This window comes from Macaca thibetana, chromosome 3, assembly GCF_024542745.1.
Source record: "Macaca thibetana thibetana isolate TM-01 chromosome 3, ASM2454274v1, whole genome shotgun sequence".
Lineage (NCBI taxonomy): Eukaryota > Metazoa > Chordata > Mammalia > Primates > Cercopithecidae > Macaca > Macaca thibetana.
Genome location: NC_065580.1, coordinates 36,948,819 through 37,237,176, shown reverse-complemented (window position 1 = coordinate 37,237,176; position 288,358 = coordinate 36,948,819). Strand labels below are relative to the sequence as shown.

Here is a 288,358-nt window from a genome sequence, read left to right as displayed (position 1 = left end):
CAAAAGCAAAACTCTTCTTTGGAAACCTATGCCCTTCTTAAGCTAAAACAGTAAGTAGATAGATGAAATCCATCTTAGAGCTCACCTCATCTTTAAAATATAACAAAAATCATCCACATATAAGGTAGAAAAAAATAATGTCATTCATGTTCTGGCTGAGGCCTTGCGAAAGTTGGAAAGTGCCTCCTTAAACTTCTTGGGAATAACAATCTAGCTGTAGCGCTAATTTTCTTAGGACAAAAAGCAAACAAGTGTTGACTATCTTAAGAAAGAAAGTGAAACACAGGGCTACAATTATAAAATATGTAGGCTCAGGAGGCACCAAAGACAAAATAGCATTTGAGGTTGGTACATCAGGAAAGTGGAGAATCTCTATTCTATTTATGAACCTGAGGTGTTCAATGACCTATATGCCCCACTGACAAAGATTTGTTACTGAGAGGAGGTGGATGTTGTAAGAACTGGTAGAGAGTATGATGAGTCCTTTCTCTCTGTTTCTCTCTTGTTTTTTTTTTTTTTTTTTTTTTTTTTTTTTGATCTCCTTGATGTATTCCATTTGAGCTTGATTAGAAAGAAGTGTACCCATGCCCAAATTAGCTATGACTCTTTTACTAACAGAGTAAATAGTCAAGTTATCAGGGATTTCCAGGAAGAAACCTTCAGAAGAACCCTTAATCTGGCAGTTTCATTTGCACAGTAAATTCATCCCTATCAAGTCAGTAGGGGTTTTGTCATGAAAGAGGAAAGCATATTCCTCGGTTAAAGGTCCAAGAGGGACAGCTATGAGCTGGGACATGGGAAGAATCTGAAGGTTATTAAAGATATCTACCCATCAGGCAGTTGGTTGATTCTGACAGAAGGGCTGTATACCAGCAGTAGGGTTTAGGGTTGATACTTTAGTACCCTGTATACACTTTCTATTGCTACTATAACAAAGCACCGCAAACTTAAAGGCTTAAAACAGCACCCATTTATTATCTCACAGTTTTGTTAGAAGTCCAGGTAAAGTGCAACCCAGCTGCTTATGTGGTCTCAATTTCATAAGGTTAAAATCAACCAGTTGGCAGGGCTACATTCTTTTCCGGAAGCTCTGGGAGTAAATCTGCTTCCAAGCTCATGTGGGTTGTATTAAGAATTCAGTTCTACATGGTTGTAGGAGTGTGGCTCCAATTTTCTTGCTGGCTGTGAGCTTTAGGTCTTTCTCAAGCTTCCAGAAGCCACCAGTACTTCTTGGCTTGTGACCCCGTTCCTCTATCATCAAAGCCAGTAAGGAAGGCTGAGTCTTCAACCTTCAAATTTCTCTGAACTTCTTTTCTGTGTTATCTCTCTTCTGCTTCCAGCCAGATAAAGTTCTGTTTATCAAGTTTATGGGATTATGTCAAACTCACTCAGATAATCCAGGATAATCCCTACATCTCAAGGTCTTTACCCTATAATCTGTGAAGTCCCTCTTTTCCATGTAAGATAACGTATTTGCAAGTTCCAGGAATCAAGGTGTGGACATCTTTGGGGGAATATTATTCCACTTACTGTATGCCCGTATCAATAAAAAAGTTTAAGGCTCTCCTTTAATATGTAAAGAAATTTTTTTCTTGTAAGAGTGAGTGTATAGCTACTCAGGAGGCTGAAGTGGAAGGATCACTTGAGCCCAGGAGTTGGAGGCTGCAGTGAGCTATGATTGCACCACTGCACTCCAGCCTGGGATACAGAGTGAGACATTGTCTCTAACAAAAAAAAACTAAATAAATAAAATTTAATTTAAAAATAATTTTTCAAAAAGAATGAAGGTACCTATCTGTTTTACTTTACCTATCTTTTTAAATATCTTTGTCATTAAACTCCCTCCTGCAGGGTTTAATGACTGAAATAGAAACAGCTAGTCCTTCATTTGTAATGCCATCAATTTATTTTGATCCTTATTCTGTTTCTTTTCAAAGAGTTTTTTTTCCAAAATATTCAGATACTGGATATATGACAGTGGGATGATTTTTGATTCCAGTTTTTGCTTATATATCAAATCCCTTATTTCAGTCTTAAGGCCATTTATAAAAAGTAAAGAGAGACCTCAAATTACACCTGTTTGAGTAACTATTCTTGAATGCTAAGAGTACTTAAGAGTTCATCTCTTAAAGTTTCTGAACTCATCCTTCCCTTGCTTGCAGAACTGGGTTAGAGTCTGTTCATTTTCACTGGCAAGGTTTTAGAGATAACCTCCAAAGGCTTTGTCTAACATCTGTAAATCCCTGTAAATCCCCTTGATTTCCTATAAAATTTGAGGTGTTTTGAGATACCCTTAGGATTTTCCCTTTCTGCCTCTTCCATCCAATCGTTTGCATCTAATGCTCTCATTATCATACAATCTAATCGATATAAATTTAGGACCCCTGAATTACACATTCCTACAACAATTCTAAATTTCTCTGCAATTTTTTAAAATCCTATATGGATTTTGGAAAGTCTTTGACTATGACTGTCATTTCAAAGGGAGACTACATTTTAAAATCAGCCTCAAGGGATTTTCCTATTCTGAGAGCAGTTTAATTTTAAGAAGTAACAGAATTTGGGCGAGAAGGTTTCTGACTGACTGGAAGGGAAAGAGAACAGATTGGAGGGAGAAATAGAGGAAGAGAGTAATTGAGAAACATAAGATGGAAGAAGAGATGTGGTTGGATCAAGACTTTGAGTTGTGACTTGTGATTTAGAGGGAAATACGTCAGAGATAATTTAAAGTTGTTTACAGTTCTCTTTTGCCTTGGCCAATTTATCACTTATGGAAGCAATTTGGGAATCTGAATTTCTTCTGGATGAATTTTTATACCAATCAAAAATGTACACAATCGGATATTTGGGATTTCTTCCTTTTTTGTTCTAAGATGCCTCTTAAATGAACAATTTTGATCATATCAAAATTTCACTTTTCCTCTCTGTTGGCCATTTGTCTGTCTTCTTTGAAGAAACGTATATTCCAGTCCTTTGCTCATTTTTTAATATGGTTATTTACTTCTTTGCTATTGAGTTATAGGAGTTTTAGAGGTCCCTTTTATAATTTGAATATTAGCCCCTTATCAGATATAGAGTTTGCAAATATTTTCTCCTATTCTGTACATTACCTTTTCACTGTTTTGATTGTTTCCTTGCTGTGCATGTTTTTAGTTTGATGTAATCACACTTTATTTTTGCTTTTGGTGTCTTGTCTAAGAAATCATTGTCATGAATACCGTCATGATTTTTCCCTATGTTTTCTTCTAGGAGTTGTATAGTTTCAGTTTTCCTTGACATCTTTAATCCATTTTGAGTTTTGTTTTGTTTATGATAAGGGTTCAGTTTCACTCTTTTGCGTGTGTATGTCTAATCTTCTCAATACCATTTGTTAAAGAGACTATTCTTTCTCCATTGTGTATTCTTGGCACTCTTGTTGAATATCAGTTGACCATATATGCGTGGATTTATTTCTGTGCTCTATTCTGTCCCATTGGTCTATATGTCTATTTATAATACTGTGTTATATACACTTAAAAATGTAAGAGGGTAGACTTCATGTTAAGGGCTCTTACAAAAATAAAAATATCAAATTCACATCATTGTTGTAGAATTTAAAATGCAATATAATTACATTGCTTAGCATTTAATATCTTCAATAAAAATTATCTTTGATTTCTTTAAAAAAATCCATAAAGTGACTTCTGTAATTCTAAATTATCTTTGGTGAAATCAGTGCCATTTATGAATGACATTACCTAAATTTGAGCGATAATATAGATAAATGCAAGAAGCAGGAGTCTGGCCAAGCGGGGAGTAAAGAGAGGTTTAGACAGAAGTGAACCCATAGGAGTGTGGTAATAGATGGTTGTAAATATTGCTTGTATACCTTGTGGCTTGGGGCCCCAGCCTGAGGGCCAGAACATCTCCAATTACAAATGTGACTGATATAAATTTTACAGAAGGTGGAAAGATTTAAAAGAGATGTCTTCTGGAACCAGACAAAACAAGACTAAGGAAATTTCCCATGAGGTTTTACTAAGTGACCTATCACCTAAAGCAAATTTCATCCAAAGGAAGCCAACATGAATATAAACCCTTTAAATTTCTCAGTCTGCAATGCTGCTTCAGGAACAGACGTATGAGAGCTACACCTGTCCTCTTCCCCATGCACTTGACATTTATAGACACACACCAAAAATGATAAATAAGAGGCAAATTTTGTATTACTAGTCATAGGGCAGATTTCCAGCAAGAATAGGAAGTTTTAGAATATGGTTACATAATGAAAGTGTTACTTTAAAAGACTTATCATTGTTGGCCAGGCGCAGTGGCTCATGCCTGTAATCCCAGCACTTTGGGAGGCCGAGGTGGGCAGATCATGAGGTCAGGATATCGAGACCATCCTGGCTAACATGGTGAAACCCCATCTCTACTGAAAATTCAAAAAAAAAATAGCCGGGTGTGGTGGCAGACACCTGCAGTCCCAGATACTCAGGAGGCTGAGTCAGGAGAATGGCATGAACCCAGGAGACGAAGCTGGCAGTCAGCTGAGATCGTGCCACTGCACTGCACTGCAGCCTAGGTGACAGAGCGAGACTCCATCTCAAAAAAAAGAAAAAAAAAAAAAAAAGACTTTTTATTCTTAGAAAACGAAATAAAGTAAAAAATTCTGAGAGCCAAAGGAAAAGAAAAAAAAAAATACAAGGCCCCAATACAAGATGAAATCTCAAGAGGCCTCAGAGGAGTGAAGTATTTTAAGACTGAGGGTCTTGGGCTACAGTAATGTGAGGTCTTGATAAGCTCTCGGTGGGCCTCCAAGATTGTCAAACACTAGTTCACCATAAATATCACCAAAAGAACCTGATGATGAGGTAAATCTTGGTTTATTCCTCACAAGGTTAAAAAGAAAAAAAGAAGAACACTACCTGTCATTGTCTATTAGTCTTTTAGTGTTCCAGCAAAGTTGGAAGGCTTATGAGATCATGAGACTGGTTAAAGATGGTCTTCGATGTAAAGTATTTGATTGAAATTGTGTATGTCTCATGATTTGAAGATTAGAACTGGTGAAGACAGCAAGATATTTTCTTTTTTAAAAAATTTTATTTTATTTTACTTTAAATTCTGGGATACATGTGCAGAATGGGCAGGTTTGTTACATAGGTATACATGTGCCACAGTGGTTTGCTGCACCTATCAACCCATCATCTAGGTTTTAAGACCCACGTGCATTAGGTAGTTGTCCTGATGTTCTCCCTCCCCTTGCTCCCAACCCCCGACAGGGCCTGGTGTGTGATGTTCCCCTCCCTGTGTCAATGTGTTCTCATTGTTCAACGCCACTTGTGAGTAAGAACATGCAGTGTTTGGTTTTCTGTTCCTGTGTTAGTTTGCGACCATAAAAAAGAAGGAGTTCATGTGCTTTGCAGGGACATGGATGAATCAAGATATTTTCTAGAAGAGGGTTTCAAAAAGACTTGAAGAATTAAGCCTAATATTCATTAAAAGAAAAAAAAAATTGCCAGGAAAGTCCCGGAGCAAATGATAAAGTTACTTACAATCACTATCTTCCTGGGCAAGAGTTTTCTGAAATAATAAAGTTATATTAATAAAACTGGTGAAATAATAAAATTATGTTAGTTAAGACAATGAATAATAAAGCTACATTAAACATAGATGGGAAGTAATATGAAAGTGGAAGCTTTTAGTTCTCACTTAGACCTGCTTCTGCAGATGAAGTTGTTTTCTAGATTCCTTACAAGCTTTCAATAGTATGTTCCCCATCATCCTGAAGCAGCTGGACTGATAGAATGGTGGAATGGTGTCCAAACCCTTCAGGAATGAAGGTTTGAGTCACTCCATGAGGGAAAAAAAACATGACCTACTGAGCTGTTTGCTGAGGGCAAATGGAATACAGAATGGGCAGTAGAAAATGGTAGTCATCAATACCAACTGCAACCACATGACCAGTTGCAGAAGTGAGAGCTGTAATTGTCATGAGTATTTCCTCCTCCTTTTTTTTTTTTGAGACAGAGTCTCGCTCTGTCGCCCGGGCTGGAGTGCAGTGGCCGGATCTCAGCTCGCTGCAAGCTCTGCCTCCCGGGTTTACACCATTCTCCTGCCTCAGCCTCCCAAGTAGCTGGGACTACAGACACCCACCACCTTGCTCCGCTAGTTTTTTGTATTTTTTAGAAGAGATGGGGTTTCACTGTGTTAGCCAGGATGGTCTCGATCTCCTGACCTTGTGATCCGCCCCTCTCGGCCTCCCAAAGTGCTAGGATTACAGGCTTGAGCCACCGCGCCCAGCCTTCCTCCTCCTTTTGTTAAAAGCTTGTTTATGCATATAGGCACTTGTACTAAGAAAATATCTTCATTATTTCCTTTTTCCTTTATCATGTGACATAAGATTTATTGACTTCATATTATGTAATAGCATTTTGTTTGGGGATTGGTGCATTTCTGGTTGTACAAAGGATAGTTATGCATATTATGTTAGGCATAATTATGACCTTATTATTGTCTTTATCTGAAGATTATGTATGATCTCAGGAGATGTGTGTGGGTTCAAGCTGACAAGGGGTAGACTTGTGATGGTTAATACTGAGTGTCAACTTGATTGGATTCAAGAATGTGAAGTATTGTTCCTGGGTGTGTCTGTGAGAGTGTTGCCAAAGGAGATTAACATTTGAGTCAGAGGGCTTGGAAAGGCAGACCCACCTTAATCTGAGTGGGCACCATCTAATCAGCTGCCAGAATGGCCAGAATATAAAGCAGGCAGAAAAACAAGAAAAGGCTAGACTGGCTTATCCTCCCAGCCCGCATCTTTCTCCCATGCTGGATGTTTCCTGCCCTGGAACATTGGACTCCAAGTTCTTCAGCTTTGGGACTTGGACTGACTTCCTTGCTCTTCAGCTCCAGACAGTCTATTGTGGGACCTTGTGATCATGTGAGTTAATACTACTTAATAAACTCCCATATATATATGTGTGTGTGTATATATATATCCCATTAGTTCTGCCCCACTAAGGAACCATGACATGACTAACATAGAGTGTGAAGGCATTTGTTTATCAGTAACTAGTAGATGTTCACAGCAACCCACAAAGGTGTTCATCTCTTGTCTAAAACTCTACAATCATCTCTGAACTTGGCTCCCTCCTTCCACTCTTGTTCTTCTCCAGGATGCTCTTTATACAGCAGCACGAGTGAGATTCTGGAAATGCAAATCAAAACATTTCAATGACTTCCCATCTCTGTTAATTGAAAAAGCAAATCCTTACTCAGGCCTACAAGGCCAGCTGGCACCATCCTGAGAACCAGGCTTGGACTATATGCTTTAGAGGGCCCTGTATTAGCTTCTGTCCAGCTGTACTAGCAGTCTCCTACCCTCACCCAGTTCACCATCAGATGGGAAGTCCACAGGTCTAGGGAATATATACAGCTAGAGTCGAAGTCCACTTATAGAATATGGCTTTGTTCTCCAAGGTCTCAGAATTCTCTATCCAGCTGCTTTGAGGGCTGCAGTCTCTTCTTGCATTTGATTCCTCTCTCTAGGGGCGGGCCTCACTTCAGATGTACACACCCCAGAGCCAAGTAGGAATGAGAATGGAGCTAGGATGTGGTGGTCTGGCATGTCCATACAAACATATAATCACTAAAATTATAGGGTGGAGCTGGAGGTAGAAAGAGAAAGGGAAAGACCAAAGACCAAGGACCAACTGAGAAGCAAGAAGCTTAGATTATAATTGTTTTTTTAAAAATTTGTATTATAACTTTTGTGAGTATTAGAACCATTTTATCATAGCTTCCCTCTCACTGCCTTGTTCCATAATTGTTCCACAATTCCCTCTTTCATAAGAAAAACACCCTTAAACCAAGCCCCAGCTTGCTTCAAGAGTGCAGAAAGATCCTTTATGTGCTGTAGTATATCAGGTACTGAGGTATGTGCCTTTGGGATTTATTTCCTAACTCCAGATAAGTTTAGACTTGTACCAAGGATTCCAAAGTAGAAATCACCCTGGTTTTTGTGCAACAATCGGCACACTGATTGTATCTCATCTGAACGGTGGCTCACCAGTCACTGAAAAACAGAAAGAGTTGCTCAGGAATTCCAGACAAATAATTACAGGGACCCATCCTTGCCCATCATGAATTTCTATCCCAAAGCACAATCATAGAAATGCAAGATGTTTGCAACAGCAAAGTATCAGACTTATGCCTGTGAAGAAGACAGACACTCCTGGGCTAGGCAAGTTTCAGGATAAATCTAATGAAGTAATCTTTCAAAATATCAGCAATTTCTGCCACACTCACTCAGTTCTAAATGTACAGCAGTCCCTTTTATAAAAAGAATAAATCATCTATATGACTAGAAATTAGTCCCTTCTCTCCTCTAGTCAGTAAGTTCCAAGACAGCAGGGACTAGTTCTGTCTTATTTATACTGTACCTGGCACATAGTAGGCACTCAGCAAATATTTCTCTTTTGAAGTAATAAAAAAGAGGAACAGAAGTATTTGCTAGCAGATCTTATGTAACAACAAAGAATACATCACACTTAACATGTGGAAAAAATATATTATCTGGCATCTCTAGTTGGTAGCCATGAATCAAGAAAGAGCAGCATGGTAACTGCTGGGTTTCCATGTACTTAAGCAGCCCAGGTTTCTCATTTAAATTCCACCATCGCTCTTCCTCTATGCTGCAAAGCCTCTGAAATGAGAATCATAAAACCTAGGTATCCATAAACCAACAGAGATCTCCTAAGGCTCTACCTGTAAAAAGATAGTCAACATTTGGGGGCAGGGCCAGCAGGAAAGGTGCAGTGCTCTCTCATTTTACATTGTGATTGATTTCTGACTAGCTAGTCTCAGATAGCATCTAACTATAAGTATTTTATATATCCATATCGAAACAAATATGTCTGAAGTTTCTCTAGCAGACATCATCACAGTCCATGATAGCCTGAGCTTTTGAAGTCTTCAGTTGCCAGTCCCCCATTGGCTTTGGTCAGCATTTCCCTAAAGTGTGATCTTTGGGGCTCTAGTCCAAGCAGGTGCTCCTGTGGCAGTAGGGGGATTAGAAGGAATCTCTTTTAGAAAATGACTATGAACATTAGCATATTTTGGATTCTGAGAGTTCCTGCAGCTAAAATAAGTTTCATTTTGTTAAGACTAGCATTTCCTACTCAAACATGGAAATTTTCTTTTAAATCAAAGTATGAATGAACCTATCTTGGAATACTCTTAAAGAAACACTAGCACAGATTGTGCTACACTAATCCATGTCTCCAAACTTCATTCTGTTACACTTCATGACAAATAGGTCATGTTTTTGGTGTTTTTCAAAGTGCTTGCCTCAGGAGTTTGGAACTATTTTGTTTATTCTTAATGTTTTTGATATATCCCCTAAGTCTTAAACCATCTCCCTATGGGCCAAATGGGTATCTTATAGTGCCCTAACTATATCATTAAACAAATGCCGAATACCTGGACTCAGACTGTGAGATTATAGTTTAATGTAATCCCAAACACAGTAAAACACCATCAAACGAAGGACAAGAATTCCTGGGAATTTCCAGGGAAACCCAGGGAAATGCAAATGAGCTTTGCTTCCTCCTCAAGATAAATAACACGAATATCCTATCAAAATGTGTTTATAGATAAAGGAAAATATAGAGAAAGCCTTGGGCTGTTTTTGTGAATACAACCAATGAACTGCCTTTATTAATTGCCTACCAGTGAGGCTCTATATTTCAGTCTCCTCGGGAAAATCACTATATAAACCAGTTTATGATTTTCTTTCTCAGATCTTCATTGCAGCTGGTGATTGCTGAAAATGATGATCTCAGAGTCGGCTGTTCCTGCCAGAGAGCCTGCACACAGAGAGATGCCTTTGTGAAGCCAGCCATAGAAACCTGCATAAAATTGGCCTTCTTTCCTTAATAGAAACACATGAACAAAGATGAGTTTGTTGCTGACTCAGAGCTGAAAGCTTTGTTTTGTAAAGCTCTCTCAATGTATTGCACTCTGCCAAAGGAGAAGGGCTCCTTCTTTAAAAAAAAAAAAAAAAAAAAAATAGAGGAAGAACAGTAAGCGGAAATCAGACAAGAAATCAAAGCGCACACCCTTCGGGTAGATATTTGTGACTAAAGTGGCCCGAAACATTTTTTTTTTTTTTTTTTTTTGGTGAATACTGGTCACATTTCACAAGCTGAATAAAATGAAAGGAAAAGGAACTCTAATTAATGGGGTGCCTTTTGATTTGCAGAGCAAAACTGCCACAGCAGATGTACCAGCAAAGAGGATTAGATTGTCCCTTCTATGAGGCACTGAAATTTTCTTTTTTCCCCTGTAGTAACCCCATTGAAGAGAGGCTGTCTTCAGTGTCTAAGATTCAGCACTGCAAAGAGACTGTTGTACTTAGGCACAATGGGCCACTCTCACAAGACCAGACAGAATATGTGAGGAGAGAACTAATATCCCATTAAATCTGGGCAAGACAGTTTTAATTTTACTATTTTTAAAAGGCTAAATTAAAAGGGAAATTTGTGATACATTCAAAGTTGATAAAATATGCATTAAAGTGAACCTTAAAACATTCATAGATAACATTCATCATTTTGAAAACTGTAATTGAATCAAGAAGAAATGTCATGCTAATTTCCCTTTGTTTTAATTTAATCAGTCCAGGGTGTTTTTTGGGGGGTGTGTGTGTGTGTGTATGTGTGTGTGTATGTTTGTTTGTTTTTGATTGTTGTTGAGATTCTCATCTAAAAAGATAGCCGCACTTCCTTTCAAAAGGAATAATTACCAGAATGTTAACTTTAATTGCCATCAGAGAACTCAAAATGATCAGTTAATCATCCAGATTGTAAATGTTTTGCTTAAGTGAGTCTTGAATGAGGAGAGAAATAATGTATTGCTATTGTTGTTATCGTTAATATGATTGTGGGAGGAAAAACTGAATTGAAAAAGTGCATTTGTTGTTAATGTTTAGTTTCAGGTCATTTTGTATTTCTGCACTTCTGGGAAAAAAGCAAAAAGGGCAGAATGCTACTCAGCTGGGGTCTGATTCTACTGAAAATAGCTGTGGTTCTCTGTATAACTTAGGTTGTGGAAAACCATGAATGCTGGCACCACCACAGGCTCACTTATTCAAGGGAAGAGTGAGGTCAACAGACTGCGGAAGTGAAAGAAATAATCCTCTCTCTCTCCTCATCCTTCCCACTACAGCTCCTTAGTGATGAGTTGCAAATCTGCCCCAGGCTAGGGTAAAGCATTTATGCAAATGATTTTCCTCTGCACTCAACTAACTCTGGGGTCAGTCTATCTCTTTTGCTGCTGTGATGTTTTGTCTTCTGACAACAAATAAAGCTACAGTTCTCTCTCTCTCTCTTTCTCTCTCTCTCTCTCTCACACAATACGCCTGGATTCCCCCCATCTTTATAATAGTGAAACTGCATTTGTTAGCAATTATCACTGTGTAAGACAAAGTAATGCTAATATGAAAACTGTCTTTCATGTTGTGATGGTCTAAGTGATTTTTCAAGTAACATCTACTTTGACGGATACACATACAGGCTGATTGAATGTCAAACTAAGGATTGGCCTACATGCATCCCCAACTCTCCTTAGCTTTTAAGAAATAGGCTGGGCTTTTCATTCTGATAGACGGAGAAAGTTCTCAGGATCCAATTGTTGCATTCTGGGTAAGTGTGTGGTACTGTGTTGGCTTTCTCTTTTCCTCAACTAACCCAGCACTGTCATCTGAATAGAGCACTGCCGCTCTAGGCCCAGTCTAATCATGGCCATTAAACACATTTATGTATAGAACATATATCCATGGGCCTAGTAAACATAATAGACCAGATAAAGCCACTCTAGGGGATCTTTGAGAAACATTGTCAACACTAACTAATTTTAAGATGAAATTTAGACTCCTGGACACTGGCCCAGACACTGACCAATGTGCATTTTTACATACCAGCTTAATAAAATTCTAATGGCCTGTAAAGTATCATTGCTCCCTTTATTTCTACAGAGTGTCACAGAAACAAGGTAGATGAAGAAAGGATTCTGATGTCAAGAAATATATGGATGGCCGGGCGGTATCTCACGCCTGTAATCCCAGCACTTTGGGAAGCCAAGGCAGGCAGATAACAAGGTCAAGAGATCAAGACCATCCTGACCAACATGGTGAAACCCCGTCTCTACTAAAAATACAAAAATTTGCTGGGCATGGTGGTGCGCGCCTGTAGTCCCAGCTACACGGGAGGCTGTGGCAGGGTAATCACTTGAACCTGGGAGGCAGAGGTTGCAGTGAGCCAAGATCACGCTACTGCACTCCAGCCTAGCGACAGAGTGAGACTCCAAAAAAAAAAAAAAGAGAGAAAAAGAAAAGAAAAAAGAAATATGTGGAAGAAAGTTAGATAAACTGAATGATATTCCTGTTACCTTCATCATCAATAGAGCTATAAGACAGCTACAAATCTTTCTTTACTTAACCACTTGATGTACACAATAGTACATAATATTCTCCAATTAACTACACCAAATTCTCTCCATTTCCTTGCTAAACCATCCCAATTCCTCTGATGTTTACTCTAAGTTCCTATTTTCCGGCCCTCTTTATGTCTTTGTGCCTGAACACTAGACCCCCTCCAAATTTACCTCCAAATCTTGCCATCATTTCTAGGAGCATGTTTCATAAATGCAACTGTTTATCTTCCAGGATACCAAAACCTCTTATCATACCTTTCTTTCTTCAGCTGAACAAATTAGTTCTTACTGTAAAACTACTGACTCCGCTGTAGAAGACACTGTTGGGAGAAATAGAGTCCAGAAAATAAAGATCCCATGTCCAGGAAGCTTACAATCCACTTGCAGATACACATATATACCCAAGACAGAATGAAGTAACATTCAAGAAATATGTTATTGCAGGTCATAGAAAGACCTCTATCTCATTGTCAATAACATAGTATTGTTACCAGACTAAGGGACAATGAGATAGAGGTCAGTGATTACTGTTTGTGGAGAGGTGACATTTGAGCTCATATTGAAAAAGGAGTAAGACTTTAGTCAGGTAAGGAGTGATTCCTAAGGGAAAGCATGGTGATGAAAATCAGCCTTCTAACATTACAAGGTGCTGTGCAACAGCTTTTTTGCAATCACAATTTTTCAGCAAGATGACTGGTGGAAGCTTATACTTATGTTTGCCTTGCCCCAGGAAAATGGGCCTTGCATCTTCTCAGTCCACCAGCAGTGAGGTTGGGGAAGTCTGCCTCAATTCCACAGGCTAGAAATGTGTCTATATTGATGTTTTTCTTGACCTCTCTTTTTTCCAATGTATGGAAGTAGGTATGGTAAATGAACCTGTTCAGAAATTTGGACATAGTGACATAAAGATAAACTGAATATTCAGAAAGCTTAGATGATCCAGCACGAATAGGTTAGAGTTGTTGAAAAATTGAACATAGTGATGAAAATCATACCTATCTGTTCAGTTTCTCTCAGGCACCTATCCTTTGGCCATATTTCCCAAGGGTGTTGGGAAAGTGTGCCTGAAGCATATCTTCCATGAATCATCCCTTTCTGATTTCCATATATTGTTTCCTGTGCCTCAAAAGCCCTTCTACCTTCCCCAACACCTCAACAGTCACTCTTTTCCTTTAAGCTATTGAACTCCCTTATGATCCAACTGAAAATGACATGCTGTCTGTGTTGTCTGTTCCAAGCTACTGGATTTATAAGTGTCTTTGCAAATTAGTTATCCAAGGTTCTTTAAGCTCTCATTCTACTTTAACAATACCATCCTTATTGGGAAGCATGCACCGTATCTTATAGGTATGGTTTATGGAAGAAATGGAACTAAGCACTCCAATCAGTAGATCCATGCACAAGGAACTATGCAGAACAAAAACAATTGGCCAACAAATGTGTATTTGTTTGGGTTAAGTTAAAGAGATATATATATATATTTATTTATTTATTTATATATACACATACACACACACACATACATCACTCATATGATATTCTACTTATATGAACTTTTTGATAGCCACTCTTCTATCAGTCCTAACTTAATGGACAGATGAGTTTCTGTTGTATCTCCATTATGGTATTTTTTTTTTTTTATCATGAGCAGTCATTATTTATGTGTGTGACTCCCTGTGTGAGGGAGAGACTATGCCTTACTCGTGTTTTGTGCCTTCAATGCCCAGTAGATTACCTGAAACATTTTGTTCTATAGTGTTTTTTAAATAAAAGGTCATATATTACCTCAGTTGGTTTTCATAACAATTGATGAAGTAGATAATATTGACATTATGCTCATTTCATAGATGAGAAAACCAAGACTCGCAGAGGTTGAGTGATTTGTCTGGGGCAAGAGCTTTAGATGAAAAGAACATATCTTCCCAACTCATCTAGAGAGCTTATAGCAGCAGTAAGTGATGAAGCAAGTTTGATTTGGTGATTTTCCAGAGGAAGTTGGATCTTATCTCTCATAGGAAATGAGATCTCATTCAGTGGCCTATATAGAATTATTTTTTCCTTTTCTAATTACCCGGGGTAATTAGAACAGACAGAATAAACCACTCCTGCCTCCAAAAGCTTACCTGGTATTTTTTTTGTGTTCTTTTCTCCATATCCAATATTGATCTGACATTAATCATGTATATTCTCTTGTGAATGGCATTAGAATAAGAAATGATAGGGAAAAAAACCACCTCGGACTTCTTTTCAGAAGCTCCCGGGACTGCAGAGGCATATGGGGCAGCAATGTCTGGTTCTTATTGCAGTTGCATAGAATTTAAGAAGCACTATCATAAAGAGCTTTTCCAGCTTGACTTTGAAACCTAATAATCCGTTATTCTGTTTTTTTTTCTAACTGTAATGAGAACTACTATTTATTCAGCATCTTCTAAGTTCCCAGTACTCTACAGGCAATGCCTTATTTAATTCTCATAGTAAACTGCCACTTTTTATTCACCTGTCAGATACCTATGCTCCCCTGATTGAAGAGAGATATGATGAATTATTGATTATGTAACTAACCCCTGCTAATGTGTTGTCTAGCTAATTTGTAACCCTTGTGTTTAGAGAAAAAAATCTTTATTTATTTAGAAGATATGTATCTCTAGAAGGTATCTACGGCAAGAATTTGAGATCACATAAATATGAATAGAATTTATATTGAGACTAGCTTTTTGAAGCCCTCAAATTAAATAAAATAGCTAACCCATCTGTCTCTACATAAAATCAATGCTGCTGAAAATATGCTCCAAGGAGTGCTTCAGTAACCTTGGTAATGACATGCAAGCTCCCTGCCCATAGACTCTCCTTGACTCATCAGGAAGTGCCATTTGGACAATTTTAGTTTAGGAAAGCAGCCAGTCTCCAGCCCAACTCCTGCACACCCTTTTCCTTGTCAGTAGAGGTAAAACTGGATTTAGAAAACATTTGCCTCTAAATATTATGTATCTGGATATAACAGCTCTTTGTAAATGGTGGTAGAAACCTCAACGACTAGGAGCAGCTGTGGAGAGTGACACAGAAATTCAAGTAATCTCCCTTTCAAGTCTTTTCTAACACCATTTATAGTGAGAGCAGAGAGAACTATTTAAATAAATATTATGACATTTGCCACAAAGATATAGTGGAGAAATAGTCACGACATATATTTGAGGAAGAAACACAGTTTATAGAAGATTTAAAAACCACCAGATCCTGAAATTGTATATCTTTGGTAGAATCAGTACTTTTTGGGAACTGGTGGCATTTTGAACAGAAGTGATGCCTTTTGAACAACATCCATAGGACTACAGTGAAAACTCTTTAGAGGAAGCAGGGTAAAATGTATAACTGGAAGAATGGTGGTCACATGGTAAGCAGGAGGTATTGATGGGTGATGACAGCTCTCAAAGCTAGAGCAACTTGCCTCTCTCCTTGCATTAGGACATGGCTAGGGCCTGGATCCCTGTGACATGTCTGTGTCATTCTAATCCCTGACTCCCTGGTTTTGCTAATGCTTTCTCTAAGAGCTGATCCCTGTGAACATTAGTCCTGTTCACCTGTCTTAGGAGCTCCTGAATGATGGGAAGAGGGAAACATTTTTTCTCTTTGTGGGTGTAAGTGAGGCAGCCAGGACCTTAGTGCACCTGTTGTATCTGCCTAAGGTGGGTTCCAATTAGGCTCCTTCTAATGGAACCAAGCAAAAGCTAGTTAATGATGCTGGTATTTTCTTCTTTAGTGGCTCAGCAATTATTCATTTCATGCTAAGCCCTTGAATGAGTATCTTCCCAGTTAGAGTTACCAAGTACTGTTCTGATGTCATGGGATTTCTGTCCAGGGATACCTTTTCCATGGTTTAACCTCTTAAAAGGCGTTATATACTCTATCACTGTTTTACTAGCAACTAAGGTAAGAGTCTTTTCTTTTGCAGAGGAAATTGTTATTAAAAAATAAATAGACTATTTTCCTGAAATTGTGATCTTTAGATAAGCATCCAGGTGTTGACTGGGGGAAGTGATCTGTGGAGGACATTACCAAGCTGATTCCAGACACAGTCAAGTAGAAAATATCAGAGGAAGAACTTACAATTACTTCTGTAGGTCTTCAGGATTCATTCATTGGGTCTGAAATACATTGGTTTGTTCTCTACAGTTTTCAGCTTACCAGTGCTAGGTGCAAAATTTCATCACCCTTTCATATATGTACATCACGGCAAGGTATAAACTTTGACACTTGATATGATCCTTTCCCCATATAGAAGGCATTTTCCTCCTGCTCCTAATTCAATAATATTTAACATATCTATAATTCATTTTAGTGTTATAAATTATTATTAGCATGACGTCTTCTTTTTTCCCCTGGCTTTATTAAGGTATAATGGACAAATAAAAATTATATATATTTGTAGTGTGGACCATGATGTTGTGATATATGTATACATTGTAAAGTGATTATCACAATCAAGATAATTAACATGTTCATCACTTTATATAGTTATACTTTTTGTAGTGAGAATATTTAAGATCTACTCTCAGCAATTTTCAAGTATACAACAAATTTCAAATAACAACAAATAGTTTTTAACTATAGTCACCCTACTATAATAGATTTCCAGAACTTATTCATCTCATCTAATTGAAACTTTGTACCCTTTGACCAATATCTTCTCCTCCTTCCCCCCAACCCCATCTCCCTGCCCAGACAACCACCATTTTACTCTTTGCGTCTATGAGTTAGGCTTTTTCGATTCCACATATAAGTGATATCATGTACTATTTGTCTCTCTTTGCCTGGATTATTTTACTTATCATAATGTTGTCAAAAATGATAAAAATTCCTTCTTTTTTAAGGCTCAAGAATATTCCTTTGTACATGTATACATTTTATTTATCCATTTATCGTAGATGAACACAGATTGATTCCATATCTTGGCTACTATGAATAATTCTGCAATGAATATGGGAATACAGACATCTATTTGATATACTTAATTCATTTCTTTGGATATGCTATGGTCTAAATGTGTTCTCCAAAATTTTTAAGTTGAAACTTCATCATAATGTGATAGTGTTAAGTGGTGGGGCCTTTCAATGGTAAGTCATGAGGGTGGAGCCCTCATGAATGGATTACAGCCCTTCTAAAAGAGAGGCAAGAGAGCTGCCTCACTCTCTTTTCGCTCTTCTGTTTCCTCAACATGAGAACACAATGTTTTACCATGTAAGGACTCAGCAAGAAGGCCTTCACCAGGCACTAAATGTTGGCACCTTGATCTTGGACTTCCCAGCCCCCAAAACTGTGAGAAATGAAATGCTATTGTTTGTAATTTACCCATGCTATGGCATTTTGTTATAGCTACATAAATGGACTAAGACAGGATACTGTCTCTGTTGAGAAAAGCCTATTCCTTTACCCATTTTTCAATCAGGTTATTTGTTTTCTTTCTGCTGAGTTGAGTTCCTCATATATTTTGGGTGTTTTTTTTTTTTTTTTACTTCTATGAAAAATATCATTGCAATTTTGACAGTGATTGTCTTAAATTTGTAGATCACTTTTTTTTTTTTTTTTTTTTTTTTGAGACGGAGTCTCGCTCTGTCGCCCAGGCTGGAGTGCAGTGGCCGGGTCTCAGCTCACTGCAAGCTCCGCCTCCCGGGTTCACGCCATTCTCCTGCCTCAGCCTCCGGAGTAGCTGGGACTACAGGCGCCCGCCACCTCGCCCGGCTAGTTTGTTTTTTTGTATTTTTAGTAGAGACGGGGTTTCACCATGTTAGCCAGGATGGTCTCGATCTCCTGACCTTGTGATCCGCCCGTCTCGGCCTCCCAAAGTGCTGGGATTACAGGCTTGAGCCACCGCGCCCGGCTGTAGATCACTTTTAACAATATTAATTCTTCTACTCCATGTACACAGCGTATCTTTCCATTTATTTGCCTCTTCTTCAATTTATTTCATGAATGCTTTACAGTTTTCAGTGAATATAGCTTTTACTGACTTGGTTAAATTTATTTGTAAGTACAGGTTAGGCATCCAAAATTGAATAGCTGAAATCTGCAAGGCTCCAAAATTCCAAACTTTTTGAGCACCAGTGTAATAATCAAGGGAAATGCTCACTGGAGTATTTTGGATTTCAGATTTTCAGATTTCGAATGCTCAGCTGCTAAGTATAATGCAAATATTCCAAAATCCAAAACACTTCTGGTCCTAAGTATTACAGACAAAGAATATTCAACCTGTATTTTATTTTCATTTACTCCTAAGTTTTCTATTCTTTATAGCTACTGTAAATAGGATTGTTTTCTTGATTTCTTTTTCACATATTTCAAGTGTATAGAAAAGATACTGACTTTTGTATGTTGATTTTTAAATTTTGTTTATTTATTTTATTTATTTATTTTTTTGAGATGGAGTTTCTCTCTGTTGCAGAGGCTAGAGTGCAGTGGTGTGATCTCAGCTCACTACAATCTCCGCCTCCTGGGTTCAAGCGATTCTCCTGCCTCAGACTCCTGAGTAGCTGGGACTACAGGCACACGCCATCACACCCAGCTAATTTTTGTATTTTTAGTAGAGATGGGGTTTCACCATGTGGGCCAGGATGGTCTCGATCTCCTGACCTCATGATCCACCCGCCTCAACCTCCCAAAGTGCTGGGATTACAGATGTGAGCCACCACACCAGGCCTGCATGTTGATAAAGTGTCTTCCCAATTTACTGACTTTGTTTATTAGTTCTAACATTTTTTTGTTGGAGTCTTTAGGGTATTTTTATATATGAGATCATGTCATCTGCAAATGGAAAATTTTATTTCTTCTTTTCTGATTTGATTGCATTTTTTTCCTCTTTATTATCTAGTTACTCTGGTTAGGACTTCCAGGGCTATAATGGAAGTGGCAAAAGTGGGAGAGTGGGCATTCCTGTCCTGATCCTCATCTTAGAAGAAAAGCTTTTTAATTTTTCACTGTTGAGTATGATGTTAGCTGTGGGCTTGTCATAAATGGCCTTTATTATGTTGAGGTATGTTTCTTCTATACATAATTCATTGAGAGTTTTTATTACTAAAAATGTTGAATTTTATAAAATATTATTTCTGCATCTATTGAGATGATCATACAGTTTTGTCCCCTAGGCTTTTGCCACTTGTTTTCATTCTTTCTTACTCTCTCTCCTCTGACTAGGTAGTTTCACATGACTTGTCTTTGGGCTCATTGATTCTTACTTCTGCTTGATTAAGTCCACTGTTGAAACTTTCTATGGAATTTTTCAATTTAGTCATTGTGTTCTTTAGCTCCAAAATTTATTTTTGATTGATATGGTTTCTATTTATTTGTTGAACTTCTCACTTTGTTTATGTATTTCTTTTAAATTTTTGTTTAGTTGTCTGTCTGTGTTTCTTATAGCTCACTGAATTTCTTTAAGAATATTATTTTGAATTATCTATCAGGCAGTTCACAGATCTCCATTTCTGTAAGCTCTGTTGCTTGTGTTTTATTTTGTTCCACTAGTGGTGTCCTATTTACTTGATTCTTTTTTATCCTTGTGGTCTTGTGTTGGTGTTTGTGCATTTGAAGAAACAAGCAACTCTTTCCATGTTTATAAAGTGGATTTGGTAGGAAAAGCCCTTCACTAGTCAGTCCATATTGATTCTGGGTGGACCATCTGGAGGGGTCAATGGGCAAGCTTGCTGCTAGAGTCCTTGTGTGGACTGGCCTTCAGTGAGTAGATAGATGTGAAGCCTCAGATCATAGGGATGTGCTATTGTCCTGGATATGCAGGGGTAGTCCCGTAACCTGGGTCCACTGGGATGAGCCTGGACCTCAGGTTAAGAAGACCAGCCTGGTCCCAGAATTAGACTGGAGCCTGAGTCTGAAGGCACTAATCTAAAGCCTGTGGCCACAGGTGCTGGTCTGGTGCCATGTTTCTTTTGGGTGGGCCTGGAGCCACGGTCTCCAGGGTCTTCCCACATAATTCTACTTTTCTCATGCACGAATTATCTCTCTTTGTGCTGTGTTGCCAAGGCTTGGGGTACAGGTGATGTGGGTGATGTGAAAGTGATCTTCCTACTTTATTTCATGCCTCTTTTTTTATTTCTATGCTACACTTTGGTGCTGTAATCTCTCACTTGGATTCCTTAGCTCTTTTAAAGGTATTTTCATGCATGGAGAGTTGTTCAAATTGTTGTTTCTGCAAGGGGAATAGTACTAGAAAGTCCTATTTTGCCATTATGCTCTCATTTTAGTGTTGTCTCAAATGCTGTAAAAAATACTTTACTTTGATTCAAAAAATAACAATAGCTAACATGTATTCATCATTATATGCTGAGTGTTCTACATGAACTATTTTATTTAATCCTCATAACAACCTCATTAGGTATGATTATCATTACTCATATTTTATAGAAAAAGAAACTGAAGCTTAATGAAGTTACGTTAATCACCTGATTTGCATAGCTGGGAAGTGGTACCATCAGTTTTTGAACCAAGGCAATATAACACCAGACTCAAGCATCTAACTGTGTTGCCACACTGTCTCCCTTTAGATAGTTCCCTAATTCTGAATCTCTATAACCTTAATACAGATACGGTATGTGATGGCAGGCACTTTAACTTCTCAGTGTTCTAATAGTCTCCCCATTGCCAGCAAGTACTCTTGAGGTAGGTGAGCCCAGCTCAGACTCATTTACTAGTCACATTTGTTTAATTATTCATCAATTTTTCTCATTCTTACTTGATATTTCTCTAAGGTCTAAGCCTTCATATAATTTCTAGGGAAGAAACACTTCACTATTCTATTTTCTGACAAGGTCATTGTTCAAAGTCTTAAGATGTACATCTGTGGTTAACTTAAGGGTCAGAGGTAGTTCCTATAGAATTTTCTACATTAGTGCTATTCAAAATATGGCCTGCAGACCAGTTCCTACCTGTGAACTTTGTGTTACTTGTATGTGATGAGATAAAGAGCTTGCATCAAAATAAAAATCAAGAGGCCAAAAATGTATTTTAAAGTAAAAGATTTTACAAGATCTTTGTATATAAAACATATACTGATAGAATTTTCCTAATTAAAGTAGAAGCAGAGGAACTGAAGCCCTATCTTCAATGATTACCTCCAGAAAACACTCGAGGTTCCTTCTCAGAGCCCTAGGATTCCTTGAAACACAGCTTGAGAGTCACTGTTACAGGCACCAATTTCTGGAGTATCATTTACACACTATAGTTTTCTAGAGTCATTTTTATCCTCATTTTGATTTGTAGCTAGGAATGTGCCACAAAACTGTTCAGGTTTCTCAATGCTTTCAACATAAGAACCCAATTACCAAAGGTGACCATGGACAGTGATAAATGTTTATCAATGTTTAAAATGTAGAAATACATATGACAAACTCCCCCAAGTCTCCCCAGTAAGCATTACCATTTCTAAATTTTGCAGTGTGCTCCAGCCAGAGTTCAAGTGCTTTTTCTCTTATATAATGACAACCTCCCTCTGAGAACAAAACAGCTTCTAGTAGTGCATCAGGTCAAACAGTACCACTTATCCTAGAATATGTTCCTGAGCTCTGACCCAAAAGTGTATTCTAAGCTTGTAGCCTAACCACCCAAGCAATTTCCCATTGATTTCTCTTCTTTCTCTTGAGACAAGTGATTTTTCATGGAAGTTGTAACATTGAGGTTAGGTGATATTTTTCTGTTCACTTCTCCCAAGATATTTATCTCTCCCTGAGTCTCAAAAGCAATGGAAGATGTACTTGTCACCATTTGAACTGTGTTTCCTCCTAAAAATCTTTTCCAATACATAATAACCTCTACATCCATCTGCAGAAACATTTTATATCTGCCAGTCATCATCACAATCTATTGCTATCACTGATATTCAAAAGTTTTTCCTCTCAAAACACACAACACTCATATTTAAATTTGACTTCCTCTGATATCATGCTACTTACAGTCCAAATACAGCTGTTGTATTTGGACTAAGTATTTGATGTTTGATTTTACTTTGGGTTTTGCAGAATGTATCAAAGGAGTTTGTTTATCTGCATGTGAGTTAGGTGTGTAGAAGCAACATAAATTTAACTTTACTTCACACTTTTGTCTAGAGTTTTAACTAAGAAGTTGTACTGAGATCTGAATTTTCAAAAATTAAGGTATTCTAAATGGGAGCAGAGCAAGATGGCAGAATAGAAGGCTCCACCAATTCTCCCTTCCTAATCCCCCAGGAAAGACACCAATTTACAACCATCTACACACATAAAAGCACCTGCATAAGAACCAAAAATCAAGTAAGCACTCATAGTACCTGGTTTTAACTTCATGTCACAGAAAGAGGCACTGAAGTGGTATGAAAAACAGTCTTGAATTATCAATGCTACCTGTGTTAGTCTGTTTTCATGCTGCTGATAAAGACATACCTGAAACTGGGCAATTTACAAAAGAAAGAGGTTTAATGGAATTACAGTTCCACATGGCTGGGGAAGCCTCACAATCATGCCAGAAGGTGAAAGGCACACCTCACATGGTGGCAGACAAAAGAAGAAGATAGCTTGTGCAGGGAAACTCCCATTTTTAAAATCATCAGCTCTTGTGATACTTATTCACTATCATGACAACAGCACAGGAAAAACTTGCTGCCATGATTCAATTATCTCCCACTGGGTCCCTCCCACTGGAATTCAAGATGAGATTTGGGTAGGACACAGCCAAACCATATCACTACCTCTCCCTCATCCCCTGGCAGCAGTGGCGTGGTGCAGAGTGTTCCTGTGCTCTGGGAGAGGGAGGGCACAGCAACTGTGAGGCATTGAACAGAGTGCCACCTTGTTATAGCAGAAAGAAAAAACAGACTAAATTCAGCTGACACCAGCCCATGGAGGAGTATTTGAACCAGCCCTAGCCAGAGGGGAATCACTTATCCCAGAGGATGGAACTTGAGTTCCTGCAAGCCTCACCACTGAGGTCTGCAGTGCTCAGTGTCTCTAAGCAAACTTGAGAAAGAGTCTAGGATATAAGAACTGCAACTCTTGGATGATTACTAGTGTTGAACTGGACCCAGAGACAGTGGACTGGGAGGGCACATGACCTGCTGAGGCATCAGCTGAGGTGTCCATGGGAATGTTAGCATCACTTCTTCCCTAATCTCAGGCTGCACAGCTTACGGCTCCAAAAGAGATCCCTTCCTTCTATTGAGGAAAGGAGAGCAAAGAGCAGGGAGGACTTTGTCTGGCATATCGTATACTAGCTCAGCCACAGCAGGATTGGGTACCAGTCACAGTTGTGAGGCCCCTGTTCAAGGCCCTAGCTTTCAGATGACATTTCTAGACACACATTGGTTCAGAAGGGAACCTGTTACTGTGAAGGAAAGGACCTAGTTCTGGCATCATTCATCACCTGCTAACTGAAGAGTCCTTGGCCCCTGGACAACCAGTAGCAATACCCAGGCGGTATGTTGAGAGCCCTAGGTGAGACTCTGAGACATGATGACTTCAGGTGGGAATCAACAAATTCTTAGCTGTGGTGGCTATGGGATGAGACTCCTTCTACTTGAGAAAAGCAGAGGGAAAAGTAAAGGGGACTGTGACTTGCACCTTAGGTACAAGCTCAGCCACAGCGGGGTAGAACATCTGGATTCCAGGACGTGGCTGTTGGATGGCATTTCTAGTCCTGCCTGGGCCAGAGGGGAGCTCAGTTCCCTAAGGGTAACCACAAGCTGACTGAAAAGCCCTAAGGCCTTAAGAGAACATCAGCAATAGTTTGGCAGTATTCCTTGTGATCCTGTGGTGGTGTGGGCATGAGATGGGTCTCCTCTGCCTTTGAAAAGGGGAGGCAGGAGTGGAAAGGACTACATCTTGTGGTTTGAGTGCTAGGTAAGCCACAGTATATTAGAATACCAGGTAGACTTCTAAGGTTTTTAATTGTAGTCTCTGGCTCCTGGATGGTACCTATAGACTCACCCAGGGACTAGGGGAACTCACTACCCTGGAGAAAATGAGAGAGGCCTGGCTAGCTTTGCTACCTCCTGATTGTAGAACCCCAGGGCCCAGAGAATGGTTAGAGCATGCCTTGGGCAAGACCCAGTGCAGTGCTGGCACCAGGTCTGATCCAGCACAATCTCAGTGGCGGTGGCCACAGGAATGCATATGTCAGTCCATACAGGCCTGGGTGGCTCAGAACACAGAGAGAGGTTCTGTTTGGAAGACAGTAAGGGAAGAGAACAAGAGTTCCTGCCTTGTAATCCAGATAATTCTTCTGGAACTTGTCCAAGACCACCAAGGTGGTACCTCTATGAGCATGCAAGAACCACAGCATTACTGGGCGTGGGTGCCCCCTAAAGCAGATACAACTTAGAGCCCAACACCAAAGTCCTTTTGAATATTTGGAAAGCCTTCCCAAGAAAGATGGGTATAAACAAGCCCAGACTGCAAAGACTATACTAAATAGCTAACCCTTCAATATCCAAGCTTAAACAAACATCTGTAAGCATTAGGATGATCCAGGAAAACATGACCACACCAAATGAACTAAATAAGCCACCAGGGACCAATCCTGGAGAAACAGAGATATGTGACTTTTCAAAGAATTGAAAATAGCTATTTTGAGGAAACTCAAGGGAAATCATGATAACACAGAGAAGAAATTCAAAATTCTATCAGATATATTTAATGAAGAGATTAAAATAATTAAAAAGAATTAAGCAGAGATTCTGGAGATGAGAAATACAATTGGCATACTGAAAAATGCACCAGAGCCTTTTAATAGCAGAATAGATTAAGCGGAAGAAATAATTAGTTATCCTTAACACAGGCTATTTGAAAATACATAGTCAGAAGAGACAGAGAAAAAGATTTTTTAAAAATGAAACATGACTACAGGATCTAGAAAATAGCCTCAAAAGAGCAAACCTAAGAGTTATTGGCCTTAAAGAGAAAGTAGAAAAAGAAATAGGGATAGAAAGTTTATTCAAAGGGATAAATAGATTCCCAAATCTGAACAAAGATATCAATATCCAAGTACATGAGGGTTATAGAACATCAAGCAGGTTTAATCCAAAGAAGACTACCTTGAGGCATTTAATAATCACCTCTAAAGATCAAAGATAAACAAAGAATCCTAAAAACAGCAAGAGAGAAGAAACAAATAACATACAATGAAGCATCAGTACATCTGGCAGGAGACTTTTCAATGGAAACCTTACAGGCCAGGAGACAGTAGCATGATAGATTTAAAGGGCTGAAGGAAAAAACTTTTACCCTAGAATAGTATATCTGGCAAAAATATCCTTCAAACGTGAAGGAGAAGTAAAAACTCCAAGACAAACAAAAGCTGTGGGATTTCACCAACACCAGACCTGGCCTGTGTTCTAAACATTTGCTCGAAAGTTCTTGTCATTAATAATAGTATGAATGTGGTATGACCATTACAAAGTTTTATGTGTAGCAGTATTAATTCTTATGTGCTAATAATTATGAACAAGCAGCAAGCAAAAACAAGTGATAAATATGTTGAAACTAAATGAAGGAAATGTTCAGAGAAAGTGATTTGTCCAGATTCACACAATAGTTGTTAAATATATGGGGAATCATTTTAAATCCTCTGAAGCCTGGGTTCAAACACGTGATTTCATAATTTGTAACAAAAGAATATTGAACCTTTTTAAAGGTATGGTGGTGTGGTTTGGCTCTGTGTTCCCACCCAAATCTTAGTTGAATTTTAATCCCCTGTGTTGGGGGAGGGACCTGGTGGAAGGTGATTGGATCATGGGGGCAGATTTTACCCTTGCTGTTCTCATCATGATGGTGAATGAGTTCTCATGAGATCTGCTTGTTTGAAAGTGTGTGCCACTCCCCCCTTATTGCCCTACCCGCCTCTCTTTCCTGCTCCACCATGGTAAGACGTGCCTGCTTCCCCTTTTCCTTCTCCAACCAGGTGGAGAGTTGGACTCCCTAAGTTGAGAGAAGTTGATATTTATGAGCGCTTCTAGAGCTCTCAGGAAAGAGTGCCATAAAGGAGACAACTCATAACAGAATCTCACAGTGTTTGGAAATCTGTAAGGCATCCCCTGCAAGTATTCACCCATGTACTAATCAGCGTATGCACTGAGGAAACTATATGAGACTTGGGGAAAAACCATGATTGTAAGTTTCCTGAGGCCTCCCAGTCATGATTCCTTTTAAGCCTGCAGAACTGTGAGTCAATTAAACTTCTTTTCTTCATAAATTACCCAGTCTCAGGTAGTTCTTCATAGCAGGATGAGAATGGACTATTATATATGGCAAGTTTAATAGATTGGTTACAATCCTTTGAACTGACTTTTATTCCATTTAGATCTAGATTCCACCTCCTATAGCAGGAACATAATTAATTTCCTTAAGCCATTGAACATCAATTTTCTCATCTGAAAAACATAAATAATATTACCTGCCCACCCTAGCTCATAGGTTCATGTGAAATAATGTGTGTAATAGCCCTATGTAAATTATAATATATTCTATAAATATATTATTAAAATATAAATCAAAAAAGCATTTAAGGAAAATGTGACTAAAATTCATAAATCTCCAACATCTGAATGGGTTAGACCACTGTTAACACTTTACAATTCAGCGATTGCAAAACTTATGTATGAAATTGCATACTACACTGTTAGGTTTCCAACTGATTAGGTGTCACCATCTGTGATTTTAAATAAAAGCACAAATGTTGATTATAAACTTTTCTGGATAAAGACTAATTTATAGAAAGTTAAAATGTTAAAAGGATCAATTTCTTTTTTCATACAAATTAAATATATTCTTATAAATTTCCACAAGGGACAATATGCATTTTTTATGCTTTAGATCACTTATTTCCTTAAATAATGAAACATCATTAATAGAAAGTTATAATCGCTGTTTAGTGATGAAATGTTCATCTTTGGACATATTTGAGAAGTAGCACAGTAAATAGTTCGATAACTATTCACTTTAAAATTTAATGAAGGATTGTCTTTTTGCACAAAATGGCTATGGATTGTCACGTCAAGTCAAATTTGGTTGTTTTAAATGTGGTTATTGTTACCAATTGTTCTGTATCTCTCCTTGACTTATCTATGTTGTTGTTACAAACTTTATTTTTAAAGGAAGAGAAACATTATTTTGTCTTCAAAAGCTAAAACACAGGCAAAAACTAATGCCCACCAGGATTTTATAGTCTATTGCTATGTAGCCATTGTTGCTTAGCAATACAGTGACCCTTCTCATAGAGAACTGGAAAAATATTATATGTGTGTATATATGTGTGTGTGTGTATACATTTTAAAAATGAATACCATTTGATGAACTACCTTCTTGTTTCCAAACACAAAATATCTCTTGTGTTGTCAGTTTTGCCAAACAATGGATTGCAAGACACTGACATCAGGCAACAACGTACAGCAATTCCTGAGAGATGGGAAACAGATGAAATAAGCCCTTTGACTGACTTGAATTTCCAGGCTAGAGTAGTGAGAGAGAAACCAGGTGGAGAGTTGGACTCCCTGAGTTGAGAGAAGGAGTTGAGATTTATGAGGGCTTCTACAGCTCTCATGAAAGAGTGCCATAAAGGGGACAACTCCTCACAGAATATCACAGTATTTGGAAATCTGTAAGGCATCCCCTACAAGTATTCACCCGTGTACTAATCAGTGTATGCACTGAGGAAACTACATGAGACTTAGAGAAAAAACACCACTAATGATTAAAGGTAACAATGTCTGATGTTTACACAAGGCCAACAGTGCCTGTTTCTACCAACCAAACAGAAAAAGCTCAAGAATCGGGGGACATTGGTACTGTACACAAAAATTTTTTCACCTCAGTAATGGGGAATGATTAGCCCAAGAATGAGTATTGCTTTGGTCCCTAACAGATCTTAAAAGTAACATGACCAAAAATCAGTTTCTTGAGAAACATTACATCAAAGTACAAAGTTTAAGAATATTTATAAAAATACAAATATGGGCCAGGCACGGTGGCTCATTCCTGTAAGCTCCACACTTTGGGAGGCCGTGGTGGAAGAATTGCTTGATGCCAAGAATTTGAGATCAACCTGGGCAACACAGTGAGATCCCAACTCTACAAATAACAATAATAATAAAAATTAAGGAGGGGAGGGCGAAGATAGCTGACTAGAAGTGGCAAGTGTGTGCTCCTTTCATGGAGAGAAGATAAAGTGGTGACTAAATACTACATCTTCAACTGATACATCCGGGTGAACACACTGGGATTCATCAAGGAAAGAACTCAATCCATGGAGAATGAAGAGGCACAAGATAGGAAAATCACCCATCTGGGAGTGGGATGGAGCCAGGGAAGGCTCCCCAACCATGGGGAAATGGTGAATAAGTGAGAGACCCCAGGGATCCACACTGTCTCCATGGACCTTTAAACCCTGTGTTAAAGAGATCCCCTTGTGAGCCCACCCCACCATGGCCAATAGACTGACATGCAGAGCTACATACAACCTAGGCAGAGTCACTGCTCAAGCACATGTGGAGTCCTAGGGGCCTTGGATCCCTGAACATCTGGCATTAGTGGCTGCTGATCAAGCAAAGGGATAGATTAGGCTCCCTCACACACCCCCAAGGAGGAGCTGAATCCAAGAAGTTCAGCAGTGACAGTCTGTAGGCCTAGCTTCCACTACTCCCCACAGGATAAAACCAATGGGTTGTCTAGAAAACCTAATAGTACCTGCCCAAAAGATCCTCAAGCTGATAATCAACTTTAGCCTATTTTCAAAGTACAAAGTTAATATACAAAAATCAGTAGCATTCCCACACACCAGCAACATCTAAGCTGAGAGCCAAATCGGAAACACGATTCCATTCACAATTGCCACAAAAATAAAATACCTAGGAAGACAGCTAACCAGGGTGGTGAAAAGTCTTTACAGTGTGAATTACACAACATTGCTTAGTAAAATCAGAGATGGCCAGGCATGGCGACTCATGTGTGTAATCCCAACACTTTGGGAGGCCAAGGCAGGAGGCTCTCTTGAGCCCAGGAGTTGGAGACGAGGGCAACATGGTAAGAAACCTCCTCTCTACAGAGAATTAGCCAGGCATGGTGGAGCACACCTGTAATCCCAACTACTCGAGAGACTGAGGTGGAAGGATCACTTGAGCTCAGGAGGTCAAGACTGCAGTGAACTGAGATGATGCCACTGCACTCCACCTGGGGCGATAGAATGAGACCCTGTCTCAAAAATAAATAAATTAATTAATTAAATTAAAACTAAGATGACACAAACAAATGGAAAATCATTCCATGTTCATGGATAAAAAGAATATCATTAAAATGGCATAATGTGCAAAGCAATTTACAATTTCAGTGCTATTCCTATCACACTACCAAGAACATTCTTCACAGAACTAGAAAAAAACTATGTTAAGATTCCTATGGAACAAAAAAAGTACTTAATAGCCAAGGCAATCCTAAGCAAAAAGAACAAAGCTGGAAACTTCATGTTACTTGACCTCGAACTATACTGAAGGTCTATGGTACACAAAACAGCACGTTTCTGGTACAAAAACAGACACATAGACCTATGGAATAGAAGAGTAGAGAACCAGAAATAAGGCCACACACCTACAACCATCTGATGTTTGACAAAGCTGACAAAAACAAGCAGTGGGGAAGGACTCCATATTCAAAAAATGGTGCTGGGATAACTGGCTAGTCATATGTAGAAGATTCAAACTTGACCCCTTCCTTTAACCATATAGAAAAATAAACTCAAAATGAAATAAAGACTTAAATATGAAACCTAAAACTTTAAAAATCCTGGATATAACCTAGGCAATATAATTTTGGACATAGGAACTGGCAAAGATTTCATGATGAAGATGCCAAAACAATTGTAACAAAAACAAAATTGGCTAATGGGATCTAATTCAACTAAAGGGCTTCTGCACAGCAAAAGAAACTGTCAACAGAGCAAACAGACAACCTATAGAATAAGAGAAACTATTTGCAAACTAGGTATCTAACAAAAGTCTAATATCCAGAGTCTATGAGGAACTTAAACAAATTTACAAGCAAAAACAAATGACCCTATTAAGAAGTGGGCAAAGGGCATGAACAGAAACTTTTCAAAAGAAGACATACATGCAGCAACAAGTATGTGAAAAATGTTGAACATCACTAATTGCTGGAGAAATGCAAATCAAAACCACAATGAGATACCATCCCACACCAGTCAGAATGGCTGTTATTGAAAAGTAAAAAATTAACAGATGGTGAAGAGATTACAGGGAAAATGGATGCTAATACACTGCTGGTGGGAGTGTAAATTAGGTCTGCCATTGTAGAAAGCAGTGTGGGGATTCCTCAAAGAACTCAAAACAGAATTACCATTCAACCCAGGAATCCCATTATTGGGTATATACCCAAAAGAATATACATGATTCTACCATAAAGAGTAATTCATGCATATGTTCATTGCAGCACTATCCACAATAGCAAAGACATGGAATCAACCTAAATGTCCATCAGTGGTAGACTGGATGAAGACTATGTGGTACATATATACCATGGAATACTATGCAGTCATAAAAAAGAATGAATTCATGTTCTTTGTAGCAACACAGATGGAGCTGGAGGCCATTATTTATTTATTTATTTTGTTTGTTTGTTTGTTTGTTTTTGAGACGCTCTGTTGCCCAGGCTGGAGTGCTGTGGCATGATCTTGGCTCACTGCAAGCTCCACCTCCCGGGTTCAGGCCATTGTCCCTCCTCAGCCTCCCAAGTAGGTGGGACTACAGGCTCCCGCCACCATGCCCAGCTAATATATATATATATATATATATATATATATTTTTTTTTTTTTTTAATAGAGATGGGGCTTCATCTTGTTAGCCAGGATGGTCTCAATCTCTTGACCTCGTGATCCACCCGCCTCAGCCTCCCAAAGTGCTGGGATTACAGGTGTGAGCCACTGCACCCGGCCCGCTGGAGGCCATTATTCTAAGCAAACTAACACAGAAACAGAAAACTCAATACCACATGTTCTGACTTAAAAGTGAGAGCTAAACAACAAGAACATATGGACACAAAGTGGGGAACAGTAGACACAGGGGCTCATTCAGAAAAGAAGGTGGAGGAAATAGAGGATCAGAAAAAAATACCTATCAGATACTAATGCTTAGTACGTGGGTAACGAAATAATCTGTGCACCAAACCCCTGTGACATGAATTTGCCTATATAACAAAACTGAACGTGTAGCCCTGAATCTTAAATAAAAATTAAAAGAAAAAAGAAAAGGAAAATTAGGTGTGGTGGTATGTACCTGTCCTAGATACTTGGGACGTTCAGGCAAGAGGATTGTCTAAGCACTGGAGTTTGAGGCTGCATTGAGCTTTGATCACATCACTGCACTCAAGCCTGGCAACAGAGCAAGACCCTGTCTTAAATAAATACATAAATAAATAACAAAAGAAATATAAACACTCAACAAAGGAAAGTTCACAGTGCCTACCATCCAGTCACATATTGCCAGCATTCAAAGAGGTGGGAAACTATGACTCAAAAAAAGGAAAGCCTGGGCGCGGTGGCTCACGCCTGTAATCCCAGCATTTTGGGAAACTGAAGCAGGTAGATCACCTGAGGTCAGGAGTTCAAGCCCAGCCTGACCAATATGGTGAAGCCCCATGTCTACTAAAAATACAAAAATTATCCTGCCATGGTGGTGTGTGCCTGTCATCCCAGCTGCTCAGGAGGCTGAGACAGGAGAATTGCTTGAACTGGGAGGCGGAGTTTGTGCAGTGAGCAGAGATTGTGCCACTGTACGCCAACCTGGGTGACAGAGAGAGACTCCATCTCAAAAAAAGAAAAAAAAAAAAAAGAAAAGTTATCTAGAGACATAGAAGATATTTTTAAAAATGTAAAAAAAAAAAAAAAAAAAAAAAAAAAAAAAGACCGTAATTAAACTTCTAGAGATAAAAATACAACTAGATGGAATAAATGACAAAAGGAAAGATTAGTATACTTGAAGACATGGTGACAGAAACTCTCAACAGAAACTCTTTTCTCTTTTTACAAAGAAAAGAGTAACAAAAAGTAAACAAAGCATCAGTGAGCTGTAGGGCAATTTTAAACAGCCAAATATACATGGAATTGGAGTTGTACAAAATTGGAGAGTAGAAAGAGAATGGAACAGAAAATGATTTTTTCCAAATCTGATAAAAAATTATAATTCTACAGATTGAATAAGTCAATGAACCTGAAGTATGATACACATGTGAAGAAAACTACATCAAGGCCCATTGTAATTAAATAGTTCAAAACTAGTGAGAAACAAAAATACATAAAGGAAGCCAGAGAAAAATGATACATTATAAGTGGACCAAAGATGTGGATAACAGCAGTTCTCATTAAAAAACAATGCAAATGAAATGGTAGTGAGGCAATATTTTTATTATGCTGAAATAAAAAAACGTAACCTAAAATATCTTTTCTAAAGCAAGGGCAAGACATAAAGGTTTTTTTTCAGAAATAGAAAGGATGACAGAATTTATCACAACCACCCCAGCACTATAAGACATACTAAACAAAGGCCTTCAAGCAGAGTAAAATGACATCAGGGGAAACCTGACCTACACAAAGGAATGAAGGGCACCAGAAACCACACATACATGGGTAAATAAATGAAATATGTTATTATTATGTAAAGCTCTTTAAAAGATAACTGACCATTTAATCAAAAGTAGAAACCATCTATTATGGCATTCATAACATATTTAAAAATAAAATACGTGTCAATATTAGCTCAAAGGCTGGGCCAGGTAAAATGGGAATATAGTACTACAAGGTTCTACTATACATGAAATGGTATGATATAACATACAGGTATGTGTAATGAGTTAAAGGTATATACTATAAACTTTAGTGTAACCACTAAATTAACCAAAAACTGTAGCTAATAAGCCAACAAATGAAATAAATCACAAAACGTACTCAATCCCAAAGAGGCAGAAAAAGTTGAAAAAGAGAATAAAGAGCTCGTGAGATAAATAAAGAATAAGAATCAAAATAATAGATTTAAATCAAGCCATATTAATAATCACAAAATACATAAATGGCCTAAAAATTCAAATAAAGGCAGAGATTTTAAGATTGTAAAAAAAAAAGGGAAACACAAATATATGCCATCTTTAAAAAAAAAGGCACTTCAAATATAAAGACACAAAAAGGTTACAAGTATGAAGATGTTAAAATGTATAGCATGCTAATGCTAATCAAAAGAAAGTAGGAATAGCTATATTAATATCGGACAAAGTAGATTTCAGGACAAAAAATACTACCAGAGATAAAGAGGTCATTTCATGAGAATAAATGATATGATAGTGATAAAAGCATCCATTCATAAAGAAGATACAATAACCCTAGACATTTCTACACATAAGAAGAGAGCTTCAAAGGACATGAAACAAAAACTGTACAACTGAAAAGAGTAATAGATGAAGACACAGGAGCAGTTGGAGATTTTAATACTCTTTTCTCAATAATTGATAGAACATGTGGAGAAAAGATCAGCAAGGGTATGGAAAATTTGAACATTATCAACCAACTTGGCATAATTGATATTTATAGAGTATTATACTGAACAACATTCTCATTGCATCCATACATTGTATTTACCAAGATAGACCATATTCTAGGCCATAATAGATGTCTCAATACATTCAAAAGAATTCAAGTCATACGTGTATGTTCTCTGACCACAATAACAGTAAATTAGAAATCAGTAACAGAAAGATCTTTGGAAAATCTCCAAATATTTGGAAATTAAATAACACACTTCTAAGAATTAAATAACAGACTTCTAAAGGGTCAAAAAAGAAGAAATTAGAGATTTGGAGCTAATTAAAATGAAAACACAACATATAAAAGTTTATGGGCTGCCTACAAAGAAGTAATGAGAATGAAATTTATAGTGTAAATGTCTATGTTATAAATGAAAAAAAGGTGTCAAATTGACGACTTCAGCTTCTAATTCAAAAAATTAGAAATAAAGAGCAAGGTAAACAGAGTAGAGGGAAGAAAATAACAAATATCACTGTGGAAATCGATAAAATTGGAAACAGAAAACAATAGAGAAAATCAGTAAAAACAAAAGTTTCCGCACAACGAAGGAAACAACAAAATGAAGAGATAAAAGCTGGTTCTTTGAGAAGGTCATTAAAGTTGATAAACTCCTAGCCAGACTTAACAGGAACAAAAAACAGATAACATAAATTACCAGCATTAGAAGTGATATCACTACAGATTCTAATGATATTAAAAGGATAATAAGGGACTACTATGGACACTTTTATGCTAATAAATTCAACAACTTAGATAAAATGGACAAATGACGTGAAAGACAAACCAATAAAATTGACTGAAAAGTGAGCTCATATATCCTATGTCTATTAAAGAAATTTAATTTGAAGTTCAAATCTTTCTACAAAGAAAACTCCAGGCCAAGGTGGCATCACTGGTGAATTTTCCCAAACATTGAATGAAGAATTACTATTCTATACAAACTCTTTCAGAAAACTGAAAAGCAGTAAACACTTTCCAACTCTTCTCTGATGCCAGTTTTACCCTGATACCAAAACTAAACAAAAACATAATAGATACAGATAAGTATCCTGCATGAGCATAGATGCAAAATTCTCATCAAAGTACTAGCAAATCAAATACAACAGAATATAAGAAGGATAATACCTCATGAGCAAGATGGGTTTATCCCAAGAATGCAAGGCTGATTTAACATTCAAAACTCTGTCAGTGTAATGTCCCATATCAACAACAAAAAGGAAAAAATATATAATCATCTCAATAGACTCAGAAAAAAATAATCCAGTATCCATTTCTGATTTTAAAAACACAACTCTTATCATGGAATAGAAGGGAACTTCTATAACACGTTATATATTGCAGTTGTTTCCAGGGTAACTCACACATCTAATTCTTGGATAAATTATTGTATCTGTGCAATTATAAAGAAATGGAGGCAGCATTGTTGAAAATCTATAACCTGGCATGTCAATTCCATAATTATCAAGTTTCATCTGTATGAGAGGTACCATACTAGGTTCTAGGAGTCCAATGTCAAATGTGGCATCCTTTGAAGAACTTGAAGCCTAAACAGAGGCAAATGGATATGTCACATGCAGGCAATAAACATTCACTGATGCAATGATTTAAAATATACAAGAAATAATTATGCCAAGGGAAATGAGCCAGACCAAAAAAAGAGTACATATTATGTAATTCTGATATGTATAATTCTAGAAAAATTAATCTGTGATGGCAGAAAATAGGCCAGCAATTGCTTGAGGATGAGATCAAGGGAACAGGGAGCATAGTCTGGAGGGATTTGTAAGGGGCACAGGGAAACTTCTAGGGGTGATGAATATGTTCCTCTTATTGATTGTGGTGATGTTTCAAATAGTATGTACATATATCAGAACTTATTAAAATGTGTGTTTTAAGTATATATGGTTTATTTTATATAAATTAAACCTCAATAAAGCTGCTAAAATATATTTTATACTACAATGTGGACATTTAGGAAGGAATGGATATTATTTTTCCTACAGAGGATGCCATACTCCAGAGAGGCCTCCTGAACAGATATTGCTGAACCCAGCCACAGCTCTCTGTATCAGAAGCTTCTTACAGGAAACAAGAGGACACATTCAAATTCTATAATTTGAGAACAGATTAATAAAATGACCATTTACGAAAATGCAAGAAAGATTTGGAATAAGACAAGGGATAGTACAGCACCTCATGGCTCGTAGCACTCACTACCATTAGACTAGAAGTGGAGGGGAGAAGTGTCTCCTAGAACCTGGGGAGAAGGTGCCCTGCTAAGGGAGACATTTGAAAAAGAGCTGAGACATCATAGCACACATTTAACCTACATGGACATTTTAGGGAAGGAGCAGAGGAACAAAAACCCTAACTGTATTATCCTCCCTCCTTCCCAACCTCTACAGGTGCTCCCCATTGGCCAACCCCACCAAAAGCCAAAAAATAAGGAGGCATTCAGCCAAACAGCCTCTTCAGTATTGGAATAGCATGGAAAATGGATCTGGAAAGACAAATAGGTGATCTACAGCATAATCTCCATTATAGTGTACTTTATCTTTATCCGGTTGATGTGGTTTGGATCTGTGTCCCCACCCAAATCTCATGTTGAATTGTAATATCCAGTGTTGGAGGTGGGGCCTCGTGGGAGGTGTTTGGATCATGAAGGCAGATTCCTTATGAGTGATTTGGGCCATCCCTTTGGTGATGAGGGAGCTCTTGCTCTGAGTGGACAGGAGATCTGGTCATTCAAAAGTGTGTGGCATGCTCCCTGCCTCCACCTGTTCTTGCTCGTGCTTTTGCCATGTGGCTTGCCTGCTCCCTGTTCACCTTTTGCGATGATTGTAAGCTTCCAGAAGCCTCCCTGGAAGCCGAGTAGATCCCAGCACCATGCTTCCTGTAAAATCTGAAGAACTGTGAACCAATTAAACTTCTTTTCTTTATAAATTACTTTATACATGGTAAAGGTATTTCTTTACAGTAGTGCAAGAATGGCCTAATACACAGGTTCGGGATCAAAAGACAAAAAGTAGACAGAACTAACACAGTCACATTTTTCCTCTGGAAAACAATAATTATTTCAGACTTTTACTTAACAATATAAGGCTTCATCTTCCTTCTGATTGGACAGTCTCAGTTCCTGCATTTGGTAAGATGTACTGATAAGCATGAATTTGACAAGCAGTGCCCTATGCCAGTAGTGGACAAACTATGGCTTATGGGCCAAATCTGTCCCATTGACTGTTTTTATACAGTCTGCAAGGTAAGAATGATTTTTACGCATTTAAATGATTGAAAAAATATCAAAAAAAAAATCCGTGACATGAAAATTACATGAAATTCAAATTTCAGGGTCCATAAATAAAGTTTTACTGGAACTAGGCATCCCCATCAATTTACATGTTGTCTGTAGTTGCTTTTGCACTGCAAGTGGCAGAGTTGAGAAGTTGCCCACAAAACCTAAAATATTTATTCTCTGACTTTTTACAGAAGAAGTTTCCTGACTCCCACCCTAGCTAAAGAAGCTGCAGATGTGGGGACAGATTCATCTGGAGCCATGCCCTGGCTCCATCACTCCTTTCCTGTGTCATCCTGACATGTTACACCATTTCCACAAGTTTCAGTTTTTTCAAGACAAAAAGGGGATAGTAATGCCTACTGTGTAGAGTCACCACTGAGCTTTATATAACAGAACAAAAGTAAAATACCTGGCACAGGGACTAACACACACAGAAAATTATTTCTGTCACTAAATGAATAATAGGTGAAAATACCAGGGAACATCAAACAATGCAAGTTTTCCTGCCTTACTGATTATATAACTTTTCCACTTTACCATTTACTAAACATACGTCTATCTTCTCATCATTCCAACTGGTGTCAGAGGAGATTTACTTCTCATCTAAAGCTTATCCCTTGCCTGTAGGCACCAGATCCCATCCCTTTCAAATCTGCTTAAATAATAGTTTCTAATCTTTAGTGTGCTTACAAAGCGTCTGGCTGTTACAATACAGATATGTGAGCCTGCAGAAAAATCTGCATTTCAAAATTACTTTAAGGAGAAAATTCTCTCTTTCTCTCTCTCTCTCTCGCTCTCTCTACACACACACACGCGCGCGCGCGCGAGCACACACACACATACACACCCCTCTCTTCCTTTCTAACATTTTTGTAATCTCTTTCTTCATAGGCTTCTCTCCTATCAGTATCATTTATCTTTAAAAAAATAATATGGAGTTTCTGTTGTCATAATATTTTTTCTAGCTACCACCAATCTGTTTTATTCTACCATCAAACTCCTCACATGTGCAAATTATGCTACATCTGAAGCTATTTAGGAAACATTTTATGATTTCTATATCTGTAATTTCCTGTGCCACCTCTCACTTTCTATTTCTTCATTCTCTATTTCTTTTGTTAATTACTTGTCATCATCTCTTCATCAAACATAGAACCTCCTTTGCTCAGGTTACTGCCTCACAACCTCTTACTCCCAGTGAACTCATCAGGCCCTTGTCAGCACTATCTTTAGGGGACTTCAAAATGGGAGGCTAACGTGCTTTTACCACAAGGCCATGGAGTTGTATTCAGGGTTTCCTGACATAGTTCCCAGGTCTAGGGTTTGAGGGAGCTCAAAAGGTAAAACCCATTTTTCCCTTCCTGAATTAACAGAGACAAGAGCGAGACAGAAATAATGCAAATAGAAAAATAAGATAAAAAATGTTTACTACTGATAAGACTGATTTGTGGAGAATGTAGCTTATGTCAGCACCTACGTAGGTTTGCAATACTGAGACACTGAGTTCTGCAGATTTACCCACCCAGTAACAGGCATTGCTGGCTAAGATCAGAAATTGGAAACAGCTCTTCCTGACAACTGTGAGTCCATTCACAGAAAGAAGGACTCTCTGCCTAATTTTAATTATCAGAAGAGAAAGTTGACAATGTGGACGTGGAAACATGTTAGGTAAAAGATACAATGGGATACAGAACTTGGTAACAGTGAGCTATGAGATTAGAGAATTCTACTTGAGTTTGGGAAAAGATATTTCAAATGTTTAGAGAAGAAACATGCTATAGAAACATGTTATAAAGGGATGTACTTTCTGATAATAGGGATACTCTAGAATGGCCTAGGGGGAAAAATCCTAAATTATCATTTTAAAATGCTCTGATTTTTGGCTGGGTGTGGTGGCTCACGTCTGTATCCCAGGACTTTGGGAGGCTGAGGCAGGCAGATCACCTGAGGTCAGGAGTTCGAGACCAGCCTGGCCAACATGGCAAAACCCCATCTCTACTAAAAATACAAAAATGAGTCATTTTTGTATTGTGTAGCATTGTGGCAGGCACCTGTAACACCAGTTACTCAGGAGGCTAAGACAGAAGAATCACTTGAACCCGGGAGGCAGAGGTTGCAGTGAGCCTAGATAATACCACTGCACTAAAAAAAAAAAAAAAAAAAACAAAAAAAAAACAAAAAACCTCTAATTTTTAAGGGGACAACTAAAGAAATCTTCGGAAAGGGACTAGAAAAAACACCAAATGTGGGGCACATGACCAAGACTAAGCTGAAAGATCAATGTGAACTTGTATAAATAGTGTCAGGAAGACCAAAGTCCTCTCTGAGGATATATGAGCAAGATGAGGTTCAGAAATGCCAGACAACAAAAGTAACTTTATAGATGTGGTCAAAATGAAAAGAAAGAGAAATGATCTCAGAGAAGATGATGTAATGTTCAAAGATTACAAAGAAAAGGCAACTGACACAACATTGCTCTTAAGCAAGTCATTTTATCTTTCCATGACACACTTTCCTGCCTCCTCAACAAATGAAAATGTATTGGACACCAAGTTGCCAGTTTATTTTTGTTTTGATATTCATGAAAGTGAATGATCTTCAACCTAGGAAGGAAGGTATATATAATGAAGAGCTTTAATTATAATTACAGCATGATGAGAAACAAAAAGTAGATTGAATTACTAAATGGAACAGCTACTATAAGTACACTAAATAATAAGGTACGCCACGCTGACTTCATTTCCACTGATGAGTTGATAGGGAAATGTCACTAACCATAAAGTTTCTTGATTTCAGTAAAATGTGTGATTAATCCTCCAATGATATAATTTTGGATAAGAAAACACTTGGAGAATAGAAAGGAACATGTAATTGGTATTAAATTTAATAATAGTATATCTTTTTATCATTCTAGCTGTGTAGTCTCGCAAACATGACTAAACTTCTCTGGGTATGTTTCCTAATTGGATAAAAACAAAAGTAAACCATCAGACTATTTAATTCTGAGCTGATTTGCTACTCTAAAATTTAAAGATTGTAATGTTTCAAATAATTTGATATCAATATATAAGGAGATCAGTAAATTACAACAAGATCTTGTCTTGGTTTTGCGCAGTTCAAGGTATTTATAAGTGATTTGGATAAAGATATTGAAGGCCTAATTATGGAACTTACAGATAACACAAATATGGATTGGGTGACAAAAATGGCATGCTGAAGAATCAGGATCTGAAAAGAAGCCTCAAGAGATTAAAGCTTATAGGTTACTTTAGTACTCAAATGAAAATTGAGAATACCTAGTTTGCCAACAGTTTATCTATGTGAGAAAGCAATGCTGATCTCAAATTTAGCATGAACCAAGTGTTAATATGAGTGCAGAGAGAGAGAGACTGAGAGAGAAATAATTGCACCATATTGTCAATATACATCAAGAACTTTAAAAGCTTCATAACTTTTTTTTTTTTTTTTTTTTTTTTTTTTTTTGAGACAGAGTCTAACTCTGTCGCCCAGGCTGGAGTGCAGTGGCGCCATCTCGGCTCACTGCAAGCTCCGCCTCCCAGGTTCATGCCATTCTCCTGCCTCAGCCTCCTGAGTAGCTGGGACCCCAGGCGCCCGCCACCTCGCCCGGCGAATTTTTTGTATTTTTAGTAAAGATGGGTTTTCACAGTGTTAGCCAGAATGGTCTCGATCTCCTGACCTCGTGATCCGCCCACCTCAGCCTCCCAAAATGCTGGGATTATAGGCGTGAGCCACTGTACCCGGCCCAAAAGCTTCATAACTTTTTTTTTTTTTTTTTTTTTTGAGACGGAGTCTCGCTCTGTAGCCCAGGCTGGAGTGCAGTGGCCGGATCTCAGCTCACTGCAAGCTCCGCCTCCTGGGTTCACGCCATTCTCCGGCCTCGGCCTCCCGAGTAGCTGGGACTACAGGCACCCGCCACCTCGCCCGGCTAGTTTTTTTTTTTGTATTTCTTAGTAGAGACGGGGTTTCACCGTGTTATCCAGGATGGTCTCGATCTCCTGACCTCGTGATCCACCCGTCTCGGCCTCCCAAAATGCTGGGATTATAGGCGTGAGCCACTGTACCCGGCCCAAAAGCTTCATAACTTTTAACCACAAATTTTCACTTCTGATAGTTCAGAATTGAACTATCAGAGAGAGAAAAAAAAGTAAGATATTGTCTAAGGAGGCAATGATGAATAAATATGTCCCTAAGTATCAGCTACAAAAATTTATTGCTGAACTATTTATAATCATTTAAAATTTAAAAATCATAAACATGCAAGAAAAAGAAGAACATGTATTTATATAAATTGTGACAACCCATACAACAGATTCCTATAAAACCAAAAAAGTATATATAGCCATGTGGATGATCATTATATATGATTGAAAAAAAATCCACAGGTTTACAATACAGTATATTTAGTACGAACTCATTTTTCAAAAAACATATATGTGTATTTAATAGATTGGCTCAGAAATCCATGTGTGTGTATGTGGAATACTTTTCCAGGCATACACTGGCAATACCCCACTAATTTGTGTTTTCACCAGTATACCACAGGACAATGGCAGGTTGTAGCAGTCATCTGTTGGGTTTGAGCAATCCAGCATTCATTTCCTGTTCTTTTAGTAAAAGTGATCCAATTTTTACTGGGGTCAACTCTATCCCAATCTGGAGTTGCCATGTGATCCCAGCCTGAATCAATTAGTACCTTTCATTCCCCTGCCATAGTATGTTGTTCAGAAATTGTCACTGGACTAATTTGAGTCAAATATTAACTTTCTAGCTGAATTTGGGTGAAAGATCCTCTTTTTCCTGAGATTTGAAACTAAAAGGAAGCTGTTTCGACCTATACAGCAGCCGTATTTCTACTGATATGATAGAATCTGTCCAAAAGTGGACCCAACAGAGAAGTAGGGCACAAATGTGCAGAAATAATCCAGATACTAAACCTGTCCTTTAAGCCTGTGTATACAGTTCTACTTAGAATCAGTTGATCCCACTTCCCCAAATTTTCAAGTTTTTTTTTTTTTTTTTCAACTTTACTATGGTTTGAATGTGTTCCTCAAAGTTCATATTTTGGACCCTTAATCCTCAGTGCTACAATGTTGAGAGGTGAATCTTTAAGGGGTGATTAGGACATGAGGGCCCTGACTTCATAAGTGGATTAATGCTATTGTAGAGGTGGTAGATTAGTTATCTTGAAAGTTGGTTCCTGATAAAAGAATGAATTTGGCCCCCTTCCCTTCTTTCTCTCTTGTGTGTGCTCTCTTGCCCTCCCACCTTCAGCCATGGATGACACAGAAAGCAGGGCCTTGTCAGATGTGGAATCCTCAACCTTAGACTTTCTAGACTCCAGAGCTATAAGAAATGAATCTCTGTTCTTATAAATTACTCAGTCTCAGGTATTCTATTTTGGCAGCACAGAACAGAATAAGACAGCTTTATTGAGGTATGATTGAGGGAAAAATTGTATATATTTAAGGTATACAGAAAGATGTTCAACATCACTAATCAGAAAATGCAAATCAAAATCACAGTGAGATATTATTTCACACCAGTTAGGATGGCCATATGAAAAAGTAAGAAGAGAACAATTGTTGGCAAGGATATGGGGGAAATGAACCCATATACACTGTTGGTGGGAATGTAAATTGGTGCTACCATTATAGAAAATAGCCATTATAGAAAATAACCATCCTAGATAAGTTTTAAGGATATTCCTTTAAAAATTAAAAATAGAACTACCATTTGATTCAGCCATCACATTTTTAGGTATATATCCAAAGGAAATAAAATCAGTTGAAGAGATCACAATAGCCATGACGTGGAAGTAATTTGTGTTCATAATGGATGAATGGTTAAAGAAAATGTAAAATGTGGTGTGTGTATAGGGGGGTGTGTGTGTGTGTGTGTGTGTGTGTATGTGTGTGTGTGTGTTTTCAGCCCTAAAAGTTAATTCTGCCATTTGTGACAATATGAATGAACATAGAAGATATTATGCTAAAAGAAATAAGCTAGACACAGAAAGGCAAATATTGCGTGATCTTACTTACATGTGGTATCTTAAAAAGTCAGACTTACAGAAAAAGAGGGTAGGGAGTTGGAGGTGGGGGAAATAAGGGGATTTTGGTCAGAGGGTACAAACTTTCAGTTACAAGATGAATAAGTTCTGGGAATCTAGTGTACAGCGTGGTAACTATCACTAATAATAGTTAATGATAATATATTATATATTTAAAATTTACTGAGAGAGTAAGTCTTAAGTGTTCTCAACACACACACACACACACACACACACACACACAAAGGTAACAAAAATTTTCAGCTTTTTAAGCCAATAAATTTCTGTTTGGCTTTGCTGGTGTAAATGGTACTTTCATGTTCTTATGACGTTAAGTGTTCTAATAATATGGTGCAGTGAACTGAGAATAAGTCCAGAGTTTACTATTGAGCTCTGTATCAAGAACACCGATGTGTCCTGTGGCCAGCTCCTTCCACCAGATAATTCAGAGTTATCTGGGACTCCAATAAGGTAGATATTCTCATTTGGGGAGTGGGACAGAAATCTCAAGGTGGTCTCCGGAGCCAATGACTCTACTAGCTGTCTTGAGAGTAGGGGAGAGTACAATGGGAAGACCCTGAGGCAAGAAAGTGATCAGAGGAAACTTAAGGTCAGAGTCTCCTGGAAGAATGATTTTGTTTTTAAATTGGCATTAATTAGAAATGATAAATACAGTCAAATATCAGTCACTGAAGTTCCCTGTGCAATGGCAATTAATACAGCTAGTTTTCCCCTAAGATCTTTCTCATGGCTTAAGCATCATTGGATGATTCTGACAGCCATGCAGATAACATGCTATAGAGAGAAAATCCACTGAAAGCTCAGGAAAGAAGTGGCATTGGAGTCAACCCTGATGAAGACAGGGCAACTGCCAAGGGGCCTAAGGAAAGGGTTGCAGGCAGGCTCCCTAATGCAGGGAAACGATGCGAGTGTAGGAGCAACAAACACCTGGTGAGCTCCAAGCAGCAGGCTGGTGTAGACAGTGGCAGCAGCCTACATCTGAGAGAAGGGTCAAGATCTAAGACCTGGGGCAAAGGTAACAGGAAAAGAAGCTGATAGACTGAGAGAGGGCAAAGGTAGGTGCCACCCAGAAATGTTGGTATCCTAGAAAAGAGATGAGAACCTCAGTCCTGCGGTCACACAGCTGCTAGACAGAGAAACTAATAAATATCTGAGTTAAATGTTAAAGTGATTACTTTGTATCTAAAAACTAGAATTTGGGGGTATGGAATTCTTCTTTCTCCTCCTCCTCTGCCTTATTCTCTCTTCCTCCTTTTCTCCCTCTTCTTCTCTCCTCCTCCTCTTAACCCTCCTCCTCCTTCGTCATTGTTGTCATCAACTCCTCCTCCTTCTTCCTCCTCCTCCTCCTTCTTCTTCTTCTTCTCCTCCTCCTCCTCTTCCTCCTCCTCCTTCTTCTCCTCCTCCTTCTCCTCCTTCTTCTTCTTCCTCCTCCTCCTCTTCTTCTTCATCTCTTCCTCCTCCTCCTTCTCTTTCTCCTTCTTCTCCTCCTCCTCCTTCTCCTTCTCCTTCATCTTTTATTGCTTATCTGTATTTCCTAATTTTTCTATATGAGAAAAACTTTCATCGAATGGCCAAAAAGGGGTATTTGCTTAGACTGATAGAAATATAATATCCTGACCTAAGGAATTCTACCACTGGATATAACAGCCACTCTTCAGCTTTCAGTGATCTACTTACCTCGGCACACAATTCTGACATCAGCTGTAAGAAAAACATTGATAAATTAGAAGGAGAATGGGAGTAGGAAAAACATTTGAAATCACCTTTTTTAAAGCAGTAGTTGAGAGAACTGAAATGTCTAGCCTGGAGAAGAGATCTCTGAGGGGTATGAAGTATAGCTATACCAAGTACAAAGTAGGTGCTTATTTCATGGTTTTGAATAATCTGTAGTTAAGTAAATTACATCTCCCTTATTAGATTACAAACTTTTTTATGAGAGGAAATTGTGAACTGTATTTCCTTCTGTCCCTTCAGAACCTGTTACCAAGCTTTGTGTATAGTGAAGGTTCATAAGATATTTAGCAGTTGATTATATTTCATTCATAGCCCTTCACAGTTCTCTATAAATAGCTAGAGGAAGAGCCCAGGAGCTAGGAATTAAGTAAAGAACATTTTTTATCTATATGCTTTTCTAGATCACCCTTTCCCCCTAGACTGCCCTGGCACTGAAGAACTTTTTGCCTTCTTATTTCCAATGACATCAGCCTCCAATTCACTAGATCTGCCTACTGCTCCTCACATGGGTGTCCCATCATCATGGATTGCTCTCCCATGGAGGTTTTAAACTGAAATTCCAATTGCATTTTAAATTAAATTTTCTAAGCCAATGCCTTGTCAATGCCTCTACCACGCTTAAGACTAAATTCATCATCTTGTCATCCAAATTTATTTTTTCCATATTTCTGGTTACCATGCCATCACTGGCCTGCTAAATGGTGTTTAAAACCTCCAAGTTATCTCTCTTCCAAATCCAAATGCTCTGTTGACAAAAGCATCTTCTTTTTGACATTGCATCCTCTCTTCTATTTAAACTATTGTCTCCATTCACACCCTCTTCACCATACTTCATACTCTTATTATCTACTTTCTAGATGATAATAATAGTATTTAATTTAACTCCTCAGTTTCCTCTTCACACTCCAACATGTCTTTCACATTGATTCCAGATTAGTGTTCTCAATGCTCCATTCCGATTATGGTACTTTACTCACTAAAAATCATTCCTGACTCCCTTTAAGACTAAATAAAATGTAAATCTTCTGGTTTATTGCACAAGGCTTTTAACAAATTGATCCTAAACTGTTTTTACCAGCATGATTTCCAACAACGTTTATAAATCAGCCCTCCCTTCAAACAATTTGTTCTACTCAAATGCTTTTTTGAGTCTGTCCTTTTCAGCTACTCAACGTTTCCATTGTTCTTCTACCTTCAAACACTAAATTAAACACCACCGTGCCTTGCAGTCTGCTCTGATCTCCCCTCTCCTGAGTCAAAAAGTAAATTTCTCCTTCTCCAAACTTGCACATCACTTGCTCTCATGTTACAGTTACCACTCCTTTATATTTTTATGGGAATGTATAAGTTTGGTTGATTTTTTCATAACACAACATACCTAATGTAATGACACCTTACTTTATACATCCTTGTATTAGCCATATAGTCATTGATTTAAAATATTTATTGAGCACAGGTGATGGGGATACAGTAGTGAACAAGATGGGCTTCTCCTTACTTTCTCACACTTACGGTATTGATAAAATAGCATGGAACACTATTGACAAGCAAATAACTAACACATAGTTTATTAATTGAAATTAGGATGAATACTAACAATATATAAAGTACGCAGTACTGTATGGAGACATAGAGGGCAGATATATAAGATAATATTGTTTTATTACCCAAAATACCCTTTCAAAATAGAAGTGTATTCACTCTGGCTTAACAGTACTTGCTTATTTAATAGAAACTATTTTCCTTTATTTATAGCGTGGTCTGGCTGTTATGAGTAAAGACAATGATATCTGAGGTACAGAATAGGAAACTAAATTTCCAGTCCTCAGCAACCAAAGCTGACTGGTTTTGCTGCCAAACTAAGGAAGAAGTATTGTTTTGTTTTTTTCTTCCCTGTTGTTTTACTCTAGAGCAGCTATTTTTTGCTTTTACCAGTTGCACGGAGCCATCAATCGAGGCCAGTAATCTCCAACAAAATAAAAGGAACAAAACCATTAAGAGGCAAGTGATTCATCACTAAGCCTGATGCCAGCTGTAAGGGAAAAAGCCCTTTCTGACTTGAAACTAGCAGGCACAATAGCACCTTATTCCCAGAGGAGCTCTGAGTTGAAATTTCTGAATGGACTTACCACCAGTCTCAGCTGGCAACTTACTACGTATGCACAGGCATGTAAAGTCTTCAAATATACTTTTTCTCCCTAGAATGGACACTGTTCCTAGTCTTTCCATGTTTATTTAAAAACAAGGTTAGACTCTCATTTTTCTTTGCTCCCACTGAATTAATGCTTCCTACTGCCAGAGTATAAAATTACCTCCTACTCTTAAACAAGAGCTTTCTTTTTCTCACACACAAGGTACTATATATATTTTGGCACCTTTGATTGTCAGCAGAGGAACACTGAAAATAACAAATTGCAGGCAGTTAATGATCATGTAAATGGAAGGAAGACAGCCACCACCACAGCCACTTGCATAATGTGGCATGTGGATGAAAGAAGAACCCCTAGGACAGAAGGCAACGGTCCAGGTGGAGACTGCCCCCCTGGAAATGAAATTGCCTAACAGAATTACCCAGACAAACGTTACTAAGGAGAACTAGTTATCCTATGGCCTTGAATTGAAAGGAAAATTCAGTGAACTCATAAAAGCCATTGTTGCTGTGTCCTATAATTAAATGTTGTTTACATATCCTTAAGGACTACGAAAGATGGATAGGGCATATGGGAAATTTTCCATAGTGAGCCATAAATGTTGTCCCTGAAACAAGGGGTTTAGTTTATAAAGGGGTGCGGGGGGGATGGAAATATAAAATATGCCTTGCTGTGTATTTTTCCCTTTTTCCTGGGAAAAATAAATAATTTTTGTGGCAAGTATATTGGAGACATTGTTTATGAACAGTTCCTCTTCACATAAAGGTTACCTCTGTAAAGCTGCCAAGGTCGGCGCCCTGGCAGGTTATCTGCCAAGTAAGTGCCAGTTGTGGAATCTACACCGTGGCAGGCATGGAGGCAGCCTTCGCTCTCCCACCCTCCTTCTGAATCATCGTTCTTTGCTTCTTTGTACCAGAGTTGTCACTTTTCCCACTCTGTGCCCTTCCTTCTCATTGGTGGGATCTCTTTTCTTACATATGAGCTGAATGTTCCGTTGTTTGCCAGGAAGACAGACTTGCTGAATGCTGATTTCATGGAAGTCACACAAGAGAGGCAAACAGTACTTTTCCAAGTAATCTGCATAAAAAGTAACCTTACAAGGCATAAAGTGCTCAACTTGGCCCGTGATGCATTTATGAATTTTTAAAAGGGATGATTGTTACATATATGTGTGTGCATTTGTGTGTGTCTGTATATAGTTGATACATATATGTATGTACAATACAATGTACTATATACACACAAAAGCATATATACATGGATTTTTCCCTTAATATATACACATTTACATATATATGTATATGTTTTTGTTTCCATTTTTTGTTGGGCATTTTAAATGGTTCTCTTTTCTTATCCAATGACTTTTTTCTCTTTTTAAAAGCACCACAAGAAAAGTACAACTGCAAACTAGCTGTTCAATTTCTTTAATCTCTTCTCTAGTGTATTCAGACCACCTAATATCCACTCTCTAGGGTCTGATATGATGGAAAAATGTATTTGAATTCTTGTATTTTGACATATAAAGCAAAAAGGGATTATTCAGAAGAAGCCTGTGTTTGTTCAAAGATATTTTCCTAGTATACAAGCTATCCTCGTAGTCATTTCAATTTTGCATTACTTTCTGCAGTAAAATTTTTAGCATATGTCATATTTAACTACAACCCTTGTGGCATTCATTGAAATAACTTTTATGTTGATGCTTTATAGGAATTAAAGAGAGGTTAAGTAATTACTTGTAGTAAGCTGTGCCTTTTTTTACTCTAAACAGCTCCCTCAAGTGAACTGTCACTCACCTGTACATCTATCATTAAGGTGTATGTGCCATGATAAACCCATAGGGCAAGCACCACTTAATGGTAATGACTTGTTTTTTTAGGCAGTAAGAAAGATTTCACAGTTATATTTTGAATAATACAATGCTCGTAAGTACAATTCTTCAAAGTCCTAGAAAGCACAGAGATTGTTCATAATGAAAAGCATCCCTTTTTATGCCTTAATATCAATTAATCTTCTATTTTGTGCAAACACACAAACTTGTCTAATTTTTCACTAATGTTGCACATCTTACTGAATAAATAAAATAAAGCCACCAAAATTTGTTTTATTTAATAGATTGTATGCTTGCATACTTTTGACACTTACGAAAAAACAAAATCACAGAGGCAGCTACCATCACAAAAGAGAGAAGCATATTTGTTGAAAAATTCAGTAACCAGCTGATAATAAGTTGTGAAATGTGATCAGGACAACCACTGAGAAATGAAATATCTATATTTGTAATGTGGTTACACTATAGACTGTTTTATATGTGATTATCCATTTTTTTCCTACTGCTTTCATTAATGAAACCAGTAGCAGTAATCAAAATTAAATCTGATAGGAAGTCAGATAACTCAGAATTTGTAATGGGAAATAAAGATTCCGTTTGAATTCATCTGTTCAGCTCAGCTCAGATCTACAAACAACTTAGAGCTGTTTGGCACTCTGTTCTCAATTTTGGCAGAGATTTGAAAGATTGAATGGAGATGAATTCTTAATGGCTTCCTAACATTTAGGTGGGGGCTTTTTCCAGAAAGAGATTGAGACACAATAATTGCAAGAACAGAATGAGGGAATTTGGTACTTTGGGGCTTCTCCCTGTCAGGATGGAGACATAGGAAGTCAGCTCTTGGCAGACATGAATCTGAATTAGACTTAGATGAAAGCAAAAGCATTGCCAATAGAAATTCTTCTTTCTTTCTTGGATTTCAGTTTTTATTGTAGATACAGAAGAGTACATGTGCGTATTTGTTACATGAGAATATTGCATGATGCTGAGGTTTGGAGTACGGATCCTGTCACCCTGGTAGTGAACACAGTACCCGATAGGTCGTTTTATAATCCACCTCCCTCCTCTACCTGCTAGTAGTTCACAGTGCCTGTTGTTTCCTTATTTATGTCCATGTGTGCTCAATGCCTAGTGCCCATTTACAAGTGAGAACAATGGTAATTGGTCTTCTGTGCCTGCATTAATTTATTTAGGATTATGACCTCCAGCTCCATGCATGTTGCCACAAAAGACATGATTTTTTTTTATGGCTGCATAGTAGTCCATGGTATATTTGTACCACATTTCTTTATCCAATCAACAGTTGATGGGCACCTGGGTTGATTCCTTGTCTTTGCTGTTGTGAATAGTGCTGTGATTAACATATAAGTGCATATGTCTTTTTGGTAGAGTAATTTATTTTCTTTTGGGTATATACCCAGTAATGGGATTGATGGATTAAATGATAGCTGTGTTTTAAGTTCTTTGAAAAATTGCCAGAATACTTTCCACAATGGCTGAGCTAATTTCCATTGTAACCAGCAGCATATAAGCATTCCCTTATCTTTGCAGCCTTGCCAGCATCTGTTGTTTTTTGACTTTTTAGTAATAGCTATTCTGATTATTATGAGTTGGTATCTCATCATAGTTTTGATTTGCATTTCTCTGATGATTAGTGATTCTGAGCTTTTTTTCATGTTTGTTCACCACTTGAATCTCTTATTTTGAGAAGTGTCTGTTCATATCCTTTACCCATTTTTTTAAATGAGATTATTTGGTTTTTGCTGATTGATTTGTTTAAGTTCCCTATAGATTCTTGATACCAGGTCTTTGTTGGGTGAATGGTTTGTGAGTATCTTCTCCCATTCTGTAGGCTGGCTGTTTGCTCTGTTGATAGTTTCTTTTGCTGTGCATAAGACCTTTAGTTTAATTAGGTTCCACTTGTCTATTTTTGGTTTTGTTGCCATTGCTTTTGGAGACTTAGACAAAAATTCCTTGCCAAGGCTGATGTCAAAAAGAGTATTTTCTAGGGTTTCTTCTAGAATTTTTACAGTTTGAGGTCTTACACTTAAATCTTTAATCTATTTTGAGTTAATTTATATATATGTATATATATGTGTATATATTTTGAATAATACAATGCTCATAAGTACAATTCTTCAAAATCCTAGAAAGCACAGAGATTGTGCTTTCATATATATGGAAAGGTAGGGGTCCAGCTTCTTTTTTCTGTGTATGGCTAGGCAGTTATTCTAGCACAATTTATTGAATAGAGAGTCTTTTCCTCATTGCTTGTTTTTGACAACCTTGTCAAAGATCAGATGGTTGTAGGTATGCAGCTTTATTTCTGAGTTTTCTATTATGTTCCATTGGTCTATGTGTCTGCTTTTGTACCAGTACCAAGCTGTTTTGATTACTGTGGCTTTATAGTATAGTTTGAAGTTGGGTGGTGTGATGCCTCTGGCTTTGTTCTTTTTGCTTAAGATTGCTTTACGTATTCAGGCTCTTTTTTGGTTCCATATTAATTTTAAAATAGTTTTTTTTCTAATTCTGTGAGAACAACATTCGTAGCTTGCTAGAAATAGCATTGAATCTGTACATGATACCGTTTTAATGATACTGATTTTTCCTATCCATGAGCACGGAATGTTTTCTCATGTTTGTGCCACCTCTGATTTCTTTCAGCAGTTGTTTTGTGGCTCTCCTTGTAGAGATCTTTCATCCCCTTAGTTAGCTGTATTCCTAGGTATTTCATTTTTGTTGTGGGTATTGTAAGTGGGATTGTGTTCTTGATTTCATTGTCAGCCTGGACGTTATTGATGTATAGAAATGCTACTGATTTTTGCACGTTAATTTTGTATCTTGAAACTTTACTAAAATAGTTTATAAATGTTAAGAGCCATTTCTTTTGAACGAAGGGCATTTTTGGGGGGAGCATCTCCTGAGACTGCTTTACATATTTAATGATATGTTTTCCTGAATCTTCTTAGGCTAAGATATAATTTTTTCTTTCTGATCAATTTCAAGTGGAAATCACATTGACATTTTATGGTATTTAGTCCTATGCTGTAAATCTTCAGGTGGTAACATTTTTTAATTTTAAAGAGGTAAAATATCATGTGCTAGATGAAACATCCCCTGCCCAGTTTGTATATTTTGGAAAGTTATTTTAAAATAAGAATCAGTACCATTCATAAATTCTATGATGAGAATATCTTTCCTTGTGTAACCACATTTTTCCTTAAATCAGTTTAGTTCTATTCGCCTCTAAGTCTCTATGCCAGTGCATTCTCTGGTTGCTTCTTCTAAATCCAGCTGCAGCTCTCTTTATCTGTGCTGTCCAATATGGAAATCACTAGCAACAGGAGGCTATTGAGCACCTCAAATGTGACTAGTCTGAGTTGACTTGTGATATGCATATAAAACACACTAAATTTGAAAATGCAATATAGAAAAATAATGAAAACAACTCAATAAGATTTTTAAATTGATTACACATTGAAATGATAATATTTTAAATAAGTTGTGTTAAACTAAATATACTTTTAGAATAAACTTTGCCTGTCTATTTTTTAAAATGTAGCTACTAGAAAATTTGAAATTATACACGGATAGCTCATGTAATGTATCTATTAGACAGTGCTACCCTGTATAGCTAGGAGTCAATGTAGTTGCAAATACAGGTTGTATGTTTTATGCAGTCCACAGAGGTTCTTTCACCTGGGAGAAAGAATGAGGATCATATTAGGCAGACTTGCTTGACCTCCAAAATATGGCGCTAATGTCAATAGTAGATGCCCAGAGATGGTGAGTAATTAGCTCTTGTTCACGCAGTCTGTGACAAAAGAAGGTATATCTGACTCCAAAGTAGTTGCTTTTAATCATGTAACTACACTGCCTTTCAGTGCATGAATTATGTACAGCAAAGCCAGATGGCACATGGATTCTAAATTTGCAAAACATTTCATCTGCCTAGTAAAAAGTGTGAACAAGAAGAGAAGGACATGATTAGTCACCCTTTAATATAAAAACGTTGAACTGCACTAGAGGTGCCCTTTTTCTCAAACATAGAACAAGAACCTTGACAAAAATATGTAGCTCAAATAAACATTGAATTTTAACAGAATAATAAGTCTATGAACCCAAAGAATATAGTGCAGTTTAAAAGCATGAAACTACAGATAAGTTACTGATTTAAAAATTTGTCTTTTCTTTCTATTATCAAAAACTTTGAAAAGTATTTCCATCTGTACACTTCTAAAATATTTATGTTTATCCACAAATACTATTGTGTAAATTTCATACAGTTTTGTCTTCAAATGTGCCTTTTATGTCTGCCTTTTTTGTCTTTGAGAATTTCAACTAAAGTTGACATAGACTACATTGTTTTTTTTCTTTCAGCCATGGAGTCCATCTGTTGTCGTGTATAAAGTCAGGGGCAATTAACAGAAAGCACTAGGATGAAACTTTATTGGAAGTAGGAGGGACTGTTTTGATTATTCCCTGAATATTTTGCTCTTTTGAACAAATATACGTGGCTTAATATAAATTAGCAGCTGGTCAGTGTATGACACAATAAAATCATAACATATTCCACCCACAAATGAACAGATTGCATTTTAGGTAGTGAAAAAGGCACTCAGACTTACTAATTAACTTTTTAATGTCAGAAAAAAAATTAGCATCTTTTGTAAAGACTGCACTAAATGTGCTTTTAAAGTAAATAAAATTAAAATTGATTTATATATTCTAATACAGATACTTATTTTTCTATATTGAAGAGAAATTTCCTTCTGGAGTCTAAATTGTTTTCAATGGTTTTGTGTATGTTGTCTTCATTCTCCATCTGTTCAATCCTCTGCCACTAAATTATACTGCCTTTAATATATAGGCAATTTTATACATATATATTATATATATTAATTCTTATACTCTATAAGAATCAATACATGAGCAACCATAAAAATGCTTCCTAGGAATGTATGACTGAGTGCATACATGAATAAATGATTGAAACATGACATAAACGATAAGGAGTCCATTTTTGCATTTGCTTGGAGATTATTCCATGTCAAGTCACAAAAGCTATACAGTATTACATTATGTGAATCAAAGCTACTATTTATAGAATCCATTCTTTATTGTTAGGTATTATGGTGGTTTCTAAACTTTGGCATTACAAACCATTCTGCAATGTGTAATTTGTGAATATAACTTCTCATTTATAAAAGCAAACGTACATAATAAATATCCACATGCGGAATAACTTGCCAAAGTGTAGACGTGTTTCTAAGTGTGTGAACTATCGATTTTTTCTCCCATCATCAAGGTATAAGAGTGGCTATTTTCCAGTTGCCTAACACACTGAATGTGTTTTCTAACTTCATCTTTGCCAATCAGCTAGATTAAACAATGATACCTCCGTGTCGTCTTACTTTGTATTTCTTTTGTACTGAGTAAAGTCGATAACCTTTTTATGTTTAAAAGTCATTTGTATTTCCTATTCTGTTATCTGGCTGGTCATATGTTCATTCTGTCAAGTCTCTGGTCGTATTGATGAAGGTAGCATTTTGTTGTGGCATGGAAAAGAAGTGGGTAGAGACCTTTTATCTGTGATGCGAATTGCAAATATTGTTTTTCATTTTGTCATTTGTCTTTTTACTTTGCCAATGGTCTTTTTTACGTGGAAAAAATTCTATGCTTTCCTTTTGTACCTTGTTTTGTGTTGTATTTAGAAAGACTATCCTCAGTCTGAAATTATGTTTACAATTTTTTTTTTTTTTTTTTTTTTTTTTTGAGACGGAGTCTGGCTCTGTGGCCCAGGCTGGAGTGCAGTGGCCGGATCTCAGCTCACTGCAAGCTCCGCCTCCTGGGTTCACGCCATTCTCCTGCCTCAGCCCCCCAAGTAGCTGGGACTACAGGCGCCCGCCATCTCGCCCGGCTAGTTTTTTGTATTTTTTTAGTAGAGACGGGGTTTCACCGAGTTAGCCAGGATGGTCTCGATCTCCTGACCTCGTGATCCGCCCGTCTCGGCCTCCCAAAGTGCTGGGATTACAGGCTTGAGCCACCGCGCCCGGCCTATGTTTACAATTTTCTCCTAAGGTTTTTAGAGTATGCTAATGGTTTTATTTTTTTTTAATATTTAGTTATCTTGAAATTTACCCTGATGTAAGGTATGGATTCAAGCCTTCTTGTTCTGTTTTTGTTTGTTGTTTTTCAGATGAGTATCCAGTTGTCACAAAACCATTTGAACAATAGTTCATCTTTTTAATCTACCATTTAAGATGACATATTTATCACACAAGTTCCCATTTGGGTTCTTCATTGTATGGTTCCTAGTTCAACCTTGCCTCTAATTCTTGGAAAAAATTAAGATCAAAGGAATGTCATGAAAATGGTTTGTATAGTGTATTTCAGTTGCTGCAGACAAAGGATTTAGAACAGGAATGTCATTCACCATTTTCGGAGGTTGGCAGATGAGGGGTCCACTCTGTTTCTACCCCTGTTTTGACTCTAATGCTTTGCCAGTGCCCTCACCACTTTCAGGATTTAAGGGGTTTGATGCTGCTTAATTTTCCAAAAATCCCTGGTATCTGTAATTTTCATTTTTTATTTTCTTTGTTGCTTTTGAATGGTTTATAGGCAAATAAAAAGAGAAATACCTGAACTTACCTGGCCATCTTTAAAAGTATATTTAACTTTCTATGTCTTTATGTGTATCTTCCATAGACAACATATAACCCAACAGTTTCTCTTAACCGTGTGTGGAGATGAAGGGGAGGTTAGTCGACTTATATTTATTGAGAATACTGATACTGATACATTTAACCTTAATTTGTTTCCTGTCTTCTTGCCTTCTAGTGCCATTTTTTATTGCGTTTTTTCCTTCTCTACAGACTTGGATGTTATGTACTCTGTTTTTATTATTAATGGATATTCTTTAAAAATACCATGCATATTTAGTTTAATAAGACTGAAGTTAATCAGTGCCTATCTTCTTTTTAACACACACTTAATACATATGATTTGACTTCTATAGCACTGTTCCTATGTAATGTAACATTTGTTTCCAGTAACATGTTATATATATATAATATATATAAAAATATAAACATGTTATATATATATATTATATATATTACATATAAAAATTGTCTACCAATCCCGCAAGTTAGAAATTATCATGGTTTATCACTTGATGCTAACCAACATGTTCCTTATTTCTTAACTTTTAGTTTCTATTTGGATCTTAAATTTTCTTTAGTTTGTGATCAATTTATTTTGTCTTCTATCTGTAATATTTCATCATAAGAACGTATACTTACAATAAACTGCTTTTGTTTGTTGGAATTGCTCAGTCTTGAGAGTGAATTTGCTGAGTAAACAATTCCTGATTGTAGTTATTTTCTCTAAGTTCTATTAAGATAACACGTTAACATATTCTGGCTTTTATTTTTGCTTTTGAAACACCTTCAGTGAATCCAGCGGACAGTACATTATAGGTAATGTGTCTTTCCTCTCTGGTTGTTTCTATGACCTTCTCTTTATCTTTGGAGTTTTGCTGTTTGCTAAACATGCCTAGACTTGGATTTATTTTTATTTATCCTTATAGGATTTGGGATGCTTTCTGAATCTGACAATCTTAATTCTTGGGATTCTCAGCCACTCTTAAAATATTATTTCTTCCCATGTTTGCATTTCTATTCTTCCGAAACTCTGAGTAGATATGTGCAACTTTTTCTCATTATAGCCTCCGTGTGTTCTAATACGTCTTCTATTTTCCTTCTGTTTGTGACTCTTTGCTAAATCTAAATAAATTTATTTAAATCTATCCTTCAGTTTCAGGGATATTTTCTGAATATCCTGGTTTGTTCTTCAGATTTGTTTTGTTATTTTAAATCTTATTACTTGTTTATGTTGTGGCTTCATATTTCAAACTTTCCATTCATAAATTATTTTTTAATCCATTTCTGATCATGAGACTATCTGAGTCATTGGGGTCTAAATTTGCTAGGTTTCTTCTACCGACTCTTGTTCATAGTAGATTATGTCCTCTTGTGTTTTGAAATGATAAATTGTTAGACCAGTTTTCCTCCTGGCCTGCATCTAAGAAAATTGAGTTGGACTATAGATGAGGATGTATTATTTCAATAAAAAGTCTTGTCAGCCTATGTTTCTCATAAGCTATCTTTCATACATTTCTATCCCTTAACTCTCCATGTTAGTCACTCAGTAATTTCCTTACATCTATTTCCCAGTTTACTAATTCTTTTTTCAGCTATTTAATCTGCTCTCCAACTACTCACTGAGGTTTTTTATATTATATATTATGTTTATAGAAAATATTTATATTATATTATCTTTTTGAGAAAGGGTCTTACTCTATTGCCCTGGCTAAATTGTGGTGGCATGATCATAGCTCACTACAACCTTGAACTCATGACTCACAGGATCCTTCTACTTTAGCCTCCTGAGTAACTAGGACCACAGGCATGTGCCACCATGTCAAGCTAGTTTCTTGTATTTTAAAAAATTTTTTGTACAGATGGAGTCTCAGTATGTCATCCACACTGGTCTTAAACTCCTGCCTTCAAGCGATCCTCCCGCCTCAGCCTTCCAAAGTGCTGAGATTACAAGCACAAATCACTGGACCTGGACTTCTTTATTTTAAATTAAATAACTTATTTTTCATTTATAGAAATTCATTGATTATGTTTCAAGTACTCCTATTTTCACAGTCTACATTTTTTCACACTGCCCATTTTCTTTCTATTGTTTTAAAAATTCCTTTATTGCATTTTAAGCAAAATATTAGTACATATTTATTTTATATATAAATGCACACACTGGAATTCTTGAAATGTTGCTGTCTCTTTCGATGAGGCAAATTTTACTCTGCAGTTATTTAAGAAATCATGGGATATAATAAACAATAATTGAAGAATTACTTCTAATATTACTATATTGCTTCTACCATTTAAAGTTTTGACAGGAGTTATAGCAGACAACTGAATGACTTGATAATAATACCTCATTCTTTCATCAGCTAGATAATATCCAAAATCTTTCACCTATATTTTTTGGGCAGTTTCTAATTGTAGGACAGTGTGGTATTTAACCTTTCATTGATCAGGGTGGATGTTGTGAGGTATATTGCAATCATGCTTTAATACGGCTTTACCATTGTTCCAGTGTCTCCGATATTACTTTTTATGTCAGTATACACTGCAGCAGATTCTAATTGCATTCCCTAATTATCTTTATAGATATTAGGAATGAGGTATTTAGCTTCATGCATGGCACTACAAAGTAATGCAAATATAAAGAAATTATCTTCCGCAACTGATTAATAGTTATTCCTCCTTTTACCTGAAGTTTTAAAAGTTATGTCTACCTGCTCTGAGATACTTGGAACATTTTTGTATAGTGAAATCTGGACAGTTTCTTCAATAGGCCTGTTTTATTTTCTAGATGCTGGAGGCTTTTGAGTTATTTTTTTATTGCCTGTTATAGCTTCTCTTTTACTACTGAGGCTTGTTGAATGGACTCCATTAAATTTTTATTGGTGTCCTTGATAATTTAATATTGGACTGTATTACAGCTACCTCTTTTTTGATGACAGCTATTTTAAATTAGTGCCACCATCTTCATCTCTAATTCTCATGAATTCTGTCAGCAAATGATAATCTACTTTATAGTCCTCAATATTATTTTTGGTAAATAAGAACATTTCTACTCTGTAAGAGCATGTGATATTGGAGCCCCTGGTTCTATTAATTCTAAACTTCCACTATAGATCTATGCTATAAACGTGCATTGTCCAATAATGTAATCATTAGTCACATGTAGTTATTTAAATTCAAGTTTAACCAGAATAAATTAAATTAAAAATTTAGTTTCTCAGGTATGCTAGCCACATTTTAAGGGCTCCAGAGCCATGTGTAGCTGATGACTACCATATGGGACGATGCAGGTATAGAGTGTTTTCATCACCGCAGAGAGTTTTATTGAGTAGACAAGACCCATTCAACTCAAGGACCTCAACTGTAACTCTCACAGTGGAAGCAAAATATTTGTGAATAATACTTCAAAGAGCTTAATCTGTCAGATCATCATGCCCAGGTTCTCTTCTGTTTATACATATGACCTAGTCAATTTTATTAGTTGTGTAAGTAGGAAACTCACAGTGCAATATAAAATTTATATCTTGTTCCATTTATTGCTATTGTAATAAAATCAGACTTCACAGTGAATTCTAGTGAATCAGGTGTGATCATACAAAGTACTAGCAGTTGTCTTTTTTAAAGCAGTGCTGATCCAATGAGGAGTTTGAAATATATCAGCCTTACAATACATTCCTAAATGAAATCATATCTTAATTATTATACCTTTGTAGTCATTCAAAACAATACTTTTTAAAGTGGTATTGAAAGATTCTATTAATGTGGAATAATCTCCAGAAATTTTTTGTTTAGTACTGCTACATTATCCAATATCATCTTGTTAATAACTTTATCTCTAGAAATATTTATATGTTAAAAATTAAAACTGAATAATCTTTCCAAAGCCAATGTGTGACTGCATTTCACAATCTTTTATAAAGAAGAAAGTGATGCCTAATTTGTCTGCTTGGTAACACCAATTTCTTTTACTCATTGCTGTATGACCTGAACTATTTGTTCAGTAAACCTCACTCCCACATTAATTCTGTGGCAGAAATCCTGATGTAATACTGTTTTTTGTTTTTGTTTTTGTTTTTTTTTTTTTTTTTTGCAGACATTGTAATATCATAGTCTGACTTTTAGGATGTTTCAGCATCCACCAAGTTTAAAATATGAGATGACATGTTTTGCACGTATATTGTGTTGGTACATTTTCCTTTAGTCATTCCTAATTGTATTGCCCCAACAATGCCCATTCCAAGAAGTATCTACTATAAAGGGGTTACAGAAGCTCCATTGTTTGCTAGGACATCAGGTTCATTAACACCATCTACTGCAAACAAAAATGACAAAGGAACTGTGTATCTTAGAACTAGTCAGCTGGAAAGAGATGTTTTGACTGAACCATCTATTATTCACTTGTAGCCATTTCTTTTTTTTTTTGAGACGGAGTCTCACTCTGTCACCCAGGCTGGAGTGGCGTGATCTCGGCTCACCGAAAGCTCCACCTCCCGGGTTCACGCCATTCTCCTGCCTCAGCCTCCCGAGTAACTGGGACTACAGGTGCCCGCTACCACGCCCCGCTAATTTTTGTATTTTTAGTAGAGACCGGGTTTCACCGTGTTAGCCAGGATGGTCTCGATCTCCTGACCTTGTGATCCGCCTGCCTTGGCCTCCCAAAGTGTTGGGATTACAGGCGTGAGCCACAGCGCCCGGCCAAGTATGATTCTTAAGTCTTTTGAATTATTCTAGTATTTCTGGTTCTTGTGGCAAAAAATCCTCTATTTTTGATAATTCTCTTTTATAGTTGTTTTTTTCTATTGTGTGTATTTTTTAATTGGGGGTATAACTTGAGTGCACGGGTATGTGTGTGCATGCATATGTGTAAGAGAAAAAGTGTATATCCTATGGAACTTGAATTGTGAAAATGTCCAAACACCCGGGTATTAATAAATCCTGTACCAGTTTTTTCATTAATTTTATTTATTTCTAATATTCTACTGGGGCTACTCTTGCTGTTCCTTCAGTTGCTCAGTAAAAAACATCACTATCTCCACATTCGATTTTATTCATGTTCAACCTTGTACTACCCAGGAATTGAGTTTGAATTATAATCTTCAATCAAAAAAATGTGCTATTCTGAAAAGGGAAAAACAAAAGGAAAGAGAGGGGGAGAAGAAGGAGGAGGAAGAGAAAAAGAAGGAAAGAGGGATGGGGAGCAAAGGGAGGAAGGAAGGGAAGGAGGGAGAGAGGGAGGGAGGGAGAGAGGGAGGGAGGGAGAGAGGGAGGGAGGGAGAGAGGGAGGAAAGAAGAACTTGATCATTTTATTCCATGGAACAAATATGGCCTTACATTGAGATTTACTCTTGCTGTGAACACTGTATCATTAAACTAGTTTCCTCTCCTTTAGAAAGAAAAAAAATCTACTTAATAATGGTCATTGGTTTATCTATACATAATAATGAAGACTAAACCTACTAGTTACTAGGCTCCTCTTGGATACTACATAGAGGTAGTACACTCCGTTTTTCTAGATTGTGAGGTTGAGAGAATAGGTCAGTTCTCCCTTCCTGGCTAGCTTTGATCCCAGGCCCTCTATCTCACGCCCCGTGCTTCTCGATTCCCCCAAGTTCCATTTGTATCAGCACTTGTTTATTGCTTTGCTTTGACTTCTTTTTTTCTAGCACTTAGAATTTACCTGTCTTCTTAAGTTCGACTCTGGATTGTTTTAGTTTTAAAAATTTTATGAAAAATGTTTTTTAAGAGTATTCATCACTTATTTTACAACAATTTTTTGTGAAAACCATTCGGCATCAATTATGAATCTATTGACAGAACATTAAGTTTTCAGAATTCACAATGTTGATATTAGGGGGAAAGGTAAAATCAGGAAACAAAAAATAAAAACAAGCCTTGCAATGCATCACTATTATTTACAAGTTGATTACATCTTCTGATTGTCTTCAATAGAGCATCTTTCTTCAATGGATACTAACAACAAGCACCATATTAATTTTTTTTGGAATTTAAGCCTCAAAACTTTTACTAGATCTGACTTAGACTGACTGCAAATATTTTGCAAAAACCCTCCCCACTTAGGCTGACATTTTGTTTTATTTTTGGTGCTTCTCTAGTTTTTTCACCTTTTTTCATTATTTCTCATATTTTTTCTTTATCACATTGCCGTTTTCAAATATGAACATTGTCAGCCTTTATGAATATAATTTAGTTTTAAACACACCTAATAGATTCTTAATATTGTGTCTTTGCTAGCTTTGTATTTTAACATTGACCAACTGCCTTATATCAGAAATCCAGAAAGTTGGGGGATGATGAGAAAAATATGGTAGCAGGCGGTTGTTAAGCCTGTTCCCTCAACACGTACACATGCCCATATGCACACACACATGTGCATTTATTCACAAATAGCAGAACATAGAAAAGGCCTGCCCAGCTCAACTCTAGGTTTTCCATCTGTTTCATTCAAAGTCAATGGGAGGAAAAAGCAATTAAAAAATTAAAACAAATTTACCGTCATGGTAAATATCCACCTCTTATTTGTCTCCTGAGGCTATTTCCCCATGGTAAAATCAGTCACACCACTGAAGAATAAATAGAACCCATGAGATTTCTTTAACTCAGTGTTATAAAATAACAAGTAGAGAGGTGTAGTAATCACTTTAATATGCCTTCTGCCTCAGAAAGAGAGGAACCCTCATGCTGACCCAGAAGCCAATGTTTTTAATAATTTGAGAAACATTTATTGAGAGACTAAGCATTTATACTCACTAACTTTCTAATTGAAGCCTTTATCTTTAGTAATTGTTAATATACTTTTCAACTTCTTTCCTTGTTATTTCTGCCTTATTTCACTGTGTTTTTTTTTTTTAGGGTGGGGTGGGTTGTTTCTGGATTTTAAAAAAATCTCACATAAGTTCTATTTTCCCAGACTGCATTATTTTTATTGACTCCTCCTCGAGCCTTTTCAGCTTTATCTCACTCATAACACCTGGTCTCATAGTTGGAAAACTACACTTGCTAAGGTTATGAGCAGTGTTAAGGATTCCTATTTGTTTCCCAATATTCAGACACTCCCTCAACAGCAGGGAGATGCAGGAGGCTGGTGGGATAGGCTTGTAAATAGTCACAAGTCCACAGTTCAGAATGGCAAAGGAGAAAGAGGGGGATAGATGGAGGTGAGGAGTGCTGTGGGAACATAGCAGGAGTACCAATTTAGTTGTATCTCCTTAGGTTAAATCGTGAATTGGCACATCTCTCATTTTAAATAAGAGCTTTAAACTTATACCATCTTAATCTTTACCTAAAACTCAAAGGTTTTGCTATGCCTCTCGCCCAGGAGAGGCTTGTAAGTAGTGGATGATGGAATTGTGAATTCCACAATTCACAATGATGATGCACTTCATTAATCATCCATTATTTTTTCAAGTCTTCAGCTTCATTTTCTCTGGTGACTCTTTCTACTTGATCTTCAAAAATGCTTAATTGTTCCTGTACTAAAAAACAAACCAACAAAAACTTTTATTAAATATATCTCCCTCTTTTTCTACTAGTCTCACTCTTTTCTTGCTTTCTTTACAAGACTACAGTAACCAAAACAACATGGTACTGGTACAAAACCAGACACACAGACCAAGGGAACAGAATAGAGAGCCCAAAAATAAGGACACACACCTACAACTATCTGCTCTTCAACAAAGCTGACAAAAACAAGCAATGGGGAAGGATTCCCTATTCAATAAATGGTGCTGGGATAACTGGCTAGCCATATGCAGAAGATTCAAACTGGACCCCTTCCTTACATCATATATGAAAATCAACTGAAGATGGATTAAAAACTTAAATGTAAAACCCAAAATTATAAAAACCCTGGAAAACAACCTAGGCAATATCATTCTGGACATAGGAACAGGCAATAATTTCATGATGAAGATGCCGAAAGCAAGTTCAACACAGGCAAAGATTAACAAATGAGATCTAATTAAACAAGAACTTCTGCACAGCAAAGGAAACTATCATCAGAGTAAACTGGCAACCTAAGAAAATGAGAAAATATTTGCAAACTATGCATCTGACAAAGGTCTAATATCCAGCATCTATAAGAAACTTAAATTTACAAGAAAAAAAAAAAACCCTGTTAAAAAGTGGGCAAAGGACATGAAGATAAACTTTTTCAAATTAAGACATACATGTGGTCAACAAGCATATGAAATAAAACTCAACATCACTGATCAATAGAAAAATACAAATCAAAGCCACAATGAGATACTATATTAGTACCTTCTCATGCTGCTATGAAGAAATACCCAAGACTGGGTAATTTATAAAGAAAAGAAGTTTAATTGACTCACAGTTTTGCATGGCTGTGGAGGCCTCAGGAAAGTTACAATCATGGTGGAAGACACCTCTTCACAGGGTGGCAGGAGAGAGAATGAGTGCCAGCAGAGGGGAAATGCCAGATGCTTATAAAATCATCAGATCTCATGAGAACTCACTCACTATCATGAGAACAGCATGGGGGAAACCACCCCCATGATTCAATTACCTCCCACTGGGTCCCCCCTACAACACCTGGGATTATGGGTATTACAAATCAAGATGAGATTTGGGTGGGGACAAAGCAAACCATATCAGATACCATCTTGCACCAGTCAGAGTGGCTCTTATTAAAAAGTCAAAAAATAACAGGTGATGGCAAAGTTGCAGAGAAAAAGGAATGCTTATGCACTCCTGGTGGGAGTATAAATTAGTTCAACCACTTTGAAAAGCAGTGTGGTAATTCCTCAAAGAGCTGAAAACAGAATTACCATTCAACCCAGCAATTCCATTACGGGGTACATTCCCAAAGGAATATAAATTGTTATATTACAAATATGCATGTATACACATGCTCATTGCAGCACTATTCACAACAGCAAAGACATGGAATCAACCTAAATACCCATTGGTGATAGACTAGATAAAGAAAATGTGGTACATATGCACAATGGAACACTATGCAGCCATAAAAAAGAATGAGATTGTATCCTTTGCAGGAAAATGAATGGAGCTGGAGGCTATAATTCTTAGCAAACTAATTCAGGAACAGAAAACCAAATACCACATGTTCTAACTTATAAGTGGACACTAAATGATGAGAACACATGGACACCTACAGGGGAACAACAGACACTACAGCCTACCAGAGGGTGGAAGATGGGAGGAGGGAGAGAAGCAAGAAAAATAGCTAATGAGTATAGGCTTAATACCTGAGTAATGAAATAATCTGTACAATAAACCACTCTGACACGAGTTTACCTATATAACAAACCTGCAAATGTATCCCTGAACTGAAAATAAAACCTTAAAAATGGATACAATTCAAAGCAATTTTATCATTATGAAGTTCTTGACAATGGTTAACATTCATTCCTGCCTCTGCTTACTTAACTCTGCAGCACTCACCAGCATACTGAAATCTGACTTCCACTCTCAAATGCTCTACTTACACTTCTTTGTCAAAAGTCAACAATGACATCCTAAACTAATGCCCAGTGACCTCTCCTTAACCCTTCCTCTATTGACTTCAGCTGAGATTTGGGAATGTTGAAGCTATTTTTCCCTTGACTTCTTGCCTACAACTCTCAGTCCACCTACACGCTCGGTCTTTGGAGCTTGGATTAAGACTCTTTATATCATTTGCATGATGTTCTATTGAGTTCCTAGTCTTTTTTCTATTGATTTGAATGTAATCCCTATGTATTTTTAAAATAGCATACAGTCTTACATGAGTTGCAAATATTTCTTTTTCATCTGCCAAAAGAATGGAAAAATCTCGTATTTGTAAGAGAGAAATTCCGAAAGATAGAAGGAGCTTGAATCTCTGGATGAATATGTAAAAGACTTACTGATTGAAAGTGCCCATAATGGACTATAATGTGACCAAATATTAATGTTTATTAACATAGGCCATTGAAATTATGGACTGATGTGCTACAGAAGCTTTCATCACCTTAATCTATCAAGAGGTACTAAGATCGCCTAGGTATAGTAGACAAAGAAGAGAGCCTCCTGTCAATAGCTATGCGAGTGAACTTGGAAGCAGATCCTCTGGCCCCACTCAAGTCTGCAGAAACTGGAGCCCTCCTGGCCAACAGCTTGACTGCAGTCTCATGAATGACTCTGAGCCAGAATCACTAAGCAATGTCACTCCTGGATATCTAATCCTCAGAAATGATGTGAAATAATAACATTAGTTTCTTTAAGCTGATAAGGTGTTAGGGTAATTTGTTATGCAGCAACAGATAACTAATACAGATGGCAAGCAGTTTTTATTGGACATCTTGGAACTTGTTCCCTTTGCTATATCCCCCCCATTTCTGCATAGAATCAGAATTAATGTCTTTTCTCCTTATTCTATATTATAATATAAAATTATATTCTATATTTTAATAATTTTAATAAATTTAAGAATCTGTCATTCTCACTTTAGTAATAAAAAAACACAAGTATAAATTTTGCATCCAGAAGTATAACATGCCACTAAATTATGGCATAATGACTTTTTCCCCTCATTTATGAGATATTGTCTAGGCTGATACAGAAGCCATAAAGAACGTTTAAATGTAGTCGTTGCCCAATTCACATTGAATTATTGCTATATTTGGCATGTTTTTCAGCTTTTCTCATAAGCAAAGCAAGTCAGTATAAGTCATAATTGACAAAAGTCAGAAAATGTACTTTTAGCATAGGGTGGCTTCACTATTGCTTACTTTTGTTCCTCCCATTTCTAATTCTACGTAATTAAAGTCTCAATAGTAACAAATCCAAAGATAAATTGTGAACTTAATGGTAGAGATAATTAGTACTGGATGTAATACAATTTCTGATTAAATCAAGTATTTATTCATGGCATTCAATAAAAAGCAAAGCATCACATGATAAAACCGATTATACTGAATGATATTTAGAAGTTCATTATGTTTGTCAGAAAAGACAGTTAAATGAATTGAAGGAATACTGTCTGTTATTTCTTAAATGGGAATGTAATTTTTCAACAGATATTTTATTTTATTTATTTATATTTTTTTTTTTTTTTTTTTTTTTTTTTTTTTTTTTTTTGAGACGGAGTCTCGCTCTGTCACCCGGGCTGGAGTGCAGTGGCCGGATCTCAGCTCACTGCAAGCTCCGCCTCCCGGGTTCACGCCATTCTCCTGCCTCAGCCTCCCGAGTAGCTGGGACTACAGGCGCCCGCCACCTCGCCCGGCTAGCTTTTTTTGTATTTTTTAGTAGAGACGGGGTTTCACCGTGTTAGCCAGGATGGTCTCGATCTCCTGACCTTGTGATCCGCCCGTCTCAGCCTCCCAAAGTGCTGGGATTACAGGCTTGAGCCACCGCGCCCGGCTTCAACAGATATTTTAGACAAAAAATTTTTTTTTTTTTTTTTTGAGACGGAGTCTTGCTCTGTCACCCAGGCTGGAGTGCAGTGGCTGGATCTCAGCTCACTGCAAGCTCCACCTCCAGGGTTCACGCCATTCTCCTGCCTCAGCCTCCCGAGTAGCTGGGACTACAGGCACCCGCCACCTCGCCCGGCTAGGTTTTTTTTGTATTTTTTTAGTAGAGAGGGGGTTTCACCGTGTTAGCCAGGATGGTCTCGATCTCCTGACCTCGTGATCCGCCCGTCTCGGCCTCCCAAAGTGCTGGGATTACAGGCTTGAGCCACGGCGCCCGGCCTTAGACAAAATTTTAAATTAAAATTTTTACAGAGCATTAAGTTAAGACAGTTCATGGCATTGAGAATTTCCCACGTGAATTTTAATAAAATAATAGCTACTTTATAAAAATAAAATCCTACCATATGGAGTTTCCCACCATTATCTGTGTAAAATTTAGTGACATACAACAACCAAAATTTTGGATAATATCATGGTTATTCCCTCTACATATACAACGTATATATTTCCCTTGTATGTCGCTTAAGGATTATATATTAAAAATATAGACCTGTCTTTATTTATAAAACTGAGTGAATTCTATAGGATTATTGCATATTCTATACTAAATTTCTCAAATTTATGAAAAATGCAATAATCATATGCATTTTATTTAACATGCTCTAACTTATCTATATAATTATCAGAAAAGTTTGTACTTATTTTATATAATATTTCCACATATTATAGCAACATATTTTGATCTAGCTTGTATTTTTAACATATGTAACTAAATGACATTCAATTCTTTTTTTTTTTTTTGAGACGGAGTCTCGCTCTGTCGCCCAGGCTGCAGTGCAGTGGCCGCATCTCAGCTCACTGCAAGCTCCGCCTCCCGGGTTCACGCCATTCTCCTGCCTCAGCCTCCCGAGTAGCTGGGACTACAGGCGCCCGCCAACTCACCCGGCTAGTTTTTTGTATTTTTTAGTGGAGACGGGGTTTCACCGTGTTAGCCAGGATGGTCTCGATCTCCTGACCTTGTGATCCACCCGTCTCGGCCTCCCAAAGTGCTGGGATTACAGGCTTGAGCCACCGCGCCCGGCATGACATTCAATTCTTTCGTTAGATTTGACTCATAAAAGAGATAACTTGGAGGCACAATTAGTGCTGTGAAATTTGCTCTAAAATCATTTCAGTGCACATTTACACTTGTTTTAGTTCTCCTACGATGCAGGCCTGGCTCATTGTACTTTGCAATTCATTTATCCTGAATGACAGCTTGAAAAAATCAACACATCAGATAGGATAATAGAGGGCCCATAATAATCAAAAATTCAATTCCCTAATATAGAGTACATTTTATATTACTGGGCATATTCAAAACCACTTTGAAAATTTTTAAACAAAAGCATTATGAGAATTATAGCTGCAGCTATAATCTCAGTTGCTTATATATATATGCATGTTTATAACAACGACTCTAACATTCCTACACTATATTTTATATATAGCTCTCTCTATATATATGTATATATGTAGTGAGAGAGAGAGAGAGCAAAAAAGCAATGTATACATGCATGTACAATATGAGTTTCACTTAATGTCCAACTGGCTAATATTAACCAGCATTCATTAAATTAGAACCTTGAGGGAAGAGAGATATTTCTCATGCTTCTTGGTACTACTCATCTCCTCCCATCTGTAAGGTCTCTAGTATAATGTACAAAGCAGGTGATTAATAAATATTTTTATCTGAGCTGATAATGGCTGTGCAAACATTTGTCAATCCAATAGCTTTTTATCTGGTGCTAAGCTTTGTTTCGTGTTAGCTGGGTTAGAGTTATACTGTGACTATACTAATTCATGTCCCAATAGTAAATATTGTTTAGTATATTTGTTTGGCTAAAAAATACTCATAACAGTAGACATGATAACTCAACCATTAAATTAAGAACACAACTGTAAATGCAGAATATTTTTAACGAATTTTGGCTTCATGGAAATAAAATACCACTAAGGTAGATTATGGCATTTGGCTATTTGTTCAAGAGTGCTCTCAAACTGCAGATATCCTCGACTGAGATACTATGTCCTAGGCTCACACTGAAGGGAGCAGCCAGCTCACCACACCAAGTGGTCTGTCATTAAGCTATGCTCCCCAGAGGTGCGTCTTTCCTTTTTTTTGGTGCTCCCAATCATAAACACATTCTGTTGATTTTAATTATTGTATTAACAATGGTTAAGGAAAATTGACAACATTTAATGATTTAAAACAACAGGAAATTTAAAAGTTTTATAATTATAAAGGGAAACAACACACACTCGGCCTTTTGGAGGGTAGAGGGTTGGAGAAGGGAGAGGACCAGGAAAAATAACTAAGAGGTACTAGGCTTAATACCTGGGCGATGAAATAATCTGTACCACAAACCCCCATGACACAAGTTTACCTATTTAACAAACTTGCACTAGTACCCCTGAACTTAAAAGTTAAAAAATGAAGAAAGATGATACATTCTAGTAACTGTGTCTTCCCTTCTCGGGGTGGGGTCACTGCATAAGCCAGGTTGAAGTTCCATTCTCCACTTTTACTCCATCCAGAGGGAGGCTTTCCTGAACTTCCACCATCCTTCCTGTCCATACTCTTGCTTGGTATTATTCCATGAAGAAGCGTCTTCTTCGTCTGTAGGTTTTTGAAGGAAATCAGGACAAAAGCAATTGCTCTGTAGTCTCAGAGCACAATGTACATTACTCCCAGTTTGTATGTACATCTACTTATCTCTTCTCCATATAGAAAGAGCCTTCTTTAGACTCTTTATTTTTAAATCCTATGAAAATAAGCATGCTCTTTAGCTCATAATCTTGTTTCTATTAATTTATCCTCAGGAGAAAGAAAAGCTTTAAAAAGATAGCTTTATGCATGTAGACCTCCACTGCAACATTATTTATAATAGTAAAAATTGGAAGCAGCCAACTAAAATTTCACAGTAAGGAAATGTTTAGTAAAATTATGATTTAGTCACTCAATGGAATATCATGCAAACATTACATTATGGTTGTGAAGACTGGATTATAAAGCATAAATGTCTGTATTTTTATGTGAATTTAAAAGGAAAAGTAAATTAGAAAAACAATTAAAGATCATTAAAAAGAAAAAAGTGGTAGTATATAAAATCGTACTTGCACCATGATGGTAACTCTGTAAAAACATGTATATACTTGAAAATGGATGGTAAGAGAATTTTTAAAACAATGTACTAGTGTTTCTTCTTTGTTGGTGTTTTGGTTGATTTTGTTGTTTTTTATAAAAGGTGGCAGGTTTATGGGACTTTTTATTTATTTTTTTTTTGTGACAGAGTTTCACTGTTCCAGCCAGGTTGGAGTGCAGTGGCGTGATCTCGGCTCACTGCAACCTCCGCATTCTGGGTTCAAGCGATTCTCCTGCCTCAGCCTCCCGAGTACCTGGGATTACAGGCATGCACCACCACGCACAGTTAATTTTTGTATTTTTAGTAGACACGGGGCTTCACCATGTTGGCCAGCCTGGTCTATGGGACTTTTAAAAATAAAATGTTTTTATAATGAAAGAGGGAGAAAAGGAAGGAAAAGTGTGTCCTTTCCTCAGTTTTCTCTGGGATAAAATGGAAATTAGCCTTAACTGGTTGCAGTGAACATTAAATCAGACACTGCACTAACTAGAACAATTAAGCTACTCTGAGAAGTGTGTGCTGGATGGTCTGTTAGGCTTCTTCACTCTCTGTGTGACTTCTTTACACATCAACCTTATATTAAAAATGAACACTAGTAAAAATGACTATCCACATACCATACACTTCAAGGAACTTCAAACTGAAAGAAGGCGTTGAAGTCTCATAAATTTTTAGCATGACAAGAAGTAAATTTTAAAAAAACAGGCTATAAGTAGATGTCAAAATCCATAAAAGCCTGCATATTTCATGCAATACAAAGTGTTTAAACACAGGCACACACATATGTTGCAGCATGAATATACTGACTAAAGACAGAAGGAAATGCCCCCAAATTGCAACAATGTTTATTGCTAAGTTGTATTATCTATCATCTGTAGATAATTTTTTTCTTTATTTTTTTATTTTCTAATTTTTCTATGCATGTGTTGCTCTATTAACAGCAACAAAATTGTTCTGAATGCTAATCTTAATAACATATTTTTAATTTTTAAAATTTTATCTATTTATTTATTTTTGAGACAGAGTCTTGCTCTGTGGCCCATGCTGGAGTGCAGTGGCATGATCTCAGCTCACTGCAACGTCTGCCTCCTGGTTTCAAGTGATTCTCATGTCTTAGCCTCCCAAGTAGCTGGGACAGGTGTGCACCACCACCATGCCTGGTTGTTTTTGTTTTTTGTTTTTGGTTTTTTGGGTTTTTTTAGAGATAGGATTTCGCCATGTTGGCCAGGCTGATGTCGAACTCCTGGTGTCAAGTGATTTTCCTACCTTGGCCTCACAAAGTACTGGAATTTCAGGTGTAAGCCATGATGCCTGGCCCTGACTAACATATTTTTTTATGTTATGGAATATAATACTGAATCAATGATGTTTGGCTACAAAGAGAAGAAACTGTTAGCTTATTCAGTCTAGCTTATTCAGTCTTCTTTTGGGGAAAAGGAGAAACCACTTTTGCCGTATATCCCATTTGAACATAGTTGCTATTCTTTCTTCAGCAATGATATTTCTTGGCAAGTTAGATTGTATAGACTTTACAATATTCCCGATAGTTATGTACCCCTCCCCACCCAAAAAAATGTTTATGTTGTTCTGGAATCTACATGGTGTCTTGTAATTGCTCATTATTCATAGAACATTTTTATTATTTGGATGAGAAAAGGAGCTATCATTTACTGAGCATGTGCTTTGTCAGGCACTGTGTTAGATCATCCTCTAATGCACCATTCAGCCTTAGAAAGCATTAAGCAATCATACCACTTAGATTTTCATGGCACTTTAAAATTTACAAAGGACATTCACAAACATTATCTTATTTAACACTCATAAGAATCCTGTAAAATAAACAATACTATCCTAATTTACCAAAGAGGCAACTGAGGTTTAGATAAATTGCTCAAGCTCATGCATCAGGCAAATAGAGCCAGAGTCCAGATGACTCTCTGTGTCTCATGACCCACATAGTGCTTTAGCTATAACATCATGGGGACAGCACTTAAACATTTTTTCATTATTTGGTATCACTCTGCTAGAGCTCTTTCTTCCTTTTTGCTCTGAACAAGAATGGCTCAATTCCAGGCAAAGCCTCCCATTATGTTGCTTTCCTGATGGGCCATCTACAAAATGTAGTTTGCATCTTAAACAGAGATGGAAGCTTTACTTTGCTATGTAAGCTCTCTGATTAATATAAATTATCAATTTTATGGTAGTACAGCACAATTTTAGTGTTCTTTTTTGCTGTGAGGTTATTGGCTTACAGAAATTATAGCTCTAACCTTTTAAATGTTGATAAAAAGTGGTATTATAAAACATTGATAGCAAACATATGCAAGATATATAGGAGAACAAAGGTCTATTTTACCAACATCTCACTTTCAGTAAGCTTGTAAGACCAAAAGCAGTGGTGAAAAAGAGCCCTAGGCAAACTAGTCATTATAGCAAAGGGGTTGTCTTTGGTATGATCTTGTCATTGAGAAAATCTGACAGTACCATCCTGTCAGAAAAAGAGGCAAAGGAAGTAAAAAATAGGAGATCCTGGTATGCAAAAATTAGTAGAGCAACAAGTCTATTTTCCATCATATAGAAAAATAAATTATAATGATGAATAAATTCAGAATGATGTAAAAGAAAAAAAAACAATAAAAAGGAATAAAAATGATTGTTGCTAGAAATAGGTGGAGTTCCAAGGCAAGTTCCTTAAACAGAATCAGAGAGCATTAAAAAGGAAAGTGAGTTTACAGAATTGTAAATTCACTGATCATGTATCACTGATCATGATATCATTTAACCTTGATTCCTGAGAATTTATGATGTGCGTGTGTTAAGGAGTTAGAACTAGCATGAAAATTTTTAGACCATTAAATATTTTAAAAAGTAAAATAAAAATTGAAATATTTTAAAGTACAATGTGTGGTCTATCCAATTGATGGTCTTAAATAAGTATTTCTCCTATAAATCTTAATACTTCCATTCTTTGTCACACAGAACCGTATGTTATGAAATATGCCTAATAGTTTATTCATTTGAAAACATATACATTCTTAGAGACTGCATAAACTTGTGGGAGCACAAAAAAACAAATCTGTTTGTACTCTTATGCTTAAGTACAAAAACATAGATAATCAAAAGGTACAGGTGAAAAAAGTACAGCCAACTATCATCAACTGATCACTCAGAACAATGCTATAATTTAATAAATTATTAAATAAATAATAGACATTTCAGTTCAGTATGTAACAGGACATTGAATGGACCTTCTTCTTTTATTCCAGAATTTTATCTAAGGTTCAATGCCAAAAATTATATAGATTTTGGCATAGAATGCCAAAAATTAGTTGCTTCAAAACAAAACTAGGGTGAGACCTTTAACATTTTCTGAGAGGCTGTAAAACAGCTCTGGGACCACCAACTGGGGAGAGGCACACAGTGCTTGGTTCTCTAAGGAGTGCAGTGTTTGTGTTGAGAGGGTTTTCTTTTTTGGTCATGCCTTTCTTTTCCAAAGTCAAGGGATTAGTGTGGGAAGGATAATTTTAAGTGAATCATTGCTAAAGACGTATGGTGCTATCCCAATTAAAGATATTAAATATGGACCAGGCACAGTGCTCATGCCTGTAATTCCAACACTTTGGAAGGCCAAGACAGGAGAATTGCTTGAGGTCAGGAGTGCAGGAGCAGTCTCAGCAGCATAGTAAGACCCCTGTCTACAAAAAACAATTTTTTTAAATTAACTGGGTGTAGTGGAATGAGCCTGTAGTCCCAGCTACTTGAGATGCTGAGGCAGGAGGATTGCTTGAGCCCAGGAGTTCAAGGCTTCAGAAAGCTATCATCATATTATTACACTCTAGACAGCCTGGACAACAGTGCAAGACCCTGTTTCTAAAAAAATAAAAATAAAAATAAATGAACAAATAGGGTAGATTTAATACATAAATTGATCTCTACTCCTTACAGAGGCCTACTTAAACAACAGTTAATACTTAATATGCATTTTTTGAAAATGATATCACAAGAACAAAGAAAATGAGAAAAACCATTGCAAAAATAGAAAATGAAGAAAAATGAAGAAAAATCATAACTTGAAAATCAGGATAGCCGGGCGCGGTGGCTCAAGCCTGTAATTCCAGCACTTTGGGAGGCCGAGACGGGTGGATCACGAGGTCAGGAGATCGAGACCATCCTGGCTAACATGGTGAAACCCCGTCTCTACTAAAAAATACAAAAAACTAGCCGGGCGAGGTGGCGGGCGCCTGTAGTCCCAGCTATTCCGGAGGCTGAGGCAGGAGAATGGCGTGAACCCGGGAGGCGGAGCTTGCAGTGAGCTGAGATCCGGCCACTGTACTCCAGCCTGGGCGACAGAGCGAGACTCCGTCTCAAAAAAAAAAAAAAAAAAAGAAAATCAGGATAATGTTGAGATCTACCAATCCCAAGAAACTTGAATCCTAAATTACTGTGATAAAAGCCAATAAGCAACACAGTTTACACTGCAGATTACTGAAAATTCTTCAGTAATAGGTATGACCAGGTGCTTTTGGAAGTAAGGGAAAACATGATCTTAAAACTAGAAGATTGTCTCTAAAACTAATAATTCAATTTTAAAATGGCCTAAAAACTTGAATAGACATTTCTACAAAGAAAATATACAAATGGCCAAAGGTATATTTTTTAAATGCTCAACATCAGTAATCATCAAAGAAATGAGGCCAGGAGTGGTGGCTAATACCTATAACCGCAGCACTTTGGGAGACAGAGGTGGGTGGATCACCTGAGGTCAGCAGTTCGAGACCAGCCTGGCCAATGTGACAAAACTCCATCTGTACGAAAAATACAAAAATTAGCCAGGTGTGGTAGTATGCGCCTGTAATCCCAGTTACTAGGGAGGGTGAGGCAGGAGAATCACTTGAACCTAGAAGGCAGAGGTTGTGGTGAGGCTAGATTGTGCCACTGCACTCCAGCCTGGGTGAAAAAGGAAGACTCTGTTTCAAAAAAAAAAAAAAAAATCATAAAATAAAAAAATGAAAACCATAATGAGATATATCATTTCACATCTCATTATGGTTTCAAATCTGTCAGAATGGCCATTATGAAAAAGAAACAAATGTTGGAGAGAATGTGAAGAAATAAGGATTCTTGCACACTGTTAGTGAGAATGCAAAATAGTGCAGGCACTATGGGAAACAGTAGAGAAGATCCTCAAAATTTTTGAAATAGACTTACCATGTCATCTAGAAGTCTCACTTCTGGATATTTATTTCAAAGAATTAAAATAAGATTATTAAAGAGATATTAGCACTCCCACGTGCAGATATGGGGGAGAGAGAATACCATGAATCTGAATGGCTTTGGAAGCATCAACAGCCTGACAACCAGAAAAAAATAGAGCAGTGACTTCAAGATTCTGATCAAAAATGATTTTAAACTTAGAATTCAACACTCAGACAAAATTAATTCAAGATAAGAGTAAAGATGTTTCTAAATAGACAAAGTTCTCAAAATTCACCTTAGGAGCATACTTTGTCAGTAGTGAACCCTGGGAATAGGTAATCTGGCACTAGGAGGAAGTGGCAAGAATCTCCAGGAAGAAGGTCAGTGGATGTCCCAGGAGGAAAAGTTTCAGGGACCTGGAAGCAACTAGTGCAGATTGAAGCAGATCAGAATTTTATAGAAGCGTTTTCTCCAGAAGTAGCAAAAATCAGAACATCTATTGAGTCTGAATGTATTGAGAAAGCATTTGTGTTATTCGGCAAAAATGTGGGGTGGAATTATAACACAGAGATAGGAAATCAGGAAAATAACCAGGAAAGGTAACACTTATTCCAGGAATGATGAAGAAAGAAAACAATCATAGATGAATGGTATTTTCATGGTCATAAAAATACAAATTCTTAACATTGTTCAAATGAAAATTGTAATGGAACTTTGGGAAGGAGGGAGGAAAGTTTGTGTATGGTGGACAAGGATGTAGCTAAAGTACATTTAAGTTTTTCATTTGGGGAAGTCATCATATTTATGAAGATTAAGAAGTAGCCATATGAGCGTGCCACAAAGAGGTTTAGAATCGACCACCAAAAGAGAGCGCTAAATAAATTAAAGTTGGTTGCCTCTTGAAAGCAGGTAATGGTGAAGGGCATTGATGGAAAGAGGTTGCTGTGTTTTTTGTAAAGAACTTTGGGCCGGGCGCAGTGGCTCAAGCCTGTAATCCCAGCACTTTGGGAGGCCGAGACGGGCGGATCACGAGGTCAGGAGATCGAGACCATCCTGGCTAACACGGTGAAACCCTGTGTCTACTAAAAATAATACAAAAAACTAGCCGGGTGAGGTTTTGTACTATTGAGTTAGTAAGTTGTGTTTTTTAGTAACTAAGCTGTGTTTTTTTGTAAAAAAAAAAAAAACTTTGTAGAACATTTGTACTAACTAAGCATTCACACATTAGTGAAAAGCAAACTCAAAAATAAAAAAGATGGTCACTGCCTACATGAAGGAGAAAGTGGCATTTTGTTCCCTGCTCAGATATCTGCCCAGGCTGCAGAATTGCTAGTCTGTATGTTTACCTGAGGTAGGGAAAGTAAACACAAGGCTAAAAGAACATTAGGCAGCCAACTGGAGCAGACAGCAGCATAGGGCATGGCAAGGATACAAGGGATATCTAGTATGTTCATTTTCTGTAGCTGTCATAGCAAGTTGCCATGACAACACAGATTTATTTTACATTTCTGTAGGTTGGAAGTTTGACATGGGCTAAACTGGGCTAAAGTCAAGGTGTCAATAGAACTGCCTTCTGTTTTGGTCTCTCTAGGAAATAACCCATTTCTTTGCCCTTTCCAGCTTCTAAGGGCCACCCACATTCCTCGGCTGATGATCTTCTTCATCTTCAAAGCCAGCAACAGCTGGCTGAGTTTTTTTCACATCACATTAATTTAACTTATGCTTCTGCTTCCCTATACCACTGTTAAGGACCTTCGTGATTACTCAAACTCTCATGGATAATCTAGGATAATCTACCTAACTTTGGGTCAGCTGATTAGCAACCTTAATTCTGTCTGTAACCTTAACTCTTGCCATATAACATAACTTATTGACAGCTTCCAGGAATTAGGATGTGGACATGTTTGGCGGGGTGGAGGGGAACCATTATTCTGCTTAACACTTTTAGGGATGGAATGGACCACTGAAAAGGTAACTAGGCTTCAGTCATCTTGCTAGTACTTCATCCAGTAAGGATTCCCACTGGTAAGCTACAGGGTAGCCAGCCACAAGAGTCTCTGGGATGGATCAATGGTTGTAGGTTTTAAAGGGGAAAGGCAGAGACGATTCTGGATCAGGTACATCAGAAAATGTTGCAGTACAGAAGCTGCAAAGAATCCACATATTCACCCAACCCGCAAGAGTTAGACTTCGAATACCTCCAAAAGACACAGACAACTAATCAGTGACAGAGAAGTGGCATGAATCAATAAGAAGAGGACTGTGTCATTATAAAGATAAGTGAGGAGATACTGGCCATTTTTCTCTGAGCACTCCATTCCAAGTCCAGAGGAGTCAGAGCTCTTGGAGAATTTAGAAAATCCTGTAAAAATATTCCACTACTAGGGCACTTGAATCTATCCATCCCTTGGAGGCAGGTAGGGAGGGAAAGAAGAAGTTTGACTTTATATGATATTGAAGTTGCAGACTATTGGAGTAAGTTTACTTAAAACAAAAGTGCCCAGAAACCTTACTGACTCTGATCAAGATGCAATAAGGGATGAGAAAAGGAATTTGCAACTTGGTAACTATTGACAACAGGTCATGGAAACAATTAACTCTCTTATATTTTTATCTCTATGAGTCTATATTCTTTAATAACCTGTTACAAGTATGTGAAAATCTGGAAAGACTATTTGTAATCTAACCAAGATCATATTAGTGCTGGGAGGTAACCAATAAGAACACCATGTTGCTTAACTGAGCTGAAGCACCATGTTCTTTCCTCGGGCTTTTGTCAGCAGTAGTTCTTATTTCCAGCAATAGTCCTCCTTAAAACTGTAATCTGACTGTAGAATGAAGAAAATGTGGCTCAAGTTAAAAGTGGTAAAAGCATTTTTAAAGATTTTCTAAGTAGTAATAGAATGACTGGTGCTGTTATAAATACAAGCTGACAACAGGTCATGCCTTCATGATCTTAAAGTATATAAATGACATCAACTTTTTCCTTTCAAAAGTGAAAAAAAGAAAGAAAGAATCAGAGAAGTGATTTGCTCCCTTAATGCATACTATTTGTTTTGCTGTCACTTTCAGTCCCTTTGCCCTTATTTATCCATTCTCTTCAACCTCCTACAGAAGCCTGGGATAGAGCAACATCTCAAAGATTAACAAAGGAAGTGGGTTAACATTCTGTGAGCTGTTTCAGTTTTGACACTGGAGGTTGTTCATGTTTTTTTCTCTGAAAGACTTTAGAATTTTTTTATGTTCAAAACCTAAGATAGCAAAGCAATTATCAAACCATTATGCAATCACAAAGTGTACTCTATTGATTTGGGGTTTCTTCACATCATTTTATTTTGTACTCTCATATTCTCTCTCTTTTCTCTCACTCTCTCCTCTCCTTGCCTCCCTCTTCTCTCTCTCTCTTTTCTATGTAGGTGACATCTCTATTCCTATCCATATTTCTTTCTCCTCTCCTTCTAGGCACATTGGAAAGCAGATGGGTTGGAAGGGAAGTGACACATGCCACATCTGTGTGGAGATATTTAAGTTGACAGTACAAGAACAACCAGAACTAACTTTCTCTGAAATGATGACAACACAAGTAAAGAAAATGCCAAAAGCTGAAAGCACCTTGGGTTACTGAATAAACACATCCAAGACAGGTAGCTTGGAGAGTTACTTGAATACATAACAAGCTTCAAGTGAGCAAGACACTCCTTGTTACTGCAATATTACGTAGCCAGTCTTGACTGACGTACTCACTTTGCATGACCTATTTCCCCATTTTATTTTATTTTTATTTTTATTTATTTATTTATTTATTTTGAGATGCAGTCTCGCTCTGTCACCCAGGCTGGAGTGCAGTATGGTGATCTCGGCTCACTGCAAGCTCCACCTCCTGGGTTCACGCCATTCTCCTGCCTCAGCCTCCTGAGTAGCTGGGACTACAGGCACCCACCACCATGCCCAGCTAATTTTTTTTGTATTTTTAGTAGAGATGGGGTTTCACCGTGTTAGCCAGGATGGTCTCGATCTCCTGACCTCGTGATCCACCTGCCTCGGCCTCCCAAAGTGCTGGGATTACAGGCGTGAGCCACCGTGCCTGGCCCCCATTTTATTTTTTATTTTAATTTACCCTCATTTTTAGGTACTCCTTCATGTTGTTAAACATGCTTGATCTTCACATTTTAATTTTTCAACTGCATATTATATATAAAGATATATATATATCTTTATACATATAAACATATAAAGATATATATATATCTTTATACATTTAAACATAAAGATATATATATCTTCATACATATAAACATATAAAGATATATATCTTTATACATATATGAATATATGTATATATAAGTATATATGTACATCTATCTATCTAAAGACATAAAGACATAAATGCTAAGAAGAACCAGTATCACTGGAATATGAAGCTAGCAGGAAACTTGCCAATTCAGTTTGAACTGCAGGTGTTCACTCGGTGATATGGTAAGAACTCGGTACTGCTGCTTAAGAAAGGCGCCTTCCTATGGCTGACTAAGTTCAAGGTGTATTTATGGAAAGAGGATACACACTGGAATCAGAGAGTCTTGAGTTTTAATTCCAATTCCACCACCACGTTTTCTTTGGCTCTGAGTAATGCTAAACTCTGAGCCCTGGGGAACAGCAATGAAATGGGGAAATGATGTATCTCATTGGCAGAATTTGGGAGGGATTAAAGATAACAGATGCTAATGTATTTGGCATAGGGTTGGTAGTCAATAAAGGATAAATATCATTATTATTATTATTATGTTTTTCTGATAAGATTTTGGAAGTTAATCCGATGCTGAAAGCTTCAGGGAAGAAAAAAAGGGTCCCAGTATTGCTCCTTTGTTCTCCAGTCTTGAGGACCTGAATAAGGTAACCCAAGCTTTGCAAACTGTAAAGGATCAGAGACCCATGTGAAACACTCGGGTAGCTTGCCCACTTTACTTATCTCTTTCACGTTCTTAGAATTTTATTTTTAAAAGCTTTAGCTTGGCACTGTCTATGTAGTTTTAAAATATTTTTAGCATACTGTGCATTTTTTAAAAGCAACTCTTCTTTTCATCTTCTGCCACCCCTGTACCTTGTGGCCTTGTAGATCCCTTATTATTGATGTATTTATTGTATTTCCCTTATTATTGGTATCTACTTATTCTTAAAATATTTCTCCTTTTATCTTCATTCTTACTAGCTGTTAGAACGTCCTCTTATTACCTCTATAAATATGAACCTCTTTATATAATGTATTTATCTGAGTGTTTGCATTAATATGTTCTTTTTATTTTTATTTACTGTAGTGCTAGCATTTTTGTTACTTTAATGGGAAGGTCTTAAAAGTCTTTTTCTTATTATGTTTTAGTACATTTGGTGTTAATCAGCCCACCTTTAATCTTTTGTGCCTTAATTCTTTCCCTTGTTATGTATCGGGTCCTGGCTCTACCTTGGGTAATTCTGATTCCATAGTGCAAGAGACTCTATTAATTCATTTTCATGCTGCTGATAAAGACATAGCCAAGATTGGGTAATTTATTTTTAAAAAAAAAAGAGGTTTAATGGACTCACAGTTCCATGTAGCTGGGAGGCCTCACAATCATGGTGGAAGGTAAAAGGCACATATTACGTGACAGCAGACAAGAGAGAATTGAGAACCAAGTGAAAAGGGTTTCTGCTTTTAAAACCATCAGATCTCCTGAGACTTAGTCACTGTCACGAGAACAGCATGGGGAAAACCACCAGGTTTAAATTATCTCCCACCACGTCCTTCCCACAATGCATGGAAATTATGGGAGCTAAAATTCAAGATGAGATTTGGGTGGGGACACAGAGACTATTTTGAAACATTTGTTCAGCGGCTACAACAGGTAGAATTTATCTTTGGGTTCTGATTGGTCTTTAGTTAAGTAAAACAATTTTAGGGGACTCTTGGTTTATAAAGTTAAGGTCGATGCCCTAGTCTGGAAAGGAGAGTATGAGACAATTAATTCTAAATTTAAGTACGATGAAAAAATTTTCTAAATTGTAAACTCCTCCATTATGTACACAATGTCTAGCACAAATAAGTGCTGAAAAAATACCTGGAGAATGAATGAATTGCAAGAATGGAAAGTGTTAGGCTGCAATCTAAAGAGGTGGCCAGCAAGTTAAATACCCTCCCTATAAAACTACATAGAACGTTCAGTGATATCATGTGATATCATGCTTTACATGTTCCTTTCTGCAATGTAATTCCCTCACAGTCTCCTCACATCTTCAGTGAAGTTTATAATCACTACAGTCTAGCTGTGCAATGACTTTCTGCAGTCATGCAGCATGGAATCTCAGAGTATTCTTATTTAAAATTTAAAGGAATGAGTGGTCCCATCAGTGAATCTCTTAATGTCACTTGAGTTTTATGTCTATGCTTGTGTTCACTCTCAGTCCCTAGTAACTTCAGGCGTGACACAAGGATTAGGAGAGAGCCTGCACTGTCTCACCATCCCTGAGAAAGGCAATGTCTTTTTCTGCTCAAATCTGCTATATTGACATCCCAAGTCATTTCAGGGATTATGTTCCAAAATAACTGTACTGGGCAACTGAAGAGAAATAAAAGCCAGAAATCCTTCTCAAGCTCATAAAAATCTTATTTGGACAGACAGCACATTTCAATTCCTAGAATAGTGTTTATTTATCATATCACACACGTTACTGATATTTGACATTGGGCAAGTTTTGTAAAATGTACTACATATCAGGAAAGCAAAGTAGGCACACATTTTCTGGTCTGAGTTTGGCAGCAAATTAGTTGGTGTGGAACCTCCTAAGTGTTCTCAAGGAGAAGCAGTGTAGGTTAATGATTAGGTATGAGCTCACATCCAAGGTCTGTCACTTACGATGTGTGACTTTAGACAAATCATTCTGCCTCTGCTTTCCTGTGAGATTGGAAAGATGGTAATAAGTCCCACATCATAGGTTTGTTGTACAGATTAAGCAGTTATATATGATGTTTTTAGAACAAAACTTGGCACCAAGTAGGTGCCAAGAAATTGTGGCTATAGTCACTATTATGACAGAAGGAGATAAAGTAGAGGATTGATAATTATTTTTCTGGAACCATAAGTTTGTACTAGTTTCTCAATTGCACATTTTCTATTTGAGTTATATTCTTTCTTATGAGAGTAATGAGAGAATTTTTTAGGGCTGTAGGCCTCCTCAACTTCTGTTCTTATTTTAAGGAGTAAGAGAAGCTGTCTAGAAATAATGTAGGAACAGCAGATGCTTAGAGAAGATGACCAATGGCAAATGTCAGAGTTTTGAAACAGCCTAGAAATAGAGATATTTCTTAACTCTCAAATTTAAAATAACTAAAGGCCGACTATTGCGAACAGTTCAGGGAAAGTTCACAGTCTTCAGGTCGGGCTGGCTCTTTGCTCGACCAAAATCAGGGGAGGAGGATTTAATTGTGAAGAAAAAAATAGAGGGTAAGATTAAAATAAGCCAGGAAATTCTCTGGAGGTGTTCTAGGCCTGCTAGCCCACACTATCAGTTGAAGAACTGCAAACTCAAAAACCACTAAGTTCTAAGTCAAGGCAAGTAGGTTATGAACAGTCTAAGACTGTTACAGGAAACCAGCCAGTAAGTCAAGTGAAAGAAGATGCCTTAAACTGAGGTCTAATCTAGTGTCCAGAAACTGACAGAAACTTCAGAGACATGTGCCAGAACCTTGTTATAAGCAGGCAAGAGAAGGAGCAGGTATACCTATACTGGCTTGGCAGCTGCCCTTCTTCGACAAATTCGTTCATATATTTGAATATTTTTAAAACACTGAATATATGTCAGGTCTGTTGATTATGCAAGAAAAAATGTATAAAAACAGACTGGAAATTAAGAGTAAACTGTAGGATTTAGTGACTGATTAGATGGGAATATTGAGGAAGAAGAAGCTAGGAGAATTCTTGGTTTTGTGGAAAGCACCAGTTTTAGAGGAATGGTGACTTTTTGTTTTGAGTGTCCCGCATGTGCAAGGACATTAGAATGTGATTTTTTATATTTTAAATGCCACTATTAATAGAATTAGAAAGGCAGACCTAGCTGTAGCAGCTTAAAGAGAAATTACGAGGTGGAGATAATGATTAAAGTCTATCCTTACCAGAAAATTATGAAGAAAGAGACATCTGGGACTCTAGCTGTAATGAGACAAGAGAGGTGTTTTTTTTTGTTTATTTGTTTGTGCTTTTTTTTTTTGGAAAAAGGTAATGATAGCTTGGCGAAAAAAATAAATAGGGAGTGGGAGAGATTGAAAGAACTGATGGGCCAGGGTGCAATGGCTCACACCTGTAATCCCAGCACTTTGGGAGGCCGAAGTTGGCGGATCACGAGGTTGGGAGTTTGAGACCAGCCTGGCCAACATGGTGAAACCCCGTCTGTACTAAAAATACAAAAATTTGTTGGGCATGGTGGCGTGCACCTGTAATGCCAGCTACTCGGGAGGCTGAGGCAGGAGAACCGCTTAAACCCAGAAGGGTTGCAGTGAGCGAAGGTTGCAGTGAGCCGAGATTGTGCCATTGCATTCCAGCCTGAGCGACAGGGTGAGATTCCATCTCAAAAAAGTATGGAAGGAAGGAAGGAAAGAAGGAAGGAAGGAAGGAAGGAAAGAAGGAAGGAAGGAAGGAAGGAAGGAAGGAAGGAAGGAAGGAAGGAAGGAAGGAAGGAAGGAAGGAAGGAAAAAGGAGAGGAAGGAAGGAAGGAAAAGAAGGAAGGAACTGATGACTATTGGGAAGAAAAAGGAGTTCAGAGCTTGAGAAGAAAAATTTAAAGAAAAAAAAGAATCTGGAATTGAATGAACTATTGCCTCCACAAATCAGGGGAGTTCAGATCAAGCTTGGAAGAATTAGAATTTAGCAAGAGAAAAAAATCACAACATCTGGAATTAGAAGGAATGTTTTTTTTTTTTTTTTTTTTTTTTTTTTCTCTTTTTTTTTAGAGATGGAAAGTCTCGCTCTGTTCCAGGTGCCTAAAGTTAACTCCCGGGTCTACGGATGACAGGGATAGAGCCCGAAAAATACTTTGGCTAAGTTTTTTGTAAAGGTGAATGGTTTTTCACCGTATATGGTCTCAAAAATATAATGGATCATCTGGGATTACAGGCTTGAGCCACCGCGCGCCGGCCAGGTGATATGTGAATTATTGTGAATTATTTTTGCTTGGAGATAGGCAAAAAAACAAAAACAAAAAAACAAAACAGCAAAATGACCATTTATCAGAAATGTTTGTAAATCTGAAATAGAGCAACTCATTCCAGTGACCCCATCCAGTGCTGATTCTTTAATTTGTAGATCTTGTTTTATACATTTGCTTTCTAATCTAAAATATCCTGGACATTTTTCAAAGCCCTAGTGAGCAGGCAGATATTGATGTTTAAATTAAGCTTGTAGAAAGACTTTAAGTCTCATGTTTGTCTCTGATATAATAGGCAAAAGGGTGTTTTTTAAAATCTTTAAATGGCAAATAAATGAAATTAGCGATAAACCTGTATTTGGTCACATGGCTCTTTGTAATTTCATACAAATTTGAAGACACATTCCCTTGCAAGTTATTTCAATAATGAAGTTAAGATCATGGGTGTTTGGAGAGAAGAAAAATATGATTCTTCCATCATGATCTAGAATAAAGGTAGTGGTGGGGTAAAGAGAAGGGAGCAAGTTGTGCCCGTGTTGAAATATCATCACTGCTCAGGACCAGCATAATGTAGAAGAGGAATCACCTCTCCTATTCTAAAATATACAATTCTATCAGTACAACAAATACTCATCTTAACACAAAAAATGATGAATAATATAGCACACTGCTGACTTACATAATCTCCTCAAATAAAAGCTCCCACTATAGAATCAGATTAATTCTCGTTGGTTAATACTTTTGAATCTTTGGAAACAATCACTAATGCTGGTCCCTATGTACTGGTGTATACTCCATATTAGATACTCATTTTATAAAAATTACTCTGGTATTGAGCATGGACTTTATAAAACATAAGAAGACTAATGGCAGTACATTCAGTAGGAAGGCGAGTGCAAAGCTTTACCCAAGAGGGACAGAGCCAGAAACAAGATGAATGGGAGCTGGAAGAAAGGGAGTTGTACCTGAGAATAACATCTTCAAGATTAACAGCAACTTTTCTAAGGAAGCAACATGACTCTAGTAAGGCTTATCCTTAAATAACCCAAGATGATTCCTAATAATAATTAATTCCTCTTCTAAGTGATTATAAATTGAGTTTTCAATAAACATTCTAGAATCAACAAAAGCTTCTCTGATAAGATCAAGAAGTCACCGAAGAACAACAGCCTGAGGAGTGGTTGGTGAAGAAGGTTAAATGAATCCAATTACTTTGCCAAGAAGGTCTTTTAAGTTTATAGCTATAGATACAGACGGATGGATAGATAGATAGATAGATAGATAGATAGATAGATAGATAGATAGATAGATAGATAGAGAGATAGATAGAGAGATAGATATAGGTATAGACATATAGAATGAAGAAAGAACAGAGTAGAGAGAATAATAAAGGTAAAATATTAATTGGAGAGTATGGATAAAGGGTATACAAAATTTCTTTGTACTATTTCTACAACTTTTCAGTAAGTCTGAAATTATTTCAAAATGAAAAGTTAAAAAAATCAAAACCAAAATACAAAACCTGATTTTAAAATGGGCAAAAAGCCTGAACAGACACCTCACTTAAGAAGACATACAGATGGCAAATAAGCATATGTAAAGATGCTTAAGATCATAATTTGTTAGCAAATTGCAAATCAAAACAATGATGAGATACTACTACTATATGCCTATTGAAAGAATCAAAATCCAGAACACTGACAACACCAACTGCTAATGAAGATGAGGAGCGACAGAAAGCTTCGTTCCTTGCTGGTGGGAATGCAAAATGGTGCAGCCACTTAAGACAAAATTGGCAGTTTCTTATAATACTAAACATACTCTTATCATATGATACAGCAATCAAGCTCCTTGCTATTTCCCTAATGAGCTGAAAATTTATGCTTACACAAAAACCTGAATACAGATGTTTATAACAGTTTTATTCGTAGTAGTCAAAATTAGAAGCAACCAACATGTCCTTCAGAAGGGGAACAGACAAATAAACTGTACTACATCCAGACAATGGAATATTATTCAACATTAAAAAGAAATGCACCATCAAGCCATAAAAAGACACGGAGGAAACGTAAATGCTTATTAAGAAAGAAGCCGATTTTGGCCGGGCGCGATGGCTCACGCCTGTAATCCCAGCACTTTGTAAGGCCGAGGCGGGCGGATCACAAAGTCAGGAGATCGAGACCATCCTGGCTAACACGGTGAAACCCCGTCTCTACTAAAAATTACAAAAAAATTAGCTGTGCGTGGTGGTGGACGCCTGTAGTCTCAGCTACTCCAGAGGCTGAGGCAGGAGAATGGCGTGAACCCGGGAGGCGGAGCTTGCAGTGAGCCAAGACTGAGCCACTGCATTCCAGCCTGGGTGATAGAGCGAGACTCCGTCTCAACAAAACAAACAAACAAAAAAAAGCCGATTTTAAAGGGCTGTAAATTGTGTGATTCTGCCTATATAACATTCTGGAAAAGGCAAAACTATGAAGATGGTAAGAAGATCAGTGGTTGTCAGGTAGGAGGGCGGGATGAATCGGCAAAACACAGAGGATTTTTAGGACACTAAATTATTCTGTGTAATATAATAGTGGATACATGTCATTACTTTTGTTAAAACTCATAGACTGCACAAAACCAAGGTTGAATCCTAATGTGAACTATACATTTGGGGTAACAATGATGTGTCCATATAGCTTCATCGATGGCAGCAGATGTACTACTTTGATGTGGAATATTGATGATGAGGGGAGGCCATGCATGTTATGCTTTCTTGGGGCAGGAGGTAACAGCAACTGTCTGTACTTTCCACTCAATTTTGCTGTGAACCAAAAACTGCTCTAAAAAATAAGTCTATTGGAAAGTCTATTGAAATTTTAAGAAATACAAAAATGAGCTTGTAATTATCAAAACTGTATTTTACTTCAAACGTTTGGTTAAATATAGAGCCTCAAAAAGACCTTAATATCCTTAATTTTAAGAAATACAAAAATGAGCTTATCCATACAACAAATGAAAATTTTCAACTCAAGATAGCGTTTTAACAAATCATGTGTTTGGGAGGGCTTCTACAGGCTGAATATTTGTCCTTCCTCCAAAATTCGTATGTCGAAACCTAATGCCCATTGCAGTGGTATTTGGAGGTGGGCCCTTTGGGAGATAATTAGGTCATGAGGGTGGGGCCCTCATGAGTAGGATTAATGTCTCATAAAAGGGGCTCCAGAGAACTGCTTTGCACCTTGAACATGTGAGATCCTTGCAAGAAGACGGCCATCTATGATCCAGGAATTGGGCTTTCATCAGATACTAAATCTAACAATTCCTTATCTTGGACTTCTCAGCCTCCAGAACAGTGAGAAATAGATTCCTAATTATAAGCCACTCAGACTAGTATTTTGTTTTAGCTGCCTGAATGAACTTAGAATAGACCCAAGATCTTTGCCCTGATGACATGTTTTCTTTTTAAGGGAGAAAAAAACTGAAATCTAAGTATTATTTATCCAGAAGTAATTTTCAGAGTTTATGGTTATCTTTTATAGCTACTATTTCATTGAAAATATACAAAATACAGAATAATATTATTCTACTGATACAATGAGAAAGAATTATCTCGAATCTTATACTGTACCAAATACTCCTGAAATGGAAAAAAATGATTCCTACCTTTTGGTGTTTTTTAATATAATGTTCTCACTGAATTATTGAATATAACAGGTTTAACTTACTTTACGGTCAATCCTGACAAGATAGTAAAAGGCTAAGAATGTAACATGCTGTGGTTTTCCTCTCAAACATAATTATGCCTCCTTCAGATGGACTCAGGATGCCACATCACTCTTCGCTCTGGAGCTATCAGTGAGGACCCTCCTATTTGTTTCATGCCTGATGCTGGAAAAATGCAATAACAAGCCATTTGGGCCACTAGGAACAAAGATGCAAAGCTCAGGCAGGTAGGAATGAACTGCTTTTTCAGCAGAAAGTTCTAGAAGGACAAATCCAAATAAAAGATTCGTCTGTGCTGCAGGAAGTAAAATTAGTCTTTAATGTTTTCAGAAATTTCGCATTACAAGAATACTAAATAGATGTCATTGTGTCAATCAGATGAGAACAAAATTTGTAAGGTATAAAACACAAGATAAATCTAGCCTCATAGTCTAAAATACATTGTTCCATGTAAAATGAGATCTACTGCTGACAAACACCTTATAATTACCAAAACTATATTTTACTTCAAAAGAAATAACTATGACTTTCTCGGTCTATAAACATTTGATTCAATTCAGTGACTTCTGTTCATATTTAACTTCTGTTCAAATATATTTTTCAATGACAATGGATAAAAATGAGCAAAAATGTATGTGAGCCTAACATAAACTATTTATTGTTATAAGAAAAACAGATGTTTCACTTCCCATTTAATTTCATAGTTTATTCAGTGACTATATAATATTCTGTAGTCACCCAGGCTGGAAGTAGTTATAACACTTCCATGTTATAACACAGTGAAGCACTTCCATCAAATTTAAAAGTCAAACAGATTCTGCAGAGTAAACATCTCCTTTTCCCCATTTCCATCTACCTATATTTATATTAGGGACCCTTTGGAAATAATTCATGGAGTAAGGAAACTTATGGAAAACTATGGACATTTTATAATCACAAGTGACCAACCCTGATACTAGAAAATTCTCAGACAAAACAAAATGGATTGCCAGATTTTGCAAACAAAAATACAGAGCGCCTAGTTAAATTTGGGTTGCAGATAAACATTAATTTTTTAAAATATAAGAATGTCTCAAATATTGCATGAGAGTGCATAAACATTACTTATTGTATATCTGAAATTCAAATTTAACTGGGCATCTTCTCTTTTATCAGGCAATGCTATGCAGAGACATTTTAGTAGTGATGAATTTCTCTCCTATTACAAAGTGAGTCCCTTTATGGTAGAGACGAAATAATTCATTATGTATCAGTGTGTGATACATAATGAACACACACAACAGAATTGTATTAAATGAAAAACTGAATGTAAAGGACAAATTTTAAAGGCCTCAAATTTGTTCTCTCTTAGAAAACTCTTGAGTTTTGAAATTTTTGTCAGATCTTCCACTATGCAACCATTATCTACCTCCAGAAATATTCCTTTTCCTTGTAGGTTCAACTAGTATAATCTCTTCTCATCTCTTTGTTTGAACTGTTCATATTAAATAGTGTATTACATTTATTGAGAGTGATAAGACTCCCAGATTTGGCTTATACATGAATATGGATTTAAAAAATGCTCTAGGATGGTATGTAGGTGAGGATAAAATGGATCTAGTTCACCAAGCTAATGTTTTAGATATAGGTTCTGTTTGTCTCTGTCTCTGCCTCTTTCTGTTCTGTCTCTCTTTTTCTACATACATTCTCTCTGAATACATGTATACATAAATTTATATATATGTATACTCTGAATGAAGGTGTGTGGTCTTGCAAGTTTATAACTTCAACTCACAATGGCTAATGTATATTAATCAAGTACCACCTCTCAGAAATGACTATGACCTCAGTAACACTGTAAACTGTGAGATACAGTACATTTTTTATGTTCCTGCTCTGCTGATGCCTTCTCTTCTCCCACGCCTTGGCTGTTACAGTGACCTATATTCCAAGGACCTCAACCTCCTACTCCATCATCCCTCCCCGGGAACATCAGAACCATATTCACTGGTCCTCCAGTCAGTTTCCCACAGCTGTCATTCAGTCTCACAGAATTGGCCTCTATCCTGAATCCCACACAAACCTCAATAGCAACATGACTACTCCCTCAAGGTGGCTTTTGTGCCTTCCCAGGGAATGACAGTAATATTAACTATGAGAACCAAATGAGCAGAAACCACATATTCCCCTTCCCTTTTTACTAGGGAAACTTATTTCAACAGTGCTGTTGTTTGGTGATCTAATTCAAAAGATTGACAAGTGATGTGATTTTTTGGTCCAGTAAGAGAAAAGTCAGGGTTATGGTGGTTGTTGTTGGATTATTCTTGCAGGATAGTGGGGTATCCTTGATAACTGGAACCTACTGGAACACCATAATTCCCCTGAGCAAACCAAGCTTCCCCTAAATAGTGGAAGTTCTTAGGAGTTTCTTTTCTGGTCCCTCCTGTGTTGTATTTCACATACAAGCTGCTCTGCTGGGAAATCAATGTTTGTCACAGTCTGACCCCACTCAATCTGCTCAAATGTAATTCACACTGTTTTTTTTTTTTTTTTTGACAGCATATGACATCTGCTTCTTTCCTTCCTGTCCTCACTGCCTTTGACATGATTTTTTTCCTGCTAGTCCTTCTTGTTTAACTATACATCTCTAGGAAACCTTTCCTGCTTACTCCTAATATTAAATAAACACTTTCTCTGAACTCTCTGTGCACAGTGAGTTTATACACCTGCACACTTCCTGTAATGCTAGCAAAAAAAAAAAAAAAAAAAAAATGGCCCCCAAATTTTCTTCCTATATGAAAACGCTTATGAGCAGCCATCAATCCCCATCATAATTCTTCTAAAAGTTGTAGCATTTCTATTTCTGTTCATGGGAAGAATAAAATCAAGGATCAGCTTCTTAATGTTGATACGTGTTTCTGAATAAACACTAAATGGTTTCAAAAATCTGTTATTGCATGACTATAATCTATTCCTGAATCAACAGCAAACTGCCATTAGCTCTGCACATTTAGCCAAGTGTTCACAGGCTGGGATATTAGCAAGAACTCGTAGTAACACTTGAAATACATTCAGAACCCAATTTTACGTGCAGTAAGTTTTCTTTAAAAATTTTAAATCTAGAATACTATTTTTGAGACAGGAACAGGACACAAAAGTACACACTGTACAGATACCTACATCAAACTGTTACTAAGAATACGTGGGATAATTCCACAATTTGGCTTTCCGTGCTTTAGATGGGACTCCTAAAAGGCTCTAAAGTGGGTCTTATATAGGAAAAACATGTACTAATAGTTAAAGGATATCACATAAATGAAAATCTCATGAATTTTCAGTGTAGAGACTACCACCAATTACCTTCTCCTTGTTTCCTTTAGGCTTCAAATTAATTCAACGAACATTCAGGGAACACCTATTGATTTTTTTTTTTAAGGCCATTGTGCTAGGATCTGGGGTTATAGTAATAAAGGCAAACTCCCTGCCATCAAGGCGCTCACAGTCTAGTTCTGAACACCACTGAAGAAACGAGCACACGAGAGTGACATTTCCAGCTCTAAGGCAGCAGAAGGTATGTATTATATATATTTTTTGCGTACCCTTCAATCAAGTAATAAAAAATCTTCCCGTGTGTGAGGAGGCACTTGTGTGGTTCGGTTTGGCAGGACCACCGCCCGTGTTGAAAGTTCCCCAAACAGCTGTGCCCAGCAGGGCAGTTTCGTTGGGGTTTAGGGAAAGGATAGGGTCAGACTGGTCACAATCAGGGCTGCAGATTTTTTGGAGTCAACTCTCCCAAAGGCAATGGGGTCTACTACTTTATTAGGAAAATGGAAAGAAAAAAAGGGAGGGAAACAACGTACCCAGGCACCTCCACCACATTCTGACTGGACCCACTTAAGCATCTGCAGAGAACAATAAAATGAAAAACACTTCTAGAGGTGAAACTCAAAGGTCAACCTCTGGCTGTGCGGGACAATGGGGGTTCGGCCTTCCCTTCCCTTCCCTTCCAAAGTGATGAAGGAGTTCCAATGTTCTACGAACACTGGAAACCCCAGCGGATCCCTCTAACTCCAGGGCAGCGAAACCACTGGCAGCGGACAGGGGGAAGATTGTCCGGGTGTGAATTGCTACCCTGGGATCCCTGGCCAGAGCTGCAGCCGCGTCCCCCCGCCCTCCGCGCGACCCCGGGTCCGCGGCACGCTCCCAGCAGCGCGATCCTGCGCCCCCGCCCCCGCCAGGAGCCGCGGCGCGCACAGCCCGGCTGGAGCGCGCACCCGGCACTCAGGCTTCGCTGCGCTCGGAGCGCTCAGACCGCGGCCGCAGCAGCCGGCGAAGGAGGCTAAGTCCCGCACGCCGGCTGACATGCGCCTAGGCTAGCGGCCCCGGGCCCCACCACCGCGCGGCTTCTCCAGATTATTCCTCTCGCCGTCTCTCGCTGTCTCTCGCTGTCTCTCTCTCACACACATACCACATTCAAAACACACACACACACGCAACACACACACGCACGCACGATCTCACTTCGATCTATATACTGGAGGATTTAAAAAAAAAAAAAAAAGAAAACATTTCCTTCGCGCCCCCTCCCTCTCTACTCTGAGAAGCAGAAGAGCCGCACGGCGAGGGGCCGCAGACCGTCTGGAAATGCGAATCCTAAAGCGCTTCCTCGCTTGCATTCAGCTCCTCTGTGTTTGCCGCCTGGGTGAGTGAGAAGAGCTCGGTGGGGTTTCAGCTCTGGGATCGGTGGGATGCAGGTTGGGGTATTTCAGCGTGTCCGCGACTTGCCGCCGCCGCCATCTAGCCAGGGGGAAAAAGGGACCGCCACTGGGCTCCCACGGAGCGGGCGGCCGCGCGGTGCAGGCAGCTGCGTGGGATTTGCGCGCCCCCTCCCCGCCCCTCGCCCTCGCCCCTTCCATCCGCCCGCCGGCATTCGTGCCCCGGACCCCAGGAGACAGAGCTGGGGCTACTCAGATCCTTGCCGCCACCGTTCTTCTCTCCTCTTTTGCAAAGTGTAGAAATAGCCTTTTAGATATACATACGAAGATAAATAAATGACCAGAAATACAACTGTGGTGCGGGGCTGCGTACTGTACTGTCTTTTTTGCTGTTCATTTTTATGCTACAGGTACGATGGGCTTAAATGAAAAGTACACGTGTCTGATGTGAATTGCAGACACACACACACATCTGAAAGGTAGTAACAGGAACAAGCACCAACCTGAGTTTTCAGGGTTTTTTATTACTTTCAATTTAGTCATATTCAAGTCTGGGCAATTACTTAAAAAAAAAAAAAGAAAAAGTTCAATCAAAATCTCTAGGTTTTGCCAGTGCTGACAAAGTCAGAGGAGAGCTGCAGGTTGATACACTTATTCATAGATTTCATTTTTCATCCACACCATCCAGGTTACATTTAAAACCGAAATTGCATTCTCAAATAGTCAGTTTAAGCATTTCCTTTACCTGCGATGCAGACTCAAGTTTTCCAGTGATTTTCGAGAAGTGCAAGATTGGACTTTTGCATTTTATTAAATAAATGCTTTTTTTCCTTCATGATTTTCCATCGCGATGGAATATAATTGGTTTACGCATTAACCTGAAAGTTACAAAGTGTTGTGCTTCGCTTTGCACGTACACATATTTAATTCTTTTCAGAGGCTCCCAATTTTTAAATTTTAGATGGTTCGTAATAGAGTAGATATTAAGTGTACATTTTCATCCAATAGATGGTGCTGCTCTTGGCACAGTAACCTTTACAGACAGAAATCATTTTTAAGTTCTAATAAATGAGAATTACATTGCAAATATGGTGATAATGCCCATAGACCCCCCCACACGGACAGAATTTAAATTTCAAAGGCTTTATGAAAGTGCTCAGTGGTGGTGTGATGCACAGTTGACACATAAAACATGCAGAGGAATCTCTGGTCCCCGATGATTCTAAAACCTTATAGTGAGTTCTGGAGAGGGGAAGACATTTTTAAAAAGTACTGTGGTCATCAAACACACACGTGTTGAATTCACATTTCTGTTATAGATCTATTTTAACAATGAAGCCAGGTCCTCTTAGTACTTAAATTATTTAAGTAAATATCACAGTAGCAAGGAAATAAACCAGAGAGTATTGCTTTGTATGTCTTCAAAACCACATGCCCAGAGCATGTTGTGGATCCTTTTGGAAAAATAAAATAAAATTCACACATTATACTAGTCATCTTTTTAAAATGGTCCAGTAGTTTTTAGTATATTTGTGAAGTTGTGCAGCCATCACCACTATCTAATTCCAGAATGTTTTCATAACCCCAAAAAGAAACCCCATGTTCATTAGCAGCCATTCCCCATTCTCCATGACCCCAGCTCTTAGCAACTACTAATCTACTTTCTGTCTCTTTTTTTTTTTTTTTTTTTTTTTTTTGAGACGGAGTCTCGCTCTGTCGCCCAGGCTGGAGTGTAGTGGCCGGATCTCAGCTCACTGCAAGCTCCGCCTCCCGGGTTCGGGCCATTCTCCTGTCTCAGCCTCCTGAGTAGCTGGGACTACAGGCGCCCGCCACCTCGCCCGGCTAGTTTTTTGTATTTTTTAGTAGAGACGGGGTTTCACCGTGTTAGCCAGGATGGTCTCGATCTCCTGACCTAGTGATCCACCCGTCTCGGCCTCCCAAAGTGCTGGGATTACAGGCTTGAGCCACCGCGCCCGGCCTACTTTCTGTCTCTATAAATTTGCCTATCATGGACATTTTGTATAAATAGAATTATGCAACTTGTGGCCTTTTCTGTCTATCTTTGTTCACTTGGCATAATGTTTTCAGTTTCATCGATGTTATAGCATGTATCAGTACTTCATTCCTTTTTGTGGCTAATATTCCATTATGTCAATATACTAAATAAACCCCATTTGCAAAGGTTTTTCTCTGTAAAGCATTATTTGTAGCCTGTTTTTGGTTGTATAGTTTTCAGTTTCTTGGATATTTTCTTTACGTCTTTGGTGATGTAAAATTTAAGTGTAAAGAATTTAACTTTTAAAGACTATCACAAGCTTATGTAATGCTACTGAATGTAAGCTTGCATTGGAACTCAAAATGACTTTTGTTGAGACTGGAAGGTGATTACTTTTGTATTCCTCACCATTTTAACAAAGTTGGCCTTTTATGTAGTTGCCAACAGGCTGACCTGGAGACATTGGCAACGTCAAGTAACATAAATATCTTGATCTTGGAGCAGCATGTTTTGAAAAAGTGAGGCAGATTATCTTCAAATGAAAAAGTTAGGCTCCATTTCAATAATTTTTCACTCAGCATCTACTTCAGTGTTTGTGGATGCGTTTACCCCTCATCTTCAGTGTTCTTGGAGCCAATGAGGTATTACACATGTAATAAATGCTCAGTAAGGGTCTGTCAACTGACTGAGGCTTGCTGTACAGGAGGACAGCTCAATACAATTTGAACATTAGGCTGCCATTCTTAACATTTATCCAGGAACAAGTTATAGAGTTCACTAAGATATTGATTATTAGCAATTAAGAAGGTCTTAGTGATCAGATCATATCATTTTGTATCTAAAATGTCCTGATGTTTTGAACTGGGCCTAATAGACCAACTGCTTCTTTCAAATAACTTTCTAGACAAAAAACTTATCAGAATATATGAATCAAAACAAATTTTTGTTGACCCACTGAACAGGTATATCTTATCGGAAAAACCACAGTGGCTTTCCTGTAAGGAGGCTTAACTATGAGTCATAGAGGAGAGGTAGATATTTTAAGAGCTTTTAAGAAATAATTTCTTCCAATTAATGAGAGAATTCAGGATCTTTGAATTCAGTGAATTATAGTGCTGCAAGGTACACTAAGTTCAAATGTTTAAATATTACTATTAAATATGTAATGAATCAGATTCTGAACTTTTTAGTCATGTCTTACTGCTTTAAGAGCCATATTAACAACAAATTATACCCAACTCCGCCACCGCAAGAATTAACTTCTTAATTTATGCTGGTTTTAGAGTCCGTGAAATTCGGTATGTTGTGACTCTCAGTTTGGTGTATTTATCCTCTGAAAACAAATTGTAAACACATATAAAAAATATTCATGCCTTTTGCCCAAATAATAACTAGTCTCTATTCAGAAAATTAATTCCTTTTGATTGCAGAGTTGGAATTTTCTTCATTTCATTTCTCTCCTTTTTACATATACTGTGGTTGCTTCCAGTCGGGGGTGTTTGCCAGGAGAAATCATTTCATTGATGAATTCATTTCTACTCTCATGTCTGCACTAGAGAATTAAGATCTTGCTTAAAATTTTATGTTGTGGGAATTTTGCTTCTGGCAAAAATTCAGGTTTTTCTGGAAGCATGAGCTGCGTTTTCTCATTACCTTTAACTCCGAAAAGATTTGAGTACTGTCTAATATGAGAGACTTTGCTTGACCACCCATTTGCTGACCGTTAGACTGTTGCATGGAAATGGAACCCCCTCAGTCAGGACCAGAAGATCTCAAAGGAAGGCATAATTAAGAAAACGAGCCTGTGTTTCATTTTCAGTTACCATCTCCTCAAGTGTCTACTAGGTGCAGTTTCAGCACTGTGCATTTTATGTACATTTTCTCATTTCATTCTCCTCAATACCCTTTGATATTGGTGTTTTCATCTTACACCTTTTACAAATGAGGGAACCCAGCACAGAGAACTCAGGTAACTTGCCTAACATCACACATCCTGATTCAGCCTGTGTATTCCTTCCCACTCCAGAGCCTGAGGCGTTTCCTCTTTTCATTCCCAGGATCAGTTTGCTGTTTGGCATTCACTAGCTTGCTTACATGTGATGTGATGGTACATTTTACAGTGCCATTTGCTTTCCTGAGGATCCCTTTCGTGATTTTGCCCATGTACTCTTGTAGTACTTTTTTGTCCTTTTTTGAAAATTACGGCATAATTTACATTTTTACCATCTTGAAAGTTTTCACACATGCATATGGTCATGTAGCATTCACTGTGCTCCAGATACAGAATCATTCCAGCCATGCTACTTTAACTACTCATTCTCTAGATGTTCACTAATTGCCTGACATCTGCAAGGCACCATGCTAGGCACTAATAATTCAGCCATGCATCAACATACAGAGAGACTTAAAAACTCATGATGCTCACAGCTCAGCTAATCTGATTCAATCCCACAATGAAAACTTTCTTTAAATCTTGTTTTAAATATACTTTTTCTATTCACAACTAGTTGAAAATAAGTCTTTTCCAAATATCTCTTAATGTGTTGAATATGGTAACTCTCAGATATTTTAAAATGCTTCCTGCTCCATTGAGAATTCCAATGGTAAAAGTCAGAGCCAGTTTAAACAAGAGAGAGATATATGTGTGTATACATACATATATATAAATGTATATATATGCATATACATAAAAGTGTATATATATGTTTATGTGTTTGTGTGTGTGTGTGTGTATATATATATTTAACTGTGTTTCAACTTTTACTGTCTTATTGAGATTCATTCCTAGAAGGAACTTCAGGTTACAAAAGGAAACCAATTTTTCTCTGTGTTTGCAATTTGTCAGAGACATGTATAGCATAATGTATAGAAATTAAAAGAAAGAAAAAGTATCATATAGCACAATCTTAAAACACTTACGTTTTAGAAATGTCCTGTTTAATACCATAGCCACTAGGCAGATGTAGCTATGTAATTTAAAATTTATTAGAATAAAACAATTCAGTTCCCTAATCACACTATCCACATTTCAAGTGCTCAGTAGTCTGTGTGGCTCGTGGCCACCACATGGGACACTGCAGACATGGAACATCTCCATCTGGACAGTGTTGTTTTGGAGCAACAACAAAAAAACGCTGGTAAAATAATGATTGATAGAACTCATGAGGAGTCATCAACTCAACTAGAAAAATTTCTAAAGTCATTAAAATTGTTTGAAGTGTTCATGCATGTGAGTTATTTATGGTTTGTATTGTGTTAGCCTGCAAACATCCAGAAACATGATGGGGCCTTTGGTAGAGCAGCAATAGGTGAAAAGAGTTCAGTGGCCATTTTGTGGCCTTTATGGACTGAGGTTGAACAGAAGAGATTAACTGCTGGTTCGGGAGTGAGTGCTCTGCTCCCATAGCACATTTTCTAAAATTTGTTCTGGTATCCACTGTATTGTTTTTCAATTTATCTGTCTCCTCAACTCGACTACGTTATTTGGGGGTAAAGAATCCATTCTTACATTCGTCGTTCATTCATTGTTAAATTCATTCATTGAAGAATTCAATGAAAACTTCAACAACATTGCATTCTTGAACTTAGCACTTACAGTAGGTGCCAATAAATCTTTAATGTATAAGGTTATAGAAAGATTGTACCATGAAGCTTCTTAGAAAAAAAAATAGTTGTTTGTTGTTGAGACTGGCCAATTTTCACTGGTCTTTCCCTCTTTTGATTATGATCTCAGTCTGGGAGTAAGGCCAGTATTCACCTTGACCTGTCCATCTTTAATGTCACTTTTGGTATGCAAACTTCACTTTCATTGATTCTCCCAGAAATACACATAAGCATATAAGCATCCTCTATGAGGCTGGAGCTGTCATGAATGTGATTAGTGCCTGTAGAAGCATCACATAGATCCAAACACTATCTGTACATGGAAAATAAAGCTCCTGTGATTGATACTGAATGTGTACTTACAGAAGCAGTCTTGAGTGAGCTTTTAATTCTAGATGAGTTGGCACCAATGAGTTTTGGATACATCCCAGGCGACCAGAACATCAAGTCAGCTAGTGTGCCACTTTATATGTGTCTAAGTGCATACTCCTGTGCTGCTCTGGTGTTGGGGAGGAGAGGGCAATGGGGGATGCTCGGTGGTCAGTAATGAGAAGTAAAGTATCTTGAGCCCATCAACACTGTATTTTCAGTCAGCCAAAAGCTATCATATTGGTTTAAGTCTCCTCTAGTCAAGAAGACCATAAGAGATAGTGGCACAAAACAGTTTTGAAAACCAGGCAAATGATGGGCAGTGCAGTTTCATCATGGGGCTGTATGTGCTTTTGGAGTTTGTCAATAGTTTTATCATTAATCCTAGAGGTGATGTGCTGCACAAGTTTAACTCTGCACATAGCAAATACTTGAACTGAGTTGAATTCAAATGGAATGGGGCATGGGATCAGTTAAAAATCTTCATAGGAGTCAAAAGCAGAAAAAAAGGAGATGATCTTTTGTTAGGATATTTGCTTTATTTTCTTCTAACCTCCCTTCCTCCCTTCCTTTTTTTCTTTCCTTCCTTCCTTCTATTTTTCCTCCCTTCCTCTTTCCTCTTGTCTTCCCTCCCTTCCTGCTTTTATCCTTCATTCATTTATCCCTCCTTTTCTTTTTCTTTTTTTGTTGCTATTTCCTCTTCAGCTTCACTTTCTTTTGGCATGAGTTTAAGATAATTAAATAAACTTAAGTTTGCTCAGCACTTGATGAAAAGTTTGATAGGGAAGAGATTAATGCTATTTGAAACCATTAGTTAAAAATATTTTTACCTTGTTAATATCATTTGGGGGTCTTTGCAGTTAACATCATTTTTAAAGTATGAGTTGACAGATGTTTCTGCCTAAATATTCCAGTGTGGTAAAATGGGCTGGTTGTCTTTTTTTCCCCCCTTCTGATATTTGCCCACAGATATTAAAGTAAACTCAGTTATTCTGGGTACTGGTTAATGTGAACTTTTTGGTCTTATTCAATAAGTACAAGTCAATTTATGTGTACACTAACGGGGGATAGTTTTTTTTACAAGTTTCCTTGGAAATATAGTACTTGGGTATTTGGAAATAATTTATTCATTAGTAAGAAAGAAGGATTTTCTGTTAGAATATTCATAATTATGATGAGAATATAGATATCTTCCTGCTGTTGGAGAAACATTGTACCCTCTTTTTCTGCCTTCCTCTTTAGCACTTACTGGATAAATTTTCTACTTTTTCACTGTCACTGTCTGAACTGCTTATTTCTTGAATCCTAAAGCTCTAATGTATTTACCTAAGGATGGGTCTCACTATGAGCTCTTTTCTCTGAACTGATTAACTCAGTACCTTGAGTAGGAATAAAATAAAATATTGATTTTTAAAATTACTCCTTTAAGCAGAGATCATGGTAATAACCAGAGTCTTGATTACATGCTTAAAACATGCTGGCCAGATATAAGGAAGTTTCTAGATTTTCTAATGGTTTTTATTCATTTTGTTATCAGATTAAAAATTATTTCTATTATTAAATTTTTACCCACTTGCATTCTGACACATTTTCTTGAATAGGATATGTCAAGGTGGTGTTGTCTCAGCTGCCACACAGAGTTGTGTAAAATCATGATCTGCCCAAAGGAGCATAAGGATATCCTTGAGGAGCATGCGGGATATTATTGTCATGCGTGTTTTAGTGCACAAAAACGCTGACAACCATTTATCTAGGTTGATAATTCTCAATCCTGGCTGCGTTTTTTGAACTTACTTACTGTTATGGACTGAATGTTTGTGTCCCCTCCAAAATTCATGTTGAAGCCCTAACCTACCAATGTGATCATATTTGGGGATAGGACCTTTGCAGGGTAATTAGGTCATGAGGGTGAAGCTGTCATGGATGGGTTTAGTGCCTGCATAAGAAGAGAAAGAGACCAGAGTCCTCTCTCTATCCACCATGTAAAGACACAGCAAGAAGGCAGCCATCTGCAATCCAGAAAGAGAGCCCTCGCCACAAGTCAAATCTGCTGGCCTTTTAGTCTTAAACTTCCCAGCCTCCAGATCTGTGAGAAATAAATGTCTGTTATGTTAACCACCCAGTAAATGGTATTTTGTTATAGCAGCCCAAGCTGACTACGCACCTGGGAGACTTTTAAATCATACTGATGCCTAGGCATCAAATCAAGTACTTCAAAATGTATGGGTGCTGAGCCCAGACATGGACATTTTCTTAAAACTCTCCAGGTGATTATAGAGCACAGCCTGGGACTAAAACCACAAATCTAGGCCAACTTCATGACACTACTAATTTTAGTTCATTTTTCTTAAGGTGGAGATACTGGCAGGTTTTATGCTGTCCTAAAACAAAGCTAGTGCCACAAGACAAAGGTCCTGGAAATTTTCCCGTCTCTCTCTCTTCTTAAGGCAGTTTCAATTTCAGAGTAACCCTAGAAGGAGGAGTATGCTCTGTGGTGGTTGACCTCATGGTCTTTGAAAGCCAGGGAAACTTCAAGAGGCCAGGCAGTCTTGGAGTGGGTCCAAAGATTCAAGTCTATCAGCAGGTAGGAGGATAAATGAACCAACTTCTGAGATGGGGACTCCAAGTGACCTTTATCCAGACACAGGCACATAATATTCATTTCATCAATGATACATATTCTCGTTCTCCATCATTTATTTTCTTTCTCCATACATAATTTGTTAGAACTTGGCTTTTTGTTTACTGTTATGAAATAGATATTAACATTTAGCTATTGCTTTTTCATTTTAGCAATTTGTGTTTTTTGTGAAATTATTAATCAGGTCTAGGGTATTTCTTTTTATTCTATTTAAAAAGCACCAACAACTCCATTTAAAAATTAACGATGAACTTTTCTAGGTGTTTTAAATAACCGCTTTAATATACTTATTAATGACACAAGTACAATTAATTTAATAAATCATTATTGAGCATCTTCCTTGGGATAAGTATTCCTCCAGAGAGACTATTCTTCTCATGGCCAGCTGAACTTTTACAAGATAGAAAGATGTATACATAAGTAAGTCTCATACATGATGGAGTTTCTGGCATATGAGAGTGTGAGTTGTGTGGAGATATATTTAGTCTTAAATTCACCTCTTGGAAAGTTTCTAGTAGGAGACTGGGTTGGATATAGACCATTCAGGATAAATGCATAGAGCTTCAGGGGTCACCGTGGGAGCAGAGGGCATCAGAGGCATTAAGGTTGGCATGCAGAGAAACATGGACTGAAAGTGAGAATGTAGTAATTGGAGGGAGGGAACAGTAGGGAGAGGAGTGTAACAGTAAAAGGTCTCAAATGGTAGGTAGGATTTACAATGGCCAATTGAAGAGTTCTGAGTTTGAAATCTATTCATTATACAATGGGAAATTAAAGGGTTTTGAGCAGTGAAATGAATGGAATAGATCTCTTTATTTTTGGGAGATAACTCAGGTATCAGAGCATAGGGTGGATTGAAGCTGAGGGAGACAGGAAATCAGGAAGCTTGGTTAAAAGCCTCTTACGGCCAGGCGGGGTGGCTCATGCCTGTAATCCCAGCACTTTGGGAGGCCGAGGCGGTGGGTCACGAGGTCTTGAGATCGAGATCATCCTGGCTAACACGGTGAAACCCCGTCTCTACTAAAAATACAAAAAATTAGCCGGGCGTGGTGGCGGGTGCCTGTAGTCCCAGCTACTTGGGAGGCTGAGGCAGGAGAATGGCGTGAACCCGGGAGGCGGAGCTTGCAGTGACCCAAGACTGCACCACTGCACTCCAGCCTGGGTGACAGAGCGAGACTCTGTCACAAAAAAAAAAAAAAAAGCCTCTTACACGGCGGCAGTCACAGTGGAAATTTATGGGTCATTTGCGGTATGATAATAACATTCTCTTTATAGAATTCTTTAATGTTTAACAAGCACTTTCAGATACATTATCTCACTTGATATGAATGTAATTGGTATAATTGGTAGGACATTGTGCCACTCTCTGGAGTGAGTCACTGGTGATCCTTAAGGGAGTGTCTTCTCTGGGAAGGTGAAGATGTAGCATGGAACACATAGAATCAGAGAAATATCCAGGAAGGAAACAAGAAGGCAGCAAATACATATAATTCTACAAAAGTTGATGACTTGGAGGGAAGAAAGAAGAGAGGGAAATAGAGGATGGTTGCCTGAAATCTGCTTGTCTATTGAATGGTGAAACTCTAAATTTGTTAAGACAAGACAGGAATTGACTCTAGACATTTTCTCTGAACGGATTAACTCAGTGCCTTGAGTAGCAATAAGAGGAAATAGTGCTGCTTAAAATGATTATTTTTTTTTAGAGATTAAAGTCACAACTTAACTAAAACAAGGAAACATTTTTTAAAGGATGGATTTGAGCATATTTATAATTTTAGGTTAATCTTATCAAGTGCCAATATCAAAACTACCTACTTCATTCACCTTTCAAACCCTTGTATTTGTCCTTTTTACAGTGAACACATGTACTATTGTGACATTTCAGCCAGCACTCTGCCAGTACACAGGCTTTCTTAACCACAAGTTCAGATTACTTGAAGGCTGTCATATTTATGTCCATAAACTAGCATCTTTGTAAATTGCTTACAGCTTGTATTTTATATAAAAATAGTATAATGGAAAATAACGCATTGAATAGACTTCTCAGAATTTGTTTAAAAATTGACTTTAGCAATTTTTTGTTGTTGTTTTTGAGACGGAGTTTCACTCTTGTTGCCCAGGCTGGAGTGCAATGGCGCAATCTCGGCTCACTGCAACCTCCGCCTCCTGGGTTCAAGTGATTCTCCTGCCTCAGCCTCCCAAGTATTTGGGATTACAGGTATGCACCACCATGCCCAGCTAATTTTGTATTTTTAATAGAGATGGAGTTTCTCCATATTGATCAGGATGGCCTCTAACTCCCAACCTCAGGTGATCTGCCCTCCTTGGCCTCCCAAAGTGCTGGATTACAGGCATGAGCCACTGCGCCTGGCCAGTTTTTTCTTCAATTCATGAAAAATACAATAGAATTGTTTACTCTACGTCTCTTGAGATACATTAAGATACATGAATTGGTAAATTAATCAGTCATTAAGTTTAGGAAAGAGAGAAGGCGGCAGTTTTCAAGACTGAAATATAAGCATATTTTTTCCTTATGTAATGAAAAAACATAGACATGTGTGTACAAGTTGAATGCCAAACTTTTGTCTATTTTAAAAGTATGACTGAATCGATTTTCAATAGAAATGTTTGCTTGCTGTAAAGTTTCCTTTGGTGGCTTTCAGGTGGGGAAATGACATGTAATGGTTTATATATATAAATACATTTATATAAGTATGTTATATGGAAATATAGATGTATATGTGCATATATGCATCTATATGCACACCTAAATAAGGACATAAAAATGCATATACATAAATGTATGTATGTACACAAATGCATGTGTATATTTCATGTATATGCATTTTTTTCCTGCTGCTAAAAACTGCTTTATTTTGAATGTTAAAAGATTATATTCTTTGGAAACATTATTATGTTTAATTGTAGCATATATCCGGGATATTTTGAGCCTGACATTTTCCTGCCTCCAACATAAAGAAAGGACAGAAAGAATGCTGCTTCTTCCTGTGACCTAAATACACTGTCGGCCCTCTCCAAAGGATTTGGGTCCAGTTAGAGCAGTGAAACTCAGTTCAGCACATGTTTGTTGCATGTTTTCTGTGTGCTCCACACTGTCCTTGGTCTTTCTAAATGAATTGTTTTTGTCTTTGCAGAGTTATTCTGGTTACAGATATGAATCGTACCCTGGTGGGAGCATACTAGAAAAGAGAATAATAATGTAAACGCTAGACTATTTGGATGAGATTTTAAGTCAGTGAAAGTCAGAAAAAGGAAAGACAAAATAAAGACATGAATTCATTTTTTAAAAAGTCTCTGAGCATATGAGCAGCACTTCTTCCTTTTGAACATGGATGGACCATTTGCAGTTGCATTCAGTATTACGAGCCTCCTTTGTGCCCCTCCCCTTCATTTTTGCTGCATTCAAGAAACGTAAAAATAACTCTGTATTACTCATTTTAGATTATTTACTTAAGGAGAAGCTTGAATATGAATGTTTGTTGGTTTTTGTCTCTACTCTAAAATGCATTTAGGGTTCCTCAGCATTCCACTTTATCGCGTTCGAAATAATGGGGTAAGTAGGAAAAGATATAAGCAAAATGTGAATGTTAAAACACTCGTCTTGTATGTTCTGTTCAACACCTACCACTAGAAAAATGTCACATAATTTCCACGGTTAAGTCTATCCCAACTTGAGCCTTAATTTTTGATGGTGGCAGCTGCTATTTTGCAACAAAGGTAGACTCTTGGTGCCAAAATTGCCAAGAATGATTTAGGATACATATGATTCTTGGTCACTCTGGAGAATTTTGAACGAAAATGCAATGCTGTCTGAAAAATGGATCCCTGTGAAAGAAGCACAAAGAGTGAAATCACATTTAATTAGCCAAGAGTGGCTAGTGTATGTTGCCATTAAATCCATTAAATTACAGCACATCTGGGCACCATCCATCCCACAAGAAAGTAACCAATGATGCTTCTGTCTTATCTGTGAGTCCAACTTATTTTCTCCTAACTTCTCATTACTTTTAACTATTCAGTATTCTTGGCATAAGAAATCAAGAAAACACAAGATGCTTCCATGTTTCTCAATAAATTATTCAAAATGTTATACCAACCCCTCCCCACCCCCCAAATGGCAAAATGCCCATAAGAAAGTATTTCACTTCCCTATTTGGAAGGAGCTTCTCAAGACATCCTCTTTTACTTCACATTTTAAAATTAGAATTCTATAGCATCTGTCAATTTGGAGGGGGAAAAACACTTACAATTTTTACAAATATGACAAGAGACTAAGTTGTATTAGACTTGATGGCATTCAGGCAAGCAAAGATCAACTATTCAGCCCAATAGTCTCTCTACTAATGATAATGGCATATAAACCCTTTTATGGTAACACAGGTTGGGTCTTCTACTGGCAGAGAAAGTGTATCTTTATGCAGTGAGTTCTCACTCTTAAATACATGGGGAGTGCTGGGTTTTAAAATGTGAGGCTTTGAGATTGTAGTACGCAGTTTGCTGGAGATGCGTTTGGGTGATTGAGCTACTGGGGAAAACGCACTGAAAATAGGTCATCAAGAAAAGATTGATATAGACTTTTTTGTGTGGAAGTAATTATGCTTGATTATTGCAGTCTGTTACAATCCAATATGCCAGACTATGCAGTTTCAGTGAGAAAATACTAATATGTGCACATATAATCCTACTTAGGATTTGTAGACTGAAGTTTAAGTTCCTACTGATTAATCCTCACTGGGTCTTTATCTGGTATTCGGTAATAAAGAATGAAAAGTTTTTTGCAAATTGTATATGTTCTTGTTCATTCACTTAAAAGTCCCAAACACGTATGTTAGTTCATCAAAAACACAGCTGAAACATTCCACTCTATTAAATGTAACACTCGCGCGCATGCGTGCACACACACACAGAGCCATAAAAATAGTGACAAACCCATCTACTATCAAAGTAGGAAATCTTCACCAGCCTACTTTCTTGCCTAGATGTATACTTTTCAATAAACACTTTATAGTTATTACTTACTTGACATAAATTATTGCTTAAGTCCAATGTTAAGAGACTTTTTGCAAGTTTATAGCAATGACTATTGAAATGATTTAAGGAACTGGATTCTTAGGACTTTCCTTTTACATAATGTGTTTCTGTAATTCTCAGAAAGCAATTCTACAATTGACTTTAATAACAACACAATACAGGTGTGCCAGGGTCCCCATCCATGGAAAACTTTGAGAAAATAATGAACAAAATTTTGTGTTTTTTCTACTCATCAGGGGAAAGGACCTATAGGTTCTTTTGAGTTTTGATGTCATGTGATACTCTTACCAGGGCATGCAAAGTGCTTCAAAACCTGAACTCAGGCTACCTGTCCAGCTTTAGTTGAATCTCCACATGTGTGCTCCTTCCCTTTGGCTCAGTCTTTCCTCTTCTTGTGGTGGATTTTGGCCCCATGCATTCCTGTTGTCTTTTACTTTGTCTGTGGAACTTTCTCTAACACATCATTGTCCCATTCCACAAGAAGGGAAACATCATCTCGTCCATGATGGCACAGCACTCACATCGCGTGTCTGTTGTTTCTATGACTGTATCTTCAAGGAGTCTGGTCTCCTCATGGGATATAGCCACTGGGCTCTAAAGACTTATTGCTCATATAGTAGGTGCTCAGTAAATATTTGTGGCATAAGTGAGTGGGTGAAATTACTCCAACTGCAATAACTTGAAAAATAGAAAATACAATAATTTCTGCCCAGTCAAATGTTAAATGCTGCTACCACCTCAACTAATTCTGTACCCCCATTTGGCAGAGTAAGCAACTCAAGGTCACATTTGCAGCATTTGGAATTAGAATTCAGTTCACCCTCAAATTCACTCAATCCGTCTTATTTTTTTTTTTTAAAAAAAGGTAAAGAGAAAGTAGGTCAATCAAATCACATTCTCGTTTTAACAGGTCCAAGAGTCTATATAGATTTTGAACTGAATTGGCACACAATCATGGACAACTTCCTAAGGGCTTTTACTCATGGCATTCAGAGTTTTGAGAAAGAAAATTAAGTGATTGGAATAGAGTACAATAGTGAATGCAGAAGAAGGGAAGAAAGATGACTGTGGCCAGAAACACGAGAGAAAGAGAACTATAAGTTTCTTTATTCTAAGTAGTGGTGGGAGAATCTACTTTTTGGCCTGCACAGCGGATGCACCATTTCTACGGGTAAGTTTCCCCTATGTTTCCTGTCAAGCCGGGGTTTTAAAGAAACAAAAAGATACCGGATCCCTCTCGCTAACACCTCTTCATCCCTCCAACACCCCAGCTAGTGCCAGCCAAGAGCATTTCTCTCAGTTCCTTTTATCCCTTTCTACCAAGAACAAGATCTGAGATATGTGAGATCCTGTTTGATTCAAGCTTGGAGAAAGCACTGTATATTTTACAGCCACTGGTTACCTGTTGCTGTCAATAGCTGTATTGTCAGCATTTTGTCATGGATCGAATGCTTTAAAATTTTTGAGCAGCATAAAAGATTTGTAGAGGAAAAGGTATTTTCCTGAGAAACAAGAGACAGTATTTTTTGATGCTTCAAAGTCTTAAAAAATGTAGGAATATTAGAGTTATGCCTTGCCCTGCTTGGTGGGTTTTGAATGACCTTCTGAGACCATATATTTTGTGTCAAGAATCAGTTTCTCTTCTTTGGGCTGCTGACATTGTTTAGAGTATAGGTGAAGAGTTCCCAATAAGACATGTAAAACAGTAAGGGGCTGTGAAAAAAACGGATTGCTAAAAAAAAAAAAAAAGTCTATCAAGATGGGGCAAATGTTTAGGGGAATACTATCAAAGGTAGTGTTGTGTTCAATAAAAGATGACTGAAATAGTTACGAGACTAATAGACAAATGGAAATGATTTACACAAACTTCTGTAACTGCCCAGTTCTGTGAAAAACAATAGGAAAATCCAATTCAGAAAACACTCATCCCTATCAGAATTAGAGTTAGGATAATGGATCCGCCAAAATATGTAATCGCTTACATTGAAAGAATAGCCATTACTTTTAACTTAGGGTGAATTTGACTACTATTGAATAATAGGCGATTTAAGAAATTATTTTGAAATGTTTGTTTCAGTATGCCAGGACAAATTGTAATCGTTATAATTTAAGAAATACGCAATTAAGAGAAAACAGCACATCTGAGGGAAGTAATTACAGTGCTCAGATGTTAATTAAGAGACACAAAAAAACAGACTACTTATTGAAATAGTGATGTTTGATAGAATATTAGCCACGTTATGAAAAGTTTAAAAGCTATTATTGTATTACATAATAGCTAAAAGTGACAGTATTTGATCTAATGAAGAACTGGCAAATAGCTATAAGCAATGATTAAGGCTCCTGTGGAACTTAATTTGGATAAATCAGGTTTTAAAACACAATTATATAGGGAATAAATTAAATTATTGAAGTTTCAAAATTATGAGCACAGAAAGGAATTAGATAGGTTTAAAATTAATTTTTAAGAATGAATACTTTCATCCTACTTTCAAAAGTCTTTATTTTTTACAAAAAGTTTTTAAAATGAGGCCTGAGTCAAACATTTCAGTATGAGAAGTCTTGCACAAAATGTAGCCATTGTAGTTATGGTCCTTTGGAAGCAGTATTAGTCATAAAACTATGTTTAGTCTATGTATTAGGATAAATTTACATTGGCTTCTGAAGTTTTTGATAAGGAATTATCTTCTGTGCAAAAGCAGAAAGGGCTGTAAAATACAAGAGAATGTAGACAAAGGTACCGTTAATTACTTTAGAAGGACTTCCTGCCATCCTGAAGCAAGGTTTTGTGTGAATGTTTACAGCTGACTGTCACATCTTCAGTTATAAAATTCAATTTTTGTGCGTTATATCCATTCATAATTGAAGCATTGGTGTTTTATTTCCAATTACTAGCTTAGCATATGATAATCAGCAAATGTGGTTAAAATAATGGGTGTTTCTTAACATGCTGTTATTCCTACCATTAGAGAAAAATAAAACAAAAACCAAAAACTCCTCTCTTGACTTCTGCCGCCTTTCTCCCCTTCCATTACCTGCTAAACTTTTGGGAAGAGTTTTCTGTAGTCACTATCTATTTTCTCTCCTGTCCTTTGCTCCTGAACTCACTTTAAACAGGGTTCTGCTTTTTTGGGGTTCTGCCAAAAACAAACAAACAAACAAAAACCCTTATCAGTCTCACCAGTGTCTCTGACGTTGGTATGTCCAATAGTCAATGTTCTTGGTCCTCACTTTATGGACCTACCAAGAGCTTTTGATTGTTATCATTGTGTCATTCCGGAGATGCTTTGTTCACCTGACTTCCAGGATGCCATACTTGTCTTTCCTGCCATCTCACTAGCCACATACATTGTACTCCACTGGCTTCCTCAATCTCTTTTTCTAGTTCCTTCTCATCCCCCCAACTTCTAAACATTATAGTCCTTAGAGTTCTTCCTTGGGCTACTTCTGTTTTATGTCTGCAATATTTGCATGTCTATCTCATCCCTGTATTCTCTACATTGATAACTCCCAAATTTGTCTTTCTAGACCAGAAGTTGTATCTGAACTCCAGGGTCATATATTCAACTATCCATTTAGATATGTAACACACTTCTCAAACTTGACATGTTCAAACTTGATCTCCTGATCTTCATCCCATCCCAACTCCTACTTCCTCTGTCTTCTTTATCCCAATAAATAACAACTGCAATCAGTTGTTTAGGACAAAAACCTTGGAGCCACTTGTAATTCTTCCATCTCTCTTACAGCCTACACATAATCTTCCATTGCAAATGTCAGTATTGCTCCTGGGTTACCTTTTCTCATGATCTCCATTCACTGCTACCACCTATCCAAGTCTGCATCATGCCTTGGGTTATTTCATTGGCTTCCTTAGCTGGTCTCCCTACTTGGCGACACAAATCAGCCAGGGTGATTTTGTTCAAATGTAAGTCAGATCATGTCACTCTCCAATTTCTTGTTTAACTCAGAATAAAATCCAAAATCTCTACTCATGAAGTGTCCATCAAGCCCCAAATGCTCTGGCCTCCTATTATTTCTCTTTTTATTTTTTAGACAAATTATTTTATTATTATTTAGAGACAGGTCTCCCTCTGTCAACAAAGCTGGAGTGCAGTGGTATGATCAGAGCTCACTGTAGCCCTGACCTTCTAAGGTGGAGCAATCCTCCTACCTCAGCCTTCCGAGTAACTGAGACTACAGTTGTGTGCTACCACGCCTGGCTTTTTTTTTTTTTTTTTTAAATTTATCGTAGAGATGGAATTTATCTATGTTGCCTGGGCTAGTTTTGATTTCCTGGACTCAAGTGAGCCTCCTGCCTCAGCCTCCCAAAGTTCTGGGATTACAAACTTGAGCCATCATGCCACCATGCTTAGCTCTCCTGTTACTTCTTCAGTGACCTCCCACACCACTCTCCCCTCACGCCCCTCTTTTGGCCTCACTGTCCTCCTAGCCTTTCTAGATCACCAAGGCACATACTTTTCAAGGCCTTTGCTGTTGCTATTCTCTCAATTTGGAATGCCTTTCTTTTATAGTTATTTATGATCCACTTCCTCACCTCCTTTGGTTTTTGTTCAATGATACTTTTCCATTGAGGACTTTCCTGGACACACTACAGTGATATTGTAACTACCTCTCTTCTCAGATGTCCTCTGTCTTCCCCTCTTTATTTTTCTCCTTAGTTCTTATCACTCATGCATTTTCCTAAATTATTTTATTCTCTACCTCTTCCCATTGGAATGTAAGCCCTGTGAAGGTTTTTGTGTTCGTCCACCATGTAGCCCCAGCCCCTAGCATGATGCCTGGTATATGATAGGTGCTTAGTAAATATTTGTTGAATAAAACAACCTCTTTTTTTTTTTTGAGTTTGATTTTGCTTGAATCCTATTTTGGCTGGTATCACTGCTTCTTTTTTTAGTTTGTATTGCCATAGATAACTTGCATTGTAATTTTATTTTTGACATTTTATGTAACTTTTTATTAATGTTAAATGAACCTTGAAAACATCATATAATCACATAATCATATTTTTTGACCTTGTCTGAAATCTTAGTATACTTTTTCAGCATTCTTCCTTCATCTTGTTTGATTTTTCGTATCTATCCATACTAATTGTGTTACATACTCTCCGGTTTTTGCTTTTTGCATTGTCTAGTCTTTGCATTTATCATTTCTAGGTCACATTTTTAATTATTCTAGACATTAACTAGTAAAATGCCTTAAGATTTTTCTTTCTGTCATTGTCAAAAGTGAAACTGTTTTTTGAGTCGTGCACTACAGCAGAGAAGAAATGCATTACCACCTACCACCAGCCGCCTTCTTCCAGCTCCCTCTAACTTCTCCGTCACTGTCACTTAGTATTGTGAATACAAATTTGTGGGTTTTTTTTTTTTTTTTTGAGACAGAGTTTTGCTCTTGTTTTCCAGGCTGGAGTGCAATGGCACAATCTTGGCTCACTGCAACCTCTGCCTCCCGGGTTCAAGCGATTCTCCTGCTTCAGCCTCCCGAGTAGCTGGGATTGCAGGCATGCACCACTACACCCGGCTAATTTTGTATTTTTTAGTAGAGACGGGGTTTCACCGTATTGGTCAGGCTGGTCTCGAACTCCTGACCTCAGGCAATCTACCCACCTCGGCCTCCCAGAGTGCTGGGATTACAGGCGTGAGCCACTGCACCCAGCCAAATTTGTTATTTTAAACACAGAATGTGCTTAAGTGTTTTTGATTTTTACATTTTCTTTGGATATTCATACAGCAGCTAGCCTAACAAAAATTATTTGTATTATTTTTTATGTCTTAGAGCTTATAGTTTGTTGCTTTATACCATAATTTTAGCATTTGGGGTTGGGCTGTTCCTTGAAGTAATTGTTTAAAGTGTTGTGAGATAACTTGTTTTCTGTGTAAGACATGTATGTTATGTCTTTTTCTTCTTCACATGTGCAAGACAACCTGGATGCAAATAAAATTATTTGGTTACAACCTTTTTTCTTACAAAACATATGGTCTCTGCTTTTCTATGTTATGGCATTTAGTGTTACTGAGAAAAGAATGGAAAGTTCCACCTCAAGGCCACTTCTTTTATGCCAGAACTGGTATATTTAATGGCTGCAGGAGGAGGTGGGGTGGTGGGATAGGAAATCTTCAAAACTTAGTACCTGCCTGGTAAAAGGAAGAGACAGAATTCTGATTAGTTGACGTATTAGACCATAAGAGTGTTTTAATTTTCTCTCCATCATCAAAATAATTAAATATATTAAAAATTATATATTTGAATCTTTAATATTTAACAAGATTACTCACAAGTATTCAATTTGACTTTTCACTTTCACCATTTAAAGGGCAAAGTCATTCTGCCTGATATATCTTAGAGTTCTTCAAGCATCATATATATACACATATATATTTAATGTTTATATAAATGTCTTGCAGTGACTCTTAAGAAAATGATCAATTCTCCATAATAAGGCAATTGGGATTTACCTGAAAATAAAGATAACATATCAGAACTTAGAAATATGCTAGCTTTTCAACCATATATGTCTTTTTCTGCATGGTAGTGGGTATCTTTGTTTTTTTGAAAAATATCTTCATGATTAGAAAATTATACACAATCATTGCAAATATTCAGAAATAACATAAAATATATAAAAATAAAATTTACACACAATTCCATCATAGATACAAATTTTTTTTTTTTTTTTGAGACGGAGTCTTGCTCTGTCACCCAGGCTGGAGTGCAGTGGCGCGCTCTCGGCTCACTGCAAGCTCCGCCTCCCAGGTTCACGCAATTCTCCTGCCTCAGCCTCCCCAGCAGCTGGGACTATAGGCGCCCGCCACCACACCCGGCTAATTTTTTTGTATTTTTAGTAGAGACACGGGGTTTCACCGTGTTAGCCAGGATGGTCTCGATTTCCTGACCTCGTGATCCATCTGCCTCGGCCTCCCAAAGTGCTGGGATTACAGGCGTGAGCCACCATGCCCGGCCCAGAGATACAAATTTTTAACATTTTATTTAACTTCTTTCCTCGCATTTTTCTACATGAACATACATACACACAGAGAGGAAATAAGGACGGAGGGGGAGAGAGAGGAAGAGAAAGGTGCACATTTTTAACAATGATTGCCCTATACAAATGGCTTCGTGATCTGCCTTTTGAATCTAAAATATACTGAAACATTGTCATGTCATTGAACATCATTTTTAGTTGCTGTATCAGTTAGAATATAGTTTGATTGCATGCCCAAAAACCCCCAAATGACTGTGTGGTTCAAACAAGAATAGGTTTGTTTCTCTTCTTTTCCTTGTCAGTCCAGACTGGTAGGCCTCTCTTTTACAATGTAGTCAAGATGGTTTGCACCGTGGTGTTGACATCCAACGGTTCTTTTATCTTGTTCCACTGTCTTAGAAGTATTACTCTTTTCCGTATTTCCTGGTTAGTTCACAATCCTATCAGTATTCTGTCAAGTGAAATGGAGAAATGGGGAAATGGCAAAGCCTGTGTATTCCCTTTACAGATACAATGCAGAAATTGCACTCTTCACTTTGCCAGAACTTAGCCACAAGTCCATAAAGAAGACTGGAAAATTTAGCATTTATTTTGGATGGCCAGGTGCTCAGCTAAACAATTTGTGACTGGCCGGGCACGGTGGCTCAAGCCTGTAATCCTAGCACTTTGGGAGGCCGAGGCGGGCGGATCACGAGGTCAGGAGATCGAGACCATCCTGGCTAACACGGTGAAACCCCGTCTCTACTAAAAATACAAAAAACTAGCCGGGCGTGGTGGTGGGCGCCTGTAGTCCCAGCTACTTGGGAGGCTGAGGCAGGAGAATGGCATAAACCTGGGAGGCAGAGCTTTCAGTGAGCCGAGATTGCGCCACTGCACTCCAGCCTGGGTGACAGAGCGAGACTCCGTCTCAAAAAAACAAAAAACAAAAAACAACAACAACAAAAAACAATTTGTGACTGTAGGAAAAGGGGGAAATGGTTATTGGGGAGCAATTAGCAGTCACTGTCAAACTAGTATTTCAATAAATTATGTTTCGACAGGTTTTTTTTTCTGTTATTCACAATACATTCATGAATATTCTTATATTGGTTTCCCTGTAACAACAACTTCTTAATGATAGCCAAGATTTCCTAAGTGTTTATAGGGTTCCAGATAGTATTTTAATTATCTTGTATATAGTTTTTCAACTAAATATAATGATATTATTAGGTAGCTACACTTCTTTATCCTCATTCAGGGATATGACTGAGGAATCTAGACTTAGAATAGGTTAAATGAGAAAGTGTTGAACAACCCGATCGTGTGCACAGGGCTAGTAAATGGTTGACATGAGACTCAGATCTATGTCTGAATTCCAACTTCTTAACTCCTACTATCTAATTATTTTTTAGAAAAAATTTTTAGAAGGAAAAGTTCTGCCATAAAGTTAGGCATATTTCTAAGACTGTTGATTCAGATTGTCAAACTACACTCTGAAAAGCAGGTGCCAGTTGATGCTTCTGTCAGCGGTATGTGGAAGGACCCCTTTGCCAAAACCCTTCCCAGCATTAAATGCTTAACATACCAAAAGAACAGAAACACCACTCTAATACACCACCAACTAATACATTAGTTGACATTTATTTGATCGATAGTATGGCTAAACGTTTACATTGGTATTTTATGGTTTCCATTTCTTTTGTGAATTGATTTTTTTTACAAATCTTTTATTTAAGTTGCCTTTTTTTATGATTTGAGATGGGATCTGGCTCTGTCACTCAGGCTGGAGTGCAGTGGCATAATCTTGGCTCACTACAACCTCCACCTTCTGGGCTCAAGCGATCCTCCCACCTCAGCCTCCCGTTTAGCTGGAACTACGGGAACACACCTCCATTCCCGGCTCATTTTTGTATTTTTTGTAGAGACAGGATTTTTCCATGTTGCCCAGGCTCATCTCAAACTCCTGAGATCAAACAGTCTGCCCACTTGGGCCTTCCAAAATGTTGGCATTACAGGTATGGTCCACCACGCCCAGTCCTAAATTGCCTTTAATTCCATTCAATAATTGCTCTTTTGCTTATAGATTATTAGAACTCTTTGTCTTAAGGATATGTGGTTTAGATTCCCCCTGACCATTTCCTTGGATGTTGATAGACTTTATCGGATTTGGGGGAAGGTGTATTATGTTCATCGTCTTTGTCATATATAAACTTTTAGATAATTTTGGGATTTATAACTATGGAAGTGGATAGACTTTAAAAGTGAAAGACACCCTAAATGTCATCATAGTTAGTTCTTGCTTGAGAGTATCACCTTAATTTTTAAAATGGTAATCCCTCTCTTAGAATAGAAGACAGAAGGAAAATGTGTCCTCTGAAGACTTTTATTTGCATAAATTGTTTATATGTTTTGTTTAACAATCTTTAGCTATTTTGATATCCAAATGCTTTAAAGGGGTATTATTCCTTTCTCTTCTAAAACAGAGGATGTACCCCTGGTTTTTGGAGCCTATAAAAACAGGCATTGGGCTAAAAGTCTGGCTGTGATCCTAATGAGAAAAACAGCTATGACCTGTCTTTCCTGTCTGTTCTCTACTAGTCCTGTTTCCCCTACCCTCTTTAAGTCTTGTGAGTGTAGGATAATTGTACTTATTCCTCTTTTTTGGGAGATAGATTATTGAATTGTAGGCTTTTAAGAAATATGGGGGCCGGATGCAGTGGCTCATGCCTGTAATCCCAGCACTTTGGGAGGCCGAGGCAGATGGATCACGAGGTCAGGAGATCGAGACCATCCTGGCTAACACGGCGAAACCCTATCTCTACTAAAAATACAAAAAATTAGCCAGACGTGGTGGCAGGTGCCTGTAGTCCCAGCTGCTGGGGAGGCTGAGGCAGGAGAATGGCGTGAACCCAGGAGGCGGAGCTTGCAGTGAGCCGAGATCGCGCCACTGCACTCCAGCCTGGGCTACAGAGCCAGACTCCATCTTGGAAAAAAAAAAAAGAAATATGGGGACTTCCAGGAAGTTGATAGCTTTGGGTAGAATTGATCTCCTAAGTTAATTAGAAGTTTTGTAGACCATTTGCAACAAAAATAGCAATGCCCTTTTTCTTAGGTTTTTATTGAGAGAGATGTAAAACAATATTTTAAAGGAACTGTGAACTACAAGAGAGAGTAAAGATTTTGTTTATTCCAAGTTGTAAAGGCTTAGTTTATAAATTATTTTATTGTAGCATTGCTACAATTTTATGAATCTTCTGGTGTTACACACTAGAAATAAATATCTCTTTCATAAAGGATCATTTGAGAGTCTTCATGATGACTCAGATTGGCCTTATGAGGGAAGAATATAAAAGGCATTGGCAGCCTACAGTCTGTACACTAAACAGGTTAAGAAAGTAATTGTCAGTGAAATGCAGAAGACCAGATCCTTCAGATACCGGGCAGATCTCAAAGAAATAGAAGTTTGGCTTAGCATTTTTCCCCTTCCTTGATGTATTCTTCTCCTGTGCTCCCCAGATACATATTATTTCGTTGCACTTGGAAGGCTGGAATCCCCCTTTCTGACCTTGTCTGGGTCCTCCTTCTTGCCAAGTGTTACCAGGCTCCCTAGTCGGTCATTCTGCCTATTTTCCCAATCAAATCTCCATTTCTTTGAGTATTCATTTATAGATGTATTCACTGATTATCTAATCAATGTAATTTATGCTGGACTTTGAATTTCCAACCTTAATAAGGACATACGTACATTTTTAAAAAGGAACACATTAACATCAATGATTCTGTAATTGATATACAGTAGATGTTTTAAAATTTTATTGTGATAAAAATACATAACTTGAAATCTACCGTCTTAAATTTTTAAGTGTACAGTATAGAATTGTTAATTATATGTGCATTGTACAGGATCTAAGTAGAATGTCTTAATCTTGTATGACTAAAACTCTGTATCCATTGAACAACTTCTCATTTTTCCCTCTCCACCAGCCTTGGAAACTACCATTATACTTTCTGTGTCTAAGAGTTTGCCTACTTTAGATACTACAGTTTTTACAATAGCTGAGAGATGGAAACAACCTAAATGTCCATTAGTGGATGAATGGACACAGAGAATGTGGTATATGCATACAATGAAATATTAATCACCCTTGGAAAAAGAAAGAAAACCTGTCATATGGTACAACATAGATGAACCTTAAGAACATTATGCTAAGTAAAATAAGCCAGTCACAGAAAAATAAATACTGTATTATTCCCCTCATATAGATTAGATATTTTTGAGGACTTGGGGTGAGAAATTTCTGGGGTGAGATATTTTTCATTGCTCCATACTTATGGCTTTAATCTACTTTTCCCTCAATTGGCAATTTGCCTTAATCTCTAAATTGCCAGTGAGTTTATTTGATAATCAACATTTCTTTTACAAAGAGAGAGACTAGCTTGGTTTGTATTGTCCTTATTAATAGTAACCATTTCTCAAGACAGTCATAGTACCAGACACTTTGTATTTGTGTTCTCATATTATAAAATGCAATGATATACACTACTGTTGTTTTTCTTGTTATTGTTGGTCTTTTAGCTTCCTTAAAGTCATAAGTGGAAGGTCGCAGAACTTGGATTTGAACCCAGGTCTGTTGATTTCAAAGCCTCTGCTTTTAACCCCATACCCTTCAGTGATAATGGGCTTTACTCATAATAGTGATGGAGTTACGGTTTGAAATAGGTTTGACATAGATTTAGCATGCACATTCCTAAGAACTAGTCTCTATGAAAAAAAATATGTAACATGACTTCTTCAAAGCCAGAATCTCAAGTTTTTTACATTGATACTGCGGGTTCAAGGCTTTCTGCTGCCATGTGCTTTCAGAGTATGGACATTTGTTCTTGTTTTTCTACCTTGTTTTTTGCATTCCTCTATCCCCACAGCCCATCAAAGCATGGTGTTGGTTGGTCTACACACTCTGTCACTGCCCATCTTAATATACATATTTCACCAAAATCCCTCCTTCTACTAGCTAGAAGATTTTCTTCACTTTCTCCACTAAGAGGGAAACTTGACCCGTGGTCTTCCTGCCAATCTCACAGCATTACTCTACTCAGAGCTATGCATAGCAGATTTCTCTGCCTCTTTTCCAAGGCTGTGTGTAGTGAATATGTTTACGGCTCCACGGGCAGAGTAAGTGATCAAGAAACACTAAGTGATTGTGGTGGCAAGAAATGCAGAGGACATCATGGTATATATAAGGCAAAATTATCCATTGATGACTTCATTACTTATTTGGCCATTCAACTAGAATTTTTAAGCACTGATTCTTTTCCTTAAAACCTTATGATATCATAATGGATCTATTAATCTAGTTTAAATTAAAAGAAAGAAAAGAGAACTTTGCCCTAGGGAAGGAGGAAAACAACATCCTACTAAATGTAGAATGAACCACTTTGGTGGTACATTTAAATACTACAGTAGCAGAAAATGATACCTGATAATGTATATAGAGTGGTATCAGCCCTCTCGGTGCTAAAACAAAACAGTAAACCATGTAAGTACTTAGAGACACTCAGGAATATGTGCAACTCTCATAAGTTTCATCCTACTCACTGAATTCACTTCAGAGAAGATTTCTTTTAATCATAGAATAATGTGATGGACTTTTTTCATGTTCTATGCGTGATTCTATGCTGTGGAACAGCCTTCAATGAAGAAATTCAGAAGAAGCAGGACGTGTTGTTTTCACAATCCAAAAACGGTGCTGTTGCATACACTCCAGAAAGTGACTCAGCTGTTAAAGGAATTTCTTAGAAATCTTTTATCTGCTGTTTTGAATAGCTATAATATAAATATAATGGATATTGTCTCCATTGTATTCAAATTATATTTTCTAGAGAGTGAGAAGATGGAGTTTGATGTCAGCCTTCATTTTTTTTAATATACTATTTTTCTTCCCTGCCAGAATAATGCCAAATTCGTGTATGTTGTCTACACTTCCTTCAGGCAGATGAGGGAATTATCTTGAATATGTTTCTTTTGAGGAAATTGAGAAATCTACTCAGGGAGTACTGCTGAATGCTTTGCTTGCTAACCTATACATCAGAACAAGGTGGTATATCTGCTGCTCTAAAAATAAGTACATTTTGCTACAAAGAGAAGTATTTTATATACTTACTTAAAATCTACCAAAAAGTTTGAAGTTACTGAAAGCTCAGATTTCATTTGAACAGAATATTAATGTAGGGACATTATTTAGTTTCTTTCAGGCTAACTCTCTCCTGAGAAAGCTTGAGTCCTGGAGCTCTTTGGAATTACAACTAAGCACAGAGAAGATGGGGGCTTGGGACAGGTGGATACCCATGCCCTAGACCTGGGGAAAGGACCACATCTGACTGGAAGACCCTATAGCTCTGTGCAAGTCAGACTGGGGCTATGGAGCAGCCTTCAATTGGAGGTTGACAAATCCCTTGAGAGTAGTACGTGGTGTTCATGGATTGAGAGTTCCTTTTATGGACTTTGGAGACCAAGCTTGGGGCCTTGGACAAGAGAGAATTTTTAAAGTACGGGGAAACTCTAGAAATAGTGTTTGTTCTTAGGAACTAGTTCTCTAATAGCGGTGACCACTGTTTCCAGTGGGTAAACGTAGGGGCCTGCAAAGCCGTTGGAACAGACAGAGATCAGTTTTCTGAAGAAAATTCTGGCCCAGTCAATAGATACTCTCATGGCTGAAGCCTGAGCAGATGTGAGAGGGTCAATTACTGAGACAGAACGGGGCACGAGAATAGGTATTGAAACCTGAGATACAGGTTGAGAGCCTGTATTTGGATTTCAGAGTGCAGAGGTCAAGTGTGGGAGCTGGAAGAAGGAAGAAACATGACCAGGGAGAAAGTAAGCAGCTGTAAATCAATGTGCCTATTTCCCAATTCTACTCCGAGAAGTCCTCAGCACCAAAGACTAACTTACCACATGACATGTAAATCATGTGCAATTGGCAAAGAGCTCTTTAGAGTCTCTGTATCTGTTTGTAGGGGGAACCCACTAACAAACAGCTTTGGTATAGTGGTTTACCTGTAGGATATAGATAAGGGTAAATCATGCTGCCCAATTTATTCAGACATCTCTTCCTGCCTGGCTCTAAATCTTTGCATTGGGAGGATGACATAGGACCGTAAGGATGTACCTGAAGCCAGAATATGTTTATGTATTCTTTCAATAGGCACTGTAAAAGGCACTGTGATCAGTTTGGGGTGCAAAATAAAACAATGAAATCTCTACCTTCAAAGTCTAATATTAAGTATGATGACCACTGTTTCTTGTACACGAACGATGTGCCAATCACTGCTGTTTTCCGCTTTTCAAGTAATTCAACATAACAACCCTGTAAGACTTATTATATCCATTTTACAAATGAAATAAGGCATAGCAAGGTCATACAACTTGTTCAATATCATGTAGCTGCTCAGTAGGTGAGCTTGAATTAGTGGGTCTGAACTCAAAGAAAAAGAATTTTAGTAGTATGTGTCCCTATCTATGTACCCCATTTTCTGTTTCTGATATTTACCACTATGAATACCCTTAGATTCTGAGTGATTCTTTCTTGAGAATGAAAGTAGTAACAGAGAGCAATGTTATAAAAAGCCCCTTCCATAATTCAAGCAAAAACATTATGCATGCCAGTAATCTTATTTTCGTCTTCACAACCTACTCAAAGTGAGAAAACAGAGCTAAAAATAGGGATGAGGCAATGTTATGTAAAGTTCAGGAAAAATGTAATAAATACCAGATTTAGGTAAATATTATTGCAGAAAAGATGTATTTTGTTAAAATGGCCTTAAAATCTTTTCTGTATGCTTGTTTCAGGATATAAAATATAGATCACTTTTTAAAGAAGTGATTCAATGAGTATTACACAATTACAGAGTTACCAAAAATGTCTTCACTGTTAGTATATTCTAAAATTTGATGAAATATTACACAAGTCAAATCAGAATTTATTTATAATTCATCTTTTGATACTTTATTACAGATCAGTGTTTTTAGAATATAACAATTACTTGGCCTTTGATGCTATTTGCTGAAATAATTTTTCTAGGAGTTATTTCATAAATGCATATCAAGAGTGTAGAAGATTATTTTATTATCCTGAATGAAGTTTTATTTTGTTTTTAAATGACACATAACAATTGTACATATTTATGGGCTACAATATGATGTTTCAATACATATATACATTGTGTAATGATCGTATCAGGGTACTTAGCATACCTACCACCTCAAACACTTGTCATTCCTTTGTGGCAAAAACATTAAAAATTCCCTCTTCCAGCTAGTTTGAAGCATACAATACATTATTGTTGGCTATAGTCACCCTACTGTGCAGTAGAACACCAGCATTTATTTGTCCTATCTGACTGTAACTTTGTACCTGTTGGCCAATCTCTCTCCATTCCCGACTGTCCCCGCTATGCTCACCAGCCTCTGGTAGTCACTCTTCTACTCTCTACTCCTATGAGATCAATGTTTTTAGGTTCCAACATGTAAGTGAGATCATGCGATATTTGTCTTTTTGTGCCTGGCTTATTTCACTTAACATAATATCCTCTAAATTTATCCATGTTGTCACAATCACAGTGTGTCATTCTTTTATGGCTAATGTTCCATTATGTATATATACCACGTTTTGAAATTCATTTATCCAAATGGTGGACACTTAGATTGATTCCATATCTAGGCTACTGTGAATAGTGCTGCAATAATAGGAGTGCAGATATATCTTTGACATATTGATTACATTTCCTTTGGATATATACCCAGCACTCCGATGGTTGACACGTATGGTAATTCTAATTTTAATTTTTTGAGGAATATCATGCTTTCTTCCAAAATGGCTATACTAGTTTACATTCCCATCAACAGGGAATAAAAGTTCTCCTTTCTTTATACTCTCACCAGCATTTGTTATTTTTTGTCTTTTTGATAATAGCCATCCTAACTGAGATGAGGTGAAATCTCATTGTGGTTTTGATTTGTATTTCTCTGATAATTAGACATGTTAGCATTTTTTTTACATATCTATTTGCTATTTGTATGTCTTCTTTTGAAAAATATCTATTCAGATCTTTTGCCTATTTTTTAATCAAATGATTATTATTACTATTATTTTTACTGCTGAGTTGTTTGAGTTCTTGAACTTTCTTTTACCTAGTATAATCCTGTGTCAAGAAGAAAGTGTATTAATTTCTTTGTTTAGTTTATTGATCAGTGTTTATTGATAACGTCTGCCTTCATGCCCACAATGAAAGAAAACCTTATAATACTGCTTTCTGTATTCCTTCAAGATTCCATAGCCATGCAGTGCAATGTTGAAAAACCAGCAGATTTACTTTTTGATATAGGAGGAAGAAAAAAAAAAAAAAGAGGTAAAAGGTGTCTACCACGAATTTCCTATTTTGAAAGTTCTCTGTATTTGTTTAATAAAGAACATTTGTGTGTCATGCACTGGGCTGACTGCTGGGAATATAGAGGAGAACAAGACTGTCCAGTCCCTTGCTTGCATAGACTACTGCTGTTGCACTTAGTACTAGAGCAATACCAATTATGATAGCGTCACTTAATTAAGGTTGGGCAACTGTGTTATTATAGTTAGGTATCATGTAACATTGTGAGTTTTAAAATGAATTTATCTCATTTGATAAAAATGCATATTTTTGCTGGCAGGTATGAATTTGCTGGAAATTCTCTAGTTAGACTGTATCAACTGCAATATCATTTATTATTCACTTAAAAAGCTGTTGTCATGTTCATTATTTGTACAATGAAAGAGTGGGAGAGATACATTTTATTACAGGCTTCTGCTGTTGTTAAAGCACTAGATTTTTCCACTTTGAATTGTTCAAAATTATTAGTTTATCAAACAAACTGAAAGAAAAGCCAGGGTTCTGTTGCTCACTTTTGAATGAAATTGTAAGCATTAAGGCACATCAAATCAACGGAATATAAATATGAAGACTTTTATTTTTTACCCAGCCATTGTATCCAACTAGGCTAGGTTGAATTCTACTTTTCTATCCTGCAATGGCATTCTTCGTGCTTTTGGCTCACTTTGGTTTTTAAAAGTCCATTTCTTTTTAAAAGATTAATCTCCAGCTCAATTCAAACTACATCTTTTACCCATCCCTTAGCTCGAGTCATAAAGCAAGAAGAAGACAGCAAGCCTCCTTTTGTTGCTTATTCTTTGGTTGTGAAATGAAGAAAGATATGGCACATAGGATACATTCTCTAAATATCAACTGAAAGCATGAATGAACAAAATAGCAGAATAAATTAAACTCAGTGATTTGCTAAAAGTTAATGTGAAATGCATGCAGGATTCTGTTCCAGTCTTTAAATCACACACACAGAGAGACACACATCCACACACACACACACACACACACACTTAGACACACACACAATAGTAGGTGTTTAGACTATAATAAAATTTGAATAAAAAGTTCAAATTACAGTGTAAGACTGCCTTTGAATATAAATTACTTTTTTCTGTATTAGTCTCTGAAATGAGTAAGTACTGAAACCTTCACTGATAGATCTCCAAATAATTTCCCATTCTGGTTGGGCATGTTTTTAGCAAAAGTGCATGCACTTCCAGTTCCTCCATGTAGAGGAAAAGAGAATGGAGCGACAGGGGAGATTGAGCCATTTCGCAAGTACCTCACTCAGGAGGCTGGCCGCCAATCGAGGGCACCCCAGAAGGAAGATAGTGAAGGGCACATCACTGGTGAGGAGGACTAAGATGGATAGCAGATGGCAGCCTGGAACCAGGCCTCCCATATCAGGGAGCTGTTCAGTGGGGGCGCTCACAGCCTCACTCAAAGAAAGCAGATGGAGGTCCCCAAAGAAACTCACCTTTTGGAACTGAATCTTCCTGTGCTGGTTTTATTTCTTAAAAGATCATAATTACTATAACAATTATTTTGAGTTTTTAATTTTTGATCTTTTTTGTTTTAACACAGTAACTAATCTCAACATTTTTTGAATATTCGTGAAGCAGGAAATGTACTTTAATTCCTTATTTATAAAAATGTCATGGGCCTTATAATCAGAAGAGACTCAGATGGTTTTATTTAGTAAGATTTAAAAGGATAGATTCCAGGGTTTCTAGAATTTAAATAGTAACTTCTGTTGTTACTTCTGTAGTTTCTGGAATTTTATTGTTTGGTTCCAAAAAATAAGGAGAACTTGACTTAGCATAGAAAACATAACCTTTCGTGTCAGTGCTAATAAATACAAGCACAATTTTGTTCAGCTACCTAGAAAAACAATGATATTAGGTAATCTACAATCTTTTAGCTTTTACATGAACCTAAGAATTAAAGCTGGGTCTTTAATTTGACTTTGGTAGATTTAAAGTAATTACATTTTTGCTGTCTATGAAAGTTGTTTAGTTAAAGATACTTTAAATGAACCATAATTATGTAGACTTATGTCTGCTTTTAAAACACTTGTGCTCTTTTACTGATTTGAGCCTTTGAATATGCTTTTATATTTATTTTGCCAAAGAAACTATAGATAATTTGATTCCAAAGCAGGATGTTGAGGACGACTTTTTCTCTTGCCTTGGAATCACTGCTATTGGTCCTTGGGAGAACACAATGATGTCTAAGAATTCTATGTTCTATAGCAAACTACCAACCAGCACCTTTTCCAGGTCTTACTAAAGACTTGGAAGAGACAGCACCTTTTCCAGGTCTTACTAAAAGAACAGATCCCCCTACTGTCAACTTTTACCGCAGCATCCTTCACACCTCTGCCTAGCTCTTATGAGAAGAGTCGTGGTCAAAGGAGACAAGGAGAGTCATAAAGGACAGCTGCTTCATACAGTGCTTTGGTAAAGGGTCTTGTCCCCAGTTTCCCACTTCAGCTTCAACAAGGTCTGCAGATATGAAATTGGAGCATGAGCATGAGAATCATTCAGAAAGATCTAAAATATCTGCAACAAGTGGAAATTGACATCTATAGGGAGATTCAAATCTAAGATTTTGCTGAAAGTTAATCTGAAGTACGTGTAACACTTAACAGTGATTTCTGTACCCGGCTGATTTCTGGTTTCTATTCTTTACACACACACACATAAGTGGTGGGCATCTGTGCTTTAAAGGTGAAAAGAAAAAGAAGGCTCTGTGATATAAATTCAAATTTAGACCTACTGTAAAAATACAGTATCTTTTTTGTATGGTTGGGCTGTAAGTAAATCTGGAAGCATTTTTTTTTTTTGATAGATCACCTAGTCATTTTACCACTGGCTCTTTCTTTTACAGCTTTGCTCAATCACCCTATTGGTACCGCTTTCCTGGGTTTTTAGCATGATTTACAAGAGGTACTGATGATAGTCAGTACAAGTAGGTTTATTTCTGTTTCAACTGCCTCCACCACACAAAGGGTGAAGAAACCTTCACTGCATGAGATTGCTTCTCAAATAAAAGTTGTGGTTTTTTGTGTATGTGGTAATACTTTAACCTACCCTGTAATGTTTCAGTGGTACTTTTTTTCTAGGAAACTGGAGAACTTAATTTTATACTGGAATCTCTGGTCTTAGAACTTAGCCTAGTGGTAACGGTTTTAAAAGGTCTCTACCTCCATTTAAAGGAAGCAATTATTCCAAAAGCACAGGGTCTCTGGTTGACTAAAGACTGTATCGAGGATGAAAGATTATGTCTAGAATATTTCCTGCCTTATGAACTTTTGTGTTCAAAATATAAAATTTAGATTTACTTTTATGTTTGGTAGTAGTTGTTAAAATAGAACTCTATTAATTGTTTTTTTACTAATGTACAAAGGCTAAATGAAAGAAATTTTTCATCAAATGTTATACATTTTGTTTGATTGTATCAGTTTGAGATACGGTTCAGTATTTTAGAACCAATGTCATAAGGTAGTCTTCCATAGTTTCAATTAAGCTTCATAAGAAATATAATTAAGTGGAAGCTTGGCATTGTTTGGTAGGTGCCTGACTGGCACCAAGTTTTCAAAAAATAAGATTTGTTTGAAGGGGCTTGGGGTTTTCCCTTAATTTCAAGGTTGTATCTTGGATGGGGCTTGGGAAAGGACAGTGGGCTCTGATTACACATCAAAGATGTTAAAGACATTCACTGGCTTGACACCATGTGGATAGTGGCTTGCTTGTTCTTCATTTCCTAGTATCAATTAAAATAATAAATTGTCAGGTTTTGTAACAGTATTTTTTAAATGAAGTTTATGATCCATAATTTTATAAAATAAACTTGAGTTGTATTCAGTATACATATGAAATAGTTAGTTATTACATTTTAAAGATGACAATGATGTAATGGTATACTTCCATATTACATTTGCAGATAGATTTTTCACACAACAAGATTCCTCAGTTTTAATTCTACAATGTGATATTGGAATTAAAAACAAGTCTCTTATATGTGAATATTTTATCTGTATTTGTTATTATCAAAATAAACACTATTCATAAGGTTCAGTTTCATCAATAATAATGTGACTAATACATGATAAAAAGAATAAGTTAAATTATGTTTTTTGCTTATAAATATCACATTAATTGAATAACTTAAATAATATTATGTTGCTTTTATTAAATGCCTAGTGACAAGTCTAGAAAATAACTTTAAACTGATTGGCACATTTGTTAAAATCTATGTTAGTTTTCCTGAAGAACTACACACCCTAATAAATAAATGACTTATGTTCAAAATGAATTAAATGTGGCAAATAATTCCAAGACATTTGTTTTACCTAATTATATGTGGCTGAACAACTAGGAACAAATGTTTTACAAATGAAAACCATAAGACACATTTTATTAGTACATATGTATATACTAATGCTTTTTACCATTTATTATTTGCTGGTGGCCCAGGACCATATATTAAAGAGTGATTTCAAGATCCATCTAAATTTTCACCTGGTTTCATTTAATCATAGGATTAAGAGAATATTTTAAATGATTAGAAAATATCCTCAATTTTTTCAAGGTTTAGAGTATTTATATGTTAAAATCTGTGGAAAGGTCTAAAGTCAGGGCGTTTTGAAATTATGTAAATTAGTATATTTAGGATCGCATTTATTTTATATCTACGTTAGCTTTTCAATGTATAAGTTTCACTAATAAATAAACTTCACAAATAAAATTAATAAAAGCTAATTAAATATCAAACACCTTTTTCAAATGTGTAATTTAATGAGATTCTGAATTACCCAGATCATTTCTAAAAGTTACTATTTTTTCAAATGAAAATAAAACTGAGCCATCATTTGAAGGCTATATGCTCTTGGCTTAAACTGATACACTTGCAAATATATATATCCAACTGCAAAATGATAAACAAATTTAGATATTCAGACTTTGAGTAGAGAATGGAAGAAGTTATTTGGCTGATGTGAAAATTGAACCAATGATTTTAATCTTGAACATACTAAGCTCTAACCAAATGTGTCAAATGTTGCCAAATATAGAGGAAGAGGATACCATGTTTTATCTTAAAAGGGTTAATCATTTGTCTGTAGAATAATTTCTCTTCGAGGTTCTAGTGAAATGTATTAGCGATGGTTAGTTAACTATAACCTGACCACGTAGTTACCTTATATAGTCAGGTTATACAACAGGTCACCTGCTGTCAACTTCATATCTTTCTAGTTCCACCCCTCCTGTAGGAGCTACGTGCATTGTACTTAGGAGATTTTATAAAATGTGTAGATCAATCCGTTTGGGAAAGAATATCAACTATACATCATCCGTATTTCTTAATTTTATCCTATTTTTTCTCTTTTAAGAATACTAATGTATCCAACTTTTATATTCCTTTTTGTATGTGTTGTATTTTAGTTTCTGCATAAGATTTATTTTTTACCTAGCCTTTCTAATGGGGCTTCAGATGTTAATACTCCAGTCTTAAAGGTCCTCTCCTCTAGAATGGTATATTTTACCTCTGTAATGACTTTCTCTTTATTTCCATTACCCTTTAAATATAAGTAACCATACTTCAAGTAAGCAGCTTTTAAAAATTAAAAACTTGAATAAATTGCTATTTCATAATGGATTATTGAATAATTTTAAATCTAAACATGTTTTCAATAAGCACATTTCAGGCTAGAATAACGTTACTAATGACACTTTATTAATAGTGCTACTCATCTTTCTGGGATAAATGTGAGATACTCTTGGATAAGGATTGGGAAAGTCCAAATATAGTTTTGTATATGGAAATATATATAAAATATATAGTGTGGAATTTTTTATTGAATATTCATTGGCGCCTGAATATCTCATGGCAATTTATTTAGGATTTGCAGAATATTTAGCAGACATGTTAGACTTTAGTATTGTCACATTTTGGTTTATTTCTGATTATTCGATGTATTAAATATATGTGCTAATGTAATTTTGGAATCAATTTGCTTGCTCTCTTCTACCTTCAAATTAAACTTAAAATCAGAGTATAATGGCACAACACAATACAAGCCTTAAAAAACTGGAGGACAAAGTTATTTTTAGCCTAGAATTGTGAAGATAGAACAAGACAATTTAAAAACTTTTATCTTGTTGTTTTTTCAGAAGCTGCTGGAGTATATGCTCCAGTGCTCACCAAAATAAGGGAATAAACCAATAAAGAGGATTCATGGGATTCAGGAAACCAGAGTTGCAGCCGGTGAAACAGCAATCAGAATGACCGGAGTACACAAGCTAGGCAGCAGGCTGTGCTGCCCTCAGTCCAATTGGAACAAGAGGATTTCAGGGAGGAAAGTGGAAATTCTATATTACTTATTCATTTCAGGGAGTAAAGTGGAAATTCTATATTACTTATTCATTGACTGCATCAGACAATATATTGACCCATATATGTTTTGAAAATCTACAAGTGTTTTACAGATTTGGAGAAAATTAGCAATTGGTCCTGGGAAAATAATCAAATTTAAAAGGCCTTAATTAACTGCAAGAAAAAGTTGAATAGAAAGTATAATCATAATACACTACTTTGCTCAACAGTCGTGAATATTTACATAATGATAATGTTAAATACCTCTAAAATATGATATTTATACTCTAGGTATGGAGAGAATGGAACTATTTAAGTTAGAGCATAAATACTTATCCATGAAAGTAAAAAGGTAATATATAGTATCTAAAATTTGTAAGTCAAGAAATTATAATAAGAGTATGTTATCTGAAAATATGGCGTGAAATTACAGAAGAGTTGAAAATTGTGACCTGTGGGACACTGGGCTAGGGAGGTGGAGTGAAATGAAGCAGAGTCCAGCTGCTTTCCGTTATGAGTCTTGCAGTAGTCCTTGAAGTTTTAAACTACATGCATGCATAATAAAAAAGTAAATATTTTTTAAAAGGGCAAAAAATACTGTGATAACTCTTGGCAGTTTGCAACGTAGAAAAGAACGGAAGAGGCTGTCTTCATCTTTTGAAACTCATTTCCTGGTAATCTCCCCTGCCTGCTCTCAGCTTCGGCCATTCTGGCCTCTTTACCATTCTTCCAAAACATGGGGCTTGGTCTTGTCTTAGGAACTTTGCACCTGTGCCAGCACTGCTCTTCCCTCAGGTGTCTGCAGATGTCTTCGCTGATCTCTTTCAAGGCTTTGCTTGAATGTCACTTCTCAGCAAGGGTCCCCTTGACCACACAGTCTAAAATTGCACCTGCTCGTGCATCTGCCTTATTCTACTCTAATGCTTTTCTCCATAGGGTTTATCACCTTCTTAAGTACTGCATGATTAAGTCATTTATTATGGTTTTTGTTAACTTTCTATCTCCCCCTACTACAATGTGAACACAAGGACAATATGTTTGTGGTTTGGATGGCTGCGGGGGTCCACCAGCGCATCTCAAGTGCCTATGTATATGAAACATATATATGGAACACTTTTTATTTTAATGAGCTATTCAGTATTTCGGTAAGCTATTAAATGGTGCTTGGCATGCAGTATGTAATCAGTATATATTAGTTGAAGGTATCAATTAACTAAATGAAGAAAGAAAAGACTAAAGAAAGGAAGGGAAGAAAAAAGCGAAGGTAGGACAAAACAAGGGACACCAGTTAGGAGGCAGATGCGTGATTTCATAAGATGGTGGTGGTTTGAGTTTGGGTAGAGGCAAGATAAATGGAGAGAAGTGAATGAATTTGAAATAGGCTTGAACATAAAGTTGGCATTATAATGAAAAATATGATGATTTCGAAAATCAGTATTTCATCCGTTTTATAAGCAGGAAATACCTAAAAATAAGGAACGTCAAGATTCTAGTATATGTTATTAGAAGTGAATGGCATTCATAGTCATGGAAAATAAAGTTAATGAATTATGAAATGCTATTTAAACCCACAGAAGTTCTAGACATCGAATGAAAAGAAGAATGATACAATAACTTAGCTAATGACAACAATAAAAGCTTTTGTAGAGTTTTCCTACAAGTTTTACAGTTTAGCTTGCCTGTAAGTTACTATTATGAGGATTTTTGTGCTTTGAAATATAAAAGCTCATACCTAAGAGTAATGAAAGGTTTAATATTGTACTTACTTAATAATGTTTTCTTCTATTAGAAATATAGTATTCTAGGCCGGGCACGGTGGCTCAAGCCTGTAATCCCAGCACTTTGGGAGGCTGAGACGGGCGGATCACGAGGTTAGGAGATCGAGACCATCCTGGCTAACACAGTGAAACCCCGTCTCTACTAAAAAATACAAAAAACTCGCCGGGCGAGGTGGTGGACGCCTGTAGTCCCAGCTACTCGGGAGGCTGAGGCAGGAGAACGGCATAAACCTGGGAGGCGGAGCTTGCAGTGAGCTGAGATCTGGCCTCTGCACTCCAGCCTGGGCGACAGAGCATGACTCCGTCTAAAAAAAAAAAAAAAATATATTATATATATATATATATATATATATATATATAGTATTCTATTCTTATTTATAATTTTATGGAAACCAATTTCACTAACATTTATAAAGTATGATTTGAAAATAAATTATATTTCTTAATATATGCACAGTTATGACCTCCATAGATTTAAGATTTGGCATAATTTAAAAATACATGTTTTCATTTTGAGTGTATATTTGAAAATACTGATGACAGAGTAACCTGATTGCACTGTAACTGGCCATTTTTGTGTAATAAAGTACTTTTTCCTTGTCTCCGTAGTCATAACTAGTTACCTGTATGTTGTGGTTTTCTTCCATATAAATGTTTCTAGATTGCATACATTTAAAATAACTTTTCATGCCTAATTCTGATGCACATCTTTAGCAAACATGAACAGCAACCTTCCCACTGTCTCTGATTTTTAACTTCTTTCTTTTCTTATCCTTTCCTTATCTTATCTTCTTTCCTTTTCTTATCCTTTCAGAGCCCCTTCCTTTTCTGAAACTTAGATGAGAGATAGGAAGGTATGGTTGTAAAAGCATTACATCTGTCATATCATCTATCACATATCATGTAAGAAAATGAATTATATATTGGAAACCTTTTAATTTTATACACATATATATGAAATATGTTTCACTTTAATAAACTATTCAATATCTCAATAAGCTATTCAATATTACAGGCACCTAGATAGCTAAAAGGTCAGTCATTACATTTATTTCAGTGTAAGAACTTAATGGGGAAAAATTTAAGTTCTGTTAATGAGTTTCTAATAAAAGTAGACCAATTTTGAAAACAGAAATGTCTGTTTCCATATTATATTTGAAATAAAAAATTATGATGAAACATTTTCCAGTGTATGAAAACTAAGATTCTTTTATCCATAAGGGGCTAATGTGTAGTTGAAGGTGTCCATAATTGAACAGCAGGAAGTACTAGATAAACTCAAGAAAGCCCAGTAAATCCTAGAAGGAATTAGAAATAAATTTCATATATTTATTGTTAACTACAACCATTTTATATGAAAATTATAACAAGGCAAAGTTTTCATTTCGTTATCAGTATAGTGTCCCTATCCACTGTTGTTTGATAGCAGTCAAGTATGGGAAACACGATATAAGAGATGGTTATGAAGTTGATAACGTGTTTAGCGTGCTTTGCACTCATTCTGTGTCCAGTAATCTCTTTTTATTCATTGTGTTAAATATTCATGAGCACTTATTCTGTGCCTGATACTAAGATACAGAGGATCTAAGGGTGTACTAGTTTCTGCTCTTAAAGTAATCCGGAGACAGAAGAGAGACATACAGGTGTATGTTCATTGAAAGAGGACAACTCCCACTTGAAAAATGTATGGAAATACAGATGCTTAGTGCATTTGGTAAAGGAGGGGGTAAGACTAAGGGAAGGAGAATTTTGAGGGCAGTGCTGAAGTATGTTACAGGGGCTTAAAAGAGCAATTCAGCGAAGAGAGAGAGATTGAAGTCCACAAAATCCTGGAGAAGGTAGGAGGATGGGGAAAGAGTGGTGGCATCTGTCTCTATGAGATGCAATGAGAAAGATGGTGATGAAAATAGTAGTTAAAAGGTGAAGAGGAGGGAACTTGCAAAATTTCCCGTTTTCTGTTTTCTTGGTGAGAACAGAATGTTCAGTCTGCTCCTGATCATAAAAGGAAGGATTTAGCAGTCACTGATCTGAAAAAGATTGGGGAACAGAGACGGGTCAATGAATTATGGGTGGCAGGGAACATTCCTCTGAGATTATAAATCCTAAATTTGTCGTTTATTCATGCAATGAATATTTACAGAGCATGTTTGCCTAGGTTAGGTGTTGAATATGCAGCACAGAGCAAGATAGACACATTTTGAATTCTCAAGCATTTCATGCCTTCATGACACAGTAAACAAATATTTTAAAAAATTACTCGATTATAATTGTGAGAAAGACCATAAAAGTCAAAGAAATGGTATTAAGATACCACGTGATGCATGAGAAGGATTGGGATTGGGTGAGGAGGCAGAGAAAGGAGAAAGTAGAGATACCCAGTTGGAGAAATGACTGAGCAAAGGCCCTGACACCAGGTGTTTGAGGATGGCAAGGCTTCCCAGTCAGTGTGCTGTGGTGCCACTCATGAATTACATGTGTACCACATATTCACCTGCTCAGCTCATATATGTTATCCCAAGGCACAAAAAGCATTATCACTTTCTAATTGAGACATGGTATGAAATAGTTTGAGAAGCTTTGCATTAGGGGAACTGACTTCAGAAAGTTTTCATCTGTAGCACCAGCAAGGTGCATGGAATAAATAAGATATCTGGACGTTGTATTAATTTGGTCCTTCTTGTGTGTTTACAGTCATTGAATTAATTGGTTTAATTCAGCAAATAGGTAGTTGATAAAATGAAGCTGCATTTAACCTGTGCTAGTTTTATTAATATTACAAATTGACACAGAGATGGTCCACAAAATGGAAGTTTATCTTGGGATTTCTTATGAAAAGATTAGAAAAATTATCTTACCTTAGCAGGTATGGGGGAAAGTTTTCTCTCATTTCTTTTCCATTGAGTATTGTCAGTAAAATAGAATAAGATTGAGTTAAATTTCAAATTATTTAACATTCAACCAAAAGAATTCTTAACGTATTCACACATACGTATTAAATAAAGAATTCAGAAAATCATTAATAAAGTTCAGGCAAAAACCATCTAACTGAATTCCCAGGAAAAAACTGCAACTGTTGCCTAGAATTATCCAGCTACATAGTCTGTATTCATTTTTTATTTGCATACTTTATCCTTTTTACCTCTATGTATAGCACCTATTTAAAAGAAACAGAAATCTGGCCTGGTGTGGTGGCTCACGCCTCTGATCCCAGCACTTTTGGAGGCTGAGGCGAGTGGATCCCTTGAACCCAGGAGTTCAAGAGCAGCCTGGGCAACATGGTGAAACCCTGTCTCTACATGAATATGTAAAAGAAAGAAACAGAAACCAGACATTTCTTTTTTTAGCTGTGGGTTGCTACACCTCTGTGAAATCATAGGTGTTTACCACTGTCTTAAATCACTGGTTTGTGATTACTTGATATTTTCTGGATTTTTAAAACATTACTTCTTTTTTTAATTCGTGTAGAAGTAATGTTTTAGCATACTATCAATTGCTGGTAGAAATTTGTATTACAAAGGTGCATACGGTTTAAGGTCCCAAGTAAGCTTTATGTATAGAAAAGATTCCTCTGCTCTTTCTGTCTTCAAACGTAAACTTCTGGAGACTTGGAGAGAATGAAAGGCGTCCGAGTGTGTGTCCATGGCAATCCGCTAGCTGTGTAGAGGAAGTTACAGTGGCGTTAAGCCATGAAAAGGATCAATTGTTTTTGTGAAAAATCCTTGGGACGTGCTTTGAATTTAAAGGATCAAATTCATTAAAATCATAAATCATCTGTTAATCTTATTTTGCTGAAATATCCTTGGTGGTCCATGGTATTTTAAAGACCAAAATTGTAAAAAATATAATTAAAATAACAACATAATGGGATTGTTGAAGACCATGAAATAATATCCTCAATGCCTTTTCTTCTTGAGGGTTTTTACTGGATACTTGCTCTACCTAAGCCTCTCGTAACTACAGAGCTGAACATGGTGTGAGATGTGTAACTTTCATTCATTTATTCACTCATGTGCCAGGCACCATGCTGATATTACATGTGAAAAGTTTCCAAGGGTTTCTTGTTACGTCTACAATTACTGCTAAGTTTCCCGTAAGTAATTTGGTGAACTGGAAACGAGGGCAAAATTACATGAAGGGTTTAGAAAACTGCATCAATTATTTTTGGATGTGTCAGGGAGATGGGGGTAGTCTTTCTCCCTGATAATCAAGACCCACTAGAGCACCACCAGATACTGCACACATGCTTCTGAATGACAGCAGCTTTGTGTGAGATGAGAAAGCTGTGTCAGGCTGATGGTATTATCATGATTCCTTAGAATGGATCATCATCCCAAATCACCAGACACTCCCTGATCAGGAGGGAGCAGCGTATTCCCCAGCCACTGTATTACCTGGGAGGTTCAGGTAGGAAGTGAGTGCATAGCCTCAAGGGGTCTGATGGAGGTCCTCTTGGGAAATGCAGAACTTCTTTGCCTACTAATGCCCCTTGCTCTGAGACCAGAGAGGCTTCTGGGAATTCTATCCTCACAAGAAGCATTCATTTCATTTAAATAGTATGTGAAGCAAGACATTTAAGTTAGTTAGAGGTGCATATCATTTAAAATGGTAGGAGTTGACAGTTTCTGTAAACCATTTCTGAGGTTAAAAAACAAGGTAGTTTAAAATAATTTGTATTTCAGCAGTCACTGTTTTCTTAATTTGCCAATGAACTTGAATGACGTATTAAAGAACTTTAGGCATTGGCTCCAGTTTGTGATCCGCTTGAGCACAAAATTATGTAATCTTATTTCCAAGGTTAAATCAGTGTATCCTTGGCTAGATCTGTAATAGCTTATCAGATACACATCTTCTGTCAAAATAATATTTGCCATTAGTGAAATTAATGACAGAAGTATAAACTTCAGAAAGGTATGATCACTTAGATGCTAAAAAATCTATTAAGGAAAACATAGGTTACATTTCTATATCTTTGTCTTTGTGTTATATGATATGTAAATTCCAGGGTGTAAATCCTTTCATAAAAACACTTTTTTCTTTTTCCTAGACTTAGAGAGAAACATTGACTTGCCCACAGAGCTAGCTCCTTTGATGTGCAGTGATGCTACCTGTGGTCTGTTTTTAAGATGCTCTTTTTTGGCTGGGCAAGGTGGCTCATACCTGTAATCCCAGCACTTTGGGAGGCCGAGGCAGGCGGGTCACAAAGTCAAGAGATCGAGACCATCCTGGCTAACATGGTGAAACCCCGTCTCTACTAAAAATACAAAAATTAACTGGGCGTCGCAGCACACGCCTGTGGTCCCAGCTACTCAGAAGGCTGAGGCAGGAGAATCAGTTGAACCTGGGAGGCGGAGGTTGCAGTCAGCAGACATCGCATCACTGTACTACAGCCTGGCGGCAGAACGAGACTCCATCTCAAAAAAAAAAAACCTGCTCTTTTTTATTTAACCGTTACCATTATCACATTAGACAGTGCAGGAGTATGTTAATTATCTCTAGGTGTCCCAGTGGCCTAGTAAGTCCAGGGCAAAATGCCAGCAGAGTCCTGGCCAAAAACACTGCATTAACTTGTTCAGTCTCTTGACATCCTCACAAACAGAACAATAAACCTGGAGAGAAAGCATATTTGTTCCAAATGAGTTAACTATTCCAAAATAAATAATATCTAACCCTTGGCCAACACTTTGTAATTGTGTATAAAAGTAACTAATGGGATGTATTTTCCAAGACTATTAATTATATACTGAACAGGAATGCGTTTTAAATGTTGTTCCTCTGAGTGCAATAAACCTGTGTAATCTAGGCAACCCAATGAGCATCTTTGAGTATCTGCCACTGCAGAGGGCATTCAAATTTTCAGGCAAAATTTGGGAAATGGTGTTGCAGCAGTGGGCCAGTAAGACCCATTGCTGTCGTTGGTCAGGATAGGTCACCAATTACAAGACTTGAAGATAAGCATATTGTGATTGGTGGTTGAAGTGAATCCTCGCTTCTTAAGGCCGACTTTGGGGTTTCACAGAATGGGCATTGTGGAGACACCAAGTTCCATGGAGAATGCAAGTATTAAAGTGAGAAAGAAAAGAGAGTACAACTGAGATGTTTGGCAAAGGGTAGAGGCATGGGATGGGGACTAAAAGTGTCCCGCAGAGGAATGTGAAGCCAATAAAATGATTCTGCTAGCCAGCTAGACCGTACTTAAGCTGTACTAATTGAGACAATAGGATTTGCACAGTTTCCGCTCACTTCAAATAAACTTTACAATACAAGGAAATAAAATGATAAATAGTAATTATCACTTCATAGTCTACTGGCAATGAAACATTTTTACGTACCAATAAAGCAGTAGATGTAATCTTTTTGTACAGTTATGAGCAAAATCAGTGATGAATATAGCTAGGTGCTCATTAACAATTAAAAGCCTACTCATTAGAGATGTCATCAAACTGTTTAATTTTTTTTAATTGCTAGTAGAGAAAGTAGTTCTAAAATGAAGAACTCTTCAAAATGTAAACAATATAAGTTCTTAAATAAATAGTGATCTTACGCTGCCTTTAGTCTTTTCTGGAACAAGGAAAGTATTCTGAAAAATTTTACTTTAAAAAATGTATTCAATTTACAATACAGGTGGGGCGCAGTGGATCATTGGTGCAATCCCAGCACTTGGGAGACTGGGGCGGTTGGATCAATTGAGGTCACTTGACGTCAGCCTGGCCAACATGGTGAAACCCCGTCTCTATTAAAAATACAAAAATTAGACAGGCTTGGTGGTGGGTGCCTGTAATCCCAGGTGCTTGGGAGGCTGAGGCAGGAGAATTGCTTGAACCAGGGTGGCGAAGGTTGCAGTGAACGTAGATGGATCACGCCACTGCATTCCAGCCTAGGCGACAGAGCGAGACTTTGCCTCAAAACAAAACAAAACAAAAACTGCAACGCAAAGACATAATTAGATTACATAAGGGTAGTTCCTCAAGTTTGATTTAAATTAAATATTTTGTTTTTCAGTGTTCATAATGTTCTCTAGGGAAACAGTTTATCTTTGAATATCAGGATTTGTATTTTCCATGTGCAGTGAGTGTCCATACTTATCCTTAAAACTAAAGAGCACTTCAGACTAAGAATCAGATAGCATCAGAAAACAAGTGAATAATTTATGACAACAGAAACATGCTATGCACATTAGATAAATGTCACATTGTTGTAAAAAAAAAGTTGCTTCACTATTGAAAGAAAAATTTCAAATGCCTGAAAAATGAAAGTCAGGAAATGGTAAGTGTTGTTACAAGCACATTTTTTACAAAGAGCTCAAAATGGTTTTACACATGCCCTATCTCTTGTTACAGTATCATTGTAAGTAAACAGGAGATATATACCCCTTTTTTTAAGTTTTGGAAATACAAGCAAAGGGATGTGACTTGACCAAGGTCATCACTTAAAGAGATATATACCCCTATTTTTAAATTGTGGAAATACAAGCAAAGAGATGTGACTTGTCCAAGGTCATCACTTAAAGGCAGAATCTAAGATTTCGATCTTAAGAATAAAGTGAAAAGAGGCATAAAAAATATATGTGTTTATGGTTAAAGTTAGACAGATCTCCCTTCCTCATCCTGATTTCTTTTTGCAATATTGCCCAAGCTTAAGTAGTTTTAATGAGCAATAGCAAGTGGCTTATAAAAGATACTGGCAAATTGAAAATGCCTTACATAATTACAGATCCATTGAAAAATTATCAGTTTATTATACTAAATATGCTTCCTGGGAATAAAGTTTTCTTATTTCTAGACCAGTTTTTTAAAAAAGGAATTCATGCCAAAAATGAATTTTCAGTCAATACACTGGGAAAGGAGTCAAGAAACTCTGCCTTGTCCAGACATAACCACACAGTGAATCAGTCAGCCTCCTGGCAGTAACTTTAACATGACCGACACCTATTTCAGAACAGGGTGTTAACACATAAAACTGCCAGATTGTCCTGCTTAATGGATAGACGCTGACATTTGGGTTTAATTTTATCTAAGCAAAATGTGCTGTTTTAGAAATATGATAAAAATTAAAATAAGACTACTTCAAGGTTTACCCACAAAATGAAGACCCAGTGCATCTGATCATCATGGCCAATAAGATGATCTGTGAGTTTGTTGCACTTCCTGTTTTGCTGTGGTTCTTGTTTTTCATTATCTTGGTAGCTGAAGTACTTAACTTGCCTACTATGTGTCAACTTGGCTATTATTTCATAAGCTTAACTTTAAAATGCTGTTAATGCTGCATCTATCATGCAGTCTCTTGGAAGAAGATTTTAAAATGGATTTCAAATTTTTCTTTACAGTCTTAAAGATGTAAAATACTTAAAACATATTTACATATTTATCTTTAGTTGTAGAATCAGAGACATTCTTTCAGAGTGCATAGACACTTTAAATTTTTTAAATATTTAACTAACAAAAACTCATCAAATACTTGGAAAACGTAAGAACATATGAAAAAATAAAAATCAGTCCCAATGGCACCACATAAAGAAATTTACATTTCTGTATATATGTACTATTTATAAAATTGTATCCTAACTGTTGATAATGTTTTATATCATGTATATTTCAAAAAAAAATCAATAAATATTTTTGAAAATATAATGGCTTCACCTCATTTCATATTAGGAACCTTATATAATTTATTTAAACTTCCCCCACGTTTTGTATGTTAACGTATTTTATAATTATTCACCATTATTTTCAATGTTGTAAACATCTTGGTACATCATGTTAATCTCTGTTAATCTTTTAAAATATGTTCTTTGGAATAGAATTATTGTGTCCAATGATATGAAGAGTTTTAAGGATCTTGATAACCCTTGTCAACTCATTTCCCAGAAAGTTTATAGTAGTTCATTCTTCTACCTGTACATCAGGAAACATCTCAAGATTTCTGGATCATCACTGAATATTTAAAAAGTAATAATAAACCTTTGGCAACTGGCTAGCTGGAAAACTGCTATCTTCATGTTATTTTAGTTTCTGTTTCTTTGATACCAGTAAAGTCTCACAGTTCTTTATAAATTTATTAATTGTATTTGCATTTTCAAAACTTTTGTGCTTATATTTTGCCCTTATTGATTTGTAATAATTTTGTGTGTGGAATATATTGTAATATTTGTGTAATGTATTTTAACATTTATCAATAGCTTAATTTTACAATTTGTATTTCATTAAACATTTCTCTATACAAGTTTTAAGTGCTATATAATCATAGTTATAAATGTTTCTTCATAATATCCTTTTTTTCAGGCATAGAAAGGCATCCCCCATCTTATGATTAATTTAACGTTCACTTTGTAAATAGTTTTTCTGCATCTTTTTTAAAACATTCTTTATTCCACTTGGAATTTATTTTTATGTATGTGTCAAGTACGATTTAATTTTTTTCACAAATAGTGTTCCCAACCTTTGAACCTTCATAATTTTCCTTATCTAATTGTGATGTTTCCTTTCTCATATATTAAATTTGCATCTATAGTAGGTTCTGTGTTAGTGCTGTTTGCTTTTTTCTATTGATCTGCCTGTCAATTCATTTTTTTTTTTAGTAATTGATAACCAAGCCTTTATTAGTTCACACTTTTTCTAACTGTTCTAGTCAATTATCACTCTCCATTTACTATTCTATATAAATTTTCAAAAAATGTCTCCAGTTAGAAACATCCTAGTGAGATTTGACCTATTCATTAATATGGAAAAAAAAAATCACAACTTCCCCAAATTCAATGTTTCCTTTGAAGAGTGTAGTAGTTCTCTTCATTTATTTGCATTTTCTTTTATATTAAAAATAGTTCATATCTTTGTTCCTTTATGAACTCTCTTGGTGTTTTGTGCTTTTCATGGTAAATGTGAATGGAATCCCATTGTATCCTCTAATTGGCTATTTGAGTGTGCCAGTTGTCCAGAACTTCCTGAGCGACCCCAGTCAGAAGGGGGCATGGCAGATGTTCTTGCTCTGCGTCAGATTTCAGTGAAAGTACATGAGCATAAGATTTCAAAACAGCAATCTTATTTACATTGCTAAATAATACTATTATGGTAAGATAATTTAATAGCATATATTAACATAATACATAAATATAATAACACATTATTTTTGTCATTCGATGAATTGTGTTTTCTACTCCCTTTTATACACTTTTTCTTCACAGATTGGATTCTCTTCTCACTTATAATATTAATTTTAGCTCGTTCCTTTAATTGTTATTTGTACACAGGTTGATATTTCTGTCTCTGTTCCCATTATCGCTGAGCAGTCAACATTGGGTTTTTCTCTTATGGTGAAACAAATTCACTGTTAGTTATAGACATAAAACTAGGTAACTATAATGATTGTAGTACAATAACAATGAGTTTGTGCTTAGTGTTTTGTTGATATTTTAGAAGAAGTTTGACAGGAAAAAATGTGGTACTTCATCTACAGATTTTATTTTATACCTGAAGCTCAAGCAAAACTAGTTCAATAGAAACTATCCTCATGCATATCATTTAAGCTCAAGAAATAAATCTTCTGACATTGTCAACTTTTAATTTTAGTATCCAAAAAGTAGAGAATGATTTAAGTGAACTGTTATGATGCTGTAAAATAATATTTGTTAAATTGAGAATATGTCAATGATTCATTATCATGTAAAGAAACAGGTTACCAAATAGTGTCATTGAATTTAAGTAAAGTCCAAATTTATTATATATAAATATGCAACATCTAGAGAAACATATGTGCATGTGCAAAACTGTTAATAGCAGTTATTTACAGTACATAGAATTGCAAGTGATTTTTGAAGTATTTTTGCTACCTGTATATTTTCTAATTTGTTTGAAATAGGCATGCTTTATTATGTCATAAAGATCAAAATTATTAATATGTTTTAACAAAAAATACCTCAACTTTAGACATATAGATAAATTACATTAGCTTAAATGCATCTAAGTATAGGAAAATACACTACTTATCAAGATTAGCCTGTGACTATTTTGAGCTTTCATTGAAAAGCTTGAATAGTAGACAAATTACCAACAGAGAGATTCTGTCTCTGAAAGCATGTCTAAGAGACAATAAAATCTAATTGCTCACCTTCGAGCCTTTCCTTGGTCCTGTGAGACATATGCATTTAACTGGATGTCTCACTACCAAAGTAAGCATATGTAAGAAATGACTGCCTTTGTTCTTTTCCATTATCCTTATGTTCAAACTTTCCATCTCCTTAAATGATTTACCATTTTGATTATATAGTGCCTCAGGCATCTACTTTTCATCTCTTTAAACTTACTCTTAAATAAAGAGGTTACCTGGACTATTATAACTCATATTTTTCCAGAATTACCTCTTTTTAATGATATAAATTAAAATATCCTCTTATTTTGCATAAAGATGCTATTTAAGTTTTGAGACATTCAAAAGTACTTTTATTTTGAAGCCTTTGAAGAGAGGAGGAAACCAAAACTCTGCTTTCTAACACTGGAAGGTAGCTGAAATTGGAAAACAAATGGCTTGATATATATACTATAAAAAAACGGTATTTTTTAGGTCTTTTGGTTACATCTGAAGTGGTTAACAGTAAGTGCAATGTTTGAACTATTACTATAGCCTAAACAAATCATACTATTTGAATTACCGTAATTAGTTAAATTAGGTTTCATAAATGTCGTTGCATATATAGTGAATAAAATTTACATTCCAGATGGGTAAAGATAGGCTATATGATCATTTAACTTGACAGCAAGCCAATCCTTAACATTGAATGACAGGAAGATCCACAGAGAAAATTTGCCATGTATAATATTGTAGACTCTGTACTCGCGGGCAAATTTAATTTTACCTGGAAAGTTTGTCTTAGCAAATCATGGTTTTGGGTTAGATCATAAACTCAGCTTTCTTATCAAATGGAGAAAGACAACAATAGTAGAACATCTGAAGATACAAAGTATTTAATAAGCAGGTGATGTGTCCATAGGTGTTCTTTAATCAAAAGTTGATTCTGGCTGGGCGCAGTGGCTCATGCCTGTAATCCCAACATTTTGGGATGCCAAGGCGGGCAGATCACTTGAGGTCAGGCGATCGAGACCAGTCTGGCCAACATGGTGAAACCCTGTCTCTAATCAAAATACAAAAATTAGCTGGGCGTGGTGGTGCATGCCTGTAATCCCAGCTACTCGGGAGGCAGAGGCAGAAAAATTGCTTGAACCCAGGGCGTAGGTGTTGGGGGAGGTGCGGAGGTTGCAGTAAGCCAAGATCATGCCACTGCACTCCAGCCTGGCGATAGAGCGGGACTCCGCCTCAAAAAAACAGTTGATTCTCTTCTTAAAGGAATTCCTGTTTTTTATTTTATTTTCAGGGAAAATACTTATTTTGTTTCCAGTGACAGATGATTGTGACTGCTGTCACTATCAACCATTGTTTATCAATGCCACTTCAGTCTTAAGCATGTCTTACTGTCACATTCTTTAGTGGATGATAACCACTCTGATGACAGTATACTATCTCCAGAGGGTTTTAAGTCCTTCTTCAAGCCTTCACAAACCACCTATGTTTCTTCGCAAGCACACATCCAATCCCTTTCATTTCAGTTAAAATATGTATTGGATTATTTCATACTCTTCTTTGAAAATTTTCTTCAAAATATGTGCAACATATGAAGTACATTCAATGCCATTCAGTCAACTCAGTAGACTACCTCCTCGCTTTTAAAAGAAATCTAGGTAAGAAGAGAGAGTAGGATGAAAGTTAAAAGCGTGAAGATGGATAGTGAGCTGTCACCAAAAATAAGTTCCTAGTGATCTATGAAGATCCTACATGAGCGCTCCCTGGCCTTTCAAATCTTGAGTTCTGTGATTTCTCACTTCTTGGTCCTCATGCCTTTTCCTCTACCTGGAATATTCGGTCCCTTTCCCCAGATCTCTTCCTTGTCAGACTTCTTCAAGGTCTTTAATGGTTCATCTCTAATTCTATGATTTCTTTGCCACATTTCTAGACTTCTGCTACCTTTTTATGTCCTCGGAAATTCTTTAGTAACTTCTTTAAAGGATGTGAAATATGCAAGAACTATCATCTACCTTGGACAAATTCACTTTAAGAGATACGAAATCCTAGACTTCAAATTTAGATCTGTGGTTATTTTCTATCTGAAAATTCTTTTTCTTAGGAGGACTGTATTTCTCTCTATTATAGTAATATTTTGACCACTTTATTTATGGCAATAACATGTGTATATGTGTTTGTGTGTGTATTTTGTCAGAGCACTGCTGCTAGAATTTTTAGTAGAATGCAGGTGATAAATTGAAGATTTATCTTGCCGCTTCAGTCTTCTGTTTCATGTTAATCAACATGAAACAGAGACCTTCTTTAGGGTAAGGCCACAATCAGCAGCATTTTTAGAATTCAAAACATTTTTAATGACTTTTTTTTTAGTAGGAAATGAGCACCCTGATTTTAACTTGGTGGGGGAGTTTAAAAAATTTGAGAAAAGATGTTTTCCTTGATAGGGAGTTATCAAGGAAAACAAAACTTTGATTTCCTTTACATAAGTAAACAGAAATGAAATATGTATTTGTAATACATATACTAAATAAATATATGTATTTTTATATATCCTTGTATATATACATGTTTGCATATATGTGAGTGCTCAAGGTAAGTTCAAGGTGGAATGAGTTAAAAGGAGAATATTTAGGTTATCTGACATAATATAAACCAAATTTCTCTGAATTTCGTTAGGAGGTTAGAAAGCTGCTTCATGAAGAATATTTTTAGGACAAATTTTAAGATAACCTTAAAAAAGATTTGCTAATATGTATTTTCTTGTTGTATATCATGTGAACAGTCACTTCCTGAAATTTCTTAGTTTTATCACTACAAAACAGTCACACCATAACAGCCTTGTCAAATATTTTAAATGGAAAGAAACAAAATATACAAACTAAAGAAACTGAAATCCACAGAAACAGAAAAAAAATTCTTTATTTCATTATTTTAATGGATCTTAAAATGCATAAGCACTTTGATAGATTCTTTTTTATATAGGATTTCCTGGTTTTCAAAGTATATAATGCAACAAAAAAGTGAACCCAGCTTCTTTTTTTCTTGTTCATTGGAGCTATCACATCTCATCTATCAGACCTCTAAGTAGAATTTTTAAAGTGGGGTACTCTCTCACGCCCAAGCACTATGTAATTAGCATATGAATGTGTAACGGATTGTTTGAAGTAACAATTAAGGGAACAATACATAAAGGAACTGAAGAGAGCTACCAACACCTGGGAATCTTGTATTGAAAAAGCTTTCTTAATGTAAGTAATTAAAAACCAAGGATAAATGTTCATTGTGTAGGGATAAAACTCTACAAGGAAAGCTAAAATTCTGCTGATGTTTTGCTGTTATCCTTTAGAATGAATCATTAAAACAAGAGCTTACTGTTTTATTTATTTCAGTAGAATGCTTGTTAAATACAGGTTTTGCATGGTATCTGATCTCCTGAAGTCACCACAATGCATAACAAAATGTCTTACATTTCTAAAATATTTATACTTAAAATATATTAGAAATGTCAAGGAATCTTTTTCCTATGGCCAGTGCAAAGTTTCAGAGAAAATTTCAGTTGATTGCCAGCTTAAATCACGTATACAGTCAATTCTTTATAATTTATTTGTCCAAGTAATTCCTGCTAATGAACCTGTAGCCCGCTGTATTGTTTTGCACTGTTTTGTGTCTCTTGAAGGCAAGCATGCTATAGAGGCTCCTGCTGAGGCAGAGCACCTTAGGAGAGTAACCAGTAGCTCAGGATTTGTAGGAATCCTTGATATTGAGGGAGGATAAATGAAGTGGAAGTCAGGGACCCCGCATTATGGTTTCCATTTTTTATCACTTGCTGCCTGTACAAACCACTTACATTTTTTGGCGTAAATCTTCTTATCTCTAAAATAGGAATTACTTTTTTCTACACTGTTAAAAGTCTCAGTCAGTAACCTTTTATGGCCCTTTCTAATATCCAGTTGTATATATTCATTTGTAATAAAGAAACTCTTAACCCCAGGATTTAACTTAAATCAGTTTAGTCTTAAATAACTAGCATTTTATGGAACAACCCTATTTGAAAAATAAATTGTGAGCCTAAGATTTCATTTGTAAGTAGAAAGTGAAACAAAATTATGTATGAATATTCATAACAGCATTATTCATAATAGCCCAAAATTAGAAACAACACGAGTATGCATTACGTGATGAATGGATGAATAAAATATGGTATATTCAATTGTCAAAACAAAAATTGCACCAAAGTTAAACAGGAAGGAAATACTTTATTCAAGGCTATTGCAGGAGGGGAGAGAAGCTAGATCTGAGTTTGAACTCAACACACATGAAGCAGGCTGGGTTAGGTTTTTAAGTGCTGGAGTGAACTTGTGGAAAAGAACTGCAGGACATTCAGGGCCATAAGCTATCTGTGTTTGCTGATTGGCTTTATCTAAACTACCTCTTGTCATAAAGATAGGAGTCTATCTAAATAAATTTATCTAAGTAAATTCGTATCTTTATGACAGGAAGTCGTTTTTACAACTTGGAGCAAGGTGCCCCACTGAAGTTAGGCTCTTACCCTCCCACCTAAACTGGAAGATAAAAGTGCTGTCTCTCTTGTTGATTACTTTTCAAAGAGGTGGTTCCCGGGTCCTTGAGAGGTACATTTCTGGATTATAAAGTTACCAGGTGGCTATTAAAAAGATTTATGTCTCACAGGAGTAGAGCAAGAATTACAAACCAGACACAGTGGCTCATGCCTGTAATCCCAGCACTTTGGGAGGCCGTCTTTTTTTTTTTTTTCTTCTTTTCTTTTCTTTTCTTCTTCCTCTCTTTCTCTCCTTTCTTTTCTCTCTTTCTCTTTTTCTTTTCTCTTTCTCTTTTTGAGGTGGGCGGATCACGAGGTCTGGAGTTGGAAACCAGCCTGACCAACATGCTGAAACCCCGTCTCTACTAAAAATTCAAAAAAAGTAGGCAGGCATGGTGGCGCGCGCCTGTAATTCCAGTTACTCAGGAGGCCGAGGCAGAAGAATTGCTTGAACCCGAGAGGTGGAGGTTGCCGTGAGCTGAGATCATGCCATTGCACTCCAGCCTGGGTGACAGAGCAAGATTCCATCAAAAAAAAAAAAAAAAAAAAAAAGAAATATAATTACAATTTTCCTAAAGTGAATTCTATAATAAAGGGAAATCAAGGGCCTGTGGCCAAGAACAATTCTTTCTAAAGTTTAGTCAAACCAAGGGGAAGTTTAAGGCTGTCCTGGTCACCCTATGATAGAATATTATTGGACAGTGAAGGAGGATGAAGTATTCATACATGCTGTGCCATGTATAAACCTCAGAAACATTATGTGACGTGAAAGAAGGTGATAGCAAAAGGCCATGTATTGTGTCATTCTGTTTATATGGAAATGTCTAGAATAGTCAGATCTATATAAACAAAAATATTAGTGTTTTCCTAGGGCTGGGGGATGGGCGTGGGTGTGGGGTGGCAGCTAAGGGTATGGAATTTCTTTTTAGACTGATGAAAATGTTCTAAAATTGTTTGCAGGAATGGTTACAAAATTTTGCAAATACTCTAAAAGCCATTGACTTGTATACTTTAATGGATGAATTGTGTGATACATATATTTTAATAAAACTATTGTAAAAATAGATTTATGTTGAAGTGTGTTATATAGCCAATAGAATATTTACTTAATATATAGATTTTTAAAAATTTAAACACGACCAACACCTTTATTTTTCCAAAGTAGATTTTGGCTTTGGATAACCTATGAATTTTAAGTGTGCATTTCTGATAGCTGGCCTGCCTTTTAGTTTTTAAAAAATAGTAATTTATTACCATGTTGTAATAATCAGAGAGTATATAACATGGAAGAAAGAAAAATAAATTCTGAAATGTCCTTGAGATATTTGCATCCAATAGAGAAAACAAATGTATACAGATAATAAGAAGTAATTTCATACTGTATAAACAGTGTCAATGTATGAATGAATAATATTCTACAAGTACATTTGTAAACTAGCTCTTTGTAGCTTTCTCTACATAAACAGTTCTGTGATCACCAATCAGGTTCCAAACCTATCCTGCAAAGATTTATTTTACCCACTACGTAGCTGAAATGAAGTATTAATGTTAGTATAGTCAGGGATTAAGGGACAATCATACAAGGAGGAGAATGAATCTGAACACTCCCATTTGTTGGATGCAGGCGTGGCTCCCAGCAAAATTTTGAATTATGCAGAGTGAGACTGGTTTTCACCCATCTTCTTTTGTCTATCCCTTGCCCCATGTTCTAGATCTGGAGACTCTCTCTCTGGGTCATGGGGCATTCACTACCTTTATGGCCCTAGGTTTCCCATTGCATTACCTAACTCAAGCATCTCTGTTCCCCCAAGGGACAGATTCACTCACGCTATCTGACATAACATTTCTCCCAAACAACATATGCACATTTAAATTCTACTTTCTGACAGCAGCTAATTTTGTTTTGCATTAGGATGGAAGCAAACTTTGAAAGCATGATCAATTCTGGGTACCCTAGAAGCATTTTTCAGATAAAACTTGGATTGTAAATGTAAAGGTATCTTTAATCAATAGGATTTCAGGCATTAGACTTAGGGAATGGTAACAAAAATTTGGAGGCATGACAAGCTGTCCTTTCTGACTCCAGTCCCTCTTTGGGGCTGAACCCCTCTAAGCTGCTCTTTCATTACCTAAATATGTACCTTGTTTCTGCCTGAATGTCAGCATCCTTTAAATACACCCTCTAAAATTTCACTAGCTACCAGAACAAGAGCATTGGAATGTATAATGTAATGGTGGTGGTTGAGGTTGAGAGAACACATTGAGAAGATGACATGGAAAGAAGTAATCAAGAACTATTTATGGTATGAATAATTTGGGCATCTTTTATTTTTGGACATATATTTTTCTACATACTGATTCCTTGGTTTTTCTTTTTTGTAGATTGGGCTAATGGATACTACAGACAACAGAGAAAACTTGTTGAAGAGATTGGCTGGTCCTATACAGGTAAACATATTACTTATATAATGAGATTTAGCAGAAACTTTTATTGTTTTGTATCTGTTTTTGTATATAAAAGGAAGCTTTGTAGCACAATACATCATGTCAACTTAGCTAAATGGATAGTTAGATTAATTAATAGATATATAAAATACAAAATGTTATCTTATAGGCTTTCCATAAACAAATTTGGTAGTGTAGGACTTATTGACATTCACCCAAACTGTATTTGAAGCTCAGGCCCAAGCTGTCTATATACCTTCAAGAAATAGCATAACCTGGGGCTCTGTTTTTTTCAGCAGTGAAATGGGGGGCTGTTCTGAGCATTAAATTAGATAAATAAAGTGTGAAGCACTTGTCAGAGAGCCTACTTCTAAACAGAAACCTCTCAATAAATGTTAGCTGCTGGAGTTGTTATGATCATGCTAACGATTATTTTTGTTCCTTTAACAAATATTGATAGGATTCTTGCTCTCAGAAGGAGCATTCTTCTGAATTACTATTGTTTATTTATTGGCGTTAGAGTATAAAATGATTTTGTCACATTACTAGACTTTGCTTAGAACATTATGAACATCTGAAGTTGGCTTGAAATAGTTAACAACCAAAAATCATTATCAGAAACTCTGGGAGAGAAAGTTCTAGCCCTGAGTGGAAGAATATGAGTGGAATTTAGGTGAGCCATGGCATGCCTAGTAACCATCTGGGATGGACTTGAGTATTAGAGTTGGGTACTCATTAGCAATAAGCTTGGGTTGATAAGATAAAATCACATTACAAGGGCTTTACCATGAGCCTGGTCAATTTTACTTAATAGATGAAGCAGAAGCATGTTGAATTTTGTAGATAAGGATGTATTTTCTTTCTTCTTTTTAATTGCTACCTTAAAAGTAGTAAATGTTCATTGTAGAAAATTTAGAAAATAGGTTCAAGTACAAAGAAGAACATAAAAATCATTATTTTATTCTCCTCAGGAATAGCCACTTAAAAAGCTGCTATAGTCCTTTTAGGACAATTTTTATTATCCAGAGTTTATATATTTTACTTATAGAGTTACGTATCCAGTTTACTCTTAAAATTATATTTATTTCCTCATTTTAATTATTCTTGCTTATCATGATAGTTAATCTGCTTACTAATCCATTGAATAATTTTTTTATTATGTAACCACTTCCTTATTTTTGCATATTTAAGCTTCTATAAGCAGTGACAGATAGATGAATTGACAGATATGTTTTTATTTTTATTACTTCTGTGCTATAGAATTATTGATATGTAATTACCGAGTAGAAAAAAAAAAAACTTTCAGGCCGGATATGGTGGCTCAAGCCTGTAATCCCAGCACTTTGGGAGGCTGAGGTGGGTGGATCAGGAGGTCAGGAGTTCAAGATCAGCCTGGCCAACATGGTGAAAACCCATCTCTACTAAAAATACAAAAAAAATTAGCTGAGCATGTTGGCACACACTTGTAATCCCAGGTACTTAGGAGGCTGAAACAGGAGAATTGCTTGAACCCGGGAGGTGGAGGTTGCAGTGAGCCGAGATCACACCATTGCACTCCAGCCTGGGTGGCAGAGAAAGATTCCGTCTCAAAAAAATAAAAAATAATAAATAAATAAATAAATAAATAAATAAATGTGTGATGCACACTGCCTAAATGCTTCCTAGACAGGTTACACGCGTCTGTCATACAAATGACTACTCCACTGTATACTACCCAAGATTGATGATTGTCATATCGAAAATCTTTGCGAATTCAACAGATTTTTAAAAATCAGGTCTTGTTACTTTAATTTGCTTTTTTTAAATTACCACTGAAGTCATGATTTTAATTTTTTATTAGCCATTTGCACTATACCTCTTCAGTGCAATAAGTTAAATTAGAACCTGGAAAACAATCAAGATATCTGTCAGAGCAGGAAGAGTGAACAAATTAAGGCACATCTCGACTGTGGAGTACTCTGCAGATGGGTATGAGGTAAACCTCTGTAATATTGTACAGAAAGACCTGCTATTAATTTACTCATTTATAATAAGCACCCATACATCTATAAAATACTACTTTTGATATTTTTAAATCCTAAAAAATACATAAAAGCAAAAATTGTTCATAATTCAACTCCATTTTGAATTATTTAAATGTAATTATTTTCTTTTTTATTTTGCTATATAAACAAATTATACCCAATTTAATAGGCATCAGCAAACTCTATTTACTTGAGGAATTTCTTTTTTCAGTAAACATGAATTTTAATCAAAAGGGTTGTTGGACCAAAGAGCCTACCTATTTATAATATTAATAGATATGGTCAAATTAATTTCAGAAAATTGTGTTAAAATTATCTATTTCCCCACGTTTTCACTAACACTAACTCTAAAAAATCTAGTCAATTTGATTAACCAAAAATACAATAATTTGTATTTCCCTGATTACCTAAAAATTTTTCTGTTATGTTTTTGTATGTACTACCAATTGGGTATATGTTTATTAACTAATGTAGTATTGTCTTTTAAGAAAACTTTATAATTTTATATACTTTATAACTTTACATCTGACAGTTGTAACTCATTTTGTCTTTCTTTTCCTACGAAAGAGAAATCCTAGTATCTTATAAAAATCATGGCTGTTTTTTAATGCCCCTAATAATTATGAGAAACATGTTAGGAGGGACTAAGAATGCTAAGAGGGCATCCCTGACCATGGAAGATGACATTACAAGGGGAAATTCCTAGTTTTCCTGGAAAATATCTGCCAGTGTCACCATCTGGGCAATAATTAACGCAGGACATCTTTTTAAATGATTAATTTAGGTATTGCTAGTTGTGGTTTGGGAATGCTGCTTCCAGGATAAGCTTTTCCCCAAGAAGTTCTTCATGAGTATTAAAGTTCTACATGTTTGGGCCTTTTACGTTTATATTTTTATTTTTAATTCCTAAGAATATGACAAGCCGTCTTTTAAAAATTCACTACTCTATTGTTTTTAAGATCATGTTTGCTCCATTAAGAGTAATATATAACTGTTCTAAAAACGTGATACCTAGAGATATTATCACAGAATATAAGTCAGCCTGGTTTAGTGTTCTTAACAGCTAACTTTCTAGTTTCAGAAGCAAAACTAGAGGCAGGTTATTTTCCTCTAACCAATCAATTTTCAAACAGAGAACTCAGATATTTACCAAGTATGTATGAGTAAAATGAAAAACAAACTTTAATGCACCCTCCACTCTCCCTAAACCCAGAGTTAGAAAACGGAGGACCTACTGCCTAGGGAGAAAGAAAATTATAGTTCTCAGCTCCAAGCAAGGGTGGATGTATGTTGACTAATGGAGAGATGGTGGTGTGTGTTTCCCAGCAGCCCAGGGGCCCTATGCATCTTGGGTGTGCCTCATCAGGTTAGGAGAAGACAACAGTTTAACCAGGGTTTCAGCAGATATGATAGCAACAACACATACCATTGTGCAATATCTTATTATCTTAGGAGACAGCCACAGAGCTGCTCCTTTTAATGGGCTGAGTATAGGCACGGCATCTATAGAGTGGCTAGGCTTTGACAGATGGGTCTTTGCAGAAACAATGCATAGTTCTTTGCTTTAAAATCAAGTTGAATCATCTTGCTCATAACCTAAGGCCTATTGGCTTTAGCTTCTTTCAGGAAAGTCTAGTGATCAAAGGGATAGACTCATTAAAATGTGGTATTTGTTGTAGGCAGTGGGGTGGCAGATCTCAAAAAGGGATGTTCCAGAGTCAGAGTGAGGATGGAAGCTTACCAAAGTTTTAAAGAGTGAATTGCTTTATTTACATTAGTGCTTCCCATTGGTTTGGAAAATTATTCCTAGAATATTTGAGGATCCTAGGAAAAAAATAAAGATGAGGACATTTTACAGCTCTTTTTTGAGCTCAAACTGAGAGGACATAATTATTTTGTCTGAATTACTAGACTATCTAAGAGAAAACAAATAAATGAAATTCTTTATCCAAATGAATGTATTTCACCCAAGCAAATTACATCAAAAACAAACCTTTAACGTGGATTATTCACTATAAAGTGAATTATCACTTTTTATTTTTAATACAAGTATTTAAAGTTTGGTAGTATTTTTTAAATTTCTATGCCATTATTCCATTTAGAAAATGAACGACTATGCTAACTGCTTAAAATAACTATGAAAATAATAAAATTTTAGTCTTATTCTTAAATGTAACTAATTTTGTGAGTGGCTTGAGGAAATTGGACTTGACCACATTCACTTCTAGTTTCATCTTAACAGTTTATCTTGTTGAGCTGTATATTTGTGTTCCTTCCCATATTGTCTCATCATTTAAATTCGTCAAATTAGTGGCAATCACAGAAGAAATGACTTACCCTTGAGTGTTTGAACATACAGGATTCTATTAATAAAAATTACTAAGTACAGGCCGGGCGCAGTGGCTCAAGCCTGTAATCCCAGCACTTTGGGAGGCCGAGATGGGTGGATCATGAGGTCAGGAGATCGAGACCATCCTGGCTAACCTGGTGAAACCCCATCTCTACTAAAAAATACAAAAAAACTAGCTGGGCGAGGTGGCGGGCATCTGTAGTCTCAGCTGCTAGGGAGGCTGAGGCAGGAGAATGACGTAAACCCAGGAGGCGGAGCTTGCAGCGAGCTGAGATCCGGCCACTGCACTCCAGCCTGGGCGACAGAGTGAGACTGTCTCAAAAAAAAAAAAAAAAAAAAATTACTAAGTACATTATAAGGCTTGTCTGTAAAAGAACTAATAAACCATTTAGAAATATTACATTACACATCAAACATTATTTAAATGGAATCACTTGAGCTAAGGTAATTTATGAAAAAATTACATAATTAATGATATATGAAGTAACAATGTAAATCCCTGCTGGCTACCAGATGGGTGGAGAAAGGGAGGAGAGGTAATACTCTTTTACTTGTGTTTTATGCATAGGCTAAGAACAACTTTCTATTCAGGATGTATGCTATAATTATGCTAAGAAATGACAGGGTTGGTAAATACAGTTGACAGTCCCATTTTTAAAAGTTAATATGGGAGGTTGAGCAAGGCTTGCTTGTCACTTTATGATGAAAGAGTGAATTGTAAATCTGGGAATGTCAGCATTAAGAATCTGACTCTTTCTGTAACAACTTCATTTCATTTAAGGGTTTCAGAAAATAAATGTCACTCTTCCTAGTAACCTTAAATTTTATTTTTATTTATTTATTTATTTTTTATGTATTTATTTTTTAATTATACTTTAAGTTCTAGGGTACATGTGCATAACGTGCAGGTTTGTTACATATGTATACTTGTGCCATGTTGGTGTGCTGCACCCATCAACTCGTCAGCACCCATCAACTCGTCATTTACATCAGGTATAACTCCCAATGCAATCCCTCCCCCCATAACCTTAAATTTTCGATGACAATTCCTAAACATAGACAGTTCAGTGAAAAAAAAAAAAAAAAAAAAAAAAAAAAAAAAAAAAAACAGAAGATAAAACGAAGTCATTTAATTTTTTTTTTTTTTGAGACGGAGTCTCGCTCTGCCGCCCAGGCTGGAGTGCAGTGGCCGGATCTCAGCTCACTGCAAGCTCCGCCTCCCGGGTTCACGCCATTCTCCTGCCTCAGCCTCCCGAGTAGCTGGGACTACAGGCGCCTGCCACCGCGCCCGGCTAGTTTTTTGTATTTTTTAGTAGAGACGGGGTTTCACCGTGTTAGCCAGGGTGGTCTCGATCTCCTGGCCTCGTGATCCGCCTGTCTCGGCCTCCCAAAGTGCTGGGATTACAGGCTATTTAATTTTTTTTAATCTCATGAACACATAGCCCAAGATTATCCTAGGAGATGTTACAATCTTTCTTCTCTTTGAGTTGTTAGGTCTTTGACTGCAACCTCAAGCAATGATAGGGTCATCAGAAATGGGAGTACTTTAACTGCTTCATTCTTGGAAGTAGTACCGCAGAAATATAATCTTTATTTTCTGGACTTTAAAAATATTATAATGTTTCTTTTTCACCAATCTTTAAAGCAACTTGAAATTGAAAATTTTATGTTGATACATTCTCAGGTGTTCTTCAACCTAAACACCTTTAAATTTTTAGTTAAAGAATGCATTCAATTCAAATAAAGTGTGGCTGTTCTGGCCACACGCAAGTCTGTTAGACCTCGCTGGATACCCTAGAATGAGGGAGTCTTTAAATACCAAATTGATTCTATTTCTGAAAATAGAATATCTCGTCTAGATAGTCTTTCCATTTTGATAACTGTATAGACTAGAAAATGCTACTTATAGAAAACAAAAAGGCCATAATTTAAGGTTGTGTATAGTATAGTTTGGTGTTTGGCTTTTATTTTTGGTTTAGTGTTTTATTTCTTTTGACCTAGGAGAAAGTAAGCCAAATTTAACTCAGAAAGAAAATTTGAATCCATGTAGAATAAGGACGGATTTTTGGCCTTTCTTTAACTTCTGTAATCTGGAATATCCTTTTAACATATTATATTTTCCTGTTTGAGTCACCTCTTCTTATATAAACAGACTGTTCCTTTCTAATTTCCAATTGAGCAGTAGAAAAGAGAGTTCCAGAACTCTAACTATAGAATTATCTCATTTCTGGGCCGGGCGCGGTGGCTCAAGCCTGTAATCCCAGCACTTTGGGAGGCCGAGGCGGGGGGATCACAAGGTCAGGAGATCGAGACCATCCTGGCTAACACGGTGAAACCCCGTCTCTACTGAAAATGCAAAAAACTAGCCGGGCGAGGTGGCGGGCGCCTGTAGTCCCAGCTACTCAGGAGGCTGAGGCAGGAGAATGGCGTAAACCCAGGAGGCGGAGCTTGCAGTGAGCCGAGATCTCGCCACTGCACTCCAGCCTGGGTGACAGAGCAAGACTCCGTCTCAAAAGAAAAATAAAGAAATAAATAAAAATAAGAAAAAGAATTATCTCATTTCTGTTAAAAAATATGTATTTATATGGACATAGATGAAAGGCTAGAATGATGTACTCTACCCTGTTGACCATGGTTACCCCTGGAGAGTGAGTCTGTAGATATGGATGAAACATAGGAGGCAGGAGCCTCACTTCTTACTGTACCGTTTATATTGGGGGCAAAAATAATTTTTGACAAATATGTTGACACAAAATATTTTCAACTTAACGTGAATTAGTTTTAGCAAGAAGGGCAAAGATAGTTGGACAAGAACCACAGCTTTGTGTATTCACCTGTCAAAATGTAGGGCCTCTGCTTGGCTGAATCTCAGTGAGAGGATATCACAGACCCTAAATAAGAGCATGGACAGTGCTCAGTGCAGGTTTTCTGATCATCATTAACCTACAAACTGACTAGGCTGCTTGAGAGCTCTGCATTTCAATTTTCCTGTTTGTAAAATACTTCTTAATAATGCCCGACTTAATCGTGTGCAGATCAAATAGATGCTTCACATTGTTGCAGAAAAGCTCTTTGAGCAGGTACATTATGAATCCAAGTAATTATTATTGAACAGTGTCTTAACTTGAGCCCAAACAGATTGAACAAGCCTAGGCCTACCTGATAATCTCACAAGAGGATTTAGAAGGGGTTGATTTGCTTGAATGAATATTATGTACAGATATTTCCTATCATCTGTAGATTTTTTTTTTGAAGTTTAGCTAAGATTTATATTCTGGTCAAACTTTTTCTATGCTAGATAATGATGACTAAAGCAAGCCTTGTTGTGGAGGCTGAATAGGGTTCAGTTAAGTGATCTAAAACTCAGAACCTACTGGTATTGACTCTATTCATGAAAATTGCTATGAGTAGATTTTAGGTGTTCTCACCACATGCACACAAAACAGATAAGGATGTGAGGTAATGTGAGGTAATGTATATGTGAATTAGCTCAATTTAGTCATTCCACAGTGTATCCATATTTCACAACCACATGTGTATATAATAAATATATACAATTTGTGTTTGTTGATTAAAAGATAAATAAATAAATATGCTTAACAATTTTATTTGGTTGCGACTCTCATTTAGTATAAAATTTAAAAACCTAAGATGTGGCTGCAGAATGGCATCACAATTAAATAATCATTGTTTATTTTCTCTGCTAGTAAAACTAAATGCTAATGTGTCTCCCCGATAAAAAAAAAAAAAGTTAAAATTGCATAGATTCTTTATTGAGTCCAGCTTCACAAGTACCATTGCTGGTAGCATCTAGTAGATGCTTCAATGGGATAGGCAAGTCCTTTAGCAGCTCAGAATGAGGAAACTTGGCCCCTTCTCCTTCTGTCTGAGCTGAAACTGTCTGGGCTTTGTGTAGGATGCATTGTGCTTCTTCCCTTGCTGGGCGTCCTTTACTTCAATCTCTGTGTGTTTTTTGTTTGTTTGTTTGTTTGTTGGAGAAGGAGTGTCTCACTCAGTTGCCCAGGCTGGAGTGAGTGCAGTGGTGCAATCTCAGCTTGCTGCAACCTCCACCTCCCAGGTTCAAGCGGTTCTTCTGCCTCAGCCTCCTGAGTAGCTGGGACTACAGATGCCTGCCATCATGCCCTGGCTAATTTTTTGTATTTTTAGTAGAGATGGGGTTCCACTGTGTTAGCCAGGATGGTCACGATCTCCTGACCTCATGATCCGCCTGCCTCAGTCTCCCAAAGTGCTGGGATTACAGACGTGAGCCACCACGACGAGCCCACGCTCTGTGTTCTTTACTTAGGAGGGCTGTAATTCGTGAAATAGATACATTTCATAAAAGAAAAAGAGAAGAGAAAATTACATGGCTGTTTGAAAGAAATCTAAGTCTAGGCTGCAGTTTGTATTGTCACACAAAATTCACTTAAATGTGTTACACTTTTAGGCAAAATGCCATTATAATCATTTTATGTTGACCTTTGTTGCCCTCCAATTTTATGCATCAGTAAGGGCCTAGTGGAAGGCTTATTTAGTTTCAACTTCCTTTGTTTTCGGTATGGTAATTCTGACTCTTTAAACCAATAATTTTCAAGGAGAAAAAGATAAAAAATCTGTAAATGACTCATTTCTATTATTCAGACAAATTTTTATTAAGTGTTGCATATTCTAATGACTGAGGCACAGAATTACAAAAATTATTTTGAAATACAGTCAGACATGTTTGGGACTTAGGGATTTTATTTCCTTTATCCCTTAGGAGGAATGTATATATGGCTGTTTATCCTGTTATCTATGAATACCATGTGACAACTAAAGAATAAAAATATCAAACTTCTAAAGAATTAAAGTTAGTTTTATTCCGAAGTCTGACTGAGGACTATAGACTGAGGCCTAGAGCCGGGAGTACTGCTGCCGCACACTGTTGCAGCCACAGCTTTTACACAAGTTGTGGAGGTTCAGTATGTGCAAAATCACATCAGATTCACTCAAAAGTTATGTTAAAGTAGAAACACATCGAGGTTTGGGTGTAAGAGTACATCTAATTACAGATTACTAAAGTATATTGGTTATAGATTATAGAAGCATAATCACTAACCCCATCAGATGTTATCTTATGTGTAAGAAAAGGCAAGGATTGGGGTCATTTATCTTCTAGGGAATACAGTGACTCAGGCAAGAGACGTGGGAGCTTTGTGCTGTATCCTCTTTTGTCTTCAAAGCCATCCCTCCAGAGAGCCGCACATTGTCACAGAGTCAGAAGCTTGTGAAATTATAGTGGCAAACAGAAACAAGCAAACATGCCTTCCTACATTTACCACTTTGTCTCATACCTTTTTTTGCTTAAGCCACATAGTGCTTTGTTCAGGTGAGATAACCCCTTGACTGGACCAGAGCTTAGCCTTCTCCTGGCTGGATGCAGAGGATCTTAAAGATCCTCTGTGGCCCTTAACACACCAGCATCCAAACTGTTATAGACTATTCAGGGAGCTTCTAACTATCTGAATATTCTGGTACACTTACAACAGCTGCACATATTCATTCTTCAATTGCACAAGCCTAAGGTTTCTTTGGAAGAGAGGGAAACTTTAACCCTATTGAGAGGTAGGGTCCAGACCTGTAGGCCATGTTTGATAACCTCAGGACAGTGGGCCTGATGGAAGCCAGAATCAAGGGAGAGACAAGGAGGAGCCCTGAGAGACAGGAGACAGTTGGGGGACTGAGGAAGAAATATGGCAGCAGAGACTGAGTGCAGTGGAGCCTGGCACCAGGAGGAGCAGGTTCCCAGTTCATTGTGATGCACCTGGCGGCTCCCCTGGGGCCTTCCCCTCCCAGAGTGTTCCTCTTTCTTGAATGCTACACGCTTTGTCCTGGAAGCAACAGAGCCCCTGCAACTCCATAGTGGAGCTCCTTCTGAAACAGGCAGAAATGAGAAGAGGAAGATGCTGGGGGTTCAACAGCCGAGGTGCATGTGGTGCAGGCATTCAGTCCAATTAAACAGGCGCCCAGAGCCAGGGTGGAGACTGATGGTCTGGAGGAAGGAGCAGCAACCTTGAACACAATCAGATTCTAGTCCATGCAAGCTAAACTTCATTCCTTTAGGGGATGCTATTCAGCTCCCTAATTTAGTAGAATAACTTCTGATGACAAATAAAAAGGAACCTATATACGAACAGGCTGAGGAGACAGTGTGATAAAATGGTAGATGCCTTCTGATCGGATTTCCTTAATGCCGAGATCTGTAAAGTGTAGAAATCTGAGCCATTATCTTCATAAGTATTGTAAGTGCCAATCTGATATTTTTTTCCCACAAGGAAAACACTTTTTTATTTCTCATTATAAAAGTATGTTCATTTAAGAAAATCATGTATGTATCATATATATTTATATTTAATACATTTATATATTTATTTATCTATATATTAATATATTAATATCTATCTATCTATGTAATTTCACCTTCCAGAGATAACTACTCTTATGTCTTCTGTTGGGGAAATATAATTAAAAGCAAAATCTTCTCCCACCTCAGAAATCCTCTCCATAAATGTAACAACAACAATAACAAAAAGCAGTTTTATTATCAAACAAGCATTAAACCAGAATGTGATACACATCACAGGCAATCACTGAAAGATTGCCAAGATAGGAAGAAATCTCATCCCCTCATATAACCAAACAGGTACAACCCATTACACGTTTTCAAGATAAACAATAACTTGTCTTCAAGTAGAAGGACTTGACAGCAACTTTGTCCCACATGGTTCAGCTAAACTTTAACTGGTAATTGGAGTGACTGTTTGTGTTACCCTGTTGGCTTCATCCAGAGGGAAAACAAACCGTACATTTTTGAGACAAGAGGTAGCTTTACAAATTGGAGCCAGATGCTCATGAAAGTTAAGCTCCTGCCTTCCCATAGAAATTGGGAGAGTAGGGCACTGTCTTCCTTGATGTTTGCGTTTCGTAAGGATGGCCCCTGGGTCCTTGAGAAAAACATCCTGGATCATAAAGCTGACAAAGGGCCTATCTAGCTTTCAAAAGGATTGATATACATTGCAAAACAAGAAGGTACTTACAATGATCTCTTTTCTAAAGTAAATGCTCTTTAAAAAAGGGTGGGGTGGGGGTGGAGAGAAAGTGTCTTCCTGGTTTTCAATGGGGAGAATTAAGCCTCTTAATTTTTATTTGTCCGTACACTTCCTAATTATGCATCCTGAATTCTGAAAGCCTCTTACTAGATGTACTGCTTTGTAACCTGCTTTTATCTCAATAGTAGTTTGTGAATACCTTTCTAAGTAAATGTATTGTAACTAAATCAGTGTGCGGGCAACAGAAAAATAAGCTTCTACCAGGTCTAAACTTTGACTATCCCTATGCCTGAAGCAGAGACTCACACATAGTAGGAGCCCAATATATATTTGATAGTTTTTACTTTATTTCCAGTCTCATGGGGAAACAGAAATAATTTCCCCTGAGAGGAATTGTGACTAGTAATAACATAATTTCAGGGGATCATCCCAAATCCTTCTTGCAACAAATAGGTTATACAAAAAATAAATACTGTGGAGTGAGTTCAGAGCTAGACTTAGCATATAAGAAGTAGCTAAAAATCTTAACGAATTGGAAAACAGGGAAGGCTGCATTTTGTAGCGCTTTGCCACCTGGAAATTGAAACAAAGGCAGAGCCACCTAGAATCAGCGCCAAAGCAAATCCAAAACTTGGCATATGCCGAAATATATTACCTCTAAACTCTGTAGTTTCCATTCTTTCATACTTCACGAGCATATCTAGGAAGTAAGATCTACTTGCAGCACTTTAAACAAATAAATAAATAAATGACATATAGTTTTTCTTTTCCGAGACTCTAAAAGTTTGTTCTTGAAGATCAGTTGTGTTTATGCATATAATGTACTCATATATCATTCAGATTTTTATGTTCAGTCAACTTGTGTTAGAATATGAAGGAGTAAATTTCTCATCACCTCCCTGTCTTAATTATAAACTTAACTATAAACTTACTGACAAAGGAAAATTTAAAGTGTGGATATTGTCATGCGTGTCCGTGTGAAGAGACCACCGAACAGGCTTTGTGTGAGCAACATGGCTGTTTATTTCACCTGGGTGCAGGTGGGCTGAGTCCGAAAAGAGAGTCAGTGAAGGGAGAAGGGTGGGGCCGTTTTATAGGATTTGGGTAGGTAAAAGAAAATTAGTCAAAGGGGGGTTGTTCTCTGGTGGGCAGAAGTGGGGGTCACAAGGTGCTCAGTGGGGGAGCTTTTTGAGCCAGGATGAGCCAGGAAAAGGAATTTCACAAGATAATATCATCACTTAAGGCAAGGACCGGCCATTTTCACTTCTTTTGTGGTGGAATGTCATCATTTAAGGCGAGGCAGGGCATTTGCACTTCTTTTGTGATTCTTCAGTTACTTCAGGCCATCTGGGCATATACGTGCAAGTCACAGGGGATGCGATGGCTTGGCTTGGGCTCAGAGACCTGACAGATATTATTAGTTTAATCGATACTCATTGGATTGTATAGCATAAGCCAGATACTGTACTAGGCATCAGAGATGCAGTGATTAGTGTAAGTAATCACGAGTATGCAAACAATAATGATCAAGTGTGGTTTTTTTTTTAAAGCATGGTAAATACTTCATGGTAGATTGTGTTACCGTAAGGCATGGAACCCTAATTGGCCTAAGAGTTTCAGGGAAGACTTACCAGAGAAAGGGACTTTAGATTCAGATAAAGCATAAATAGGAATTAAGTCAACATGGGTGAAAAATTGTGCCAGGCAAAGGGAGCAGCTATCCTAAGATCTGTAGGTGAAGGAGAAATCGCTGTGCTCCTACCTCGATGGCATTCCTCCTGCTTTTGGACAGAAAATTAGGAATGTGATGAGGCAAGCTTCTTGGGGCCCACTGAATTAATTCTGGTACCCTTACCCTATTGAAAATTCTGGATAACAAGATTTATGCCATAGTTTGATTGGCAACGGCTTACATTTTAACTGTTGACTTTTTTGCATTTAAGAAATGTTAGGCATGATTTTACATCAGCACACTAGTTAGGAAACGAAAGGAAGAGGAACTAATAAAAGAGTCCAAAAGAGAGGGGTATGAGAAAAGGAGCTTTACATACTCCGAGAGGGGTACAGCTTCAAGTAGATAGGATTAATCAGCATTGTCACACATAGTTCCGAGGAGCTCATAGTGAAATAAAGACTATGGACTTGGACGTATTTTAATGAAGCAGGTTGTAGTGGGGATTCTTTTGTTAGTTTGTCTGATAGAAATACAAGCTCCAGAGACAGTCCTACTCCTTCCTTCTAATCTGGGCTCCATCTTACATGTCATCTTTTTTGTTCCAAAGTTTTTCACCTGTAAAAAGAAGTAATGTTAGTACCAAGCTCAATAGGTACTGCAATGATTACATGTGTAAGTATACACAAAGCAGTTAGAATCATGTTTGGTACATATAAAGTGCTCAATAAAATTATTATTTAAAGTCATAAATCTTCTGTCATATTCAGGACTTCTGTCAGGGTTATGTCCATCATGCAATTATCTTTCGATAGTACAGATATAATTATATGATTCTCCCCATCACCTGCCAAATGAAAAAAAAAAAAGGTCTCTTTAGTTTGGCATATAGTGGCTTTAATGAGCTGGCCCACCTATCCTGTTTCATTCCTCATCATTGCCTTCCCCCTGCCTGCTGCTATACCAGCCTTTTCAAAAGCAGGTCTCTCTGATTCTATTTATCATCTTGCCTGAATAACAGACTATGCACCTTCTTCAAGTGAAGCCTTCTTTCTTGACTCATTTTTCGCAGGTCACAGCACATCCCTTGCTTTCATACACTGTCCCTGTCCCTCTCTCTTTGTTGCAGTGCAGCAACATAGCAGGTTCCATGTCTCACTCATCTTCCCTTATTCAGAATGTAGTGCCTCGTGTGTGCTCAGGAAGTGAGTATGGCATGAATGAACAAAGCTACATGGATTGAGTTTTTGTTTTACAAATGAAGAAATAAAGAGATGTAGTCATTTGCCCAGAGTCACAAAGTAAGTAGAAGACTGGAAACTTGGACCTGGGTTTTGACTCCTAGGGCCCTGGCTTGAGAATTTCTGTGGCCACACCTGATTTTTTATTGTTGTTGTTGTTTAAGTGATGTGGGAAATAATATAAGATATAAAGCTGTTAGGCTTTGAATTCTTGTGTAAATATAAAAACTTCTGGTTCCAAAGCCTTGTGTATGGTTCAGTCTTTTTGCTTTATGGATAACTTCTTAGGAAATTTATAAGAGCCATCATTCTGGAAAGTGGAATTGCGAGTGCCCTTTACTTTCATCTGTTTGCTTGTCCAGCATCTTCTAGTTTTTCTAGACTAAACATATATTTGTTTTATAATCAAGTGTGGGGAAAGGGAGCTTAAATGTCTAAATTAATTTTTATTCCAGGATGATTAAGAGATTGTTTTTGCATCATGGAATGTTTTCTGCTTTTTGATATTTCCTCATTTTATAATGGTCCATTTATGTATCTGAGGCCTATTTCTATTTCACTGTACCAAGTGAACTTCTTTACCAAGCAATAAAGTCAGAAATGGTATATTAATCATTTATATCCTTAAGGAGTGATAATAAGTAGTAATTAGTGTGAAAATATATTCTCTTAGGAAAATGGTCATATTATACATTTGCATTTTATCTGGACTTGATCTAGCCAGGATTCCACTGACGGCACTTAAAGGATCACACAACTTGATTTTCTTCTCTGCTGTGACACAATAGCCTCACTTTGCATTCGTTTCACAATCTAGGATCATTATCCAAGCTCAGTGAGAATCAATTTCTCATAGATGATTGCCTGAATCACTGCCAGCTCAGCCACATTTTTTACATCATTTACCAGGAAGTATAGTTTTTAAAACGTTGGAACAATTATGCAGGTAACCCATAACCCGAATATGCCCTCAAAATATGCTTCAGAGTGGTCATCCACCCCTGAAACTCAGTCTTTTGCAAATTGATTGACAATGTTACTGACCTGTAAATCAAAGGATTCCCCATTTGAATTCACCATTTTCTAAGTGAGTCTCTATTGACATGAAAGAGTTCATTCTCTTTTGAAAGAACAGTTCATCTTTAGAGAGCAGCCTCAATTGTTTGCTTTTTAGCAGAATAATTATGTCTTTAATTTCTATGGAGATAATGAAGAAAGCCAGTTTAGGATATGTTTATGAGGTTTCAGAGTACATTTGGGGAGAAAATTCTATAACTTTTAAATATGATTCTTTAGCCTCAAAATGTACATGTTTAGGTAAATTACAGTAACTGTTTTGCTTTCATGTATGGTGATTGCTTATTCATGCTTAAGCACAAGAGAGAAAGCTTGATTTAAAACCTAAGTCTCATTGATGAGTTTTTATGCCACCATCATTTTTAAAAGTAAATTTAGTAGAAAGCTAAGTTTGGCATATAATGCAAATTCCTCTAATTTATCTGGCCTTCATTTAATAATTTTTGAGTTATCATTGCAAGATGTTTGTATAGATTAGGTACCACTGAGATCTAAGGAACTATATTTATTTGATCCTAATTAATATTTGGCCTTAAACAGATAGTCACACCACTTTCCAATTTCCTAATTTTAAGCAATTAAACAGCTAGCAGCTGTTGGCCAGATAAATATTAACTTTGCCAAGTAGATATATGAAAGTTTTTAAACCATATTTGGACTACATTAGAATAGATTACAAAATGTATTGACATCATATACTTTAGAATATTGTATGTTACAGGCTCTTACTGAACAATTATCTGTTATCTGTTTGGTATTGTTGAAACTCATGCTAAAGTATCATGGATAGTTGTATACTATCTATGCATGCCAGCTCATAGTATGTGAAGACACATCAAATAAAAACTCCTGTGACTATCGTGCTTTGTATTTAAATAACATTAAAGATAATTAAATATTGTGTTAGTGAGGAATTTTATTTCCTTATTTGGAATATTCCTAAACTTTTACAGCATGTTCTTTTTTTGACAATGAAATTGGCAAATGAGCAGTCACAATGATAAAGAATGAAACCATAAATAGTGTAGAATTTAAACCAGTGGTTCCTAAATTTTAGAGACCATCAGAATTACCTGGAGGGCTTACTGAAAAAAGATTGCTGGGCCTAATTTTCAGAGTTTCTGATTCAGTAAATCTGAGACGGAAGCCACAAATTTAATGTCTAACAAATTCTCAGGTGCTCCTGATACTGCAGAGCTGAGGAGCCAAACATTGCAGGGTCTAGAATCTAGATCAATCTCAGCTTATGTTATCTTAATTTGGGGAATGAATGAATGATGGAGTGAAAAAGAGAAAGCACATGTAAGAATGTATTGATTTTTGTAAAAGTGCTTCAGCTCTCTGGATGAGGTATACTGACATGTAAAAAGTAGCCATATTGCCTCAAGGTAACATGTAATAACATTTAAAATGCTATTGTCAAAACCTGCTATCTGCATCAATAGAGATGAGTTAAGTTTTTGGACAATTTTTAATGCAGCTTGCATTGCCTTTCCCATCTGGATGGGGCCACTCTACCTATATAGGGAAATTCCTGGCCTAGGTGGATCCAGTGACTCCTTCATTAGTGAATCTGGCTGCAAGTTATCTTTACCTTACTCTACTCTTGACACATTTATCCCTAGCAATTTCTGAGGAAATTTCCTTTTTTACAATCTTTTTATTTACCTGACTCCAAAAGATCCTGGGTCCTGAAATATTAAGATTGTGTTTTTCATTCTTATATATATATATATTTAAGTCTTTAAAGCCCGGTAGTAGAGTCCTCTAAAATTGTGTAGTTAATAGTTAAAATAATAATAATTTCCTTCTAATATTTTTGGCTGTTGGTAATGTAATTTATGGGTACACTCAAACTTTTTTAAAATAGGATATAAATATTTCTAGATTTGTATTCAGTAAAGGTTGTTATTCATTCTTTGCTTCAGTAGCTGTTTGGAGTTAAACAACTCATGTAATTGTCACTTTTCAAGTCAATAATGTCAACCCCACAGGACAAATTATTTTAGTGCCATACATACAGATTACTGTTTTTTTTTGGGGGGGGGGTACAGTCCTGTCTTGCTCTGTCGCCCAGGCTGGAGGGCAGTGGCATGATGTCGGCTCACTGCAACTTCTGCCTCCCGTGTTCAAGCGATTCTCCTGCCTTAGCCTCCCAAAATAGCTGGGACTACAGGCATGCACCACCATGTCCAGCTAGTTTTTGTATTAGTAGAGACGGGGTTTCACCATGTTGGCTAGGCTGGTTTCTCATTCCTGACCTCAGGTAATCCACCTGGCTCGACCTCTTTTAGTGCTGGAATTACAAGCGTGAGCCACCACGCCCGGCCCAGGTTACATTTTTTTGTCATTGGGCTCCATTTTTCTTGAAATTTAGTCTGTAACCCTGGGGGGTATGTTTGAAAGTTTTAATAGTTGTCCAAAAAATGTTATCTATCAGTTCTAGCAGAGGATTTACTCTAGCAGAGGATTTATTTGAAAATCTCATAATGAATGGTAGAGCCTGCATTTGTTGTGTAATAATTTCATTCACTTATTCATATACTCGACACATCTTAATTAAGCACTTCTATCTGCCAGCAGAAAATAAAAAAGACTAAGTGCCCCAGATGGAGCTTGAATTCTAAAATAACACAGAACAAGTATCTATAGGTAAAGGAAATGACTCACGGTGACACGTTAAACTCTACTGCGTAAGATGCAATCCCGTTTATGAATACTGAGTACAATCATTTTAGACTGTTATCCTCTGGAGATATTCCAGAACTATAGGGATTAAAAGGATTGATACATGTAGATCAACAACTACTAAATTTTGAAGATCAAGCCATTGTCTTATTTTGAGTAGATAATATTTTTTGGTACGTTTTCAAAGTTAAAAGTTTTGCAAATTCATTTTTTTTTTCATTTCCTCAGACTCAATATTTCCCCTTGGCTTAGGAAGATTTACAGTATACCTCCAGGTTACATGAGTAGCTCCAATCAAGCCGTGCCTAATAATGAGCTAGTTTATGTGGGGAGCTCCTGAAAAATGACTGAGCCCATCCTAGTTCTCACTAATATTTGCAACCAGTCATACCTACTTCTTTAAATTCTGTGCCTCTTCTCATACACACCCTAGAGACAGCGTGCCAAGCATAACATCTTAATCTATACCCAATGCAAGAAGGAATTCTCTCTTTTTAAAGCCATGGAATAGTCTTCATAGTTTAAAGACAGCCACTTCTCCACCTCCCTAGGAAGAATGTTAGACTTAGTGATGTGGCAATTGTCTCAAAAGTTGTAAAAAAGCAGCTTGTCATTTTGGTCATATTATTATCACTAAGCATAGGAAGTTACCTTCAGAGTAGAATTCAGTAGGCACCATTCCCTAAGTGTAAATCTCCTTCACTCAATAAAAGTTCCGCACCACACCCACACTGTATATAGTATTGGAAGTTGGTCAGGAGTCTTGGTTGCTAGTAAGAAAACCCTGAGAAGTACTCATGCTCTGATCTGAGTGGGAAATAGTTGTTCAGTGCTCTTGAAATTGAAACAAGAATTTTCATTCAACCAGAGAAGCAGGAAAAGATCTAGTGATTGCCTACAAAAACCTAAGGAACTGTTCAACTATATACAGCCACTGTGTGGCCACATGGAGGATCTCAACATATCCCTAGATATTCCTGTATGTGGTAATAACCACAAACATGGGAACAGCTTTTCAATCCTAAGACCTCCACCCCAGTGAATATAATAAGAGATAATATAAGTCAGAGAGGGAATTCAAATTGTCCCTCTAGGAGCCTGGGGAATGTAAAAAACTGGTTTACTCCCTATACTAATCCTAAAAGCAGTTGTCATCACTCTTAATTCATTTCTTGGAAAAGAGACCGCTGACAACAAAGTAGAGGTAAGGACCTATAGAATGCCAATAAATAGTGGTAATAATGTTTTGTATCCTGTTGAACAAAATAGGAAACCTTGAGTTCAAATTAATATGAATTGAGAATTGAAAAAGTTAAATTTAATGAAGAATGAGATATTGATATAACTTCAAAATGCCTCCCCTCAAAATACTTTCTAATTACAAGACAAAGAGAATAATATTACAGGGGAAAGCCTGACAGACACTTTAATCAAGTGATCAAAGTAAACGTCAGCAAAAATTATTTTTATAGAGATCCTGTACCACTGACTAAGATACAATGAGAAGAAAAGAGCATATTTTTTGTGATGTTTCTAACAAAAATGCATAACCTGAAGAAATATCAGACAAACTCAAATTGAGGAACATTCTATAAAATAACTGTAGTCCTCAAAAGGATTGAGATCATGAAAGTCAAGAAGAGATGGAGGAACTGTGTCAGATTAAAAGAGATAGGGCAAGTAAAGGCAACACGTGTTACTGGATGGAAACTTATTCCATAAAGGTTATTATATTGGCAATATCTGAATGAAACATAAGGACTCGATGGTACTAATGTTATCAATGTTAATTTCCTTATTTTGAAGAGTATATTGTGATTATATAGGAAAATATTCTTGTCCTTAAGAAACTCAGGCTGTATAAATCATGCTGCTTTAAAGACACATGCACACGTATGTTTATTGCGGCACTATTCACAATAGCAAAGGCTTGGAATCAACCCAAATGTCCATCAGTGACAGACTGGATTAAGAAAATGTGGCACATATACACCATGGAATACTATGCAGCCATAAAAAAGGATGAGCTCGTGTCCTTTGTAGGGACACGGATGCAGCTGGAAACCATCATTCTCAGCAAACTATTGCAAGAACAGAAAACCAAACACCACATGTTCTCACTCAGGTGGGAATTGAACAATAAGATCACTTGGACACAGGAAGGGGAACATCACACACCAGGGCCTATTGTGGGGAGGGGGGAGGGGGGAGGGATAGCATTAGGAGATATACCTAATGTAGATGAGGAGTTAATGGGTGCAGCACACCAACATGGCACATGTATACATATGTAACAAACCTGCACGTTGTGCACATGTACCCAAGAACTTAAAGTATAATAAAAAAAAAAAAAATGAAGCTCAGGCTGAGGTACTCAATGTCAATGGGATGTTGGCTCTATTTTCTCCAGTGGTTCAAGAAAAAAAAAGTCTTTGTACTGGAACATTTTCTGCAATTTTAAAATTATATGTAAAAAAAGATATGCAACAATTACTTAACAGGACCTGCGTTTTAAAAGAGAAGTACAAGTTGGAGAAGGTTAAAATGAAGCCTTTTAATATTTTACTCCATAGTCCTATGTGTTGCTCTGCTATGTTGACAATGCATGAACATTTTAATTGCTTAATAAAAAAGAAAGGGAAAGATAATATCATAGAGCTCACAAATATGAGCCTACCAAAGCAGAAATTAGATTATACTAGTTTCAACTATTGAATTACCCTGTGGTTTAAATTGAAAAACAAAGGTAATTCAGTTAGTAATTCTATATCCAGTTTAATGATTTTTCCATAAAAATTATTTGACTTATGAAACAATACAAAAGTCTAAGAAATATATCATTTAATATGGGCTTCCCTTTATTCACGTCTGCCAGGGGTTCTCACTAAAATAAATGGAAGCATGATGTTGCACTGAGAATTTGCTGTGTAGCTCTTTACCAGTTTGTTAGCATCTATTTGAAGAATTTTTTTTTTATGAGGCCAAATCCAGGCTAAATTAAATAGATCTGGCATGGTAACATTATCATTTTGGGTTCTAAATAAGTGATTCCTTTTAATGTGCATGCTGAAATTTTCTCATATGACAAACTGGGACACATGAAATGGAATTTCACGCACTATTGAACTGAATTCTCGGTAGCTGCTGAGAAATGTTTGGGGAGTTTTAGTGGATTTATCCATTTTAGTGACCATATTTCCCCTCACATTTGTGAAATGCATTTTGCTGTTATTTTAGTTATTCTGAAAATGTGAATTCATTTATCTGCTTGTTCAGAGAACAGGCATGAGAGCTAAGAGAAATGATGATAAGCACAATAACAAAAACATACAGGTGATACTCACTAATTTATTCATTCAGTACTAACTACAGGGACTAATACTCAATGAATAAATTGGTGAGTATCACCTATCTGTTAACAGAACAGGTAAGTATCTGCTCTAATTAAGCTTACATTCTATTAGGAAGAAAAAGACCAAAAAAGAAAAAAAAGGCAAATAAATAAATAATTGCAGAGTATGATAGCTATTGTCAAAAGAATAAACCTGGCCAAACATGGTGGCTCATGCCTGTTATCCTAGCACTCTGGGAGGCTAAGGCAGGGGGATCTCTTGAGCCCAGGAGTTCAAGACTAGCCTGGGCAATGCAGTGAGACCCCATGTCTATTTTAGAAATATAAATAAATAAAAATAAACATGTTGATATGATAGGTAATAGCTTAGCAAAGGTGGGGAGGACCTTTCCAAATGGGAGACATTTCATCTGAGATATGAAGAAAGAAAAGTAGCCATCTGGTGACAAGTAGAGGATGAATGTTTCAGGCAAGGGCAAGGAAAGTGCAAAGGCACTGAGATAAGAAAAGAGTGGCTGCTTATGGAAGAGAAAGCAGAGTGTAGTAAAATGAAGAGTCTAGCAGCCATTATTTTGTTATTTAAACCTCACAGTGATGCTGTGAGGTTGATCCTCATACAATCCATTTTTTTTTAGGTAGTATTACTGAGGAATAGAGAAGCGAAGAGACTTACTCAAGGTTATTAGTTGATAAATGGTGGAGACAGTGTTTTCACCCAGAAAGTGTGATTTCAGAACCCATGCATTCTAAATATTATATAGTGTTACTTCCTGTGAGCCCTAAAAATGTGAGACAGGACTAATTTAAAAAGTTCATCTTGCCAGGGTTGAGGATGTGAGCCCATGACACAGCCTCAGGAGGTCCTGATGTGCCCAAGGTGGTCAGAGCACAATTTGGTTTTATACATTCTAGGGAGACATGGGACATCAATCAACACACACAAGATGAACATTGGTTCTGTCTGGAAAGGCAGGACAACTCGAAGCAAAGGCGGGAAGACTGGAAGCGAGGAGGGGGCTTCTAGGTCATAAGTAGATAAGAGACAAATGGCTGCATTATTTTGAGTTTCTGATTAGCTTCCCCAAAGGAGACAATCAGATATGCATTTATCTCAGTGAGCAGAGGGGTGACTTTGATTAGAATGGGAGGTTGGTTGGCCCTAAGCAGTTCCTAGCTTGACATTTCACTTTAGTTTAGTGATTTGGGAACCCCAAGTTTTTTTTTCCTTTCACACTTCCCAAAGAAAGTACCACGCACATATGAATTACTGTTGTTATAATGATAAAGTTGAAGGCATATTTTATAGCCTAGAAAACTCATCTATATTATCATATTTTGCTCCATTCAAAATGTTGTGCCCAACTCTAGGTGCTAAGCTTTAAAAAGGTTATGGACAAATTGGAGAGTATTTGGTAGAAGGCCCCTTGATTGGTAGAGTCTTGATATATGAGGAGCATTTTGACTGTATCATGAAAAAGATAAGGCCCAGGAAACTACAATGCCAGGATTAATATATTTATGGGGCCTTCATATGGAAAAATAACTAAATATTTTGGATGGCCCCCAGTAGGTACAATTTGGAGAGAAATATAAAAGCTACAGAAACCTACTTTGATAGAGGAAATAATTTTTTTCACATTGAAAAATCCAAAATTGGAATAAAGTATTCTGGGAGAGAGAGAGACTCCAATATCAAAGATATTTAAATTTCAGTAGAAAAACCTGTTATTGAGAATGTCCTATAGAGAATTCAAGCAATAATGAGTAATTGAACTGTATTAGCCCATTTTCATGCTGCTGATAAAGACATACCTGAGACTAAGCAATTTACAAAAGAAAGAGGTTTAATTGGACTTACAGTTCCACATGGCTGGGGAAGCCTCACAATTATGGCAGAAGGCAAGGAGGAGCAAGTCACATCTTACATGGATGGTGGCAGGTAAAAAATGAGAGAGCTTGTGCAGGAGAATGCCTGCTTTTAAAACCATCAGGTCTCATGAGACTTATTCACTATCACGAGAACAGCATGGGAAAGACTTGCCCCCTGATTAAATTACCTCCTACCAGGTCTCTTTCACAACACATGGGAATTCAAGATGAGATTTGGATGGGGACACAGACAAATCATATCATGAACTAATGTGGTTTTCCCCAATCCTGAAATTCTGTGATGGACAAGTTATCATCAGAAGACAGGATAATCAGAATTCAACATACTTGATTTGACAGAGCATGGAATAGAAACCTGATGCCAGATAGAGATAAAGAAGCAAAGTAAAATCCAAGATAGTAGGCTTGCAGTGAAATACAGAAACTGCTCTGTCTTCTCTAGTTATCAAGGGGACTGGTGATCTGGCTCAGACTAGAAAGCAGGAGTAGCCCTGCCCTGCCTTAGTAAGTATGTATGCAAATTTCTACACTCAATATTATGTCCTCTTCAAAACCTATTCTGAGACCCCAGGGAAGTGATCATGTGTGCATATCCTTATTAGATTACCTATAATTCTTGTGGCATTGATTTGTTTATCTGTATGTCTTCTTGTAGCCCTTAGTCTCACTGAAAGAAAATTCATATTTGTATTTTCAGACTTAGGAGTGTTACTAGAAAATATGTAGTAACTAATACAACAAGTAGCAAAATATTGAATGTCCAGGGAATAAGAGAAGGTCAAACAAAATCAAATTTAGAAACAGAGCATATTTGTGGCCATAATTTATTTTCTGCTTACCCATCAAAGTTATAGATATGTATGCTTTGAATATGGTATCAGAAGACTAAGTCATAAAATATAATTTTGATTTAGAAGATTATAAGATCCAAATAAGTCAATAGAAGACATGAGAAATTATGATGAAATTAGATTTTAGATATGGAAGATTTCTTCCATTTTATGTTCTAGAGTTCTACCAGGTGAAATCACAATGAGTTAATTGAGAATAAATGTTTTATTCCAAATCAGTTTGTCAGTTTTTATAGAGATATCATCTAGAATCAACTTATTTGAAATTTTCAAAATTTTTATTCAATTTCTTAAACAAAGGATACTGCTGTCTTTTTGGAGCTGACAGAGATACAGCCTCATTGCTACTAGCGTTACCTTTATTTACCACAGAAGAAAAAATACTTTGTAATAATTTTTGATATTACTAGTATAAGTTTTAGAAGTTTTATTTTGAGTAGTGAAAAAGAGTGATTTATTTGAAGAAATGTCCTAATATGACTCTGATGTGAACACTTTTCAGAAGTGTGGTGTTTATTATTTGGTAGTGGCAAATGTGAAAACATAGGCATTGCATTAACTAAACTATAGTGAACAGAAATTTGCTGACCTGTAAGTGCATTGTTGACTTTTACCTTGTCCTAACTTTGACCCTTCCTCAGTATTAATTAGTTAAAAATGTCTCAAACAGGTGTCAGCTGGCTTCTCAAACTTTCAAAGATGTGAGTTATGCTCAAACACCAGCCTGCCTCTTCCTCTCCTCAAATTCCACTGCCCATGGAAGTCCTAAGTCCTCCTTAGAATTTCTGTGACTTCTCAGGGGTTTTCACTTCTCAGTGCCTGCTTCACTTCCTCTGCCCCAGCTTCCTGACAAACCTTCTCTGTCCAGTTATGCGAACGCAAGGAACCTGCTCATCCAAAAAGAGAAACTACTTAAATATAGTGTTACTGAATAAACTGTTAGAGAATCTTCCCCTGGGCTGAAAAAGTAGACACAAGTTTAGATGCGTTTAAATCCATGCGAGTGTTTTTTGTTTTTGTTTTTTGCCTGAGATGGAATCTCGCTCTGTCGCCCAGGCTGGAGTGCTGTGGCGCGATCTCGGCTCACTGCAAGCTCCGCCTCCCGGGTTCACGCCATTCTCCTGCCTCAGCCTCCCGAGTAGCTGAGACTACAGGCGCCCGCCACCTCGCCTGGCTAATTCTTTGTATTTTTAGTAGAGATGGGGTTTCACCGTGTTAGCCAGGATGGTCTGGATCCTGACCTCGTGATTCGCCCGCCTCGGCCTCCCAAAGTGCTGGGATTACAGGCGTGAGCCACCGCGCCGGGCCGTGAGTGTTTTTTTTTTTTTTTTTTTTTTTAGCATAATAAAGACTTGAACGTGGCTGGCACTTGTAATTCCAGTGCTTTGAGAGGCCAAGATAGGAAGATTGCTTGAGGCCAGAAGTAGAAAACAATCCTGGGAAACAAAGAGAGACTCTATATCTACAAAAGAATTTTAAAAATTAGTTAGGCCTGGTGGCACATGCCTGTAGTCCCAGCTACTTGGGAGGCTGAGGCAGTAGAATCACTTGAGCCCAGGAGTTTAAGGCTTTAGTGAGCTATAGTCATGCCACTACATTCCAGCCTGGGTGACAGAATAAGCACTGTCTCTTAAAAAAAAAAAAAAAAAGAAAGAAAGAAAAAAAAAGAAAAGCTTTGAAGAATCAATTTATTAAAAAATCAAATACAGTTGGCTTTCATAATGAGTTTAATAATTTACTTTGAGATTGATAATCCCTTGGCAATCACTCCTAACATTTTAGTTTAAAGCTTTTCTCTCTTTCAGCCTTTTTATGTATACATTTAAAGAGTAGAGGCACATGCTAACATAATGAACTATCGCAATGAGTCTATTTGCAATGTAAGCTGATTATCAGCTTGTTTTAGCTGATACATAAATTGTCATGCACCAGAATTATTTATATTAAAACACATAATTTAAACATCATCATTAAGAAATGGGATAGAAAAAAGGAAAAGGGTCAGTATTCAGGCTTCTGCTCAGCTTATAAGAGTCTCTTGATTGAGACTAATTTAAAAAATAAGTGGAAATTCAGGAAAGAGGTCAGAGGCAGCAGTAGACAAGCTGTTTAATGTCACATTTGAAAAAATTACCTCTAATTTTTGAAGTCACTTTTAAGATTTTAAAAAATCAAGCCATAATTTGCTATCTTTAAATAGGAGTTTGGTTTAATTATCACTTAAGCACTTTTTTACTATCTCATTTTAGGTCTTTAATTTTGGTAATAGTTTTTCAGCTGTTTATTTTATATTTCACAGGTTGTATTGCTCTCATTAGACTGTTACAAATTGCTTGTGAACAAATTAATTTTAGGTGTCATAATTTTCCCCAAATGATATCTATATGAGTGTCTATCAAACTTTCAGTTGGTTTGAAAAGAGAATGATGCAATAGCTAGACTGGGAAAAGGTAGATGAATGGAAAAGGCATACAGATCTTTATAAAAAACAATGCAGATGATCTCTGGTGTCACATAATGTTATTATTATTCAGCTATGTACATGCTTGAAAAGACCCATAGCCATTAAATTATTCTTGATGTCAGCCTTTACTGTCACTTTGCAATACAAAGAAAGCAAGGTGAAGACTAACTTTTCTCTTGTACAGAATCATCAGGCTAAATTTTTGGCATCATTTCAGTCCCTGGAGACCTCTGAGAGATTCTGGGATGCCAGTGGTGCCTCTCTGGGCCACACTGACAACAAATAATTGACCTAAGGAATAATTCACTTCAGACATTTTTTACTTCTCATTGGTAGTCAGGGCCATTGAGGAGAGCTCAGTGTAGATCAAAGAAAATGGTGTAGATCAAAGAAAACGGTGATTCTTCCCCTTCTTCCCAGCCACCCACCACCTGAACCTAATGCATCATTGTACAGTGGCCATAAAGGATGACAAGGGACTCGGCAACCAGTTCCTGGAGGAATTGATGCTGTGGCTTTTGGCTGGTGGCACCATCATCCTCAGTCATCAGTCAGAGTCATCAAAGTGATCATTCACCAATTCACTACCTCCTCTGTCTCCATCTCACAGCTAATCAACTAACCAGTTCTGATTTTTTTCACAAATATTAACTCTCAACTTTCAAATCTTTCTCAAATCTCTTTCTTCTGATCTCTGCCCTAGTTTAGATCCTTAATAATCTTCACCTTACCTATTGCTAAAACCTTCTAACTGACCTATCTGCGGTCAGTTTTGTGTTCCTTAACTCTGTAACCACAGTTACCTCCATAAAATTTAAATATGACCATGACACTTGCATCTTAAACACCTTCAATAGCTTACTAGAAAAATTTTAAAGCCCTTGTTCTGGCATGCAAAGCCCCCAAATTTTTTCATTTGTTCTTACAGCCCCTCCACTCACTGCCTTGCATTCCATGTCTGAGCACATAGAACCTCTTACTGTTCTCCCCGAACATCCATGCATTCTCTCTTCTGTACTGATGCTATTTTCTGTCTTCCTACATGCCTTCAGCCATGAATTTCTTCCTTACTTTCAGTTGGATACCTGTTTATTGAGACTTATTTCAAGTACCTTTTTATCTGGAAAGCCTTACTTGTCTCATATCCCATCTGGGTTAGGTACCTCTCTTTCGTGTCCCTGGAATACCCTATGCATATTTCTGCTATTATATTCATTAGGTTATATTATAATTGACAGTTTTTATATCTTTGGTCCTCACTAGAACATGAGTTCTTTGATGATGGCACTTTTATTGATCTTTGAATCTTATGTACCAGGTGTATATTCTGTCGCACACTAGGCACATCATAAATATTTGATGAATTAGTAAACAAATGAACAAATAAAAGCTGCAATCAGTAGTGTTAAGTTTTGATGGGATCTGTGGACAATATAAAATATAGAAATCCTAGCCGTGGCAGCAGATTTATTGCTATCATAATGGGTCCACAGCTTCTTTCTTGTTCCTTGAATGTGACCAGTAACAATGCATCTAGGAGATCTGATATAAGAGTATTCTATGATAAGTATATACAGAAAGGAGGAACCAATGACTCAAAATAGGAATCAAGCCAGAAGCTTCTGCCATATGGGCAGCGTGGGCTTCAACCAAAACAATGAAACAGTGCTGTGGTTCAGCAAAGGTCCTACCATGAATAGAAGGATACCAGGTTGCCGCTGTGTCTCAGATTTCAACTCTGTGTCGTTGGCACTTTTACCAAAGGCAGGAAACAGAGCCATAGTCATGCCCCATATCTATAATAAGTATGTGGATAATAAGCATTGAGTACAGACCTGATGATAGTGTCACTGACAGAGACTTGTGTTGTTTTCCATTGCACTGCTACTTCTGTGCTATGAGAACTTAGCTCATCAGTTATTGAAGAAGGGGAAAAGTTGATGACCACAAAAGGGCTTACAGTGACCCTAAGGCAACTTTCAGAGCTATTTTGCAAGAAGAAATTTTTATTTCCCAAACCAAGGGGCAATTTCCATCAGGGCTTTTTTTTTTTTTTTTTTTTTTTTTTGTTCTGTATTTGCCATCTCATTGATAATAACAAGACTGCAGCAACAAAGGAAAGAAATCTCTATTTCTCTCATCACTCCATAAATAGTTTGCCTGCCTTTCATTGAGGACAGTTAGTTAACACTGAGGGCAGCTAGTTAACAGCAAGGACTACAGAAAAGTCCTATAATTAATCAACCTGCATTGCCTTCAGTCTGAATCTTGAGTATTAAAATTCAGTAGGTGCAATTAGAATCAGGCAAATGTAAAGGTCATAACATTAGTCACAGTGTCACCTTGTCTCTGAGCCTTTTCTTTCTTCTGGAAGTGGTGTCTTCTCAGTGGGGGTTAGAACAACAAGAACTCTGTTGTTCCGGGAGTTTGTGAAATTTTATCTGCGATTTTTCCAATTTTAATTAAATATTTGATACCAGGCTACAGCAACAGAAACACTGCAGTATTGGGTTTCAGCACTATCACTCTTATCATCTTATAATTTAAAGTGAAAGATAGGAGGACTTCGTGGTTCTGATGGTTTGATAGCTTTTTTAAAAATTACCTTTCTTTCCCCATACCAGATTAGAGATGGGGGTGGTGAGGAGAGAGCTTCAACATTGTCTAGCCAGAACCTCCAGTTCTCTAGCTTTTTATACTTCCTACTCACATTCATCCTATTGATTTCCACTTAGGACTGCAACTACCTGTCCTCTCTGCTTGTCCATCAGGAATATTGACTTTCCCCAACATTTCTTAAACATCGAAAAGTTAAACCAAAAATACACACTTTTTTTTTTTAATTTTTATTTTTTCCAAGCCAAACTGTATCCAGCTTTATTGAAGACACTTTCCATAAACAGTCATGGAATTTCAGTCAGGACATGGGCAGACAGTTATTAATAGTATACAACAACTTTCAAAAATCCTTCTCTACTGGACTACCAAAAATCAGAAAGCCACTATAAAACTCAGTGAACTCTTCATCTGATGCACTGAGCAAGGAAAGTTTCGAGTGAGGGTTGACATTTCACATTTAGCATGCGTTTAACAGCTTTTCACAACCAACCCTGACTTTCAGAAATGAAATGAAAATGGAAGAATTTATTTGAAGAGTCACAGTCTAGAAACATAACCACTGCTCTTTTGAGGCACGCTATCTCAGTGGCACCACTGGAAAGTCCAGATTGCCTGACGCACTAGTAACCAGTTAATGGGGGTCAGGTCCCAACAGATGTCTGGGTTTAAGGGAGTTAAGTCTGTGCTGAAAGGTGGAAAGGGAGAAGAGGACATAAGAACTAATTTGTTTTCCATACCACAGGGCTTTTGCACCAAGGTGGCTGTGTGTGTGAAAGTCAGGAAATCTTTCCTCCTGGGAACCAAGAGGAAGTCTCTCAAAACTAGAAGGGAAAGGTGTTTTCTGCACATCAATCCAGATTCGGAGGCATTCATTAGTGACATAGGCTCCTTCCCCTAAAAACAATAATGAAACGTTCTGTGTCCTAACAACACAGCTTAAAAAAAAAAAGTAAAACAAAATTCCGCATTTTATAAAACTTGATAAAAATATTTCAAACTGTACAGTCTCCAGTACACAGTTATCAAAACTGCACACACTTCGCTTGGCATTTCCAGCACCTTCAGCTTTCTGTGTCTGGTCTCCATTTCTGCAGGGTTATTCCCCTCCTTGCCAGCATCTGAGCTTTTCCCTTTTGCCCTCTGGGTACCTTCTCTCCCTTCTTTGCAGGGCCTTTTTAGGCCTGGGCTCTGGCTTTGGGGGAGCAGGTGTAGCAGACAATCTCGCAGATCTTCTCTGTGGTTCATCCTTCACTGCAGAGACTGAGCTCATGTAGTTCAGCTACCAAACTTCTCCTCCCGTGTGATGGGATGTAGCTATAAAACAGAAATACAGGGCATGAACGTCAGATTTCTCACTCCTCTATTCTAAATATAGCTAAATCCATTTGAATCCATATTCCATGCCTCTCTTGTGCTTCTTTCCTCCCTTAGGCTAATAATACTCTATTCATGCTTTGTATTTTCTCTTTTGGGATATTTGATCATCAACTTTCCATAACTTCAAAGTCTTTTAATAATTCTTTCCTCTCAATATATACACATACTTATGTTTCCCTCTGTCTTAAAAAAAAATCCATTTCTCATCCTTGCATCTGTCTCTGTGTGCCACCTTATCATTCTTCTTTCGTTCACAGCAAACTTTTTTTAAAAAGTACTTTAATTCTACTGGTTCCCTCTAATTCACTCTGTAGTCTGAATTGCAAGTCCATCATGTCACTGAAATTGATTTATTCTGTGAATGTAGGATTTGGAGTTGGGAAATAACCAAATTAAAACTCACTCTTCACTCATGACGCTTGGGCGGTCTCTCTGTTGTGTATGACACCCACTTTGGGATACTCATTGTTGAAACCATGTTTCTATGACTTTCATGATACTGTTTTCTCCTAGGTTTGCAATTCCTTTTCAGGCCACTCATTCTTAAGTCCATTTGGTGCCCCTGCTCCCCTTTATGCTGCCTAAATGTTAATGCTCTCCACTGTCTTATCATTGAACCTCTTCTTGCTTGTCAACTTTGATTGAAGTATTTCACCCATATCTGTGGTTATAAATATATGCTATCTGTATGCTAATATTCCCCAGACCAGTGCCTCCCAGATCCATATTTTTTGTTGTTTAATGAACTTCCATTGAAATTTCCAAGTCTGTAGGTTCAAAACAAAATTCAAAGTCTTTCTATTCATATTCTCTACCAACATGACTGGTACCATGATACACTCAGGTATGTCCCTGTCGGGGTTTTAGACGTCATCCTTTGCCCTTCTCCCTTCCTCACTCCCAAATAAGAATCCTGTCAAACATTCCTAACCTTCAAAATGACATCTTTTGTTGTTGTTGTTGTTTTTGACACAGTCTCACTCTGTTAGCCCAGGCTGGAGTGCAGTGGCACAATCTCAGCTCACTGCAACCTCCACCTCCCAGGTTCAAGCAATTCTCCTGTTTCAGCCTCCCAAGTAGTTGGGATTACAGGCACACACCACCAGGCCCGACTAATTTTTGTATCTTTAGTAGATACAGGGTTTCGCTATGTTGACCAGGCTGGTCTTGAACTCCAGACCTCAGGTGATCCACTGGTCTCAGCCTCCCAAAGTGCTGGGATTACAGGTGTGAGCCATCTTGCCCAGCTGACATCTTATTTATTGTCCTCAATTCTATTGTATTTATTTGTACTTCCATAATTTCTTGCTTTAACTAAAATTTTCTTTATTTCTCTGTAAGATTTGTTTCATTTTCTGATTAAAGCAATAAGTTAGTTATGAACCATTATGAATATTATATTTATTCTGTTTATGGATTTAATTTATGCCCACCACAGATTATAAGGTCTTGATTACTTATCCTCAGTGTAATGGTATTTTACTACATCAGTGTCCTTTGATCTTTTTTTCGTCTTGTGCTTTTTATTTTTTTCCCCTGTGGTCTCCAAAAAAACATTTCAGTTTATTGCACTATAGAGCACTAGTTTTTGTTGTTATGTTTTGTTGGGTTTTTGTTTGTTTTAGATGTTTTTTTCAACTTTCAAAGGTCCTAAAATTTTAAACAGGAACTTTGCAAAAAGTTTCTGGTCTATTTCTCTGCCTATTTGTGTTGGACTTTAGTTAATGATTTTCTTAAATAACATAATGCTAAAAGGAATTTGTGCTAGAATTTTCCTAAATAAATTGATAACTACCTTCTCTGACATGTAACCCCCTGCCAATTGCATATATCAGCCAGACTTGCAAAGATTTTTTGCTGTCCTGATGTGATTGTGCCATTAGTACATAAAACAAAGGAAAATGTAGTTTGATGAAACAGATTATCATTCTGAAATTGTTTGCATTTGATCTGCCTTTCTTTCAGCTTTAATAGCAGCTATAACCAACATTCGGCAACTGCTTTGCTGTTTCTAGCTGCAGAAACCTCTGGCCAAAAACACAAAGAGGCACGCTAGTTTGTGCATGGAAACACATCCTCATTCTTATTTTCAACATGAGAAGTTGTCACAGACATCCCTCTTCCTTTGCTTTGAGTCGGTTTATGTGATGACATTTATCATTAAGATATATAACCTCTTAGTGATTGTTATTGACTTTTGGTTTTAGTTTCTTATCTTTGAGGAAGCCTCTTTTTTCAAGCAGCTAACTCTTGCATCTAAAAAGTGTCTTCTTAAGTATATCGTCTTTCCATTTTGCTGGAATTCTAAATTTTATGCTACTTATCATTGAAAAAATACTGAATTACTTCATTTTTGTATTTTATTAAACTAAAATTTGAATCCAAGTCACTCACCACTGATAGCTTTATACTATTTAAATGACTTTTTAATTTTGGTGTTTGGTATGTTTGTTAGCATGTAGAAAGCAAGCCCAAGGTAATTTATAAAGCTGTGACTTACAGTGTATGGAGCACTAAGTAGAGTTTATTCAGGACAACTGGTGCTAGACGCTATGAAGATTACTGTAGTCTTCACTTCAATATTACACTTATTTTGCCTTTTCATAATATTTTTATATGTGACTATGTAGAGACACAAACTTTTTTTTGAGATGGTGTCTTGCTCTGTCACCCAGGCTGGGGTACAGTGGTACGATCTTGGCTCACTGCAACCTCCGCCTCCAGGTTCCAGTGATTCTCCTGCCTCAGCCTCCTGATTAGCTGTGATTATGGGCGTGCACCAACACACCTGGCTAATTTTTTTGTAATTTTAATACAGATGGGGTTTCACTATGTTGACCAGGCTGGTCTCGAACTCCTGATCTCAGGTGATCTGCCCATCTTGGCCTCCCAAAGTGCTGGGATTACAGGTGTAAGCCAGCCACGTCCGGCTGAGACACAAACATTTTCTTACTTCAAAACCTGACGACACAAGAAATTCATTAAGAATAAAAGTAATATATATTTTTTCTTAACAATATCTTGATCTTTAAAGAATCAGTTCTATGTATACTGTTATTAAAATCTTATTAAATAATAGCAATTTATAGGAACCTTTAAAAGAAATCAATATTGAGATTTTTATTACATATCTATTAATTTTTGGTGGATCTCTGCTGAATACTTTATAAAAAATTATAATTATTTTTCCATTAATCTGATATTTGAAGGTAAGACTCAACAAGAACAATGCAAAAATGAGAGAAAATAAGAGGGAAAAATTATTTTTTTTTCTTTGACTTTTATTTCATCTGCATAATTTACTCAGTTTTTCCTTCAAATATTCAAAAACCTGCATTGGTATTTTTTTTTCTGACACATTTCCCCTGTTAGACTTTAGTTTTTCTTTGTTCATATTCTTGTGTTAATGGATAGTGGAGTAATGTTTCCTCACACAGAATGTTTTTTAAGGTGTGTTTCTATCTAGAACACTAGTTGGTCAAATATCTATAGCACATGAACATTGAAGGGTGCTAACTACAGTTATCTCACTGAAGCATCTTTTTTTTCATTTAGCAAATGTTGATTTCATTAAGTGCCAGGCTCTAAGAAAGGTACTGAAACATTTTCTTCCATTAAAGAAACATAAATAAGAGACAGACATATTGTAGTTTAAATAAGTACATTGATGCTGTAAAAATCAAATTAAGACAAATAGGAGATGTCTATGAAAATAGTCATTACGTAGACTCTCCCTTCCGGCCTATCCTGCATTCCTACCTGCTTAATTTCTGTGATGAGACGTCTATGAGCTCCTTCCTCTCCCAAAGCCTCCCTGCCTCTCACTGGTCTCCTCAGGCACAGTGATCATAGTCTGCCTTTCCATCTCCCTCTGTAGAATACCCCTGCATTCACTCTGCTCATTTGACTAAGCTGGCCTGCTCACTGCTCTCAGCATTGCCTGAACTTTTCTGCCACCATGAGTTTGCTCAGGGTTGTCAGCAAGATATGTTCTTGGTTTCTCGTCTGGCCTGTCATAATTCTGTCCATCCTTCAAGGCCTGCATTAGTGTGCTTTTGTTATCCATGTTTATTTTCCTTCATTGCATCTACTCCTTTTAAGCATTTGTCTATTTATTTAACAGACCCCCACCCTTCTGGAATGTAATAATAAACACACAGGCAAGGTAACAAACTTGAACTCATGAGTATCCCCTGCGGAGCCTAGAATTGCTTTCCATTCTGCTTGGAATAGAGGATGCATATGTATGCAAATATTGAATACATTCATTTGATGCACAAAGACTATTTCACAAGCATTTAATTTCTTTGTAGCATATGCCAGACTCAGAGTTTGGCAATGGTGTATAGATGAAATCGGCAAGTTAACAGACAAAATAGAGTATGTTAAGTGCTTCAATGGAGGTAAGCATGGGAAATTTATAGGAGTGTTCCTAATTCAGGTAAGTCAATGAGTGGGTGAAAGCATGGATAAATACCTAAATGAATAACTTAGGTTAATTCTTTGGAGCTCCTATTTAGTATTCTGCTGTCCTCCTTATGGGTTAATCAGCCTGATAATCTGCTGCAACTACAGTCAGGGTCCTAATTTTTTCCTTCACAATAGTTCCTAGTATAACACTCAGGTGGATACAATATAGTGAATTCTGTATACCTGCTTTCTCAGATGCATCATCCTGGCCTTTAACCACTATATGAACTGATGTCTCCAGATGCCACATTAAACATATTAATTTGGGAATTCAAAAAAATAATATTTAAGGCCAGGCGCAGTGGTTCTCACCTGTAATCTCAGCATTTGGGAGGCTGAGGTGGGAGTATCACAAGGTCAGGAGTTCAAGACCAGCCTGGCCAACATGGTAAAACCCCGTTTCTACTAAAAATACAGAAAGTTAGCTGGGTGTGGTGGCACGTGCCTGTAATCCCAGCTACTCGGGAGGCTGAGACAGGAGAATCACTTGAACCCAGGAGGCAGAGGTTGCAGTGAGCAGAGATTGCACCACTGCACTCTAGCCTGGGCAACAGAGAGAGGCTCTGTCTCAAAATAATAATAATGATGATAATAATAATAATAATGTTTTAGAATAAGATTAGTCTAATGTTTCATTATTAAAGACAGATAAAATGTATCTAATGGTTCTTTTGTCTTTGTTTTATTCCTGTGCACAACTTTTTTTGAGACGGAGTCTCGCTGTATTGCCCAGGCTGGAGTGCAATGGCACGATCTTGGCTCACTGCATCCTCCACCTCTCAGGTTCAAGCAATGCTTGTGACTCAGCTTCCCGAGTAGTTGGGACTCAGGCACGCACCGCCATACCCAGTTAATTTGTGTGTTTTTTAGTAGAGATGGGGTTTCACCATATTGGCCAGGCTGGTCTCGAACTCCTGACCTTGTGATCCGCCCAACTTGTCCTCCCAAAGAGCTGGGATTACAGGTGTGAGTCACCGCGCCCGGCCCCTGTGCACAATTTTAACACTTCATTAGTTGATTTCCTTTGGTTTTCTACTCATGGTGATTTGAAACAGTCTCCCTTTTAGAGTGCTTTGCATGAAGAATTTCTAGTTCTTATTTTTTTCAACTTCTGTTTATTTATCTGTTTGTCGATTTTTCCACTAAAAAACATTTTTAAAATTTGGCCTTTTTTATTTTGCTTTTTAATCATGAAAATTAAGAAAGGATCTTGAGCCCACAGTGTACAAAGTACTATTGTAGACAGCTGAAGTGATACCTCAGTTCTTTCTTCTTGGTTTAAAATAGTTTAAACAAGAGCTGCACAGTAAAGGAGGTGTAGCATAGAGTAATTTATTACAATGGATAAAGATATTTTGAAAGTTAGGTGCAGAATAGACAGTATACCCTGAGAGAGAAAGAATTCAGGACAGGCTGTTCGTAAGGGTGAGACAGCAAAAACTGGCACTAGGGAGACACCCTTTTGCAGAGTTTTAGGTGGGGACACAGCCAAACCATATCATACACCCATGCCAGTCTTTTTTCCCTCAGTGCTGGGCTGTTGAAATAATGAATAAAGCATAAGACTCCCTTTTTGGGAGTTTTAAAAGATGATTCATAAAGAGGTGGGAAGAGGTGTTACTAGTAAGCATGTTCTGGGTGGTCTTCTGAGTGCACACATGCAGTAACTGTACATGCTTGTTCATACGTTGCATGTCTCATTAGAATCTTAAAACTCCACCGAGAGGTGTGGTTTTTACTTTTATAATGAGCGTCGGGTCAGTTTGGGGACAGGTAAAATCAAAATGTGCCTGCTCTCTGGAAGGGAAAGGCCCTACTGAAGAAAGCTTTGTTTGAATGAGCTCAATTACAATGCAAATGCTGAGGTTTACTGTGCTGACTGTATGATCACCATGGTTGCCTCATCCGAAGAACATGGTCACTTCCTTGACTGCCTGTCCTGCCTCATTATGATCTAGTAGGTGATTTAAATTTGGTCTACACTCAATGTAATCATTCCATGCACTTTAAACATAATCTAGTTACCTAGTGTCGTTGTGCTATATGTTATCCTAACCTCGTATAGTTCAGACTTCAGGTCTCTCTGATACCCAGCCACAGAAGTTTAGTAGGGACTACTCAACTAAATTATCATGTAACAATCAAATAAGACGTACGGTTGAGTAAAGAAATGCTTCTTTTATTGATCAAATTTTTTTGGTTCTTTTTTTCATTTTCATGCCATGATATGTTTGATCCTTATGAGCTCAAACTCATAAAACAAAAGGCTACCACTTCTTGTGGGTTTGATTCAGTTATTCAACAAATGTTTAATGAACACTGTATAAGTTTGTTCTCAGGCTGCTATAAGGACATACCTGAGACTGGGTAATTTATAATGGAAAGAGGTTTAATTGACTCACAATTCCACAGGGCTGTGGAGGCCTCGGGAAACTTATAGTCATGGCAAAAAGGGAGGCAAACACGTCTTTCTTCACAAGACAGCAGGAGAGAGAAGAATGAGAGTCAAGCGAAGGGGGAGGCCCCTTAAAAAACCATAAGATCTCATGAGAACTAACTCACTGTCATTAGAACAGGATGGGGGAAACTGCTCCAATGATTCAATTATCTCCACGTGGTCCCTCCCATATCATGTGGAGATTAGGGGGACTACAATTCAAGATGAGATTTGGGTGGGGACACAACCAAACCATATCAAACACCAACTATGTGCTAGTCTTTTCTTTCTGAGGTACTGGGATGTAGAAACAATGAATAAGCATAATTAATATGTTAAAAGAAGAAAAATGAAGTAGGGAGAGGGCATGGAGAGTTACCAAGGGAGGAACTATACTATTTAACAGGGTAGTTCAGAGAAAGTCTCTCCAGTAGATGCTTTTGAGGAGAGATTTGATTGAAGTTAGAAAGCAAGTCATTTAAGCCTTGCAGACATCTGTGGGGAATATTCCAGGAACAGGTGACAGCCAGTGTCAACCTTTTGCATGCTCAAGGGACACAATGGAAGCCACAGTGGCTGGAGCAGAGTGATCAAAACAGAATGATAGAGAACCGGAGCAGAGAGGACATGAGTGGGGACATCATATAGGATCTGTTGGCCATCACAAGGAGTTCATGTTTTATTTTGAGTAAGTTGAAATGGCATTGGAGCGAAGGAGTAATGTGATCTGACATATATTTTTAAAGTGTACTTTAGTTACTGAGTTGAATTGGTTTTCTTTTGCTGCATAACAAATTACTACAAATTTACCACCATATAACACTGCGTATGTATTATCACACAGTTTCTGTGGGTCAGGAGCTGAGGAAGAAGGGCTGCTTAGTTGGCTTTTCTGCTGAGGGTCTCAGAAATCTGAAATTAAGGTGTCTCATTTGAATCCTGGGATCCTCTTCCAAGTTCGCTTAGGTTGTTGGCAGAATTCACTTCCTGGAGGTTGTAGGACTGAAGTCCTTGTTTTTTGTTGTTGTTGTTGTTTGTTTGTTTTTGTCACTGGTTGGGTGTTTTTTGTTTTTGTGATTATAAGCGTGGTTATACTCTCAGCTCCCAGAGGCAGGTCTCAGTTCTTAGCCACGTGCCCCCTCACAACCTGGTGGGTCACTTCTCCAAAACTAGCAAGGAAATCTCCCACGTTTTGAATCTTTCTCCAATTTGCCGAAATGGAGCTTTCTATAACATAATGTAATCAATCACAGCAGTGATCCACCACAGTCTTTGCCATCAAATTTAACCTAATCAAGGAAGTGACCACTCTCTCTTCGTATTCATAAGTACTGCTCATGCCCCATTGGAGGGAATTGTACAGGATGATTACACCATAGGGTGGAAATTTTGGGAGCCAAGTCATAATTCCACTTACTACATAAGTGGTACTATTACAGAATTGTGGAAGGAGCAAGAGAAGATTCTGAAAACCAGATAGAAGTCACTACTGGAGTCTAAGCCAGTGTTTCCCCAAGTTTAATGTGTATATCAATATCCTACGCATTTTTTAAAAATGTAGATTCAGACTTCATAAGGCTATAATAGTGGCCTGAATCTCACAACAGTTTCCTAGGTGATGGTGATACTGCTTGCAGGGTAGCAAGGTACAGGGAAATGATGACAGTGACTTGGGTTAGGGGGGTAACAGTAGAGATAATAAGTGGTCTGATTAGGGAAATATTTTGAAGGTAGACCCTAAAGGGCTTGCTGAAGGAGAAACAAAGGCATCAGGATAACTTCTCACTTCAGGGGATGTCAGAGACTGTGGGGAAGGAGCTTATTTCAGAGCAGAAAAGAGTTCCTTCTGTTTGTGATATGCTAAGTATAAGATGCCTTTTAGGTTCCCAGTAGAGAGAATCACAAAATGTGATGGAAAATAGCAGGTTTATACATCATATTCAGTGTTATTGAAGTTTTAAAATTTTACGTTCCTGTGCACCACAACTATGTAACTCTTTCTAAGTGTGCTTAGAATTTATTATATTGTATTAAAAATGTGAGCAATGAAGAGGACGTAATTGATTTGTGCTGCAGATTCTCTTTCATTCTCTTGCATTGACATTAGTAAAATAAGCAGTGTTTTCTTGTCCCTATGCCAGAGTTCCCTACAGTGAAATAAACGTCATTACTCAAATCATTAAAACTATTCCTAGAATCCAAAATACACATCACTGTGCATATTTAAAACACAATGTATTCAAACGCTCTCTAGGTATAGATCTAGACTTTAAGATGATTTTCAGTACCTATCGATTCTGGTAGATGCTTCCCTATGAGATGTATTACCAGATTTTCCGTGACTCTATAGACGGCTTCATGGTATGACTAATTATTATTTATTTTCTGGGCAAAATTATGCAATGTTATTTTCATCACATTGTGAGAGGTAGCCATTAGATAGAGCTTGCATAAAAGTTAGTTCTCACTGACTCACTTATCACAAAAGAATACAGTGTAGACTAGGATTGTATCAAAGATAAATTTACTTATAATTCCCTAAACCTCAATCATGTAAAATCTTGGCCTTACCCGTTCTCATTTTCAGAAAGAAAAGCATTCAGAAGAATATAAGTTGAAAACTACACTGCCACTCGTTTCTTCCTTGCGATGGCCATGGACATGCTAGCGTTTAACCAGAGACTTGGATTCTCAACATTTCCAATATTTTAAAAGAACTTTAAGTAGAAGATACCTGTGCTTAGCACTGCTTGGGTGCTAAGTTAACATGCAGTGAAATAAGATTATGGCAGGTGGTTCATGGTTTCAGGTAGGGGTGAAATAAAGGCAACAAAAGGCAGTTTGGGTTTAGAGGACGCTTCATACTGTGGAACGTGTGAAAATTCAGTTTATTGTAAGCAAAAACCTTTATAGAAATCCCTGTTTTCCTTTTCTTATTGTTAAACAATAAAATGTGCTAGGCTTTATGACCAGAGAAAAATGGGAAGGAGATATTTCAATGATAGCTTGATGATTATGTTTTTATAAATAAGATCGTAAACAGATGGAAATTAAACCAAATCATTCAAAGACAGAGGGTGACAGTAGATCTGAAGGTAGCTACTTTTATGGAGAGTGTTGAGGAAGTGAGAACTTTACTCCTATATCTGGACTCCTTTCAGTCTGGAACCCTGGGCTAGGACTAACAACCTTACAGGACAATTCAGCTTTCTGTTGATTCGAAAGAACTGTGATGACTGGACAAAGCCATTGTTGAACCCTGAACTTGTCACATTATGAGAGGTGGCCGCTAGATCAAGCCTGCATAAAAGTTAGTTCTCATTGACTCCCTTATCACAAAAAGAAGATGTTGTAGACTAAAGTTGTACCAAACTCTGGTTGTTGTTCTATAAACTTGTTTATTTTATAGTGGCATGGTTGTTCTATAGACCTTTTACAGTGTTTCATGTTGAAATCCAGACTCTAAATCTAGGCATAATTATTTTATGCATTAGTTCAAAGATGTCAAACATTTTCTACTATTGTATCTATTTTTATATAATGGATTAACTATAATATAAAGTTTAACTTTTGCATGGTAATTTAAGAAACTAAGTTTCTTACTCTTTCTTTTCCCTAGGTGCACTGAATCAAAAAAATTGGGGAAAGAAATATCCAACATGTAATAGTCCAAAACAATCTCCTATCAATATTGATGAAGATCTTACACAAGTAAATGTGAATCTTAAGAAACTTAAATTTCAGGGTTGGGATAAAACATCGTTGGAAAACACATTCATTCATAACACTGGGAAAACAGGTAAAATATTTGCATTCTCTTTGCCTTTAATATATTTTTCAGACCTGGAGTATGCTTAGACTAGTTTTGTCTCATTTTCCTTTGAATAATGTACTATGAACTAGATAGAAGTTATATGTAGAAGAAACCAAATGGAGCAGAGAAAATGGGAAATTTAGACAGTATTTTGACAATTCGTACAAAAAAATAAAATGACCGATGTCATCATGTCATGTTTTCCTACAATGTAACAATAATGATGCTGTCTCTAGAAGATATGATAATGTGATTTACAACTAATATAATTTAGTCAATTACTTAGTCAATCAGGATTTCTTTTTCTTGAGCATTATAGTTTGATCTTTTCTGCCTAGCCTCATGTTATAGTCAGTATTTGGATATGAAAAAAGCAATTGACTGTAATTGAAATTTTAAGAAAATAAACTCCTAGCTCTTCTATATAGAAGGTTTAAAGTTGTATCCCATCCTTAGGAAACCCTTTCTAAGTGCCTTTTCATTGAGACCATCTTTAAAAAAAAAAGCAAAATATTAATACATTAAAATTTAAATACAAATTCTAATAAGCTATACATATATAAATAATTTCCAAAAAGTGACACCTTTTCTTTTTTGATATTCTAGTTTTTTAAAAAATTATGTTTTGGGAAATTATGTAAAGGCATGTACACATAAGACAAAGATTAGAAAAATATTCAAAATTATAATAGTAGCTGTATGAGGGTAAGCTTTATCATTAGTGAATTTTTAAAATATTTTCTATATTTAGGTAATGTAATTATTTGAATGTAATAGTTTAATTTCAAAACTCAAGAGAGTAGTAGCCAGGCACTGTGGCTCATGACTGTGATCACAGTACTTTGGGAGGCCGAAGCGGGCGGATCACTTGAGGTCAAGAGTTCCAGACTAGCCTGGCCAATATGGCGAAAACCCATCTCTACTAAAAATACAAAAATTAGCTGGGTGTGGTGGCGCACTCCTGTAATTCCAGATACTCAGGAGGCTGGACAAAAGAATCACTTGAACTCAAGAGGTGGAGGCCACAGTGAGCAAAGATCATGCTACTGCGCTTCAGCCTGGGCAATGGAGTAACCCATCCTATCCAAAAAAATCAAAGCAAAACAAATGAAAAAACGAACTTATGCCAGGTGCATGAGCTCACACCTGTAATCCCAGCATTTTGGGAGGGCGAGACAGATGGATCACCTGAGGTCAGGAATTCAAGACCGGCTTGGTCAACACGGCAAAACCACATCTCTACTAAAAATAAAAAAATTAGCTGGGCATGGTGGTACATGCCTGTAATCCCAGCTACTCGGGAGGCTGAAGCAGGAGAATTGCTTGAACCCAGGAGTCAGAGGTTGAGGGAGCTGAGATTGCACCACTGCACTCCAGCCTGGGCAACAAGAGCGAAACTCTGTCTCCAAAAAAAAAAATCATGAAAGTAGAGATTTTTCTACATCAGTGCCTGATATGTAATAAACACTAAGTATTTCTTGAATGAATAATTTTTAAAATTATTATGTTACACGTAATAATTACCTAAAAGTATATTGTCCCAAATCTTGACATTTTTATTTTCAGTTTTGAAGGGTGTTACAAAGTTGTAGGGCATGGAACTTCTGCTTTATTATATATTGTAAGCAAAAATCTTTGTAGAAATCCCTGTTTTGCTTTTCTTATTGTTAAACAATAAAATGTGCTAGGCTTTATGACCAGAGAAAAATGGGAAGGATAGCCTGATGGTTACGTTTTTATAAATAAGATCCCAAACAGATAGAAATTAAACCAAATCATTCAATGACAGAGGGTGACAGTAGGTCTGAAGGCAGCTATTTTTATGGAGAGTGTTGAGAGCTTTATTTTTCTTAGGGGAGAGTGGTTATTAGATCGTTGAGCTAATAGAGCTACATCACTTGGGTTCACCACTGGCTCTTGAAATGACAGTGGGGAACCTTTGAGCAACCTGCTTAGCCTTTCTGTGGCTCAATTTCCTTATTATCTGTAAAATAAGGATTATATAGTATCCACTTTCCAAGGTTGTACGAAGATAAAGTGAATAATACATATAAAGTAATTAGTATAGTCCATGGTACATCATAAGTGATATGTAAATGTTGGCTGTTATTGTTATTGTGCTTATTATTATTATTAGTGGGAGTTTGTATCCCTAGCTTGCTGACCAATATGTTGTATTCAGTCCCTGATGCCAACAGTGATTTCTCCCTAATGGAACAGAGACTATTTAAACTTTATTGAGAGACATCAAAATCTTTCTCTGGGCTCTCAAGAGAACTCTCCAGAAGACTGTTAAAATATAGTCAGATAATATCTGCTGTGGAACTCATACAGGGGAGTTTAAGCTTTTGCCACTCAGGGTTCAAACATGAGATGGCCAAAACTCCTCCATAAGAATGAGTTTCCTGCCTTTCCTGCTATAGCCAGGGACCCAGGTTCTGGAGCTTGCTGGTGAAGCCTGGGTGATAAATGGGGGGATAAGCAGCAGCCTGATAAGGAGTAGAAATGGGCTGAAAATAGGAAGGTGGCAACACTCCAAGGAGAAGACTTTTTTTTTCTTTTAACCCTTCTGTTCCTTCCCACTTTGCTCTGTCTTCTTATTACCATCTGACATCTTAGGGAAGCAGAGCATTCAAGGAACAGCTATCTTAGGACACCAAACAAACAGAGCAAGTGGACTGACTGTCTTCTGCCCTTGAAGTCATACACTAGTCAGTATCTTCATCTTAGTTTACATTTGTGGCAATAAGATATATTAAGTATACTGTTCAGACCTACAAAGTTTGGCTTCCAAATTGGCAACTTCATATTTTGTAAATTTATCAAATAAATGATTTTTCTTAATGTACCTTAAGTAGATGGAAATTTAGTTGAAATTTAAAATTTTGATTTTCAGAAGCTTAGGTGCACTTGTATTTCTTTTTTCAGTGGAAATTAATCTCACTAATGACTACCGTGTCAGCGGAGGAGTTTCAGAAATGGTGTTTAAAGCAAGCAAGATAACTTTTCACTGGGGAAAATGCAATATGTCATCTGATGGATCAGAGCATAGTTTAGAAGGACAAAAATTTCCACTTGAGGTAAGTCAGGAGATCCGCTGTTTACTATTTTATTTTCTAAATAATTGATGTTTTTATTTAGCATATAATTTGATTAATTTTAAAATCCAATATTATAATTTATAAAGTGATATTTTTATTATTTGATTAATATACTAGACTAAGGTAAATGAATATAAGACTTATCTTTGATTTACCACTTTGTGGTAACAACCCAAAGTGCCACAAAATAGGTAATCAATAAATGCTGACGAATTAATGAATGAAGGAAGGAAAAGGGAGAAAATTTCATTAACATACTGGAGAATCCTTTGATTTAAATCTTTTGATTGAAATGAGAAAAATTTTCAGCTTTAAAATTGGCAAAATAAATAATTATTTAAAAATGATTGTGTAGTAAAATGTTTTCTTACATGTCTAGAGAAAGTCTAAATTGGTAGACTTTCTGGGAAGCAGTTTGCTTGTTTTTATTAAGAATTTTAAATGATTTACACTCAATACCCAATCTTTAAGTTTAAAGCCATTTAGTCTAAAAATTAAAAAATTACAAAAATTTATTTATAATATAATATTGAAACAAAGGGTAATCATTATTTAAATACATTATGATGGATATTATAGATTTCACAAAAATCATGTTTTTGAATGATATATTTACACAAAAAAGTTCATCATAAGGTATTAATGGTTTTAAAAAGAAACATGTTAAACGGTATAACCACTATTATTTTTGCAATTTTTTAATACATGAAAATTAATTAAATATTGACTGAGAGTGTAGTCTGAGTCAAATGGACTAGGTTTGAATCTTGGCTCCACCATTTGCTTATTGGTTACACGACATAACAATGTATAAATTATTTAACTTACCAATGCTTCCATTTTTCTTCTGTGAAATTGACGTAGTAGCTGCACCTGCCTTATAACATTATTGTGGAAATTAAATGAGGGATTGACTTATTACTCATAAAAGTAATTGAGGGGCCCGGCACGGTGGCTCACGCCTATAATCCCAGCACTTGGGGAGGCCGAGACGGGCAGATCACTTGAGGTCAGGAGTTCCAGACCAGCTTGGTCAACGTGGTGAAACACCACTTCTACTAAAAATACAAAAATTAGCTGGACGTGGTATCACTCATGTTTAATTTCACCTACTCAGGAGGCTGAGGCATAGGAATCACTTGAACTCAGGAAGCGGAGGTTGCAGTGAGCCAAGATCACACCACTGCACTCCAGACTGGGTGATGGAGTGAGACTCTGTCTCAAAAAAAAAAAAAAAGTAATTGATGGACTTCAAGAAAATAAATGTTAATAATGATTTTCTCTGGGTGATGGCATTATAGGTGCCTCTTATTTTCTCCTTTAAAGTCCCCATATTTTCTAAAATACCTAGTATGAAACTATTCATTTTATAATTCAAAACAGTTTTATTAATAATAAAAATAAGATAAGATGAATTACCTCTTAAAAGACTAAAAAACTTTTTTAAAAAGGTGGATATCTACATTCACATTTACAACTTATAATCTGGATTTTTTTCTTTATTCAATATTTTTAAAGAAAAGCACATTTATCAAATTCGATTTGTCAGAGTAATCAAAGTCAATTCATTAAATAGCATATCACTTCTGAGAGTTTAGCTTACTCACAATATTACCTATTTAGAACAAAGATGAAAATCAAGAAAAATTCTATCAACAAGAGCCCTGAGCAATCAAAATACATGGTACAGAATCCATGCACTAAACCTAATAAAGTTATTTCAATGCAAAAGCCTCTCAAATTGTCTCTCAGAGGTTTTTTTGTTTTTTGTTTTTTGTTTTTGAGACAGAGTCTCGCCCTGTTGCCCAGGCTGGAGTGCAATGGCGTGATCTCGGCTCTCTGCAACCTCCGCCTCCTGGATTCAAGCTACTCTCCTGCCTCAGCCTCTCGAGTAGCTGGGATTATAGGTGCATGCCACCACACCTAGATAATTTTTTGTATCTTTAGTAGAGACGAAGTTTCACCATGTTGGCCAGGCTGGTCTTGAATTCCTGACCTCGTGATCCACCCGCCTCAGTCTCCCAAAGGGCTGGGATTACAGGCGTCAGCCACCGCGCCTAGTCTTGTTTGTTGTTTTAAAACACTCTATGTAATTGTGTAAGCAGGAAACCCAAGGATCATCCCTGGCTTGCCCCTTGTTTCTTATCTCCTATGTCTCACAATCAAGTCTTCTCAATTCACCAGGCATGGTGGCTCAAACCTGTCATCCCAGCACGTTACGAGGCTGAGGCTGGAGGATCACTTAAGCCCAGGAGTTTGAGACTAGTCTGGGCAACATAGTGAGACCCCATTTCTAAAAAAAAAAATAAGAGAAAATAGCTGAACACGGTGGCATGCACCTGTCATCCCATACAGAGGCTGGGATGACACTTGAGCCCGTGAGGCCAACGCTACAATGAGCCATGGTCATGCCACTGCATTCCAGTCTGAGTGACAGAGGGAGACCCCCTCTCAAAACAAACAAACAAACAAACAAAAAAAGCCTTATCAATTCTTCTCCTAAATACCATATGGGAGATCAGAAAAAAGTTTGCTTACTTGGATTATTAAATTAATAATTATTAAGTTTTAAATTGTATTTCTTTCAATTTCCCGTGCTTGTCATACTGTCTTGCCTAATAGGCCTTTCCCATGTGGTACTTCTGACTTGAACACACGCCTTTCTCTTCTGCCTTTCACCTGGCTAAAACCTGCTCATTCTTGTAGGGTCAGTTTAGAAATCCTGTCTCTGAAAAGGTTTTGGTGACTCACCCAAAGCAGGAGCCACTGCCATCCTCTGTTGCACAACCTCTATTTCTCCCATCAGAGCACTAACTACGCTCTACACTCTCAGAGGCTTCCTACTCTTACCTTAGTTCTACTTCTATCCAGCCTGAGACCCCTGATTTCCAAGCCCAGACAGGAGAAGCACCAAATTATATAGAGGCTGTTACAGAGAGATACGTATATGGACGGAAGCAGAAATTAACAAGGCATAGCCTCACAACTGGAGAGAATAATCAAAATATGAAACTTAAAACTCTTTTGGTATTTTTTAGGTAGAAGCTGAGAGTCCTTGAGAGCTTCAATATTAATAGATCACAATATGGTAATATCAAAGAATGGTAACTCTGGACTCTCAGGAAAGGCATGCATGCTTGAGAAAGAGAGAAACTTATATTTAAAATAATTCAATAAAGCAGTTAAAGTAACATATGGTTATTTATTTCATGTAATTGCTTTAATAAATTTTACTGCACAGTCCCCTGGTAATCTCAAAATGGTCATTTTGGTTTTAGATATGTCTAACTTTCTATTCCCCTCCTTATCAATGGATGGTAAATGATAGTAAATGTAGTTGTATACATGTAATTTATAAAAGATTTTGGAAATACGTAGAATGTAGAATTACACAATTTATAGAACTTTTCAAATAGAACTTATTGAATTGCTTGTTTTATTAAGTCTCTTTGCTGATTTTTATGAAGTCTTTCTGTATCATAAAACTATCATTGTTACGTTTATAGATGCAAATCTACTGCTTTGATGCGGACCGATTTTCAAGTTTTGAGGAAGCAGTTAAAGGAAAAGGGAAGTTAAGAGCTTTATCCATTTTGTTTGAGGTAATAATTATACATACATTTTACACTAATGTAATTCCTTTTTAAGTCACATTAAATATTGATGTGAAATATCAAGACATAATTTCTAACAAAGAGAGGAGCTCATAAGTAAAATTAAAACTGGTGGTCATTTTCAAAAATAGATGACCCTTGCCTGATATTTTTAAAAGGAGACTCTTGTGTTTGTTAATTGGGTGAATCTTTTCCAGCTGGGGCAAAGTGTTCTATAAGTACACAAATTTGCTAATTTGTACATACAAAAAGCATCATATTAATAATTATGTATTATTATCAGTAAATATGAATCATAAAATTTTAAAATTTACTTTTCTTAGTGAAATATGTAAGTTGTCTGGTTTTTATTTGCTTTTTTTTTTTCACCTAACTATAAAAAAACCTGTTTCGGGAACTTACTTTTTTTTTTTTTTTTTTGAGACGGAGTCTCACTCTGTCGCCCAGGCTGGAGTGCAGTGGCCGGATCTCAGCTCACTGCAAGCTCCGCCTCCCGGGTTCCCGCCATTCTCCTGCCTCAGCCTCCTGAGTAGCTGGGACTACAGGCGCCTGCCACCTCGCCCGGCTAGTTTTTTGTATTTTTTAATAGAGACGGGGTTTCACCGTATTAGCCAGGATGGTCTCGATCTCCTGACCTCGTGATCCGCCCGTCTCGGCCTCCCAAAGTGCTGGGATTACAGGCTTGAGCCACCGCGCCCGGCCGAACTTACTATTTTTTAATGCACATATTTAAAATGGAATTCATTAATCTTCACATTTTTATTGAATAGTTATCCAAATGTTTTATTCTATTTTTAGAATGTGATTTTTTCTTTAACAGGTTGGGACAGAAGAAAATTTGGATTTCAAAGCGATTATTGATGGAGTCGAGAGTGTTAGTCGTTTTGGTAAGCTACTTGGGGAAATATCTTTCTTCAAGATTCTGCTTTGGATGGATATGAATGTTGACAATATGACGAAAATCACTTGTTCCAAAAGGTAGAAAGTAGTACATTTTTAAAGAGGAGCAATCTCTCACTTTCCGCACTTGATAATATATACGTTTCTCACCAAACAAATAACAATTTATCAGAAAAATTTGTTACATCAAAAGCATGACACATTAATGTAAGTAGGAAAATGAAATTTTTAAAATTTATTCTTGAAAATAATCTAATTATATCATGCATTTAAAGCCTATTTATCTATTATGTCTCTGCATCATACGTCCCTTAAAGACTAATTCCTAATCTGAAACAAGCTAATTTTATAAATATCATATTTTAAAGTAGAAAAGGAATTGTTACTCAAGTTAAAATTTATTCCCTGATAGTTTCCTTGATAAATCCTTTGCTTTATCAACATGAGGAGATGAGATTTTTGGAAGAAGGTCAGCGCTTACATAGCAAAAGATGCAATATGCTTTGACATTGTTCTGCCTGCTATCTCATGGATCTTGTAATTTGTCACAACAAATGCTTTTGATAACATGGGCAGTGGACTGTAAGCCTGTTAATATTACTATTTTATTTTTATTAAGCACTCACACACAGAATCTAAATGCTGCCCTGAGTTACCAATAAAATGAGGATTATTCCTTTCTGGGAAGCTGCAAAATTTGAAATCAGAAACAAAACTCATGAAGATCCTTTTCTTGAAAGCAGAAACCTGGCCTAGGATTGATTTATCGTTGTCAATTACAGTGAGGATCTGAATTGACCCAACTTTTCAGAAGTCAGGAATATGTGAACTCCTGTAGTGTAGCTTTTATTTTTTTTGAAGACTCAATCAAACGCAAGATGAAGCTGTTATCTCCCTCCATTGACCCAGATTGCAAAATTCAACACTGAATGTCATAAGTCAAATTTAATTTTCCCCTCCTCGAGTCACAAAGTGGATTCTATCCAGACTGAGATAAAGCAAATTGTTTGAATTCCTATACATAAAAAAATGTATAATATATGAATTCTGAATGTTACAGACCTTGCACCAGCCTGTGGGGACAATGAAAGAGATGTTAACACTGGGTTGTTAACCCTGACTTGTGTAACTATGGGAACTTTGAGGCTTTCTCTTAAGGCCTCTTTACTTTCCCAGGGTACTTTACTTTTGTGGGTGCCTTGGAAGGCACTCATATGAGCTTGAGAATAAACTTGCTTGTGTTCTTTAAAGTTTCCTTTCTAATACCTAGTGTCTGAAAGCCATTCAGGAAGATACTTCGTCAGATACACTATGACTACATATTATCTCTCTCACTGAGAATATGGATTCCCTAACAGCATTATTCTGCCTATATTCTGGCTCTTAATTTGAAAGCAGAACAGTTCTTGGATTAGCTGAGGACAGATTCTAGTCCTTTACCCTCTCTCTGTCTACTTCACTTGTATTAGTCCATTTTCACATTGCTAAAGCAATCCTATTTGAGAGTAAGTGATTTGTAAGAGAAAGATTGAATTGACTCACAGTTCTGCATGGGTGGAGAGGCCTCAGGAATCTTATAATCATGGTGGAAAGCAAAGGGTAAGCAAGGAATGTATCACATGGCAGCAGGAGAGAGAGAATGAGAGTGCCAGCAAAGGAGAAACTGCGAAACACTTGTAAAGCCATCAAATCTCGTGAGAACTCACTCACTGTCATGAGAACAGCATGGGGGAAACTGCCCCCATGATCCAATCACTTCACACTTGGTCCCTCCTCAACACATGGGGATTACAGTTTGGATTACAATTCAAGATGAGATTTGGGCAGGGACACAGAGCTAAACCATATCACCACTATTTGTGCACCAACTTCCTAATTTACCAAAAACTAAAATCCTTCATGCCTATCAGCTCATTCATCTGGATACTTAGTATTTCAATATACTCAGCAAGGACAACGATCCAAACCAAATAAGTGAAGTCTTTCTAAAGTCAAACGTTTCCATTTTGAGAGTTCTTGAATTAAATCCAGTCTTATTTCTGACTCTAGAAAATCCCCTACTGCCCAATACACTGAAGGCTTACCCATATTGGCCTTCAGCCTTTGCTGCTGGCAACCTTGAGGATCAAAGGTGGGACTTGTCTTTAGGCAGTGACTCTGGAACCACAGCTACACCCCCAAATTTGGCTCTGTATTCACCATATAATGTAAGTTATTTTTTAAAAAAAAAAAAAAAAAACACCTTTTCAACCATTATTCAGCTTATAAGATCTATCTTATTATGCTGTGGGCTGGTTGTTCATTTCCTGTTTCCTCTCTAAAGGACAAAGCCCAGTTTTCATTCCTCCCCTCAACCCCTCTTTCTTTCTTTCCTTCCCATCTACCATACCTACTCTAGGTTAGGCATTGTTCTATCCATGGAGTGGAGAGAGAGAGAGCATGATGTTGCAGCAATACTGAGATAATGAATTAATATTTTCCAAGCAGAGCCACAAAAGATGTTAGTTGCAATCTTTCGAGTTGCAGGGAAGAGACACATCCCAGGTAACATCATCAGTGATTATCTGATGGGAATTCTCATCAGAATGATTTATAGTGCTTTCTTAATCACAAATTCAGCCCAGACATTTCTATACTGAAAAGTTCTCATAGGCGTTGGTGTGGCCCCATGCTAAATATCATTGTACTAAGTAATAGGAATTGGTTTTATGTAGTTACCAGCCTTTCTCTAGTGCTTGGTCCCATTGTGGTTTCTTCATCTTTGTTCCTCCCCATCTTTTTATCTTCCATTGTTAGCCTTCTCATGGAAGGATCTGATTAGTTGATTGGTTGATCATCATTGTATGTTCAAGCAAATAATGATTGCATAAATGAATGACTGACCCCAAATAGAGCAGCATTGGCTCTGGTGGGCTTCTCTCTTGTGTTAACAATAGTGAGGTTACTTGAATGAAGCAGGTGTTTTTTTCTCAAGCCAGCAAAACAAAATGAAAACCACAAACACAAACAAAGGAAAAACACTGTATGAAATTTCGTTAGAAGAAAATGTAACGGAAAAGCACTCTGTAATTTAAGAATCTTGTGATATCGGCCGGGCGCGGTGGCTCAAGCCTGTAATCCCAGCACTTTGGGAGGCTGAGACGGGCGGATCACGAGGTCAGGAGATCGAGACCATCCTGGCTAGAGTGGTGAAACCCCGTCTCTACTAAAAAATACAAAAAACTAGCCAGGCGCGGTGGCGGGCGCCTGTAGTCCCAACTACTCGGGAGGCTGAGGCAGGAGAATGGCGTGAACCCGGGAGGCGGAGCTTGCAGTGAGCTGAGATCCGGCCACTGCTCTCCAGCCTGGGCGGCAGAGCGAGACTCCGTCTCAAAAAAAAAAAAAAAGAATCTTGTGATATCAAATTACCATGTCTGTAAGACAGACTAGGTGACTGCTATTGAGGTTCAGAGGCAGGAAGAATGGAGTCCTCATTGGGGATAGGGAGAGGAAAATTTTTAAAAACTTATTCTGATTCTTTTGCTCCTTTTTAACTTTTTTGCCCTTTGATTTCTTTCCCAATAATAGGAAAATTCTCTATCTCACTCTCCTTACTCAGGTCTCACCTCTGCTTTCCCTTCCTGGCCCCTGGCTCTCCTGGAGTCAATTTATTTCCACCTAATTTAGCCATGAGTCAATTTCTGCCTCCTTACCTAATTACTATTCTCAACACACACACTTTTCATGAAATATTTGTAAGATAAATTTAGTCTTCAGTGGGAAAAGGAACAATTACAGTCCACTTGTCAGTTAAGGAGGTAATTTAACTACAGCAATTTTCTAGTATTGAAAACATAAATCTAAAAAACATTCACATGTTAAAAATAAATATTCTTCTTAGTTCCTAAGAACTTGAATCTAATCTGAATTCTGATCATGTTATCTTGACATTGGAGAAGAGGAGAACGTACTTTTAGAAGTTACTAATGAATCCATTAAATCAAACAAAACTTGAACTTTCTAATGGATTAAAACCACATATAGGCCATATTGACATGACTATCAATTCAGTTAAGAAAAGGTTTTTGGCCGGGCACGGTGGCTCACACCTGTAATCCCAGCACTTTGGGAGGCCGAAGCCAGGGGACCACGAGGTCAGGAGATTGAGATCATCCTGGCTAACACGGTGAAACCCCGTCTCTACTGAAAATACAAAAATTAGCCAGGCATGGTGGTGGGCACCTGTAGTCCCAGCTACTTGGGAGGCCGAGGCAGGAGAATGGCGTGAACCCGGGAGGTGGAGCTTGCAGTGAGCCAAGATCGCGCCACTGCACTCCAGCCTGGGAGACAGCGAGACAACCATCTCAAAAAAAGGAAGAGGTTTTTATTTCTAAGATTCAGTTGTTAATTCAGACTGAAGCAGTTGTCTCTAACTTTAGTTAGTAACAATACTCCCTTTTCCTTCAGAATTTTTTGCATTACAGAAAAGTTAAAATTTACTAACTTAACTTTTAAATAACTTTTTTTCTTTGAGGCTTTCTTATATGTTCAGTCTTTATAGAGTTTAGAGCTGGAATAGACTAAGATCAGATAGTCTAGTCATTTCGTGTCCTAATATGGAAAGTGTGGTTAAGAAAGACTAAAACCTTGAAAAGGCTTCACTTTACTTGGGATGTTCTACAGTAGTCTGCATGTTTGCATCACCTTGGGATGCTTTTTAAAATCTGGATGCCCAGGCCTGACCACTAGAGATCTTAATTCAAATGGTCTAGAGTGGAGCTTGAGGCATTGGTATTTTTCTAAAACTCCCTGGATTATTCACATAAGGATTAACACCACTGCTTTACATTCTGCCACCTCACTTAGACCACACTGATTGGCTTCAGGGACTATTTCTTAGTGGCCTCAATCTCATAGAGAGGGCAGAGGACTTGCACTGGGCTGGGTAGTTCAGGAGATAGGAAAACAAATTAGACACAGATCTCACTGGTAAGTAGATTGCTGCCTACATGAGTGAGGGCTGGTTCACAAATAGCTAAATGACCAAGGTATTGCTATTGATAAGTGCTGTTGGAGAGATACAAATGAGACTATTCAAGGAGACCGATATATTTGGATTGTTTCAGGGTTTGAAGGCCAGATGGCCCACCTAGGAAAACTCTACCAGTTTTTGGATAGAAATTCTATAATCTGTATACAAGTTTATATATAAGAATAAATCAATATTTATTAGTGTGTGTGTGTACACACACAAACACATACGTGTATATTGTATCAAAAATATTTTTTTCCACTCTTTGACTTTCCTTTTAACTCTCTTAATGACTATTGATGAATAGATCTTGATTGGCATATACTATCTCATATTTCTTTTTATGAGTAATATTTTTTACGTGCCATTTCAGAAACCTCAACCTACCATTAGGTTATGATGATGGTTTTTTAATGTTTTCTTTTAAAAGAATTATTAATATGTTCATTTAAATCCGCAATCAGTTTAGAAGTGATATGTGCTTATGATGTGAAGTAGGGAATCAAGATTCACTTTTTTCCATGAGGATATTCAATTGATATAGTACTGTTTATTGAAAAGATCATCCATTCCACATTCCATAATAATTTTCTATCATAGATCAAATGATCGTATTTTTCTCTTTTATTTTCTCTTCCATTGTTCTCTTCATCTATCTTTGCACAAATACATCACTATCATAATTTCTACAGCGCTATATGTAACAGTATAACAGATCTTCGTATCTACTAGTGAAAGTTCTCCAGCTTTATTCTTTTTCAAGATTGTCTTAACTTTTCTTTGGATTTTTATTGAAATTTTAGAATCAGTATGTCAATTACACATACAGCCTTCTGGGATTTTGATTAGGATTTCATTGAATCCATGAATCAATTTGGGGAAAATCAACACCTTCACAATACTGACTCTTCCAACCCATGAACGTGGTCTTTCAACCATTTTAATATTTATTTAATTCTCTCAAGAGTGTTTTGTAATTTTCAGTGTAGATGTTCTACACATTATTTGTTAGATTTATTTGTATTTGATAATATTTTGCTATTTTAAATCATATTGCTTTAAATTTTATTTGCTGTTGTTTGATGCTGGTACATGAAAATACAATTGATTTTTGTATATTGGTCTATGTGCAGGGACTTTGCAAATTTCACTTATTTCTCATACTTTGTAAATGTTCTTTCTTTCTTTCTTTTCTTTCTTTCTTTCTTTCTTTCTCTTTCTTTCTTTCTTTCTTTCTTTTTTTCCTTCCTTCCTTCCTTCCTTCCTTCCTTCCTTCCTTCCTTCCTTCCTTCCTTCCTTCCTTCCTTCCTTCCCTTCTTTCTTTCTTTCTTTCCCTATTTTTTTATTTTTTGAGATGGAGTCTCACTTTGTCACCCAGGCTGGAGTGCAGTGGCGCGATCTTGGCTCACTGCAACCTCTGCCTCCTGGTTCAAGCGATTCTCCTGCGTCAGCCTTCTGAGTAGCTGGAACTACAGGCGCATGCCAACACGTCCAGCTAATTTTTTGTATTTTTAGTAGAGATGGGGTTTCACCGTATTAGCCAGGATGGTCTCGAACTCCTGACCTCGTGATCCACCCACCTTGGCCTTTTTACAGGTGTAAGCCACCATGCCTGGCCTGTAAATAATTTTCAAAGTTTTAAATGCACAATCATGTTATTTGTACATTGTGATGGTATTATTTTTTCCTATACAATCTTAAGATTTTTGTTTCTTTTTTCTTTATTGCACTGGCTCAATCTTCCAGTTCAATGTTAAATAGAAGTGGTGATGGCGGGACATCCTGGTGTCATTCTTGATCTCTAGGGGAAACACTTCCAATAAGTCATTCTTAAATATGATGACTAGTGCAGGCTTTGATGATCATCTTCACCAGAATAAGGTTTTGTTTTTGTTTTCCAAGAACTGGCATTGAGTCTTATGAAGTGATGTAACTATCTATTGAGATGATCATATGATTTCTGAGTATTTTTATATGTAAAATATTCTGTTCACCATCTTGATATTGTAAAGATAAGGCATCTAACACTGTATAGTGACATGTGTAATACAATTTGGGGCATGCCAGCTTTATTACCATTTAAAAATATATCTAAAATGTTTCAAAATCTCAGTTTTGATTAAATACATAATAAAGCATGTGTCTCTGCTTCATAGAAGCTTTGAACAGCTAAGTTCCAGTGTTGAGATTCCAGCTGAGATGTATATTATTCCTTTTTAGGAAAGCAGGCTGCCTTAGATCCATTCATACTGTTGAACCTTCTGCCAAACTCAACTGACAAGTATTACATTTACAATGGCTCATTGACATCTCCTCCCTGCACAGACACAGTTGACTGGATTGTTTTTAAAGATACAGTTAGCATCTCCGAAAACCAGGTAATCTTAGAAATTCAAACAAATCAAGTAATTCAAAGCCGTTTAAAAAACGTTATGTTCAAACTTTGCTATAAAATATCTGTTTTAAAGCATTTACCAATGCCTTTGAAGCAGATATGTTAAATTATTTGATCTTTTTTTCAGTTGGCTGTTTTTTGTGAAGTTCTTACAATGCAACAATCTGGTTATGTCATGCTGATGGACTACTTACAAAACAATTTTCGAGAGCAACAGTACAAGTTCTCTAGACAGGTGTTTTCCTCATACACTGGAAAGGAAGAGATTCACGAAGCAGGTATGTATTTAAATATAATCTTCTACAACTGTCATAGATGCAGTGTTATAGGAGGTAATTTTGGTAAAATGACAAATATAGAGGAGTTGGAGTTTTAGAAATGTTTTAATTATTAATTTTGTAGCTTTAGGTAAGCTGTCTAATTTTCTGACTGTCAGATACCACTTCTATAAAATGGCAATTAAAAAATCTATTCTTCCCGTAAGAATGGCCCCATTTTACAGATGAGAAAAACTGAGATTTGTTTTGTTTTTTTTTTTTTTTTTTTTTGTGACGGAGTCTCGCTCTATCGCCCAGGCTGGGGTGCAGTGGCACGATCTCGGCTCACTGCAAGCTCCGCCTCCCAGGTTCACGCCATTCTCCTGCCTCAACCTCCCGAGTAGCTGAGACTACAGGCGCCTGCCACCACGCCCGGCTAATTTTTTGTATTTTTAGTAGAGACGAGGTTTCACCGTGTTACCCAGGATGGTCTCGATCTCCTGACCTTGTGATCCACCTGCCTCGGCCTCCCAAAGTGCTGGGATTACAGGCGTGAGCCACTGCGCTCGGCTGAAAAACTGAGATTTAATAAGGAAAATATTTTCCCAGAATACACAGTAATAAGTAGCAAAGCAAAATTCACACTTACGAGTTCACTTTCTGGTATTTGCCTGGGCTAAGAGGTATGAGAAAGGAATGAATAAGAGGCTGAGGTGTTCAGAGCTTGGGAGATCGTTTCTGGTTGTGATGATCAGGAAACCTTCCTGGAAGAACCGCCTTTGAACTGAGTCTTGACACAGTATTTGGGTTTTAAAGTGCTCATCTTGGTGTTGGCACCCCCCAAGAAGGAGCCTGGCACCTAATCAGTACTGAAAATAAATGCACTGAGGTATTAATGAATAAGAAGTGAATCTTCTTGCCAGTTTCCTTCTTTGGAGGAAAAGAAATTTGCTCTTGTGAGGTACAGCCAAGGGAAATGACACCACAGGGGTCTCTGGAGTGCCGTCTGTTTTTTTTGAAGCTGACACAGTAGTTAAAAGCATTTTTAAATGTCCAGAGAACACATCAGATACATCTGCTGAAATTTTCCTTTTCAGTTTTTACTGAGGTTGTCACTTGTTCATTAAAGAAGTCGTTGAAGTGACCTTTGCACTAGGGACTTCTAACCTTTCCAAGTAGATGGACCTCTTTGATATCAGTCCTGCAATGAATTCAATGATTTTTTTTGCCACATAGAATATTAATTTAATAATCATCTGCTTTTGAAGATTAGGCATTAAAACAACAAGCTTTTATTGTTTTAATGTGATATTTCCAAGAATCGTTTATCCTTTAACAAAAAAATAAAACTCAAGACAGCAGTGATGAATAGCTATATTTACTGTGACACCAAATTTTAAATTAAAGTGCCCCAAAGTGAGGAAATTTAATTATATTCCTATCAGTACTAAATACTATAGCATACTGTCCAGTAAAAAATAGACAATCGGTTAGAAAAAAGAAAGTGAATTTAATCATCCCCTCTTCTTAAATATAATAGACCAAATTATAAGTTAAATAAATATGGTTTTTTTTGGTCACATAGTTTTATCAGTTCTATTTTATTAAAACCCTTCACTGGCTCTGCATGACTTTTGGAATAAAATTCAAACTGTTTGTTGTTGCACGATAGGCTCTGTGTAGGTTTACCAGTCTTAGTGCTTAAGCCTCCCCAACTAGCATCCTTACATTGAACTACATGAAGTCTCCTGAAGATGAAGACTACATTCTTCCAGGTTGCATTTATACATTTGGCTTCCCCATTGATGGCATGTTCGTCTCCACTGTCTTCATTTCCCTGCCTCCTCATTCTTCAAGACTCAAGTTGAGCATTGCATCCACTGGGAGGCCATCTCTGACTCTACTTCTGTCCACCTAAGTCTGGCCCTGGCAATGGCCACAGGACTGCACACTCAAGGAAACACTATACCCATAGATTGTAGATGGTGCTCCTCTGAATGTTGTGCGATGTGCTCAGCTTCTCCAGACTTCATAGCAGTTGCCATATTTTGGTAATTGTCTATTTACTTATTTGTCTCTGCCAGCAATCTCTGAACCCTATAATGGAAGTAAATAAGTCTTTTATCTCTTTATCTCCATGGCCAAACTAAAGTAAAGCTCTCATTCACTAAATATTCACTGCATGGCTGAAAGACTCCATTTCCACATAATAAAAACATAGCAAGTTATGCTTGATGGGTGCTTCCTGCACTGTTTAATGTGTAAACCTGTGTATAATTCTGATTTAATGTAGAACATTGCTTTCACAGTTAAGTGTTAAAGGTCCAAAGTAATAATCCATAATAACAAAAACAGTAATAGCTACTGTGTGTTGTGTGACTCTACCAGGCATTGAAACCAGACAATATTTGACTTAGACCTCACATCACTCTTATGAAGGTGGCCTCATTGTCTTCATTTTACAGTTTGGGAAGCTGATATTAAGTGGTTTGCCCAAGTTTACACAACTAGAAAGGAATGGAGTCAGTATTTGAACCTAACTCTCCCTGAATCTAAAGCTTTGCAAAGTTCTATCCACTGTACTTTACTTTTATACTGGAACATAATTTCTGCTTACATAGAAAACTGATGACTTTAAAGACATGAAACTTCAAAAAAATAGTAATGGATTTTGAGTGTTTTGTTTATCCTAAGGTCAAACACAGAAACAACACTTTCTAAACTACTTGGTGTTTTGGGTTCTATAAATATAGAATAGGACCTATAAAGTAAGGAAAGTAATTTTCTTGAATGGAGCTTATGGGAATCGATTTTATTCCCTTAGACCATGTGTGTATATTGTCACAGAATTTTACATCCCTGCTGCAACACTATTATGACTGCCGTAGTAATAATAAGTTATTTATCACCTGTTTGTGTGTGGTTTGGTTCCAAAATAAATGGCAGAACTAACTAGAAAAACAATAACTCAAAACAGACTCATTTAAATTGAAGGGACTTAAATATGCAATACTTAAGGAAAAACTAGAAAGCTTTACAATAAAAATGCACATCTACATGCTGTTTTTGTTGTGTACTTATCCTATATGTGTGCCTTCCCCAGCTTCCTCAAGAAAATCCAGTCACACCAACTACTTTGTTATGTTTGTATTTTTGACTAAATATTTATGGAGTGATGGGGAGAGGCTACAAAACTCAGCATTTCATCAAAATATCTGCCTACAGCTTAGACAATATTACTTAGAAAGTATTATTCCCTTATATTGTATATCCTTAGGATAAATAAAAGTGCTGAAAAGTCATTCCCAGTTTTTATTAAAGTTTTGTGTCTTTATGGCCATCAGTTTTTGTTCTAAAATTATGTTAGCAGAAACACATCTCTTCTGCAGTCTCCCTTGCTGGGCCTTAGAGTCTTTGCCTTCAGATTGTTTGACCCTCTTGTTTTGTCAGTTCCCCTCACAGAGTCTCAGCTGCTACCCTCATCGCACCCAAGTCTTCACGTCTTCCTAAGGCAGGAAAATTAGCTTTGTCCCAGATCCTTCAAACTTGCCTACCCATGCTCATCCTAATGAGCTCAGCAATCTAAAAAGGCCCTTTTTGGTAGAATGATTTATTTTCTTTTGGGTGTATACCCAGTAATAGTGTTGCTGGGTCAAATGGTCAAATGGTAGCTCTGTTTTAAGTTCTTTGAGAAATCTCCAGACTGCTTTCCACAATGGCTGGACTAATTTATATTCCCACCAACAGTGTATAAGCATTCCCTTTTCTCTGCAGCCTCACCAGATACAATGTTTGTTGGCTTTTTAATAGTAGCCATTCTGAATGGTGTGAGATGGTATCTCATTGTGGTTTTGATTTGTATTTCTCTGATGATTAGTGATGGTGAGTATTTTTTCATATGTTTCTTAGCACTTGTATGCTTTCTTCTGAGAAGTGACATATGCACTTATATGTTCATTGCTGTGCTAGTCACAATAGCAAGATATGGAATCAACCCGTGTGCTCAGTGGTAGATTAAAGAAAATGTAGTACATATACACCATGGAATACTATACAGTCATAAAAAAATGAAATCATGCTTTTTTGCAGCAAGATGGATGGAACTGGAGGTCATAATCCTAAGTGAACTAATGCAGGGACAGAAAACTAAATACCTCATGTTCTAACTTATAAGTGGGAGTTAAACATTAATCACACATAGACATAAACGTGGGAACAGTAGACACTGTGGTCTATGAGAGAGTGGAGAGGTGGGTGAATTAAAAACTCTACCTATCAATATAATGCTCACTACCTGAGTGATGGGATTTGTACTCTAAACCTCAGCATCTTTTAGTATTCTCATGTAACAAACCTGCATATGTACCCCTGTATCTAAAATAAAAGTTGAAGTAAAAATAAATAAATAAATAAGTAAATATTTTTAGAAAGGGGCCCTTCATTTGCCAAAACATATCCCCTTCTAGGGGGGATCGGAGATGATAACAGAACTTTTTTTTCTAGTTACATAGACTAATATGCACATTTATGATTTTAAAGTTTCAGTCATTGTCAAAATATATCATTTTGAGATAACAGTGAAATAGAAAAGTCAGGTCATGTTAGTTGGATGAGTCTCATTCACACAGTTACATATTCAGTCAATTCTTTTTTGGCTTTAATATGAACCACTGTCAAATAATTAATATGCCCTTATGCAGCATAGGGACTTCCTGATTACCCAAAACTGAATGTGATTCCTCTTTCTTCTGAACCGTCGTAATTCCTGACCTGCAATTGTGGCACTTTGCCTTTCTTGCCTTGCTTCAGGGGTGTTTATGTACATACCTTATTTTCTTGGTAGATCCCTGTCTAATTGATCTCAGTATTACCTGTAACATCTGAAAAAGTACCTGGCAGGTAGTAAGAGCTCTCTGACTCCTTGATGAATGGTGAATAAGTGAATGAATTAAAACATTGGCCAAAGCTTACTTATGTCTAAGCCTCTGGGGTTAAAAAGAGCATATGTATTATTGGCAACAAACACAGAAGGAATGACTGGCTTTAGATTTCCAGACAGGTTGGAGCCAAGTTCTTCTTGCTGAACATCCTTTAATTAATGAAAAATTTACAAAGCCTTCAGAAGAATACAGTACAGTAGTATTAGCTGTGTGTACAGTTCATGTTCAAAATTAAAGATCATTCCAGGAAAAGAAAGATTCTAATTTTAAAAAGGTAGTATCAGTATTATGATAGAATTGTTAAGAAATAGTTTCCTCTGTGACTGAAAAAAATACCTAAATAATTTACATTCTTCATTTTGACTCTGTTAATCCTCTGTAAAATTATCGTACTTAACAATAATGAACACCTAGCATATCAAGATTTATTAGGTAATAATTTTTATAGATGCCCATTATATAACAGTCTGCATTTACTGAAATCATTATAAAGAAGTGAGCTACTTGATTTTATTTTTGCAGTGAAAAAAGAGGAGACATGAATCTGATTAGACTCTTAGCAATTAGTTGTTTCTTTCTTCGCAAACTAGGACTTGCTTTTTTCATCATGAGTCTTTGCATTCAGTGAGCATTTATTATCATTTGTCTTGTGCATAGAAATACTGTGTTCTTATGAAAGTTTTTTTCTCAATGGATATACTATCTCCTTTAGAACTGAATTTGAGAATAAGAATTGAGGATTGTATTTATATTCAGTTTTGATCTCTATTAAATTCAATCTGAAAATAAATTTTTACTGCATGAACTTATACAACGTAGAAAATATAGATAAGGACACAGAAAAAAATACAAATACCCTGTAATTACACTACCCAGAGATAACTATTATGAAGATTTTGGTAAAGATCCATCCAAGTCTTTCTCTGAAAATTTTTAAAAATGTTATTATATTTCACAAAAAAATGAGACTATACCACATGTCTGTTTACTGATTTTTTTTACTTCATATTATACCTTTAATATATCATTCTTAATTTTTATGTTGTATTCCATCATATAGTTACAACTATATATTAAACCTTAATCAGTTCCTCAATTTTGTACATTCAGTTCACATATTTTTTGTCATTATAAATATCTAATATCCTCATTTTGACCAGGAGGAGAAGTAAAAGCTAGCATAAAAATTGTCAAAATCTTGCTCTCAATAAATGCATTGTAGGAAAATGTATTTTTAGAAATACATTATAAATAATTGCAAAAACCACATGAGATTTATATATTCATATAAACTCTGTAAGCTGAAGGACCAGGCCCTACTCATTTTTTGCATTCTCAGCAGGCGCTCAATAGATTATTTGTGAATTAATGAATATTTTATCAGAACTTCAAACCTCTGTATTTCCATTTGTATGGAGAGCTGCCATTTATTAGGAAGGCATTTCCTTTTGGCATCATGGAATGGACACTGGCTCTTCTAAGGATCACAGAATTTAATACAACCATCTGGTCTTGAAAGAGTTAGTGAAAACTGTCTTTTTTTTTTTTTTTTTTGACAGAGTCTCTCTTTGTCACCCAGGCTTGAGCACAGTGGCTGTTATCTCTGCTTACTGCAGCCTCTACCTCCTGGGTTCGAACGATTCTCCTGCCTCAGCCTCCCTAGTAGATACCTAGTAGTATCTAAAGTGAATATGTAATCATTCAGAAGTACAAAACAGGGATAGATCTTTTCCAATTACATTCAACATTTGTGTAAATGTTTACATCAGTTGTATTAGGATCTGCTACTGCCCGAGGAGAAGTCACAACCTCGTTGGTTACCTTCTGGGTCTGTAAGTCATTCAGCTTTTCTCCCAGTAGTCATTGTCTTACTACTTTTAAAAATGAAGGTCATAAACTTCAAATAAGGAAGTGGTGTACTTATTAGCATGTATTTATGAAGCACTTTTGTCATGAACTGTTATACTGTACAGAACTTCAAATTAGTGGGAAATAACTGAGTGAGACCTAGTGTAGTCTCGGGTAATTATGACATTTTCTCTGCCACTAGCTAAGAATCACCTCCCTGCCATTTCGTATCAATCCGCATTTTACTCGTAATACCTGAAGCTAAGACTGTGCCTTCTCCCTCAGGGCAGACTGTGCTTCTTCCAAGGCAGGCTAGAGAGCAACAGAAGTGGAAGGAATCTCCTATCTCCCCTTGGTCATCTGCATCAACTTTCTTGATGAACAAAGATTTGTCACAGCCAAGGAATGCATTTGTATTTCTCTGTCTCTGTTTTTTTCTTTATTTCTTCATTTTTTCCTCATGTCACTCAGTGCTTTGCGTACTAATATTTTGGCACTGGTTCCACAGATCATGTCCATTCCTACGTAGTAGGTGTTCACTCTTCATTTAAGTAATGACAGAATGAATGATAAAGCACAGGACTTTGTGTCAGCTAAAAGCTTAAGAAGCTTATACCATTTTTAGTAGGAAATGTGTATAAATTTGAAAAGAATTTCCTAATTTGGCCTAAATGGCAGAATTTTTTGTAAGTTTTTTATACATTCCTCTATCAGTGGAGTGCAGAATTTAGAATCTAAAACCACTCGTTACATCTGAGAGCTTACTGAATCTAAGTGTTTGAAAGCTATCACAGGAATGGGCATCTAAAGGCTCAGACACTACCTTCTTCTTCTGTATGTCTAGAGTGCCTAGAATCAAGCAGATGAGAGTGGAATGTTAAAAATAAGTTTTTAAAGCAAGAACACATATAGCTCCCTGATAAAGGAGACTACATTCTCATTCTTTATAGTGAGGATTCTTTGCTCACTGTTCATGTATGGTACAGTGCCATTTACTTGTACTCTGTGTGACTTGACATGGGCCCCAGACTCACAGCCAGAAGCCTGCAATAACCAGCAATTAGGTTCTTCTTCTCAGCCAGTGTCTCCTGAAGAATCAGTAACTATGAGCCAGATCACATGTAGATGTGGAAAGGAATCAGTATGTGAAATGTGGTCCTGAGGGAGGGAATGAAGCTTCAACAGTTTCAAACTTCTCATGATCAGGAAAATTATATTTTTGTTACTATTTTACTCTATAGCAGCTTGTATTTGATGTCTGAGTACATATTCATCTGGAAAAACGTTACTGATTTTCAATCCAGGAAACGTACTTTACAGAGTACATATGCTTCTAATAAGATAATTGGGCTGGCCCAGTGCGGTGGCTCACGCCTGTAATCCCAGCACTTTGGGAGGCCGAGGCGGGAGGATCATGAGTTCAGGAGATTGAGACCATCCTGACTAATATGGTGAAACCCCATCTCTACTAAAAATACAAAAAACTTTAGCTGGGTGTGGTGGCGGGCTCCTATAATCCCAGCTACTCGGGAGGCTGAGGCAGGAGAATGGCATGAACCCGGGAGGAGGAGCTTGCAGTGAGCCAAGATTGTGCCACTGCACTCCAGCCTGGAAGACAGAGCAAGACTCTGTCTAAAATAATAATAATAATAATAATAAAATTTTAAAAAGATAATTGAGCTGATTTCAATAGGAAATATATGCAAAACCTGGAAAATTTAGTGTCTATTAATCTCTTCTTCTATGTTCATTCCATGGTTTGAACACCAAATAGTGTATATGGAATTAACTAAATTGTTATTTGAAAGATTCAGTTCTATCTTATAGAAAGGAAACCCTTTGGCAAGACCATAAACTACATATAGAAATATAGGCTTTTCTGTTAATAACATTCTAAAGTATGTATGTTTTTTTCACCATATGATCCTGTGACTCCACATCTAAAAAAAAAAGATTTACCTAAAGCTTGATAACATGCAACTGTATTGTTGATGATCAATAAACACAAGTATTTAAAAAATACATTTCTAATTAAAATATAAACTCAAACTATTAAACAAATAACTAACAAACTCTTACAAGAAGTGAAAACCTATGGGCAAGAAAATATAACTTTCTTTTTGGAGCTCTACTTTATATTAATGTTGCTTCATAAATTTTGACACATCTACTGATTGCTACTATTAAGGCGAGACAAATATAGACATCCAACCAAAGTAGTTTCTGCTATTTAGGCAGTAGTCCTTTGGATATTTTGCAATGAATCCTTTTTTTTTTTTTCTCAAGAGACTGTTATGCTTTGTATATATGCATAAAATTAATGCATTTCAAAACAGTTTCATCTTGAAGAGTATAGTTCACTTTAAATCATTCCCATTCTGTAAAAAAGTGGGATTGCTTTTTCGAGGACAAAAATCTACAAATGATATTGTCCAGAGTAACTGCCAACTTCTCTGAAAGTGAACTTGGGATTCATTAGAAGCAAGAAGGAGGTTGTTGCTCCAATGATAGAAACGTGAATAGCTCACTTGAGACAATTTGAAGGTCTTCTGCCATCTGCTGGACATTAGTAGAAGTCTCACTCAGTAGAGTAACATCATGTAGTATAGACCTAAATTAAAATACATTCTCATTCTGAATTCGTGTTTTTTGATAATGAAATAATTTTTCTTTTATTTCTAAAGGAACACCCCAACCTAAGCCCTCCCTAAACAAAAAATAACATCAAAGGTTTGAAGTGAAAAATAATTTCTAACTGATATAAAGCTATTCACGTATTTAAAAGGTATATATATATTCATATTTTTTAAATCATTTCTGTACCACTGCTAGCATACTGTACATATGGTACATATGCTATACCACTGCTAGCATATTGTACATATGCTAAAATTGTGACTACTAAATGTATGTAAAATTTGTTTCCATTTATAAGACCAATTGTTAGTTGTGGGTGCCCTCCTGTGTTCAGGAGGTGAACTGCAAACTAGCAGAGAGAAGGCATTTTGGTCACAATCGGCGGCAGCTGTTAACATATTTTTGAGTCCTTGTAGTTTTTGTATCAGTGATGACTGATTTACCTAAGTCTACCACATGCTGTCATCGAGTGGCTTTGTAACTTCAGGTATCACCTGAAAACAAAGACCAGATTCTGTAAGTATATTAATTAATATTCAGCCTGAGAGATCTTTCTCTCCTTCTACTTTGCAAATCTGTCTGGCCTGTGAAGAGATATCTATTACTCTGCTTCATTAGTAAAATACCATAAAATGTTATAGTTTTTCTTCTCCAAATTAGTCCAAACTATCACATTAGAAATGCATTTTGGAAAGTACCAGGGCACTCTCTGATGGGACTAAATTTGGGGCTTGATTCCCAGCATGGACCTGAATTCATTTTAATAAGTCTCTGAATGATTTTCATAATACTGTTTTTTCAGATGAAACAAACAAGTCTTTTAATTCCCTAAAATTATTTTCTTAATTTACTTATGATAACAAAATGGGATTTTTGTCAGCACATCTGAAAAATACTGAAATGGCAATTTTAGGTTTTCTTTGGTTGGGAATTTTTAATTAGTTCAAGGATTCTTTAAGAACAAAATGTTCCAATAATAGTATGTCTTTCATAACTGAAATTATCCACACCCTGAACTGAACAGATTTTCAGGTACCAAACAAGAGAAATTAAGTCACCATGAACTTGCAGATATTCTTTGTTCATTTATTTCTAAGAATGAATCTGTATGCCAAAGATATTCAAAACAATGTTCTAGGCAATATAGAACTACAGAGCTGTAGTTCTTATGTTTATAATCCACTAGAGGAGTCAAGATTCGTTCAGGAAAAAATAATATGGAAGTATGCAAACGATGCAGTAATAATGATAAAATAGATGATTGACAGTGACAGAGATCACTTCAGTAGAGATTAGTGTATGTAATGAAGGAGGTAGCATTTGACCAAGACCTTTCCAAAATGGAAAGCTGGGATTTGAACAGATAGAGTTAAGAGGGGAGGAAAGAGTGTTTTAGATATAGGAAATGGAATAAGCAAAATCTCCACAGTGGAAAAGTGTAACTTTGTACTTTATGTTGAAATAAAACACAATAAAATTTTTATAGAATATGTTTTATTTATTCAAGTCCTCAAGGCTAAGTTCTATCAACAGCTGTACTTTTTTTCTCTCTGAAGTTTGTAGTTCAGAACCAGAAAATGTTCAGGCTGACCCAGAGAATTATACCAGCCTTCTTGTTACATGGGAAAGGCCTCGAGTTGTTTATGATACCATGATTGAGAAGTTTGCAGTTTTGTACCAGCAGTTGGACGGAGAGGACCAAACCAAGCATGAATTTTTGACAGATGGCTATCAAGACTTGGTAACTATATGATCAGTTGTTTTACATATGGTAACATTATAATTTAATTTCCAAGGTAAGAACTTACAAATGGTTATATGTGATTTTCTTCCATTACTTTTAGACTTTATGTGAAGGTGGGGTGGGGTGAGTATTTTTAAATTAAAAAAATTTTTAAATTAGAAGCTATACTAAATTATGTCAAAAGTTATATTTAATTAAATGGATAACATAACTTTACCAACAATAACATTATAGAGTAGATACATATGACTTATGAACTGGAGATCATTTAGTATGGCCTTTCTTAAGATTGCAGTTGTAGAATAGGGCCAGAATCTCAGTGCCCTGATACATTTTATATTGTGTCTTCCATTATGCTATATCAGCACAGGAAGAGTAGAGTAGGGTACATACAAGTCCTGTTTGTTGTACCAAAAAATTTTCAGATAACAGCTGGGAAGTCATGATTGGGTCAGAACTTTGGGGATGTAAGACCAAATTTCTTACAAAAAGATCCACCCCTGCCTCCCTCCACCAGCGCGTGCAAATAAGTACAGATTCCTTTTGTGGCCTGAACATGTCAGTATTAAACTTTGCTCTGGTAGGGAAATGTTGGCCATAGATTAGGGTGTAGTTGGCAAACCTTCATCTGGATGTCGGTCCAGAAAGTCCCCACTGCAGGTTCAAGGACACTGGACTCTGCCTCAGGCACCTAGAGTCCTAGAGTCTTACAAGTCCTGGGAAGCTGCATTTAAATAAAAACTCATTGTTAATTGTGTTTCATATCATGTGGACAAAATGGATAAAATTTTAGTAATCTTTTAATTCAGTCGCCTAGAATATGGAGACACAATGATCTGTGAAATAAATGATAATATGTTTATTTCATAATTATGTGAAGAAGATAATTATATTACTGTTCTTGCATATATATTGTCAAGAAAAAGACATAACTTAGTTGTTCACTTCTTCACATTGCTCCTTATTTGCACATGCTCCCCATTTATTTGTCTAAAATATTAATTTTTAGTTTGTGGTACTCATTTATGAATTTGATGAGTTCTGGCTAAAAATGAAACTTCCTAAAACTAAATCTGATTTTTAAAAAAAAAAAAAAAAAAAAGCCTAGTTTTCCAGTTCTTCATAATTCACAAATACCACAAGTTTAACTAAGCAACATTACATAAACTTTTCCTTAGGTTAATAAAATAGAAGTATTTTTCATGGACCAGTGAGAAAAAGTTTTCTAGGAAAGATACCTAGTGTGTTAGTAGTCCTATGAGAATAACATTTGTATAATTACTAACATCTTTCTTTTAGGGTGCTATTCTCAATAATTTGCTACCCAATATGAGTTATGTTCTTCAAATAGTAGCCATATGCACTAATGGCTTATATGGAAAATACAGTGACCAACTGATTGTCGACATGCCTACCGATAATCCTGGTAAGTACCGCCAGATACATCTATATATTAGCTCAATAAATGAGGTTAGTTTAATTACTGCATGCATTGATGCTTTCTCTCTAACTTTATATTCTTTTAGCCAAAAGGCAAAGTGATTTTCTCTTAATGGATTGCCAGTTAATTTTTTGAGGCATGGGACCTATTTCTCATTCAGCAGGTCTGGTGCAGGACAATAACTAAATTTATCCTTAGTATTGGAGTTTACCATTTGTAAAATAAGAACGACTAAACATATTTATAATATTGTAATGATCATTAAATGAAAATTATTATGTAAATGTTGAGACTGTTATTTTGGATAATTAAGAGTTGGTTTAATTTGTATTTATTTCCTTTTTTCAGCCCCCAAAGCATTATGTAGTAAGTATATACATGATCCTAAGGCCATGTGAGGTACTTTCAAATATCTATACAATGTGAGGTACTTTCAAGTATCTATACAAAGCATCTCAAGAGTTTGTCTTAGATCTGTTTTTCTACTTTTTATAGTTTGGTTATAGGGAGTGGGGTGTTTTCCTCTTGGTTGATTGCCCTTACTCTTTCCCAAAAACAAGACAAGTAAAAGTTGTTTCTACTTGTGTTTTATTTGCATGCACCTTCTCTAAATATATGGGAAAATCTTTTGATCTTAGAGCATATGCAATAACTGAATCAAATGCTGACCATCATAATTTGACAGTTTAAAATTATTAAGTTAGTGTTCCTCTTGTTAGTATAAGCAGTTTTAAATAATAGACTAGAAGTATATATATGTATATATACACCTACATATGTATAATCACGTACATCTGCAAACATACATATGTAAATATATATATATTCTTTGGTCATCCATATTAGGAGCCTACTCATTGAAACTTTTACAAATTTTAATGTAAGTGAATGGTTACAAATTATATTAATTATAGCCTATTTCAGTTTTACCTATGGCAGGAAAACTGATGTGCGCGGTTTGCATTGCTGTCTAAATGCTGTAGCAGGGACTTTAATCCAACATGAGCTTAAATAAAGTAATTGCTCATTGATCACCTTACTATAGCTGTTCTTACTAGTTGACTTTTTAAGTTAAAGACTATATGTCAGAGCATCAGATATTGTAGTACTCATCATTCCAAACTACAGGCTATAAAACTTGCCAAGGTATCTCCCAACTTGGTATTAATAACTAATGAATATTACTACTACCATGATGGCAATATCATTATTTAATATTTCTTATGACCTGCCTCATGGCCTGGGTATAACCATCTTTCTTATTGCCTTTATTTAGCGTTGTTTTTCAAAATCAGGTTATTTTTTAATGGAATGTGAGCTCTAAGTCTTATTGAAAGGTGAGTATCAAAATAACTGACCGTGATTTTAACTATGCCATATCACACCACACCATTGCATGGCAACCCTCACCAAAGTTCCCCACAATGAGCTATCCAGAAAATGACACCTTTAGCCATATAACTTTGATCATGTCGACCAGCACCATATGTGAATTGATTGAAATATGGCATATACAAAAATCTCTTCTACCCTTATTTATGCATTTTGAGTATGAAGTATATTGAACACATTCACTCAATTTTGTTACCTTGATTTAATTATGCTACTCTAATTTCATACATAAAATAATTTCTCAGGAGTTGGCAAAAAATTACTACTTTTACCCATTTATTTTTACACTGTTTCCTACTTTATTCGCTATGCCAAAGCTTTAAACGTTCTGAATTTTTTTGGTCTTTTTCTTTTTTGGAGAAACTTATTGCATATGAAAGAAACAGATTAAATATGTATTTTCTCCATAAGTGATTTCTGAGTGATCCTGTAAGACTGACTTTATATTGGCACAAAGTCTAATATTCTTCTATCATTTGTTGTATTTTCACATTTGTACTAAATAATAAATATTATTATAACTTAAAATTTCTGTTTATTTAAAGGACCGGGACACTATTGAACATTGTAATAATGAGATGCTTGTTTGGATACACCATTACATCTCCATGGATGCCTCAGTCTCTTAAGGCATTTTGTATAGTAATGCTGTGTTAGTAAAAGATGGTATTTGATTTGATGTTTTGATATGCTATGCCTCTTAAAAGCCAAGGATTACAAACTTAGGTAGATTATTCCCTATTATTTCTACCAAAAATTCCTGCATCAAAAGCCTGTTCCTCCAAAGTTTGGGATTATCCTATTTTTTTATTAAAAAAAAAAAAATTGGTTCTCTTAGGAGTTATTCTTTCTCATCTGAAAGGCTGCAATGGCATTTTTATCCACGTATTTACAATTCAGTATTGAAATTACATTGTCTGATCTATTGTTTCTTTGGTAAATATATCCCAATGAAAGTCTTGACAGTAATACTATCTTGTGGCTTGGTAAAACAGGTTTGGTGCCTACAAGATTTGTGAATTTTATTATTTTTGTGACTAATATAGATGTAAGTGGCTTTTGAGTTTGCTGCTTATTTCATGGTTTTTATTACTACCACTTGGTTCTGTTAATCATGCTGTTTTATTAGCTTGGTAACTGTAATGTAGCCTATTTAATTATTCTGTTATTATTTAGGATAAACTGTTTACTAAATATTGTATTGTTTATTGCTTTTGTTAAAAAGAAATGAAGATGGTAGTTTATAACTGCTGTCATTCTTTGATGGATTTCAAATATATATATATATATATATTTTTTTTTTTTTTTTTTTTGAGACGGAGTCTTGCTCTGTAGCCCGGGCTGGAGTGCAGTGGCCGGATCTCAGCTCACTGCAAGCTCCGCCTCCCGGGTTTACGCCATTCTTCTGCCTCAGCCTCCGGAGTAGCTGGGACTACAGGCGTGGAGTCTCGCTCTGTCACCCAGGTGGGAGTGCAGTGGTGCAATCTTGGCTCACTGCAGCCTCCACCTCCCAGGTTCAAACGATTCTCCTGCCTCAGCCTTCTGAGTAGCTGAGATTACAGGCACTCACCACCATGCCTGGCTAATTTTTGTGTTTTTAGTAGAGACAGAGTTTCACCATGTGGGCCAGGCTGGTCTGGAACTCCTGACCTCGTGATCCACCTGCCTCGGCCTCCCAAAGTGCTGGGATTACAGGCGTGAGCCACCGTGCCCAGCCAGATTTCAAATATTTTAATCAGTTTCCCTGAAGAAAAACTCAGTCTTCCAAATAGTGCCTTTAATTTCCTAAATTTGATAAAACTGTGCATTTAAATTAACAATTTGCTTACATTATTCTTTGTACCTTTTAATTACACTTGTGTACAAAAGTATCACCATAAACTAATGCACATTAAGTATTATTTCAAATTGCCATTTAAAAAAATGTGTAAGTTTGCATTCGGAAATTAATTTAAATTTGTCAAGGAGCCTCTTTAGTGTTAAAAAGAAATGTATATTCTTTTAAAAGACTTCTTAGAGAATTATATTTATGAATAAATAATTTCATAAATATATTTATCTTATTGTTACTAAGTTAATTATGTTTATTTCTCTTATATAAGATAGAGCTAATTAACATACAGTTATGGAGGGATTGTTTAAGTACATGTTTTAGGGCCTTGATAATTACATGTGTTAGATTTAAATACATGATGAATTAAATCAACAGTTTTCTTGTTACTGTGTGATTTCAGTTGTATAACAATTTGTTAAGTCACCATGCATCTGTCCTTACTCTACCTGTACCATCCTTCCTATTAGTGTTATTACATTATTATATGCAGAATTACAGCTTGAAGCAGTTGCAGTCTACACTGCTTTTATTTTGTGCACTGTGAAACTTGGCTTATCTTCAAACAATTAAATAAGCCTTGCTTGCTCACCTACATCAGTGTTGCTGTTTTGTGCTATAAAAAATGAATGTGTTCCTAATGTGCTTTTTTAATCTAACATTACTTGTGTCCTAAAACAAAACCAGAATGAGTCAACAGTTTTTGTTCAGTTATTACAAAAATGTGAATTTAAGTGTTCACTCAAAACAAAAATACTGCTAGTTCTTCACTATCAGACTTTTTCTATCCTTTCTGGAGTCTATTTTGATGAACAGAGAGGATTCTATAAATCAGTATAATTTTTGAACTATTTAATATATCAGTAGTGCCTGACTCCAACCAGTGGTTACTAAAATATCAGTTATTACTTGTGAGAAAGCAGCAGGTTTAGGGGTACCCAGTATGAGAGCTTGTGCCCATCAGCAGAGCTAAACTTTGAGTTCAGGGTGTTGAATTAACAGATCCAGAATTATGGCTTCAAAATCTTTAGGAAGACAGAAACAATCTTTCAAAATTATTTTATTTCAAAATTGTTCTGAGGAGACTCAGCAAAAGACTTCTGGATTCTAAGAAATAGAGGTATTGAAGTGTTCCTGGGAATTTCAGTCAGTTCAAATGATCTCAGTCCAGTTGGAAACCAGAATAAAGAGCCTTCAAGGTGGATTTATACACAGCAATATGAATGTGCCAACACGTGGGGGTGCTCACCCATGAGAGTGCCAAGGAATGAAGGGAGGCTCAGAGACCTGCCTAGGACCACACAAGTTGCCCCAGAGCTAAGGAGGCCTAAAGAGAAAGTATTGGTTTTATTACAATAAGCAGCAATCCAATTATAGTATAAGTCATTAATATTCGTTAGGGGATGTGATTGGATTAAAACCCTGTATTGTAATTTACTGAAAGGAAACCATAATCCCTATAGTTAGTTGATGCTCTGGTAAAATGATAAAAATAAGTCGAATGCAATACACACTAAAAATATTGAAGAAAAAAGGAAATAAATCCTCAACGTGATAGTTATACATACCCTTCCCCAACCCTTATTATGATTAAATAAGAAAATTATATTTGCCCATTAAAAGTATGAAGTTAGGTGGAGTTAGACCATTTTAAAAAAATTTTAAACACCTTCTTAAGCATATTGAAACAAATGGAAAATAGTTGATATTTTTTCCATAGCCTCTTAACAGCGGAAAAACCTACAGTATGTGCACCACTAACAAGTATTTGATTATGATTTGCCATTGTGAGCATTAAATATTTCACAAGTCTATGAAAAAGAGTGGCTACACTTCAAATTATTTTCAGTAAAACTAGGTATTGTCTAATGGGCTTAATTTGAAGATTTTTTACATGCATGAACTTCTTTAGTCATAGCTTTTAGAAAATCATATGGAAGGTCATTTGTCTGTCACAGTTTAGTTGTATCTCATTTTTAAATTCACATGTATTAATTTGCATGGCGATTACAAAAACACAAGTGTTTGAGATGATTGAAATCACTTTAGTTTGGAAACGTAAAAAATAAAGAGCATGAAGAACAGATGGTGAGGAAGGGATTTCATAGGAAGAAAAATAGAAGGAGACCACTAGTGATCAAAATAAAATGGTTAGTTTTAACAAGAAAAAAAGTGAGAATTAAAAGTAAGATTGTGATTGTCTCTAGTGAGTACTTTCTTTTTTAAATTACAGGAAGTTGTTTACGTTAAGTAATTTTGAAACAGCTAAGTTGTCAAAAGTATTAACTTTATCTGAATCTTCTTGGGAGCTAGGCATGCTTAACAGATTTCACGTGAATTCTCATTTTACAGTTTTCAATATATTAATACCCAGGAGTCTTGATAAAAATAAACTCAAGAAACTTTGTGTTGGAAAACAGACCTGGGTATGATAAACATTTAATGTTGGTTCAGTTATACCTTGAAATTTCTATAGAGTATATATTTCCTTTGAGGACATAAAACATAGAACATAAGCAGCATTAGGATAGTGCAGAGCATAAATTGTGGTGATAGCCTGAGATTCCATAAAGCCATGGGAGTTTGAAGAACATCATTATAATAATGCTCAAACCTCACAGTTACTTTGTCTACCATCTTCTTAATGACCCAGGCAGTTCAGACCAAGACTAAAGAAAAATTCCCCTCTGGCCCCTCAGTAATGTGGTAGAGTGGCTAGATTCCTTCTTAGGAAAAGAAAGAACCAGCCTAGTATTCCCTGACATTCCCTGACAGGTCCTGTTTTAGCACTGAGATATTCATACGTTCATTCTGATTTGTTGGGACAAACAGACTTGAATGATCCTGGTCATCAGATTCTTTAAGTAAACAGCATTAGCTGAGTTTCCCTGGGGAGAATGCACAAGATTCACTCTGTTACTTCTTCTTGATGACAGCAAGGCTGGAACCTGCTGGAAAACACTCTTCATTTTACCTGTTGCAGCACCCTGTATAGAAATAGGTATGAGGCCAGATTTGAGGAGTAAAGATAATTATTTGTCCTCAGTCAAAATAGAAACTTAAGGAAGAGGTAGCTGAATAAGAAAATAAATTCTACCAGTTCTCCAGAAAATCCCTGGCATTTTCCCAGCCATGCTTTTATCAGCCCTGCTAAGGATGAAAGTAACTGTGCACTGATGAAAAATTATTTGCGTTTCTTTACACTTAGTTTTATTGGTTTCACTGACCTCCTCTCCGTTCTTAGCTTCAATCAGACTTGGGGGAGTGGTGAATGGGGAAGGGAGTGGAGTGGGAGGTAGAGATCAAGATTTGGGTAGAGTTATATATAAGGAATGGGGAAGGGAGTGGAGTGGGAGAGAGAGATCAAGATTTGGGTAGAGTTACATATAAGCTTATGTAGTGTTGTGTTGTAGTGTTCAGTAATGTTGAAAACTAAAATTTGGAATTTTTATTGTGAGAAAGTCTGTATTTTCAAAGCTGACGTTAACTTTTTGGTTCTTTTTAATTTTTTCTTTCACCAAAAGGTAAATCCACAAAGGCTGAAATAGTTGAATAAAAACTTTAATAATTTTGTTTTTAATTTTGTAGAACTTGATCTTTTTCCTGAATTAATTGGAACTGAAGAAATAATCAAGGTATCATAGCCATTTTTATATTTAAATGTTTTAATATTCAACGGTCTATTTTGAATTGTTGCTTAGGTGTTAGGTATTGCCACATGAATAAAAGTTGTGTTGCACGATTCATTGTTTGTGGGGTTAGTTGCTAAGCTTTATATATAGATAGTTACATAATTGATATACATGATTCTCTTATGAAGAAGTTGAAAGATGTTTTGATTGATATAGTACTAAAAAACAAGAAATATAAATGGTGATGAAGAAAAAAACAATGAACTCTAAAAATAGTTATAGCTACGCAATACAGCTATAAACTGGAATTTTTTTTAGTGTCAAAATTTTTCTGAAGAACTAAAATTATATTTAACCAGTTTTCAATATTGCTACAGTTTATATATAAATAACCAATGTTGATAGATCAACGATAAATATGGCCCAAAATATAAACTATATATATATTTTTGCCCATTTAAATTGTTTATTATTTAATTTGATAAATATTCTTTTACTCGAAGGACATTGTGCTGACAACAGACACTTATACTATGAGTAGTCTATACTATTTATAGATAAAATTTACAGATATTTGAGACTATAAATTTTAACATTTTTTTTTAAATAGAGAGGAAATGATTGTTTAATATATTTTATATTTCATCGTATGCCCTAATGTGCTGTTCATCATAACTGAAATTATGTATTCAGTTCAGGTGCTATTGTTGATGATAGCATGACTGTGTACGTGTGTATAGATTGTGTAGGAGCTGATAAAAGTGTGATAACTAGTGCTGTTATCCAGCAATAAATAACAATTAGGTCTTTCACAGGTAAAAACTATCTTGATATTTTATGCATTTTATGCCTAGTCTCTCTCACAAGGGATTATTTTTCCAAAATGACCAGTCTACCTTTTTACAGGAGTTTATAGATTTCAGCTAAGAATATCTTTATTTGTATGTGTACATACATGTTCACATGCATATGGAGATATATATATATACACACACACACACACACACACATACACATACACATACACATACCTACAAGTGATCAACAGAATTAAGTCAAAAAAGAAAAAAGATATTATATTTATGCTGAATTGTTAATTCAAATAATTGGTCTGACACACTGATGTAAGCCCTTTTTTCAGTATTTGGTGCCATGTAGTAAATGATATTCTGTTTAAGTTCCATCTCACATAATATGTATTACACATCACAAATTTTTTAGAAAGGACCAAGGAATGATCAATTATTTTCATAGTAATTCCCATTACCATGATTCATGATCCATGCTGAGTTACTTTAGTTACAAGATCCATGTTTAGTTATTTTTCTTCTCTATTGCCATTAACACTAAAGCAACTTTTACCATAAGCCTACAAAAGTTATTTAAAATCTTCCAATGTTAATTACTAGTAAATTTCTACATAAAACTAGAATATTGTATTTAGTATAATATGTAGCTGTGTGAATAGGCTACACATGTGACTTTATATAAATTTTTAAGTATTTCCCATTTTCTAATGAACATATACTTCTACATATTTATGAGGTATATAGTGATCAAATCAGGGTAGTTTGCATATCCATTATCTCAAACATTTACTATTTTTCTGTGTTGGAAACATTTGAGATCCTTTTTTCTACCTATCTGAAAATATATATTATTGCTAACTATAGTCATTCTACAGTGCTATCGAACACTAGAACTTATTCTTCCTATCTAGCTGTAATTTTGTACCCTTTAACCAATCTCTTCCTGTCGCCCCCTCCCCACTACATTTCTCAGCTTCTAATAACCATTATTCTACACTCTACTTCTATGAGATCAACTTTTTTAGCTTCCACATAGGAGTGAATACACACAGTATTTATCTTTCTGTTCCTGGCTTATTCCACTTACATAATGTAGGTATATCTTTATTTTTGTCATACACTCTACAATAGAGGTCCCTAAAGCTATGCCTGTCACGGTGCCTCTGGTCTCACCGTTTGCATATATGACAAACACAAGCAGATCTTCCTGTTAGAGAAGAATGTGAAGATGTGTGAGTAGGTTGGCTTGTTGTAGTCAGAGAAAAGTTCCTAGATAGGAAGAAAAAAAAGAACCTCAGTGCATCAGCCCAGGTCCCAACAGGAAACAGATGCCACACCCAAGTGGAGTCATGGAGGTTAATTTAATCAAAAAGGACGATTCATAGGTGTGGGAAGTCTTAATGCAAATAAACAAGGGGTTGGCATTGTACATTTGGGATGAATGATATCAGAGACTTGTTGTTACATCTAAATCTGAAAGGCAAGAAGGCAAGGAGAAGATGCAGAGAGAATGGCACAGCAGGTTCTGTGGTCTCTGTAATGGGACAGCGTCATCCTGTGGTGACCAGTTAGGTAAGGAACCTCCCAGGGAATAACCACATTCTCTGGCTACCCACCTAGAACAGAATGGAGACAGGTGGAGAGAGGCTGTGGAAAGCAAAATGAGAAGATACAATACACTGAGAAAGGAGTCACCTGAGAAGGCAGAGTAGAATTAAAAATCAATGTCATTACTTGTTGATAGAAGGCTATGATCTAGAAGAAAATGAGGAGGAGAAAGAATTCTTATGACATTAGGCTTATTTGGTTTGTGGGGCTTTACCCATTGTGGTAGGGCCCAAAGAAACAGCCACTCTAATTCTTTGAGCTGGAAGAATCCTTGGCACTGCCAAGGGAGAGGGAGCGAGCTATCAACACACAGATGGGGATTTAAAATAAAGAATACAGGAGCAATGATTGGTAAGCTTGGCTTGGCAAATTGGTAGTAGTTTTTGGTATTGAAATTAACTGTTGTATTAATAATATATTGTCAAATCGAAAGAGACCTGTGTCATAATGTGTCTTCCTGGAGCATGATTATGAGATGGGATGAAAACAGTGCTTAACCAATCCACTATTCACTTCCTTTGCTTCGTGCAGGAATGAATGACAGGCTAGAAAATGCATGGAATGTATTCATAATGACTTTCAATCCCTGAATATAGAAAAAAAGAGTTTGAAGGATATTTCTTAGATCCTCTCCAAAAGGAAATGTATGACTTTCCAAGACAAAGTATCTGTAGCATGATCATGGATTCACACTAAATTTTTTAAATGAAGTTGTGAAGGATAACATATGACACAGATCGAAACTACAGTGGAAGAAAGAGTCACAATAACTCCATAAAGAAATTGTAGGAAAGAGTGTTAAAATATTTGTAGTCAGATATGAATAAAGTAATCATAGGGCATGAATGATATGTTCTTCTTAAAATGTTGACACAGCCAATGTGACCTTTTAGAGATCAACAAGATATGGTAGGATAGGATTAATGAAGGTCTAATCACCTTCACCAGGTTCTGAGAGGTTCTGAACCTCATAAAGTTATAGAACTCATTTGTATCTGATGTCTGTATAGTTTTTTTCCCAAATATGTAACAAGAAGAGGTGTGTAGCATTATATTATAATAAAAATTTTATGAAAATTTACATTGCTTATAGGAGGATATGATAAAGTATGTTTATGTGGAAATGTAAGCAAAGAGAAAGAAATAGTATGGTGGAAGTCAAGAGACATTGTTAGATCATATAGAGAAAACAGGTGACATATCTTTGGGGAACTTTTGCTGTGAAGGAGAGATGAGAAGTAGAATGATAACTAGAAGGTGAATTAGAGGTTTTCCTTTGTGTTCCCTTTAAATAAGAGAGATCGGAGTTGATTTAAGCTGATGAGAATGATCTGTTTGAGAATTTGAGAAAACAAATTGGAAACACAAAATAGGTTGAACTACTCAATTACGTTCAATTCCCAGGTTCATGATAGGGAATAGATCTAAACCACAGAAGTGGGAATTAGCTTTAGAAAGGAAGGAAAACAACTCTTTAGTTCTAACAGGACAGGAGGGGCAAGGGGAACTTGGTTGGCCCCTGTTTTTAGTGTTAGGAAGAAGTGTGTTTTTGACTAGTGGCTTCTTTTCCCTGTAAACAGGAAGGCCATCTGCTGAAAATAGGAGGAAAGGACAGGAAAATGAAGGTTTGAACAGAGTTTTGGTAGACGGAAAGAGTGTGGAGTGATACCAGAAAACTAGGCAAATATTTAGGTTTGCAAAAGCAAGGCAGAGTTTAGAAACTCCACACTGCCAAGCTTAATATTGATCCTCAGCAAAACTCTGGATCAAATTATAAAACAAATATTTATGAGAACTTCTAAGGAAAGAAGAGATAATTGGCACCAACCAATTTTCCCTAAAAGCAAGTCAAGGCAAATTATTCTTATTTCCTTTTGCATGAAGTTTTTAGGTTTGTAGATTATGGGAATATTTTATTTAGGAAATTATTTGGCAAAATCTCTCAGGTGGTCCTTGTGAACAAGGTATCACACAGAATGTAAAACTTCTTGAAGAATACTGACTACTTGTAAGGAAATGTGTCAAGGGAATCTGAGAGAGTAGCTATTTTTGGTACGCAATATAATTCAGATCAAGTGCACTAACTTCCTAGAGTTGTCACATATGCTTCAGAAAAAACAACCAGCCAAATAATTAAACTGTAAATAATGAGGCCATCATTAAGCTTGGAATCGTGTGTTTCATACAGTGCAGATTTCCATGTGTAAGACTCATGCTCATGAGCACACCCGGTTAAGATTCAGATTCTTTCTTCTGATATTGGTCAAGTTCTCAATGGCTGTACTCAGTAATATTTTTCTTCTTTTAAGTAACATGGCCTTAAAATATCTAATAGATGATCAAATAAATGACAATTCTAACAAGTTGTTGGGTACAAAGATACTAACAAAATCATGTCCCACATAAACTTAAAAAAAAATCTTGATAACTTTGACAATTGAGATTTCTAAGTATATGGTATATAGTTAGATATAATATGCCCAGTTTTGTGTGTGTGTGTGTGTGTGTGTATATATACACACACACACACACACACACAGAGAGAGAGAGAGAGAGAGAGAGAGAGAGAGAGAAAGCATAGGTCTTGGTTGACTTCTAGTCAGAAGACTAGAAGTCTTCCCCGGTCATTGCGTGGAAGATTCAGCCTCCTGATTGGTGAGTCTAAGGGAAACACAAAATTTAAAAACTAAGAGTAGAATCATACTTTGACAAGTTGCCTTTGAAGTATCTGCCTAAGTCTTAAGTGGAAAATATTTTTTAAAAAGAGAAAATAAAACCAAACACCTCTTTTAGTTCTAAATCTTCCCTTTATTATGACCTTAAAATTATGATTTGTTCTAAAAATATATTATTAAGTATTCTGAATGTTCAACTACTTTGGTCTTTGAAATAGTTTCATCACCAATTCTTATTACAATAAGCTACAATGGCTATTTACCTTGATGCCTGATGAACAAAGAAATATAAAAACAACAAAATAAATACCACATTAAATAACACTGTCAATAAATAACTACAGTGTGTCTTCCTTTTAAATATGTGGTATCTATTCATTTAACCACTTCTTTCCATAGCATTATAATAAAGGCAGCCATGAATTAGGTGTTTTCATTACGTTTAATTATTTCTCTGGAGAGTGGATGATAAAGGTTGTAGGTTAGAAGCATGCATTGTACAGAATGGTGTTTTATGAGGATAAGAAGTTCCCAGGGTACCACAAGTGATGATTGGCAGTATAAGATATTATGAAGATTTTTTCTCTTATTTCCTTATGACTCATTAAATCTTGTTTGCTTTTCAAAGGAGGAGGAAAAGGGAAAAGACGTTGAAGAAGACGCTGTTGTGAATCCTGGTAGAGACAGTGCCACAAATCAAATCAGGAAAAAGGAACCCCGGATTTCTACCACAACACACTACAATCGCATAAGGACGAAATATAATGAAGCCAAGACTAACCGATCCCCAACAAGAGGAAGTGAATTCTCTGGAAAGGGTGATGTTCCCAACACATCTTTAAATTCCACTTCCCAACCAATCACTAAATTAGCCACAGAAAAAGATATTTCCTTGACTTCTCAGACTGTGACTGAACTGCCACCTCACACAGTGGAAGGTACTTCAGCCTCTTTAAATGATGGCTCTAAAACTGTTCTTAGATCTCCACATATGAACTTGTCGGGGACTGCAGAATCTTTAAATACAGTTTCTATAACAGAATATGAGGAGGAGAGTTTATTGACCAGTTTCAAGCTTGACACTGGAGCTGATGATTCTTCAGGCTCCAGTCCCGCAACTTCCGCTATCCCATTCATCTCTGAGAACATATCCCAAGGGTATATATTTTCCTCCGAAAACCCAGAGACAATCACATACGATGTCCTTATACCAGAATCTGCTAGAAATGCTTCTGAAGATTCAACTTCATCAGGTTCAGAAGAATCACTAAAGGATCCTTCTGTGGAGGGAAATGTGTGGTTTCCTAGCTTTACAGATGTAACAGCACAGCCCGATATTGGATCAGGCAGAGAGAGCTTTCTCCAGACTAATTACACTGAGATCCGTGTTGATGAATCTGAGAAGACAACCAAGTCCTTTTCTGCAGGCCCAGTGATGTCACAGGGTCCCTCAGTTACAGATCTGGAAATGCCACATTATTCTACCTTTGCCTACTTCCCAACTGAGGTAACACCTCATGCTTTTACCCCATCCTCCAGACAACAGGATTTGGTCTCCACGGTCAATGTGGTACGCTCGCAGACAACCCAACCGGTATACAATGGTGAGACACCTCTTCAACCTTCCTACAGTAGTGAAGTCTTTCCTCTAGTCACCCCTTTGTTGCTTGACAATCAGATCCTCAACACTACCCCTGCTGCTTCAAGTAGTGATTCGGCCTTGCATGCTACGCCTGTATTTCCCAGTGTCGATGTGTCATTTGAATCCGTCCTGTCTTCCTATGATGGTGCACCTTTGCTTCCATTTTCCTCTGCTTCCTTCAGTAGTGAATTGTTTCGCCATCTGCATACAGTTTCTCAAATCCTTCCACAAGTTACTTCAGCTACCGAGAGTGATAAGGTGCCCTTGCATGCTTCTCTGCCAGTGGCTGGGGGTGATTTGCTATTAGAGCCCAGCCTTGTTCAGTATTCTGATGTGCTGTCACATCTGACCACTACTCATGCTGCTTCAGAGACGCTGGAATTTGGTAGTGAATCTGGTGTTCTTTATAAAACGCTTATGTTTTCTCAAGTTGAACCACCCAGCAGTGATGCCATGATGCATGCACGTTCTTCAGGGCCTGAACCTTCTTATGCCTTTTCTAATAACGAGGGCTCCCAACATATTTTCACTGTTTCTTACAGTTCTGCAATACCTGTGCATGATTCTGTGGGTGTAACATATCAGGGTTCCTTATTTAGTGGCCCTAGCCATATACCAATACCTAAGTCTTCGTTAATTACCCCAACTGCATCATTACTGCAGCCTACTCATGCCCTCTCTGGTGATGGGGAATGGTCTGGAGACTCTTCTGATAGTGAATTTCTTTTACCTGACACAGATGGGCTAACAGCCCTTAACATTTCTTCACCTGTTTCTGTAGCTGAATTTACACATACAACATCTGTGTTTGGTGATGATAATAAGGCGCTTTCTAAAAGTGAAATAATATATGGAAATGAGACTGAACTGCAAATTCCTTCTTTCAATGAGATGGTTTACCCTTCTGAAAGCACAGTCATGCCCAACATGCATGATAATGTAAATAAGTTGAATGCATCTTTACAAGAAACCTCTGTTTCCATTTCTAGCACCAAGGGCATGTTTCCAGGGTCCCTTGCTCATACTACCACTAAGGTTTTTGATCATGAGATTAGTCAAGTTCCAGAAAATAACTTTTCAGTTCAACCTACATATACTGTCTTTCAAGCATCTGGTGATACTTCACTTAAACCTGTGCTTAGTGCAAACTCAGAGCCAGCATCCTCTGACCCTGCTGCTAGTGAAATGTTATCTCCTTCAACTCAGCTCTTATTTTATGAGACCTCAGCTTCTTTTAGTACTGAAGTATTGCTACAACCTTCCTTTCAGGCTTCTGATGTTGACACCTTGCTTAAAACTGTTCTTCCAGCTGTGTCTAGTGATCCAATATTGGTTGAAACCCCCAAGGTTGATAAAATTAGTTCTACAATATTGCATCTCATTGTATCAAATTCTGCTTCAAGTGAAAACATGCTGCACTCTACATCTGTACCAGGTTTTGATGTGTCGCCTACTTCTCATATGCACTCTGCTTCACTTCAAGGTTTGACCATTTCTTATGCAAGTGAGAAATACGAACCAATTTTGTTTAAAAGTGAAAGTTCCCACCAAGTGGTACCTTCTTTGTACAGTAATGATGAGTTGTTCCAAACGGCCAATTTGGAGATTAAGCAGGCCTATCCCCCAAAAGGAAGGCATGAATTTGCTACACCTGTTTTATCAATTGATGAACAATTAAATACACTAATAAATAAGTTTATACATTCCGATGAAATTTTAACCTCCACCAAAAGTTCTGTTACTGATAAGGTATTTGCTGATATTCCAACAGTTGCTTCTGATACATTTGTATCTACTGATCATTCTGTTCCTATAGGAAATGGGCATGTTGCCATTACAGCTGTTTCTCCCAACAGAGATGGTTCTGTAACCACAACCAAGTTGCTGTTTCCTTCTAAGGCAACTTCTGAGCTGAGTCATAGTGCCAGATCTGATGCCGATTTAGTGGGTGGTGGTGAAGATGGTGACACTGATGATGATGATGGTGATGATGATGATGATGACAGAGATAGTGATGGCCTATCCATACATAAGTGTATGTCATGCTCATCCTATAGAGAATCACAGGAAAAGGTAATGAATGATTCAGACACCCACGAAAACAATCTTATGGATCAGAATAATCCAGTCTCACATTCACTATCTGAGAATTCTGAAGAAGATAATAGAGTCACAAGTGTATCCTCAGACAGTCAAACTGGTGTGGACAGAAGTCCTGGTAAATCACCATCAGCAAATGGGCTATCCCAAAAGCACAATGATGGAAAAGAGGAAAATGACATTCAGACTGGTAGTGCTCTGCTTCCTCTCAGCCCTGAATCTAAAGCATGGGCAGTTCTGACAAGTGATGAAGAAAGTGGATCAGGGCAAGGTACCTCAGATAGCCTTAATGAGAATGAGACTTCCACAGATTTCAGTTTTCCAGACACTAATGAAAAAGATGCTGATGGGATCCTGGCAGCAGGTGACTCAGAAATAACACCTGGATTCCCACAGTCCCCAACACCATCTGTTACTAGCGAGAACTCAGAAGTGTTCCACGTTTCAGAGGCAGGTTAGTTATGGATCAGAAGGACAGATTGAGGTGTGGTGGTTTGCTTGCTCTAAAAGAAAAACAAAAATTATGAACAGATAGAAATTTGGTAAAATGGTACATCATCATTTTTAAAATCAAAACATTCAAGAAATCAGTCTCCAGTTTCTAAAGTATAATTTTATTTACTATTTCAAACAATTGTTTAACACGTTTTGGTTTTTAATTTGATTCTCTCCAAACAAAACAATTTTTATTTATTGTCAATATTTCATACTCTACAGGATGCCTTTTATGGGTGGGGGCAATTCTGTTTGCATAATACATTTTTAGTACTCTGCTTTTAAAATAAGATCAGAGTATGCTATTTTAGATGATTTTAATTTTCATACTTTTGTTCTAAAATAAGTTGTAAACTAATTATATTTAATTATAAAATGAATTATTAAATCTGAGGGTAATGTAACATAAGCACTTCTCTCTGACACACCCTCATAGAAAGGAATTAGTTAATTTGCACATTCATATCAACTTGGGGAGCTTTATTTATTATTATTATTTTTATTTATTTATTTATTTATTTTCTTTGAGACAGAGTCTCACTCTGTCGCCCGGGCTGGAGTACAGTGGCGCGATCTCGGCTCACTGCAAGCTGTGTCTAGTGACACCTCCCGGATTCACGCCATTCTCCTGCCTCAGCCTCCCGAGTAGCTGGGACTACAGGTGCCTGCCACCAGGCCCGGCTAATTTTTTTCTATTTTTAGTAGAGACGGGGTTTTCACCGTGTTAACCAGGATGGTCTCGATCTCTTGACCTTGTGATCCGCCCGCCTCGGCCTCCCAAGGTGCTGGGATTACAGGCATGAGCCACCGCGCCCGGCCGGGGAGCTTTATTTTTTTAAAAAAAGTTTTATTACTAAGTTTTGAGAGTTAATGATGAAGTTAAAAAAATTTTAATTTTTTTTCTTTCTTTATCTTAACGTTGCCTAAAGAGGGCAGTGTAAACCATCAAAATACATTTTACTTTATGTCTGCTGTTTGTTACACACCTTTTTAAGTTAAATAAAGGGCATTAATATGTACAGTATATATAGGTATTGTATGGCAAGATGTAAAACACGAAACACTTTTCTGTAGAAATGAATTTCATTTGTGAATGTATTTTATGCAAATTAGGTTACTGACCAGATGTTTCTTAGAGCAGATTATGTGCAGTGTATGTAATACAGATGTCTGCTTTAAATGCCAATGGAAAGAAGAGGGAAGTTCAATTCTATTAAGTATAAAAAATTAATACTTTCATTGAATTGGTCATAAGAATTTTATAATTTGCTTTTATTAAATGTGAAGGTATTTTGAAATTTAATAATGAAACTATTTGAATCTTAACAGTAAGTTAAACGATAGGCTAATGTAACGAAATGCACTCATTGTATAAAAATGAATATTTGTAATGCAGAACATAGACATCAGTCTCATTAGGATATTTTTCCTCTTTGCTATTTCATCTTTTGAATTAGTTGTATATTTTTTTCTTCAGTGCAGCAGCAATTAAAAGTTTGTACATTTTGATAGAGAAATTTTTCTGTATTATGAATTGATACCTATTTAACATTGCATTTTAAACACTTAAATACTGATATGTGAGAATGAATAATGAATCCATAGGTCACTGTAGTCATTAGTGCTGTCATATATATGAACTGTTATCTGTTCTCAATTATAGTAGTTACTTCTTAATTTTCATTAGATTTATGCTAAAAGAAAATATCAGGAATCCGTCTATTTTACCAGGTAGTGACATTGATATGTTCTTGCTAGACTATACTATTATAGAAAGATATATATAATGAGATGCTAAACCTAAAATTATTGACTAAAGCTTAACGAGTTTCTCTTCAGTGCACTAATTAGATTTATTTAATTATCAAGAGTATGTTCTCCCACTAATTAGGATAAAACAATATGAATATGACATCCAACATTATCAAGTAACGTAATTAGTGAAGTAAATAAGATCAAACAAGATTAGGGGAAAATTCTGGCCTATTTTTAAAACTGTATCTATAAAATCATATGTAGTCTGTCTTATCCAATAATTGAATATATCCCTTCATCAAATGCATGCAGACTAGCTCTAAAACTTAAAATTTTATGGTGTATTTCTAGAATGCAGAACAATTTACAGGATATGTTCTTCAAAATACTATAGATAAGGCAAATGTTAGTATCCACAATTTATAAATGAGTACACTGAGACCCAAAGATACTAGATTATTTGATCCAGGTCACATGAGTAAATACAAAACTGAGCCTGGAAATGTGTTATTGGTGTCTCTCTCTTAAAGACTATGCTTTCATGTTGGGGACCAATTAAATAAATGTAATGCTTAAATTGTAACACCAAAATTATACTATCTTATTCTCAAAACATATTTTAAAATGGTAATCTTAGTTTTTTATTTCTTAATTACCTATAAATTAAATCTTTTAATTTAGGTAACTCCTGTATATTACTGAGCCATACAAAAACAGATATTTTAGTCTCAAATAAAAACAAAATCAGTACAATTAGTTCCTCATTATAAAACACAAAGCAACCAGCTGATTGTGCTTTCATATGATATCCCATCTTGTGTAAAAGCTAGGTTTCATGCCATAGATTGATCATTCTGACTCCTTAAAGGATTTAAGATCAAATATCCCAGAGCACTTTTGAGAAAAGTCTATACACAAGACTACATGTGTGTGCATGTGTGTATACAGTGCCTGTATATAAATATGTGTATATGGTGTATTCACATATATAATGCACTAATATCTTACATATATGTTGCATATATGATTGGACATATCTCATATATATGTATGCTATACATATATAAATGAAATATGTAATTATATATATATATACCCATATACATGTTGCTTTGAAAATTTGTGGCCATTGAAGACCTGCATAATTATATAAGCTTACTTCGTGCATGCATTAATCTACATCACTGGTTCTCAAACTTTAACATAGATCAAAATCAACTGGAGGACTTGTCAAAACACAAATTGCTGACCCTTACACACAGAGTTTCTGGTTCAGAAGATTTGGTGTGGTTTGAGTGAAACCCAAAATTTGCATTTCTAAGTTATGGCGATGTTGATGCTGCTATTCTGGGGATCACACGTCCAGAAAAACTGATATAGATAATAATATTAACCACCATTTGTACTATATGAGGTACCAAGGACTTTGCTAAGTGAATGTTTTCATTTATTACTGACACACTTTCCACCTAGGTAACAATAGTTACAATAGACAAAACTGTGAAGACAACTGTGCATAAAATAAGATGTTTTTCTAAATTTTATAAGGAAATGCTCATTGCATTCACCATCAGGTTATTTAGGTGACTAGATGAGTCTCCACAAAATAATGCCCAGAGCTTAGGATTAACATTTTTAAAAATGGAGGCTTGGGTTTTTCTCACAAGAATATTAGCTACAACTCAGGGCTGAGTTGGCTTAGAACATTTTCACTTTTTATACAGTTTTATGATTTTTCAATCACACCTTTGAATTCCATTTTTTCTAGTAAATGCATTTATAGTTATAAGAACAAACATCTTGGGAAATGTGTGTGCCATTTATATTCCTTTGATACATTACATTTATTTATTTGTTTGTTTATTTATTTATTTTGAGATAGAGTCTCACTCTGTTGCCCAGGCTGTAGTGCAGTGGCATGATCTCAGCTCACTGGAACCTCCGCCTCCCGGGTTCAAGCAATTCTTCTGCCTCAGTTTCCCAAGTAGCTGAGGCTACAAGCATGCGCCATCACACCTGGCTAATTTTTGTATTTTTTCTTTTTTTAAATAAAGATGGGGTTTCACCATGTTGGCCACACTGGTCTTAAACTCCTGACCTCAAGTGATCTGCCCGTCTCAGCCTCCCAAAGTGCTGGGATTACAGGGGTGGGCCACCGCGTCCAGCATGATACGTTTCCTTTATTAGTGGATTAAATTCCTGGCCCTTTCTGCTACCATCCTTGGTCAATGGAAGAAAGCTATTATTTTAAATCTTAAGTTCTCTCCAATTAGATATATATTTAATGCTATATATGTGCACTTAGATTAGTCTCAATTTTCTTAAATACTTAAAGTGAAATGAAGTTTCTCTCTCTCCTATTACTTAAGCATCAAAAGTGCCAAGTGCCTAAGAAGGCATGTAGATTTTGACGGGAAACTCAAATGTGGTTTGAGCCCTTATCATAAGATAAGGGCTTTTTGTAGCACTGTCAGCATGCTGTCATGTTAGAAACTGTTCTCATGCTCAATCATCTTGGTTTCCCACTGAACACACCTCAAACGAAGAGGAAGGATTGTTACTGGCCACAAACACTCACAGTTCTGAAACTCTTTTTTAACAACTTGGAAGATAATCTCTTGTTAAAGTGATTTTCTTTTTTGTTTTTGAGACGGAGTCTCTCTGTGTCGCCCAGGCTGGAGTGCAGTGGCCGGATCTCAGCTCACTGCAAGCTCCGCCTCCCGGGTTCACGCCATTCTCCTGCCTCAGCCTCCCGAGTAGCTGGGACTACAGGCACCTGCCACCTCTCCCGGCTAGTTTTTTGTATTTTTTTAGTAGAGAGGAGGTTTCACCGTGTTAGCCAGGATGGTCTCGATCTCCTGACCTCGTGATCCGCCCGTCTCGGCCTCCCAAAGTGCTAGGATTACAGGCTTGAGCCACCTCGCCCGGCCGTTAAAGTGATTTTCAAAGTGCTAGTGCAATAATGTACCTGACTGGTCCCCAGAATAATCATGTGTCATCTTTTAAAATTAACTCAAGGACCAAATTTGGACTTTTAATTATTTACACTTGCATTATTTCAGAAGAATTTCTTAGATCTACATAATCCTCCAATTCACCTGAAATTGCATTTTTATTTTTTTTGTAGAATACAACAATGGATAAGAAGAGCACTCAAAATAACATTTAAAACCAATCTATATTTAAAATTGAAATAGATTGCTGGATTGAAAGGTTATCCTAATATAAGAAGAGTTATCCCAAGATTTTTTTCTTCATGAAATTATTAATTGCTTCTAACTATTTACCTAATGGAGGGTTAAAAATAATCCTATTTAAATTTATTTTAGAAAATTAATATATATGGTGATTCAGTAAGTAGCGCTGTTTTTCCTAACCATTCTATTTTAAACCAGTAGTGTTTTTTAAATTTCACTACTTTGATTTTTCTTATTTAGCAAGGCTTTTCAAGGCAGTGTTATGCTTACCTGTTGCCAAGGCACCCCATCTGGGTGCCAGTCTCTGCTGGGATGTTGTAGTTCTTCATGTCTAATAGCCTGCCTTACGTTTTAAACTTTGTTTTAATTAAATTGGCTTATAATTGTAGATATTCTTTACATCAAAGAGTCAAAATTTTAAAGGTAAGTGACAGCAATGAAGGTTGCAATTAATCGGTTGAAAAATGCTGTGACTTTTCCTTTACCTTAAATATCAATTCTCTCAATTTTCTCCGACTACAGAGGCCAGTAATAGTAGCCATGAGTCTCGTATTGGTCTAGCTGAGGGGCTGGAATCCGAGAAGAAGGCAGTTATACCCCTTGTGATCGTGTCAGCCCTGACTTTTATCTGTCTAGTGGTTCTTGTGGGTATTCTCATCTACTGGAGGTAAGTTGAGTATTTGTTTTGGAAAATTTAATTCATAAAGCTCAGATTTTGCCCATATTTCATCTGAAAGGTCTTCAAAGCATATTCAAAATTTATTTTCCTTGAGAGCTGCCATTAATTTATTCAAGGTAAATTTGTGAATCCAAAGGCACAATAATGAAAGAGTTAATTGTTCTTCATACATCAATTAAAGGTAAAATGGAGGAACTTCTACCTGTTACTATTTAACACAGTATTTTGACAGTTGTACTTTCATGTTAATCTAATTAATGGACATCATCATGGCATTTAACAAAAGTCTAAGCTTCTCATTAGTTGTTATAATTCCAAAAATTAAGAAAACATTTTTTATATAGTAACTAAATTGTTTTTCAATGACAGAAGAGTTTGTACAAGATGCGTATTAACTGTACATACTGATAAAAATGATAACCTGTGCATAAAAGTAAAATCAAGCAATTAAACTATAAAATTAGAGAATGCAGTTAATGACTATCTTAAGATGCACAGACATTTAAGATTCTTTGTAATTTGCTTTGGGGGTGAAATATAACTTCGCTGTCTTAAGTCCTTTAAAGGACAAGAATAATTGTACCAATCATAAGCTTTCCATCCTGTGGAAAGCAGAAGACACAGCAAATTAGTGTATTTATTAGGAACATAGCTCAGTATAACTGTGTCTGTTAGAAAACAAAGACTTTATGATGATATAAGGAATCATATGTGTAAACCAAGAAAGGGCATAGCATAGTACTTTTATAAAGTATAGCATACTTTTATTTTAAAAGAGAATTTTGTTCAGAAGATAATAATTCTTTTTGTTTAGCAACATCTTTCTCTAACTTTATCAGCATTCTTCCTGTGTTCTCTCAAAATATATTCTTGTGGTTTATTCTGAAATATTTACCATTTTTATTGATTGTTTCCCACATACCTAGTACTGTGTTAACTATCAGGAAATATCAAAAATGAACAAATGAATGAAAAAAGAGTCAGTGATTTGAAGAAATCTGTGCTTATTGAGGGGAAATAATTTGTCATAAAAACGTATAAAATAGGCCGGGCGCAGTGGCTCACGCCTGTAATCCCAGCACTTTGGGAGGCTGAGGCGTGCAGATCACGAGGTCAGGAGATCGAGACCATCCTGGCTAACACAGTGAAACCCCGTCTCTACTAAAAAAAAAAACAAAAAATTTAGCCGGGCTTGGTGATGGGCACCTGTAGTCCCAGCTACTCGGGAGGCTGAGGCAGGAGAATGGCGTGAACCCGGGAGGCGGAGCTTGCAGTGAGCCGAGATTGCGCCACTGCACTCCAGCCTGGGCAACAGAGCGAGACTCAATCTCAAAAAAAAAAAAAAAAAAAAAAAAAACCAAACACGTATAAAATATTACACAAAAGTGTATGCATAGCAGTTGAAATCTAGGGCTGAAAGTAGTCAGAGAACAAAGAAGCATGGTAGGCCAGAATGATCAGGGTAAGTATAAACTAAAATATAGGACTCAAGCTCCGTGGAAGTCAGAAAGGAAAGGAAAAGGGCATCCCAGGCAGGGACACAGCAGGTGCAAAGATCGGGAAGTAGAGATGAGCTGTCTTTTGAGTAAAAGCTATTGGATGTTTCGGATACAGTGAGGCCTGAAGCATGTATTAATAGTTGTGTGTAGTTGGACATGGGTTGGCTAGGGTAGAACGTCTTCACGATCAACTGTATTTCATATCTGACTTCCTTTACTAGAACAGAGTAGACTGCACACTATGGAGAACAGATCATGCTTTTGTTACCCCACGTGGCTCAGGAGTCTATTTTGTTCATAACAAGAAACAAACAAACCTGGTTTCTTTAGTCTGTATCCTAGTGATTCCAATAATTGCCAAAGGGTTTTTTCGTTTTTTTTTGTTTTTTTTTTTTTTTTGGCTAAATATTTCATGCTTAGCAGAGTGCTTTGAACTTAACACATAATCCATAAATGTGTGTTCAACAAAAATAAATATTGCTTTTCTCCCATTCCCCACTGAACTTGTTGACCAAATTTTTTACCACGTTGATATGTGTATTCAGATTACAGGTTTCTATCTAGTCTGATTTTCCCTACCAAACTACTTTTTTAATTAATGATAGTCTGTGTTAAAAATTGAAAATAAGATGGAGAATATGACTAATTCTGCTTCATAGTAAATAGTGCTAGTATAAAGTTCCAATAAAGATGTCAGAAGATTTATAAGATTGAAATTAGTTTCTTAATCTCTGTTACTTAATATTTCAAGTATATTTTCTGAAAATTTGGAAATCAGTATCTTATTTAATACAATTTGATAGTTCATGGAAAATTAAAATCTGGAGAGGTTTCTATCTTCTATTAGTAATGGGTCATTTTGTCTGTATTATATGGGGAAAAGATAAAATCACCAGTCAAAAATATATTAATTTGACCTTCACTAAGATATTTCTTTTTTCTTCACAAATAGCACTTTAGGTACCTTGAATGCAGAGTGTAATAGTGTAAAATATATATGAGTATTTTGGCCAGGCACAGTGGCTCACACCTGTAATCCCAGCAATTTGCAAAGGTGAAGTAAGTAGATCACTTGAGGCCATGAGTTTGAGGCCAGCCCAGGCAACATAGTGAGACCTCCATCTCTACAAAAAAAATAAAAATAAACAATTTAGCTGGGCATGATAGGGCATACCATACTCCTAGCTTCCCAGGAGACTGAGGTTGGAGGATCACTTGAGCCCAGGGGTCAAGGGTACAGTGAGCTATGATTATGCCACTGCACTCCAGCCTGGGCAACAAAGTAAGACACTGTCTAAAAAAAAAAAAAAATCACTTTGATGGTTTTATGTATATGTTTTATATCTATTAAATGTTCTGATAAAAACTGTCAATCTTAACTATTTTGAAATGTTAAGTAATGTTAGGTATCTGACGTACTAACATCTGTTTGAAGTTAATTCACTAAAATATATAAATTTTGGTAACACAATATACTAGGGGTATTATGTGCTGAATCACAAGATGATAGTTTTAGTTCATTCTTCAAGGTTTATGTGAATTATTCAAATTCCAGTGAAGCTAATTTGTAAATAATATGATTTCACTAGCCAATATATAAACATTTTAGACCTTTGTAAAAGCTACAGCCTGAGAAAAGGTTTAAAAATCTAATGTCATACCAATAACAGTGCTAATAGTAATGTAGTCCTTATGAATTTTTCCAAGTTTATATATTTAAACTTTTTTAAACAGCTTAATTAGGTAATATTAAAATATCGTCAAACTCACCTCTTTAAAGTGTATGATTCAACGGTTTTTAAAGTGTTCTACTATTTCCATAATGATGTTGAGTGTTTTTTTGTGTGCTTGTTGGACAGTTGTATATCTTTTTTGGATAAATATGTGTTCAAATTCTTTGCTGCCTATTTTTTAATTGGGTTATTTGTCTTTCTATTGTTGAGTTGTGGTTTTGTTTGTTTGTTTTGTTTTAAGGAGCAGAGAGTTTAATAGGCAAGAAAGATAGGAGAAGGCAGAAGGAAGAAGCTCCCCGTACAGAGACAGAGGGAGGGGGCCTCCAAAGCTGAAAGAGGAGAACCCGAGTTGTGTGTTTTTATATATTCTAGATACAAGTCTAGATCTTATCAGATATCTGGTTTGCAATTGTTTTCTCCCATTCTGTGAGTTATCTTCTCACTTTCATGATGGTATCTTTTTTAAAGTGGAAAAGTTGTTAATTTTGATGAAGCCCAATTCATCTATTTTTTCTCCTATTGCTTGCACTTTCAGTATCATATCTAAGAAGGCATTGCCTAACCCAGCACCACGTTGATTTACTCCTAGATTTTTGTCTAAGTATTTAACAAAATTAAAGGACTCATGCTTCCCAGTTACAAAACTTTAATGAAAAGCTACAGGAATCAAAAAAGTCTGGTACTGCCATGAGAACAGACATATAGTTCAATAGAATTGAACTGAGAACCCAGAAATCTTATGTTTACGATCAATGGATTTTAGAAAAGGATCCTAAGACTTTTCAATGGGCAAAGAATAGTCCTTCCAACAGATAGTGCTAGGACAATTGAATATTGAATATCCACATACAGAAAGTCAAGTTGAACCTTTTTCTAACACTATACACAAAAATGAACTCATAAGGGACCATAGATGTCAGTGTAAGAACTATAAAATTCTTAGAAGAAAATATTTAAGTATGTTTCTAACCTATTTTTAATGAGATATTAATCCTAAAGTTTTATAATAAATCTTCTATTTTGCCTAGTTTACCTAACTCGAGATATTCCCCTTATATTTTATATAAACCTTCAGAGGAAGCAGATTTTAGCGAAAAGACAGAACAAATTCAAAGTGAGAAAATCCAGTTATCTTTCCTAGTTCTGCCCAGCATGTGCTATATGGCCTTGGGCATTTCAATTACCCACCTAGGACTTGGTTTCTCTTGTTTACCATTTGGGTGGGTTCACTAGATCATCTTTAAGATTGTAGCCAGCCAGGCACGGTGGGTGACTCACGCCTGTAATGCCAGCACTTTGGGATATATATATATGAGAGAGATATATATTTATGCATATAAAAATATATATATATATAATATATATAATTATCTTGATTTTATGTAAATATATATGTATTTTAAAATAAATAGATATATATATGTGTGTGTGTGCATATAAATATATTTAGCCGGGCATGGTGTCACATGACTTTAATCCTAGCTACTCGGGAGGCTGAGGCAGGAGAATCACTTGAACCTGGGAGGCGGAGGTTGCGGTGAGCGGAGATCGCACCATTACACTCCAGCCTGGGCAACAAGAGCGAAAGTCCGTCTCAAAAAAAAAAAAAAAAGATTGTAGCCAGACCCAGGAATGGAATAATACACATTTCTAGGTTTTCATTATAAAGACTGTGATGAAAAGGCGTAAATTAAATAATCAGATTACCATTGATTGATAGGACCTATGTCTGCAAGTTTAAAACAGTCATCACTTTCTTCATCACGCCTGATGGATAATTAGCAGGTGACGTAGTTATCAACACTTAGCACATAGACGTGAAGACATTCACTGCTTATACCGAACAGATGGACTACAGATACTGAATCTTGTCATACATTAAATAATATGCCTTGAAATCATTTTCCAGATGTTTTATGGTATAATTTACATGAGCCATACCATAAGTTTCTAAGATGCAAAAATGACTTCAACAAGGAAGATTTTCAAAAGGTTTTTTTTTTTTTTGGAAGACAAATTTTTGAAAGCTTTTTTAAGAGTTAGAACCTGAAAAGTACCAAAGGTACACCCAACCAAATGGCACACGATCAAAAGCAATATAGAAAAGGACTTCACATAAACACAATTGTTTTGGCTGGGGGTAGGGAGGAGAAAAGCAATATGAATTCTCTCTTGATCTTAAACTCAAATTTGTGGGTCACTGAAGATGCCTACTAACCCAGAATGGAGGCCTTCTGGTACCAGATTGCCTTTTAAGTGTACTGTCACATGCTGTATAAAACTGCACTACAAAGTATAACTAACCAATATGCAAATGACCTTCATCCATAATTTAGCCTATACTATCTTAATTTTTTTCACTTACCAGCTTTTTGGTATTATTTATAAGGACCTTTTGGGAAATTAATGCCAAGTAGTGTTATTGGGCTACTTATTTCCTAGAACCAAAAAATATTTGATTACAGATTTGTTTATTTGTTTGTGACAAGAGTAGAATTGGTATTTACCCACAGTACAGTGAACATTAGCAACATATTCAACCTCAATGCCAACATGTTTTAATTTACCGTTTTATATTCTATGAGATGCTGCCTTCTTCCCATTAAGTCATAGTTATTGGTACATCCTCTGTCGATCCATCTGCCCATCTAGCCACCCATTCATCTATCCTTCTCTACCTGAATATCTCATATCTCCCTCCAAAATGCTTTGAGATTTCAAGTTATCCCATTTGAGGCTAAGGTAGGTAAAGAGAATCCAGGATGCAGCTGAACAACATGTGATTGGTGGGATTTACTTGCTACTGGAAATCCATCTAATCATTCAACAAATCTTGAACACCTATTCTACTACTGGCACAGTATTAAGAGTCGGTTTTACATAAAATCAAGAGATATGGTCCCATCTTTTAAAAATGTAATAAAAATATAAGCACAAAACAAATATATTAGAAAATAATTACACTAACCACCAATTAAGGAAAAATACTTAAATAATGTAAAATAATGTCCAGGAAATGAAGATTGCTCTTAGATTGATTAAGTATATTTTTCAACACAGTCTTTTTTTTTTTGAGAGAGAGAATTTCGCTGTTGTTGCCCAGGCTGGAATACAGTGGTGCGATCTCAGCTCACCACAACCTCCGCCTCCCTGGTTCCGGCGATTCTCCTGCCTCAGCCTCTTGAGAAGCTGGGATTACAGGCATGCGCCACCACACCTGGCTAATTTTTTGTATTTTTAGTAGAGACAGGGTTTCTCCATGTTGGTCAGGCTGGTCTTGAACTCCCGACCTCAGGTGATCCGCCCGCCTCGGCCTCCCAAAGTGCTGGAATTACAGGCGTGAGCCACCATGCCCAGCCAAAACAGTCTTTATATAGGCTTATGTGAATAGAAATTTGGGTTAGGTGCAGTAGAAAAGGAGAAGCTGCGGTGTTAAAGGCCGCTTAGGAAATGAAAGCCCATTTCACAGAGAAGATACCTCTGAGCTGTCTTGAAAGAAGACAGTGTTTGCCTGGCATATTGGTGAGTGAGATACTTTGGTTAGAAGGAGAGGTATGTTTAAAGCAGAGTATGTAAATACTGAGTTAGGAGATAAAAGGCAGGTTTATTTATCTACAATGTTATATTATTAGAGTATAAACTTCAAAAGAAAAGTCTAACAGGGTGAGGACCACAGACAGGTAGCGTTTAAGTATTGAGAAACCTTGGGTATTATAATCTAAATATCTGTAAAATATATAACTAGAATACATGAGCAAAAGTAAAAGATAGATGTGAACCCATTAGCGCTGTAACAGTGGAGCAGGAAGACCTGTTCTTTGAGTACCATTGAGTACTTAGAAGGGAATGAGTTTTGAGTTAGTAGAAGACCAAAAAAAAAAAAAACAAAAACAAAAACAAAATCTAGCAAATAAGGAGGATTCAAAAGGAGTGATCTCCTTCTCACTGAAGGTATTCGGACTGGACCTTCTTAACCATAGGTTAGAGATGCTGTTGAAGGGATTCTTGTATCAGCTGTGATATTGCACTAGCTTTTTAAAGGCATTTTACAATGTTAAGATTCATTGAAATATTTTTCAAAACATTTCACCAGCTTGTGTAACTATATTTTGGAGAAATCAAAGGGATTTTAATTCCGTGATCTTAAAAGCATGTATCAAGTCCAGTGTTTCCATATCAATATGTCAGAACATGCTCCATTCATAGTTGCACAGATAAGCCAAACTTTCTCCATAGGTTCTGCCACAATCTGGTTTCAATTCTGCTCATGTGGGCCTTCTGTAGGATAGTTTCTGTGGCCCGCATGTCTCTCATTCCTCATCAGTCTGCCGTAATCTCCACTTTCCAGGATATTTACCTAGTTAGGAGGGTCCCTTTGACACTTGTTTCTGTATCCACTCACCTTTCTCTTATATGACTTGCTCACTCTTGAAGCTATTTCTATGTTCTCTCAATATATCTTCTCTCAGGTGTGATTATCAAAGGCTTACACTACCACAGCAGATAACCAATTTTGCTGTGTACGTCATTGCTTTAAGTTTTTTGTTTATTTGCTTGTGACATTAAGGTTATAAGTAAACTATATAATTTTACACTACTCCTACTTATAGAAGTATATTCATCAGAGAAATGCTTCGGGGTTACCTCCAGCGTGACACACATGCTCCCGAGCACTAAAGACTAACACTGCAATGATTGAGACAAAGTAGTTTGCCTTGTGAGGCTTACCTTCTGATGAGAAGAGACCAATTATAAACATGGAAAACAAATAAAAACTTAAATAACAGTATTTCAAATAGTGATGTGCCATAGAGCAAACAAAAGGGCAAAGAATAGTGACTTAGTGGGATGCCCTGACACTTAGCTGTCATGGTCAAGGGAGGAGTCAGAGGGATTGGCATTTGGGCCAATGCAAAAGTGATGGGAAGAGGCAGGAAGCTGGGGGAATGGCAAGAGCCAAGGCCCTGAGATGCTACTGACAGGACTTCTTCAGAGGTGAAGGAGAGGACCAGTGTGGGCTGGATACTTGTGGGTGAGGGAGAGAATTGCAGGAAAGGAAACTACTGAAGTAGGTGGGGGCCAGGTCAGGGTTTAAAAAGGTCTTAAAGCCCTTGCTAATGTAACTGAATGTAATTCTAATTGCAGTGAGAAGCCATTCAAGAATTTTATCTAAAGGAAGTAATTTACTAGAAAAAATAAAGACTTAGGTGTGTCACTATGTAATAACAAATGTTACATTAAAACTCATTAGGATAAATGCCTTGTAGCTTGAAGGTTTAGATGGAAAGTGAGATTGGCTTTTTCAGTCAAACAGAACTCAAGTGTTTCAGTTTAACCACTCATGAATATTACTCCAAATAAATTAAATGACCTACATCAAAGAGTGTCATTAGCAGTTTTAATTATCCAATTTTTTAAAATTAAAGATGGTTGGCATTAGTTTATAGCAGTAGTTGGTTCTTTGCTCTTCTTGATAGTTTGTGGTGTGTTCTTACCAGATGTTACTGTTATTATCCGAATGAAAATAGATTCAGGTGACATTGTAGATCATAATTGTCATTGAATCTGAATATATTCATTCTCGAAACCCTCATCAACAAAGCTAGCATCTGTTGGAAAGAAAATCACCCCTGTTTTTGGTCGTATGCTCATTGTTTTCCCATTTAAGTTCTGTCATTCCTCCATTATTACAGCATAAAACTACTTTCTTTTTTCATCAAAATGTTACCACTGTGTAGTTTCATTTCTACATAGTTCATAGTTCATTTCTATGTACTATGCACTGTGTAGTTAATTTCTACGTAGTTCATTTCTACATAGCTTGTTGCTTTTTGCTAGCAGCTGTATATGCTCAGAAGGACATGGTCATTTAAATATTGAGTGAAAATAGCTTCGGACATTATTTCTTTTCTTCTCTGGCTCTATCCAAGATGACAGGACATTTTTTGGTATTATAGCCACAATGGAAGAATGTGTGGGGCATTGAGGTTTCCTATATTAACAAAGTATCATTCAGTACTTTGAACCCAGCTACAACTTCAAATTCTATCTGTGCTTTTAGCATGCCTGATATCTACTTGCTCTTCTGCATCTGGTGCAGGTAAACTGAGATAAATTTTATAACTTAATATCTTGTAATTTGTTAAAATGGATGTAGATCCAGCAATCCCTCTTCTGGGTGTATACCTGCTTTTGTTTTAATTCTGGAGATTTCTGTCATAATTTTCAAGCAGCTCAGAAGTTGTCTTATTATCCATAGCAACTAGTAGTATAAATTGTTTTCTTTTATTTCCAGGAAATGCTTCCAGACTGCACACTTTTACTTAGAGGACAGCACATCCCCTAGAGTAATATCCACACCTCCAACACCTATCTTTCCAATTTCAGGTAATGGCTTAAAGTGTGACCATGAGTAGCTGGTAGATATTGAACAAAAAGCACAATGTTGAAAGGTTTGTTTTTACTGGTACACTATGCAAATTGCTATAATGTAGGTTAGTAAATTTTTGTGTTGCCCCAAATATTTATTACATCATGTTTGAGGTACTCAGGTTTATATTCTGTCCTCATTAATTTTAAACATTCTTAACCATAAAGATGATATTGCAAAATTAATTTATAATTGTTCAGGTGTATTATGTTAAAAACATAAACATTTATAGCAATAAAATATTAGTTAAGAATAATGGTGACTTTTACTCATTCCCATTATGTTAATGGAAACCCAAGCAACAAAAGTCAGATTAAGTCATGGAAACCCAAGCAACAAAAGTCAGATTAAGTCAATGCAGAAAATGTGGATGGGAAGAAAATGACAAAAATAAGGATAAAGTCTTGTTCCTTTCTGATTACTTGAGTTTATGTGAGAAAAGGTGGTTTTTGTTTTTGTTTTTTAACCTACATTAGAAAAAAAGATCTATAAAATTGTGGTGGTAATAGTAGGAAAAGCCATGAACACAAAGAATGTATGGCTGCTTGAAATAATCTCTCAGAATGTTGAACAGTTGAATATTTGGGAAGACTTTAGCTATTTTTGTCATAATTTATCTGAATAACAGTATTCAAAGGTAGCCAGGGTCATTTTGATAAAGTCATCCATTAACCCTAGAGTTTACACTATAAGTAAAATCATAGCCAGTCATTTTTAATATAAATTCAAGGGTTGCATGTGCAGGTTTGCTACGTGAACATATTGCATATTCAAGCCACTGATTTAATTGACATTTTATAATGTCTTAGATTGAAAAGTGACAACAAAAAATAGTGGTCTAGAATTGTGTGATCTGGAAAATAGAGGACAATAAAAGGAAGAGAACTTAAGAAACTAGGAATACAAAAGGAGAAATTCATCTATGGGACCATTTTATAGATGGCACTTTTTAAATTCTCTGACTGATGCTCCATATTCTATTGCTAGAGGCTCGAGTTCTACATGATGTTATCCTCTGAAATCTCATGACTTAAAAAAAACAGAAAAAAAGACAAACATTTTATTTATATTTTACATTTATATGTTGATGTTTGTTATATGTTTATATCATATATGATATATATTATTTATATATTTAACTATGTATGATATTTTCTTTTTGTGCCTTATAAACTTAGGAATTACAGTGTTTGCTATTTTTCCTCTTTTGTCACGTCTGTGTCTTTAAGCACCAGTGTTTTATTTATTTTTCTAGTTTATATTAAAATACTGTTATTTTAGTACTACAGTGTCTCATTAACTTATTTAGAATTTTTAGACCAACAGCTCTCAGTTATCTGTTACATTTTGATTCCCTTCACTTCCAAACATGTCTCTTCTGCATACCCCGTCAGCATGGGTATGCAAATTAATTAAAATTTTATTCAAAGTCCAACATGGTTTTTTTGTTTTGTTTTGTTTTGTTTGAGACGGAGTCTCACTCTTTGCCCAGGCTGGAGTGCAGTGGCGCAATCTCGGTTCACTGCAAGCTCCGCCTCCGGGGTTCACGACATTCTCCTGCCTCAGCCTCCCGAATAGCTGGGACTACAGGCCCCGCCACCACGCCCAGCTAATTTTTTGTATTTTTAGTAGAGATGGGGTTACACCGTGTTAGCCAGGATAGTCTCGATCTCCTGACCTTGTGATCCGCCCGCCTCGACCTTCCAAAGTGCTGGGATTACAGGCGTGAGCCACCGCGCGCAGCCCATGGTTTGTTTTTAATAAATAAAATAATGCAAAATCAGAACCTAGCCCAGGAGATCCAAACTGCCCTGTTTTGAAAATCAAAAGAGTGGTGATCCAAGGGCATTTCCTTATTTCACTTGTTCAGCTCTCAAAGATTCCCTCTTGATCACCTCAATATGCATGTTTTCGTGTAAAAATCAGAAAGCAAAATGAATGTTAGTCTCACTTACATGCAGACCAATTAATAAAAGAAATTACCAAAATACCTGACTGTCAATAAAAGGTAGTAGTCTACTTATAAAAGGAGGTTAGCTGTGCAGGATAACATCAAGGGGTTTGAAGGACATTTACTAAGACTAATGACTTCCCTGTGACAAATCATCTCTGTTTTCTTATCTAATTATAAAAGCTTCTTCTAAGCAAGATCCTTCTATAAGTGTGAAGGTAGAATTACACCTTTGTCTAGTGTTTCTTAAGCTTGACTGACTAATTCAATTTTAGTATTCAGATCCACTCATCTAAGAGAGAGAACAGATGGATTCCAATTTTTTTTATCAGCAAATTCTTGGTAACTGAAGCTTTAAAATATTAGATGGCCTAAATACTGAACATCTGTTGATATAAATAACTGTTCCTAGTGAAATGTGTTTGATGTTTCCTTGTCAGAGAAATCACTTGTAAAATTGTATACTATGAACTAGTAATATGTTCAGTCTAAGAAAGTCTTTCCAGGAAAAGAAAAAAAAAAAATCAGAGCCAGTTAAAATAACTTGGCCCCTTCACAATTAATTAACAGATCCAATGACTTTGTTTACATAGCATATTTTCAAGTTAGAATTCTTGAAATTTTACAGATTAAAAGTCCCAAAGGCTTTTGACATTATCCTTAATGAATATTTGACATATAAATGTTTTCTATTATTTATAGAGAGAAGGAAAAAATGTTTTCAAATGTAAACATCTGACTATTTGACTGTAAGACATTAAATTGTACAGTTTTATAAAACTGAAATTGCACTATTATGCTTGGTCCACGGTAAAATTGAAACTATATTATTTCTGCATTTTTTTCTCAGAATTTACATGCAACATCCAGGCTTGTTAAAGAAAGTTGTCTATCACAAGATGCAGTCCACTGATAAGGAGTGGGGCTATGGTGGTATTTATAAATTAACATTGAAAATAAATGATTTTATCTTTAGGGTATAGATAGAAAAGAGATTGCTGAACAAATCAGATTTCTGAAATACAGGTTTTGATTGATAATAAATGTAGAGAAAATCGATAATTGTTGCTTAACAATTGAATGCTGAGATTTAGTTGGAATTATACAAATAATTGAACTTTGAAGTTGTTTCAGAAGCTACTTTATAAATAACAGGAACGTTTATTTCTGTTAAATTATGCTTTCTAACACAATTTTTTTATTCCTGTAGATGATGTTGGAGCAATTCCAATAAAGCACTTTCCAAAGCATGTTGCAGACTTACATGCAAGTAGTGGGTTTACTGAAGAATTTGAGGTATGATTTTAATATGTCTATTTTAAATAATATATAGAAAATAGTATATTTAAAAGAATCAGCAATAGACTATTTCTTGACCTAAAGATAGTGAAACCATTTGCATTTCTAGTAAAAATGTTAGTTCCGTAATTACATATGTGTTTAGGAGATGTGTTATAGTTACCATATAATTTAGAAAATTGGTTTTCTATTTTAAAAGCCAAGTTGTACTTGTGGAAAAATAAAAAGAAAAAATTGTTCATTTTCTTCCATAAAGTACAAATCTTTAATATTCTTTTTAAAATCTGGATTAATAACAGTGATCCTTTTTAATTTTCTAAATTATATAAATTATACTAAACTACTAAATTTCATGATTTCCAGCCAAATTACCTAAAAATTCTTAACTGTGATTTGTACACCAGTGTATGCAAAAGCATTTAGATAACACTTTCATTATACCAGGTAAAAAATGTATCTTCTTTTCAAGAAAATACGCATTTCTAAAAAAAATTTAAACTTCAAAATCAGTAAGTTTTTCCAATGATATTCTGTTAAAATACTCTTAGATAGGAGGGCAGAGAAATTTACCGCAAATTTATCATGGCCCACTGAACTATCAGCTAAGCAGATTTTTCAAAATACAGAGCTATAAGCACAAAGGTAACAATAAAAACCACAAAAATAAAAGCTATCCTTTGTGAACACCTTCTTATATGTCATTGGACTTTGTACTTTCACATTCAACTTTCACCCATCTCTGGGAGTTACGTGTTATTATTTCTATTCATGTTATTGATGAAATCAAACTTCATAGAACTTAATTAACAACTGATAAATAGCGAAGTTTGTGATTTAAAAACTCGTGTCCTTTCCATTGTAGCTGTGAGCAGGCAAGCAGTCTTCAGCCTCCCCTCTGGCCATTCCCGACTAGAGAGCTTTCGTATTGCATTTTTGCTTCCCTCTCTCCTAACCCCAGTGGCTCTGTGGACCTCCCTCTTTGAAGTACTTTGAGCTGTGAGCCTAATCATAATATCCACTCTCTCCTGATTTTCTTTCCCCACTGCACCCAGCAATTGCTTCCCAGGACTCACACCCATCATGATTTATTTGGGGAGGCAAAATGTTATAGATTAGAAAGCTTTAAGAAATCAAAAGAAAGAGAGGTATGATATGTTTTTACTAACTTAAAAATAATAGAAGCCAATTTATTTGATTCTAAAAGAAATCTGAATCATAGCTACATTGAATAAGAAAGCAGTGTGAGGCAGTACTAAGATAAAGAATTACATGTCTAAAACATCAAATTATTTTTTATTATTTTGATAGACTAGAGGTTATGCATGCTATAGTGTTAACTCAATGTTAATTTCAGTGTTAACTGATAGAAATTATCAGGCTAACATCCAACAAAATAAGAAAAAAATAGACAATTTATAATATAAGTCACTGACAACATATGCAGATTCATGGTTTTCATAACTATAAAATCATTTTGAATATTATTAAGCAGTCCAAAATAATTAAATTAATAACATAACCTCATGTTTTCACTTTAAAAGTTTTTTCTTAATTCCATCTCTTTTAACTCACTGCCTGATTCAAGAAAAGTTTTCATTAACTGAATAATTAGCTTAGTAACTAATAGTGTTATACCTTTTAAGTGGTTCATACATCAAATTGCTTTTAATTATTCAGAATGACTTGCTGCAAAAGAAGCCTTAAAAGGTTCTGTGGAGAGAGACTGGGCCATTTGCTGATGAATCAGATTTGTATTTGGGTTATTGACTTTCTCAGAAATTACAAGGTTTTTATTTTATTATATAATACTAAATAATTATAAATTCTAAACTGATATATATAGTTAGAAAATATTTCTGAAGGCATATTAACTCATTTTTCATAAAAAAATTGGCAGAAATCAGTTTTCTGTACTTATTAAAGTTTAAACAAAAAGATCTACTAATTAAATATTTAAAGGGTTATGCTATCTAAATTTTGTTACAAAATGATGTAGTGTGTATGACTTTTAAAATTTTTAGGAAATGATTAATGTTTTGATAGCCTTAAATCTGTTACAAACCACCTAATAGGAAGCTGTTTACTTTTTAAAATAACCCCCCAAAAAAATAAAAACAAAAAAGCATACCACTAATTCAGAGTTTCAAATAGTGCTACTACGGTCAAATAAAATAAAATTTGGATATTAGCCAATCTGACTAATATGACAAAATGTATCATGAAATATGTGGTTCCTCTCATCTGCATTTTTAAAATCATCATATTATGACGTCACTATCTCCTTTTAAAAGTGTTATTTTTTCTTTTACATAATCTTAAAGTTCCAAATTATTAGACATTTTGATTTGCATGCAACTGTTTGAAACATTCTGTTGTGTTAGTATTTGACAAATGTTATTTATTGCATGATCATAGTTTTCCATTGTAAACCTAATATGAACGCTTTTTTTTCTCATTTGTCGTGTGCTGTGGAATTTGATTTCTTTACTTTTTTGGCATTCATTCCCTCATTAGACACTGAAAGAGTTTTACCAGGTAAGGCATTATTTCACTGCATTTTCTTTTAGCCAAGAAGTAGTTGTAACATTTAAAAAAATTTCATTTGATAGATTATTGTGTTTGTTTTGTCTTCCTTATTATAATTTAAGGCACGTTGTTTGAAAGAATGTGTGTTAAAATGGTTTACATATAATTTTTTACAGGAAGTGCAGAGCTGTACTGTTGACTTAGGTATTACAGCAGACAGCTCCAACCACCCAGACAACAAGCACAAGAATCGATACATAAATATCGTTGCCTGTAAGTATATTCTTAAATCGGCTCTGACTTCAATATCATTGCCATTTTGGTCCCTTTTAAAAATGTCCTGAAGTCATCTGAGAGCTGACCTTAGTGTGGCTATTTCGTGGCCTTTTTATCAGGGAATAGTAAGACTTGTGTTAGATAATATGTAGCATTATATCACTCTGACTTAAATTCCTTCTGCAATTAATAACATCTGTTGCATTTAAACAAAACAAACTTGAATTTTAATCCAGTTCTTTCTTTTGTTTTTTCTTTCACGGACTGTACATGTCTCTTTGTGGTTTTTGTTGTTATATATACGACTTGGTCCTATTTTCACCTAGGATTTGCTTACTTCTGTGTGAATTTACCAGCCGAATGACATTTTCTTTCAACTTTCTCTTTTTTCTTCTACCTTTACCTGTTTCCTCCCTTTCTTGGCATTCTTTCTGGGGTCCTACAAGGAATTAGTTGGATTCTTTCTTTTAATTCTTTCTTTCTCTTTGTTTTCTTAGCCATTCTCTCTCCCCTTCTCTTCAATGAGCAGCTATCTGGCTTTTTTCATTAGTGCAATTTTACCTAATATTTCTGTATGAAATTACTGTCTTTCTTCTGTCGTCTTACAGCACTTCTGGTTGCATTTATTCCCTATTATTTTTGTTTATATTCCCCTTCATCTCCTAAAATTCATATTCATGTTCCCTCCCTACTCCACAAACAAACAAATGAACGAACAAATAAACATTCAACTTATACCTTTTCTATATATTCAGTGGTGTGGCCTCATAGGAGTGTGGCCTCATAGGAGTGGCCACTGGCTTCATAGGAGAATGGTATTACCAACGAGGTTATTTAAATTCTGGTTTCATTCTAGTTCTGAAAACTGATGGAGCTGCACTCTTTTCCCTGTTACTATCATGATCTCTTATATAGTTTGTATAGATGTTGCCTTTGTTTCCACAGAGTTTACACTAATTTTTATTTTTTAGTAGAGGGCTTTATATTTGTCTTCCTGAACTGCGTCTTCCCTGCCTACACATAAAACTCACTTGCTTCTTGAGATAAAATTATTAGACTTTCCTCTACAAGCTAAATGGAACATACCCATCAGGTAATTAAGGAGGGGACAGAGATTAACATTTAATGAACACCTACTATGTGGCTGGCACTGTAAATAAGTTATTTCATTTAATCCCTGAATCAACCAGGCAAGATAGGAAATTTTCCTATTTTAGAGATAAAGAAAAACAATCCAGAAATTCTAAAACTATTAAAACTAAACTACAAAAGTAGATCACCCTGACCTTGAGACCCATCTGTCAGTTGCCATACACCTATTTGCACATACATTCCTGTATCAGTATGACCTGTAACCATCACAGGAGTTTTCATATCCCAGAGTATTTCTTTAACTTGTTATGGTTTGGTCTGTATTCACTTCTTCATCCTTGAAAAGAATAATCTTCCCAGTGAAACTACCGTGTTTCCTTCAAGTAATACTTTATTTTTCCAAATAAATATAGTTTTTCTGTAGAACTGAATTTAATCTTAAACTCCTTTAATCATACTTTGAATTCCCGTAGTTATACCGTATATCTATTACCAGATTTTGCATCCATCCTGTTTTAATTGGCAGTGTGTTATCTACCTCCTCTGTGCTTGGCCAGCTGTTCTCCTGCCTCCTTTTGAAGCAGTTTCTCTTTGAGGCTCCTCCTGAAAGAGCTGTTTGCTGTGACTATTCATATAAACTTCCTAGGGAACCTTTGGCTTTCTTCTCTGTCTCTTCTTCCTTCATCAGCCTCCTGTTCATCCTTCCCTAGCTTTGTGAGCCCCACCCCACTGCCCGCCATCACGTTTCCGTCTCTTTGAGAAGCTCTCCACTGTTCACAGCCCTTGTAACCAACCTTAAAATTCCATCTAAGAGACCAGCTTCAGACATCAACCTCTATAGAAAATTTATCTCAAACCAGAACAATTTCTATTTTTATATCCTTCTACTACATTGCACCTCTCACCTGACACCTGTGTATATACCCTAGTTTCACCTATTACCTTTGAAATGTTCCTGAAGGTGGAGATTGTTTTTATATTTGTCTTTGTTATCTTTGTCATCTCTGTATCCCCACAAAGCCTATTAAAGTAAGTGATTTATTGCGTTGATTTTAATGGTATGAAATAAATTATTATGCAAATATGAATGATCATTATGCTGAAAAGTAGTCTGTGCTACAATGAAATATATTCTTTTTGTATTACAGATGATCATAGCAGGGTTAAGCTTGCACAGCTTGCTGAAAAAGATGGCAAACTGACTGATTACATCAATGCCAATTATGTTGATGTAAGCATGTTTTAATTGAAAATTTTGTAGAAATTATATTAGACTGAATTATTATACCATAATACCATACATACATACACTAGTGCTTAATGTCATGTTATTTGATAGAGAATAAAAATGGTAAATTAACAGTAAATAATTTTTAACAGAGCCTGTGGCTAAAACATTTCATATTGAATGATACTCAAGCTATTTTACTTGGTTTATCTCCTGAGTGAGGAAAGGAATTCATGATGGGAGTGTACCTTCAGGGTAGAATAGGTAGATTCAGAAAGGTTTCTAACTCTTTAAATGTGAAGAGCAGGGCGAATACTTATTTTAAGTTTCCATTAACTCCTGGCACAATGATGTGCATTTAGCAGATGAACAAAAAAATGTCCATAGTAGTAGTGATTAAAAGGCCAATATGATTATTAATCCAGTTATCAAGCTTTATAATTTTGGGTATTCCTCAGGATACCCAGCTTTGTGAAACTTACTGGGACTCTCCAGAGACTGTACACCACTCACTAACTTATTGGTTTATCACTGTGATCACCTGAATGTCAGCGGAACTCAGTTATTTCCCTACCACCCACCTCTCAGTCTAGCTGGCTTCAGGTTAATACTGTGTGGAACACCGAATTCAAATAAATGAGTACATAAGTATAAAGTGGGTTTGTTACAGGCAATTGTTTCCTGCTTCCTGCGGAGGAAATATGCATGTCAGAATGAACATGAGATCTGGAGTTAGAACTGATTTTGAATCCCATCTCTGCCACTGGCTAGCTGTAGGACTTTGGAAAGCCCCTTCACTCCTCTCAGCTTTAGGTTCTTCATCTCCACCTCAGGGTTGATGCTTCCATTTTGTGTAGATGAAAGATTAAGGTTCATGTTCTGTATTAGTCTATGAAGGACACTGCTATGAAGGAATACCCAAGACTGGGTAATTTATAAAGAAAAGAGGTTTAGTTGACTCATAGTTCTGCATGGCTAGGGAGGTCTCAGGAAACTTACAGTGATGGTGAAAGGCACCTCTTCACAGGGCGGCAGGAGAGAGAATGAGTGCCCAGTGAAGGAGGAAAGCCCCTTTTAAAACCATCAGATCTTATGAGAACTCACTCACTCTCATGAGAGCAGCATGGGGGAAACCACACTCATGATTCAATTATTTCCACCTGGTTCCTCCCACAACACACGGGAATTATAGAAACTGCAATTTAAGATGAGATTTGGGTGGGGAAACAGCCAATCCATATTATGTTCGTAAAACATCTTGTACAAACTGGGACACAGTAATGAATTGCTAATAATGATTAGCACTTCTCAGTACCTTGGAGTTAGGAGGTTACACTCCAGATGCTTTTTTAGCTGCTGTGGACATCTGAGCCCATTGCCTAAAATACATTTCAAAGCAGTGCTATTAAAGACTTGATTTTAAGCATAACAAATGGACTGCAAATTGATTAAATACACTTGGAATGCAAATGCATAGAATTATAGTTGTGTCATAGCAAAGAGAGCTTTTTTTTTCTTTTTTTTAAAAAAGTGATAGGGATCCTTCTGCTTCCTAACCAAGAGTATTTTCTAACCAAGAGTAGCTATCTTAGTTAGTACCATCAAATTTCTCCAACTTCTCAAGTTTATTTTTTATGGTATTCTTTTATAGAAAAAGTGTGCTGACCTTAAAAACTTAGGTATTGTACAGTTAAAGATGACATATAAATCAGTTAGTAGGAAACGTTTATCATTTAATTCTTCAGGGCTACAACAGACCAAAAGCTTATATTGCTGCCCAAGGCCCACTGAAATCCACAGCTGAAGATTTCTGGAGAATGATATGGGAACATAACGTGGAAGTTATTGTCATGATAACAAACCTCGTGGAGAAAGGAAGGGTATGTAGACAATCTGTTATATCATCCCCTAAAAACTAATTAGAGGTACTTTAAATTAGTTTTAATAGAGTCAGCATTAGGAAGGAGCCAAAGTTTTGGGAGTTAGTTGATATTCTTTTCCAGCAAATATGACAGCTACAGGGAAACTGTTAATACTGTTAGTCAAAGGGTTTCATTACAAATCATGCTATCTGCCTTTTAAATGCATTCCTCATTCTGTGAGAGAAGTAAATGTGACTCATTGAAAAGCAATATAGAGTGAAATCGATTTTAATTCACAGGACATGGATTTTAGTCTCGGCTCTGTAACCTGAATCTTCTGACTCACTTGCCTCATCTGAAAGGGGAAAATTTAGGCTACCTCATCTCAGTCTCGTTCAACTCTCAGATTCTATCCCTAGGTTGCTCCACAACTAATTTCAATTGCTTATAAAAAAATAAAAAATAAAACATTTAGAAGAGTGAAGGAGTCCTTTCCTGTCACCATCTCAGAACTTTACTGATTTCGGGGAATGACTTTTACATGGAGCATTTGAAATACAGAAGTAACATCTACGTTTTCTTTTGCAGAGAAAATGTGATCAGTACTGGCCTGCCGATGGGAGTGAGGAGTACGGGAACTTTCTGGTCACTCAGAAGAGTGTGCAAGTGCTTGCCTATTATACTGTGAGGAATTTTTCTCTAAGAAACACAAAAATAAAAAAGGTGAATCAACAAATGAAGGACATAATGAAGTGAACAATGCATTTGGTCATTTTTTAAGTGAACGAGTGATAGAACCAAGAAAGGGTAAAAAGTATATAACTAAAGGCATTAAACATTCTTATAACAGGCCAAAAATTTGCCGAGTGTGGTGGTGCGCACTCGGGAGGCTGAGGCACAAGAATCACGATTGCAGAGAGCTGAGATCATGCCACTGCACTCCAGCCTGGACAACAGAGTGAGACTCTGTAAAATAAAAATAAAAAAATTAAAAAAATTAAAAAAATTCTTATCACAGCTGCTGTCAGTCCTAAAGGTTTCTTTCAAGTCTCTAAATGCCCGCTGTGGCTTTGGAGCCAGACTGGTTTTGTTGCTGATGTTTACAGTGAATGTGATGCATGAACAGAAATTCCTATCTTGTGTGGCAACTGCATAGGATGACCCTGACATGATCCCAACATTCAACTAAAAAGAGTGGAGAGTGAAACAAGATAAAGAAAGAAAACACGAAGAATAATATGTACTCAGGTTCTTCAAAGAAACAGAACCAACAGAATAGAGAGATAGAGAGATTTATAATTTTAAGGATTGACTCAAACGATCATGGGGATTAGCAAATCTTAAATTTGTAGGACAGGCTGGCAGCCTGGAAATGCTGGCAGGATCTTTACGTTGCACTGTGGAGAAGAATTCTTTCTTCTTCAGGTAACCTGTCCGTCTTTGTTCTTACAGCCTTCAAGTGGTTGAATGGAGCTCACCCACATTCTGGACTATGATTTGCTTTACTCAAAGTCTACTGACTTACATGTTAATCACATCTAAAAAAAATACCTTTCCAGCAACATTTTCTGTGACTAGTGTTGACCAAACAATGGGCCACCATAGTATAGCCAAGTGGACACAAAATTAATGATCACAATTGACACTCTACTTTTTTTCATTCATTATGGACCCTCAACATCAAATCAAGCTATAACTCCTGACTTGCTGTTTAAGAACCGTGTGTGTGTGTGTGTGTGTGTGTGTGTTTGACTGTTATTAACTGTCTGAACTTTTCCAGGGCTCCCAGAAGGGAAGACCCAGTGGACGTGTAGTCACACAGTATCACTACACGCAGTGGCCTGACATGGGAGTACCAGAGTACTCCCTGCCGGTGCTGACCTTTGTGAGAAAGGCAGCCTATGCCAAGCGCCATGCAGTGGGGCCTGTTGTCGTCCACTGCAGGTGAGTCTCAGAGATGTACTTCTAAACCCATAGAACTGCTTATACTTGCAGAAAAGATATCAATGGAACAAAGCTTTTGCCAAAATGGGAATGATTTCTTGAAGTGAGGGTGATGAAATTATATGTTCATTTTTATAAGTATTGATCAGTAGGAAATGAACATGCCAGACTCAGAGTTGGATGGCTGAATATTTCTAAGCACCACATATTTTTTGATGTTGATTATTTTATTTAATTGTTCAACTGGATTTCAGCTTATTAACTATTTGAGGCAGGTGGAACAATGTTTTTGTTGTTAAACCAGTATTTACCTCAACATATAACAGCATGGGATAAAAATGCTTGAGCTACAGCCCCTGACCCTAGGAGTTAAAAGCCTTTTTTAGAGTTATTATGCCAGGCTTGCATCACAGAAGCCAAAGCACACAAATTGTGAGAAATTTGGCAAAATATATTTAAGTTGTTTTTAAACACTCTGGGACCAGAATTCCTTTATCATTCTCTTGGGTTCTAATGCATTATATTGAATGTATTGTCAATTCATTGTTGCCAAGATTTTTTAAATTTCCAAGACCAGATTGATAAATGGAAATAATGATGTTTCAATGAAAGAGGAAAAATACGTTAAACATCCTTATTTAATGTTTTTAGTTAAAATAATAATAGCAGTTAATATTTATTGAGTGCTGACTGTGTGCCAAGCCTTGTGATCACAAAAGTCAAATTTGTTTCTATGTGAAGTATTGTTATCAAAGCAGCATGCTTTTACAGAAGCAAGTGTTTGCCTTTGATATATAGCTTACCTAACACATTCTAATTACCGTCTCAGGAGTTAAATTTGAGAGACTCATCTTGAGGTTTTTTAATCTGTTAGCCTGATTATAAACTGAGGAAAACAGGAAGATGCAAGAAAAATAGTGTTGAAGGTCAGGGATTGTTTCCTAGCAAACGGAGAAGGACCAGGCTATTGTGCAGAGCAGGTGCTAATTTTCCACTCTAGCACTTCCTACTTGTCGGAACATTTGAAAAGAATCCCTGTCTGTGAATTCTGTCCCTCTGCTAGAGGCTTTGAAGAAGTCGATAGATAATGGCCCTTTAGAAATAACTGAAGTCATGCTTTATTCCTCACAATCTCACTGAAATGATATTTTCAGCAGAAAGCTTTATCAAATTCTTTTTCCCATTAACGCGGAAACCTTTACAAACGTGTCTACCTGGAAACGTAGACCTAGGGACCTTCTCTTTTCAGAATTTGGTGAAACTGAAGCTTTCATTTTGTCAGATTAAATGTCTATTTGCCACACTCTGATACATAATATTTTCATCGTACAATATACAATGAATAATAAATATCTTTTTTTGAAAATTTTAAAATCTCCAACAGAAATAGTGAAGTTGTTTTGCAATTAGACACATGACAAAACATTAGAAAGGGCACTTTTCAATTTGTTGTTTAAAGCATTATGCTTAACTACTAAACTGTTTACAGTATTGAATTGCTAAATTTATTGTGTGGTTCACTTGCTTGAAGAAGGAAGTTAATCAACATGACAACCAGTAGTGATCTATTTTTCAAATTTATTTTATGCTTAACATTGAAATATTTATTTCCTTGTCTTCTCTTCAGTGCTGGAGTTGGAAGAACAGGCACGTATATCGTGCTAGACAGTATGTTGCAGCAGATTCAACACGAAGGAACTGTCAACATATTTGGCTTCTTAAAACACATCCGTTCACAAAGAAATTATTTGGTACAAACTGAGGTATGATTTTTAAAAGGATAACTTTATTCATCTAAGGTATGGAAACGTCACTAAAATGTAGGTGTATTCATCTCCCAGGACTGCAAAACAAAGTAATACACACGGGGTGGGTTAGAACAACAGAAGTTTATTGTCTCATAGTTCTGATGTCTGCAGGCCCATGCCCTTCCAGAAGCCTCGAGAAGATTCTTCCTTGCCTCTTTCAGCTCCTGGTAGCCCCATGCATTGTTTGGCTTGTGGCAGCACAACTCCACTCTCAGTCTTCACTTGGCTGTCTCCCTCCGTGTCTGTTTCTGTAACCAAATTTTCCTCCTCTTATAAGCGTACCAGTTATCCTCCTCCTCCAGTTGATCTCATCTTCACTAATTACATCTGTAACAAACTTTTCTACAAATGAAATCACACTCTGAATTATCAGGGGGCTAGAACATTAATATATCTTTGCAGGGGGACACCATTCAACCCATAACACCAGTAACTGCAGCTATGTCATGAATGAGCCAGGTAAATTTTGTCTATTTTGTGACCCCAAATAGGGAATACCCTTTAAAATGACACTAGTCACAGAGAAGATACAGCAAAAGTCTAAGTAGAGTGGTTCACACACACCCTTGCTAGCAAAAATCTCAAGTTCTTCATACACATAGTGGATGAATGGATTCTTTTTTTAAAAAAAAATATAAATTATGCTTAAATTATATCCATTTTAAGCCCATATAGTTTACCCATAAGTGACAGAACAATGTCAGCAAATCTGCATTTTATCTTCACTATTTCTAAATAAAAATGAACTTAAATGGAAACCTATGAATGGCAGCTTGAAAGCAATCAAAAACACATGGCTGAGTGGGCTTCAGAACGAAACCACACCAACCTTCCTTCCATCAATTATCCTGAGCAAACTTAAACAGGAACAGAAAACCAAATACCACATGTTCTCACTTATAAGTGGGAGCTAAATGATGAGAACACATGGAGACATAGAGGAGAACAACATACACTGGAGCCTTTCAGAGGTTGGAGGGTGGGAGGAGGGAGAGGATCAGGAAAAATAACTAATGGACTAATGGGTACGAGCCTTAATACCTGGGTGATGAAATAATCTGTACAACAAACCCCATGACACAAGTTGACCTGTCTAACAAACCTGCACATGTACTCCTTTACTTAAAATAAAAGTTAAAAAATGACATTCTGGTGATACAAAACCAAGGAAGAGTTCCGTATATGAAATATCAGAGAACTATTAACAACTTTATATAAAATTGAGTTAAGTTATATATGACAAGTGAAAAGGAGAGTTGGCATTGCCAGAAGGGGTAGGCCCACCAGAAGTATAGAAGTCAGGAGAGCCCTCTCACAAAGTGTAGAGGTGTCAAGTTTGAAGGATAGGCAGAGAGGACATTGCTTTGCCTTGCCAACTCTTCCTGCCTCCTACCCTATTGTGTATTGCCAACAATGCACAATAAATGCAGAGGTAAGGAATGAGAAGAGGTTCTTTCTTCTGTGACCACTTCCTTTCCTCTGTCTGACTTCTTTTCAGGTTTAGTAAGCAATCTTTTTTGTGGATCTTCCCCCATTCTCTAAAACTCTCCTTGTCTGTCAATGGAAGGTACTATGTTTGTAGGTAGATACATATGAGGAAAACTTGAAGTAATGTTTCTTATTGTCATTTTTTTTGCCAGGAGCAATATGTCTTCATTCATGATACACTGGTTGAGGCCATACTTAGTAAAGAAACTGAGGTGCTGGACAGTCATATTCATGCCTATGTTAATGCACTCCTCATTCCTGGACCAACAGGCAAAACAAAGCTAGAGAAACAATTCCAGGTGAGTCCTCTTGGAAGCCTCTTGGATGTCACTACAGAACTGAATGTCCCTGCATCTTCTCATTGAGTTGACAGGGTCATGTTGAGTGGGCAGTGTGGGTACAATGGCTTTGTATTTGAGCCATCATTGTTCCTTACTGTGGGCTACAGTGCCACATGGTAAATTTCAAGGAGAAATATAATTCTGAGTAGCAAGAGGAAAAGTTCTCAGAAACTTTAAACTAACTTTTATAAATGCAAACTTGGTCGAGAAAAGAGGGGCATAGAGCATAACAGAATGAACAGAAAGAACTTGTAAAACAGACTATATAAGTGCTCTTTTTACTTTGAAAAAAAGCAGACCACTTAAACATGAGTGCTGTGGCTCAGGCTGTTCCTGATACTCTTTGGAAAAAACTGTGTCTCACTTGAAACCCCTGGACCAGAGTAGTCCACACTGGAATAATAGCTTCTTCAACCCCAGTTTCTCCCCCTCACCCTGTCTCAAGGCCATAAGCCAGAGACAAGAGCATGTTTTGTCCATATTGTACTTCCCACAATACCAGCCTTCTGACTTTCAGAAATCAGTAGGCAAAGAATTCAGAAAGCAGGTGTTACCGGACCTGCCAGCTGAGACCAAAGCATTTGCAGAATCGTAGCTTTCCACAGGAATGGGGGCTATATTATTTCACTCCACATTGTTCCTGTGCTATCCGCTTACTTCTCAGAGTTCCTGGAGAAATAGGGCCAAGTTTTGAAGAATGAATATCGAGGAAGAATTCGGAAGACCTTAGGAAAACCCAGGAGAGTTAACAAATGTTGAGATTTCACTTATTCTCCTGCTTTGGTCCCCAGTCTATAGCATAGGTTGTTAGCCACCATGAATTCCTTTGGACCATTTGCCTTTTAAATTACTGCATGGTGTGCCTTTGGAGGTGAAAGAGAAAGATTGGGGTCAGTACTGAGCTTAGAACCTGTTGTCAGAAAGTCATACATATTTTACTCAGCCAAGCTTAGCTCAGTCATAAAGGAATGCCTTAGTGGGGGAAAGAGTATGCAGTTGGGTTTCAGATAATAAAGAAATGTTAAAATGTAATTAAGTTGTAAAGATATCTTTTCCCTAAATAAATTACACACACACACACACACACACAATATTACCCATTTCAACAAAACTCTCATTTAAATATGATTTGCTCCTGTGTAGTTGCATTAAAAAAAAATGATATGGTAAGCTAAATAATCCAGGATCAAAATGAAAATATTAACTATAAGGTCAGAATTCAATTGAAAAGAGAGGTATTTTACTCTCTTTCCTGTTAGCATCATAAATAGGGAAATGTATTTGTGTGTATGTGTGTGCACTATCCCATAAAAAAGATATCTATTCAAGTTTATCTGTAGAAAATTTCCTTGAAATAAATTGACTATCTGTTTATTCAACAACTACTTATTAGACACCTACCAGATGTCAGGCTTTTGTGTTATTAGGATGCAAACATGAATTTATAAAATAAATAAACAAAGCACACCCAGCTCCTAGTCTTATGGTGCCTGCAATCTAATAGAAAATACAGGTAAGAAAACACAAACAGGCCAGGTGCAGTGGCTCACACCTGTTATTCCTCTGTTTTGGGAGACCATGGTCAAGAATTTGAGACCAGCTTGGGCAACACAGCAAGACCCTGTCTCTATAAAAAAATTAGCTGGGTGGGTGGCATGAGCCTGTAGTCCTAGCTACTCGGGAGGCTGAGGTGAGAGGATTGCTTGAGCTCAGAAGTTCAAGATTACAGTGAGCTATGATTGTGCCACTGCACTCCTGTCTGGGAGATAGAGTGAGACCCCTGTCTCTAATAAAAAAAAAGAAAGAAAGAAACAGATAAACACAATAGTTTGAAAAATGCCATTATAGAAGTAAAACTGGATGCTGTAGGAGTACAGATAAGGATGCAACTTACCAGGGGAGAAATGTGTAAGATATATTTAAGAGTTGAACACAGGATTTGGTGATTCATTGGACATTGCAGAGAGAGAGGAGAGAAAAGACACAAGCATAACTACTCAGATTCTGCTTGGGCACTGGGAAAGTGTGATGTCATTCACCAGGAAGAGGAGGTGGTACATGCTTGAGGGGTGTAGTGAGGGAGAAGACGGTGAGATATTTCTAAATCTACCTTATTTTTAGGTTCTTGGGAGATGTCCCAATAAATATGTATACTTGGCAGTTGGATACTGGGTCTGAAGCATAAGAGAGGTCTGGCCTGAAGAAATGGATTTGGGAGTAATCAGCTTAGACATGGTTCTTTGAAGACTTGGAATTGGATAAGATAACCAATTAAAAATGAAATGTCTAAGAAAGGTTAGAAAGGATTACTTAAGAAAAGATTTTAATTAACCAACGAATGGCCAGCCCACAAATAAAGGGGGGAAAGTGGCATCAGAAGGTGGGAGAAAATTTGGGACAGCGGGGTATACTAGGATCCAAAGTAAATAATGTTTCTTGAAAGAGGAAGTGAACAGAGATGGCAAGTGCTAATGACAAATCAAGTCTGTTGGGAATGGAGGAGGCCATTGGATTTAGAAATAAGTCATTGATGACCTTTGCCTAAGAGCCATTTGGAAAGTATAGCATTGATGCCAGAGTACAGGGAGTTAAGGAATAAATGGATCTGAGGAATTAATGACAATTATATAGCTCTTAAAAATGTTTACTCTGCTCAAGTCTGTAATCCCAGCACTTTGGGAGGCCGAGATGGGCGGATCACAAGATCAGGAGATCGAGACCATCCTGGCTAACCCGGTGAAACCCCGTCTCTACTAAAAAATACAAGAAACTAGCCGGGCGAGGTGGCGGGCGCCTGTAATCCCAGCTACTCCGGAGGCTGAGGCAGGAGAACAGCGTGAACCTGGGAGGCAGAGCTTGCAGTGAGCTGAGATCCGGCCACTGCACTCCACTTTGGGCGACAGAGCGAGACTCCGTCTCAAAAAAAAAAAAAAAAAAAAAAAGAAAAAAAAAAAAGAAAAAAGTTTACTCTGGACAGAATGTTTAAGATGACTATAAGAAAACTTGGAGTTAGAGAGTAAGATTTGGGGGGTATTTGTCTGGGCTTTCTTTGCTTATGTTTTAATATGAGACATGGGAGCTTCTTTAAAAACTAATGGGAAGGGAGATAATTGGAGTGTGCAGAGACCCTGAGTGGTACAAAGAGGCAGGATTCAAGACACAGTTAAAGGGATTAGTGTTCAAAAGCAGTAAAACGTAAATGTTTACAGTAGTACACGTATAGGCTCTAAGGCTGGAGGCTGAGAAAGTACTCTGTGGTTTCTATTCTCTGTGAAGAGAAGGTGAGTGTGTGTGCGTGTGTGTGTGGTGGGTGTTGTACATATATTCCTTTTATAATTGAGACAGGTTCTCACTCTGTCACCCAGGCTGGACTGCAGAGGCACAATCTCTCACTGCAACCTTCCTCTCCCTAGCTTAAGTGATCCTCCTACCTCAGCCTCCTGAGTGGCTAGGACTATAGCAAGTGTACAACCACGCCTGGCTAATTTTTAAAATATTTTTTGTAGAGATGGAGTTTTGCCAGGTTGCCCAGGTGGTCTCCATCTCCTGAGCTCAAGCGATCTGCCTGCTGTGGCCTCACAAAGTGCTGGAATTACAACCATGAGCCATTGCGCCTGGCCCATTGCACACATATTCTAAAATAAAACTGTTAATAGATGCAGAGGGAAAAGGGAGATAATTTCAAGGAATCTATATCATACCAGTCATTTTCTCAGAATGTAATACAGTAAAAATTGGAAATTGACAATGAAAAGTTTCCCTAAAAAATTTGATATTTGGGCATTAAATAATATACATATTTTTTAAATAATATACATATTTAAGAGGAAATTATAAAGTCTTTAGAACTAAAGGTCAAAAGAAGCACTACATAACATTTTGAAAGTTTTAAAAATTAAATAGAAAATTTAAATGATTAAATAAAGCTTTAACAAAACCTAATGCAGGTTCTGTCAAAAGACGATTAAAATAGATGAACCTTTGTCCAGACTGACAAAGGGAGGAAAGAATGTGAGTAAATAATATTGAGATAAAAAAGAGAGATATAATTTAGAAACATTTTTAAACACAAAAGCATAATATGAACATATTTGTGACAATACATTTGAAAACCTATATGAAATGAATAATTTATTGTATATTCTTAAATAACTAAAAGCATTCATTGAATTGTTTGTAACACAAAGGTTAAATGCTTGAGGTGATGGATGCCCCATTTACCCTCCTGTGATAATAATGCATTGTATGCCTGTATCAGATAGCTCATGTTTTCCATAAATATTACACCTTTTATGTACCCAAAGAAATGAAAAATAGAAAAAATTCTAAAGGAAAAATATAATAAAAATACTCTAAAAATATATAGAAAATTTAACTAGGCCAATAGCCATTGAGGAAATCAAATGAGCCACCTAAAATCCCACCTTCAAAATATAACCAGGCCCAAAAGAATTTGATGTCACATTTTGCCAATTTTTAAGGAACATAAAATTCCAAATGTTAGCATAAAAAATCCAGGTGAAAAACTAACCCAGCTACTTTATTGGACAAATATAACTTTGACACCAAAACTGAACAAAGGCAGAATAAGACACTTATAGACTGGTATCAATAATCTTATTTAAAATATCAGCAACTCAAATCCAGCAGTGTATTTCTTTAATATCATGAGCAAGTAGAGTTTATAGGGTTTATTCCAAAAATGAAAGATGGTTTAACACTGAAAAATATTAATATATTTACATACAGAAACAACATGACCCTGTCAATTAATACGGGAAAAGTAGTCAAATTCTACATTGTTCAGTTAAAAAAAAAAAAAAAAATCTTAGTAAACCAGAAATAGAAGAAAGCTTTCTTAGCCTTCTAGAAAGTGTCTATCATAAAACTACAATAAACATCATACATAAGAATTAAAATTGGAAATGCTCATAATAGATTAAGAAAAGATAAGGAAGGTCAATTATTGGCACTACTATTCAACATCATCCTGGAAATTGGATTAAACTAGAAAGATGTATAATGGTAGAAAAGGATTTGCAGATAGATAATATAACCACCTGCAAAGAATATCGAGAGAAACAAAAGAGAAAATAATTATCTTTAATTAGAGTTTAACAAACATACATAAAAATCAATAGCATTGTTATTTGTTAGCTTTGAGTGATTAGAAAATGTATTAGAACAATAAAAAACCCAACCATTAACAACAATAACAAAACAGTAGCAAAAACTTCATCATCTCAAAAAAGACACTTAACAAAATGTGCAGTAAATATATAAATTTATAAAAGTAAATTGAAGAGCATAAAATTAGGCCCAAATAAAATATATGTTGATACATGGAAATATTAAGATAGTGCTTCTCCTTACATTGACTATAGAAGTCAATGCAGTATCAATCGAATTTACGGCGGGATTTTTCATGGAAAATGTAGAACAGATTTTAATTCAGCATGGAAAATTAAAGAGCCAAAATATCTCATCCATACTGAAAAGGAAATAATAATACAAGAATTCTGTTGTACTGTATATGGAAGACTTATGATGTGATATAATAGTATTGGAAAATGGAGGAATCTAGCAGAGGAATGATGTATTTGAGGAAATCTATTATGTGGTAGAGATAACATTACATATCAGTGAAGAAACAGCAGACTAATCTATAAATAACATTGGGAAAATTTTCATGTCAAAAAAAGTAACATTATATCTCTACCACTCCTCAAACATCAAAATGTATTCAAGGTGGATTAACTACCTAAAGGTGAGCAAACCTTTATAACTATTGTAAGATCATTTTAGAAAAGAAAATATTGGGTTGGGCACAGTAGCTCACACCTGTAATCCCAATAGTTTGGGAGGCCAAGGCAGGCGGATTGCTGGAGCCCAGGAGTTCGATACCAGCCTGGGTAATATGGTGAAACCCCATCTCTACAAAAAATACCAAAATTAGCCAGGTGTGGTGGTGCACGCCTGTAGTACCAGCCACATGGGAGGCTGAGGCAGGAGGAACTCATGAGCACGGGAGGTCGAAGCTATATGCACTCCAGCCTGGGCGACAGAGTGGAGACCTGTCTCAAAAAAGAAGAGGAGGGGAGGGGAGGGGAGGGGAGGGGAGGGGAAGGCAGGGCAGGGCATACATTGGAAAGTATTTTTTAATAACTTCAGGATAGAGAAGGACTTCTTAAGTAAAACAATAATTTGCAGAAAGCTATTGAAGAAAAATAAATTGGCGGTAAATCTCTGTTACTAAATAAACTGAAGACGATTCCAACTTTTTACACACTATAGATTTACATTCAAGACAGCGAGAACCCCCTACAAATTAATAAGTGGCAACAAAGAAAAAATATGAAAAGTCAATCATCAAAGAAGATATATTAATGACTAATGAACACCAAAATTCACAATTTCACAGAAATTAAGACAATGCAAATCAAAACCATGATATATTATTTTTCATTTATCCAACTGTCAAAAATTAAACACTGAATACTCCTAATGCTCTATGGAAACCGTCACACGTGTGCACATTAAGAAACATACAGGAGATGCTCATAGCTATAAAGCTATACAATTGCAAAACACTGCAAATACCCATTCACTAGTTGAGTAGATAAACAGAATGTAGATTATTCATGTAATGGAGTAGTAACAGTTAGAAGAAATAAATAAAATTGAATTATATACATATATATGTATATACACACACGATGTAATTTACCTCCAAACATCTGCATCAGATTTAAATAGAGGAAATGGAGGTTGCACATCTATAGTGGAAGCCGTGAGGAAGATTCTCTCAATGCTAAAAGAATTACTTGAGATTTCTTTGCTGCTTCTAACTCCCCTGGTGTAAAACATAGAAGCTCCAGGAAGTTCACTAAAACAAGGTTTAATTCAAGGAATTATTGGAAAATATTTCACAAATATTTTTAGTCAGTATTTTATCTTGATTGGTGTGTGTGTTTGTGTGTGTGTGTGTGTGTGTGTGTGTGTGTGTTTGAGTATTTTGAGGACTTAAATGAAATAACCTTCATATTTTTTTACTCTCTTGCCCAGCTCCTGAGTCAGTCAAATATACAGCAGAGTGACTATTCTACAGCCCTAAAGCAATGCAACAGGGAAAAGAATCGAACTTCTTCTATCATCCCTGGTAAGTTGTGTTGAACCTTGAAAAAACAACTTTTTTCAAATAATAAAAGCATTGTAGGAAATTTGGCAATATTTGTATACCTTTGGAGCAAATGGAGCACGTGCAGATATTTCTTGTTTTGTCCAATATGTAACTGTTCTGAAGGACTCATAAACCCCTTGAAGTCTTATCTAAAAATGCAAAATGTCTAGAAAAATTAGCTTACAGATCAGAGACACTTCAACTTGAAAAATGCAGCTATATTTTACATCTGGCATGGGGGAAAGATGGTACAGTGCTGTGAGCGTGGGTTATTTTGTTGTTTCGTTTTGTTTTTGTTTTTGTTTTACAATGAATGTTCTGTGTTCCAGTGGAAAGATCAAGAGTTGGCATTTCATCCCTGAGTGGAGAAGGCACAGACTACATCAATGCCTCCTATATCATGGTAAGTCAGAGAAGTCACTGAGGAGACTGTCTGCCAGCTTGTGTTACAGGGATCAAAACCAGAATGGGCTGCCAGAAGCAAAGACTACAGGCATGGGCAACATGAGTGGTAAATATAAGTTAAATCTGTAGACTGTAAGCCCACAGTCCACAGCAACAATTGAAATAACAGCATGCTTTCATGTGTGCTGGGACTGCAGAAACCTCAAGCAAGACCAATAAGTAGATGCAGGAACACAAACTCACCATTCAGGGCTGATGAGTAGATATAAAACTTATACCTGCTTGTCTAAAAGGCTTTATTTCCTTCACTAAGGTAGAACCCCTGAGCAAACCCAGGATTGCTCAGCAAAGCCCAACCTCACTGGCATCACTACTCCAGGTTTGCAGCATGATTCTTACCCTGCAAACTGGGCTCATTTTGGGACCTGGATTTCTAAAGATACAATGCTTTTCTTCTGCATTTACATCTTCTGTGTTAGGGATGAGTGTTTTAGTAGCTGTTGTGTGACCTTCACTAGCATTTAAGGTCAGTGAATCGCGGAGCTTGGCTTCTGATGAAAACCTCCTAATTCTTATTCCAAAACTTCTGTTCTATTTATCCAGCAAAGAAAATATTAAGGAATATCTATGCAGGAAACACAGGGATGTGTGGTAGTGGCATCTAAATACATTCACATTTCAAATGAGCCACTGGGTGCTAGGAATGGGATCTGAAAGCAGAAGGGGCTAGAAGAGCCAGGACTTTAGTAACAATATAAATATCACAATTAATCCAATAGCTCTAGCTTCTGGGTATCTGTAGCAAAATATGCATGGTGTCTCCCTGGTTCCTCTCTTGTAGCGGCAACCAAGGTATCTGAACACCGAAGTGGGAAATGTAAACTCTCCTGTAGATTTTCCACTCTGTGGAGTAAGAGACAGTATCCACAAAGCAGTTTGCCAGGTGTACAGCTAGAGGTTTGTTTTTAATGAAACTGTTCAAGTTTCCCTATCAGCTTAGCTGATAGCTACTATCCTCAGTGACCACCAGAGGCCCAGACGAAAGAGCACCAATATGGGATTCACCTGCATGGGTTCCACTGAGCAGTCTCACCTGAAGTCTTCAATGACAGAAACACAGTGTGAAATTTCAGAGTTTTTAGTATTTATGGACCCTGAGGAGTTCATGGCACTGGAGGCCACATGCATAGAGCTTAGGCAGAGCAAGCAGGGAAAGAGAGAAAAGGACCCAGGGACCAATGCCTTTATTGGGTCCAGGGCATTGTCCAAGCAGGTTTTCCATGGGGAGTTTTACTTGATGGGTTTAAAGCAAGCAGGCACAAGTCCCAGGAGGTCACGTAGTGACTGAAAGGTATTTACTGTGGCGTATCTGCAAAGTCCAGGTAGGTGTGAGGGTCAGCAAGGCCAGCCAAGCAGGCTGTTCCATAGTGAAATGGTCACTATGGAGCAATTTTGTAAGTTAGATACCTGAATCGATCACTTTAAGGAACTGGTGGATGGGACAATGTAGAACTGGAAACTGTATCAAGGGCGACTGAACCCTGCTTCTGGCATAACAAAGTCCAACTTATGTTTAAAAGGAATGCCAAGGAAAGATAAAAATCATCAACATTCACTCCAAGATGATAGGTAACCCTGAATACTACGTCTGACTTCTTAAGGCAAACGGGCACAATGCTTAACTTCTTTTTTTTTTTTTTTTTTGAGACGGAGTCTTGCTCTGTGCCCCAGGCTGGAGTGCAGTGGCGCGATCTCGGCTCACTGCAAGCTCCGCCTCCCGGGTTCATGCCATTCTCCTGCCTCAGCCTCCCGAGTAGCTGGGACTACAGGCGCCCGCCACCTCGCCCGGCTAATTTTCTTGTATTTTTAGTAGAGACGGGGTTTCACCGTGTTAGCCAGGATGGTCTTGATCTCCTGACCTCATGATCCGCCCGTCTCGGCCTCCCAAAGTGCTGGGATTACAGGCTTGAGCCACCGCGCCCGGCCAATGCTTAACTTCTAAAGCCTCAGTTTAATCATCTGTAAAATGGGGATCATAGTTCCTATCTCACAGTACTGCTGTGAGGAACAAATGACTTAAGAGAACAAAAAACACGTAGTGTCACACCTAGCATAGGAAGTGCCCAGTAAGCATTGGCTATAATAATCATATTACTACATATAGACACAATCTGCAATTCAAAAGACTATTTTGACTTAAGATCCATTGATGTATAAATGTTTGTCTGAATGTTTAAAGGCATACACCAGTGTTGTTTTTGTCTTCTCTTTGGTTTTGTAGGGCTATTACCAGAGCAATGAATTCATCATTACCCAGCACCCTCTCCTCCATACCATCAAGGATTTCTGGAGGATGATATGGGACCATAATGCCCAACTGGTGGTGATGATTCCTGATGGCCAAAACATGGTAAGTCCCTTAGACCACTTCTGGGACTTTCTTTACAGGGGAATATTAGGTTACAAATAGTGAAAAGTCCAGCATACAAACAAGCAAAGCAATTTTGTTTTCAACTAATAAACTTATGTCATTGAAGGTACACCCTTCTACTGTTGGGCTGCTTTCATTATACAATCTCCTAGGTCAAAGTGATGAATAAAAGTTTTAAATGAAAGTAAATTTAAATTAACTTAAATGTATGTGTTTTGTGATTTTAAGAAATGTCACAAAATTAGGCTTTAGAAAGTTAGAATCACAGCCATGAAAGAAATCAGCCTATATGCTTATATTTACATTTTTAAAATAAAATGTATTAGAATATGTAGAGATTCCCTGAGTTTAAAGAGGTATCTAATTTTTTCTTTAAAAAAAGACCTAGTTAGAATTAAGAGAGTTCCTAGTATAGGAAGGACTTTTTTAGTATTCGAAAAGCAGGGATATCCTATCCCCCACTTTATATGTGTTTGGAGAACTCAAAGAGTAAAATAAAGTAAATATTTCATTTAGGCTTTACATGTTTACTTAGCTTTGATATTCAGTTCTTGTCTATAAAATTATTGTGTGACCATTACACATGAGGCTGGAAATTTTTGAGCTCTTAAAATCACTTGAATCTTCTCTACTCAGTTGTCAATTACAGAAGCAATAAGCTTATCATTGTTGTTGATAAGCTAAGAGCATAAAATAATAAAGCAATAGTTTGGGTTCCCAAGTGTGATATTTTATTCAGCACATCAATCTAGTTGAAGGCACCAGGAAGATTTTAAGAGTAAATATTCAGATTCAAAGAAAAATTGGAGTTGAAATTTCTCTGGCAACCAATTAACTTTATTTCACAATCTGACTTATTGGGCATTTAATTAAAATATAGACTCTTCTTTCATTTGCAATTCTCCAGGCAGAAGATGAATTTGTTTACTGGCCAAATAAAGATGAGCCTATAAATTGTGAGAGCTTTAAGGTCACTCTTATGGCTGAAGAACACAAATGTCTAACTAATGAGGAAAAACTTATAATTCAGGACTTTATCTTAGAAGCTACACAGGTAAGGATATAAGTTAAATGACATGGTTTTTATCTTAAACACATGTTAAACATATTCTAATCTAGGGATCTTTCCTAGAAATGAAAAGCATGATTCTGATTTTTTCCCAATTGAGACAATTACACAAATAATCAAATTACCTTGTCACTTTCATTTTCAAAATGGTATAGAATCATTGAACAATTAGCCATCACTGCATCATTCCTGAATTTTACACACACAGGAAATCAAAGCTCATTTACTCCAGATTAGTGGTTGACAGAACTTAGGCGGAAAATAAACACAGTAAAAGAATAAGTGTATTAATTTTAATTCTCATGTTTTAATGTAAGCCCTTACCTTGTAAGTAAAATGGGAAAAATACTACCTGCCTAAACTCTCCTAAGTAAAATGGGAAAAATACTGCCTACTGAAACTTACTATTCTCTACCAATGTAGAAAGTTGATGAGTGATAGTGATGTAATAAGTTGATAAATGAAGTGCTTTGAAAACATGAAGTACAATGAACTAGGAAAATTTTACTAAAGTCTTGGTTATCTGTTACACAAGATGCTGCTGTTATCTACAAGATAATACATTGTTTTCTAAAGTCTTAATTATATGCAAATATCTATTATTGAATTCTTTGTCAATAATTTATTTACGTAGAGCTATAGTAAAATACTAAAAGATACTAATAATGATGTCTAAGGAATGTGAGATTCAGAGTACCTTCTCAATCTGACAAAGATTAAATCATGTTCCAAATAATTTGAATGTTTCAGTTTTCTCTAGTTCTGAAAACTAGTACATATATGGTATACAAGAAGATTCTCCATTCTCTAGAATATTTAAGTGACCAATACATATAAACTTGATAATACAAATAACTAATAATGTAAACAGCATAGCAGTGGAGTAGTATCCTATCTCATTAAAACAAAAAAGACTTAGGTCTTTATTTGTAAAATGAAGGGCAGGAACTAGAAGGCCCCTAAGATCCCTGAGAGCTCTTAATATTCCATGCTAATTTTTACCTCTGATTATTCCCTGATCACTTTAATAGCATCCATTTAGATCTGCCATCTCTCATACCTTCTTCTCATTATTCCTAGTTAGTAAGAAAGCCTATTACAAGAGTAATAATCATTAGATACCTATTATCTTGTCACACCCATTATCCTGATCACTGATCATGTTTAATATCTTGCTCAGCACTGGGAAATTAGCACTGTTTTTCTCCTAATATTATGCAGAAAATAAACTAGATAACACAGATTCCTGATTGATCCCAATTCAGTGTGTCTCATCTATGTAAATCAGCTATTATGGACAACTTGATAATCCAGTAGCCCAACCCAGGGATCAATATAGATGTATTTCTATAACAAAGATCAGAAAAGAAGGAAAGACTAAAGTGGACAGTTTCATTAACTTCAGACATTTTTAAGCACTTTACCCAAATATTACTAAATATCTACTAACATTTGAGGTTAGTAGACAAGTGAAGGTCTACGCTACTGAGCTTTCAAAAGCTAGGGGCCTTTTATTTATGTATTTGTTATGAGGACTATTTTTAAGAATTTATTAAATATTGAATATATTTAAGGTGTTTATATTATATGTGCAAGGTTTAACAATTATGTTAAATTACTGTTACCCATCATTGACTTTAAGAAATAGAACATGGCCTTGACCATCAAGTCTCATGTGCTCCCTATCACCTTCATCCTCTCCTCACTTCAGAAGTAGCCTCTTCCTGAATTAGTGTTTATTGTTCTCTTGACTTATTTTATCATTTAATTATTGTCTTTGTTTTCCTTCACACGTATGCTGCTTACTTTTAAATATCTGTGAACTTTATATAAATTATGTGTATTATCCCACTGAGATTTATCCATGTATTTGGGTGTAGTTCAAATTCATTTACTGCTGCTGCTTAGCATTCCAGATAATACATATTCTTTTTTTAAATTTTACATGCAAATTATTACTTGTTTGTTGTGTTTTGTCTTGGTTTGGTTTTGATATTACAAACAGTGCTATATGAATATTTTTAGTCACATGCAAAATTTTCCCTTGGGGATACCCTGGGAATTCCCCTGCTGTGTTATTGTGTTGGATCATCTTCAACTTTCTGTAATTTTACTAAGTGAAGTCAATTGTTTTCCAAAGTCATCCTACCAAGGTATCTTGTCATCAGGAACGTGTGAGTGATCTGGAATCGCTACATCCTCACCAGTGCTTGTGTTGGGAATGAAACAGCATCTCTTGTTAGTTTTAATTTGCATTTCTCTTGTTGAAAATGAAGTTTTCAACATAACTTTATATTTTTACATAATTGTTTACATAAATAATATTTTTACATAAAATGTTTTAGAAATAATATTTTTATCTAAATTAATTGACCATTCAGATTCTATCTTTTGTACTGTGTCTGTTCATGATTTTTGCCCATTTTTCGGTTAGATTATTTATCACTTATTGATTTATCAGAGGTCTTCTTATATTGTGGATACTAATCCTTTGTCAGCTACATATATTGCAAATACTTTCTCCCAGTTTGGGATTTGACTTTTTTACTTTCTTTGTGATTCTTTTTTTTTTTTCTTTGTTTTTTTAGTGAAAGAAAAGTTTTGAAGTTTAATCTACATGAATTTATTGATCTTTTTATTCCTGGCCTTTAAAAGGAAACCATCATTTAGTATCTTTAAAACATACCGTTTACCCTGAAATCATGAAGATGCTCTCCTACATTGTTTTCTAAACGTACCACCTGAAATTGACTTTTTGTATTATATTGTGTGAGACAAGGGTTCAGTTTCATTATTTTCCATATGATGATACCCATTGTCCCACCATTATTTATGAATTAGCAATATCAGTTTAGTCATTCATATTTTTATATATTTATATATATATATCATACACACACACACATGCTTGTTCTAGGATATTTATTTTATTCCATTGGTCACTTTGTTCATCCCTCAGCCACAATGGCAGTGTTTTACTTCTTATACCTTAGAGTAATTCTTGATATATGATAAGTTAATTTCCTCTATTGTTTTTCTTCTTTAGTAGTATCTTGGCTATTTTGGCCCTTTCCACTTTTATGTAAAATTTAGGTTCTGCTACTTGTTTTTAAATGTATCATTTTTTTTAAGTACACTTTTGGAAGCTGGGGGTAAGAGGTTTAAGGGATTTAATCAAGTCACAGTCTTGTTGGTCACTTAAGTAAGAATCAGAATCGGGATCCGAGTTGAACCTAGATCTCTATCTCCTTGTCAGCGTTTCCTTCACTGTGTCATACAATCTCCTTCTTTTACTTAAGCCTGAAGAAATATATGAAGAAAGTGTATGCTATTTTCAAAACAAATTTTAACACCAGCGATTTTTTTTATAAATTTGAAGTTAGCAGTGCAAATACATCTTTGGTGCATAGTTTCATGGTTTGTAAGCATTGGCATATTTCACCCACTGAGTTTATTTTTAGAATAAAAAAAGAAATTACATTTTTTGATTCTACCGAGTAAATCTATGCATGGTATATGTGGCATCACAACTGTTTCTTCCTTCTGTGGTGAAGAATGTGCTGCAACTATGGCTGCTCACTCATGCCTGCCATTGGGTTTTATTACCTTACTGTAATTCCTGATTTTCCTCAATGATTCCACTCCTCGTAAACTGTCACTAACGATAGTTTGTTTTTTCTTCTTATAGGATGATTATGTACTTGAAGTGAGGCACTTTCAGTGTCCTAAATGGCCAAATCCAGATAGCCCCATTAGTAAAACTTTTGAACTTATAAGTGTTATAAAAGAAGAAGCTGCCAATAGGGATGGGCCCATGATTGTTCATGATGAGTAAGTTCCGTATGTAACATTGTTTCACGCCTGCACATTCTCTGGGCATATGTATGTTTCTGTTGTCTTCAGACAAACCTAATGCTTTGAACCCACTGTGATGATTCAGCCATGGTGGATTATCTGCATCTTATCAATAAAGTTAACACAGAACATTTTTTTTTTTTACTTCACTTAAAGTCCCTGTTGAAGACAGAGAATGGGGTCATGATCACAAGTATCTTCTCTTGCATTTGATGCTGAGAACACTTTGTATACTAAGTCAGTGTTTTAGCAGTGAAATTTTACAGGAGCCAACCAGAGAGTCATTTTCAGTCATTGATTTCCTGGCATAGAAGTGAAATTGATAAGATTTTTATTTTTCAGGAACAAGAAACTTTATCCAGTAAATCTTCCTAGGATTCCATTATAAACAAATAAAAAATGCATATGCTGAACTTATGTTATAAATATATAAAATACAGTTTGTTATATATGTATTTATACATATATTATATATGTATTATATAATGTATAATACATATACATTATATATGTATTATATATGTCTTTATATGATACTCTGTTTTTTATTATTGCTAACCCCTTTCATAGTATACAAATAATAAACCATAAGCAAATATTAAACTTCTGTAAAGTATGCCACTACTAATATCATGAACACTTGGCAGTATCTCAGATTAAATCATAGTTCTTTGTGCAAAAAGCGAAGAGAGACAATTCATTAAAACTTTCAGTGTTTTCACTGCAAAGATGTCAAGGCTATAGGCTTTGAGAGTTCTAAATGTGAGTGGTGCATCTCAATGGAGTCTTTGTTCTTTTCCTTTTTTTACAAGGCACGGAGGAGTGACAGCAGGAACTTTCTGTGCTCTGACAACCCTTATGCACCAACTAGAAAAAGAAAATTCCGTGGATGTTTACCAGGTAGCCAAGATGATCAATCTGATGAGGCCAGGAGTCTTCGCTGACATTGTAAGTAACAAGGCAGTGAACCAAATTTTTCACTGATGGAGTACTACTAACTTCCTAGAGGCTGCTGAAATCTTACCATGTATCAAGAAAGATCTTATTAACTGATAACATTAGTATGTAGTTTTCAAGCTGAATTACAAGTCCACAATCCATAGAACAACAGACATTTAAAATGTATACTTCAGAAAATTTATGGATAAAACTTTTAAATCTCTTGTTTGCCTTTGTGCACAATAGTTAACAATGCAAATAAGCTTAGGTGAATGTAGAAGTCATAGGCTCATCTTCAGCTCTTTGGTCTGTTTAAGGGCCTTATAAAGGGACCTTCTTCAAAGCCCCAGCCCAGACCATTTGGCAGGAGGTCAAGGTTATCTTCGTGCACATGCACTGCAGAGGAGCCCCTATTAAGTCTCATTCAGGGCCGCTGAGTTGTATCAAGCTTGTACTGGGTGAAACTGCTTTCTGGAGATGCACATTTTGCGAATGCATTTAATTATGCACAGCTTCACCTGTAGGCCTAATGGTTCTCAGCTATGATGCTGCTCACTGGTTCAGGTTCTCTGTAGCTGCCTGTCCCCAAACTGCCTGAGATGGCATCTGTAAGAGAAAAACTGTTTTATTCTTCCATGTGCCACTACTCTGAGACCACAGCAGAGCAGGTACTTAACTTTGCTTATAGCAGGGCGTAGGACCAGTCGGGCTGATAGAATGTGAAATTCTTCTTATTGGTGAACAGTGTATATTGTGAAGGATTGCATTCTACATGGGTCCCTGGGCTGACAGTACAGTCATTCCTGAGATCTTTCCATAAAGAGGCAGACCCAGTGGATTTTCTAACAAGTTGAGAAAGAAGAAGAAACTCGTTTCTGAGTGAGTTACAGGTGCCCAGTGCCAAACGGTCTCCCCGACAAGTTAACAGAACCCTGTCTCATCACCTTCTGATTTCATGGATAAGAATTAAGTACTTATTGGCAAATGTATGTAGGTTAATTTTCTAGGTCAGTGAATGGTTTGCCAATTGCAACATTAATTTAATCAGAAAGAGACATCAGTATAGGTTATGTACATCTGCTGAGTATAACAGTGCCCTTAACACATTGCCCTTTCATGAACACTGCTGAAGTGTGTCTAAAAATATTTCTTCTTTTTAGAAATGTATGCCTTCACTGAGCATCCTGTTTATAACCTCCCATCTTCTGTTCTCTAGGAGCAATATCAGTTTCTCTACAAAGTGATCCTCAGCCTTGTGAGCACAAGGCAGGAAGAGAATCCGTCCACATCTCTGGACAGTAATGGTGCAGCATTGCCTGATGGAAATCTAGCTGAGAGCTTAGAGTCTTTAGTTTAACACAGAAAGGGGCAGGGGAACTCACATCTGAGCATTGTTTTCCTCTTCCTAAAATTAGGCAGGAAAATCAGTCTAGTTCTGTTATCTGTTGACTTCCCATCACCTGACAGTAACTTTCATGACATAGGATTCTGCTGCCAAATTTATATCATTAACAATGTGTGCCTTTTTGCAAGACTTGTAATTTACTTATTATGTTTGAACTAAAATGATTGAATTTTACAGTATTTCTAAGAATGGAATCGTGGTATTTTTTTCTGTATTGATTTTAACAGAAAATTTCAATTTATAGAGATTAGGAATTCCCAACTACAGAAAATGTTTGTTTTTAGTGTCAAATTTTTAGCTGTATTTGTAGCAATCATCACGTTTGCTAGAAATATAACTTTTAATACAGTAGACTGTAAATAAAACACTCTTCCCTATGATATTCAACATTTTACAACTGCAGTATTCACCTAAAGTAGAAGTAATCTGTTACTTATTGTAAATACTGCCCTAGTGTCTCCATGGACCAAATTTATATTTATAATTGTAGATTTTATATTTTACTACTGAGTCAGTTTTCTAGTTCTGTGTAATTGTTTAGTTTAATGATGTAGTTCATTATCTGGTCTTACTCTACCAGTTTTCTGACAGTGTATTGTGTTATCTAAGTCATTAACTTTGTTTCAGCATGTAATTTTAACTTTTGTGGAAAATAGAAATACCTTTGTTTTGAAAGAAGTTTTTATGAGAATAACACCTTACCAAACATTGTTCAAATGGTTTTTATCTAAGGAATTGCAAAAATAAATATAAATATTGCCATTAATTTGTGTTTGCTTGTGGAGCATTGTGCTGAAGCGTGTGTGGCAGAAAATTGTGGACGTGGGTCCCCCTATGATGATGGCACCAAAAAATAAAAAATAAATAAAAAACTTTTTTTAAAAAAGCTAGTAAGATGGGACAGGGTTTAGAGTGGTGGGTGCATTGAGGTACACAGGGAAGTCACAAAACTTTCCATTTGTGAGGAAAACATAGCAATATGTGCAGACACTGCACAGACTTTTACTATTGAATTATTTGAACTTAACCACTTAATGAACAGAATAATTATGTATTTCTTTTGGCTTGGGGAGTGCTATGACCTGAGTGTTTATGTCTCCCGACAGTTTCTCCCCTTACCCTCAAGGTGGTAATATTAGGAAGTAGGACCTTTGGGAGGTGATTAGGTCATGAGGGCAGAGCTCTCATGAATGAGATCAGTGTCCTTATAAAAGAGGCCTGAGCAAGACCCCTCACGCCTTTCACTGTGTGAGATTATGTTGAGAAGACAGCTATCTGTAAGAAAGCAAGCCCTCACCAGACGTCGAATCTGCGGGCACCTTGATCTTGGAACTTCCCAGCCTCTACAAGTGTGAGAAATAAATCTATGTTTGTACGCCACCATGTTTATGGTATTTTGTTACAGCAGTCTGAATGGACCAAGACACAGAATTATGAAAATGTTACTGATGAATTAAGAGCATCATGTACCAAGAAATGTTGGGAACTTCCAGTTTAGAAACTAGCTGGGAGTTAGAAGTAGGCAGATTTGCTAGTCAGAGACTCCAGTACAAGTAAAGGTCTAGGAGGGGATTAGAAAAGGCATAGACAGACAAGGACTAGGAGGTAAAAAAATTCCAGAATGGAAAAAGAGAAGAGGTCCCATGTTGAGGCAAATCAAGATCCAAGAGCCACGTGGAACTGAAATGCAGGAAAATGGAATCATTAGTATATCAAGCAGACTTTGATGCTTGCGGCAGTCCCCTCCCTCGGCCAGGAGTGTTTTAGAATACTGCCTACAAAGGAGCTCACTGATCCCTAAGAATGCTCAGCTCGGGGCCGAGAACAGGAAGCCAGAAAAGTTTTGTTTAAACCAGTGGCTCTCAAAATGTGATTCCCAGATTTGTGGTATCGACAAAATCAGGGAACTTGTTAGAAATGGAAATCTCAGATTCCTATCTAACTATCAGAAACTCTGGGGGCCAGGGCCCAACAATCTAACGCATGCTAAAGTTTCAGAACCATTGCTCTGTAGCAGCAACACTTCAGGGAGCCTCCAGCTACCTCAAGCAATATCAAGAAACTTTCACCATGTCTTTAAAATAGAGTTAAAATTAATTAGCTTTCCTTTTTATGGGAGCTTTTCTTTTAAAGCAATAGTCATGGGAGATATGAAATAGAAATAGGCACACAAAAAAGTCCCATAAATAGTAGTGCAACAAATCCCCAAATGGTGATAAGCGCCACTCTACAAGGTACAAAAAGAATTAATGTACTTCTTATTTCCCCTCCCAGGGAGGAAGGACACAAGGTTAATTTTGAATTCCTTGGCTGCTTTTCTAACCTTATCTCCTTGTCCTCTTGTTTTACAGTTTTGTTTTATCACCACCCACAATGTCTAATCATAAGCTGATCTGAATCAGTAGTACATGTCACCTTAATTGTTTTGTCTATTTTTCCCTTAGCCTTCGTCCCAAGAACAAGCAGCCTTTGAGGAGATACAGAATTTTTTACCCTTTAAGGTTATTTATTTAGTAATGTGACTTACAGAGTCTTGTCCAACAGAAAATAATTATGCAGTAACATGTATATCATATTATGCATTCTTACATAAATGTTAATAAATATATTCTGAAACAGATTAAAAAGAAAGTTCCTGTCAGATACAGTAACATTTTTTCTTTCCTTGATCCTTAACTCTGAGGCAATAATCAGTTATGAGACAAATGAAAATAAATGAAGCCAGGTAAGTCAGTCAGGTAAGTCTCACTCAATTATTTCCATCTGACACCAAAATTTCATTCCTTGTGTTTAACACATTCACAGCTTTTTTCCATATATTGTTTTATTTTTATAATTGTGGTCTCCTTGTGAATACATTTTATGCTTCTTTTTATAGTGATATAGGCATTTTTTATTACACATAATTTATAAGCCTACCATTGCCAAGGCTATATATTATTCCATTCTGTATAGTGGTCTCAAAGAAGGGGACATTTGACACTGTCTGGCATTGTCTGGAGATATTTGTGATGATTACAACTGGCCAGAGGGTGAGGGGTGCTACTGGCAACTACTGGGTAGAAGCCAGAGATGCCACCAAACATTCAAGAATGCATAGGACAGTCCTCACAATAAAGAATCACCCAGAACACAATGTCAATAATGCCAAGACAGAGAAACCCTATTCTTATACTATGGCTCTTGTAATCATTTTCCTAATATTGGTGATTTTTTTTTTTGACAGAGTCTCGCTCTGTTGCCAGGCTGGAGTGCAGTGGCGGGATCTCAGCTCACTGCAACCTCTGCCTCCTGGGTTCAAACGATTCTCTCGCCTCAGCCTCCCAAGTGACTGGGACTACAGGCGCAAGCCACCACGCCTAGCTAGTTTTTGTAGTTTTAGTAGAGACGGGGTTTCACCATGTTGGCCAGGATGGTCTTGATGTCTTGACCTCATGATCCGCCCGCCTCAGCCTCCCAAAGTACTGGGATTGCGGGTGTGAGCTACCATGCCCAGCCCCTCATATTGACTCTTTAGGCTCTTTCGAATCCTTCCTATTACAATACAATGATAAACATTTATTTGTGCAGAAAAGCTTTTCACCAGGTTTAGGATTATTCCTTAGGACCAATTGTTGTGTTATTTGGGGGAGCAGATAGTATGAACATTTTTACCTTACTACTCTTTCACTTTCCAAAAGAGTTAGACTGTTGAGACCTCCACAGCAGGGTGTTAGAGTCCTGTTGTTTCACTCATGGGTTCAGGTCTCTGCTCAAATATCTCAGAGAAGCATTCTCTGATCAGCCTGTCTGAAGTGGCATTCCCTTCTGAGAAATATTTAGCAGTAGCGATCAGAAGAGACTGAGTCATGCGCACCAGCAGAATGTCAGCCTGTCTCTCCGCCACCCCCACCAGGACCTCTTGGTCTCTTTATCATGTTTTATTTTTATCCATAACACTTCTTGTTTCCTGACATTATATTTGTTATTTTTCCCTTTCATTGGTATATAAGCTCCATGAGAAAAGGAGCCTTGACTCTTTTGTTAACCTCATATCCCCATATGTAGAACAGTGCCCGGCACACTAACAGCAGTCACAGTATTTTAGGTGAATGGAAAAAAAAATGCATGGATTTTTACCTAAAATGAAAATACTGTCTTTAATAGTCCTTTCCTTGTAAACCTGACACTGTATAGGCAATGTTACTTAACATAATAAATTTACTAGCTTTGGCAAAATATCTGTTCTTTGTTTTTTTCTTTGGTAACACCTTTGTAAATTACTCCAGTTGAAAAAGGATGTTCTAATGCATCTCCAGTTTTAAATCATGGAGAGCAGTTTTGAAACCTCAAAAGTATTATTAATCAGGAGCATAATCCATCTCTTTAGCTACCTCCATAAGGACTACAGAGTCCATCATAGTTCCAATATGATACTTCTTGAGATACTATGACAGCAGCTTTTTCATATAAAATCAATGCAAATATTTAACAGATGCATGTTCTGTTCAAATTATACAGTGAAAATCTTACTGAATTTTAATATTTCTTATCTGAATGCCTCAAATCTCTTAGTACCTATTGTGACAGGCTATTTCTCTAATAGATAAAACTTGGAAACTGTAATCTCTTTATTAGCAGATAAATTTTAAAATGTGATAGTAGAATTCTGCTTACAAATAGTGCATCAGAAATATTAAGCATTTATTGAATTGAATTTAACTCTTTAGGGAAAATGGAAAATCTGCACATTTGTCAAGATAAACAAAACATGCTTTTTAATATTATAAACCATGATTATTATCATTCATTTGCTAATTGCAACATATTCTGGTACATTAGCGATCCCTTCCTCATTAGTATGACATGGGTGTGTTAGAGAGGGTGGCATTAAGTGTTAAGACATATAAATGTAAGACACTGCACCAGTTTTAGGAGTCTAAACATCCTCGATATTAAATTGTAGTTACCAAGGGTTTTTTTTTTTTTATAAGAAAAACATTTTTAAAA

At 36.6% G+C, this 288,358-nt stretch overlaps 1 protein-coding gene across 4 annotated transcripts; it reads left to right on the top strand.

Moving 5' to 3' along the window:
- Positions 1 to 93,078: 93,078 nt before the first annotated feature.
- Positions 93,079 to 284,135, top strand: PTPRZ1 (protein tyrosine phosphatase receptor type Z1). Of its 4 annotated transcripts, none has more exons than XM_050785074.1 (30): positions 93,079 to 93,198; positions 149,429 to 149,494; positions 190,711 to 190,890; positions 193,834 to 193,985; positions 197,513 to 197,608; positions 198,441 to 198,507; positions 205,752 to 205,909; positions 206,054 to 206,204; positions 217,165 to 217,349; positions 218,652 to 218,778; positions 225,605 to 225,651; positions 231,369 to 232,344; positions 240,452 to 240,596; positions 250,136 to 250,227; positions 253,432 to 253,517; positions 256,035 to 256,055; positions 256,223 to 256,319; positions 258,563 to 258,645; positions 260,388 to 260,522; positions 261,093 to 261,227; positions 262,285 to 262,448; positions 264,076 to 264,211; positions 265,897 to 266,043; positions 273,151 to 273,244; positions 273,595 to 273,668; positions 275,952 to 276,080; positions 277,009 to 277,155; positions 280,859 to 281,001; positions 281,838 to 281,973; positions 283,181 to 284,135. In XM_050785074.1, exons 1-30 carry the CDS (start codon positions 93,141 to 93,143, stop codon positions 283,319 to 283,321), a joined length of 4,368 nt encoding a protein of 1,455 aa, XP_050641031.1. In that variant the 5' UTR covers positions 93,079 to 93,140; the 3' UTR covers positions 283,322 to 284,135. The 4 variants fall into 4 exon arrangements, with proteins under 4 accessions (XP_050641031.1, XP_050641029.1, XP_050641032.1 ...); XM_050785072.1 differs by having other exon boundaries at positions 231,369 to 234,936; XM_050785075.1 differs by lacking the exon at positions 256,035 to 256,055.
- The last annotated feature ends 4,223 nt before the right edge of the window (positions 284,136 to 288,358 follow it).

Coding starts and splice junctions, on each gene's coding strand:
- PTPRZ1 (XM_050785072.1), top strand. CDS start 93,141: ATGCGAATCCTAAAGCGCTTCCTCGCTTGCATTCAGCTCCTCTGTGTT. Junction 190,891..193,833: donor TCATAACACTGGGAAAACAG/GTAAAATATTTG, acceptor TTCTTTTTTCAG/TGGAAATTAATCTCACTAAT. Junction 193,986..197,512: donor GACAAAAATTTCCACTTGAG/GTAAGTCAGGAG, acceptor TTACGTTTATAG/ATGCAAATCTACTGCTTTGA.